General features: G+C 40.3%; 1 protein-coding gene across 2 annotated transcripts; it reads left to right on the forward strand.

The window, feature by feature from the left end:
• The first annotated feature begins 64,642 nt into the window (after positions 1-64,642).
• Positions 64,643-243,452, forward strand: PDE7B (phosphodiesterase 7B). Of its 2 annotated transcripts, XM_070733596.1 has the most exons (13): positions 64,643-64,756; positions 129,642-129,702; positions 202,504-202,587; positions 212,862-213,013; positions 216,030-216,093; positions 217,211-217,306; positions 223,441-223,541; positions 226,955-227,086; positions 229,257-229,348; positions 232,244-232,388; positions 238,005-238,101; positions 240,964-241,044; positions 242,644-243,452. In XM_070733596.1, the coding sequence occupies exons 1-13, from the start codon at positions 64,736-64,738 to the stop codon at positions 242,853-242,855; spliced, it is 1,338 nt and encodes a 445-aa protein (XP_070589697.1). In that variant the 5' UTR covers positions 64,643-64,735; the 3' UTR covers positions 242,856-243,452. The 2 variants fall into 2 exon arrangements, with proteins under 2 accessions (XP_070589697.1, XP_070589698.1); XM_070733597.1 differs by lacking the exons at positions 64,643-64,756; positions 129,642-129,702 and adding an exon at positions 163,982-164,417.
• The last annotated feature ends 341 nt before the right edge of the window (positions 243,453-243,793 follow it).

The raw sequence follows: 243,793 nt of genomic DNA on the forward strand, positions 1-243,793 counted from the left end.
TTTTCTCCCCCTAGGCTGTTACAACTGTATACATGGTATGTTTGTATGTATGTTTGGTTTTTATATATTAAGGGGTTTTAATTTGCTTTTAGTATTGGATTTTATTGTATATTTTCATGATTGTTGTTAGCCGCCCCGAGTTTTCGGAGAGGGGTGGCATATAAATCCAATAAAACTTGAAACTTGAAACTAGTCTCCCCCAATAAGAACATACAGTGAGTTTCTTGGTGTTTCTGGATCGGGATCTTTTTCTGGTTACCCAGATTGAGACACTAACCAGCACACTTTTTTAAATAGCTTCCAAGAGAAAGGGAAAATTCTGAATCTACCATTCAAAATTTCACATTCAATTTCACCAGGGATAATTTACATAGGAGTTGCTTAAGAATCTAATTTCCATTTCATCAGTCTTTTGGTGTCACATATATGCTGAAGGTGGGGTGAAGGGTGGGGCAGCTGTATGAGTGATATTTTATGTTGCCTTTCCTCAGTTACTCCTAAATGACATGCATAGGATCAGGGGAATGCAGCGATTTGCTTTGAAAATATTCAATGAGTTCTTAATTTATTTATTTTATTTATTTATTGATTGGATTTGTATGCCGCCCCTCTCCGGAGACTCGGGGCGGCTAACAGCAATAATAAGACAGCGTACAATAATAATCCAATACTAAAAACGATTAAAAACCCATTAATATAAAAAAAACCCAAACATACATATAATTGCACTCTCGCTGAATAGTTCACTGCATTCAATGAAAAGAAAAATGCAATTTATGAACATGAGAATGCATTCTAAGACAAACATAAGGGTGTTTGTGTCCAGAGGTTTGATAACATTAATAAAGTCAGTATACTGTATATTGACAATCTCCATTCTGCAGTGTCAAAAGCCACAAGACTTTTGGTGTGGAAGATGAAAGCTCTCAATTTATTTTTATATATTAAAAGGGTTATTTTTAAATAAAAGCAAGCATTTTAATTTAAGGCTTGCAAAGTCTAAGTTAGAAGCTACAGCTTCTATAAATTTCAGCCAATGCTATAAAAAAATCTTTTTGCAGCACTGAAAAACCATTTTCTGTTTCCAGCGATTGTCCTCCCTGCCACTGTGGGGAAGTCTGAAAGTCTAAATTTTAGACTAAATCTTAGGCTATCTTGTCTAGAAAATATGGATAGGAGAGCCAAAGGCCAATATCTCCAGGAAGCTGACTTAACCAATGCAACAGGTTTAATTTTGCTCTTCAATCTAGTAAACACTGGGGAGAGAGAAAGGGAGGGAGGGAGGGAGAGAGAGAGAGGGAGAAAGAGAGAGATAGAGATAGATAGATAGATAGATAGATAGAGAGATAGAGAGATAGAGAGATAGAGAGATAGAGAGATAGAGAGATAGAGAGATAGAGAGATAGAGAGATAGAGAGATAGAGAGATAGAGAGATAGAGAGATAGAGAGATAGAGAGATAGAGAGATAGAGAGATAGAGAGATAGAGAGATAGAGAGATAGAGAGATAGAGAGATAGAGAGATAGAGAGATAGAGAGAGAGAGATAGAGAGATAGAGAGATAGAGAGATAGAGAGATAGAGAGATAGAGAGATAGAGAGATAGAGAGAGAGAGAGACTTCTTTTTCATTCCTTATTCTTCTTCCCCTCTTTCTCTCTGCCCTTTTTCTGCCCTATTCTGGCTTCCATTGGTGATTTTTTTTTTTTGCATACACTACAATGTTGAACGGCAGGACCATTTCTCCAGAACTGTGTGCCTGTGACTTACCTAGGCATAAGAGAGGGAAGGATTTTTTAAAAGTGTTTGGATCATCAGATTTTCCCTTGTAAAAATCTGCCACTTTGTGCTGTGAGAAGCAAGTGGATGGCTGCCATCCTTACACTGGCACACAAACACACATACACTTACACACACACACACACAGAGAGAGAGAGAGAGAGAGAGAGAGAGACTCTTATTTTTCATTCCTTATTCTTCTTCCCCTCTTTCTCTCTGCCCTTTTGCTGCCCTATTCTGGCTTCCATTGGTGATTTTTTTGCATATACTACAATGTTGAACTGCAGAACCATTTATCCAGAACTGTATGCCCATAAGAGAGGGAAGAATTTTTAAAAGTGTTTGGATTTAAAAGTGTTTGTAAAAATCTGCCACTTTGTGCTGTGAGAAGCAAGCCGATGGCTGCCATCCTTACACTGGCACACAAACACACACACACAGAGAGAGAGAGAGAGAGAGAGAGAGAGAGAGAGAGAGAGAGAGAGAGAGAGAGAGAGAGAGAAGGAGGCTTAAAGCTGGTAGTGCAGCAACATTAGCAGCTGCTGATTTTCAGACAAGATCACTTGAGAGCTTCTCACACTCCCTTTCTCCCACCTCTCCCCCAAATGTTCAGCTTGCTGTGCAGGCTTGGTGTTTACAATTCAGGCTACAGAGGAGAAGGAGGAGGAGGAAATATTTTGCCTATTGTTCAGTGACGTCAATGGCTGAGCTCCCAGGCGCTTGGGGGACTCTGAAGCTTAGCAAATGTCAGGACGGGGCTGCTACAGCATGTGCCTTCAAAGCCTCTGCTTGTTATAGCACATCTTTCTCAGGCCCACGTCTGGCTAGAACTGGCGTATGTGAGGGAAAAGGTATGGAAAATGTCAAATTTTAAATTTCTTAACCTGTGAAACCGCAATTATTTTCCTGACTTATAAGGGTGGGTGGGGGATATCATTTTAAGCAGATTTCTATCCACCAATATCATTCTTTCCAACATCATAAAAGAGTAAAGAGCATTGTATCATGTGGAACAATACTTTATTCCCCATTGTTAAAGGGTTGTGACAGTCTTCATAAACCTCCAGCAGCATCTTGACTTCCACCATGCTGATTCTCTCTCCCTAATTCGGAATTCTGAAAATCAAAGGTGGATGTATTGTATTGTATTGTATTTATTAGATTTGTATGCTGCCCCTCTCCGAAGACTCGGGGCGGCTAACAACAATATAAAAAGACAATGTAAATAAATCTAATATTAAAAACAATCTAAAAAAAACCCAATTTAAAAAACCACTCATACATACAAGTATATCATGTATAAATTCTATAAGCCTAGGGGGAAGGGAAATTTCAATTCCCCCATGCCTGACGACAGAGGTGGGTTTTAAGGAGCTTGCGAAAGGCAAGGAGGGTGGAGGCAACTCTGATATCTGGGGGGAGCTGGTTCCAGAGGGTCGGGGCCGCCACAGAGAAGGCTCTTCTCCTGGGTCCCGCCAAACGACATTGCTTAGTCGATGGGATCCGGAGAAGGCCAACTCTGTGGGACCTAACTGGCCGCTCGGATTCGTGCGGCAGAAGGCGGTCCTGGAGATATTCTGGTCCGATGCCATGAAGGGCTTTATAGGTCATAACCAACACTTTGAATTGTGACCGGAAACTGATCGGCAACCAATGCAGACTGCGGAGTGTTGGTGTAACATGGGCATACCTTGGGAAGCCCATGATTGCTCTCGCAGCTGCATTCTGCATGATCTGAAGTTTCCGAACACTTTTCAAAGGTAGCCCCATGTAGAGAGCATATATAGGATGTATATTTTTAGAGAGCCAGTTTGATGTAGTGGTTGCAGCACCAGGTTAGAAACTGGGAGTCTGTAAGGTCTAGTCATACTTAGATGCAAAGCCAGCTGCGTGACCTTGGGCTAGTCCAGGGGTAGGCAAAGTTGCCTCTTCTATGACATGTGGACTTCAACTCCCAGAATTCCTGAACTAGCATGATTGCCTCTGGAGTACTGGGAGCTGCAGTCCACAAGTCATAGAAGAGGCAACTTTGCCTACTCCTGGGCTAGTCACACTCTCTCAGCCCTAGGAAGGATGCAATGGCAAACTATTTCTGAAAAACTATGCCCAGAAAACTGCAGGAACTTGGTCTGCAAAAATTGGATATCACACTCACCCACACCCACCCACCCACACATACACACACACCTTTGGGGGGGGGGAAGGTAAATGAAAGAATCAAGTTGTTGTCAATAATCAATGGTAATCCAAGACAGCTAATATGTAATTCCCACTTCCATTATTCTGTTTATTAGCAAAAATTTTGTCATCAGAAAAGTAATATTTAAATTATGTATTATGCAACACGCTGATAGTGGGATGTGGCTTTTGTACATGTTCTCCCTGTAGATCTATGCCATATTTATAGTTATGCTCAAAGGGTGTGTTAGTACTCAGACTTGCATGGAATCAGGATCTGCTGAGAATAGAGAGATTTCATTTTCAATAGATTTGGCCTGAAGGCAATTTAAGAAGAACAGAAATATGATTTTTTTTTTTAAAGAAACTTTGATTAAGATGAAAGCAACATATCAAGCTTTTCACTGTTTCCAAATCCTGGAGAAGTCTGAATGTTGAATTCACATGATTAGATGCTTTGCTTTCAAACAATAATTGGGAAAAAATAATCCAATTCAAAAGCTAGACATTAGGGGCATAGTTCCCTGTAAGCTGCGCAGCGCGCTATAGCGCAGGCAAATTTTAACGACAGCCCAGAGTTTTCCAAGCTGGCGCGGAGCGGGTTTCTCCCCAACAGACAGCTGATCCGCCCCTCCCAAGCTGTTGGTGGGAGAGAAAACCCCGGCTTCCTGGGCTCTGCTGTCAGCCGCGCCCATCTCCTCCCACGCCCTTCCGCTTCCCCTCGGCGTCGGAGGAGGCGTTGGCTTCCTCCCCAGCCGCCGTGCTGGGAGCTGCCCCCTGGAGTCGGGGGCTACGGGCCCGGAATCAGCCTCCTCCGCCTCCTCCCCCGCGCCGTGCAGGCCAGCAAAGCGTCAAGGCTTCTGAGGTGAGCTGCGTAGCGGCAGCGGGAGGCAGACCCAAGGGGAGGGCATGTCGGTCAGCAAAGCTGGTTGCCCACCAGCCTGATGCCCATCCATGTGTGTGTGGGGGGGCAAATCCACCAGCCATGCCGCCAGCCTGATATCCGTCCATGCGGGGGAGACGAATCCGCCAGCCACACCACCAGCCTGATGTCTGTCCGTGCAGGGGGGGGGCTCTCTTTCTTTCTCTCCCTCCTTCATTCCCTCTTTCTCATCGAGCTGGCGGTGTGGCCGATGGATTAACCCCCCCCCCCCCGCATGGACGGACATCAGACTGCGGGCATGGCCGGCGGATTTGCCCCAACCCCACACGGACGGACATTCCGGGAAAGCAGCGCGCTTTTCAAATTCGCTGCTTTCCTGGGTGGGGGGGGGGCAAGAAGGTGGCCGCCTCCCCCCCTGCCCAGGAAAGAGGTGCAGGAAAAGCGTGCCCTGATGTAGCCAAAGCACAAGCTTTGCTTCCTCTCCCGCCGCCGCACTGGGGGCTGCCCGCTGGTGGGTCCCCTCTGCCACCCAATCCCATTAAAAGACTTCCCTGGGCACGCTTTCAAACGCGTCATTTACCCGGGCAGCCGGCTTCGCCTTCTCCTCCCCCGCTGCCACGCTGGGGCTGCCTCCTGCCCCCGGGGGCGACAGGCCCGGCCTCGGCCCACTCTGCCCCAGTGTGCCTGAAGCACAAGCTTCGCTTTGTCTCCCACCACCGCGTCGTGCAGGCCAGCAAAGTGTCAAGGCTTCTGAGGTGAGCTGCGCAGCGGCGGCGGGAGGCAGAGCCAAGGGGAAGGCATACCGGTCAGCAAAGCTGGCTGCCCGCCAGCCCGATGTCCATCCGTGTGTGTGTGTGTGGCGAATCCGCCAGCCTGACGTCCGTCCATGCAGGGGGGGGCCGAATCCGCCAGCCACGCCGCTAGCCTGATGTCCGTCTGTGTGTGTGGGGGGGATGAGTCCGCCAGCCACACCGCCAGCCTGATGTCCGTCCATGCGCGGGGGGGGGGGCAATCCGCCAGCCACGCCGCTAGCCTGATGTCCGTCTGTGCGGGGGGGATGAATCCACCAGCCACACCTCCAGCCTGATGTCCATCCATGCGGGGGGGAATCCGCCAGCCACGCCGCTAGCCTGATGTCCGTCTGTGCGGGGGGGATGAATCCGCCAGCCACACCGCCAGCCTGATGTCTGTCCGTGCGGGGGGGGGGGCTCTCTTTCTTTCTCTCCCTCCTTCATTCCCTCTTTCTCATCGAGCTGGCGGTGTGGCTGATGGATTCGCCCCCCCCCGCATGGATAGACATCAGGCTGCCGGCATAGCCGGCGGATTCGCCCCAACCCCACACGGATGGACATTCCGGGAAAGCAGCGCGCTTTTCAAATTCGCTGCTTTCCTGGGCGGGGGGGGGGGGGGCGAGAAGGTGGCCACCTCCCCACCTGCCCAGGAAAGAGGTGCAGGGAAAGCGCGCCCTGGTGTAGCCGAAGCACAAGCTTTGCTTCCTCTCCCGCCGCTGCGCTGGGGGCTGCCCGCCAGTGGGTCCCCTCTGCCAACCAATCCCAGTAAAAGACTTCCCTGGGCACGCTTTCAAATGCAACATTTACCCGGGCAGCCGGCTTCGCCTTCTCCTCCCCCGCTGCCACGCTGGGGCTGCCTCCTGCCCCCGGGGGTGACAGGCCCGGCCTTGGCCCACTCTGCCCCAGTGTGCCCGAATCACAAGCTTCGCTTTGTCTCCCGCCGCCGTGCCAGGGGCTTCCCTGCCACCACCGGGTCCCCTCTGCCACTCAATCCCAGTACAAGATGGTGGCAGCCCACATCAAGACGTAGCCGGCCACCGTTAAACAGGTAGGAAGAGGGTGGAGAGAGAAAGAGGGGGGAAGAAGGGAGAGGGAAAGACATAGAGGGAAGGAGGGAGGGAGAAAGAGCAAAAAAGGAAGGAAGGAAGAGAGAAAGGAAGAGGGATGGAGAGAGAGAGGGAAAGAAAGATGAAGGAAGGGAGACAGAGAGAAAGGGGGAGGGAGAGATAGAAAGGAGGGAGAGGGGGATAGTAGGATAGGGGGAGGGAAAAGGAAGGGCTTGGAGAAAGGCAGGGGGAGAGAAAGATAGAAAGGAAAGAGGGAGGAAGAGATAGAAAGGAAAGAGGGAGGGAGAGATAGAAAGGAAAGAGAGAGAAAGGAAAGAAGGAGGGAGAGATAGAAAGAAAAGAGGGAGGGAGGAAAGAGGCAGGGATACAAAGGAAAGAGGGAGAGTGGAAAGAGGGCGGGAGAGATAGAAAGGAAAGAGGGAGGGAGAGATAGAAAGGAAAGAGGGAGGGAGGAAAGGGAAGAGGGAGAGATAGAAAGGAAAGAGGGAGGGAGGAAAGGGAGGGAGATATAGAAGGGAAAGAGGGAGGGAGGAAAGGGAGGGAGAGATAGAAAGGAAAGAGGGAGGGAGGGAGGAAAGGGAGGGAGATATAGAAGGGAAAGAGGGAGGGAAGAAAGGGAGGGAGAGATAGAAAGGAAAGAGGGAGGGAGGAAAGGGAGGGAGGGAGACATAGAAAGGAAAGAGGGAGGGAGGAAAGAGGGAGGGAGACATAGAAAGGATAGAATTATGGATGCAAGAACTCGCTCATGTGTGATAGCGCACACCCACACTTACTTTATTTGTTTTTTATTTATTTATTTATTTATTTATTTATTTATTTATTCTTATATGCCGCCCAGTCCCAAAGGGACTGCCGCTCAGACACTATACTTTTCCGCCCACCCCAAAAAAAAATTAGAGGGAACACTGATTAGGGGACAGAATTGCCTCAGGTGCCAAGATCTGGAGCACCATAGATTTCCTATCTTATTGTATTTTTTAAAAGTGAAGGATGATGGAGCATTTATATTTGTTTCCTCTTTGGTCCTTTTTAGTCTCTAATTTATATTGCAGTATTCAAATCAAGACTTTGAGTTACAGTGGTACCTCTACTTATGAACTTAATTCGTTCCGTGACCAGGTTCTTAAGTAGAAAAGTTTGTAAGAAGAAGAAATTTTTCCCATAGGAATCAATATAAAAGCAAATAATGTGTGCGATTGGGGAAACCACAGGGAGGGTGGAGGCCCTGTTTCCTTGCAGGAGATTCCTAGAGAGGCTCCACGGAGGCTTCTCCATGCCTTTTCCATCCCTGTTTCCTCCAAGGAGATTCCTAGAGAGGCCTCACGGAGGCTTCTCCCCACCTTTTCCGGCCCTGTTTCCTCCCAGGAGATTGCTAAAGGGGCCCCATGGAGGCTTCTCCCTACCTTTTCTGGTTACAGTTTCAGAGGCTTGGGTTTGCAAGTGGAAAAGGGTTCTTGAGAAGAGGCAAAAAAATCTTGAACACCCGGTTCTTATCTAGAAAAGGTCGTAAGTAGAGGCGTTCGTAAGGAGAGGTACAACTGTACTTTATATGGATAGTAAAAAGATATTAACGTTGAAACCAAAGTAGGAAATTAATTTGACTAGGCAAATCATCCTCTAGGATTTTTTTAAAAAAAACTTTTCTTGCAGTGGAAAAGAAAGTCAGCCAAGGTCATCAAGCTCCACAGCATAATAAGGATTGTTGCATTGAGATAGGAACTGCATTTGGAAAAGAATTTTGGCATTAAAGAGGACTGCTTTTTAAAATTATATTTATTAAAGTATCAATAACTTGCCCTTAAACACAAAATCCTTAAGGATTTTGCTTAAGGAAAACCTAATTAATAGCCAGATAATCATTACAAAATCAGGAAGCAGGGTCAACAGTATTTACAAGTTATATAAGACCCAATACATATAAGAAAAAAACCAACACAGTTGGATACTACTTCATAGAAGGGCCTGTTCCGTCTTTCCTTTATGCTTGTCTTTTGAAGGCCATGTCCCCAGCTTCACTCCTGCAAAAAACCCCACAACATTCTGGTAAAATACACTGGGAAACAATTTGTAATGCAATTTCTGATGAGTTTAATTTTTGAGCTTTTTTATAGTTAATTAGGCATGCTAGTTTCCAAACTGTCGTTTGTTTTCTTCTACCACATCAAGTTTTTTCTCTACACCGTATATATATAATTAGGCAACATGAGCATCAAATTGCATTTTTTACATAGCCATCCTGCTAACGTCCCAGAAAATCTTGGTGCAATCAGTGATGAGCAGGGTGAGCGATTCCACCAAGATTTGAAGTTCATGGAGGTAGGGCATCAAGGTAGATGGGATGTACATATGATGGCTGACTATTGTTGGAGCATCAAGCGAGAATGTCCACAGATTAAACAGTCGAGAAAAAGCTGCAAGCGAATGTTTTTAACCTTAATATGTATAATTACCGTTCAATAAAAAAACCTCTACTTATGAACTGAATTTGTTCCGTGACCAGGTTCTTAAGTAGAAAAGTTTGTAAGAAGAAGCAATTTTTCCCATAGGAATCAATGTAAAAGCAAATAATGTGTGTGATTGGGGGAGGCCCTGTTTCCTCCAGGGAGATTCCTAGAGAGGCCCCATGGAGGCTTCTCCCCACCTTTTCTGACCATGTTTCCTCCCAGGAGATTCCTAGAGAGGCCTCACAGAGGCTTTCCCCACCTTTTCCAGCCCTGTTTCCTCCCAGGAGATTCCTAGAGAGGCCCCACAGAGGGTTCTCCCTGCCTTTTCCGGTTACAGTTTCAAAGGCTCGGGTTTGTAAGTAGAAAATGGTTCTTGAGAAGAGGCAAAAAATCTTGAACACCTGGTTCTTTTCTAGAAAGGTTTGTAAGTAGAGGTGTTCTTAGGTAGAGGTACTATGTATTTTGACTGGCTGCTTTGCAGAATCATATATATTCCATCACTGCATCTTCCTTGCTCTGCCTGAATAACACCTGCTGCAAATTCAGCTCTGGTAGGTTTTCCTTACACAGTTATGACACTGATTTCACATGCAAAACATCCTTTGCTTGAAACCCAGCAAGAATTATTTTGAATTAACATTTTTTCTTTCCTTCTGCTGTCTAATTTTTGCCCATTGTTTTCATAAGCCCACTGGTGCACAATTTCATTTTTCCCTTTTATTCCTTCAGTTATGAAAGGGTGCAGCAGATGTATTTGTTCTCTGCTTTTTATAAACCCCAGCAAAAAAGCAGGTAGATTAGGGAAAGATAAATACCTGGGGGGGGGGGGGGGGAGGGAAGCAAGTCTGCCAAATCAGGGACTTTGTCGTGTTAGGTGAGTATTGTAAACCATTATGCTAGTGGAGCGTTCTTACTGTAACAGGATCTGTAGGAGTAATTAGGGAAAATTCCAAAAAGAATCTTTTATTTTAAAACATGCTATTCATGTGCAGCTGTGCATTTTGTTATTTTAATTCTGCATGCAGATATTACATACATGCATCTATATAGATGTATATATGCATGCGTGTATTTATGTATTTGTTTATGTGTATACATATGCATATTAAAATATACAGATCATGCCAGAGTAACCTTATCACATTCTTTGACAAAGTGACAAAATAAGTGAACCAGAAGAATGCTGTCGATATAATTTACTTGGACTTCAGTAAGGTATTTGATAAAGTAGACCATAAGTTGAAAAATGTAAGTTAGACATCAACACCACCAGATGGATTTGAAACTGGCTGACCAACTGCACTCAATGTGTAGTGCTCAATGGAACTACATCTACATGGAGGGAAGTATGCGGTGGAGTACCCCAAAGGGAGTGTTTTAGGCTCAGTACTCTTCAACATTTTCATTAATGACTTGGGCAAGGGAATAGATGGGGATCAAATTTGCAAATGACACCAAACTGGCAGGAATAGCCAACACTCCATAAGACAGGCTCAAGATACAGAAGGATGTTGGCAGACTTGAACATTGGACGCTATCTAAAATAATGATGTTTAATCGAGGTGGATTCCTTCTGCACTGCTCTGGTAATGGCCCACTGATTGCGCAATTTGGCCACAACGGCTCTGGTGCTGTCTTTGCTGGTCCATGTGCACCCCTAATTAAACAAGGAGAGTAGCAATTTAGAACTAAGGAGAAATTTTCTGACAGTTAGAAAAATTAATCAGTGGAACAGCTTGCCTCCAGAAATTGTGAATGCTCCAACACTGGAAGTTGTTAAGAAGATGTTGGATAACCATTTGTCTGAAGTGGTGTAGATTTCCAGCCTAAGCAAAGGGTTGTACTAGAAAATCTCCAAGGTCCCTTCCTACTATTCTGTTCTGTTCTGTCCTATTCTATTGTATTCTATTCTACAGCGGTACCTCTACTTAAGAACGCATCCACTTAAAAACTTTTCCAGATAAGAACCGGGTGATCAAGATTTTTTTGCCTCTTCTTAAGAACCATTTTCTACTTAAGAACCTGAGCCTGGAAAAATTTCCCAGGAAATTTGAGAGTGGCACGAAGGCCTGGACAAATTAAGTTCTTAAGTAGAGGTACCTGTCACACTGTGTATTGCCAGCCCCAGAGACATTCAGAGACATTCAGTAATTAAATAGTTAACATTGTGTATGTTTAGTTAGCTCCACCCATTATGATGTAAATCCTAATGGTGTAAATCTTGTCATACATGCATCATTTCCTTTCTTCTTGAAAGACTCCATCTTCCTTCTTTTGTCTTCAACGATGTAGCACACATAGAAGATGCCTCTGATAGGCATTAGCTAATTTTGTTATTTTCTTAATAAAAAGTAACTTCGTTTGAAAGCTGATTCTTTGATTTAACCCATCGACCTCCAGATTTGATTTATTATAGTCCACGTGGGCTGTAGTTTATCTCGTAATCTGACAGTACCATTCTATTCTATTCTATTCTATTCACCTTTATTTTTGTCATTTTTTTGTTATGCTGCAGCCAGATTCTACACGTGTTGAAATTCATTTTCTCCCTCTCATTAATCTACGCACAGTACCCCATAATGACAAAATGAAAACAGAATTTTAGAAATTTTAGAATTATTAGAAAGAAAAAAACCCCTGAAATATCACATTGGCTTAAGTATTCAGACCCTTTTGCAAGAACATGTGAAATTTAGCTCGGGTCCTTTCCATTTCACTTGATCCTTGCTGACATGTTCCTACACCTTGATTGGAGTCCACATGGGGTGAATTAAATTGATTGGAAATGATTTGGAAAGGCAGAAACCTCTCTTTAGAAGGCATCCCAGCTGACAATGCATCCTGAAGCAGAGCAAAAGCCATGAGGTCGAAGGAATTGTTTGCAGAGCTCAGGGACGGGATTATTGCAAAGCACAGATCTGGGGAAAGTTCCTAAGAGCACAATGGCCCCCAGAATTCACCAATGGAAGATGGTTGGCATAACCAAGACTCTTCCAAGAACTGGTAGCCCAGTCAAACTGAGCAATTGGGGGGGACAAGGGCCTTAATAAGAGAGGTGGCCAAGAACTCAATGGTACTGTGACTGAAGTCCAGATGGAAAGAGTGGCTGGACTAAAGTTTGAATAATAATAATAATAATAATAATAATAATAATAATAATAATAATAATAATTATTATTATTATTATTATTATTATTATTGGATTTGTATGCCGCCCCTCTCCGCAGACTTGGGGCGGCTAACAACAATGATTAAAAAAAACACAACATGTAACAATCCAATTTAATAAAACAACTAAAAACCCTTATTATAAAAAACCAAACATACACACAAACATACCATACATAACTTGTAATGGCCTAGGGGAAGGAATATCCTAACTCCCCCATGCCTGGCGACAAAGGTGGGTCTTGAGTAATTTGCGAAAGACAAGGAGGGTGGGGACCGTTCTAATCTCTGGGGGGAGTTGATTCCAGAGGGCTGGGGCCGCCACAGAGAAGGCTCTTCCCCTGGGGCCCGCCAAATGACATTGTTTGGTTGATGGGACCCGGAGCAGGCCAACTCTGTGGGACCTTATCGGCCACTGGGATTCATGCGGTAGAAGGCGGTTCCAGATGTATTCTGGCCCAATGCCATGTAGGGCTTTAAAGATCATTACCAACCCTTTGAATTGTGACCGGAAACTGATATAGCATACCCAAACTCCCATTTTATTTCATTTTTTCAGTTTGTGAATTTTCAAGCAGCTTGTTATGTTATAGCATGTTACTATTTTCAGAAAATCAGCCACAGTGGCAAAACAAGATCTGCATAGTTTGGATAATATTGCGCATCATAAAGGAAAATGCTATTTGAATCATCTAAATAAATCATTCCTTTCATTGTGGTTTTCTGAGTGATGAGTCTTGATATAAGAGGGTGGGGTAATTCAACTGAAAAATGTGGTTCTTAGTTCACTACAGGGAAATTGCTTTTATATACGGAGAGATATAAATTCTCAGTAATTTCTCTTTTGGTCTTGCACCTGCACCATCAATGCCACCTTTTGCAATTGTTGTGGCATGGCCTAGCACAGGGATTCTCAGCCTTAGCAACTTTAAGGTTGCTAAGCATAGCTGGTCAGGGAATTCTGGGAGTTGAAGTCCAGATATGTTAAAGTTACTAAGATTGGCCTAGCAAGAGACAATGGAAAACAAGTTCCATTGAAATGATTCATTTGTCTAACCACTAGCTCACAAGAAGAAAAGAGAAAAATAAAATATGATACTTAGTTGTTAAACAAGCAAGGAAAATATGAGGCCAGATTTCCCAGTAGCCAGAAGGACGGCTGGTGTAGCCAAAAAACAGTATTTCATAGCCTCAGGCTGTTTGCCTCATATCCAGCATTTTGATATATTGCTACAGTCCTACAAGACTGTCAGTTACATTCTGTCCTATCAAAACTGGCATATGAGCCCCTAAAACAAGACAAACAATGCACACTATAAGCATCAAAACATAAAATGGCATTTTAAAAACCCTGAAAAAACAGTACTGTGTTAAACGTAACTGAAAAAATTGAATTAAAAGGGGCAGAGATTGGTTTCATGAGTTATTATTAATTACACAGCTGTGCAATTATGCTATTTTGTTGTTTACTTAAGCTGATATGCTCTCCATTTCCAAAAACTATGGGGCTGTCAAGAAGATAGCATGGTTTTATTTATGGTAGATATAATTACAGCTGGAAAAAATTCAACACTGGAAACAGGAGTGGTCTCCAGTGATTGTATTCACTCTTCATGTTAGATCAAGGTTTGCTTTTATAGTGCTTTTTAAAAAGAAGCCATGGATAAGAAAAGTTAAAAACTGATTTGCCATTCTTTATCTTCTTGGAATCCTCTCCCATCGTCTTTGTGGTGGCTAAGCAGTTGGCACATGCTGGTTTGTCCTCAGCCCAGAGATTCTAGTGATTTAATCAGGATTGAAACTATTAGGATGTTTTAGGAAAATCTATATTTTGGGAAAGTTACTTATCTAAGAGCAGTAGAAAAACAACAACAGAGAGCAGAAGAGGCTAGGCAGTTAAAGAATGAATAACCTCCTGTATCTTGGTCTGAGTGGCAGACAAAGCAAAAAAAAAAGAAAGACAAAGCAATTGGTAATGTAAGAATAGAATAGAATTTTATTGGCCAAGTGTGATTGGACACACAAGGAATTTGTCTTGGTGCATATGCTCTCAGCGTACATAAAATAAAAACATACATTTGTCAAGAATCATGTGGTACAACACTTAACGATTGCCATAGGGGTCAAATATAATAATATGTAATATGGTAAATGATTTAGCTTTACTAGATAAATGGTCAAAGCAATGGAAACTGCAGTTTAATGTTTCCAAATGTAAAATAATGCACTTGGGGAAAAGGAAACCTCAATCTGAATATTGTATTGGCAGTTCTGTGTTAGTAAAAACTTCAGAAAAGAAGGATTTAGGGGTGGTGATTTCTGACAGTCTCAAAATGAGTGAGCAGTGTGGTCGGGCGGTAGGAAAAGCAAGTAGGATGCTTGGCTGCATAGCTAGAGGTATAACAAGCACGAAGAGGGAGATTGTGATCCCCTTATATAGAGCACTGGTGAGACCACATTTGGAATACTGTGTTCAGTTCTGGAGACCTCACCTACAAAAAGATATTGACAAAATTGAACGGGTCCAAAGATGGGTTACAAGAATGGTGGAAGGTCTTAAGCATAAAACTTATCAGGAAAGACTTAATGAACTCAATCTGTATAGTCTGGAGGACAGAAAGAAAAGGGGGGACATGATCGAAACATTTCAATATGTTAAAGGGTTAAATAAGGTTCAGGAGGGTAGTGTTTTTAATAGGAAAGTGAACACAAGAACAAGGGGACACAATCTGAAGTTAGTTGGGGGAAAGATCAAAAGCAACGTGAGAAAATATTATTTTACTGAAAGAGTAGTAGATCCTTGGAACAAACTTCCAGCAGACGTGGTTGGTAAATCCACAGTAACTGAATTTAAACATGCCTGGGATAATCATATATCCATTGTAAGATAAAATACAGGAAATAGTATAAGGGCAGACTAGATGGACCATGAGGTCTTTTTCTGCCGTCAGTCTTCTATGTTTCTATAAGCAATGAAGAAACAATCAATATTAATAAAAATCTTAGGATAAAAGGAACAAGTTACAGTCCTAAGTGGGAGGAAAAGGATGATAGGAATGATGAGAAAAACTAGTAGAAATAGAAGTACAGATTTAGTAAAAAGTCTGACAGTGTTGAGGGAATTATTTGTTTAGTAGAGTGATGGGGAAAAACTGTTCTTGTGTCTAGTTGTCTTGGCAATGCAGAAGACAATTGTTATTTTGAGGAGTTTAGTTTGGTTTCTTCATATTAAGAAAAGTCTAGAAGTTTAGAGTTCATTCTAAAGTAATCTGCTTATTTTTTTATTCCTTTTTAATGAACAAAGGAGGAGGGGGAGAAATAGTCATGTAACTATCAAGCTTTTCTTACTGCCAAAACCTCAAATTTTTGATTCTCATTCCAGGTCATATCTTGCAATCTCATGACGATGGAAAAACCATGAAGCCATGGTGCCAGTCAGGCTTTAATAAAAAACCTTGGGATTGTTGTTGTTTATTGGGAACTTCTACACAGAACCTAGCATTGAGTCCTTGCAGGGGTGAAATTCAATTTCCCCCCCTCTACTACTTCTGTGAGTGTGTCTTGGTGGGTATAGAAGGGGAAGGATGCTACAAAATCTCCATTCTCACCCCGCTCTGGGGCCAGCAGAGATGGTGTTTGCTTGTTCTCCAAACTACTCAAAATTTCTGCTACCAGTTCTCCAGAACCTGTTAGAACCAGCTAGATTTCACCCCTGGTCCTGTGGAAACGGGTCACCCTTTGGGGTATCTCTGCTGTCGATATTGATCCCAACAGCTTGTAAGAGATTTGGATATCACCTTCCTTGATATGTTATGCTGTTCAATCTGTTTGCTACAGCTAACAATAAAGGTTAAAATCTGTTTACTTACCTGTGATCAGCTTTTGTGAGCTTTTGACAACCAAGTCAAAGCCGCATTCACTTAACAACCATGTTACTCACTTAACAACTGCAGTGGTTCTCTTAACAAGCCCGACATGAAAAGTTGTAAAATGGGACAAAACTCACTTAGCCAATGTTTCACTTAGCAACATAAATTTTGGCTTCAATTGTGTTCATAACTGAAGGACTAACCCTATTTTACTCTTAATTTTCACCAGCTTTTTTTCTTGGTGATGCTGTTTTGTTTGGGATAATTGGTTGATTTGGTTTAAAGACTGTGTGAAGTCGAGACCGAGAGGTGGAGAAATTCAGGAGAAAGGTTTCTTCATTCCTTCTGTTTACTCTATTGTAATTTAAAAAACAATCTACATTTTCCTTGAGCTGTTAGCCCTCTTATTATTAAATATTATTTCTAAACTACATAGCTGAAAGCTGTAATCGTATAATATAGTTATCCCCAGTGGTGGGTTAGTATAGTAACCAGAAGTGGTTGGGTGAGCAGTGTGGTTGGGCAGTAGGAAAAGCAAGTAGGATGCTTGGCTGCATAGCTAGAGGTATAACAAGCAGGAAGAGGGAGATTGTGATCCCGCTGTATAGAGCACTGGTGAGACCACATTTGGAATACTGTGTTCAGTTCTGGAGACCTCACCTACAAAAAGATATTGACAAAATTGAATGGGTACAAAGACGGGCTACAAGAATGGTGGAAGGTTTTAAGCATAAAACGTATCAGGAAAGACTTAATGAACTCAATCTGTATAGTCTGGACGACAGAAGGGAAAGGAGGGACATGATCAAAACATTTAAATATGTTAAAGGGTTAAATAAGATTCAGGAGGGAAGTGTTTTTAATAGGAAAGTGAACATAAGAACAAGGAGACACAGTCTGAAGTTAGTTGGGAGAAAGATCAGAAGCAACGTGGGACAATATTATTTTATTGAAAGAGTAGTAGATACTTGGAACAAACTTCCAGCAGACGTGGTTGGTAAATCCACAGTAACTGAATTTAAACATGCCTGGGATAAACATATATCCTAAGATAAAATACAGGAAATAGTATAATGGCAGACTAGATGGACCATGAAGTCTTTTTCTGCCGTCAATCTTCTATGTTTCTAAGTGATGGCTGTTCGGCCACGAACTGATTCTCCAGTCGCTATGGCAGCCAAAAAAAACCCTCTGCTCATACATATAAGCTTCTGCGCATGTGCAGAGGGTCATTTGCACAATGTGGTTGGGGGGCACATGCGCATGTGAAGTGATGCAAACTGGTAGGGAAGATAAGTGGAAGCCACCCATAGTTACCCCTGATCTGGAGTTAGAACATTGTACACATACATACACATACAACGAAGTAGACTCCAATTAGTCCAACTGGAATAAAGAGCTAGAATTCAGATAGTGAAAAATTGCTAATACACCAATTAATCACTTTTCTTGTTTTTGAAATACTAACATTGTAAAAAGGATTGAACTCTAGCTAAAGCAGACCCATCATTCCAGAGAATACATGGGTTAAAGGGGAAAAAAGTATTTTCAAACTAAGGGCCCTAATTAGACATTGGGCTGAACTTTTTTTTTTTTAATCTTGTAAGTAGAACTGCTGGCTAATGGCCCTGGATGTTAACTCCCAAGCATTGTATTTTAATGATGATATTTCTCTTTTTTCCTCCAGCTAGCTATAAACACATTTTTATGGCATTAGTATTTTAAGGACAAGAAAGGTGATTAATGGAAGGAGATAACAGAAGGACTTGGTTATTATTAAGATGGCTCTACACAGGTTATTTCTGTACTCTTACTCCACGGTATGAAAATCTGTGCCTTCCTTGCTTTTTGCCAATGGTAATCATTGTTTTCACACTTACATCCATTTGAGGGGGAGGATTCCATCCCAATAAAATAGCAAATCAAGGGAATTTAAATTCTCTCATTTTCTGCAGCAGTATTTCTTGTTATACTGTATTACTGTTGAAATACACGGGGTGGAGGGGAGAAGAGTAGCATATATAGTCATTTTCCTTGTGCCTGCAGCTTGCAGATGCGAAGATAATGCAAGTTCAAGAATTTCTAGACAGAAAAGTATTGAGTCTGGTGAGTGAAGAGGCTGGAGACAGGTTTCAGACAACAGCTTTTTATTAACTATGTACACAGAGAGCCAGGCTGACAGCTTCCCTTTTATAGCATTTAGAATTAGCATTTGGACTTATATACTGCTTCACAGTGCTTTACAGCCCTCTCTAAGTGGTTTACAGAATCAGCATATTGCCCCCAACAATCTGGGTCCTCATTTTACCCACCTCGGAAGGATGGAAGGCTGAGATCTGAACTGCTGAACTACAGCTAGCAGTTAGCTGAAGTAGCCTGAAGTGCTGCACTGAGAAATTCAACAACTTCAAGAAGGCTTGTAGCTCAGTTTTGTTTGTGGGTGAAGGGGCCTTTCGTATTGGCCTAATCTTGTCTATGGTTGGGTGAATGCCAGTCCTATCTATTCAATAACCCAGGAACGCTAGCTCTGGAACCCCTATTTGACACTTGCTGCCTTTAACTCTGAGCCCAGCAGCCCTGAATTTGCACAGGACTGTGATTCATTGTAGGCCATGATCAGCACATCATCACATGCCGATTAGTTTCTGGACACAATTCAAAGTGTAGGTTATGACCTACAAAGCCGTACATGGAATTGGACCAGATTGCCTCCGAGACCGCCTTCTGCCACACGAATCCCACTGTCTGGTTAGGTCCCACAGAGTCAGCCTCCTCAGGATCCCATCAACCAGACAATGTCAGTTGGTGAGACCTAGGGTAAGGGCCCTCTCTGTGGGGGGGCCGGCACTCTGGAATCAGCTCCCCCCAGAAATTTGCACTGCCCCCACCCTCCTTGCCTTCTGTAAAAGTTTAAAGACTTATTTATATTGCCAGGCCTGGGGTCATTAGATCTCCCCCCTGACCATCGAGTGTTTTAGTGTGTGTTGTGGAGTGAATGGTAATGAACGTTTTAAAATTATATTAGAACTTTTAAGTTTTTTTCAGTCATATTAATTGGATTCCAGATGTATTGTTATGTATCTTGATATGTTGTGAGCTGCCCCAAGTCCCGAGAGAGGGGCGGCATACAATTTAGATAAATAAATAGATAGATAGATAGATAGATAGATAGATAGATGGATGGATGGATGGATGGATGGATGGATGGACGGACGGACGGACGGACAAACAAGCCAGCAGTTGCTGGTACACCTGAGCAAGATCTAGCTTTGCAAACATAGTACCCGAGTCTAGCATATGCAGCAAATGCTGCACTATGGGGACAGGGTGTGCGCTTTGCTGAGGGGCCTTGTTAATGATTGATTGATTGATTTAATTTGACTTTTATGCTAGCCAATCCCGAAGGACTCTGGGCAGCTTACAACAATAAAATAATTACAAAAGCAATAGAAGAAGTCAAAAATATTATCTAATCTCTAAAATCCTAATAAAACTAGTATAAAATGACCATAGCAACATGCATACACACCAATATATTCATTCATATATGTGGCCAGGGATGTTGTTAATGATACATTTGTAATCACTGCATATGCACACTGATCCGTCGCTTTTAACCAGCATCAATATAGGAGTCTCCCACGTCGCATGATCAACCGGCTTTAAAATGCCTTGGCTGATGACCTCTATGATCTATCTGCTGTAATCTTCCTTAACCCACTGTAAAAATAGCAAAGGTTTTAAAGTCCTAGTCTAACCTCTAATAGGGGAAAACATTTTCAGAGTCTTTATACTTTAGGTCTGTTTGAACATGGCTCATAATTCTTTTCTGGGAATGTTGTGGGCAACACCATTTATAAATTGCATTCGTCTACATCTGGATGCATTTTACCTCCTATGAAGCGATAGCCTATAAATCAAAGGGATGTCTTAATCTTAGTGGAATACTATGAATATTTTCAAAGATGAGAACTATTTGGCACTGCAATTGTGAAGTTAGACTACAGCCTTGAACAGAAATTACCTTCAAGAATTCAGTCCAAAAAATGAGCAGTCGTTGAATAAAGACATTTTTTGGTCTTCCCATTTATAGTGTGTCTTTCCCCAAGCCTCCTCCCAAAAAAATTACAGAAAAGAAATTAATATCCAAGTTCTGCTATGGAAAACAGGAAAAAGCTGCCCTTTTTCATTTTAAGTGTTTCTTACGTTTTTAACTTCACTGGAGTTGGGTATTGCATATAACATATGAAAGAGGGCTGGGCCAGTACATCTGTGTATTGCATATAATGTGCAAAAGTGTGCTTCTTAGAATAAAGCTGATATCAGGTGTGGGTTCTGACTTACCTCGCTACCAGTTCACTTCCTCCCACGCTGTGCATACATTTGGTTTGGTTTTAAATATGATAGGGTTTTTACATGCTTCTTTTTAATATTAGATTAGTTTCGCTATAATATTGTTTTTTGTTTTTTGTTTTTAAAAAAATTATTTGTTTTTTTCAAATATAACAGAAAGAAAAGAAAAAGACATACACAAAACATATACATACAACATTTGGGAAATGAGAGTTTCCCCACTTTTTTTTGAGTGTTTAATCAAATAATTTTGCTTCTTTTACATAATATTGGTTCTTTAATACTTTTATTTGATGTGTTACTTTGCTTGAATTTTTATTTAATTCTTTGCCGTTCTTTCCTTTAACCAGTCGTAAAAGTTTGCCCACATTTTATAATAATCTGAATCTTCCATTCCCTCTAATTTTTTGGATAATCTGTCCATTTCCGCACAGTCCAATATTTTTTAAATTACTATATTTTCTTCTGGTGCTTTATCTATTGTCCATTGTTGGGCATATGCTATCCTGGCAGCTGTTAATATGTGTATAACTTAATATCTTACCTCTTTTTCCATTTTTTTTGTTAAAAATACCCAATAAATATGTTGTGAGCCATCCCGAGTCTTTGGAGAGGGGCGGCATACAAATCTATTTTTATTTATTTATTTATTTATATTATTATTATTATTATTATTATTATTATTATTATTATTATTATTATTATTATTGAGACATAGAAGACTGACGGCAGAAAAAGACCTCATGGTCCATCTAATCTGCCCTTATACTATTTCCTGTGTTTTATCTTAGGATGGATATATGTTTATCCCAGGCATGTTTAAATTCAGTTACTGTGGATTTACCAACCACGTCTGCTGGAAGTTTGTTCCAAGGATCTACTACTCTTTCAGTGAAATAATATTGTTCCACGTTGCTTCTGATCTTTCTCCCAACTAACTTCAGATTGTGTCCCCTTGTTCTTGTGTTCACTTTCCTATTAAAAACACTTCCCTCCTGAACCTTATTTAACCCTTTAACATATTTAAATGTTTCTATCATGTCCCCCCTTTTCCTTCTGTCCTCCAGACTATACAGATTGAGTTCATTAAGTCTTTCCTGATACATTTTATGCTTAAGACCTTCCACCATTCTTGTAGACCGTCTTTGGACCCGTTCAATTTTGTCAACATCTTTTTGTAGGTGAGGTCTCCAGAACTGAACACAGTATTCCAAATGTGGTCTCACCAGTGCTCTATATAAGGGGATCACAATCTCCCTCTTCCTGCTTGTTATACCTCTAGCTATGCAGCCAAGCATCCTACTTGCTTTTCCTACCACCTGACCACACTGCTCACCCATTTTGAGACTGTCAGAAATCACTACCCCTAAATCCTTCCCTTCTGAAGTTTTTGCTAACACAGAACTTCCAAGTTTCCCCAAGTGCATTATTTTACATTTGGAAACATTAAACTGCAGTTTCCATTGCTTTGACCATTTATCTAGTAAAGCTAAATCATTTACCATATTACAGACCATATTATTATTATTATTATTATTATTATTATTATTATTATTATTATTATGCGCAGTAGCAATTTTTTAAGAAAAAATCCCCCCCAAAATCTGAAAACAAGGTGGTGATGCACGTGCAGTGATGGAAACTCAGCTTCTGTGCATGCACAGAAGAAAAAAATCTCCCCCCACAAAAAAGATGGTAGCATCCATGGACCAGTACTGACCAAACCAGTTCTGTGATGTCATTGTGACATCACCAGCTGGTCGCTACCAGTTGAACTGGTCCGAACTAGGAGGAACCCACTTCTGCCTGATATGCTGTTCAGGAAAGGTAAATATATGTACTGCACTAGTCTTATCTTTTAAATCTCAACATTGTGTGCATTGCTAGAGAGTGTTTGATGCTGCTGCACCTGAACTGGTGGATGATCTCATGTAGGGACTGCAAATCTGATCTCTCCCCAACAATTCTGATGGATGTATATCCAAAATACCTTCAGGTAACAATAAAATATTCATTCAAAATGTGTTCATAGGCACAATATGAAGATCTATGCTTTGGCATGTTTTTCTTTAAATTGTCCTGTCAGGTAGGAACAGAATGAATGGATTTCTGATCATATAACATATGGAACTGTCCCAGTCTGGTTATAACCTACTTTGTTTATTGCTACAGCAACTTGAAATTTATGCTAATAAATCAACAGCTGGTTCATTTCTGGGTTTGGTTTCTCAAACCTCAGATCCAACATAGAGGAATTCATAGTTGTGTTTCTTACTTATTGAGTGGGTACAACTCTGCATAAAAACTTGTTAGAAAGGGAAAAAATGGCTTTTTGTGTAAATTACTTGAAGCAGGGCTTGGTTGTGTTTTTAAAAGAACTCTGTTAAAATGTAGTATGTCTGGGCCATTTGAAAATGTACCAGTAGATGTAGATGTGTCGGACAACTTAAGGTGGTAACAGAAGTTAAATTCATAAGTGGTGCAGAGAGATTAAATCTAAATTTAAATCTAAATTAAAGATTTAGATTTAAGAGATTACATCTAAATTGGAGACTACCAGCATGGATTTGGAAGTTGTATAGATTCTGATGTATCTACAGTGTAACATTGGAAGGAAATATTGCTGATCCATCAGGATTTCTGCAAAGTTTCCAAACTGCTTTGGTTGTTGTTTTTTTCTCTTGAGGTGGTCCAAGCAAGCAGTTTTCCAAGAGTGGAATATGGAAATAGGGAGCGGGTGTCCCACTACAACACTGTGGGTGGGAGGCTGATAATTTTTAAAAAATGTTCAGAAGCTCTAACCACCAGCAGTCTTTCATGGGCATCAAAATATATGCATGTAAGCATAATATGTTATTTCAAAGTATACTTTTCTGGCATCTGCTCTGCCTCCAAAAGTTTGAATGATTTCAGCAAATCTACGGAAATTGCTGGTAGCATCAAAGTGGCGCATTTTGTTTCTATGGAAAGGAATTTGGTTTTTGATTCACAGGGAATTTACATTTATTCACACAAACACAACACACAAACAAGCATCAAAAATGAATTGTGTCGTTAAAAAGATTCTAAAAGTGTTTAGAAATATGCGTGACTGTCCTTTGTACATTCCAGATCCATGATGGTGAACCTACGGCACGCATGCCACAAGTGGCACATGGAGCCTTTTCTGTAGGCACATGAGCCATGGACCAGCTGAGCTCCACTGTGCATGTTCAAGAAGCCTTCCCTGGACCCAGACATTCTTAACAACTATCGTCCAGTCTCCAACCTTCCCTTCATGCGGAAGGTTGTTGAGAAGGTGGTAGCGCTCCAGCTCCAACAGTCCTTGGAAGAAGCCAATTATCTAGGCCCTCAGCAGTCAGGATTCAGGCCCAGCTACAGCACGGAAACTGCTTTGGTCAAATTGATGGATGATCTCTGGCAGGCCCGGGACAGGGGTTTATCCTCTGTCCTGGTCCTTCTCGACCTCTCAGTGGCTTTCAATACGATCAACCATGGTATCGTTCTGCGCCGGCTGGGGGGGGGGATTGGCAGTGGTAGGCACTGTTCTTCAGTGGTTCTCCTCCTACCTGTCCGGTCGGTTGCAGTCGGTGTTAGTGGGGGGGTCAGAGGTCGACCTCTAGGTTGCTCCCTTGTGGGGTACTCTCCCCCCTGCTATTGTCTGCGGAGAGGGGCGGTATACAAATCTAATAAGTAAGTAAGTAAGTAAGTAAGTAAGTAAGTAAGTAAGTAAGTAAGTAAGTAAGTAAGCAAGCAAGCAAGCAAGCAAGCAAGCAAGTAAATAAATAAATAAATGTGTCCATACCTTCTGCCAGGCAGCTGATTTTCGGGTCAGACATGCGCATACTTTCTCTCACTTTCTATGGCCTGTGCCTTCCCAGATCTCTGGAGATTCCACCCCAGCGCTGTTTGGTACAAAAGGCTCCCCCCCCCTCCCAGCTCTATTTGGGAAAGGGAAGTTTCCTCCCCATCAAAGCTCCGTTTGGGGAAAGGAGACTTTCCCCCAGCGGTGGGCTATGAGCCAGAATGCTAAATTGTGCTTGCCACTGTGGCTTGTAAGTTCTTGCGGGGCCAGCGCAATTTTGCTCCTGCACCTGTGGAAGTAACAAAATCGTGCATGGAGCTGCAGGTGTGCCTGTGTTTCGGCGAGGGTTTTTTCCTTCTGCGCATGCCAAAACACGGGCACACCTGCAGCTCCGTGTGTGATTTTGCTACCTCCACAGGTACAGGAGCAAAATCGTGCTGGCCCCGCAAGAACTTATGAGCTGCGGTGGCAAGCACAATTTAGCATTCCTGCTCATAGCCCACCGCTGCTTCCCCCCTCCCACCGCTGTTTTGGGATGTGAGGCCAATACAAGGTGAGTTGTGTGCGCATGTGTGGGGGTCGCATGCACATGTGCAGAGGGCAGGATGTGCAGGGGGTAGTGAAGTGCTACTGAAATTTTTACCACCACGCTGTGGGTGTAGCTTATGCAGGACACCCTGCATTTTCTTTCAACATATTTCAGTGCAAATTGGGTGCTCTGGGGTGGAGCTCCATTTTCGCTACCCCACTGTGTTCCCCACCGTCCGGGCAGCAGCCCACCCCTGGGTGTGGGGACTCATGCACATGCAAGAGTGTGCATTCACATACGTTTGGCCCCCAAGAGAAAAAAGGTTCATCATCATTGCCTATACCAATCATGGCGAACCTATGGCATGGGTGCCAGAGGTGGCACGCAGAGCCATATCTGTTGACACGTGACCTGTTGCCCTAGCTCTGCTCCAGCACACATTTGCACACCAGCCAGGTGATTTTCGACTCACACGGAGGCTCTGGGAGGACATTTTTGGCTTCTAGAGGGCCTCCGGGAGGATGAGGGAGGGCGTATTTGTCTCTCTCTGGGATGCAGGGGAGGCAATTTTCGGCCTCACCAGGCACTGAATTATAGGTGTTGGCACTTGTCAAGGCACGTTAGTGTGTGTGCAGGCACTTTCAGCACCCGAGGGGAAAAACATTAACCATCACTGCCCTCTGCTAATTTTCACTTGTAAAATGGAAATAATAACAATTGCCCTGTTTGGGGAAAGGAGACTTTACCCTCCTCCCAGCTCCATTTGGGGATGTGAGACCAAAACAGGGTGGGTCGTGCACACATGTTCAGGGGGGCGGGATGTGCAGGAGGGACATTGCATTGTGGGTGTGGGCACTCCTGCACATGCAGCAATGCACGTGGGAACACTTTTGCTATCTGAGGGAAAAAAGGTTCGCCATCTACTTTTCTAGACAATAGATGCCACTGAGAAAAGCGGGTAATTCTTCATTTTGTTACAGTCACTCTTTAACTTAAACACAAATGTGTTTTGAACAATCAAACCACTACAACTCGTTTAAGTTGCCGTGAAGAACGGCTTAAAATAATTAAAGGAGGGAGCAATTCTTTAATGTTCACTTGGGTTTTAGACTAGGGTATCCTGTAACTCTGACACAGCATGGGATTGAGAGCGAGTGGCACAATGTTATTAGTGGTTCTCCTCCTTCAAGGCTCATTCCAGTCAGCATTGCTTGGTGGGGAGAGATCAAACAGGAGGCCCGTTTTGCCAGCTTCTTTCCCAACTTTTTTTTCAACCTCTGTATGAAGTTGTTGGGACAGATCATCTATCAACACAAGATGAGGTTTACCCTATTTTTCAGAAAATAAGATGCACCTTTTTCCCTCGTAAAAGAGGGTGGAAATGTTGGTGCATCTTATATACCGAATACAGCCATTTTTGACCTCCCAAAGCCCTACCCCACACATTCAATTTTTGTCAAAAAGGGACTTATTTTTCACAAAAATAGGTGCACAGAAGGTTTGGGAAGTTTGCAGAGGACTCCTGGGAGCCGGGGAGGACAAAAACTTTTTTCCCTTACTTATCTCTTTAAAATCTTGGTGCATCTTATACAACGGGGAATTTTATAGTCCAAAAAATACAGTAATGAGTATGCTGATGAGGGCCAATTATACTTCTCTGCATGGGGTCAACCAAGCTATATTTTCAAGGTTCTATCCTAGCCTCTGGAAGCTGTGAAGGTCTGGAGGAGGAAAGGTTCAGCTGAATCCTGGTAAGATTAAGTAGCAGTGGGTTTTGAAGCCCCTCAGATCCATGATTTTCCAGCTTAGCACTTCCCCAGCTAGAGTTAGGGTGCAACTTTAAAGTCCTGGTGGACTCAGTGGCCCTGCTCAAAGAGCAAGCAGCCATAACTTGGAGTACTTTTCATAGATCCATCTTGTGTGCCGGTTGCACCCATTTCTCAGCCAAAAAGCCCTATTCCTACTTTAGTTACCTTCTGGGTGAATTAATATAAGATGTACTACATGGAGCTTCTCTTGACCAAATTTGAGCATTGCAACTGATCCTGAATGCAACAATGCAGGGAGTCTTGGACAATTCATGATATACCTACCATATTTTTCAGTGTATAAGGTGCACCCTTTTCCTCCCTAAAAGGGCCTGAAAATTTGGGTGTGTCTTATACTCTGAATGTATCTTTTTTGAAGCTTTTTCCCCCAGCCCTAATGAGGCGCTAACGATGCTCCCAGCTCTTATCTTGCAGGTTTTTTCATTGTTATTCTCTCTGAAGAATTTTTTTTCAGCCCTAAGTTTTTACACACATTTTTTTCAGCTCTAACCAGGGGTTAAAATACTGTGCTGAAACTGACCAGACTAAGTATGCTAGCCAGATGAATTTCTGGTAGGCAGATTCTCACCCATCCCATTTTCCTCCCCAAAAACTAAGGTGTGTCTTATACTCTGAAAAATACAGTATATGATACATCTGCTATGTGAATTGAAGTGGGTTCAAGTGGGCTTATGGGTGCATGTGCTTTCTGGTCATCTATGAAGCTCTATGTGGCTTGGGGCCAAGTTACTTTAAAGCCCATTTGTCTCCAGGCATTTCTGCTCATCTCACCCAAACTGGCAAGGTTTACTACTTTCATTAGTAAGTGTTGTATTATAGAGATCATGATGACTTGGGTTCTCCTGGCCTTGTTGCAAAGCATGAATGTTTTCTGAATCACTTGGACCAGGATGTTGATAGTGAGGATGATGAATGTACGTTATTTCTTTTTTGTACTATGTTTCATATTTTTAATCTTTGGTGCACTGCCCAGAGTCACTATAATGAGATGGGCAATTATACGAATTGATTAAATGAGTAAATCAACAAACAAATAAAATGTAAAGTCCTGTAACTGCCCAAATGTGGCTTCTATAAATCTGATTAAAACCAGTAAAGTAATTTTAATCAGGAATGAATAAAAACAGGTGAGGTTTATGCATTTTTGACCTGTTTAAAGTTTTATGTTTTAATATCCTCTATTATCTATGTCCGCAATTCAGGAATATATTTAACTTTTAGAGGAGACCATCAACCACAGTAAAATACCACTGTAACTTGTTAAAGTAGCTTTATTTTATATTTCACAATATTGTATGCAAATACTATTTTGAAAGAATTAAAAATATCTACAAAACTAATTGTTGCTGAAGTTGTATTTTCTGCAATCGAGTTTGGAGCAGATTACTTTGAGTTTGTATTATTAGCATAGTACTTTTTAACTCATTTTTAACATAAAGACAAATCTAATAATTTAAAAACATTTAAAAAACCCCGCTATTAAAGCAGACATACACACAAACATACCATACATGAATTGTATAGGCCCGAGGGAGATATCTCAATTCCCCCATGCCTGATGGCAGAGATGGGTTTTAAGGAGTTTACGAAAGGCAAGGAAGGTGGGGGCAGTTCTAATCTCAGAGAGGAGCTGGTTCCAGAGGGTCGGGACCGCCACAGAGAAGGCTCTTCCCCTGGGACCCGCCAAATGACATTGTTTAGTCGATGGGACCCGGAGAAGGCCAACTCTGTGGGACCTAACCGGTTGCTGTTATTTGTGCGGCAGAAGGCGGTCCCAGAGATGTTGCTCACTGGGGTCACAATTCACTTTGTGTTTCCTGCGCTCTCCTTCCTGGGTCGCCCCCGCCCCCACATCAGGCTGGGTAGTTAGGCGAACGGTGCTGCCAGAAGCATAAATGCTTCCAGTGTTGCTTCCACCCACACCTTCTGCTTGTACCTCATGCGGGAGGTGGCCATGTGAGGTTGGAGGGGAGCTGAGCAAAAGAGAGGGAAGCTCATCCAAGGCCAGGAAGGAGGAAAGAGGAAAAAAGCAAGGAGCACAGACACAGCAGCAGCAGCAGCAGCAGCAGCAGGGGAAAAAGCTGCTGAGCCGAGCCAAGCCGAGACCAGTAATCCGGGAAGTGACAGCCACCAATCAGCTGGAACTGTGCACACATCTTCATTTCCGCCAGTGGAACTGCATTCCACCCCGTCTGGCCTGCTGCCAACCCCTGGCTGTTGTGCACATTCAACTTTGTACAGAATGAAGTTGGATGAGAATATTTCATTTATTCAGATCTAGGATATGCTATTTGAGTGTTCCCTTTATTTTTTTTGAGCAGTATAGTTTTTTTGGTTGATACAGTATTTATTACATGCACTGATTACCTTGCTCTTGTTTAAGAAGGAAGCCAGTTGATTTTTATTCTGAATTTGGGAAACTCAAGAACCAGATCAAGTCTCCAAAGGAGACAAAGCCTTGTGTTCCTCCATCCAAAACCAGTGACCCAAAGCCGCTAATTATGCATCTGTAGGAGTACATTAGGCAGAGTTCCGATCTGTATCACATCCGACATAAACAATGTGTTCATATATGTAGCTCTTTATCATTTGTACTTTTTTATACACTTTAACTTAAGACCACGTCATACTTAAGGCAACTCAGAGTTGGCTACAACTAGTCTGGATATGTATTTTAGTGGCTTTCTCTGGAATTGTGCTTTTTCATAACAAAGGAAGGTGGAGATGATTGCTCAGATCCATTCATTTTGTCTAAAATGGACCTTACCCTCATTTGACAAGAGTTTCCACAGGACTCCTGCTGTATTCCAGGAAACAGGTTGCAGCTTTCTTGCACTTGTTGCTTTTCTTCTAGGAACTGCAGCTAATGCAGGAATTGTCTACAAGCATCCTCTAATGTCCTTCTGAAAAACTACTATCGGCTAAAGCCATCATTCAACTAACAGCATTACCGAGTAATTTGGAGAAGAATGAGATCAGCAAGATATGAAAAAGTGATTTCCTGCCTACCGGCTGGTGGAAACCAAACCTTAAGGCTTTCTCTTTCAATTTGAGCACAGCTTTCAGCAGAACCTTTCCAGTCCCTGACATAAAGCAACCATTCAGGAAAATGCATTAGCAGTAAAGCAATTGGGGTAGCTGCCCAGAAATTCCTAAAAAAACCCTGGCAAGCCATGTTGAAGTAGATCTACCCAAATGCAAATAATAATAATAGTTTAATAATAATAATTTATTAGATTTGTATGCCGCCCCTCTCCGAAGACTCGGGGAGGCTCACAACAATAATAAAACAATATTATAGCGAAACAAATCTAATATTAAAAAAGAAGCATTTAAAACCCTATCATATTTAAAAACCAAACAACACATACATACCAAATATAAAATGTAAAGAACCTGGGGGAAAGGTGTCTCAACTCCCCCATGCCTGGTGATTCCCTAGTAAATATGTTGAAATAAGACCAGCCAATGGAGACAACATTTGAAATGGAGCCACAGAAAGGATTTCCAGAGCCAGATGTCCAAGAATTAAGATGAAGCAGTGGAAGTGATGTGCCGGTGCCTGGAGGCTGTTGGGGCCTGGATGGGTGTCAACAAACTGAAACTCAACCCAGACAAGACGGAGTGGCTGTGGGTTTTGCCTCCCAAGGACAATTCTATCTGTCTGTCCATTACCCTGGGGGGGGAATTATTGACCCCCTCAGAGAGGGTCCGCAACTTGGGCGTCCTCCTCGATCCACAGCTCACATTAGAGAAACACCTTTCAGCTGTGGCGAGGGGGGCGTTTGCCCAGGTTCGCCTGGTGCGCCAGTTGCGGCCCTATTTGGACCGGGAGTCATTGCTCACAGTCACTCATGCCCTCATCACCTCGAGGCTCGACTACTGTAACGCTCTCTACATGGGGCTACCTTTGAAAAGTGTTTGGAAACTTCAGATCGTGCAGAATGCAGCTGCGAGAGCAATTATGGGCGTCTCTAAGTATGCCCATATCACTCCAACACTCCACAGTCTGCATTGGTTGCCGATCAGTTTCCGGTCACAATTCAAAGTGTTGGTTATGACCTACAAAGCCCTTCATGGCACCGGACCAGAATATCTTCGGGACCGCCTCCTGCCGCACGAATCCCAGCGACTGGTTAGGTCCCACAGAGTCGGCCTTCTCCGGATCCCGTCAACCAAACAATGCCGTCTGGCGGGACCCAGGGGAAGAGCCTTCTCTGTGGGGGGCCCGACCCTCTGGAACCAGCTCCCCCCGAGATTAGGATTGCCCCCACCCTCCCTGCCTTTTGTAAACTCCTTAAGACCCACCTCTGCCCTCAGGCATGGGGGAACTAAACATCTCCCCCTTGCCCATGTTGTTTTGCCATTGATTGATTGACTGTGTGTCTGTTTTTATATACATTGGGATTGTTTTATGAATTTATTAATTTTAAACTGTAATTAGATTGGGGGCATTGGATTTGTTATTATGTATTGTTTTTATTATTGTTGTGAGCCGCCCCGAGTTTGGGGAGAGGGGCGGCATATAAATCCAATAAATCTAATATAATATAATCTAAGATGTTTCTGAAGCCAAACGTGGTCCATGTCAGGCCTGAACTGAGTGGTGGGATTAATTTTTTTACTACCGGTTCTATGGGCGTGGCTTGGTGGGCATGGCGTGGCTTGGTGGGCATGGCATGGCTTGGTGGGCATGGCGTGGCTTGGTGGGCATGGCATGGCTTGGTGGGCATGGCATGGCTTGGTGGGCATGGCGTGGCTTGGTGGGCATGACTTAGTGGATGTGGCAAGGGAAGGATACTGTAAAATCTCCATTCCCACCCCACTCTAGGGGAAGATTACTGCAAAATCCTAATTTCCTCCTGATCAGCTGGGATCCAGGAGGCAGAGAATAGATGGGAGTGGGGCCAGTCAGAGATGTTATTTACTGGTTCTTGGAACCACAGTACTTAAAACTTCCACTACCGGTTCGCTGAACTACTCAAAGTTTCTGTTACCGGTTCTCCAGAACTGGTCAGAATGTGTTGGCACCCACCTTTGCCTGAACTGAAGAACTGACTTTGATATTGCTATGCATTTGTGAAAGAAGCAGCTGCAAATCTAAGCTAACCTTCTAACTTTGCTAACAAGAACTTGGAAGCAACCTCTTTTCCGCATTAAGCATTTCTTAGCGCACATGGGTGTATTTGCTCACAGTGGCTAAAATTGCACTGGTTCCAAGCAAAAGTTTGGCAAACATCTTGTTTGAGGATTCTTGTTGTTCCTTTTTGGCTGTCAATATCTACTGTTCCACAACTCTCTGGCTAGGCTGGGAGGGGGGGGAGGAAAAGGAGAAGTCACAATTACTATTGACTGATAACGGAAAGGAATGAAAAGAGAAAGTATCAAATGATTGTTTTCCGCAGGTACAACTAGTGAGTTAACTCATGAGATGTTCAGACCGCCTTTTCTTTGCCAAATACTTACTAGAAGAGGGAGTAGTTCATTCTGTCTAAAAAGGAGGTACTATTTCCATTGAGAAAAAATGTCTGCAGAACCCTTAACTGCACACAGCTGTTGCACATAATGATTCTGGTGAAAAACAAGATTTAATTTCACTGCCACTTCCTTTTGCTGGTGGGGAAAATCCTAAAGTAAAACAATGCACATGAATTCTGTACATCCTTTCCAAGGACACTTGAAATAGTTCTGCAACAATATAACCAGTAGCAGGTTCCTACCTGGTACTGGTGACACTGCGCACTGGTGGTAAAATGTGCAGCTTCGGGTGTCCGGCACATGCTCGAATATAGGTTATCTGTTTGGAACCCATATCTCATCTCAGGCATTAACACCCTTGAAAATGTCCAAAGATACATAAAAGATATATAAAAGTGTGTCTGTATGTTTTGTTTTGTTTTGTTTGTTTATTATTAAAATAAAAAATAATTTAAAAGAGAGAGAGAGAGAAATGTAAACTGACCTCTCATGTAACGTCCACTGTTTTTAAATGTTTTTTGTTTGTTATACGTGTTTGTAAATAATTTTTTTTCTTTAAAAAAAACAACAACAAAACTTAAGGTAAACCATTCCAAACTTGATTGCAAAAAATTTGACTTCAGCAACAGAGTGGTCAATGCCTGGAATACATTACCTGACTCTGTAGTTTCTTCCCCAAGCCCCCAAAACTTTAACCTGAGACGGTCTACTGTTGACCTCACCCCATTCCTAAGAGGTCTGTAAGGGGCGTGCATAAGTGCACCAGCATGCCTACCGTCCCCATTCTAATGCCTCCGTGTTTTTGTAAAATATCATGTAGTCATAACCATGTTTGTTCACAATCATATTTCTACTTTGCCTGTAATCCTGTACACGTTTGACAAAATAAATAAATAAATAAAAAAAAATTTTTTGCTCTTCCATCTCTAAATCAGCATGGTAAATGCATTGCTTGAATTAATTCCTTGAAAAGCAGGGATGTTTCTCTGAAGGTAAAATAAACAAGAGGCAAAAATGGCCCTGAAAGAGACAAATGACAGTCATTGACGTCAATTTTTCTTCTGCTACTAAACAAACATGGAATTTACTTTTTTTTTTTTAGTTTTCCATGACAACCTTCTAATATCAGTGAATAGAATACCCCAAGATTAGGCATTTTTGTCAGACTGTATTTTTTCTGTGCTGGCTTTTAAGAAATTCTGACATTAGCGTCTTGATTCTTCTACAGAAATTATCTCAAAAGAACATACGCTGCTTCTTCTTTAAAGACCAGAAATTGGCAAACAAACTTGTAACTCCATTGCCGTGCAAAATGCAAAATAACAACAAACATGTGTAATGTGGCCTTTACTAATTACAGTTGATCAGATGTTTCCTGTTGTGGGGAACGACACTGATTACTGTCTGTTTCATTCCTAAAGGAAACGGTTTATGCAAGGCTGGAAACCAGACAAAGTGATGCATCAACGTGTCCTTAATAAGTGAAGGATCTTGGCAGGGGTGTCCTCAGTTCAGCACAAAACGATAAGGCGTTTAAAGCACTTTCAAAGAGTAGTTCCTAGAATCTCTGCTTTTATTTCAAAGCTCTTCTCTCTTAGGCAGGCCAAATGACCTCCTACTTTGTACTCAGGATTTTCCATACTGATGTAAATTTCAGTCTTTTTCAGCGGGAGTCTGAATGCTGTAGTAGTCTTCCCAATTTGTCTTCTCAGTGCAGTACTTGGAAAAATGCCCCCAAGCCAAATTATAAGTTATGCATATGCCTCAGATTGGATCTACTGTCTATATTTTTAACTAGACAAAATCTAAAGAAAATGTGTAACTTTAAAAAAAAAATTTTTTTCCCAGTTTACATATCGATAAACATTTTTAATTTTTTAAGGCAAGCTAGCAAGCAAGCAAATAGTGCACACTTAAACATATCTTACTTGGACGAGGAGATAGATGGGGAACTTAATAAATTTGCAGATGACACCAAACTGGCAGGAATAGCCAACACTCTAGAAGGTCGGTGTAAAATACAGAAGGACCTTGACAAACATGAACAATAGGCACTATCTAACAAAATGAAATTCAATGATGAAAAAAATAAGGTTCTACATTTAGGCACCAAAAACAAAACACGCAGGTACAGTATATGTGCTACGTTGCTCAACAGTAGTAACCGTGAGAGGGATCTTGGAGTTCTTGTGGACGAGCCAGCAGTGTACAGGAACTGCCAAAAAAGCCAATACAGTTCTAGGCTGCATTAACAGAGGGATAGAATCAAGATCTTGTGAAGTTTTAATATCACTTTATAAGATTTTGGTAAGGCCACACTTGGAATACTCAGGTTTGGTCTCCATGATGCAAAAAGGATATTGAGACTCTAGAAAAAGTGCAGAGGAGGGTGAGAAAGATAATTAGGGGACTGGAGGCTAAAACATATGAAGAACGATTGCAGGAACTGGGCATGGCTAGTTTAATGAAAAGAAGGACCAGGAGGGATATGATAGCAGTGTTCCAATATCTCAAGGGTTGCCACAAAGAAGAGGGAGTTAACCTATTCTCCAAGGCACCTGAGGGCAGGAAAAAAATCAATGGGTGGAAACTAAATAAGGAGAGAAGTAACTTAGAACTAAGGAGAAATTTTCTGACAGTCAGAATGGTTGATCAGTGGAACAGCTTGCCTCCAGAAGTTGCGAATGCTCCAACACTGGAAGTTTTTAAGCAGATGTTGGGTAACCATCTGCCTGAAGAAGTTTAGGGTTTCCTGCCTCAGCAGGAGGTTGGACTAGAAGACCTCCAAGGTCCCTTCCAACTCTGTTGTTGTTTTTTGTTGTTTTTGTTGCTGTTGTTATTACTTGTTCTCTCCAACAGTTGTTTGCTTTACTGACTGTCCTCTATTTACAATTATTCATTTAGTGTCTGCTTGAAGTTACAAATGTACTGAAAAAAGTGATTTACGATCATTCTGCACACTTATGATCATTGCAGCATCCCCATGGTTGCTTGATCAAAATTCAGGTGATTGGCAGTCAGATGGTTCATGCTTACGGCAGTTACTGGGTCTCAGGTTCGTCTGTTCACCTTTTGCGACTTTCTGATAAGCCAAGTCTATAGAGAAGCCAGATTCGTTTTACCACTAGGTTACTAACTTAACAATTGCACTGATTCACTTAACAACTGTTAAGTGGTTCATTTAACAATAATAAAGGTCATAGTGTTGGGCAAAACTCAGTATACCCGAACTGGACCGAACCAGTCACCCCTGATCTGCAGTAGTGGCAGGGATGGGTTACTGCCCGGACAGGGGGAAATGCAGTGGGGTGGCGAAAATGAAGTTCCACCCTAGAGCACCAAATTTGCACTGAAAGATGTTGAAAGAAAATGCATAAGCCACGCCCACAGTGTGGTAGTAAAAAATTTGGTAGCCCCTCACTGAGTAGTGGGTTCCTACTAGTACGGTTAATTGCACGCAGCTCTGTAGCTCTGGCGCACAAGTGCGCGTTCAAGTAAAATTTTGCTTTCTGCACCTGTGCAGGTAGCAAAATTTCACACGGGGATGCACATGTGCGCAGGTTTTGGTGAGGTTTTTGCTTCTGCACATGCGGGGATTTATGCATGGAAGAAAAAAAAACCCTCACTGAAACACATGCGCACAGATGTCCCCATGCAAGATTTTGCTTCCTGCACAAGTGCAGGAAGAAAAATTTCGCTCGAACGCGCACTCGTGCACCAGAGGCACAGAGCTATGTGCAATTAGCCATACCGGTAGGAACCCACTAGTGCTGATCTCTACTTATCTCCATCATAAGCATTGTTTGGGGAGGGGAAGGGAGAATACTTTGATCAGAATACTTTGATCGTTATAGTTGGGCTTTGCTTAAAAAAAGGTCCACCAATCCAGTTCTATCTTTCATGTTAAATATAGTGTTATGAGTATATCATCACTCCGCGGACTGCATTGGCTGCCAATTGGTTTCCGGACAAAATTCAAAGTGTTGTTTATGACCTATAAAGCCCTACATGGCATAGGACCAGACGATCTCCGAGGCCGCATTCTGCCACAAGAATCCCAGCAACCAATGAGGTCCCACAGAGTTGGTCTCCTTAGGGTCCCATTGACCAAACAATGTCGGCTGGCGGGACCTAGGGGAAGAGCCTTCTTTGTGGCGGCTCCGGCCCTCTGGAATCAGCTCCCCCCGGAGATCCGCACTGCCCCCATCCTCCTTGCCTTCCGAAAGAGTCTAAAAACACATCTTTGCCACCAGGCCTGGGGACATTAGACCTTCCCCTGTCCAACAAATGTTGTAAGTGTGATTATTGAATAAATGAAAATGAATGTTTTTAAAATTAGAATTTTAAGAACCTTTTAGTATGTGAATTGGATACCTGTACTGTTGTGTTTTTTTACTATATGTTGTGAGACGCCCCGAATCCATGGAGAGGGGCGGCATACAAGTCCAATAAGTAAGTAAGTAAGTAAGTAAGTAAGTAAGTAAGTAAGTAAGTAAGTAAGTAAGTAAGTAGCAATAGCATTTAGACACTGAAGGGCTACCAAATGTTTTACTACCACACTGTGGGTGTGGCTTATGCAGGACGTCCTGCATTTTCTTTCAACATTTTTCAGGGCAAATTGGGTGTTCTGGGGTAGAGCTCCATTTTTGCTACCCCATTGCATTTCCCCCCATCCGGGCAGTAGCCCACCCCTGCATTTAGACTTATATACCGCTTCACAATGCTTTACAGCTCTCTCTAAGCGGTTTACTGAGAGTAAGCATATTGCCCCCAACAATCTGGTCCTCATTTTACTGACCTTGGAAGGATGGAAGGCTGAGACAATCTTTTTGACTCAATAGGAGGGTTCCCCATTATGATCTCAACCCTGCAATGTTTCACTCACTGTAAAGCAAGGATTCTAAGCCCAGGATTTTTAAAATCTGAAACTAAGCAGTAGATGGCTACCTACATTTTACATATGTGTTTTAAGATGATCTAGGTAGGGAGACACTGATGGACAGCAACAATAGTAATAAGAGGAGAGATTTCCATTAGACAAAGGGAAGAAACAAGTATACAGTAGCAGATAGTTGAGCTTAAAAAGGCAAAAATATTATATTTCCCTGTACAGGAAACTTTATGGCACAAGTTCTCCAAGATATCTCATGAGACAGGAAACAATTGGAAATATTGATGCTATGTTTCTTTATCTTAGGTTATGTAGAAGAGATATGTCAAAACACAACCACCCAAACATATGTCACTGGAGCTATGCCCTTCTGTGAGCTTCCATAGAAACCAAACTCTTGGAAAGGGTTGCAAACCTCATCAGCTTTCAGAAGTTCGCTATCATAATACCCAAAATGGCAATAAGCATGTACTGATGCCATCACACAAGTGCCACAATTAAGTACTTGGATCCCAATTACAGGGCAAATCTTTAAGCTCTTTTTCTTACTTCTTCACGCCTGGTAATGTTCACCCAGTGTTGGGTCTTCGAAGAGAAAAGGATTACAAGAGAATAATCAGCCGCACAATGGGACAAAGACACTGAAAAGAATGAGCTGGCCTTGACTGTTTGCCTAGTGTGTTCACTGAACCACTTTGGAGGCAAACAAAAACCTTCAGTGTAAAACCTATTGGGATCTTATTAGTTACAAGCAACAGCATGAACTAATTGATGTCACATAGCTTAGCATGGTTAACTTGCGGTTAGTACTTTTTAGGGATTTACTGCTCTGCAGGGAGAGATAACTTGTTTAGGTAATCTCTTTGCCCAGTGAGGGGAAAAATGGATCAAGCACAATACTCTACTAACAGATTGTAATGGTGTTTGTGTGTGGGAGAGAGAAAGAGAGGGAGGGAGGGAGGAAGAGAGGGAGAGAGAGAGGAAGAGGGAGAGGGAGGCAGGGAAGAGGAGAGAGGAAGGGAGGAAGAGAGGGAGAGGGAAAGAGGGAGGAAGGGAGGGGGAGAGAGAGGAAGGAGGAAAGGAGAGAGAGGTGAGGGAGGGAGGGAGAGAGGAAGGAAGGGGGGAGAGAGAGGGGGGACGGAGGAAGACAGGGAGGGGGAAGAATGAAGGGAGGAAGGGAGGGGGAAAGAGAGGAAGGAGGAAGGGAGGGATAGGGGAACGGGAGGGGAGAGAGGAAGGGAGAGAGAGGGAGGGAGGGAGGAAGGGATGGAGAGAGGGAGAGAGAGGGAGGGAGGAAGAAAGGGAAAGGGAGAGAGGAGAGGGAGGGAGAGAGGGAAAGGGAGTGGGAGGACAGAAGGGAGGGAGAGGGAAAGAGTCTAAAGGTTATAAATGGGGACATTGGTCACAAACTTATTTTTTCATGACCATTGTAACCGCAAACAGTCACTTTAGAAGGAGTTGCTAAACAAGGGTATTGTCTATATATCCACTGTACTATTTTCATTATTTACTCTTTCACATTGGTTCCAGTATTCCATACCATTATTTCATAAGTCAAATAAATCTGAGCAAAAGCATTGAAAGTAAAAGATCGCTCTAGGGGTGAATGCCTTGTAAATAAAGATGACTTTTTTTTGTTTTGCCCTTTCTTCATCGGCATTTTTGACAATATATTCAAACCACCAAGTGCGTGTCCAGGGTTCCGGCCAATCACGATATGTGTGAGAAGGAGAGGAAGCAGGTCCTTTGAAGGGAGGTCATTCTAGGGGAGAATTTGCACCCAGGGCCAATAGCCGCCCCTTCTCTTGCGATCATGGATATTCCAGAAAGCCTTTGACTGTTGTTCGGAGAGACATATGATGCCATGAATATTGTATCAGGCTATCTTATTATTCACTCATTCTCTTGTTTGTCTTCTGTTTATGGTTGGATAGGAACTGCTTAGAGTCCCGTATGACTAAAAGTCTCATAAATGAATAAATAAATGGCATCCAGCAAAAAAAAATTAAGAGGGGAGATTTTCTTCTTCTGTGCCAGAAAATCGTCACTTTCCATGCTTCTCGGTTAACTTGCTGAAAATAAGGGTTTTTTTCCAAAAGAGAAAAAAGTGGGGGTGAAAAGGTGAAAAGTTTTTCATCTGCTGCCAGAAATTAAAGCACAAATCCTTTGCTCTTGCCATTTCTAAGACCTAAAAATGTAGAAGGAGTATTCATAAATTGTTAGGTCCAGGGGTGGATTTCCCAAATTTTAGGGTTCTCTGCCTGGTTGCTGGTTGGGCATGGCCACATTGGGCGTGGCCTGGTCAGCTTCCTGCACAATGGCGGGAGGGGCTCTTTTACACTCCCCGGGCTTTGGAGGCTTTCCTGGAGCATCCGGGAGGGTGAATACGGCTGCCCTAGGCTTCAGTGGCCCTCTGGTAGCCTCATTTTTTATCCTCCCCGAGTATCTGTACAGACCCTGCACTTAGTTGCATCCAAAATAGGCCGCGTGGGGCAGTGATGGGCTGCCAAAATTTTTTACTGCCACACTGTGGGCGTGGCTTATTTTATGGGTGTGGCTTGATGGCCATGTGGTTGGGCAAGAGTGGCTTGCTGGGCATGTAACCAGGTGAGAGCGGCTTGACAATTATTATTATTATTATTATTATTATTATTATTATTATTATTTATTGGATTTGTATGTTGCCCTTCTCCGCAGACTCGGGGCGGCTAACAACATCATTAAAACAGTACAGCAAAATCCAATACTAAAAAAGCAATTAAAAACCCATTATATAAAGACCAATCATACATACAAACATACCATACATAAAATTGTGAAGGCCTAGGGGAAAGTGTATCTTAATTCCTCCATGCCTGGCGGCAGAGGTGGGTTTTAAGCAGCTGACGAAAGGCAAGGAGGGTGGGGGCAATTCTAATCTCTGGGGGGAGTTGGTTCCAGAGGGTCGGGGCCGCCACAGAGAAGGCTCTTCCTCTGGGTCCCGCCAAGCGACATTGTTTGGTTGACGGGACCTGGAGAAGACCCACTCTGTGGGACCTAACTGGTCGCTGGGATTCGTGCGGCAGAAGACGGTCCCTGAGATAGTCTGGTCCGGTGCCATGAAGGGCTTTATAGGTCATAACCAACACTTTGAATTGTGACCGGAAACTGATCGGCAACCAGTGCAGACTGTGGAGTGTTGGAGAAACATGGGCATATTTGGGAAAGCCCATGATTGCTCTCGCAGCTGCATTCTGCACGATCTGAAGTTTCCGAACACTTTTCAAAGGTAGCCCCATGTAGAGAGAATCATGTGACCATGGTGACGTAAAGGTCATATGATTGGATGGGAGTGGCTTACTGACTAAAATAAGTTTTCAAATAGGTGCGTGGACTCTTTTTCAGTTGATTAAGCCACATTGTTTGAATAGCCACAAAAAGGACAAATGATAGACAGCATGATTTCTTGAGGAGCACCGTAACATTTTAAGGTTTTGTACTGAACCAAGGAGTTTCAGTATGATAACAGATTAGGCAAGTATCTCAATTTTCTTTCATTGCTATAAACATTCCGTTCCAGATAATGAATAAAATGATTAAGGCATTTATGGGTAAAAACATATTATTTAACTATTTCCTATTTTAAAAGTAACTAAGGATTATACTAAGAGAAGGAAGGACAATAAAAAAACTATCAAGTATTCAATAAATAGTGCATAAACTTACTACCAGGGGTGGGCTACTGGCCGGATGTGGGAACGTGGGGTAGCGAAAATGGAGCTCCACCCCAGAGCACCCAATTTGCACTGAAAGACATTGAAAGAAAATGCAGGGCGTCCTGCATAAGCCATACCCATAGTGTGGTAGTAAAAATTTTGCTAGCCTTTCACTGCTTACTACCCCCAATGGGGGCAGCAGCCCATTACTGGCATGGGGACTCCTGGGAAGGGTGTTGCAGGGTCAGTGGGCCAGCCAGGAGTGGGATTTGGGGGTTTTCCAAACTGCACAGAATCTTAGCTAGAGGTTTTCCTGAACCCCTGCAAACCCCCAGCAGGCTACCCCTGGTTAGATGGTTAGTGTATTGATCATGTGCCTTATGTCTTAAGCATAAAACGTATCAGGAAAGACTTAATGAACTCAATCTGTATAGTCTGGAGGACAGAAGGAAAAGGGGGGACATGATCGAAACATTTAAATATGTCAAAGGGTTAAATAGGGTTCAGGAGGGAAGTGTTTTCAATAGGAAAGTGAACACAAGAACATGGGGGCACAATCTGAAGTTAATTGGGGAAAAGATCAAAAGCAACATGAGAAAATATTATTTTACTGAAAGAGTAGTAGATCCTTGGAACAAACTTCCAGCAGACGTGGTTGGTAAATCCACAGTAACTGAATTTAAACATGCCTGGGATAAACATATATCCATCCTAAGATAAAATACAGAAAATAGTATAAGGGCAGACTAGATGGATCATGAGGTCTTTTTCTGCCATCAGTCTTCTATGTTTCTATGTTTCTCTACTTTTTCTTGTACTGAAATAGCACCCTTCACACTATATCTCACTGCTAGCAGTAAGGTGCAAAGATCTCTTCAGTCTGAGAGTCATTTGGATGTGTTGATGTCTTGCCTTATTTTCTGACCTTGGCCAACCCAGAATTCCAGCTGAATCATAGAAAGAAGCAACTTGACTGCAGATCTCAGCCTTGGGTAAATTATCAGTGTGTACCATCTGCTGGCTCAACACAGACAGCAAGGCCTTAGTTTTATTTAGGAGGTCAACTACCACTCTTTAGTAATACAAAGAGATACCAGATTTAATTGGACAGAGGAATCAGGACAAATGTGTTGTGTAGGACATATAGGATTGCTAAGCGATAATACAGAAACATAGAAACATAGAAGATTGACGGCAGAAAAAGACCTCATGGTCCATCTAGTCTGCCCTTATACTATTTCCTGTATTTTAATCTTAGGATGGATATATAGGGTGTGTTCCAAAAGTAATGCAATTTTTAAAAAGTAATTTATTGAACAGATTTGCACAAACACTTAAAATTCTTCAACGTACTAATGTCCTTGGGGTTCTACACATTTTTTCCAGCGACTGCCATGACTGGTACGCGCCCTGGAAGGCATCTCTCGCAAGGTCTTCATCACGGCTGATTGGATCTCTTTTTTGGTCAAAAAATGTGCCTTGCCACAATGCGCTACGAGTCCGTGAGTTCCTGGCCAAACACCAGGTGCCCCCCCCATAGTTGCCCCAGCAAACTTCTTTTTGTTCCCAGCCCTGAAAGGAACCTGTTTTTCGTCCATAGAAGAAATCCAATCAGCCGTGATGAAGACCTTGTGAGAGGTCCCTGAAGACGCCTTCCAGGGCCCGGACCGGACATGGCAGAGTTGCTGGAAAAATGTGTAGAGGCCCAAGGACAGTACTTTGAAGAATTTTAAGTGTTTGTGCAAATCTGTTCAATAAATTACTTTTTTAAAAAAAATGCATTACTTTTGGAACACACCCTGTATGTTTATCATGTATAATTCAGTTACTGTGGATTTACTAACCATGTCTGCTGGAAGTTTGTTCCAAGCATCTGCTACTCATTCAGTAAAGTAATATTTCCTCACGTTGCTTACCTTTCCCCCAACTAACCTCAGATTGTGCCCACTTATTCTTGTGTTCACTTTTCTATTAAAAATACTTCCCTCCCAAACCTTATTTAACCCTTTAATATATTTAAATGTTTCAATCATGTCCCCCCTTTCCCTTCTGTCCTCCAGACTACACAGATTGAGTTCATTAAGTCTTTCCTGATAAGTTTTATGCTTAAGACCTTCCACCATTTTTGTAGCCCGTCTTTGGACCCGTTCAATTGTATCAATATCTTTTTGTAGGGGAGGTTTCCAGAACTGAACACAGTATTCCAAATGTGGTCTCACCAGTGCTCTATACAGCAGGATCATAATCTCCCTCTTCCTCAATGAAGGGCTACCAAAATTTTTACTACCACACTGTGGGCGTGGCTTATGCAGGACGCCCTGCATTTTCTTTCAACATCTTTCAGTGCAAATTGGGTGCTCTGGGGTGGAGCTCCATTTTCGCTACCCCACTGTGTTTCCCCCCGGTCCCATCCGGGCAGTAGCCCATCCCTGCTCTTCCTGCTTGTTATGCATCTAGCTATGCAGCTAAGCATTCTACTTAATGTGGTTTGCTTGTTTGTACCTTTGCACCTTGCTACTGTATTACTGTATTAGTTAGTAAGTAGCTAGCTAGCTACCCTGTTAAATGACTCCAGACATCTCAAATGCACAAAACAATGTATAGAAACAATGTAATAAGAAACAGAAAACTACACAACCAAGCTAGAGGAGAAGAAAAAAAAAACCATGATGGAGAACCCAGCTGATATTGCCAAGGCATCTGACCCACATTTAAACATCCAGCACAGGGGACTTCATTAATCCTTGCCTGAGAGAAGAGCCATTTGTTTATTGTAGTTTGTAAACCAGGTTTGATGATACAGTGTTGAGTCAATGATTCATATGAGCCCAGCCAATTTTGGTTTATTCAACAAATTGCCAATGTGTGAAACTGACTGTTGGCTGCTTTTCAAGAGTAAAGCAGTAGATAGGAAAGGAATATTAATTACTAATTATAAATAGGAACATTAATTACTAAATAATTATTAATTAATAACCAAAACAACTTTTTTAAACCTATTGTATTTATCAAAACAAGAAAACAAAAGAATATAAGGAGGGTGTTTGATGGAATATTGTTTTTGTAAATGTATTTATATTGTTATGTGTATGTATTCCTTTTTTTCTTTTTTGTTCTTTTTCTTTTTTTTCTTTGTTGTTATTGTTTGTATGTCTATATTCTTTTTAAATTTTAAGCTTTAATAAAAACTTTTTTTTTTAAAAAGGAAAGGAATATTATTTTACTTTCTAAACATGGTTTAGAAAACTTTCTAAAGTATACTTCCTGAAGAATTGGTTCCAGCCATGCTGGATTTTTTAGGCAATTTACCTGAAGGTCCATCTTCTATCTTCTTCCTTTTCCTTCCTTCCTGCCTGCCTGCCTTCCCTTCCTTCCTTCCTCCATCCCTCCCTCTCTTCCTTCATTTCTTTCTTCCTTCTTTCCTTCCTTCCTCCATTTCTGCCTGCCTGCCTGCCTTCCCTCCCTCCCTCCCTTCCACACTCCCTTCCTTCTGTCCTTCTTTCCTTCCTCCCTCCCTCTCTTTCTGCCTGTCCTTCTTTCCTTCTTTCCTTCCTTCCTTCCTTCCTCCTCCTCCATCTCTATCTCCATCTCTATCTCCTCTATTCTAGCTTAAGGGGGGGGGACAGGAAGGGGCCACTGGACACTGGGAGACAAATTCAGCTCTAGCTATAATCTAAGCTTTGGCAGACTCCCAATGTAATCAGTTTCTGGCTTTGACTCTTGATGCTGAAGATGTTATGCTAGAGCAGGGCTGTCTAACTCCCAGCCCACAGGCTGGATGTGTCACATGCTGGCCATTTCCATGCCTGATTTAGCGAAGGGGCAGAAATCCCAAAACGACATGTGACATGTGATGCTGCCATGACGATATGAGAATGACACCCCTGTGCTAGAGACAAATGATTATATTGATGTCATTGCTGTTGTCCCTCCAAGTATCTGTTTAACTGAATGTCTTACTTCAAAGCGACTATAAATCTGAGCTGTACTTTCCAACAAAGATAGTTGGTCCTATAAAGGAGGGTTTTTTTTTAGCCTCTTTAAAGGAAGGAGTACAGTTCCTCCTGTTCATAGAAAGTACATCCTATGACCGTTTGAGATGAATGAGTTCAGGATGTATTCACATTCACTACAATTAAAACATTTCCCCATTTTATGATTAGGAAACAGAGTAGTTGATAAATTTTCTGATATGACCTGTGGGTCAAAGGAAATCATGGACTTATGATTCTTTCCTTCTTCAGCTCATTGCTTCTCAGTTTCTGCTTATTTCATGATTTTTTAATATTCTCTTTCTCAAATAATGGCCATCTGTCTCATACTGTACCCAGGACAGGATGTACTATTAATTTAGCCAGTATGTACTATTAATTTTGGTTACTGCAAAGAATTACCATATTTTTCAGAGTATAAGACACACCTTTTTCCTCCCTAAAAGAGGCTAAAAATTCAGGTGTGGCTTATACTCTGAATGCAGCTTTTTTCAAAGCTTTTTTCTCCCCAGCCCTAACCAGGTGCTAATGATCTTCCCAGCTCTTTTCTTGCAGGTTCTTTCGTTGTTACTGTCTGAGAAGAATGTTTTCCAAGCCCTAAGTCTTTGCAGATTATTTTCATTGCTCTAACTTGCTCCAAATATTTCTTTTCAGCCCTAACCAACTGCTAATGGTGTTCCCAGCTCTTACCATTTGCAAGCTCTTTCATTGTTACTCTCTGCTAAAAATGTTTTCCAAGCCCTGTCTTTGCAGTTTTTTAATTGCTCTAACTTGCTCCAAATGTTTTTTTTTCAGCCCTAACCAACTGCTAACAGTGTTCCCAGCTCTTGCCCATTTGCAAGCTCTTTCATTGTTATTCTCTGTGAATGTTTTCCAAACCATGTCTTTGTAGGTTTTTTTATTGGTCTACTTGCTCTGAATGTTTCTTTCCAGCCCTAACCAGGTTCTAACAATGTTCCCAGCTCTTACTGACTTGCAAGCTCTTTCATTGTTACTCTCTCTAAATAAGGTTTTTTTTAAAGCCCTAACCAGGGGACAAAATAATGTGCTGAAACTGGTAAACAGATTATTTTCCCTATTTTCCTCCCCCAAAATTAAGGTGCGTTCTTATACTCCAATGTGATTTATACTCCAAAAAATACGGTACTCTATTAGGGAATAGGGCTTAGTGAACATGAAGTGTATTAAAGGACATAGAAAGGAAAGAATTTTTAAGTGTTGTCTAGTAGATCTGAATTGACAACAAACAGATATGTGCCGTATACATGGGGCTACCTTTGAAAAGTGTTTGGATTGATAGTTGAACTTTGATAATTTGTTTTACCCTTGGACTATCCACGGTTGACCTCTCCAGATTCCTAAGAGGTCAGTAAGGGGCGACATAAGTGCACTAGAGTGCCTTCCATCCCCTGTCCTATAGTCTATCCTATATCTCGTATTTCTTCTCTACTATATCCTCTATAACCTTCATTGTGTATTATTGTGTATTGGACAAAATAAATAAATAAATAAAAAAAAATAAAAAAAGCTTTTGAGCATTGTTGGCTAAAATCGACATCTGGCCCTCGAAGAAGCTGACAGTATTTTAAAAGAATGAGAGAGGTAAAAGGAAAAGGAAGTGGATGAAGCCAGACTAAAACACTACTTAAATGTAATTTTAATGTATTTAAAATGAAATGAAGAAATGTGGTTAATATGATTTATGCTTTTCCCCTTCTGTCTCACGAAAAATGGCAATTCAATTGCAACTTATGGAAGGGAAATGGGCCACCACTGAAGGATTTGTAAAGGCAGAAGCTGTGCATAGCTGTTTTAAAGGCTAGGTGCTCAGTTCAGTAGAGTGACATTATCAAAACATTTAAATATGTTACAGGGTTAAATAAGGTTCAGGGGGGAAGTGTTTTTAATAGGAAAGTGAACACAAGAACAAGGGGACACAATCTGAAGTTAGTTGGGGGAAAGGTCAAAAGCAACATGAGAAAATATTATTTTACTGAAAGAATAGTAGATGCTTGGAACAAACTTCCAGCAGACGTGGTTGCTAAATCCTCAGTAACTGAATTGAAACATGCCTGGTGTAAACATATATCCATCCTAAGATAAAATACAGGAAATAGTATAAGGGCAGACTAGGTGGACCATGAGGTCTTTTTCTGCCGTCAATCTTCTATGTTTCTATTATTGACAAACACATATTTGCATTGTCCCACGTACTAACACCGAGAACCAGTTTGGTGTAGTGGTTAAGGGAACAAGCTAGAAGTGGAGATCTTGTTCTAGTCCTGCCTTAGGCATAAAGTCAGATGAGTGACCTTAAGCTACACACTCTCTCTCAGCTCTAAGAAGAAGACGACAAGGGCAAACCACTTCTAAAATCTTGCCAAAAACACTGCAGGGACCAGTCCAGACACACAGACACACAAAACCAACCCACCCCCATTAATATTAGCCACTATTGTATATTTGTAACATTCAACAAAATATGAACTGAGCGCTGGGTTACTAAGATATGGAAAAATAATGAAGAGAACATGTATCATGGAAAACAGAAAGCGCAGGGGAGGAGTAAAGAGGAGGTGCGGAAGAGTAACTATGAGACAGAAATTTCCAGAGACCAATACTTTCCCCTCAGAGTGCATCAGAATATCTTTGTCACTATCATAGCTTCAACAGGGGCAAACTAATAACGAAAAGAATGTTCTTCGGGTAATGTGCACGAATGCTTGAAGCTTGAGCAACAAGCTCTGTGAATTAATGGCCATAATATCTAGAGATAATTTGGACCTGGTTGCCATAACTGAGACATGGTTTAAGGATTCTAATGAATGGGAAATATCCATACCAGGATATACACTGTATAGGAAGGATAGAATAGAGAGAAGGGGAGGTGGAGTAGCCATTTATATTAAAGAAAGTCTAAAAACAACACTAATTCAAAATACGTGTCAAGATCTAGAGACTCTCTGGATTTGCATGCAAAATAAAGAAGGTTCTGTCATTAGAATTGGGGTGATCTATAGGCCTCCAGGGCAATCCGAGGAATATGACAACAAGATGGTGGATGAAATTACCCAAATGGCAGTAAAGGGAGATATTGTGGTTATGGGTGATTTCAACATGCCTGATGTTGACTGGAATATCCCCAGTGCCCTTACATGCAAAAGTAAGAATATAGTAGAGGCCTTTACAGGAGCAGCTCTGGCACAGCTGGTTAAGACACCAACTAGAGGGGAGAATATTCTAGATTTAGTTTTTACGAATGGGAATTGCGTTTCAGATGTCAAGGTGGGAGAAAATTTAGGTTGCAGTGACCATCTATGTTTGTGGTTTGATGTAAAAACTCATTGTGAGCAATCCTATAATGCAACCAAAGTATTGGATTTCAGAAAAACAAATTTTAATGCAATGGGAGAATATTTAGATAATGAATTAAAGGGGAGGGATAAAATGGCAGGAGCGAGCATCCAGTGGACTGTATTAAAAAAGGCCATCTTAAAAGCCACTGGACTGTATGTAAGACAAATAACTAAAGGTAAAAGGAAGAAGAAACCGCTATGGTTTAGCAATGATGTAAGGGCTATAGTCAATGAAAAAAAGGCTGCCTATAGGAGGTATAAAGAGTCTGGAAGTATAGCTGATAGGGAGGTATATAAAATGAGACAGAAGGAGGCGAAACAGATAATATATGCTGCTAAAGCCTCAAAAGAGGAAGAAATTGCCAAATCTGTAAAGAAGGGGGATAAAACCTTCTTCAGATATATTAATGATAAGAAGAAGAAAAACTGCGGCATCACGAAGCTTAGTACCGGGAATAATACATGCATTAATGGGAATAAGGAGATCGCTGACCATTTCAATAGTTACTTCTGTTCAGTTTTCTCAAAAGACACCTTACAAAATAATACTATAGAGGGATATAGCATTGCTTCCAGCTGTACGGATTCAGCTCCAGTGATCTTAGAAGCCGATGTCTTAGAAGAACTTGAACGATTAAAGATAAATAAGGCAATGGGTCCAGATGGCATCCACCCCAGAGTTCTTAAAGAACTCAGATCTGTCATTACTACCCCCCTGACTGATTTGTTTAACCAATCCTTGTTAACAGGAGAAGTTCCTGAGGATTGGAGAATGGCCAGTGTTGTGCCTATTCACAAGAAGGGCAGTAGAGAAGAAGCTGGTAACTACAGGCCAGTTAGCTTGACATCAGTTGTAGTTAAAATGATGGAGACTCTACTCAAAAAGAGGATAAATCAGCACCTAAAAAACATTAACTTATTGGACCCAAATCAGCATGGCTTTACTGAAGGCAAATCATGTCAGACTAATCTCATTGATTTCTTTGACTATGTCACAAAGGTGTTGGATGAAGGTGGTGCCATGGATATTGCCTACCTGGACTTCAGCAAAGCCTTTGATACGGTTCCACATAAAGAGCTGATAGATAAATTAGTGAAGATTGGACTTAATCCCTGGATAGTTCAATGGATTTGCAGCTGGCTGAAGCGTAGACATCAGAGAGTTATTGTTAATGGCGAGTATTCTGAGCAGAGACAGGTTACAAGCGGTGTGCCACAAGGGTCTGTTCTGGGTCCTATTCTTTTTAATATATTTGTGAGTGACATAGGGGAAGGTTTGGTAGGGAAGGTTTGCCTATTTGCCGATGACTCTAAAGTGTGCAATAGGGTTGATATTCCTGGAGGCGTCTGTAATATGGTAAATGATTTAGCTTTACTAGATAAATGGTCTAAGCAATGGAAACTGCAGTTTAATGTTTCCAAATGTAAAATAATGCACTTGGGGAAAAGGAATCCTCAATCTGAGTATTGTATTGGCAGTTCTGTGTTGGCAAATACTTCAAAAGAAAAGGATTTAGGGGTAGTGATTTCTGACAGTCTCAAAATGGGTGAACAGTGCAGTCAGGCGGTAGGGAAAGCAAGTAGGATGCTTGGCTGCATAGCTAGAGGTATAACAAGCAGGAAGAGGGAGATTATGATCCCACTATATAGAATGCTGGTGAGACCACATTTGGAATACTGTGTTCAGTTCTGGAGACCTCACCTACAAAAAGATATTGACAAAATTGAACGGGTCCAAAGACGGACTACAAGAATGGTGGAAGGTCTTAAGCATAAAACGTATCAGGAAAGACTTAATGAACTCAATCTGTATAGTCTGGAGGACAGAAGGAAAAGGGGGGACATGATCGAAACATTTAAATATATTAAAGGGTTAAATAAGGTCCTGGAGGGAAGTGTTTTTAATAGGAAAGTGAACACAAGAACAAGGGGACACAATCTGAAGTTAGTTGGGGGAAAGATCAAAAGCAACATGAGAAAATATTATTCTACTGAAAGAGTAGTAGATCCTTGGAACAAACTTCCAGCAGACGTGGTAGATAAATCCACAGTAACTGAATTTAAACATGCCTTGGATAAACATATATCCATCCTAAGATAAAATACAGAAAATAGTATAAGGGCAGACCATGAGGTCTTTTTCTGCCGTCAGACTTCTATGTTTCTATGTTTCTAACAACATGTGCCTGGCCTCTATGGTGTACCATGCATAACATCCCAGGTTTGGATTCAGCATTGCTTTCGCTGTAGGGAAAGAATAGACACTGTGTCTACTTTCTCAGAACAACACAAATTCTATCACATTGGGGTGGGGTGGGGGAATAAAAGATGGGTTCCCACACACTCTAGTTGGTGAGAATTAAAGGAGAAAACTGGTTCTTCCCCTGACTGTCTCCTGTCCAGTGAAGGGTTGCAAATTTTTTTTACTACCACACTGTGGGTGTGGTTTCTTTTGTGGGTGTGGCTTGTTGGCCAGGTGACCAGGTGGGAGTGGCTGGAAAATAATGTCACTGGCTCAATAAAATTAATAATAATAATAATAACAACAACAACAATAATAACAATAATAATTAATAACAAGAATAACAATAATAATTAATAACAATAATAATAATTAATAACAATAATAATAATTAATAACAATAAATAATAATAATAATAATAATAATAATAATAATAATAATAATAATTCGCCGCTACATCATGCAGTCCTAGGTGCTTGGGAAGCGCCCGACTGGTGATGAAATACGAAATCCAGCATAGTGATCTCGTTTGCTGTGTTGTACTGACATAATAATAATAATAAAAAGACAATCATGTGACTGGAGGGGTGGCTTAAAGGTCATGTGACTGGCTTAAAGGTGGCCAACTTGACATCACTCATGTCAATGGTTTGGATTGTAATATGTACATACATATTACACACAGGCGCACAAAAATATACATTATCTACTATATAAACTGTATGAGTATGTACATACACACACGCATGCATAGCTCTTCTAATATTATACACATTCAGCCTCATTTACTGTGATAGGAAAAACATACCCAGAGCCCAGAAGGGGGAAAAAGGGGGGTGGGGAATCAAAAATTTTCTACCGGTTCTCTGTACTTGAATGTACCCATAGGAGCCCATCACTGGATGTAACCCTTACTAACATTTCTTTACTATTACCCACATAGTACATAGCACATAGAAATATGATGACATGATTGCTTAATAATGAAGAAAAAAGTTATTTGAGTACAATGATAGCTGGATGATATCAAAACCCTGAAAAATCACTAAATGAAGGATTTGCTTTTGTAACTCCATCTCATGAATGATTTGATTTGATGCTAATTTTCACTGAAAGAGAAAAGGCAGGAATAACCTTGAAAAATATGCCTAATTCTGTGAAGAATTGTTGATCAAATTTGAATCAGGTCATCATGACCATCATTATTCGTGTCATTATTATTGAAATAATTTCACCGCTGTTCAATTTTTTCCAGCTCCTCAAACAAGTAATAACTGAATATCATTATGACTTCATTATCTGTCCTGTGAAAGTAATGCTCATTTCCCATTTATATCAAAGGACAGAGTCTCTCTGAGAGAGATGGATGGCTCAGAAATGTTTCACACACACATGCATGCACACACACACAGCACATATATATACAATCCTGGCTAATCCTTAAAATGCCTTGACATTCATCACTGAACATTTGCATAAGTCAAACAGGGAGAAATTATTTTAATCTGGGCCATATTTAGTTTAAGGATTACACATTATAAAATGCCCAAATAATATCCATTGACACATAGTTTTAATTCCGATGTTATGTTTCAAACTATCCATGGAAACACAAATATAGCCTTCCTCTTTTTTTGCATGCACAAACACTGTTCAATGCTGACTACGTTTTTTAAGCAAGATTTTTATTTCTGCATCTTCGTCACAACTGGAGCTTCTGCTTGTTTATGATGATGTGGTAATAAATTTAGGACTCCTCCCTCCCACAGAGGAATTAAGATTGGAAGAGGATTGGGAAAAAATGCACTCCCTCACCCCAGCATTAAAATATATATAAATACCCAAAACTGCTACAACTATTCAGCACTGATATGTTTGAGATGGAAAAGATGCTGCTGTATCATTGTTGCAGCAGCAAGGAGAGTTTATCAGTTGGTCTGTAATTCCAGCAGATATTAATAAAGTTCTTGTTCCTGGAATAACACTCATTTGCCTACCAGAATCACAATATTATTACTATCTTCATATATCAACATACATACATACATACATACATACATACATACATACATACATACATTTACAGAGGTGGGCTTCAAAAAATTTAACAAGGGATTCTCTGCTAGGTTGCTAGGTGGGTGTGGCCATGATGGGCGTGGCCAAATTGGCCTCCTGCACCATGGTGGAGGGGGCGTTTTTGCCCTCCCTGGGCTCTGGAGGTTTTCTTTGAGCCTCCGGGAGGGTGACATACATACATACATACATACATACATACATACATACATACATACATACATGTCCACACATACGCACACATCATGCTATTTTCTTGGGGGAGCAAACAATATTAAACAAAGCATACCAAACAAAGAAGAAATAGTAAGCTAAAGAAATGTAAGGCATGATAGAATACAATAGAGTAGAGTAGAGTAGAGTAGAGTGGAGTGGAGTGGAGTGGAGTGGAATGGAATGGAATAGAATAGAATAGAATAGAATAGAATGGAATAGCATTCTTTATTGGCCAAGTGTGATGGGACACACAAGGAATTTGTCTTTGGTGCATATGCTCTCAGTGTACATAAAAGAAAAGATACATTTGTCAAGAATCATCAGGTACAACACTTAATGATTGTCATAGGATACAAATAAGCAATCAGGAAACAATCGGTAAGGACACAAGCAACAAGTTATAGTCATACAGTCATAAGTGGGAGGAAATGGGAGATAGGAACAATGAGAAGACAAATAGTAATAGTAAGGCAGCCTTAGTGAATAGTTTGACAGCGGCAAGGGAAATATTTGTTTAGCAAAGTGATGGTGTTTGGGGAAAAACCATTCTTGTTTCTAGTTGTCTTGGTGTGCAATACGTTCTAAGGGCAGGAGTTGAAACAATTTATGTCGCAGATGTGAGGGGTCAATAAATATTTTCACGGCCCTCTTTTTGACTCAGGCAGGTTGGCAGTAATTGTTTTTTTCTGCAGTTCTTATTATCCTCTGATGTCTGGGTTAATAAAAATAAACATAGCTAAAGCTAGTTAAAACAAGCATAATTCAGTATATTTCTCTCTTCTTTTTATGATGGCAATTCATATATTTATGACTGCAGTACAATCCTTATTCAATCCTACTAAATACACAGACAGTTTCCTACTACTAGACACAAAGAAAGTCCTCCCCTCATATGCCATCACTCTACTAAACTCCTAATTACCACAGTACTATCTTATGCCTTAGGATATCTAACCATGTGGAGGACTGTAGCATTATTATTCTTATCATCTTCCCTCTTAGCTACCATAGTTGCACTGGTATCTTATGACTATCACTTTGTTTGTTGTATCTTATGATTTATGATTGTATCTTATGAGCATGATTTATAACTGTTGCTTTTATGTATACTAAGAGTTTAAGCACTGGAGACAAATTCCTTGTGTGCCCAATCACACTTAGCCAATAAAGAATGTATTCTATTCTATGCTATATAAACAAAGTGCCTCAAGAAACTTCTTTTGTTCAGATTGTACACTTTGTATTCAATCCACTTCTGTTTCATGATCCATTCATTCATTGCCTGATCTCTTCTTGTTCAACCACAAACTTCTTAAACACCTTCTCTTCTCTTCTTTCCTGTCCTCTCCTCCCCTCTCTTCTTTCCTCTCCTCTCTTCTCAGCATTCTTTTTATTCTCACCCCATGTCCAGTCAACGAAGCAGTGGAATGATGTGCCGGTGTCTGGAGGCTGTTGGGGGCCTGGATGGGTGTCAACAGACTCAAACCCAACCCTGATAAGACAGAGTGGCTGTGGGTTTTGCCTCTCAAGAACAATTCCATCCGTCCGTCCATCACCCTGGGAGGGGAATTATTGACACCCCCCCCCTCAGAGAGGGTCTGCAACTTGGGCGTCCTCCTCAATCCACAGCTCACATTAGAGAAACATCTTTTGGCTGTGGTGAGGGGGGCGTTTGCCCAGGTTCGCCTGGTGCACCAGTCGCGGCCCTATTTGGACCCGGAGTCACTGCTCACAGTCACTCATGCCCTCATCACCTCGAGGCTCGACTACTGTAATGCTCTCTACATGGGGCTACCTTTGAAAAGTGTTCGGAAACTTCAAGTCGTGCAGAATGCAGCTGCGAGAGCAATCATGGGCTTTCCCAAATATGCCCATGTTACACCAACACTCCGCAGTCCGCATTGGTTGCTGGTCACAATTCAAAGTGTTGGTTATGACCTATAAAGCCCTTCATGGCACCGGACCAGATTATCTCAGGGACCACCTTCTGCCGCACGAATCCCAGCGACTAGTTAGGTCCCACAGAGTGGGTCTTCTCCAGGTCCCGTCAACTAAACAATGTCGCTTGGCGGGACCCAGGGGAAGAGCCTTCTCTGTGGCGGCCCTGGCCCTCTGGAACCAACTCCCCCCAGAGATTAGAATTGCCCCCACCTCCTTGCCTTTCGTAAGCTTCTTAAAACCCACCTCTGCTACCAGGCATGGGGGAACTGAGATACTCTTTCCCCCTAGGCCTTTACAAATTATGCATGGTATGTCTGTATGTATGTTTGGTTTTACAATAAGGGTTTTTAACTGTTTTAATATTGGATTGTTTATATGCTGTTTTTATTACTGTTGTTAGCCGCCCTGAGTCTACGGAGAGGGGTGGCATACAAATCCAATAAATAAATAAATAAATGTTTTATTCAATCATGTACAACTCTTTTCACATCAGGATCTAATCTTCAAGTTCACATTCATGTGAAACATTTCCCAAATCAAGCTTATCAACCTTAGCATGAACGTTCCTTAATTCAGCAAATACATAGTAATCTTTCTTGCTCACATTCATACATTTCTTAATGACCTGCTGAAAAATCAGTCTTGACTCCGTATAGCTACATTTCATTCTACACTGAGTTTAAGCTCAATGTCATCACTTGTGTAGTTTCAATCATATTCTGCCAAAGAGTTCTCTGGCACACTTATATTAATTCCTTTGTACTTTTTTTCAATTCATTATTGCTACCTTTCTCTTCATAAAGAGAACAATGATTACATTTATCAGTGCATCAGACCTTTAGAAAGTGTTCGTCTACATGTTAAGTACTGCAAACCCTATCCATATTTTAACATTCCCTTTAGTTATACTTTTTGCATCTGCAGTTTTATCATTTTATAATATTCTCCCAACATTTATGATTTCCTTCCCATCATTTTTCCTTGGATGCGAATATTTATAGCATTCATTTCAATCCTGTACAATTCTCTAAAATGCACCATCCAGCATCTCAATGTTATTTGAAACTCATCGCTGGAGGATCCTGTTTTAGCTCTCTGTATCTACCTAAATCAGTGTTTCCCAACCTTGGCAACTTGAAGATATCTGGACTTCAGCTCCCAGAATTCCCCAGCCAGCATTCGCTGGCTGGGGAATTCTGGGAGTTGAAGTCCAGATACCTTCAAGTTGCCAAGGCTGGGAAACACTGACCTAAACAAGATCCTGATTTCCGCAAAAAAATGGTGTGTATCAATACAATCTTAAAATTAGAGTCTCAGAGCAGCAAAGCAATTGTAAGATACAAACCACATTTCTAGAAGCTAAGAAGAATATCAAAATATTCTTTGCGTAATATATGGAAAGTTAAAGAAAAACCTAATCTATAACACACACTCACACAATCACACACACACAAAATCACTATATCAACCCATAAATATTGATGATACCACTCCTCATGCCTTTGGTCAATCAAGGCTTTTAGATAATACTTTTTAGTAAGACAGAGATTTAGTAAGACTAGTTAGCATCCTCTGTCATACCCTCATTCATTCATTCATTCATTCATTCATTCATTCATTCATTTATTAGATTTGTATGTCGCCCCTCTTCGAAGACTTGGGGCGGCTAACAACAATATAAAAAGACAATGTAAACAAATCTAATATTAAAAATAATCTAAAAAACCCCAATTTAAAGAACCACTCATACATACAAGCATACCATGTATAAATTCTATAAGCCTAGGGGGAAGGGAAATTTCAATTCCCCCATGCCTGACGACAGAGGTGGGTTTTAAGGAGCTTACGAAAGGCAAGGAGGGTGGGGGCAACTCTGATATCTGGGGGGAGCTGGTTCCAGAGGGTCGGGGCCGCCACAGAGAAGGCTCTTCTCCTGGGTCCCGCCAAACGACATTGCTTAGTCGACAGGACCCGGATAAGGACAGAACATCAGCCAATTTGGGGAAAATTCAAACAGTATGTTACAAATGCAGCCGAACCCCAATTGTAAGCAAGCTAAGATCCCTAATCCAGAATCTGTCTTTGCAAGCCAACATGTCATTGCTTGCATATTACCAATTGAGAGGCATCAGCAGCATAACAACACACATTCAGGGTCATAGGATTTCCAATAATAGGATTACCCTAAGCCACAAGAGTCAACCTTGCCATATCACATTGATATCATGTGACGCATTGCGGCCATTTTTGCTTCATGGAACTGGGGTGGACATGGCCTGCACATGATGCATATGGGCCGTGGGCCGCCAGTTTGACACCCTGCCCTAAACTAATGCAGCTCAGCATATTTGGAAAGCATCAGGTTCAGGAAGACAGCTAAAATTAAATGTGGGAGCTCTCAAGATGCTCACAAAGGCAAAAAATAATAATTCGGAAGTCTTGAAGCTGTGCCTGAATTAATATTAGGTACAAAGAAGCTGTGCTTGCATTATTATGGCAGCAAGTATCTTTTTACCATATCATGAACAATTCTTTTCCCTTTCAGAAATTTTCTTTAACATTATACTCAGCCACCAGATGCATTAGGTGCTACTTTTTAAAAATCCGGCACATCCAATTAGAAATAATGTTTCCAATTTGAAAAGCTGATTGAACATTAGTTTGGAAGTTCCCCCCCCAAAAAAATCCCCCCACATTTCAATGGCTGAGAAGCTTCACTGTTTCCTTGGGAGGCCATGTGATATGAGGTTTTACTGAGCTGGTAGAACATTCTGTCAGGAGTTTCTTAACTCCTCCAAGCTAAAGGTTTCAGGGGAATTTGTTTTGCCTCTTCAGCCCACCAGTGTCATCACAACACTTCACTGAACTCCTTTGAATATCACCTTTGCTTCTGAAAAACAAACCTAAGGTCACTGGCTATTTCCAACTTAGAGCTTGTTTACCATGACAATTTGTTATGGCTCTGAGCACTAAACTGCAAGACTTGTGTGCAGCTATCAGACTTTCTAATACTTTCTAAGCCTTCCTTTGCCCAATCACATTGTTGCAATCTTCTTTACTGTTATCACATTGGTGGATGTATTGCAATGTTTAAGTAACGTCATCAGCAAATATCTGTCATCCAACCATGTTAGTCATACATGAAGGATGCTCAGGTACATCGGCTATATTTCCCCTTTTTCATAGTTTACGATTGGTGGGTTGACTTCTATACCCATGCTGACCTTCATGTGAGTTCATAGGTCTTGAGGCATGAATTTGGGAATGTGAAAAATGCTATTGGGAGCCTAGTTTTTAGTAAAGATGCTACTTTTCACCTATGCAAAGACACGAGCAAAACAAAGTCACTGTACATTGAATCCAATACTATATAAGGTCAGTCACTGTATTTTTTTTCATATGAGAGCATATGAGATTCTTTTTTTTTTTTAAAGCATGCTATTAATTTGTGCTAAAATGCAATTTTTAAAAAATGTTTATCAAATGTATTGGCTGGTTATCTTATCACAGGATAATTTCCAAATGCAGGTTTGAATTACCTTAGAAGATTTTTATTCAAGGAGAAGTTAGATTTATGTAAGTGGGTTTCATTCATGCAAAAATAATGTTTTTGTCTCTCTCTCATCTCCCCCAACAAATTCATATAATCTCCTCCAGAAAATCAGACAACCTTCTGGAGTGAATTTGGACAGCAATGAGGCAGCTTTTATTTTGTGAACAAAATCGGTTATTATTTGTGAAAACTCATCACCAAATATCATTTTTCACTTTAAATCCACTTAAACATTTGTTGCAGTGTTTCTTGATGCAAAATGTTTCTCCTCAAGAGATTAATCATCATAAAATTTTATTAAGAGAACCAGATGTGGATATACTTTTTAAAAATAAAAACCTTCTCTTGTATTTTCCCATCATTTCATAAATCCTTTTAATTGTCACCGATAAAGGAAAGAAAAATAGAATAGTTGCATGTTTTTCTTATTGTTGGTGCTAGTAAACTTGCTGAAGAATCTATATATAGATACATACATACATACATACATACATACATACATACATACATACATACATACATATGCCAAATGCCATTTATGCATCATCATGAAATCTCCAGAACCATAAAGCCTACAAACTTGAAACTTGGCACGTATGTTCCTCTTGGCTTTCAGGTACTTGTTAAGAAATGATTTTCTCATATGTCAAAATGATCATAAGATCATTAGTTATTTCTTATATTATTATTAACACGCTCTGATGCTAAGGAGTTAGATGTTCTACTCCCCCTTCCCACTGGAAAAGAATTCTGTTCCAACTGCCAGTGGACATGGCTGGTGCGTGACTCATCCGGCCTCGGGCTAGGAGTTTAGATATTTTACTCTATGCTAAGCAGTTCAGTTTTGTAGCGAAATACAAGTTCAGCTACAAGTTGAAGAATACATTTTAAAAGTATTTCTTTCACTTTGAATTTCTAACTTTCCAAGTTTCTTTTCAGAGTTCCAGCTTTAAAAAATACCCACAATTGAGTTGTTTTACAAATACATTGTTTCCTTCATTTGGTTGAAATAACAACTTATGGTACCAGTAATTAGTAACAAATTCACAATACAGTAATGAGAAGGAATCCGTGTGGTCTGCGCACAGGACAAGCTAGTAACTAGTAATAATCCTAGAAGAAATGCTAGGTTTAGCCATACAATAAGGATCATATACATGTTTTAGGGATTAAAGATGCAATATGCAAGTGTTAAGTCTCCATAATCTAAATGTGTGGGAAATTAATCTAGGTTTTTCATGTTGTCACCACCTAAGCCAGGGGTTTCAAATTCAAGGCCTTTGAGCTGAATGTAGCCTGGTTAGATCTGGCCCGTATAGCCAACAACAAAGGCCTGGCCTGCGGTGCTTCTGCCAGTGAAACTGGGGCTTGTGAGGGCCGTGTGCAGCTTTCCTGAGCTCCATTTTATCTGGTAGAGGGTTGCAGGAGGCCACCACAATTAAAAACAGAGCTTTTCACAGGCTTGGGCTGCCATAGGCACCCCCAACATGAGTGACCTTGAGCTGGCTGTGCCCCACCCCAGCCAAAGCCCCCTGCTCCCCCGAAGTCAAACACAACCCTGATGTGGTCCTCAATGAAATCGAGTTTGACATCCCTGACCTAAGCCATCAAACCAATTGCTTATCCACAGATGCTGAGGTTAAAATGGTAGTTCAGATATGCAAAGTTACTGATAGACTAGCTGCACTCAAAATCTTTTAAAACTCATTAAATCCAAGAAGGAGTTGATCTACTTTGCCTCAGAACCCGTCAGGTTCAATAGTCACCACCATTAGGTTTGAATTTACATCACTGCTTAAACTCCTAGATAAGTGAAGGCTAGACTTTTTGTCGTCTGCGGCTGAAAACGTGTGTGTGCGTGAGGTCCCCTTCGTATGTGTGCACGGACCCCATCTACCCTGCACATGTGCATATCACCCCCCATGCCATGTTTTGGGTCTAGTAGGCCTCCCAGCAGCCTCCTAGGACCAAAAAGGGCTGTGTGTGTGTGTGGCGCACCCCTCCCCATGCACCATTTTGGACTAGTAGGTCTACCTGCAGCTTACAGTATGTATGTATGTGTTCATCTATCTATCTATCTATCTATCTATCTATCTATCTATCTATCTATCTATCATCTATCTATCTATCTATCTATCTGTTTATTTAATTTTATTTATTTATTTAATTTTATTTATGTATTTAATTTTTATTTAACTTTTTAAAAAATTAAAATTTATTTAATTTTATTTATTTACTTAATTTATTTAATTCGACTTCTGTGCCGCCCAATCCCAGAGCATTCAGGGTGGCTATCTGTTCTACATAATGGTTACTATAGACCAGTGATGGCGAACCTATGGCATGGGTGCCACAGGTGGCACACGGAGCCATATTTGCTGGCACACGAGCCTTTGCCCTAGCTGAGCTCCAACATGCATGTGTGTGCCAGCCAGCTGATTTTTGGCTTGTACAGAGGCTCTGGAAGGGCATTTTTTGCTTCCAGAGAGCATCTGGGCAGGTGGGGGAGGGCATTTTTACCCTCCCCTGGCTCCAGGGAAGCCTCTGGAGGGTGAAACATGAGCCTATTGGGCCAGCCAGAAGTTGGGAAACAGGCCACTTCCACCCTCCAAAGGGACTCCAGGGGGCGGGGGAAGCTGTTTCCACCCTCCCCAGGCATTGAATTATGGGTGTGGGCACTCGCGCATGCACGATAGAGCATGCACACATTCTTTTGGCACCCGAAGAAAAAAAGGTTCACCCCCACTGCTATAGATCTTACATTGTATGTTGTAGATGGGTCCTCTTTTTTCTTCTTGGGTCTTGCTTTACTTAAGATATTTTGGATGGCTATGCTGGTTGGTATGGAAATGGTGATAGCAATAGCATTTAATAGCATTTAACCTTATATACCGCTTCATAGTACTTTTACAGCCCTCTCTAAGCAGCTTACAGAATCAGCATATTGCCCCAACAGACTGGATCCTCATTTTACCTATCTCAGATACCATGTACTTGTAATAGTCTATTGGTTTTTTTCTGATATGTGTTTTGATCCCTTCTGATAAAGTTGTTTGAATATCTACTTTGTTGGAAGATGTTGCATAGGCAGACTGCTTCCTTTTTCTACTGTAGCATGGTTGCTGGAGTGAGTTTGTGCTTGTCTGAATACTGTTTTGTTTTATTTATTTATTTATTTATTTATTCATTCATTCATTCATTCATTCATTCATTCATTCATACACATATAGTATTGCATTGTAGTATGTTTAACATAATATAAATATAAAGTAGAGATAGAAAAGATAAAAAAGACATTAGGACAGGGACGGTAGGCACAAAGGTACACTTATGCACGGCCCTTACAGACCTCTTAGAAAAGGGGAGAGGTCTATTGTAGATAATGTAAGGTTGAAGATTTTGGGATTGGGGGAAGAAACAACAGAGTCCGGTAGTGAATTCCAGGCGTTGACCACTCTATTGCTGAAATTGTATTTTCTGTAGTCTAGTTTAGAGCGATTTACATATAGTTTGTATCTATTGCATGCTCTTGTGTTGTTGTTGTTAAAGGTGAAGTAGTTGCTAACAGGGAGTACATTATGATGTGTGATTTAATTAACAGTTAAATCAGTTCGGAGGCGGCGCAGCTGTAAATTTTCTAAACATAGTAATTGAAGTCTGGAGGAATAAGGTAATTTGTTGCGTGAGGAGGAGTGGAGGACTCTTCTTGTATTTCTGGACTCCTTCAATTGTATTAATGTCTGTTATGCAGTGAGGATTCCATACAGGTGAGCTGTTTTCAAGAATTGTCTGACAAATGGTTTGTATGCTCTGGTTAGTAGATTGGTGCTTTTAGAGAAGAAGCTGCGTAGAATTAAGTTTGTGACTCTTAGTGCTTTTTTGGCAATGCTGTTGCAGTGGGCTCTGGAACTTAGGTCATTGGAAATGAGTACTCCAAGATCTTTGACTGAGTGAGGGTCTTCTGCGAGTTCAGTTTGTCCAAGTGTGTATTTAGTACATGTATTCGGATTCTTTTTACCAATGTGTAGGACAGAGCATTTGTTGGATGAGATTTGCAGTTGCCAGTTGTTAGACCATTCAGCTACATGGTCAAAGTCCTTTTGAAGGGTAGCAGTATTATCAGAAGCATTAAATAGTTTAACATCATCAGCAAAGAGAACACAGTTGCTTGTAATATTGTCACAGAGATCGTTTATGTAGAGTATAAAGAGAGTGGGTCCTAGGACACTGCCTTGGGGAACACCACTTTCTCTAGCTCTGATGATGCTACGTAGTTGGGTCATGAAACATCAGCAGCTAAGATTGCACTGAACGTGGTTAGTATTAAAGGGAAAGAACATTCAAGGGCTGTACAGGTGAAACTGGAAATAAAATGGACTGAAATCAGATAAAATGCAAGAAGGCAATACAATCCATTTCTGCATTGTGCTGCAAAAATTAGATAGCTGCATTTGTGAAGTCATCTGGAGTTCAGCTGAAATCAGTGGATATGTCATGTTTTAAAATGTGGGCTAAGCATTTGGTGAACAGATAAACAAGAAGCAGATTCAACATAATGTCTGATTCAAAAGCAGAAGAAAATAACACCAAGCAGAGAAGGATTATAGTGCCATCAGAACTGAGTAGGGATAATCATACTGCTGTCTAACCATTCCTGTAATGTCCCCTCCCTCCACATTTCTTCTTCTTGAAGCACTTTCCCTTGTCTTATCAGCAGTAAATGCAATGATTCCCCTTTCCCATTTTGTAACACAAAACGTTTTCTATTGAAATAAAGCCACAAATCCTGGTAAAGACAAATCCCTCCCTGAAATAGTTGCATTGCCATTTAGGATTTTTCTCCCACTTCTCATTCTACCTATAGTATTTCTTAATCTTCCATTGAAATAATATTGATTCTGCTTAGCTTTTTAGATCATCCAATGCCCTTCGTGCTGGCACGAGAGAAACTGGCTTTAAATGAATAAATAAAGACCCAAACTGTTGTTTCAAGGTAAAGGGATAGCACTTTTAAGAGGTAGCGACTGACTGCTAGCCCGCAACAATGCCTGGGAAGCAGGAGTACATAAAACACGGTGAGCTATAATGAGTGAGAACAGATCCTGATTTACCCCTGAAACTCCTTCTGAATTTTGATTGAGCTTCTGCAACATGCAGGTTGGCTGGTTGGTCCTGGTAAGTTGGTCCTAGATAGATAGATGGATGGATGGATGGATGGATGGATGGATGGATGGATGGACGGACAGACAGACAGACAGATAGATGGTAGAGATAGATAGATAGACAGACAGACAGATAGATGGTAGAGATAGATAGATAGATAGATAGATAGATAGATAGATAGATAGATAGATAGATGGATAGAGGGGTGGGTGGATGGATGGATAGATGGTAGATAGATAGATGGTAGATAGATAGGTAGGAAGGTATGTAGGTAGATAGATAGTTAGGTAGGTAGGTAGGTAGGTAGGTAGGTAGGTAGATAGAAATGATTGGACACACAAGGAATTTGTCTTTGGTGCATATACTTTCAGTGTACACAAAAGAAGAGATACATTTGTCGAGAGTCATGAGGTACAACACATTGATTGTCATAGGGTTCAAATAAGCAATCAGGAAATAATATTAATATAAATTGTAAGGATAAGAGCAACAAGTTACAGTCATTTATGGGAAGAGATGGGTGATAGGAACGATGACTCGATGAGGAAAAACTTGCAGTAATAGTAATGCAGCCTTAGTGAATAGCTTGACAGTGCTGTGGGGATTATTTGTTTAGCAGGGTGATGGGATTCGGGGGGGGGGGGCGTTCTTGTGTCTAGTTGTCTCGGTGTGCAGTGCTCTGTAGCGATGTTTTGAGGGTAGGAGTTGAAACGATTCATGTCCAGGAGGCGAGGGGGTCTTCTTCAGCTTTAGATCAGAAGCCAAACGTCTTCAAAGAAAACCCGGTAAGTCCAGTTGCCTCTTGAAAAAGCACCTTTGGGGCGATGATGATGGTGGTGGTGGCGGCGGCGGTAATAACCACTTTAAGAATAATAACGAAGGTCTCCAGTTTCTATCCAGAGCGGTAGCTCGCCTGCCGAAATCACGGCCGCCGCATTCTTCCCATAGTAGTCCTTTAAAATTAATAGCACATGCAGAGGAAAAACTAAACCCCCTTTGACGTCACTCTTCCAACGAGGAAACATAAACAGAGGAGGCTTCGCTGCCGCTGATTGGCCGGCCGCGCTGTGCCTGTGGCAGTTGACAGCACCTCCCAACCAGGCACGGCTCGGCCTTCGCCCGCTCAGCCAGCCCGAGACTGCGCCAAGCGCCGCGGAGCTCTTCTCCGGCTCTCGCCCGGCCGGGAAGTCTGGCTCGGCTGTTCCGCGTGCGTCCCGCTCCGGCACTTTTTTTTCCCCTGCCGCCCCCTCCTCCTCCTCCCTCCTGCCCTTCTCCGAGCCAATGCGCACCTTCCGCCGTCCCTTGGCGCGTCTCCCCGAATGCTCTGCCTGAGCCTGGATGCGAGCTTCGGGGAGCGTGCACAGCCGAGGCTTTCATGAGCAAGCTGCGCCGCTTCCAGTTTCCGCGGCATTCAGAGGTCACCGAACTGCCACTATGGTTAAATGTCTTGTTTAATGGTTGAGGTACGTACTCCTGGCGAGCCGAAGAGGCGGCACGGTTCAAGACGCTTTCAGGGTGATGCAAAGGGGGGACGAGACGGAGGTGGTGTTGGGGAGAGACTGCAGTTGCGCAAAGTTAATTGAACGAACTTAAACAACGGTATTTTGAAAGAAACAGTTTGGTGAGCTGTGCTGTGAAACAGGCTCCCTTCCTTCCTTCGTTCCTTCCCTCCCTTCTTCCTTCCTCCCTCCCCTTCTCCCTCCCTCCCTCCTCCTCTTTCCTTCCTCCCCTTCTTCCTTTCTTCTCCCTCCCCCTTCCTCCTTCCCCTTCCTCCCTCCCTCTCTTTCTCCCGTTCTCCCTCCTTCCCAATCTCCTTTCTTCCTTTCTCCCTTCATTTCCTCCCTCCCCTTCTCTCTCCCTCCCTCCTCCTTCCCTTCTCTCTCCCTCCCTCCTCCTTCCTTCCCTTTTCCCTCCCTCCCTCCTTCTTTCTTCCCTCCCTTCCTCCCTCCTTTTCTCCCCTTCTCCCTCCCTCCCTTCTTTCTTTCCACTCTTCCTTCCTCTCTCCCTTCTCTTCTCCCTCCCTCCCCTCCTCCCTCTCTCCTTCTCCTTTCTTCCTTCCCTTCTCCTCCCCTCCTGCCCCCTTTTCTCCCCTTCTCCCTCCCTCTTCCTTCCCTCCTCCCTCCCTGTCAGTATCCGCGCCAATAACCAGAGGCGAGGAATCCTGGAAACTTGTACGAATTGCCTGAGGAAAATCATAGAAAGGTGCTCCCCCTTCTCCTGCCCCTCCCCCCGACCCGCGCCCTTCACGGGCCAGTTTCCTTCAGTAATGTTTGAAGCGCAGAGTCCCTCAAGAGGGGCTGGGCGCGAGGAGTCGCTTCTTAATTCGGAAGAACCGCGGAATAGGGTGTTGCGTCTCAAGCACCGGGGGTCTTGCGGGTTTGGTTTTCAAGGGGGAGGGGGGAAGTTACGAACGCCCGGGCGTTCTTCACCCTTCGCCGAAAAGGCGGCCGGCGCCCCTTGTTAATATTTCCCCTCAGCGTCCATAGCTTGGGAGAGCCGGCTGGCGTGGGTGGGGGTGTGTGTGTGTGACAAGCGCGGGAAGAGAGGCCGAAGAAGAAAGTGAGGCAGCGCCGCTCAGGACCGGCCGTCCTCAAAAGGGCAGCCTGCAGCCTTCTCACTTGGGACGACTGTTGCAGCAAATGAAACGACCTGCGTGTGCCGCAGGAACCCGAGCTGGGGTGGAAAACAGAGCCCACATTGTTTTCGGGCGTTTGGAAAGAGCGACTCTCGCACGGAGAGACGCGTGTTTTTGTTTTTGTTTTAATCTCGTCCTCCCGTCCCGTCCCGTCCCCCCCGCGCGCCTGGTAGCCGGCGACGGACTTGTGGTGCGCGCGCGCGTTTTAATTAAAAGATTGCAGGTAGAACGTCTGCAAGAATTGAATAACGCGTGCGCGCTGGGGGGAGGGGGGAGGGAGAATGCATTATTTTTTATTTTTTGGGAGGCATCTTGTTTTCAGACTCAAGTTGCTTCTGTAAACGGGGGGAGGGAGGGAAGGAGCAGAAGCATTTGCCGAGGTTCACCCTACGAATGCACTTCGAAGGCTTGTTTGTAGGGGGGGGGGGCAGTTACCCGTGCTTGACTTCATAAGGACTAGCTTAGAAATGGGCCAAATATTAGCTCCAAAATGCAGGCTTATTGGCTATGTGCCGTGAATGGACAATTGCATATTCTGCAGTACCTGGTGGTGGGGGGGACAAGGACTTTTATGCACATGCATAACTGCAGCTCCTCCATTTCCTTTGCCGGTGGCTGCAGAAACAAAAGAAAGCTGCTTGTTAATGCTTTGCTTAATGATACCATTTCACATGTTGTGCTGGACAATCGCCCTCTTTCTGAAAGACCAGTCCGCAAACCATTGTGATTAGTGGAAATGTTGGCTAAAACTTATTGCCTCCTATGTCCCAATATACTGTACCTTATACCTATGGGACCACTTGCTGCCACATGAATCCCAGCGACTGGTCAGGTCCCATAGAATCGGCCTTCTCCAGGTCCTATCAATTAGATAATGTCATTTGCCTAGGGGAAGAGCCTTCTCTGTAGGGGCCCCGGCTCGCACTGCCCCCACCCTCCTTGCCTTCTGCAAGAGTCTTAAGACTTGGGGCTATTAGATCCTTGCTCCCTGGCCAATGAATGAGTTGAGAGAAAGTGGATTGAATGAAACGACCGTTTTCTATAGTTTTGGTTTTTTTTAAAAAAAATAAGTAATTAATTGGGTTAAGAATAGAATAGAATAGAATTCTTTATTAGCCAAGTGTGATTGGACACACAAGGAATTTGTCTTGGTGCATATGCTCTTAGTGTACATAAAAGAAAAGATACATTTGTCAAGAATCATGAAGTACAACACTTAATATTTGTTTTGTATTGTTTTATTGTATGTTGTGAGCCGCCCCAAGTCCTCAGAGAGGGGCGGCATAAAAGTCCAATTAATTAATAAAATAAAATAAAATAATAAATATTCCACCCCCTCTTTTTTTTTCTTTTTGCCACATTGGAAAACTATTTTCGACCCTGAATGTATTGTATTAGCCAGGTACAGAATTTTTTTATAAATGTTGGGGGTTTTCAGGCATAGTGCATATATGTGACTATTACATATAAAAAACACATGTTCATCTTGAATAATTGCTTTGCAAAGGTCTGAAAAAATATAGGAAAACCAATGGAAGAGGGAAAGAAGAATTCCAACTTTCTGAACTAGTATCCAAAGTCGCAGCTTGCGAGAGTGTTCTCTCCCTGCAGGATAAATATCCCTTATACAGGAGTGGGTTCCACGTACCTTCGCCACTGGTTCGCATCGCAACGTTTCGCGCCTGTGCACTTGCTCCACTCGGGCACAGGCGAGCCTGTCCCCTCATGCAATTCTGCTTCCGCGCATGCTCAGTAGCTAGAATCAACCCTAAACACAGCTGAGGAGCTGATCAACTGTGCTTGGGGCAAAGGAATAAAAGTAAGTATAAATCCGGGGGCTGATGGAAGGACCCTTTTTTAAGCAGCAGTTGAGGGGATAACTTCCAAACAGTAAAAAAAAGTCAGGAAAAAAATTCCAAAACAAGAGATCATCCATGACCTGGATGAGTGAGAATACCCACAGACACTTTCCTGTGACCTCAAAAGTTAATTTGTATTTGGAAATACATTAGCCTATAATCAGGTGCAGGCAAAGTGGGCTCTTCTATGACATGTGGACTTCAACTCCCAGAATTCCTAGCATGATTGGCTCAAGAATTCTGGGAGTTGAAGTCCACAAGTCATAGAAGAACCAACTTTGCCTACCCCAGTGATGGCAAACCTTTTAGAAACCGAGTGTCCAAACTGTGCGTGCGCAGTGCGCAAATTGAAAGGTGTGCGTGTGTGCATGTGTGGACATGTGTGCATACACATGCATGCACAGACATGCATGTAGACATGTACACGGGCATGCACGTATGCACACCCAGTGCAGCAGGGACCTGAAGATTCAAAGTGTTGGTTATGACCTATAAAGCCCTTCATGGCATCGGACCAGAATACCTCCGGGACCGCCTTCTGCCGCACGAATCCCAGCGACCAGTTAGGTCCCACAGAGTTGGCCTTCTCTGGGCCCCGTCAACTAAACAATGTCGTCTGGCAGGTCCCAGGGGAAGAGCCTTCTCTGTGGCGGCTCCAACCCTCTGGAACCAACTCCCCCCGGAGATTAGGATTGCCCCCACCCTCCTTGCCTTTCGTAAACTCCTTAAAACCCACCTCTGCCATTAGGCATGGGGGAACTGAGACATCTCCCCCAGGCCTATATAGTTTATATATGGTATGTTGTGTGTATGTTTTTTAAATTATGGGTTTTTAGATTTTTAAATATTAGATTTGTATTGTACATTGCTTTTTTACTATTGCTGGGAGCCGCCCCAAGTCTACGGAGAGGGGTGGCATACAAATTTAATTAATTAATTAATTAATTAATTAATTAATTAGTATAATAATAATAATAATAATAATAATAATAATAATAATAAAGACTAGCTGCCTGGTAGGAGGAGGGGCATCCCAGCATCGACAATGTGGCAAGAAGTGAGATTTTTTTTTCGTGAGCTTCTATTTTGTCATTTGCCCGGAAACAGAAGTTCATGAAAGAAACACCATGGAGATCTGACCTGGGGCGATGGCACATGTGCCAGCAGAGAAGGCTCTCTGTGCCATAGATGTGTCATCAGGGGTTTAGACCTTTATATTAGATTGAGTCATTCTCCATGGTAGGTGGACTTAGCCTCCAAGGATGGGTTGACCTTGTCCATTAGCCAATTAGGACTGAGTCTGAAAATGCATAAATAGTGCCTTCCATCTTAGAATCCCCCCCTCTTTCGACTCAGTCCTAGTCTGAGATGTGTGCTTTTGCTTCCAGCAATTCCATCAAGACTTCTCCATCTGTCATCTCTCAATTGTTTGTGAGTGCTCGCCCCCTACGAGTTCCCCAACTACAATGACTATTGTTGAGTTGAAGGCAGTCCTGGGCATCAGTCCAGCTGTCGCTCGTCCTCTGGCTCATTTTCAGAAGCTCCCATCAGTTTTCTGTGAGGAAGTGGATAGAGTCTAGCTCTACAAATGTATATTGTAAATTGTCCACCTGTCTGGGAAGAGTTTGATCTGGTGACACCTGATGAAGTGGACAAGGCCATTGGAGCTGTGAGTTCCGCCACCTGTTTACTGGATCCGTGTCCCTCCTGGTTGGTTTCGGCCAGCAGGGAGGTGACACGGAGCTGGGCCCAGGAGATTACCAACGCTTCCTTGGGGAGGGGAGTTTTTCCATCACTCTATAAAGAAGCGCTTGTGCGCCCCCTCCTCAAGAAGCCCTCCCTGGACCCAGCTGTGCTTAATAACTACCGTCCAGTCTCCAACCTTCCCTTTATGGGGAAGGTTGTTGAGAAGGTGGTGGCACTCCAACTCCAGCGGTCCTTGGAAGAAGCCGATTATCTAGGTCCCCAGCAGTCGGGTTTCAGGCCCGGTTACAACACGGAAACTGCTTTGGTCGCGTTGATGGATGATCTCTGGCGGGCCCGGGACAGGGGTTTATCCTCTGTCCTGGTGCTCCTTGACCTCTCAGCGGCTTTCGATACCATCGACCATGGTATCCTTCTGCACCGGCTGGAGGGGTTGGGAGTGGGAGGCACTGTTCTTCAGTGGTTGTCCTCCTACCTCTCTGGCCGGTCGAAGTCGGTGTTAGTGGGGGGACAGAGGTCGGCTCCTAGGTCTCTCCCTTGTGGGGTGCCTCAGGGGTCGGTGCTCTCCCCCCTGCTATTTAACATCTACATGAAACCGCTGGGCGAGATCATCCAAGGACATGGGGTGAGGTATCATCAATATGCGGATGATACCCAGCTTTACATCTCCACCCCATGCCCAGTCAACGAAGCGGTGGAAGTGATGTGCCGGTGCCTGGAGGCTGTTGGGGCCTGGATGGGTGTCAACAGACTCAAGCTCAACCCGGATAAGACGGAGTGGCTGTGGGTTTTGCCTCCCAAGGACAACTCCATCTGTCCATCCATTACCCTGGGGGGGGAATTATTGACTCCCTCAGAGAGGGTCCGCAACTTGGGCGTCCTCCTCGATCCACAGCTCACATTAGAACAACATCTCTCAGCTGTGGCGAGGGGGGCGTTTGCCCAGGTTCGCCTGGTGCACCAGTTGCGGCCCTATCTGGACCGGGACTCATTGCTCACAGTCACTCATGCCCTCATCACCTCGAGGTTCGACTACTGTAATGCTCTCTACATGGGGCTACCTTTGAAAAGTGTTCGGAAACTTCAGATCGTGCAAAATGCAGCTGCGAGAGCAGTCATGGGCTTACCTAGGTATGCCCATGTTTCTCCATCACTCCGCAGTCTGCATTGGCTGCCGATCAGTTTCCGGTCACAATTCAAAGTGTTGGTTATGACCTTTAAAGCCCTTCATGGCACTGGATCAGAATATCTCCGAGACCGCCTCCTGCCGCACGAATCCCAGCGACCAATTAGGTCCCACAGAGTGGGCCTTCTCCGGGTCCCGTCAACTAAGCAATGTCGGTTGGCGGGCCCCAGGGGAAGAGCCTTCTCTGTGGCGGCACCGGCCCTCTGGAACCAACTCCCCCCGGAGATTAGAACTGCCCCTACTCTTCCTGCCTTCCGTAAACTTCTTAAAACCCACCTTTGCCGTCAGGCATGGGGGAATTGAAACATCTCCCCCTGGGCACGTTTAATTTATATATGGTATGCTTGTTTGTGTGTCTGTTAGTATATGGGGTTTTTTAAATCTTTAAAATTTTAAATTGTTTGATTACTTATGATTTGTTTCTACATGTTGTGAGCCGCCCCGAGTCTTCGGAGAGGGGCGGCATACAAATCCAAGTAATAAAATAAATAAATAAATAAAAATAAAATATTTGTTTCTGCACTTGCTTTTTGATTAAGTAGTTGCAACCCCATCACAATCACCTCCTCTAGCTACTTGTGGGGAGGGGGTGTAACAAATTGGAATAAATGGCTTGATCTTTCCTTCTTTTTGTTGGCTGGAATCATATGTGCTCTTTTGGCAGGAAAATGCTTTTTCCAGCTTCACTGTTAGGAAAAGGGAACATATAGGTAAGATTGCTCAAATATTTGTAAAAATTAGCTAATTTTTACCTTTTTAAAAATTAAACCGAATAGAGCAGAACAATTCGAAAGTGTCACAGAAACATAGAGGATTGACAGCAGAAAAAAGACCTCATGGTCCATCTAGTCTGCACTTATACTATTTCCTGTATTTTATCTTAGGATGGATATACAGTATGTTTATCCCAGGCACGTTTAAATTCAGTTACAGTGGATTTACCAACCACGTCTGCTGGAAGTTTGTTCTAAGCATCTACTACTCTTTCAGTAAAATAATATTTTCTCACATTGCTTCTGATCTTTCCCCCAACTAACCTCATTTTGTGCCCCCTTGTTCTTGTGTCACCTTCCTATTCCCTCCTGAACCTTATTTAGCCCTTTAACATATTTAAATGTTTTGATCATGTTCCCCCTTTCCCTTCTGTCCTCCAGACTATACTGATTAAGTTCATTAAGTCTTTTCTGATAATTTTTATGCTTAGGAACTTCCATCATTCTTTTTGTGTCTTTGGACCTGTTCAATTTTGTCAATATCTTTTTGTAGGTGAGGTCTCCAGAACCGAACACAGTATTCCAAATGTGATCTCACCAGTGCTCTATATAGTGGGATCACAATCTCCCTCTTCCTGCTTGTTATACCTCTAGCTTATGCAGCCAAGCATTCTACTTGCTTTCCCTACCGCCTGACCGCACTGTTCACCCATTTTGAGACTGTCAGAAATCACTACCCCTAAATCCTTCTCTTCTGAAGTTTTTGCTAACACAGAACTGCCAATACAATACTCAGATTGAGGATTCCTTTTCCCCAAGTGCATTATTTTACATTTGGAAACATTAAACTGCAGTTCCCATTCCTCTACTCATCTCTGTTGCTAGTAAAAAGAAAACCCTGTTAGCCTCCTCTAGAAATACAGCTTTCCTTGTGTTCAGCAAAACCTTGCAGTTTATGCCTGGAGAGATTAAAGCAGGGTTTTCCAACCTTGGCAACTTTAAGACTTGTGGATTTCAACTCCCAGAATTCTCCAGCCAACAAAGCTTGCTGGAGAATTCTGGGAATTGAAATCCACAAGTCTTAAAGTTGCCAAGGTTGGAGATCCCTGGATTAAAGGGCCATTGTGTTTGTGTATTCTTCTCCCAGGAGGAATCCTTGTGTTGAACAATTCCCAGCAACCCTTGTCAGAGTGGCCATTGGGAAAGGACACTGAAAGTTGTTATTCAGAAGACCACAGATTTCCAACCCTACTGTAAATGATGAGCCAACAGAGACTCGTCCTGTTTACTAAAACTGCAAAGGACTGTTGGGCTGAAACCAGAAGTACAAGTTATGAGTTGACAGTGCACAGAAGTTTAAAAGGATCCGTTTAAAACTAGAAAGCAGGCAGAGAACTTCAGATTTTATTACTAGTTTTAATGCATTTTGATTTAGCATTACGGCAATGACAATATTATTAGCAAATAGGGTTTGAAGACATTAACCTGATAAACAGAAGGATTTTGTATTAGATTAAGACACCTCCCCCCCCCCAATATCTTATGGTAGAAAGTTTACCAATGCAAATTTTGAGTGAGTGGATGTGAAAAGTCACGAAAGGCATAAACAAGAGTAATCTTATATGCAAAGGACATTGTGCCGAAGCACTTTGAAATGAAAATTGTTCAGAGTGGCATGCAAGAGAAAAAACAAGGTCAGTGCTATATAAGAAATAATAAAAGTGTCATTTGCAACTATCATTAATGTATTCCGGAAATTAAATTTTGCCAAACTGTTAATTCATAAAAGTCCTAATCTTTTTTAATTACTGAACTTTTAGAATGTATTTTGAAAGGAAGGTTTTTGTAAAAGCATATCAAAATAGGCTTTTGGGAGCTGAACCTTGTCTATTACTTTTTAATTCAGAATAGAGCTGGAAGGGACCTTGGAGGTCTTCTAGTCCAATCCCCTGCTCAAGCAGGAGACCCTACACCAGTGATAGCAAACCTTTTTTGGTTCACGTGTCAAAAGGGGCTAGCATATGTGCATGTGCCCACACTCCTTCTCTCCCCACCATGCATGCATGCACACACACACCTGTCCTGCCCCTGCGCATGCACAACAATCCCCCCTCCCATCCCTGGCCTTACCGAAGCCTGGGACGATGAAAAAATGGACAACCGGGCAAACCGGAAGTTCAGAAAATGCACTTCCGTTTTGCCCATTGTGCTGTTTTTCTTCACTCTGGAGGGTTCAGGAAGCTTCCTGAAGCCCCGGAGTGCAAAAAACAGCACAACCGGCAAACGGAGGTTCAGAAAATGCACTTCCAGTTTGCCCTTTCAGGAAGCTTCCTGAAGCCCCGGAGTGCAAAAAACAGCACAACCGGCAAACGGAGGTTCAGAAAATGCACTTCCAGTTTGCCCATTGTGCTGGGTTTTTTTCACTCTGGAGGGTTCAGGAAGCTTCCTGAAGCCCCGGAGTGCAAAAAACAGCACAACCGGCAAATGGAGGTTCAGAAAATGCACTTCCAGTTTGCCCATTGTGCTGGGTTTTTTTCACTCTGGAGGGTTCAGGAAGCTTCCTGAAGCCCCGGAGTGCAAAAAACAGCACAACCGGCAAACGGAAATTCAGAAAATGTACTTCCAGTTTGCCCATTGTGCTGTTTTTTTGCACTCTGGAGGGTGCAACATCTCAATTAGCAAATCTCAATTTTCTTCTGGAATCATTTCTGTGTTACTACGAAGCACATAGTGAGGTCACAGGGCATCTATCGATTGCATTATCACAATTTTTACTCTCGTTAAGCAGGGAATTATTTGCAGTCATTTGTTAAGGACATTGTAGCAATAGTTATTATTTCCGTTTTACAAGTGAAAATTAGTACAGGGCAGTGATGACGAACCTTTTTCCCCTTGGATGCTGAAAGTGTGTGTGCACACTGTTGTGCGTGCATAAATCCCCACACCCATAGTACAATGCCCCTCTCACCCATCCCACTCCCTGCACATTGGACCCCCATGCATTCATGCACGACCCACCCTGTACTGGTCTCACATCCCGAAACAGTGTTGGGAGGAGGGAAAAGCCCCCCAACCCCAAACAAAGCCTTGCATGCCCAAACAGCGCTGGGGTGGAATCTCCAGAGATCTGGGAAGGCATCGAGGAGAAAGCGTGCATGTGTTAGACCTGAAAACCAGCTGGCCGGTGGTAGGCACGCACACATACATGGTGGAGCTGGGCTGGTTAATGGCTCATGTGCCTGCAGAGAAGTCTCCGTGTGCCACCTGTGACATGCGTGCCATAGGTTCACTATCATGGGTATAAGGAAACAGGAGTTTGCCAGTCTAATTCAATGTGCCTTCATCGTAGCGAGATAATGTATATCTTTTGTATAGTTACAATGCATCAATTTTTGTTGGTCAGCCAAAAGTCATGAATCCTGTAAGTCATTTCTCTCCAGATGTCCAAGAACCTCAACACCTAGCATGTCTTTGTTGACTTGGGTGACGACCAATTTGGTGATGACTTTGGATGGTCAACGAACTGCTGTAAGACAAGGACTACATTTATCATCGAAGCATCTGCTACTAGAATCAATGAGATTTTAAAATGTTTAGATTCTAGGAATCTGAAATGGTTCTTGGATGTTCTGTCTTTATTATATTGATGGTCTTTGACTGTAATAAATTTGCCAGTCTAATCCAATGTACAGTCAGTGTATCATTCCACTGCACCCTCTATATAGAATGCATTAGAAATATTTCAGAATGTTCCACAGTCCTATTTATATTTCCTTAATGATATCAAGCGAGCCTCAAGTTAGCTTGCATAGAACTATAGCCACCAGGTGCTAAATGTCTGTTTTGCTGGTTATTTAGAAGATTTATGAACCAATTCTCTTCCCAATGAGCACTACTCTAATATTGAGAAGTTTGGTGATTTAATGCATACTCATGGAAGTTGACACAATTGTAGAATTCTTATAGAGGCTCCTATCTTTAGAACATTCTTACAGAGGTTTGAAGAGAGTCGTTTAGGAAAATTTGACATGAACACCTTCAGTGTTCTGCTAAGCAAGCCATGGTTTCCAGAAGGCTAGTTTCCTCTGTGTGAGAGAGAGGGGGGGAGAAACAAGGCAGATCCAGGTCTGCCCCTTTTGTATGTGCCTCAATGTTGCATGTAGGTGCAAAAGAGTGAGGCTTTGATTGCCATGCTGCAGCCAACAATAATTGTGACTTTTGGGATGATTTTACATTATGCTTTTGTGGAATCATTTTGACAGGATGGTCATTCTTGGGAAAATCCGCTAATCCGCTCTTGTCCTAAATCTTCTCCATATCAGAGCTACTGTATATCTCTGGCTGTAGATTGGTGAAACTGAGAAGCTTTAGAAATGACTTGATCGAAGTATATAAAATCATGCATGGGATAGAAAAGGTGGACAGAGAAAAAATATTTTCTCTATCACACAGCACTAGGACAAGGGGGGGCGATCCCTAAAGCTCATAGGTAAGAAAGTGAGGACAAGTGAAGGGAAATATTTCTTCACCCAGAGGGTCGTTGGTTTATGGAATTCACTTCCAGAAGAGGTCGTGAGAGCTGTCAGCCTTGATAGCTTCAAGGCAGGATTAGACAGATTCATGGATGTGTATCGGTGGTTATTGAAACAGATGTCCATGTGCCACCTCTGTGTTGGTTGAGGCAGGCAGGATTCCCTTGAGTAACATTTGTTGGGGTTCAAGGGAAAGGGAGGGTTTTGCCTTCTCTTTCTACTCAAGATCCCCAAGATCAATTGATGGGCCACTGTGTGACACAGAATGCTGGACTCGATGGGCTTTGGCCTGATTCAGCATGGCTCTTCTTATGTTCTTATAGAAATGGATTTGTAACCATTTCCAGAGTGTTGGCAATCAAGAACCTGAAATTTTATTTTCAATTGTTGTGAAAACTTCACTGGGATGCAGGAAACCAAAACCATTAAGATTTCATATAGGATCGTGGAGCTGATCAAAGTCATCGCTTAATTTATTTATTTTTTATTTATTTATTAGATTTGTATGCTGCCCTACTCCGAGGACATGTTTCATGAAATATAGTTTTATTCTTTCCTTTAGTTCAGTGGTTCTCAACCTGGGGGTCGGAAAACCTTTGGGAGTGAAACAACCAGGGGTCACCTAAGACCATGGGAAAAGACAAATTCCCCATGGTGTTAGGAACTAAAGCTTCTATTCTGGTGCCTTGGAACATATTTTTACAATCTGACCAATCAGGCATGTACAGTGGGTGTGTCCCTCTGATCTTCCTGCCAATCAGCTTAAAGCTCTGTTAGGAAAATTGGTGTTATACTTATGGTTGGGGGTCACCACAACATGAGGAAGTGTATGAAGGGGTGGTGGCATTAGAAACATTGAGAACCACTGCTTTAGTTGAATTGACCCAACCGGCAGAAAACAAGGGATGTTTGTATTTTTGCATTGGTGCAGTACATGTCAGATATAAATAGGATCCACATAAGTTCTGATAACATTCAGGGGCTGGGGGAATATACAAACAAAATTTTGAAAGGATAGAAATATTTTTCACCCAAGTGGATGTAAATACTCAACAACCCTTCGGTTTCAAGGCCGCCAAGCCCTGCACAAACAGTGTGTTAGTTTGTGGGAAGCATAAGAAGAAAAATCTATGGAGTTGAGTCACCGAAGAGGCACTTGCTCGCTCTACAGAGGCAGTGGGCAATCAGCTGTTTATTTAGCTCCATTCTTGTTTTCAATAAAGATTCTTATCTAGCTTAGCTGTGTCTCCGAGACTTACTTAAATCCCGGCCTCAGAGCCTAGATGAGCTTTGTAAAGTCTCAAGGTCTGTGATTTACTGCAAATCCTGGTGATGGGAGCTGGGCAGCTTCATTTCCTACTTTGACTCCCATTGCTATGGGAAGAGAGCCTAAAAATCAAGGATTAACACAATAGCTACTAACCCTCAAAGAACTCTGTTGACTGTTGACAGAGGCCAGTGTTAAGCTCCAGTGTCAGAATTACTGGACAGACCAGCAAACTCAGATGACTTGCCAATTCTCAGATGACTTGCCAAGACTCCGTAAGAGTCTAAAGACTCATTTGTGCCGCCAAGTTTGAGGTCATTAGATTCTACCGCATGGCTAATGAAGAATGTATAGTGGGCTTGTTTGAATGGAAATAATAATAATAATAATAATAATAATAATAATAATAAGAGGCTTTTTTAGTTTTTTAAATGTAATTCTTAATTTTAATTTTAATTAATCATATCTTGATGTATACTGTTTTTATATGTTGTAAGCTGCCCTGAGTCTTCAGAGAGGGGCAGCATATAAATTTAATAACAGCAACAACAATAATAATAATAATAATAATACTGGGTTGAAACTATGACATGTAGGCATTCTTCCAGGAAGAACCAAGCTGATTATGTTACTGCTTTAGTGAAGTTAATGCAGTCTTCCAGTGTTAAGTACCTATTTCCTTGCCAGAAAAATAGAATAGGAATCCAAATAAATATATTGCCTACCATGTGTCTATCTCCCTGAGACTAAATTACTGACCCATCACCCATATAGGATTTGTAATTAGCCTACCAATGGAGAGAGTTGTAAAATCTCCACCTTCTGATTCAGTCTAGTGTGCATACATGAGTTTTGTAATTTTTCCTGAAAGATAATTTTTCTTGCGTTATTTACAATAGTAGAATAGTAGAATTCTTTATTGGCCAAGTGTTATTGGACACACAAGGAATTTGTCTTTGGTGCATATGCTCTCAGTGTACATAAAAGAAAATATATATTTGTCAAGAACCATCAGGTTCTTGACAAATGATTGTCATAAGGTTCCCATCAGGAAACAATCCATATAATAAAAATCTTAAGGATACAAGCAACAAGTTACAGTCATACATTCATTTGTGGGAGGAAGATGGGTGACAGGAACGATGAGAAAAACTAATAGTAATATTAATGCAGCCTTAGTGAATAGTTTGACAGTGTTGAGGGAATTATTTGTTCAGCAGAGTGATGGCGTTCAGGAAAAAACTGTTCTTGTGTCTAGTTGTCTTGGTGTGCAATGCTCTTTAGCGATGTTTTGATGGAAGGAGTTTAAATAGCTTATATTTAAAACCGTAGAAATGGTGGTAGACTTTAAGAGAAACCCTTCCACCCTTCCACCTCTCACAATACTAGACAACACAGTATCAACAGTAGAGACCTTCAAATTTCTAGGTTCTATCATATCTCAAGACCTAAAATGGTCACCTAACATCAAAAACATCATCAAAAAAGCACAACAAAGAATGTTCTTTCTGCGCCAGCTCAGGAAGCTCAAACTGCCCAAGGAGCTGCTGATTCAGTTCTACAGAGGAATCATTGAGTCTGTCATCTGCACCTCTATAACTGTCTGGTTTGGTGCTGCAACCCAACAGGACCGACACAGACTTCAGAGGATAATCAGAATTGCAGAAAAAACAATTGCTGCCAATCTGCCTTCCATTGAGGACCTGTATACTGCACGAGTCAAAAAGAGGGCGGGTAAAATATTTACTGACCCCTCACATCCTGGACACAAATTGTTTCAACTCCTACCCTCAAAACGTCGCTACAGAGCACTGCACACCAAGACAACTAGACACAAGAACAGTTTTTCCCCGAACGCCATCACTCTACTAAACAAATAATTCCCTCAACACTGTCAGACTTTCTACTAAATCTGCACTTCTATTCTACTAGTTTTTCTCATAATTCCTATCACCCATTTCCTCCCATGTTGACTGTATGATTGTAACTTGTTGCGTATACCCTAAGATTTTTTATTAATATTGCTTCTTCATTGCTTATTTGACCCCTATGACAATCATTAAGTGTTGTACCACATGATTCTTGACAAATGTATATTTTATTTTATGTACGCTGAGAGCATATGCACCAAGACAAATTCCTTGTGTGTCCAATCACACTTGGCCAATAAAAATTCTATTCTATATTCTATTCCAGGATTCGAGGAGTCTGTAAATATTTTCACAGCCCTCTTTTTGACTTGTGCAGTATATACAGGCCCTCAATGAAAAGCCGGTTGGCAACAATTGTTTTTTCTGCAGTCCTTTCAGCAGTTTCAAGAAGATTCCACCTTCATTTGCACTCTGATACACGTGGCCTTGAGAGCACAGATAAATCCCCAAGTGCAAGAGGCCCCAACCTCTGAGGCTACAGTCCACTGCCACACCGTGGCCTGTTTGATACCAGGACTACCTGTCAATGACTACTTCAGCTTCAATCGCAACAACACAAGAGCACGCAACAGATTCAAACTTAATATTAACCGCTCCAAACTTGACTGTAAAAAATATGACTTCAGCAACCGAGTTGTCGAAGCGTGGAACTCATTACCTGACTCAGTAGTGTCAACCCCTAGCCCCGAACATTTTTCCCTTAGACTATCCACGATTGACCTCTCCAGGTTCCTTAGAGGTCATTAAGGGGCGTGCATAAGTGCACCAGCGTGCCTTCTGTCCCCTGTCCAATTGTCTCTCCTTATCTCATTTATCTTCCTTTCAAATATGTTCACCTATACTTTTATATCTTTTCTTCTATTCTTTTCTTTACTTATATTATTACATATCTTTCTCTTCAATGTGTATTATGTATTGGACAAAATAAACAAACAAACAAATAAACAAACAAACAAACAAATAAATAAAATAAAATGGACATGCATGTGCACTTGAAGTTCCACTCGCATGAGCAGAGGCAGCTTGCATGAAACTCCACTCGCATGAGTGTAGGGTGCTTGCACTCACACGTGAAATTTCATCTGCGCAAATGGAGCTTTGCACACAAACAGAAGCACCCTCTGCTCAAGCGCACTCCACTCATGTGAGTGGAACTTCGATTGTGAGCACAAATACCTGCCACTTGTGTGAATGCCTGACGCTCCACTCGCATGAGTGAAGAACAGTAGTGGGTTTTACAACCCGTTGCTCCTGGTTTGGGTGCATGCTCAATGGGCAGAAGCATCCCAGGCAATTGGGTGGAGCATTCCAGGTGGGTGGGCGGAGCATCCTGGGCGAGTGGGCAGAGCGTGCCGGGTGGGCGGAGCATCTCCTGTGATGGGCAGAGCTTCCCCCCGCTGCTGCTACCAGTTCGCAGAACCGGGCTGAACCAGGAGCAAAACAATACTGGTAAAGGACATAGGGGCACTCCCTCGCACAAATGGAGATGTGCACATATGTGTGTGTGCCTGCCACTCACACACACACACACCTGCTCTGGGCCAGGCCACCAAGACTTCTCAGGGAGAGTGCAAACAACCAGATAACTGCAAAGAAATATGACCTTTCCTGGATGACTGAGAATCTCCACAGACATCCTGTGTGAGATAACTTAAAGAATCCAATCAAACATATAAAACAGTGTTGTGTGTGGGAATATGCTATTGGATTTCAGCTGTTCCTTAAGGTTATGGGCTACAATAAAACACATCTGACCCACCAATTCAAGGAGGGACAGGCTGATGAGATTTGAACAGAGCTAATTTAAGCATTCCAGACTCCGTAACTACATTCATCCTGGTCTGCTTTGTCATTGCTGTCAAACACAAAAAATTGCAGGAGAGTATGGATTGGAAAGGAAGATGCTGCTTTTCATTCTTTTCCTCTCTTCTATCACAAACGTGAGACGTCAGGAAAACATTTTTTTTCCTGCAGCAGTAAAACAGTACAGCTATACTTCTTTCAAGAAAAGCTGTACATATTTTAGAGAGCAGAATATGACCTTGATGGAGACTATATGTTATGCAGGCTCTACTGCCTAGCCAAAAGGAGAAACATTTTTTTTTGCGGCAAAGAATATTAAAATTTTTCTCTCCAATCACAATACAGTAAAAAAAACATACCAACATCAACAAGTTGCTTACAATAGGTCAATTTCAAAAAGTTATGGTCTACAAGTCCAGTACTGTCTCCTTTACTTTTGACATCTGGATAACAATAGCTGCTCAATTTTCACAAGTTATACAAATAAGTGAAAAAGCTAATAGACCTTTTAAGCTGTTCACAATTTTCAATACCTCATGAAGATTAGGCTGAAATATTTAAAAAAATGTCCACATCTTTTCCATGTCAATTTTCACATATAAGCAATAACCTTTCTAAATAATTAGTGCCTATTAATAAAAAGTCCCTAAAAAAATAACATAAAAAAAACTTTCTTGTGACGTATTCAAGGGGGAAAGAATAAACCCAATAATATTACCAAATATTGCCAAATTAATCAAATTACAAACCTAATTAAAGAAAACTCCTTTATATAAACATTAAAAACAAAAATAGCAATTATAAAGTAAAACAAATAACAATTATAAAGATTAAAAATATAGAAATACAAAAAAATTTTATCGCTGCATACCCAGCAGAATTTCCGTGCCCTATTCTAAATATATTGATCCCACTAGATAGGAAGAGAACTTTCCCCTCTTGCTCTGAATTAAATTATAGCTTTTTATACGTTCACCATCATTAACGTACCATTTTTGTATATTTAAATCTGAGTAATGCAAAAAGCTCTCTCAAATATATAATCAATAATCTCTATAATATAAAAATATCATCTTTAAACCATATATCAATCATGATCTTCCTTATCATCCATGTTAAAAATAAAAAGTTACAATCAATTGAAGGTCTTATTTCCCTTATTAAATTTTTTAAATAAAAAATCAGTTCATTTGTTATCCATCTAAGTTAATTCCCTTAATACATTCGCTTAGCCATACTTATTTCATTTCATAAGAAAAATATTTTCTTATATTTCTTATATATACTTATATTTTCTAATATTCTTGCTCTGGATTAAATTATAGCTTTTTATATGTTCAGCATCATTATCATACCATTTTTGCATATTAAAATCTGAGTAGTGCATTAAAAACTCTCTCAAATAGTCAATAACCTTAAACCATATAAATCATAATCCTCGTTATCATCCATGTTAAAAATAAAAGGTTTCAATCAGTTAAAAATCTTAATTCGCTTATTAAATAGTTTAAATCAGTAATCAGTTCATTTCTTATCCATCTCAGTTCATTCCATTATTACATTACATTTTCAATACTTATTTCATGCTAGTTATAGCAATTAAAAAACTCTGTTATTTGTGCTTTAATTCCATAAGATTATTTTCATATATTTCTTATATATTTTTATATTCTTATATTTTCTAATATTCTTACAAATGCTTACTTCACTCCTCTCCTTCACTCAAATCCATATAATTCCGTAGTCATATATTTCTAAAGATCATTACCAAGAAACCTCCAGAACAAGAAAATTGTTAATACAAATCATAATCCATCCCTCTATTCATTTTATAAATAGATCCATATTTCTAGAGATAAATCCATATTTCTAAATTTCCACCTTAATACCTTAAAATTCTTAAGACAATCATTTTATTCAGTCATTATATTCACCTCATATGCAACATATTTATCTTTGTTCATATTAATCAATTCCCCTTACAGACCATGCAATATCTAAGTCAAAATACATTCCCTACTTTTTTTAATCTAAACCTCTCATATTTCATATGATCCCCATCTTAACATAGTTAACATAGTTTTAAAAATTATCATATAAACCTCTCATATTTATCGTATAAATCTTTCAAAGGGCCCTGTTCCTTTATGATGTTACTATCATCAAACAAATTTCAAATCCATATTTTTTTCTCCATAAACAAGCTCATGTGATTATGCTCTCTTTCCAAATAGTCCATCGATGACTCTAACAGATTCTTTTCTTCTAATACTGCTGTTTTTCTTCTTAAGTAATTTAAAAAATACCATTAATAATTAAAGTTTTCTTCCAACCTCTCACTCCAGCTCTTTTCCATATTTGTCCCCAACTAGGTGATATTATTAAACAGTTCTTATCAGTTCTTATCCAATAACTTTATAGAGCTCTTTTATTCTTTAACAATATTAATGTCCAAATCTCGTCACTGTGATGACTCTTAAATCCAAGATGGTGAATCGTCTTCCAAGCCGACACATCATTTCCTCACAGGCAAAGGGGAACAATTTCAGACAAAAAGCAATAGCACAGCTAAAAAAGACCAAAACAGCTCTGATCTAAACCATCTCTTTTACAGCCTTTAGAGCTCTTCAACCAGAAAAGAGAATATTAGGCATTTCGCTGAATCATGCTGCCGCTGTTTGCCTCCATTCATGAGCAGCCGCTGCGATCTACTTCCGGCTTTTCAGATTCCATCATAGCAAATCTTCCAACAGCTCCGTTTCAATTCTTTTAGCACTCCCGACACACCAGCACACTGCTTAAAGTTCTTTACCTCGCCAATGCATAGCTTTTATTCCCTTTCCAGATGTTACTGGTTTTCTTCAATCTCCTGTGTTGCGTTGTCGTCCACAGCTAGCATCGACACAGGCATTGCAGCCTGGTCGACCTTGCGCCACCGCCAGCGCAAGACCAGGCCAGTCCACCCAGAGGGGGTTTGCCGACCCTCAACTGGGCCCCCAGTAGCGTCCCTTATGTCACCTCCCCTCCAGGGAGGATCGGGCCTGGTTTGTCTGAACCGAGACCCCCGAACAGTGGGGATTCGGGGCTACCCTCAATGGAGCGAGGGCAGCCCCATGTTGCTGTGGCCATTGACCCCGCCCCTCTCCTGAGAAACATTTTTTTTTCAAGTTCAAAATGTCCAGATTATGTTGGAAAGCAGTTTAGAAAGACATTTTCCAGATCCACTGAACTGTAAGGAAGGAGAGATACAACACAATCTACTTGCAAAATTTTGTTATTATAACCAATCACAATAAAAATAGTTTTAGCTATCCTGTGAAATTGATTTCATGATCTGGACTACCTAGTGGGACTGACATATATTTATGTGGAGAACCTGGACGTCAAACCTGGACGTCAAACAAAAATGCCTTGCTCAGGCTTCCATTCGGAAACATTAGCTAAGACATGTAGTCATAAGGAGAAGAAAAACTCCAGACCAGCTATAGAATTCAGATCTTCAAGGTTAGGACAACTACAGATTAAAAGGAGATTGGCTCAAGGAGCTATGCAGTTCAGCATTCTTATTAACCTGCAAAGTCTGATTGGCATCAATAAAACGGCAAGACTTGGTAGATTCCAGTTTAATTTTTATTTATTTTTTTGCCTCAATGGAAGCATCCCGTGCATACACGCTTCCCATTCTGTTTGACAACCTTCTTGTTGGAAGTGTTGGTGGCTGGATTTTAAGATCTTAGGGCCTATCATGAAATCCTTCAAACCTTTACAAAAGTAGTCCCCAATCTTTGCCGCTTGGCAGCCCAGCTAGAGGTGGGGAGAAGGGAACTGGATTGTGTGTGTTGGGCTGGCACACACATGTGTGTGTGCAGCTCAACTTATGCAAGCTGAGCTATGCATACGTGTGTGTGCCAACCCACCATTCAGGCAAGTTGCGTTGCACATGTTGGCCCGATGCTCACACAGCCCAGTTGTGAATAGGCTGCAGCCTGTCAGTGGCCCACAGCCCAGAGATTGGAGACTCCTGCTCTACAACTCACCAATGGAAGCCATTTGGTTTCTACCTTTATTTAGCCTTCTCATTACATTTTAGGAATGGGCTAAAATTTTCATTAGGAGAGTGATAACCTCATTTCACCGTCCCTCGAATGCAACATCCACATGCTGCAAAGTCTCATTACCTCTTCCTCTCATAGCAAATACAGTATACACGCCTTTCTTATCTGACAGATATTTAGTTATACTAACTGTTGTGGTTGGCTTCAGGTGAGTTCCTGTGGCTGCTGATTTTGACGCAGAGAAGTGGGGGCCGTCTGTTCACAGAAGACCAGTCTGGCTGGAGGATGAAATAGGCAGTGAAGCAGAAGCAGGGATAGAAAGGGAGCAGGAAGGGACTGGAGAGACAGAGAGGGAAATGGAGTCAGTCAGCTCTCCAGCCAGAGGTTCATCTGAATCAGAAGGGGAAGAGTTAATGAATAATCCTATTCTGAATGTTTGGGTCCGGAGAATGCTGGGAAGACAAGAGCCGCTGCACAAACGCAGAAGTAAATTATAGGGCACAGGTGATCAGATTTAATGACGCTGCTGCAACCTTGAAAAAGGGGATGGTTGGAGAGATCTGTGTGGGAGTCTATCGTTCAGCGTTGAGGAAAGTTTGATGAATTGTGGTTTGGTGCTTGCTGTAGATTTCTGGACATTCTGACATTCCAATTGTGAGTTATTGCTGGCTGCTGTAAATCTGGAAGGCGCCTGCACTGACCGGAATAATTAACTCTGACCTATTGACTACTTAAACTCACATTGCTCTGAAACTTCATGATTTGCAGTTTCCTGAACATAAAGAACAATCCTTGTTTGATTTTTACAAATCTGAGTGTGTGTGTTTGATTAATTACTTTGTTCTTGGGTGGCTCGAGGCCAGGCAGAACACTAACGTGTTTTGAGAGGTGGAAACACGGATACTGTCCTCCCATAAATATGGGGACTGCATCGTTAATCTTTTCCCGGACTCCTGAGTCCAACAAGGCACCAGCACTCAGTGCAAAATGCACAGTTAGCCTACCCAAAATAATTGATCAATGAGAGTTTATAAATTAGTTTTATTCCCTCCCCAACCCTGTTCTTCTTATGCAGTACTCTCTTTTTTTTAAATCCAAAAGAAGAATGGTTCCTAGGTTAGTCCATGATTACTAGCTGTTCATTTTGTGATGCTTAGAATTATTGTAAATGTCATTAATCTTTACCAAATTAGACCACAGAGGGCATTACAATCTGTGTTCCTTGAAAGAGGAGTAGGAATATATCACTGGCCATGATAGTAGCCAAGAGATGTTTGAAAGTACAATAATGCTATTCAGATTTAGGAACAGAAGATTTATTTGTCATATTTTTTTATGATACTGTGGAGCAGTTCTTGATTTGCTGATTTACACTGAGGAGTCTGTCAATCTTCATGTTCCGGTTTTGATCACTCTTAATACCTTCAAGTGTGTAGTTCAGTGTTGGTGAACTTTTTTGGCACCAAGTGCATGTGTGGTGTCCAGTGTGTATGAGCGCACTGGGAAGGTGATGTTCTCATTTCCAGCATGCACATGCACAACAACCACATAGTCTTTTAGTTTCTGGTGTGCAGACACATGCAAAGACCAGGTGGCTGATGCGCATGCATATGCCACAAACCAGAAAAGCAGCCACCAGGCGCATATGCACACACCAGAAAGATGATCCTCTGGTTTCTTTTTGACTCGTGCGGTATACAGGTCCTCAATGGCAGGCAGGTTGGTAGCAATTGTTTTTTCTGCAGTCCTGATTATCATCTGAAGTCTGTGTGTGTCTTGTTGGGTTGCAGAACCCAACCAGACAGTTATAGAGGTGCAGATGACAGACCGAACAATTCCTCTCTAGAACTGTATCAAGGTATCACCTAACTCTTGGGTCAGGTGTATAAATGTTACAGTATCAGTGAGTTCATCCAGGTCTGCAGAGGTATCTTCAAAAATATTCAAATCACTGCAGTCAAAGCAAACTTGTCACTTTAACTTTGCCTCCTAAGTCCAAGTCTTTACTGATTTCATTGTTGATTTTGTGATTTTAAGTCTTTACCTGCATGAAGGTACAAGGTGAATCATGCAATGATCAGAGTGTCCCACAGCTGCTTGTGGTAAAGACCAATCAGCATCTTTTAATGTTGTGTAGCAATGGTCCAGGTATTCTTGCTTCTAGTGGGACAATTGACATGCTGAAAGTATTTGGGTAGCTCTTTCTTTAAGTTTGCCTTGTTTAAATCTCCCAAACTAATAGCCAGTAAATTGGGGTATTTAGCTTCAGTCTCCATAATCTGATCAGCTAGAGTTCTTAATGTCTTGTTTGTTTGTTTGTTTGTTTGTTTATTCAATTTCTATGCCACCCAACTCTCTAGTAGGTGGCTCACAGCAAAAATATACAACATCAATAATAGTACAAAAATATCTATAAACAGTTTAAAAACAATGTACAATACAGTCAAACCTCTACATACCATTCATGATTGGATCTCACTGGTTATCATGATAAGATCAACGGTCCCAGTCTTGTCAGAAAAGCCAGGTCTTTACCACTTTCTGGAAGGTGAATAGGGTGGGGCATAGTCCGGATCTCAGGAGGTAACTGGTTCCAGAGAGCCGGGGCAGCCACAGAGAAGGCCTTCCCCCATGGGCGTACCAGCTGACACTGTTTAGAGGATCCGGAGAAGACTGGGAGCTATGTGGTAGAAGGCGGTCTTGAAGATAATCTGGCCCTAAGCCATGTAAGGCTTTAAAGGTAATGACCAACACTTTGAATTGTGTCTGGAGACCAAAATTGGGAGCCAGTGCGGTTCGTGGAAGATTGGTGTAATGTGGGTGTCCCTAGGTCCACCCACAACAACTTGCACAGCTGCATTCTGGACCAACTGTAGTGTCTGAACACTCTTCATGGGTAGCCCCATGTAGATCACATTGCAATAATCTAACCATGAGATGACAAATGAGTGACTGTGAGAAGAGCCTCTGATCCAAGTAGGGTCGCAATTGGTTCATTGGGCGAACTGTGCAAAAGTTCCCCTAGCTGCAGCTTCGAGACCGTGTTCTACCACATAGCTCCTAGTGACCGATAAGGACCCACAGAGTGGTCTTCTCTGGGTCCTATCAGCTAAACAATGTCAGGTGGTGGGCCCGTGGGGAAGGGCCTTCTCTGTGGCTGCTCCGACTCTTTGGAACCAGCTACCCCCACCCTACTGACCTTTCGGAAAACTATAAAGACCAGGCTTTTCCCGCAGGCCTGGGGCCATCAGGATCCAACCATTAGTGACATGTATGGTTTTTCATTTCTGCTTTGACCGTGATACATTTTCATTCACGCTTCTCATAATTAACATTTTGACTTTATGCCTCTTTATAAAATGAGGAACTCTTCTTTCAGTAGTGGCACTATCCATGACCAGGCTTCCTTGTGATTTAAGACTACCTATGTCACTACCTTAGTCAAGAATATTCTTTACTTTAATGGTTTCATCTTGGGGAAAAATCCATCTTACTTTAATGTATTTAAAAAGACAAGCTAACCATAATCTTCTCAATATAGCTGCCTCACACTTGAAAAACCTTTAATTCACAGTGGCATTTGAACTTCCATTGACCTGATGTCTCTTCTTCTAGCTACAGTATTCAAAATACATGAAATACAGTACCCACAATTCTGTACCAGAATAGATGCTGTGTCTATAGAAACTCCAGGTTCCAATCTTGGCACCTCTCCAGAGGGCTAAAAAATAGATTGCTTGGATTTCTGGAGACCCCTTGCTATTCAACACTGGCAACAATGGTCCATAGTCTGAATATATATCCAATAAGTGAGTATGATTTGATTGAGCGCTGATCTATTTGAAATAAACTCCTTTTAATTCAATGTGTAGGCAGGGATAGGAGAGATGTCTCTCTCTTTATTTCATGGTTTTATTTATTCTTTAAATCAGTGTTTTATTATAGACTTATAGAATTATATAATATAAAATTATGTAATTTTACTATAACTATAGAATAATTATTATATATATTTATTCCACTTAATCAGAAAAACTGTTAAAGCATTCTTTAAATATGTGTTTCAAGTCAGCTCTGGAATCACCAACTAGCTTATTAGTCAAAATGTCAGAGGATATTTTGTCAATTGCTTTGTTGAAATCAAACTTACAGTGGGTATCTTGGTATTCATATTAGCTGGTTCCAGGAAGTGTGATGAGTACCAAAAATAATGAGTATCAAACTAATTTTTCCCATAAAGAGTAAAGTAGTGAATCACAAGGCAGACGACACCGACAAGTTCTAACTTGTGCAGAGGGGGCATGGCCAATGACATAGCACTATGGGTGTCTCTGCGCCCTATTTTTATCAACAGCCTCACGAAAAAGTGCTGCTGAGTTTTGTAATCCTTACAAGTGGTTTGTTTTTGAATCTGCTCTGGAATCTTCCCAGATATCAGTGTCAGATAATATGATAATTTAGAATCCATGTCTCTATGGTGAAATATAATGATGCATTTCATTTGTCGTCCAAAATAAGCATTTGGGAATGGTAGAAATGAAATTATTGAACTTAAATAAAAATGAAATAGGAATTTGGTATTGTACACTTATACAGTATTTCTAATAGAGGGAAAAGGTTAAATATAAGTTTCATGAGAGTATATATATATAAATTGTTGTACAATGAATTTGAATGTGTGCTTGTGGGACTGTATTCATATATATGTATACAGTACATAACTTCTGGGTTTTTATTATTAACCTGTTTCCCCCCCCCCATCCCAATTCATAGGAAACAAAATTTGTTTTTAAATACTGTCTCTCATAGAAGAGACTCAATTAATTAATATTAAAAGTATATGTGATAGGATTTGCAAACTCTGCCCATTGCTGACCTTATATTACTGGGCCAAATGGAAGCAGGTTGATTGGTTATTAACTGTGTCAAGTTTAATTTATTTTCCTTCTGATCAATCATTTCCATTTTTTTGAAGACAGCTTGGACTGGAGTTTCTTGGCAAGGTTTTTCAGAAGTGTTTGCCGCTGTCTCCTTCCTAGAGCTGAGAGAGAGAAACTGGTCCAAGGTCACCCAGCTGGCTTTGTGCCCAAAGCGGGACTAAACTCCTGGTTGCCTGGTTTCTAGCCAGTGTTTTAACCACTATGCCAAATAGAAACATAGAAGATTGACGGCAGAAAAAGATACTTATACTATTTCCTGTATTTTATCTTAGGATGGATATACAGTGGCACCTCATGATACGAACCCCTCATCTTACGAACAACCCGAGATACGAACCCGGGGTTCAGAAATTTTTTGCCTCTTCTTACGAACTTTTTTCTTCTTACGAACCCGCCGCTGCCGCCCCGCCGCCCAGCTGTCGCTTTTTGAAACAGCCGGGGGGGCTTCCCAGCATCGTCCTGAACCCGAACGCCAAACCCGAACTTCCGGGTTTGGCGTTCGGGAGGCCACCGAGAAGCCCCCAGGCTGTTTTAAAAGGTGACAGCATGGAGCAAAGGGAGGCTCAAACCGCCGGCGGCTTTAAAAAGCGGCGTGGAGGAATGGGAAGCTGAAGCCGCCGGGGGTTTGAGCCTCCCTTTGCTCCAAGCTGCTTCGCCCTGCCTGTCCTCCTGGCTCAAGCAGGCAGCGGCAGACCGCCTTTGGGTTTTCGGCTGGGGGGGGAGCAGGAGGACCTTCCTAACTCCCTCCCCCCCAGCCAAAAACCCAAAGGCAGTCTGCCGCCGCCCGCTTGAGCCAGGAGGCAGGCAGGGCAAAGTGCGTGGAGGAATGGGAAGCTCAAACGCCGGCGGCTTTAGCTTCCCATTGCCCCGCAGGTGGCGACAGACCGCCTTTGTGTGTTTGGCTGCGGGGGGAGCAGGAGAACCTTCCTAACTCCCTACCCCCAGCACTTCACCCAGGACAACAGGCAGGGCGAAGCAGCATGCAGCAAAGGGAGGCTGAAACCGCTGGCGGCTTCAGCTTCCCATTGCTCAGCGGGCAGCGGCAGACCGCCTTTGTGTTTTTGGCTGGGGGGGGGAGCAGGATGACCTTCCTGACTGCATGGCATCCTGCATGCAGGATGACATGCATGGCAAAGGGGCGGGGAGGATCGGGAGGCTCAAGCCTCCTTCGGTGTTGGTGGTCGGTTTCTGATTTTTGGGCTTGCACGCATTAATCACTTTTCCATTTATTCCTATGGGAAACAATGTTTCGTTTTATGAACTTTTCACCTTACGAACCTCCTCCCGGCACCAATTAAGTTCGTAAGATGAGGTATTACTGTATGTTTATCCCATATATGTTTAAATTCAGTTACTGTGGATTTACCAACCACATCTGCTGGAAGTTTGTTCCAAGCATCTACTACTCTTTCAGTAAAATAATATTGTATCACGTTGCTTCTGAACTTTCCCCCAACCAACCTCAGATTGTGCCCTCTTGTTCTTGTGTTCACTTTCCTATTAAAAACACTTCCCTCCTGTGCCTTATTTAACCCTTTAACTTATTTAAATGTTTCGATCATGTCCCCCCTTTCCCTTCTGTCCTCCAAACTATACAGACTAAGTTCATTAAGTCTTTCCTAATAAGTTTTATGCTAAGACCTTCCACCATTTTTGTAGCCCGTCTTTGGACCCATTCAATGTTATCAATATCTTTGTGTAAATCAGCTCTGGTCAGGCTCTATAAACCATTGTTTTGAAATTGCTCCTCTTTTGCTCTTTAATACCTTTTTGATATCTGAGTGTTGTGATTTTGGGATGGTTTTTTTTTTTTTGGAAGAATCTCTTTCTTCTGTCCACTATAGAATAAACATTTGTTGGGATTTTTTAAAGCTACAATAGGCTCAGACTTTGGAACTCATTACCTTAATATGCCTAGATTGTAATACAGTAGTAGTTGTCCTTTCATCTGGCTCAGGAAACTGTATCTCTCTACATTGCAAGTAAAATATTTTCCTTGTATTTTTGTGTCAGCCACCATAGGACCACAATCTTAAAGTTGCCAAGTTTGAGGATCCCTGCATATTTTTCAAATTGTTCTGAGCCCCGCTGCTTCTTGACCTGATAGGAAGCTGAAAGGTCATTCCACCCAGTCGAACTAAAACTAAAAAAACAAAACAAAAACTCAAACTATCAAAGTTAAACAAGAAAGTACAACTTTAGTCTTTTCTAGCTGTCTTATTTATGGCTTTTCACCAAGGTGTAAGAACGGAAGCTAAGCCTGAGCTAATTTATTTTCAACATGGTGAGTGAATCTGTGTTTTGACTTTACCTATTCGTCTCAGTGCTTCCATTTTAATTTTTTAAAAGATATTAAACAAATGTTGTTGTCTTATATATTAATTATGCAGGTTATTAACACAAAGCCTTCTTAGTCATTTTAGGGCAAGGTGGTATGGGTGAATGCAGGACTGGCAAGGGAGGAAGGGCCTCTATTTTTCATCACACAAATTTATTTTATTTATTTTATTATTCAGATTTGTATGCCGCCCCTCTCCGCGAACTTGGGGCGGCTCACAACATGGCATAAACAATCATAACAAATCCAAATAGTTTAAATATTTAAAAAGAAAAAGTTTAAAAGAACCCCAATATACTAACAGACACACACACAAACATACCATACATAAATTGTACATGCCCAGGGGGAGATGTTTCAGTTCCCCCATGCCTGACAGCAAAGGTGGATTTTAAGAGCTTTACAGAAGGCAGGGAGGGTAGGGGCAGTTCTAATCTCCGGGGGGAGTTGATTCCAGAGAGTCGGGGCCACCACAGAGAAGGTTCTTCCCCTGGGGCCCGCCAACCGACATTGTTTAGTTGACGGGACCCGGAGAAGGCTCACTCTGTGGGACCTAATCGGTCACTGGGATTCGTGGCAGGCATACTTGCATCACCTTGCCTGATGATGACGTCATACAGCCATCAGGATCTTGATGCTGCTATGGTTTGTAGGTTACAGTTGCCTCTGAAAAACAGGGGTTAATGTAATAAAGCACTTGTATGGCAGAGAAAGAGAGGGAGAAATCTGCCAGTTAGGTGTTCTGCCGGGCTCTCTGATACCGTGTTTCCCCGAAAGTAAGACAGTGTCTTACTTTCTTTTTATCCCCAAAAGCCCCACTATGTCTTACTTTCGGGGTATGTCTTATATTGGAAAAAAATTGTCGAATTTTTTGTTTTAACCATAAAATTAACATTTAGACGCGGTGACGTATGGAGGGGGGGCGGCGCGGAAGTGGGCAGGAGGCGGCGCGCAGCTAGATGAGAGGGAGGCGGCAATACCCCCGTGTTTCCCCGAAAGTAAGACATATGTCTTACTTTCGGGGTACGGCTTATATTAGCCGACCCCCCTGAAACCCCCGATACGTCTTACAATCGGGGGTGTCTTACTATCGGGGAAACAGGGTAGGAGCCTCCCGAAAATTCAAGGGTACAAATTTCAGACACACACATGTTTGAAAATTCAAAACAATGTTCTTTATCACAAAATTCAAAATAAACTAAGCACTCTTTTTGTATTGCAAAGAGCACTCGTCCCAAAACAACCGGGTAGTAACAGGTAGGGAGAAGCCTCTGTGGGGCCTCTTTAGGAATCTCCTGGGAGGAAACAGGGAAGGAAAAGGTAGGAAGAAGCCTCTGTGGGGCCTCTCTAGGAATCTCCTGGGAGGAAACAGGGCTGGAAAAGGTGAGGAGAAGCCTTTGTGTGCCCTTTCTAGGAATCTCCTGTCAGGAAACAGGGTCTGCAACCTCTCTGTGGTTTCCCCAATCACACACATTATTTGCTTTTACACTGATTTCTATGGGAAAAATTGCTTCTTCATACAAACTTTTCTACTTTAAGAACCTGGTCATGGAACAAATTAAGTTCGTAAGTAGAGGTACCACTGTATGGAGTACTGCTATCATGCTCTCTTCACCAGTCCTCCTTCTCTCTAGGCTGGCCAAACCCAAATCCTCCAGCCATTCTTCATATGTTTCAGACTCCAAGCCTTTATCACCTTAGCTTCTCTTCTTTGCACTTTTTCCAAAGTCTCAAGTCTCTTTTTTGCAATACAGTGACCAAAACTGGATGCAGTATTCCAGGTGTAGTCTTACTAAGACTTTATAGAACAGTACTAATGCTTCAGGTGACAGAAGTATTTCATTGGCAAAATGAACTAACATTTTACAACTGAATGTGTACTTACTTTGAAACCAAATACTGTACTAGAGTAATTGTCTGGCTATCCTTTTTGGATCTCTTCCTCCCAGTTTGATCTTTAGAACATAAGAACATAAGAAGAGCCATGCTGAATCAGGCCAAAGCCCATCGAATCCAGCATTCTGTGTCACACAGTGGCCTACCAATTGATCTTGGGGATCTTGAGTAGAAAGAGAAGGCAAAACCCTCCCTTTCCCTTGACCCCCAACAAATGATACTCAAGGAAATCCTGCCTGCCTCAACCAACATAGAAGCGGCACATGGACATCCATTTCAATAACCACTGATACACTTGGCATCCATGAATCTGTCTAATCCTGCCTTGAAGCTATCAAGGCTGACAGCTGTCACGACCTCTTCTGGAAGTGAATTTCATAAACCAACGAGTGTCACCCATGCCTTGTTGGCCTAGAGGTCTGCTGTGGTTGATATTTCATTTTGCTTTGGTCATAGTGGCTGGAAGATTAAAAGAGGGCATAGCTTGGCGAAGGTTTGATCCATATCTAAAGATACTGTAATTACAGTAAATCTAGGAAACACAATGTAAAGTTTCTCATTCATGTTCTACATGTACGTGAAAGCAGTTCTTTATATTTCAAAACTCAATAGCAGTCTGAGAGAGCGTCACATTTATCTCTCTATATTTTTCTTTCTTCTCATTCTCAGGTAGAAGACCATATGTTGTAATCAGGGACAGATGATTTCAAATTCTCATGTGGTCTTGAGTATTGGGAAAGTTCTGGGCATTTGCTGACGTAGTGACTGCTCTTGCTTTGCTGACACGTTGGCTTATTTTATCTCATACTATTCTTGGAGCTGACGTTGGTTTAGTGACATACTGTGGAATGTCAGCGTAAGACTAATGTTAGCGGCTGAGGTTATGCTATCCTTTCTATCCTCTCTCTCTCACACACACACATTGTCCTGTGTTATACCCTTGATGAAATGACAACATTGAGTTTTTCCCCCCTTTATATTCAGAGGAGGGATTTTTTTTTGAAAAAGGCATCAAAATCCAGGACATTCAAGAAAGCTCAAGACACAAAACTCCAATGAAATTAGTACATTATATTTTTTAAATATAATCTGTCTTATTATTCTACTCATTTACATTGCAAATTGCAGTCTTTGTCAGTGCAGTACATACCTCCCAGATAATTACAGAAATCATGCTGTTAATTCTTCAAGGTTAATGACTTCAGATGACAAAACAGACTCACTGCTATTCACTGCTCCTACACAGGTAGAAATAAATCTTGTTAAATCCTGAGGCTTACACAGGGGTAAAATGCTCCTGGTTCACTCGTCCCTTTCGGTTGTTGGTCATGAAGGCAGTGCGAGGCTCCACCCGCCTACCCAGATGTCATTATTTGGGTTCTTTTATCCTCTGTGCATGCATAAAGTGTTCTCTGCATGGGCAGAGGGTAAAAAAATCCAAATGTCAGCATCCGACCGGGTGGGCGGAGCCTTGGGCTGCCTTCACTACCAGCTCTCCGATGACCGACAGGCCCAAGCAAACGGGGAGCAGTTCACCCCTGGACTAACATTTTGCTCTGAAGTAAACTCTGACTTTTTCATTTCAATAAACATATTTCCAAATAAGCACATTTCTATTGCCTATGAAACATTCCAAAGAAGATTTTTGTGTTCCATAATAAATATGTCAGCACCCTCCTTTTTTAACTAAGTGGAAAGTCCAAGGAGGCCATTTTTATGACGTTCACCTACGATAAATTATATATAAAAAGACCTAGCAACCTGTATTTATGTATTTTAAAAATTCTAGGAAGTATACTGTGGCCTATTAGCCTCTCCTGCTAATGCACAAGGTCTGCAGAGTGAGTGTGTCTTTCTGATTGCAATTATAATCAGCTGTATAGTATGATTAGACTTCCCCCAAGGGATTTGCAATCAAAACAGGAACACTTAAAGGGAGTTTGATTTTCATCCATGCTCCTTTATTCTGTATAATTGGCAACAACTTGTGGAGTAAAATCTGCAGGGACTCCTTTACCTTTTTACCCCTGTTAAAAGGGGTAAACCACATGTTGTTAAACATGTAAAATGACTTAATGTCGATATAAGTCGCTATAGAAAAGTACCGTACAGGTAGAGAATTAGGAGGAAAGTGAAAACGGCCCATCTTTCATAAATTTCATAAAGAGCAATCCTAAGGTGTTTAAATCCCATTTAGACTTCCCTCAATTTTGACCCAGTTTACACTGACTTGAAATATCAGGTTTTTGGCCCCAAAACTTTAATGGGTCTAACAGTGCAAAAAGTAAAGAGATTTCCAAGAATGAAGGAAAATACAGTGGTACCTCATCTTACGAACGCCTCTTCTAACGAACTTTTCAAGATACGAACCCGGTGTTTAAGATTTTTTTGCCTCTTCTTCCGAACTATTTTCACCTTACGAACCCAAGCAGCTGCTGCTGGGATGAAGGGGTTTCTTTTTTTCCCCTTTTTTGAAGAAAGAAAAGGGAGGGGCTGCTTGGAGTAGGAAACATTTTGCAGAGAACAACGTGCTTGCAAAGGAACTGAAAGGGTGTCTTTTTAAGAAAGAAAAGGGAGGGGGGGCAGCTTGGGGGAGGAAAATTTTTGCAGAGAACAACGTGCTTGCAAAGGAACTGAAAGGGTGTCTTTTTAAGAAAGAAAAGGGAGGAGGGAGGGGCAGCTTGGGGGAGGAAAATTTTTGCAGAGAACAACGGGCTTGCAAAGGAACTGAAAGGGTGTCTTTTTAAGAAAGAAAAGGGAGGGGCACCCCCTTGCCTTTCTTCCTTCCCACTCACCCTTTAGCCTAGCCTTGCTTCTTCCACCCACCCCCTTTAGCTGCTCCTCCCTGCCCTCTGTTCGCCTCCCTTCTAAAGTTTGGGATTTTCCTGAATGATTTGCACGCATTATCTGCTTTTACATTGATTCCTATGGGAAACATTGTTTCATCTTACAAACTTTTCACCTTACGAACCTCCTCCTGGAACCAATTAAGTTCGTATGATGAGCTACCACTGTATAAGCTTCCCTATAGTCTTACAAAGTTACACAAAAGGCTAGTGACTACTCTTCAGCTAAAACAGGAGTGGGTTCCTTCCAGTTCAGAGCAGATCACCCAAAATGTTAATGACCTGCTGCTGACATGAAGATGGCATCACAGATCCAGTTCGATCTGTGCCGGTCCGTGCACACCACCATCTATTTTTCTCCTAATTTTCAGCAATTTTTTTCGGTGTTTGAATGGCTTCTCCTTGTCCCCTGCTTTGAAAAAAGCCCCCCGGCCCACCCCCGGGTTAAATACCGACCTTTATTTTTTTTCACCTGAAGCACAACTGAGCAGCTCTTCAGCTGTGTTTTGGGCTATAGCCACCTTCTGAGCATGCACAGAATTGAATTTGCATGAGGGGCCATGCGCAAGCGAAACGTCACAATGCAAAATGGTGGCGAAGGTAAATGGAATCAGGGGTAGACTACTGCCCGGATGGGGGGAACGCAGTGGGGTAGCAAAAATGGAGCTCCATCCCAGAGCACCCAATTTGCACTGAAAGATGTTGAAAGAAAATGCAGGGCGTCCTGCATAAGCAACACCCACAGTGTGGTAGTAAATATTTTGGTAGCCCTTCACTGAGTGGAACTTACCCCTGATCATCATTATCATTTAATGACCCCATAATGCCTTGCAGGGTGGAGTCTGGGCAACTGAATGGAGCTAGCAGAGTGTTTACTGGCCAGATGTCCTTCCTGGCACCAATGCAGGAGATTTGTCCAGCAGATACATTCTCATTTTGCCCAGAAATAGAAATATCAAATGCTAACATCAGGATTATTTGCAAAGGTATTACTGTATTGTTCTATTTTGGAATCAATGTCTCAATTCAGTGGTAAAGTAATAGGCACATACCAGGGATGGATTCTAAGTTATCTCGCTGCTAGTTTGCTTTCTTCTGTGCTGCATGGCTATGGGTTAATGCACATATGCACAATATCCAAAAATTTATTTATTTATCTGTCTGTCTGTCTGTCTGTCTGTCTGTCTGTCTGTCTGTCTGTCTGTCTGTCTGTCTATCTATCTATCTGCTGGATTTGTATGCCGCCCCTCTCCGTGGCCTCGGGGTGGCTAACAACAGTGACAAAAAACAGAATGTAAAAATCCAATACTACAACAGCTAAAAACCCTTGTTATAAAACCAATCATACATACAAACATACCATGCATAAATTGTAGAAGCCTAGGGCGAAAGATTATCTTAATTCCCCCATGCCTGATGGCAGAGGTGGGTTTTGAGGAGCTTACGAAAGGCAAGGAGGATGGGGGCTATTCTAATCTCTGGGGGGAGTTGGTTCCAGAGGGTCGGGGCCGCCACAGAGAAGGCTCTTCCCCTGGGCCCCGCCAACTGACATTGTTTAGTTGACGGGACGCGGAGAAGGCCCACTCTGTGGGACCTAACTGGTCGCTGGGATTCGTGCAGCAGAAGGCGGTCCCTGAGATAATCTGGCCCAGTGCCATGAAGGGCTTTATAGGTCATAACCAACACTTTGAATTGTGACCGGAAACTGATCGGCAACCAATGAAGCTAAGGTGATAAGAAATAAAGAAATAAAGAAATAAAGAAATAATAAAGAAATAAAGAAATACATACATACATACATACATAAGTCAAAAACAAGATGTCAACCGCATGCACAGTGTCTCAGCTTCTGTAAAATAAATTTTTAAAAAGATGATGGCACCCACAGACTGACACCAGCTGAACTGGTTCCATGACATCATCATGATGTCACCAGCGGGTCACTACTAGTTCCGGTGAACCAGTCCAAACTAGGAGGAACCCCCCTCTGATGATGATGATAATTATAATCTGTTGGGTATTTCAGATTTTCCTTCTTTTCTCTAAGAAGGTAAATGAAATCTGAAATGTGTCAAGGAAACTTCAGCCATAAACTTGATCTGATTTTGGAAGCATTTTAAATTCTAGGTGGAGTAGCCAGCATATTATTAATTCTATGATATTTTGCAAATCAGTCCAAATATATATATATATATAAACAACCATACTATCACCCAACTCTCAAATACATAAAAAGCTATACTTGTACAGAATATGTTTCAAATACTGTATAGTTTGTAAATTTATGGTCTGAATAATGATGCTATTGTGGGATAGTGTTGTGTGGTTGAATTCATTTGTTTTTATCAGTGATGGGCTTCTCAAAAAACGTTGATTAGGATATCATACAACTTCTGCCAAATACATGAATAAATAAACCATACACATATTTTTGAATGGACTTATTAGCAAAGATCACGTCTATCTTTTCAAAGAAAAAATAGTTTGAAATCAAGTACAGTGTTCCCTCAATTTTCGCGGGTTCGAACTTCGCGAATAGCCTATACCACGGTTTTTCAAAAAATATTAATTAAAAAATACTTCACTTTTTTTCCCTATACCACGGTTTTTCCCACCCAATGATGTCATATGTCATCACCAAACTAATAATTTTTGCAAATAAATAACAAAAAAAATGATTATTGTTAATAAATAATTATGTTTATAAATATCAGGATCACTAAGTGTCTTATTCAATAGTGAGTACCAGTAATAATGGTGAGTAAATGGTTGTTAAGGGAATGGGAAATGGTAATTTAGGGGTTTAAAGTGTTAAGGGAAGGCTTGTGATACTGTCCATAGCCAAAAATGGTGTATTTACTTCCGCATCCCTACTTCGCGGAAATTCAACTTTTGCGGGTGGTCTCGGAACGCATCCCCAGCGGAAATCGACGGAACACTGTACTAGGTAGAAAATAGTAGGACAATTGTAAATATTAGAATAAAAAAAGAAAAAGAAATAAAGGTTGGAAAAGTACCACAAGAGTTTTTTAAAAAAGCATTTCATTTCATAGAAGTGGAATAAAAAAAGAAAAGTCCTTTGCTGATTTAATATATTCTTATCCTGCAAATATGAAAGCATAGAAGTGACATCAGAATAAAATACTAGAATTATATCTTGTTACCATAATATGAACCTGAAACAAAGCAGAAGCATTAAAGAGGCAATAAACCAAACAACTTTGAAGATAGGAACCTATAAAAAATGAGCAAGATATAATATTGGTCTGTGAGGTGAATAAGTGGATGTTTTGGCACTGATTCTGTTACCATTTCACATTAATTAATGTTTGGCTCTGTTCAGTCTCACTTGCCACTATTACATTATGTTAATTGTAAACTACCTGGAAGTGTCTAGTCCAATTTTGATTTATTGCTTTAAATAAATCATTATCAACCTTGGAAACATAAATCCAAACACTTAAGTCAGCTGATATCTCAGAAAGGAATAAAAATGCTGGCTGCATACCTATGTATACATATTAATCTCACTTCTTTGAACTTAGTGGGTCTTGAGATACATTGAATTGAAAGTTGTTCAAGTAGAAGAACCTAATATTAAATAGAAAACACTTAGTATGCAAAATTTCTCACAAACAACTAGTTTTTAATGTAGTGGGATTTTTAAAAACTTGTGTTTTTAACAGAAGTTTAATATCAGAAACAAGTGAATGGTTTACAATGAAGAGAAGGTTTAAGATGACTAATAGGATATTTGAAATTTAGCAGCAGTAGCTAGAATTTGCACTTCTGTTTGAATTTAAGAGCAAAGTTCTCAATGATTAAAATGAGGTAAGAATTTTGGACACAAGATAACTGATGAACAACTGGTTAAAAGGATGTAAATTTACATTATGGTATTATAGATGGCCCTCAAACTACAATCACAATTGGACTCTGTTGCTAAATGATACAGTTATTAATTGAATTTTGCTCCATTTTATGACATTTCATGCCACATTTGTTAAGTGAGTCACTGAAGTTGTTAAGTTAATAAGTGAATCTGGCTTCCCCATTAACTTTTTTTTTTTTGCCTGAAGGTTATAAACAATGATCACAAGACTCTGGGTCCCTGCAACGTATGAATTGGTTGCTAAGTGTCTGAATTTTGATCATGTGACCATGGGGATGCTGAAATACTTGTGTGAAAAATGGGTAACACTGGTCTATGACAACTGGCTGCTCCAAATCCCCTCTCATTTTTTTCCCAGCCAGGGAGGGGCTGGCTACCATCTGTATCTCACTCTCCCCGAGAGCCGGCTTACTGCTTTCCTTTGCTCTCCTCTCTTTTCCTCTCTGCACATCAGAGGTGGGTTCCTATCAATGTGGTCCAGTGCGCAGCTCTAGTAGTGGCCCGCCAATTGCTTAATTTAGGCGCTGTTTCTGCCGGTCCATGTGCGTTACCATCTTTTTTTTCTATTTCCCTGCAATTTTTGGCTCTCTGAGAATGCGTATGCTCTGTCCCTCTGCGTATGCCTGGAAGCCAAATTGGGCAAGGGGACACGCACATGCACATGAGTGTAACCAGCATGCATACATGCACAACATCGTAATCCGCACTGGTAGGAAACAGTAAGAGGAACACACCCCTGCTATGCATATGTCCATCCAGAAACTCCAGATCGTGCAGAATGTGGCCGTGAAAGCAGTCATGGGTCTGGGTTTTCCCAGATATACCCATGTTTTGTCAATACTCTGCGGCCTGCATTGATTGCCGATTAGTTTCCGGACACAATTCAAAGTGTTGGTGGTGACCTACAAAGCCCTACATGACATCGGACCAGAATACTTACGGGACCGCCTTCTGCTGCATAAATCTCAGCGGCCGATTAGGTCCCACAGAGTTGGCCTTCTCCAGGTCCCATCGACTTGACAATGTCATCTGGGAGGGCCTTCTCTGTGGCGGCCTTGGCTCTCTGGAATCAACTCCCTCTGGAGATTCGAATAGCCCCCACCCTCCTCGCCTTCCGCAAGAGCCTTAAGACCTATCTATGTCTCCAGGCATGGGGCAACTAGTGTTCCCCCCTCTGACCATTGAAAGTTATGTGTAGTTATGATTGTGTAGTATCGATTGTTTTTAAGATAATGGGTTTTAGTTACAGTTTTAATTATTAGATTTGTATCTGTATTGTTTTATTGTTGTGAGCCACCCCAAGTCTTCAGAGAGGATTATTATATATTATTATTATTATTATTATTATTATTATTATTATTATTATTATTATTATTATGTCAGTACAACACAGCAAACGAGATCACTATGTTGGATTTTGTATTTCATCACCAGTCGGGCGCTTCCCAAGCACCTAGAACTGCATGATGTAGCGGCAAATTATGTTTGCCGATCCCAGTAAAGCGGCCTTTTGCAATTGACAGATGGAGATTTTGTCAATTCCGATGGTTTTCAAATGTCCGCTGAGATCCTTTGGTACTGCGCCCAGAGTGCCAAGTACCACTGGGACCACTTTCACTGGCTTATGTCAGAGTCGTTGCAGCTCGATTTTTAGATCTTCGTATTTCATTAATTTCTCTAGCTGCTTCTCCTCAATTCTGCTGTCTCCTGGGATTGCGATTATTATTATTATTATTATTATTATTATTATTATTATTATTATTATTATCTGGGATGGTCCCCATCTGTTCCTCCCCCTCACTCAACTCAGGCCCCAAACATAACCACCTCTCTATCTGGGGGAGGACAGAAAGTCCCATCTCTGTCTCTGGTGCTGTTTCCTTATCAGAGCCTTCCAAAGGCTCCGAAGGTGACCTAGATTCTCCCTCCTCCTCCTCCTCCTCCTCCTCCTGGTCTGACTGCAGCTACTTCTGCTGGCAGCCAATGGGCCACAACATGGGAGTGCCATTGACCCTTATCTAACTCTAAGCAAGGTGCCATTAATTGAGAAGATTTTTTTGCACAGGCTGTTGCAGTTAAATCAGTTTAATTTGAACTTTCACGTGTTATTGTGTCCCTGACAACATTGCTTGTATGAACCTACTCAAAATACTACATGGCATGCAACTATCTGTCTCCCAAGAAAACAACACTGAGTCCTCTGCAGAAAATCTCATTACTGTATTGCTTGTTGAAGTGCACTCCAAACAGGATTATTGTTCCCCCCCCAAAAAAATCCATTTATTTCAGACTAAGTTATCCCTATAAATATTGAAAGGATTTTAAAATGTTAATTTTGGCTGCATCCTGTTCTAAGTGGGAGGCCAAGTTAGGCATTTCATGAAATAAATGTTTTATTTCCAAAAAACAGCACTATAATCCAATCTGTCTTGAGTTCATCTCAAAACGACTGAGGAAACCCCAATTCTTCTTCTTGATTCCTTTGTTGTTGTTGTTGTTTTTTAAATCTGCCTTGTAATATTTACAAAATGTTTATTTGCACATACAGTATTTTAATTCCTAACTTTCCTGACCAGTTTTCCACTTATTCTGTTTAGAAATAGTGAAAGTAGAATAATGTGGGATTATCTCATGCATTTTAGCAGCATATTTCTCATGGAAGAAACAAGATTTTCATTTAAAATTGAAGTAGAAAACAATGTATCGTTGGTTTGCAAACAAACAAGGAATGTGAATTTTATGCAATCCATTTTGAAAAGCTCGGGTTCCTGTATTTATGCTTTTAACAAGTTATTATTTTTCAGAAAAGAATTCATCATAATTTCTTTGCAGAGTGTGTTATAAAACAGATTGGGTGAGATATATGTTGTGTAGATGAATCCAGATTGTTTGCTATTTTAGTGAAGATACATTTTGCAATAAAATATTTTTTTTCTTTCAGTGCATGACATTCGAGGCATTTATAGCTTGTTTTAAGTTGGAAAAGTTGCTTAGCATTTAACTGTTCTTAACCTTTAATAGTTTACAAAAAATCCTCTTTTTAAAAGTTTTATGTATTAAGAAAAATGTATTATGATTTGATCAGCAGAAGTTTACATATATTTACAAAAAATAAAGTTCACAGATTTGTTTACTTTTGGCTTTGTGAATTACCGGTACATTAATTTCTATGGCTTGTATGTAAACCATGGTTTCTGGGTTAGAATTATGTAAAAATGGGCCCATTGTGGTTTATTGAGCAAACTATGCTTAAATAATTTGTACTTTAATGCAGTCTGTGAGCACAGCTGTCTTGTTAAATGGGGCTTAATCCAAGGTTAGAAGTGCAGCCTCTGTCCTTCTATTAAGTTACAAGACAACTTTATTACTTATTGTAATTTATTGTATTTCCTGGCTTTGCAGTTCCCTTGACAGAAACAGTGTTCAACTGAGTAAGAAAAAGTGATTAATTCTAACTCCCTCAATTAAATAATCTAAAGCACGTAAGGAACATTGCCGATAGTAAGGAAGCATGTGACCTCTGAGTACAGATTCAGATTTTTTTTTCCACCTGCAAAATTGCTTTTATAATGACCTGGCTCACTTTTAGATGAAATATTTTTATATATGGTGACTTTGAAACAATTTAATTGATGAATCAGACGGTAAAGTATTTTGAACTGCACCATACCAAGTGGAAGAGGGAATTTGCTTGGCTGAATGTGAAAACTTTGGATAACATTTACTGACCCTACAGAAAATGTACTTATGGTCTCTCTATTCCTGTAAAGTTAATAGTACTATGGAAGAATCATGTGTTTATACAGTAGATCTTCCATACTTCCCTCTCTGGGGTCACTGGAGAACTTGCATGTCAAACAGGAAGTCTTGAGGGCGTCTTTTCTTCTGGACACCAATATGCAGCTTTCTGCATGAGAGAATTAAGGAAGTAGGTGACCATTTAATTCTTCTGCAGTTGTTGCACACATCTGTTGATAAAGCTGTCAGAGAGAGAACTACAATTGTTTTCAGCTTATCTACTAAATGCGAAGAATAGAGGGTGCTAAATAGAAGAGTATGCATGCAAATAATAATAATAACAACAACAGAGTTGGAAGGGACCTTGGAGATCTTAAAACCCAACCCCCTGCTTAGGCAGCAAACTATACACTACTTCACAGACAGATGGTTATGCAACATCTTTAAAATTCCAGTGTTGGAGCATTCACAACTTCTGGAGGCAAGCTGTTCCACTGGTTTATTGTTCTGTCAGGAAATTTCTTCTTAGGTCTAAGTTGCTTCTTCTCTACAATGCCAGTGGGATTGTATTTATGTTTCTCCTACTCACCTACTGACATGCTGTTTCTTTCTCTTGGTTCTTTTCTGCGTTTTCAGCCTCACACATAAATATGGCACCTTCCCAGGTGATATGTCACTCTGTTTCTTTTCAGCAATTTTTATTTTCTTATCCCTGTCTTTTATTGTTTTGTTTTGAAGTAGATAGATGGGGGTCTGTGTATTAACTCTGCACCTGCTAATGTCCTAGAGCAACTGGCAACTTTCCCCAAGTGTGATCATAAATACTTATATTCCTTTACTCCAGAGATTAGTGCAACTTTAAAAATTGTTTCCATTAACATCTCACTAATCAGAGAAATTATAGCAAATCAAGCCTGAAGCTACTTGATTATCTTTCTGTATATGATGTCACATATGAATTCTATATATACCGTCCCCCAGCACTTAAGAGCTCTCCACAGGCAGGACAACAAAAATGTCTGCATTCAGTATATAAGATGCACCAACATTTCCACCCTCTTTTTTGGGGGGGTGAGGTGCATCTTATACTCTGAAAAATACAGTAAATTGTTTCAACTTCTACCTTCAAATGATGTTATAGAGCACTGCACACCAGAACAACTATATACAAGGACAGTTTTCCCCCCGAATGCCACCACTCTGCTAAACAACTAATTCCCACAATACTGTCAAATAATTGACTAAGACTGTATTACTATTATTCTTCTCATCCTTCTTAGTACTTATCTCTTAGAATAGAATAGAATAGAATTGAATTTATTGGCCAAGTGTGATTGGACACACAAGGAATTTGGCTTGCTGCATATGCTCTCAGCGTACAGAAAAGAAAAAGATACATTCCCACATGACTATAATCATGTTGCTTGTATCTTTACAATTTATATTGTTTTGTTTGTTTCCAAGTATAATTTGATTGTTTATTAGTAACTTTTGACTATCAGTAAACATTGTAGCTTATGATTCTTGATGAATGTATATGCATATGTATTAAAGACAAATTCCTTGTGTGTCCAATCGCACTTTGCCAATAAAGAATTCTGTTCTGTTCTGTTTAATCTATTCTATTCCGTTCCATTCCACTCCACTCCACTCCATTCCATTCTATTCTATTCTATATTCTACTCTACTCTACTCTACTCTACTCTACTCTACTCTACTCTATTTTATTCACCATACCCATATAGCAGGAATATGTACAATATGTCACAGAAGTGAGTACATCCCTGCACATTTTGTAAACATTTAAGCATATTGTTTCATTGTTTCATGTGACAACATTGAAGAAATAACACTTAGCTACAATGTAAAGTATTCAGTTTACAGCTTGTACAACAGTGTAAATGTGCTGTCCCCTCAAAATAACACACAGCCATTATTGTCTAAACTGCTGGCAACAAAAATGAGTACACCCCTAAGTGATAATATCCAAATGGGACCCAGTGTGTCAGCTTTTTTGTGTGGTCACCATTATTTTCCAGCCCTCCCTTAACCCTCTTGGGAACAGAGTAAACCAGAGTTTCACAGGTTGCCACTGGAGTCCTTTCCCTCTTCTCCATGACATCATAGAGCTGGTGGCTACTAGAGAGTCTTGCACACCTCCATCTTCTATTTCAGGATGCCTCGCAGATGCTCAATAGGGTTTGCCAGCCCATCACATTTACCCCCAGCTTCTTTAGCAAGTGGTTGTTTTGGAGATATGTTTGGGGTTGTTATCATGTTGGAATGCTGCTCTGCAGCCCAGTCTCTGAAGGGAGGGGATCATCTCTGCTTCAGTATGTCACAGTACACATTGGCATTCACGGTTCCCTCAATGTACAGTAGCTCCCCAGTGCTAGCAGCATTCATGCAGCCCCAGACCATGATATTCCCACCATCATGTTTGACTGTAGGCAAGACATACTTGTCTTTGTACTCCTCACCTGGTGGCTGCCACACACGCTTGACACCAACTGAACAAATAAGTTTATCTTGATCTCATCAGACCAAGGACATGGTTCCAGAAATTCATGTCCTTAGCCTGTTTGTCTGCAGCAAACTTTTTGTGGGTGTTCTTGTGCATCATCTTTAGAAGAGACTTCCTTCTGGGATGACAGCCCTGCAGGCCAATTTGATGCAGTGTACGGTGTATGGTCTGAGCACTGACAGGCTGACCCTCCTACCCCTTCAACCTCTGCAGCAATGCTGGCAGCACTCATACGTCTATTTCCCAAAGCCAGCCTCTAGATGTGATGCTGAGCACAGGCACTCAGCTTCTTTGGTCGACCATGGCGAGGCCTGTTCTAAGTGGAACCTGTCCTATTAAACCTCTGTATGGTCTTGGCCACCATGCTATAGCTCAGTTTCAAGGTCTTGGCAATCTTCTTATAGCCTAGTCCATCTTTGTGTAGAGCAACAATTCTTTTTTTCAGAGAGTTCATTAGCATGAGGTACCATGTTGAACTTCCGGTGACCAGTATGGAGAGTGAAAGTGATAACACCAAATTTAACACACCTGCTCCCCCTTCACACCTGAGATCTTGTACCACTAATGAGTCACATGACACCACAGGGGAGGGGATGGCTACTTGGGCCCCATTTGGACATTTTCACCTAGGGTAGTACTCACTTTTGTTGCTAGCAGTTTTGTTGCCAGCAGTTTAGAGTCTACAGAAAGGGGTGGCATACAAATCTAATAAATAATAATAATAACAACAACAACAACAACAACAATAACAATAATAATAATAATAATAATAATTAATGGTTGTATGTTCCGTTATTTTGAGCGGACAGCACAGTTACATGTTATATGAGCTGTCTACTCACTACTTTACATTGTAGTCAAGTGCCATTTCTTCAGTGTTGTCATATGAAAAGATATATTTTTAAATATTTATAAAATGTGAGTGGATTTTGTATTAGGTACCGCGTTTCCCCGAAAACAAGACAGCATCTTATATTAATTTTTGCTCCCAAAGTTGTGCTATGTCTTATTTTCAGGGGATGTCTTATTTTTTTCAATGAATTGTATCCTGTATCCTGCTGCAGCAAAAACACATCCAAACATGCAGCCACATGTTGGATGCGTGTTGGATGTGTTTTAAATCTGATCGATGCAGCGTTTTGGGATGCAATTTATTGACAGCAGTGTTATATATATTCTGTTCGGGAATGCTGCGAAATGAAACGTCTCCTACGTCTTACTTTCGGGGGATGCTTTATATTAGGCAATTCTATGAAACCTCTCCTATGTCTTACTTTCGAGGGTGACTTATTTCAGTAAAACAGGGTACTAGAATTCCTTGAGAAAAAAGTTCTGAAACAATCCCAAATGGTGTTCAAGATCATGACAAAATTACAAATACTGGTAATTCTTCCACTGACTTAGCATTATTTCAGTATTTTGCTTGCATTATTTAAGGGGAATAATATGAATTTACCTCAAAAGCCATAGTGTAAGGGTTCCTTCTGTCACTGTGGGATTTCTTTGAAAGAGCTTGTTTTTCTATTTAAAAAGCCAGATTTGGTAAAGCTGTACATATTGACACTTTTATGAATGATGCTACTTGGGAAGAATTGTAGGATTGCCAGGAAAATATGATGTATGTATGTATGTATGTATGTATGTATGTATGTATGTATGTATGTACGTACGTACGTACGTATGTATGTATTAATCAAGTCCTTAGTACAGAGAGTTGGTTAGTCAATGATTCTGATCAGTTATTACTTTGTTAAGTGGAACTCAAGGAACGAGAGAGATTTTTAGGTTTTTAATGCTTTCAGGGTTTTAATGCTGCATAACCTCTATGCATTTGACTAGCTTCTTAGCTGTGGGTCTTGCCTCCCAAGGACAATTCCATCTGTCCGTCCATTACTCCGGTGGGGGGGAATTATTGACCCCCTCAGAGAGGGTTCACAACTTGGGTGTCCTCCTCGATCCGCAGCTGACATTGGAACATCATCTTTCCGCTGTGGCGAGAAGGGCGTTTGCTCAGGTTCGCCTGGTACACCAGTTGCGGCCCTACTTGGACAGGGAGTCATTGCTCATCACCTCGAGGTTTGATTACTGCAACTCTCTCTACATGGGGCTACCTTTGAAAAGTGTTTGGAAACTTCAGATCGTGCAGAATGCGGCCGTGAGAGCTATCGTGGAGCTTCCCAGATTCGCCCACGTTTCTACAACACTCCGTGGCCTGCACTGGCTGCCAATCAGTTTCCGGTCACAATTCAAAGTGTTGGTTATGACCTTTAACGCCCTACATGGCAGTGGACCAGAATACCTCCGGAACTGCCTTCTACTGCACGAATCCCAGCGGCTGATTAGGTCCCACAGAGTTGGCCTTCTCCGGGTCCCGTCGACAAAACAATGTCGTTTGGCGGGCCCCAGGGGAAGAGCCTTCTCTGTGGCAGCCCCGGCCCTCTGGAATCAACTCCCCCCAGAGATTAGAACGTCCCCCACCCTCCTTGTCTTTCGCAAATTACTCAAGACCCACCTTTATCGCCTGGCATGGAGGAACTGAAACACCTCCCGCAGGCTTTTATATTTTATTATTTGGTATGTATGTGTTGTATGGTTTTAATTGTTGGGGTTTTATATATACTTTTTTTAAAATATTAAATTTGTATTACTATTATATTGTTTTTGTTATTGTTGTGAGCCACCCCGAGTCTTTGAAGAGGGGCAGCATACAAATCTAATATATTATTATTATTATTATTATTATTATTATTATTATTATTATTATTATTATTAATTCTATTCTTCCAACGTTTGCTGGAGATGGATGCCTTATATATAACCATTAAACCCAGTGAGTTAAAATGGAATGTCTTTTGAAAAGTCTTGAACCAGAGATGGATAGTGAGCAGTAAGATGAAATGGTTAAAGTGAAACACATTGAAAATTATCATTCTTTCCTAAATTTCAGCTCTTTAGTTATAATTTCCAGCAGGATTATTTTCAAGGAATTATTTTTGTGCGTGCATTGTTCTTGTCTGAGCATATTATTAGTATATTAGATACATGGGTAGGAGTTATCCTTTCATTCCAGAGATTTTTGTCTGGCTGCACAAAGGAGTGAGATGAGATTTAATCAATTATCACTGGCCAGATCCTTATCTTTCAAGGAAAGAAACAGGCAAATACCTTGGAAACTATTAAGTGCTGCTGCCATTGCCTCTAAATCAGATTCTTGATTTAAAACAGCCAGGGTTTCAAATTTATCTATTATAAAAACATCAGCCTATTAAGAACACGTGTGTACAAGTACGAGTCTTATAACTTCTGTTTCCCAGAGATTCAGTTTTAATTATTTTTAATCCAGATGATTACCTGCTCTAGACCAGGGCTATGAAACTCAAAGCCTGGGGCCTGGATCTGGCCCACGGAGTGCTTAGATCTGGTCCGCGAGGACGCCGTGGAAACAGCGAAGGACCAGCCCACAGTGCCTCTACCAGTGAAAACAGAGCTCGGCCCGCACACGGCCCTCTTGAGCTCTCTTTTCGCTGGCAGATGGTTGAAGGAGGTCGTCACAGTTCGAGAGCCCATTTTTTCTGGCAAAGCACTCAGGCCATCACAGGTTCCCCCAACACAAGCCACTGTAACAACATAGCCAAGAAGGCTTCAAGAGTTGTAAACCTAATCCTACGTAGCTTCTGCTCTGGCAATCTCTAATTACCCACCAGAGCTTACAAAACTTTCGCCAGACCCATCCTTGAATACAGCTCATCTGTTTGGAATGCATATCGCATCTCAGACATTAACACCCTTGAAAATGTTCAAAGATACTTCACAAGAAGTGCCCTTCACTCCTCCACTCGAAACAGAATACCCTACAAGACTAGATTTTCAACCCTGGGTCTAGAAAGCTTAGAACTAAGACGCCTTAAACATGATCTAAGTATTGCCCACAAAATTATATGCTGCAATGTCCTGCCTGTCGGTGACTACTTCAGCTTCAACCACAACAACACAAGAGCTCACAACAGATTTAAACTTAATATTAACCGCTCCAAACTTGACTGTAAAAAATACGACTTCAAGTAACCGAGTTGTCAAAGCGTGGAACTCATTACCAGACTCCATAGTGTCATCCCCAAACCCCCAACACTTTACCCTTAGACTACCCACAGTTGACATCTCCAGATTCCTAAGAGGTCAGTAAGGGGTGTGAATAAGTGCAGTAGAGTGCCTTCCGTTCCCTGTCCTATTGCTCTCCTATATCTCCTATACCTTTCTTCTTTCCTATATTTATTCTATTCTTTCACTGATATATTTTATTCCTATGTTAGGCTGAAGAGACATTTTTTTTAAAAAAACTGACTATAACTTTCAGATACACATTTGCAGGACTGAAAACTATTTGAGACATTACTGCCATTTATTTATTTATTTATTTATTTATTTATTTATTTATTTAATTTTATTTCTATGCCACCCTGCTCGAAGCGACTGCTACACACACTTCATTTTTTTCTTTTGATGCATAGGTTTGTACTGTATTGTTTAATATACTCATTGAACTCAAAGCTGCTTTGGGCAAAATACATCTTGTGAAGAAACCCCTTGCAAAAATATCATTTAATTTCTATTGAACCGTAAAAGATTTGCTGCTAACAAGGCAAAGGATCTGACAATTAAGAACTTTGTTTAGGGCTGCCCCAAGCATTTGTCTGGTTCAGTTTAAGGAACAAAACTAGAACATTGGGTGGGGTGAATGCATCCTCTAAGAATTTACCATAGTTTCCAACTGCTGTTTTTCCCCTTTTTTGGACATTTCTTTTTAAAGCCATACAGTCCTTTCCTCAAAATAATATCAGGCAATAAAAAAGTGAATGCCATGATGCAAAGTATGCTATACTTTGTTTTAACTATAGTATATTGAAGAAAACATCATGGCCTGACTCACCTAGTATTAAAACCAGGTTTACAAGCTACTATCGGTAAATTTACACATTACACATGAAGCACCTATGATGAAAAGGAATTTTCCCAGTTCAGCTATACCACTAGGCTTGTATTTTGACCTCTGCTGCTTTTTAGAATTCAAATGTTTTATTAACAAAGCCAAGTAGGCACGATTAGAAAGTTATAATCTTGCCATTTTAATATCTTGGCCCAGTCTTGGCTCTGGTTTTAGTTCAGCTCTTTTTTCCTTCCCTGAAAGCTGCAAGATACCTTTGGGTTATCTTGAGAATTTGATCAAAACTGTTATGAAAAGTTGATACTAGGATAAACATTTAGCTGTTTATCCTAATATCTAGAATACTAGCTGAATAACCATATTTCTGGACAATGTGAGTTAAAAAAATACTTTTGACCAATTAGCATTGCTAATTATATTTTTTTAAAAATCATGTTTTGGAAAAACAAACTAGTTCACCTAAGATTGAGCAAATGGTATTACTGTACATATAGTGAAAAATCCTTTTAACAGACACATTGTAGGTCTCATGCATTAGCTTTTTACGAAGTTCCTAAACCTAGTTTATTTTTTATTTATTATGAAAATATAGTATTTAAAAAGATATGGGCAATTTGCAGATAACTTACAATAAGGAACTGGAACGTTGTGTTTTAACAATCAATAGTTTAGAATGTTAAAGAATGTGAAGTTAGTAGTTTATGACCTTTGGAGGGTATAGTTTGAGACACACTCTGTCTTCTAAGAGACTTAGTAAGTGGCAATACCCAGCTGACCTTGAGAAGGCAAGATAAGTTTGTAGGTCCAGGTAGTTCTTGAATAGGAGGCTTCAAAGAATACCAGCTTTGCAAACTACAACATTGAAACATAGAAACATAGAAGACTGACGGCAGTCTTCTATGTTTCTAGTCCATCTAGTCTGCCCTTATACTATTTTCTGTATTTTATCTTAGGATGGATATATGTTTATCCCAGGCATGTTTAAATTCAATTACTGTGGATTTACCAACCACGTCTGCTGGAAGTTTGTTCCAAGGATCTACTACTCTTTCAGTAAAATAATATTTTCTCATGTTGCTTTTGATCTTTCCCCCAACTAACTTCAGATTGTGTCCCCTTGTTCTTGTGTTCACTTTCCTATTAAAAACACTTCCCTCCTGGACCTTATTTAACCCTTTAACATATTTAAATGTTTCGATCATGTCCCCCCTTTTCCTTCTGTCCTCCAGACTATACATATTAAGTTCATTAAGTCTTTCCTGATAATTTTTATGCTTAAGACCTTCCACCATTTTTTTGCCCGTCTTTGGACCTGTTCAATTTTGTCAATATCTTTTTGTAGGTGAGGTCTCCAGAACTGAACACAGCATTCCAAATGTGGTCTCACCAGCACTCTATATAGCGGGATCATAATCTCCCTCTTCCTGCTTGTTATACCTCTAGCTATGCAGCCAAGCATCCTACTTGCTTTCCCTACCGCCTGACTGCACTGTTCACCCATTTTGAGACTGTCAGAAATCACTACCCCTAAATCCTTCTCTTCTGAAGTTTTTGCTAACACAGAACTGCCAATACAATACTCAATTTGAGGATTCCTTTTCCCCAAGTGCACTATTTTACATTTGGAAACATTAAACATTGGGAGAAGAAGATAATGGCAAATTGCTTTTGAATTGTAGCCAAGAAAATGAATTATTAAAATCAGTGGTTTTCAACCTGTGGTTCTCAACCTGTGGTCCACAGACCCTTGGGGGGCTTTGGCATAAGTTATCTCACATAGCTTTGGTGAAGATTGATGTATGTAGAATCTCATATTCCATTTTGAGGTTCTGGGAGGAATTACAAATTATTATTATTTTTAGAAAGCAACGAAGTGGGACATAAATGACTACCCCTCCCCATCTCCGTTAAAGAAATAACCAGCACAACTGGTAATTGTTAGTTTTATAGATGGGAACTGCTGTGAATTATAATTCAGCAGCATTTGAAGAACATTGACATTCATGGTATGTAAGCTTATTCTACTTTTGCCTGAAACAACCTGTTACAGTCCAATTTTGTGTACTTTTCCATGTTCTCAAAAATATGCTGTGGAGGGTTCTCTACTAGAACAGGTGCAAGAGAAAGGAATATTGTTCAAAATCTCAGTTCTTCAGACAGAAAAATATCATCCACAATGGGGTCAGTCGGATTGTGCATAAAATGCATTTTGCCAGTGAAAAAAAATTAACTCTGAAACTTGTGACTAAAGCACAACAAACAATATCTTTTCCAGGATGTTCTTTCTTCAGCTCTCAGTGGGTGGTGCTCTTTTATTATTAGTTGAGAAACCAAGGACCGAATAGTAATATAATTTCTGCTCCTAAACCTCTTTGATTATCAAATTTATATGATCATCCATCTCATAGAAGGCGACTCTGGGTGCCATACAACAATCCAGTAAATTATAACATTTGGGGAAAGTTTTATGAATGGATGGAAATTAAAAGTGGTTAAAATTTAAAAATTATTTTTGAAGTGATATATGAAAATTAGAGATTAGGTGGTTAAAGACCCAGATGACGAAAAGAGGAAATGGTGATAACACTAGATAACAATATAACACAGATTCAAGATGTTTAATTATAAAGGCTAATGTGTTTTGCTCTATATTTTAAATGTTGGAGCTAGAGAATTTTATGTTGTTATCAGATAAGGAAATTTTATATAGAGAGATAGATAGATATTGGAATATTAGTTTATATTAATGTTTTTTATACTAAGTTAGTTTAAATAATGGAAAAAGGAGGATAAGATTTAAAGGAAATTATATATGTTCTGCTAGGCATTGATGTTGAATCTATGTATGTGTTATTGTATGGTGGAGAAAAATTTAAATAAATTATACCTCCCCCCAAAAAAAACCACCAATCCAGTAAAGCAATAAATAAATAGTCATTTGTTTGTTTATTTAATATACCCCCACCCTTTATTATTCTTTTAAGTAAACAATTCAAGTCGGAGAACATACCTAATATTCCTTCTTCCTCTTATTTTCCCCATTACCTAAAACATTATGTAATAACTATTAAAATACCATTAAAAGTATAAAAGCAGGACTAAAACAGGAAAAGAGAGTAATAGAGTGATGTTAATAACAGAGCCATCTCATAAATCCACATGTCATCTGAAATCTACATCTGGTCATTAATGGCTACTGGTACTTGTGTACTGGGTGATTTTGGACTTTCTTTCGGCCCAAGCTATTTAACTATTCCCCCCCCCCCCCATTATAATTGGAAAGATTAGGAGGGGGGCGATGCTATCTCAAACCCATGAGGGAAAGAAAAGTAAGATATCTGAAATAGATCATGAATAAGAATGTTAATTCATTTTTTAACCAGTCATATTACTTGGACAGTCTATTCTATGGATCTGGGAATTCAAATTCAAATAAATTGAATGAACAAATGAATTAGTTCCATCTAGTTCAGGTTCTGAGATCACATCTACAATTTCTTGTTAAAATTAAGAATCAATTCTGCATTAGTTTTGAATATATTAAAGTCTGTCTGTCTGTTTCTCTGTCTGTCTCTCTGTCTCACTCTTTCTCTCCTCTTGTCCATTTGAGGAGGCCTATTTGTTCATTTGATGAGTTGATTCCAGATAATTGAGCTCCTTCTTGTTTAAATGGGGGTGTATCTTTAAAAGAATCATATTTCCAGCAAACTGTACTTTTTCACTTTGTGAATTTAATATTGCAATGGATGTTTTCCTAATGTACTAACTGAGGAGGCCCTGATGGGTTGTGAAATACCACATAAAACACTAAAGAAAACATTATAAAACCAAACCATAACTTTGTTATCCTTTCACTGTACTATATTACATCCAGATGGCAAGAGTAGCTTTACTACAAGTTTTTTCTGGTGTTTTTTTAAATTTTATTTTTGGCCCTAAATACAAGTACCCTTTTAATGTCAGATCTCTCTAAAATGCACTGAATTGCTAAATAAAATCATATTATGCATCCATAAAGTTACTCCTTATTTTTGTTTTTCTGCTTGAGAGAAAGTGTTACAATTTGTTCTAAGTAGCGTTCCTTTTGCTAAGAGGAAACATTCAAATCAAGCAATTCAGGAGACTCTTCACTTAAGTAACAACCTGTAAGAAAGGGTTGAGGTGTATCTCACTAAAATGTAAAAATGTGATATATTACATCCTGTTGGCAAACTTATACTGTAGTGCAATAAGGTTATTGACTGGAATTTTACCTCACAAACCACATTCATAATCTAATTATTTGCCTAGTGCTTAGCTAGTTTTATGTAAACATCAAGCAAGTCTTTTTTGAAATTTTGAAAGAAAAAGGGTACCAGAGATAGTTAATGTTTACTTAATATTGATATATTAATAATAATGCTTCGTGTTGGTTCATTGTTTTTTCCTGAATTGTGCCTAGGGGTCCCTAACCTCCGGGACACAGTCCCCTACCGGACCTTGGGAATTAAAAACCCAGGTGGTGGAAGAGTTGTTCATGTGCTCCATTTGCGCAAGCGAAACTTATTCCTCTTCAGCTAATTAGATCTTAGCATTACATAAATGTAGCTGATCCATTGTAGGCTGCAAATATAACTGCAGATATGTACCAGATAATTTATCTTTCCTATGTGTATCTCTGCTATAGTCTTCTTTAATGGGTCTAAAGTAAAAGCTCAGAACATTTGCATTACAATGATCCTATTCTTAAAATCCATTTATTAATTAACACTAAATTGATTTTCTGCCTGCTCTTTTGAAAGAGGACTCTTATGTAAGAACACCATATTGAACGGCATATTAAGATTTAAGTATCTTAATACGCACTTCAATATGGTGTTCTTACATAAGAGTTTTAACATATTAGTGTATTATATTAGTGTAATCTTCCTATTTTAAAACCCGATTTTAAAAGATTCTGTCACAATTGCTGTTGTATGCACAGTTAACAATGATGCAAAATGTAACCCATTGATCCATAAATTGACACAACCAGTAGACAGGTGCTTCTCTCTCATTAAAAAGTCCCCAGTAAACATAGTATTAATTATAATAAATTTTAATACACAAAACATTAATTATTCCAAAGGTTATCAAAAATGTATGCTAAGCTGTGGTAAAAACTATTTTCTGAGAATTTGGGAAAGAAGATCTAAAGGCATGTAACTATAATTGTATAACTTGCTGCATTCTTTTCTTTTTTGAAGAAAACCCAGCACCTAGGGTGACTACATTGGATTGAAATAATATGTACAGCTGATCCAATGTAAGCTTCAAACATAAAGAGCTCTGGTGGCACAGTGGTAGAATGCAGGCTAACTCTGCCCACAGCCTGTAGTTTGAACCTAATAAGGTTTGAGGTTGAATCAGCCTTCCATTCTTCCAAAGTCACTAAAATTAGGACCCAATATGATGATATTGTAAACCACCCAGAGAGTGCTGTAAAGCACTATGGCATAGTATATATTGTTCCATTATGACCTCAAAACATATTTATCTGTCTAAATGATACTGTGACTCTTTTCTCAAAAAACATGATTTTGATTTCTACTCGTTCAGATTCATCTTTCTATGATCTACAGTTTTAGCACAGATTTAAAAGACAAGACATCTTCCTGAGGATATTCCCTAGACAGGAAAGAGTCCTATTGACAACAAACAACAGCAGCAACATATCTTGCCTGTCAAAATTGGGTAAAGGTATTGTGTCAGTAAATCAGAGAAAAGATAACATTTCCCTTTCGATAAAAGATTGTTAACCAAAATTTCTCAGGTCAATACTTTGCAAATTATAATTCATATTTTCACAATAAAAATTCTCATTCTGGGAATTCATTTTTTCTCTGTATACATCTTTTTCAGCTATATATATGTATGGCTAATAGTTGGTTTAAGCTATTTTGAGGGGAGAATAAACTTATAAAAAGGTTTGTCTTTAGGGAATAAAACGTGTGTAAAGTTTAAGAGCATAGTTCATTCAAGATTAAACATTATTTGCAACTTGGAGAAAGTTAAATAAGTCTACACTGTGTCCATTAAAATAGTTCTTTTAAAAAAAATCAGAATCCTAAATAAAAATATCTATTTTTTTCACTTCTTGCATTTCTGAGTTACCTTAATTTAGAAATCTGTTTTTTAATATATTTTATTCCCCTCTTTGACATGCATCAAAGCTATGGGCATTCCTGCGTGAGAGAGAAGCTGTTATTGTGGTGCTGGTCATTATAATGTGTTTAATAAAAATCAGTAATTTGTTGCATTTGTCTTCTACTACTTTCTGAAAATTTTCACGCTTTTGTTGAAAGGGTAAAGTATGTTTGTATATGAAAATCCAGTACTTACTTCCTAGAAGGTTACTGGCTGCAAAAGCAGCAGGATGTGGCAGGAACAAAACCATCTTTTTGTAAACATCTGGTAAATGAATTATAGCAATAAAACAAAGACATCCATTGGTTGGGTTGATTCCTTGATTAAGAGCTACTTTAAAACTGGGGCTAAACGTATGAGCAATTTTGTCAGGAAATTGCTAGTACAAAATGTCATCTTACAGGCAATGATATGAATGTTTACTCAAAGGTAAGATGCCCTGTTGGATTAAATAGAGCCTTTTACTAAAGTAATGCACACTCAGGACTGCAGCCTTAATTACATATGGGTAGGCTAGTCTTAAGCAAGCCATTTGTTTAGTTTCAGCATTACTATTATTTTGAAGATGTGATTCCCATCTTCAAAAAAGGGAAAAAAGTGACCCAGGAAACTACAGACCAATCAACCTAACATCAATCCCTGGGAAGATACTGGAAAAGATAATTAAAAAAACCAGATCTCTCAACACCTAGAAACGAATAAAGTAATAACTAGCAGCCAGCACAGATTTGTTAAAAACAGATCATGCCAAACCAAACTTATTTCATTCTTCAACACTGTGACCAAACTAGTAGGCCAGCAAAGCACTGTGGACATAATATACCTAGACTTCAGCAAGGCATTTGACAAAGTAGACCATAACCTACTTTTTAGTAAACTAGAGAAGACTGGGATAGTCTTACCACCAGATGGATCCACAATTGGCTAGCAAACCGTAGTCAGTGAGTAGTCCTTAATGAGTCTAAGTTCACATGGAGAGAAGCAATGGGGTATCAAAAGGCTCCATCTTAGGCCCAATACTGTTCATTATCTTTATAAATGAGATAGATGAGGGAAAAGAAGGGGAACTAACCAAATATGCAGATGAGACTAAACTGGCAGCAAGAGCTAACATCCTAGAAGATAGCGTCAGGATCCAGACGGATCTGGACAGATTTGAGCATTGGGCCCCAACTAACAAAATGAAATTCAATGTGGAAATAAGTGAAGTGCTACGCATAGGTAAAAATCCCCAAAAGTACAGTGTTCCCTCGATTTTCGTGGGGAATGCATTCTGAGACTGCCCGGGAAAGTCGAATTTCCGCGAAGTAGAGATGCAGAATTAAATACACTATTTTTGGCTATGAACAGTATCACAAGCCTTCCCTTAACTTTAAACCCCTAAATTACAATTTCCCATTCCCTTAGCAACCATTTAGATTATTACTCATCATATTTATTTTTCAAAGTTTATTAAAAAATATTTATTAAAGGCGGACAAAAGTTTGGCGATGACATATGACGTCATCGTGCAGGAAAAACTGTGGTATAGGGGGGGAAACTGTGAAGTATTTTTTAATTAATATTTTTGAAAAACCGTGGTATAGACTTTTCGCAAAGTTCGAACCCGCAAAAATCGAGGGAACACTGTGTACATATAAACTGGGTGAAACTATGCTTAGTGGCAGCGACTGTGAGAGGGATCTTGGATTCCTAGTGAACAACCAGCTAAACATGAGCTAGCAGTGTGCAACAGCAGCCCAAAAAGGCAACACAATCTTAAGTAGCATTAACAGAGGGATACAATCTAGATCAAGGGAGGTACTAATACCACTCTACAAAGCTTTTAGTTAGACCACACCAGGAGTATTGCATCCAGTTTTGGTCACCACACTACAAAAAATATATTGAGACTCTAGAAAAAGTGCAGAGGAGAGCAACTGGGATGATCAGGGGACTGGAGACTAAAACATGAAGAAGAGTTGCAGGAACTGGGCATGGACACTCTAGCAAAGAGAAGGGTCAGGGGAGACATCATAGCAGTGTTCCAATATTTGAGCGGCTGCCACAAAGAGGAGGGAGTCAAGCTATTCTCCAAAGCACCCGAGGGACAGACAAGGAATAATGGATGGAAACTGATCAAGGAGAGATTCAGTCTAGAAACAAGGAGGAACTTTTTGACAGTGAGAACAATCAACCAATGGAACAGCTTGTCCTCGGAAGTGGTGGGATCGTCATCACTTGAGACTTTCAAGAAGAGATTGGACTACCATTTGTCAAAAATGGTATAGGGTCTCCTGCTTGAGCAGTGGGCTGGATTAGATGAACTATAAAGTCTCTTCCAACTCTGTTAATCTGTTATTACTCTGGCCGTCTCAATCTGTGCCTGCCTTGTACATTTTGATGGTTATATACAAGCTTCATGTGTTGTTTATCAAGAAGCTTCCAGATTTAAATCAATGTAGGATATTATTAGAAAAAAAGCTTGATAATTGCAGTAGCATACTGAGCTTTTGAAATGCTTGATTCCAGTCAAGTAGGGAACCATATGACACAGCACAGATAATTGGTTCTAATTAACAATCTGCCCTGGTAAACAGATTCACTCTGGGTCAATACAAGGTTGTCTAGATTCACAAGTCCTTTTATAAGTGCCCAGTGTGGTTATTCTCTCACAAATGCTAATAGCACATTATCTGTACACCTGCATAAAATGAGTGTTATTATTTCTTGGAAAATTAATTTCAAAAGGGGACAGTTAAAAGCAAATAATCTCCAGAGATATTTAACTTATTATCTGTCTGCTGCTACCTTGCTCCAAACACCTCTCAGACATAAATCAAACAAAAACTTCCTAGGTTCTGACTAACATGCCCAGAAATTAACTTGGGGTAATTTATTTTTCTTCTGGCACCAGCCTTTTGGTATTACAGTGTTCCCTCGATTTTCACGGGTTCAAACTTTGCGAAAAGTCTATACCACGGTTTTTCAAAAATATTAATAAAAAAATACTTCACAGGGTTTTTTCCCCCTATACCATGGTTTTTCCCACCCGATGACGTCATATGTCATCGCCAAACTTTCGTCCGCCTTTAATAAATATTTTTTAAAATAAACTTTAATAAATAAACATGGTGAGTAATAATCTAAATGGTTGCTAAGGGAATGGAAAATTATAATTTAGGGGCTTAAATTGTTAAGGGAAGGCTTGTGATACTGTTCATAGCCAAAAATAGTGTATTTACTTCCGCATCTCTACTTCGCAGAAATTCGACTTTTGCGGGCGGTCTTGGAACGCATCCCCCGCGAAAATCAAGGGAACGCTGTATATCTGATTTCATCCCTCAATGTTATATCTGATCACACACACAGTTACAAACTTTTATAGAAGATCAAAATTCCGAAAGGTTCAAAAAGATGGAGATGTTCATCTAATATCTACCCCTGAATTTGGGTTGGGTTAGGGCAGTACTTCTCAATTATTTTCTGTTATGCCTTCCCCCCAGGAAGAAGTAAACATTTTGCACCCAACCTCCCAACTCACCAATCTGGGCCCAATGGAATTTTAATGTTAATATTTATTATTTTACTTATTATAAGCTGCAAGAAAACTATTGGCTGGGGAAGGCTGTTCTACCCACTTACCTTGGAGTAAGTCACAGTGAACTCAGTGGAACCTGTTTTCAGTTAGGCAAGCGTAAGTCACCATGGTTATGGCCCTCTTTTGACATGACCCCAGGCCAGCTTAATCAAGCTGATATTTTGGGGGGGGGGCTGGCCTGGCTCATAAGCGACACCTCTGTTGGGCACTCACAGCAAATAGTGTGAAAGGAGGCTCTACGGTGCCCTTTGAAGCTTTTGTCCAGCTGCAGAGGATACTCTTCCTTGTCCAGCAGCAGGTTCCTCATGCCGTTCATGGCTACTGTGGCACCCACCAAGAACAGCAAGAACCCATGTAGCCACCCCACCCCACCTGGGTGCCTTCTTTTCCAGGCCTGGAGCAGCATGCAACTACCGTGTTTCCCCGATAGTAAGACCCCCCCGATTGTAAGACATATGGGGGGTTTCAGGGGGGTTGGCTAATATAAGCCATACCCCGAAAGTAAGACATATGTCTTACTTTCGGGGAAACACGGGGGTATTGCGGGGGGGGGAGCCCAATGACCAGCGCCGTCCTTCGCCACCGCCTCTTCCCCGGCTTGGCAAAGCGAAGGACGGCGCTGGTCCCCGCTAAGCCTTCCGCGCCTGACTCGGCGAGGCAAGAGGGAAGAAGGAGAAAGGTTTTGATGCCGAATGCTAATTCAGCAGTGGATTCGTCTGCTCAGCTATATAGGTTGGGTCTGTACAACCCATTTCAAAAGAAAAAGGAAAAAAAAGAAGAGTGTTTTTAGGCTCCTATCTCCCGATCCAAATTGCTTTTGAGCAGACCGGATTCGCGAGTGCCGGTGCATCCGCTCAGGTGGGGAAAAAATAAATAAATGTTAAGGCGCGGAAGGTAATCCGATCGGTTTGAGAGCCGGCTTCTCCTTCGCGCGCCCTGAATTCGCTTCGCCTCGCCTCGCCTCCCTCAGCCACCTGCGCTCTGCATATGCCTCCGAGGTGCAGACCCCCTTCGGGCACGCCGGGTTTCCCAGAGGCTGACAGCCCAGCCTCTCGTTAACCCGGCTGCCGACGGGAGGGCAGCCAGTTGCGAGCGCAGTGGAGGGAGGCGGAGGGAGGGGAGAGGGAGCCCGCCTCCTCCTTCCCCGAGGTTGGACGGCGGTAGAGGTTCTGCAGGCGGCAGCGACGGGATCATTTCGGGACTGGGCGGGCTGCTCTGTTGCTTATTTCCCAGCCGCTACTGGAAGGGCCCGGGCAATGCCCCCAGCCGCAGGCGCAGAAGGCGCAGAAGGCTTAGCGGGGACCAGCGCCGTCCTTCGCTTTGCCAAGCCGGGGAAGAGGCGGTGGCAGCGAGGCGAAGGACGGCGCTCCCCTCCGCTCGGCTCGCTTCGGACCAGCGCCGTCCTTCGCCTTGCCGCGGCGCCACCGCCTCTTCCCCGGCTCGGCTCGCTTCGGACCAGCGCCGTCAAAGCAAAGAACGGATAAATGCCTCCCGGGCGGATAAATGCCTCCCGGGCGCTCCGCATCCACTTGCGCTTCTCCTTCTTCCCTCTCGCCTCGCCGAGTCAGGCGCAGAAGGCTTAGCGGGGACCAGCGCCGTCCTTCGGTTTGAGAGCCGGCTTCTCCTTTGCGCGCCCTGAATTCGGGGGTGGGGGTGGGTGGACGCCTAACGCCGCCCGCCCGGAGGAGAAGAGGCCTCGCCCGGGCCAAAGCCCGAAGACGAGCCGGCCCCGGTGCCCAGGACAATATAAGACATACCCCCAAAGTAAGACACAGTGGGGCTTTTGGGGGTAAAAAGATAGTAAGACACTGCCTTACTATCAGGGAAACACGGTAGGAAAACACTCGCTGTCCAGGGAAATTGTTTGAGAGGGACCACACATGTTCCCTGGGGTCATATGCACCCCCTGGCATTGCTCTGTGCCCCCCCAGGGTGAGCGCCCCACTATTTGAGAACCACTGGGTTAGATTTAGTGTTCAGGTTGGAGGGGAATAAAATGCATGTTGCTTTAAGTTCCTGGAAGAAAGATGGGGTATGAAGATAATTAATAACAATAAGGACACATCCATAGAATAACAAATCTTTGTTGAGCAAGAGCCCTGGAACCCCAAGGTATTTATATACATATGTGTGAAGGTTTGAGACACGCCTGACATTATATTCATTTTTAAAGATGAGGCTGGGCTATTTGTGCATGGTAGCCACTTTTCACCTGAAAATATTTTATATCCCATATCATATAATGGCGGCGGGGGGGACAGGGGACACTTATTTATTCAATGCATCATTAGCTGATAGAATTCATCACCAGAAGACATAGTTGGTTGCCCCATTTTATGTATGGTTTGTTTTGGGTTGTATGACTGTTTTTAATTAAGGGTTTTAAAACTGTTTTTGTTTTTAACATTGGATTTGTATATTGTATTATTGTGGTGAGCTGCTCCAAGTCCTCGGAGAGGGGTGGCATACAAATCTAATTATTATTATTATTATTATTATTATTATTATTATTATTATTATTATTATTTATTGTCATGAACATTAATTTGGAAGACATAAGAACTGAATTGGGTAAATGAACAGAGAGAAAGTCTATCAGTGATTCTTTACCTTAAAACACACATTCAGTTGGCTACTCTGAAGAACCAAAGATGAACAAAGAGGCTTCTTGTCTTGATTTAGCTGAGTTGGTTTTGTGCCCATAGAATAGAATAGAATAGAATAGAATAGAATAGAATTCTTTATTGGCCAAGTGTGATTGTACACACAAGAAATTTGTCTTTGGTGCATATGCTCCCAGTATACATAAAAGAAAACATACATTTGTCAAGAATCATGACGTACAGCATTTAATGATTGTCATAGGGGTCAATAAGCAATGAAGAAACAATATTAATAAAAATCTGAAGCATACAAGCAACAAGTTACAGCCATACAGTCATAAGTGGGAGGAAATAGGTGATAGGAACGATGAGAAAAAAATTAGTAGTAATAGTAGTGCAGACTTAGTAAATAGTTTGACAGCGTTGTGGGAATTATTGTTTAGCAGAGTGATGGCGTTTGGGGAAAAACTTTTCTTATGTCTAGTTGTCTTGGTGTGCAGCCCTCTTTTTGACTCGTGCAGTATACAAGTCCTCAATGAAAGGCAGGTTGGCAGCAATTGTTTTTTTCTGCAGTTCTGATTATTCCCTGAAGTCTTTATTATTATTATTATTATTATTATTATTATTATTATTATTATTATTATTATTATTGTCGGTCTTGTTGGGTTGCAGAACCAAACCAGACAATTATAGAGATGCAGATGACAGGCTGAATGATTCCTCTGTAGAACTGTATCAAGGTATCACCTAACTCTTAGGTTAGGTGTATAAATTGGGAGCAACATTCTACTGTAAACTTTTGGGACCATACACAACTACAATGGATCTTTTTTTTTAAATTAAAAAAATATACTTAGTTGGCAAACACATTTTAGTTATCAGGGGGAGCAAAGCAAATATTCTTATCTGTTGAATTATTGAAAGTGTCTTTTCCTCATCCTTTGAAGAATTTAAACGTGGGATGTTTAAAGGGGAAGTAAATGCTGTCTTCTGTTTGTTTTTAAAAGAAGAGCTAGAAAAAATAAAAACTCATTCTCACAGAGTTGCATATAGCAACCTCTATTTTCTTTTACACTGATAAGAATATTCAAACATACATTGCAAGTCTTTTTTAATGAAAAGTTGATAATTAAGTTAACCTCGATACTGGTGATATTTTGGAGAAAAACACTACACTTTCTAGACTTTCCCAATTTTAGTTATCCTTCCCATTTAAACTAAACAAAGTGGTATGGTAGACTTGGTATTCCAATTTGCAGGAAAACAGACATACAGTATATGCTTCTTTTATAGTAGACACAATTGAGAGAGATTACTAAATGCCTTCAAATTATTATAATCAGCATTGGCAAAATGCAAACTCCCTTCTTGCAAAAATACCACTTTTGCTATTTTGTGGTTTCATGAAAATCTTTTAGGAATGCATTACACTTTTCAATTCTCAGATTTTCACTTTTCACTTAAGTTACTAAATTCCATGGGCTGGTTTACCATGTTGAAAATGAGAAAAATAAAAATTTGATGAATAGTTTCTCATGCTAGAACATCTTAGGCTGGAGGTGCAATGTGTTCTTCACAAATACTCTTCTGTTCAATATAAATTGCCCATTTGGTCACATGCTAGAGAGGCATCCCACAAATATTTATAGAGAAGATTTGGATAATACTGTATACAGCTTGTTGAATTTCTGTTATTTATAGATGTTGGTGCAGTTTGTTTAAATTTGTGGCGCTGGGCAAAAAAACAGTATCTCAGTAAAGTGCGATCAGATATTTTCTTAAAGCAAGAGAAAGATGGTTAGAGATTTGGTTCAGGACAGCAGATGTGGCTTTATCAGAATAACATAGATTTTTGCGGTGTAAAATTCTGAGTCTGTGCTGCTAATATATACAATGTGCAAGTTGGCCTTCGCGTAGGATGAGGATCATCTGTGTTTCACGACATTTTTCTATTTATTCATTAATCCAGGAGAAAAAGTTTTGGTTTCCATTAAATATTAATTTTTAAAGTACTCCAAATCACTATATGTATTTGAGCCCAACATTTTAAAGCATAAAGTAAATAACTTTTATGTTCTGCAGTACACAATATGTTAGCACCATTTCAATCCTGAGTATCTATTTTTAACGTAGGTCTTCTATACCAGGGCATTTTCTTCTTATTAAATTTTTTTAGAAGTACGAATGAGGAGGCTTATTAAATACTGTGAAATAAGGAAAGGAAAAAATGATTTTCTTAACCAAACAGTGTTGTACTTTGTAGCCAATTTCCTTCTGTGGTAAACCAGAATAAAATAAATTACATTCTTAGAAAATACTGAATGATCTCATCAGTGTAAGAACCATAACTCCTAAAACTTCCTAAGGGTCCCCCCCCCCAAAAAAAAATCTCCAAGGAAATTATCCTACTTATTGGTCTGAAAAAAGTTCAGTATTATTCATTCATTTATTGGATTTCTATCCCGCCCTTCTCCAAAGACTCGAGGCGGCTTACAACATATGGAAAAAACAATAAAATACAATAATATCAATCCAATTAAATTAAAATAGAAAGCAATCTGAAATCCCTGATTAAATTAAAAATCAATCACACCCATTCGTACAACAATCATATGATCATTCATTGGCCAGGGACTAAGATGTAATTGGCCCAAGCCTGACGACATAAATGGGTCTTAAGACTCCTATGAAAGATGAGGAGAGTGGGGGCAGTACCAATCTCCGGGGGGAGCTGATTCCAGAGGGCTGGAGCCCCCACAGAGAAGGCTCTTCCCCTATGTTCTGTCTGGGTGCCCCCAGACTTCAACACCAACTGAAAAAAGCAGCCAGACACGCTGGTAAAAAGCAAAGTCACTTTATATCTTTGAAAACAAACACAGAGAACAAAAACTGTTCTTACAAACTGGAATGCTATGAGGCTTCACAGAAGAGTCACGATGGCCAGACAATACAACAGGCTTCTTGCTGGCACACACACCACTGTAGATAATAAAACCCACGCCTCCCCCAAGTTTTCAGCCTTCGAGGCCACAAACCAGAATCAGAGACACCAAGGATCGAAGCAAGGTCACAGAACTCCCAAAAGATAACTCTGCACAATACAGGAAGGGCGGGCCTGCCTTTTCAACCTGTCTGAGGAGAACCACACCCAAACCCAGCTGTTGCCTATTAGGGATGGAAATACCTGGCTAATTGTCCCCTTCGTTGGGATGCCCTTCTCTGCCTCATATCGATGATGGCTTGTGCGTTCTCATCTAAGGATTCCAGGCTACTCGCTGGGGAGAGCTCCCCCCCGGGGTCTCAGGCTGTTCTCCCTCCTCTTCGTCCTGGCATTCCTCTTCCCTGTCTGCCTGGTCCTCCTCCTCCTCCTGTTCCTCGTCCTCCCCCTCTGAGCATGGAGCCGGCAGATTTCCAGCCGTTCCCTGAGGAGCCTCAGACAGAATCACAACACCCTAGGTCCTGTCAAATGACATTGTCTAGTTGACGGGACGTGGAGAAGGCCGACTCTGTTGCTGGGATTCATGTGGCAGTAAGCGGTCCCGCAAGTAATCTGGTCCAATGCCATGTAGGGCTTTATAGGTCATAACCAACACTTTGCATTGAGTCCGGGAACCAATTGGCAGCCAATGCAGACCATGGAGTGTTGGAGAGACATGGGCATGCCTGGGCAGGCCCATGACCGTTCGCGTGGCTGCGTTCTGCACAATTTGCAGTTTCCGAACACTCAAAGGTAGCTCCATGTAGAGAGCATTATCATCCAAGACCTAGAACTTCCAACATTTGTTTTGCCACATAGATCAACTGCTTTTTGTTTATATAAAATGTTCCTTCCAGGGTAACTATCTCGCTTTTGGACTTTCAAATCAAACTATAATCTAACATGGAAACAGATGAAACAAGTATGCAAGATAAATGATGATGACATTTTTGTATTGTTTCACTGATGGGACTGAAATTTGCTTACCAATTTAACAGATTGCATATAACTTAACATTTTTTCTCTTTCATATGAAGCTTGCTCTGTTTCTCTGTATGTGTGTGCGCGCACGCGCATATACTCACACTCACACAAGTATTAGTTCAAGGCAATTTCATGTCTGTCTGTCCGTCCATCCACCCACCCATCCAAATAACAGCTTTCATATATAATCATAGGGGTTTATGGTTCTATAATCCCTTTGTTTTACATATGTTTCCACAGAATATATTACTGCAATGTTGCTTATTTCAAACCATATATGACCACAATGACTTGAGGAAACTTACATATACTTCTCTATCAGTGTCACATAATTTCTTGATAGCAAAGTTGCTTGGGAAACAGAAGTTTAATATGCATTGTAGTTCCACAGCACACACAGACAATATTTGTAAGGAAATATCTTATTAAACTTGTAGCTACTCAAAATATCACATGGACACATTAGACTTTCTAATCAGTAGTCATCTATATAGGAAACGAGGGAATTAATCCCACTGATAATTCCAGATTTGAATTTATTGTTTAAAACTTACTAAAACTCAGAATAATTTTGTGAGAGTTTATTGTAGGAATCATAGACACGGAGACATGGTTTTCTGAGCAGAGCTGTTCCAAGCTAGGAAAATCTCTCTCTGGGTATAAAACCTCTGTGTTCAGACACCTCCTTGCTCAAACTTGTCTTTATTTTTTATAATAAATTTCTTGTGCATGCAAGTACAAAAGATTAACTTAGCTAGCTTAGTAACAATGGATAAATGGTTAATATATAACATATAGAATACAGACAAATTATATCAAGGTGTGATTGCTAACTAAAAGTGTTTAATTAACTTTTACCCTAGACAAACGGAAGACTGTTGAATTAACTTTTACCTTAGATAAACAGAACAGAGAGCTGAGTAAATAATCTTTGCCTTAAACAAGACAGAAAGCTGAGTAAATATCTTTACATTGAGCAAGATGTTCAGTCAATATTAACCAAGACAGGCATTCCACATCTTTGGCAATGATTGATAACAACCTACATTTATTTTCACCATTCCCAGGTACCAATCTGTTTTTCTTAAATCATAAATGCTCTTATTACAAAGAAAATTGTGGCATCTGTTTCTTAACATTGTATGAAGTGTTCATGTGAAAAACAAAAGCAATGTGCTATGGATTAAAGATGTCTCTGCCTTCAAGTCTTGTATTGAATATGTTCTCTTTTTTCCCAGCGGTGTGGAGAAATCTCATTTGATAGCCCGGAGCAGAATGCCAGATGTGTTCGCATGCTAGGTAAGTGGCATCCATTATTATATAAACTGGATTTTGAAACAAATTTCATGTGAAATACAATCAAATGGTGATACACGATTAAATGAGCCAGTGTTACTTATTTAAGAATATCTGCATTTTTAATGAGGTTGGTTGGGAGCTATAATTCTTCTGGATGTGCAGTATAGTTGCTTGTACTATAACTGATACTAGCACAAATAATGAATATACATATTATTGATTATATAAAATCTTCAGCTTACTTAGAAACTTGACATAGTGATTTCTGACTGTTGGTTATGAAACCTGAATGAATGTTGTAAGTTGAGCACTACCAGTATGTCACAGGGCCAGGTTTATTTTGGCCCTGGCTCTTCCTGAGGGTATCTACCCATCCCTCTAGACTGGATGGTATGGACTCACTCCCAAGTCCTTCTTTTCATGTTGTCATCTGGTGGGATTTAGGCAATGAGACTTTTCGGTAGCTGCACCTACTTTTTGGAATAACCTTCCTGTGAATTGCAGGTGATCCCTATTCTCCTTGTTTTCTGAAAGACATTGGGTCAGGAGTAGAGGGGAACTCAGCCTTTGTGGTTATGAGATAGGATTGTTGTGGCCCTTTGTGGTTTAAAAATGATTTTTAATTTTTCGTCTTTATCATTTACTCAATTAATATTGGCCACCCAGAATTATTTTATATATACAGTACAAATGTTTTAAATAAATAAAATAATCAGAACAAGGCTGATCGATATTTTTTCATCACAAGATAGTTCATTGTCTAGCATGATGTATCAAATTATAAATCACCAAAGAAGAAAATGTACATGAAGGAAGAAAGGAGTAATGAAATAATTTAATCTATATTAAATAGATTAGAACGGTCAGAGTGATCAACCATTGGAACAACCTGCCTGCAGAGGTTGTGAACTCCCCAACTCTGGACACTTTCAAGAGGAGATTGGACTGCCACTTGGCTGGGGTGCTTTAGGATTCCTGCTCAGGCAGGGGGTTGGACTTGATGACCTGCATTGTCCCTTTCAATTCTAACAATAAATAAAATTTAAAAAAAATAAAAAAATATTAAACTTCTGGAGAAGTGCTATACAATAAAATTCTAAGCTATTATTGAGTTAACAGAATAACAAAGTTGGAAGGGACCTTGGATGTCTTCTAATCCAAACCCTGGTATACCATTTCAGACAAATGGCTTTCCAATCTCTTCCTAAAAGCCTCAACAGATGGACTGCTCACAACTTCTGAAAGCAAACTATTCCACTGGTTCATTGTTCTCACTGTCAGGAAATTTGTTCTTAATTGAAAGTTGCTTCTGTCCTTGATCCATTGCACCTACTTTGCCTTCTGGTGCTTTGGAAAATGGATGACCCCCCTATTCTTTGTGGCAGCCCCTCAAATATTGCAGCACTGCTATCATGTCACTCCTGGTCCATCTTTTCATTAGACTAGACATACCCAATTCCCACAACAGTTCTTCCTATGTTTTAGCCTTCAGCCCCCAAATCATCTTTGTTGCTCTTCTCTGCATTCTTTCCAAAGTCTCAATATCTTTTTTTATAATGTGGTGACCAAAACCTGATACAGTATTCCAACTGTGATCTTACCAGGCTTTATAAAGCAGTACTAACATTTTACATGATCTTGATTATATCCCTCTGTTAACACAACCTCAGGTTGCATTGGCTTTTTAGTGACTCATATTTAAGTGATTGTTCATTAGGGCTTCAAGATCCCTCTCACCGTTATTGCTATTGAGCCAGGTTTCATCTAATATGTACCTGTACATTTGGTTTTTCTTGCCTAACTGTAAAACTTTATTTTTCTCTCCACTGAATTTTATTTTATAAGATAGGGCCCAGTGTTCAAGTCAGTAGAGATCCTTCTGGATCTTGAGCCTATCTTTTGGGGTGTTGTCTACTCCTGCCAGCTTGGTGTCAACTGCAGAATTGTTGAGTTCCCCTTCAATTCACACATCTAAATCATTTATGAAGAGATTGAAGAGTACTAGGCCTAAGACAAAACCCTTAGGTACCCCACTGCTTACATTCCTCCATGTAGATATAGTTCTATTAAGGACTACATGTTAAGCTTGGTTGGTCAGCCAGTTATAAATCCATCTGAAGGTGATGCAGTCTATCTCAATTTTTGTAATTTACCAAGAAGTAGATCAGGGGTCTTAAACTCAATTTACCCGGGTGCCGCTGGAGGTAGAGTCTGGGTGAGGTTGGGCCACATCAGATTTTCCACAAGAAGAGCTCTTACAAAAACATTCCAATTTTATCAAATGTCTTCATTTTTTCATCTTATTTTGTGTTAAAAAATAATTCCTAAGAAAACTTCATAAGAAAAAAAATCAATCAGTAATAAATAAATAAAATGATAATGATAATGATAATGATAATGATAATGATAATAATAATAATAATAATAATAATAATAATAATAATAATAATAATAATAATAATAATAAAGCAGATATAGAAGACTGAAGAAACCATATATAGTTGCTGACTAGGGAAATGTAATTATTATTATTCAGATTCTGTAATAATGTCTGTATTAACAGTACTTTAATATTTAATGGACATAGATTGTGAGCTGGGCAGTGTTGGTGATGTCTGTGGTGTCATCAACAGCGACTGAGTATACACTGAAACATTTTACTTTCTCACACAGTTGATCATAAATGTCACTTGACAGGTCAGAAATGCGCTCTGCTACAGTGTTGGCAGAAAGGCTGATGTTGCTAAACTGACCTTTCTTTTCTGGACAGACAATACTTTCAGCCTGTAATATGCACTTTTTTTACAAATTCACCTTCTTTGAATGGCTTTCCTGCTTTAGCAATAATCTCACTAACCACGTAGCTAGCTTTGACTGCTGCATCATTCTCTTTGGTTGCTTTCTTAAAGAAATCTTGTTGCCTCAGTAGATATGGTTTAAGATTAGCAACCCAATTTCTTCTCTCATCTCCCTGGTATTTTGCATACTCCTCAGCATGTCTAGTTGTGTAATGACGTTTCAAATTGTATTCTTTGTGCACCGCAACTTTCTCTGTGCAAATAAGACTCGTCGGGATGCCCCTGTGCTCAACAAAGAAATGTTGCACTTCCCACTTTTCCTGAAATTGTCTGTGCTCATCACCAACCTTTCTCTTCACTGCAGGCTTTGAAAAAGACATGTTTGGGGCTGTGTAATATATAATTCCACTTGGTGTCACTGTTTCAGTGTTTAGCGGCTAAACTTTAGCCGATGCGTCTTTTCCACTTTTTTTCTGTCCTGCTGAGTAGCAATTTCCGCCTCCACTTCTGAGCCCGGGGATATTCGCAATATGCCTGGCTGATGTCCTGCCTTCAAGAGCAATATACCCCACCATGATTGGTAGGTTCATTCAGCTCTGCACACAACACAGAAAAGTGCCATTCGTATCAAACTCGGGCTGCACTAACATTAAACTTTGATATTGAGGTAGGGGCTGCAAACTATTGTCCCATGGGCCACAGTTGGCCTGTGGGCCGTGAGTTTGAGACCCCTGAAGTATTTATTTATTTATTATTTATTAATCAGATTTGTATGCCGCCCCTCTCCGTAGACTCGGGGCGGCTAACAACAATAATAATACAATGTAAACAAATCTAATATTTAAGTTAATTTAAAAACCCCAATTTAAGAAACCAATCATACATACAGACATACCATGCATAAATTTTATAAGCCTAGGGGGAAGGGAAAGTCTCAATTCCCCCATGCCTGATGACAGAGGTGGGTTTTAAGGAGCTTACGAAAGGCGAGGAGGGTGGGGGCATCTCTGATATCTTGGGGGGAGTTGGTTCCAAAGGGTCGGGGCCGCCACAGAGAAGGCTCTTCCCCTGGGTCCTGCCAAATGACATTGTTTAGTTGACAGGACCCGGAGAAGGCCAACTCTGTGAGACCTAACTGGTCGCTGGGATTCGTGCGGCAGTAATGGTAATCTACATTGTTAAATGCCTTACTGAAATCCTAGTCCTCAGCATTTTGTTGGTGCACAACTCCAGTGTCCAACTGGTGTTGGGCAGCAGATAAATCCCATAAATAAATAACAGAAATAAATAATTCAATCATTTTGTCAGAGAATGAAATAAAATTTGTTTGACATGGTCTGTTTTTGACAACCCAAATTGGCTTCTGGTTATAACTTTGCTTGCTTCTAGGTGTCTAGAACAGATCTGCTGTTTCATTATCTTTTCAGGAACTTCCCAGGTATTGAAGCTGATTGCTCTGTACTTTCTTAGATCTGTTTTTTTTTAAACCACAATAGTTTCAACAGCCTTTCAGTGCCTTACTGAAGGCCACAGAGCAAAAGAGAGCATAAAAAGATGTAAGATACAGATAGGAGAAACATTAAATTAGAATAATATATTAAGATTATTAATTATGAATGTAATTTTAATAATAATGATTCCCAGGTTTAAAATAAATGAAGTACATGATGAACAAAAAAGAGAAACATTATATACACTGCTCAAAAAAAATAAAGAGAACACTTAAACTACACAAAATAACTCCAAGTAAATCAAACTTCTGTGAAATCAAACTGTCCACTTAGGAAGCAACACTGATTGACTGTCCATTTCACATGCTGTTGTGTACATTCAACTTTGTACAGAACAAAGTATTCAATGAGAATATTTCAGATTCATTCATTCATTCAGTTGTGTTATTTGAGTGTTCCCTTTATTTTTTTGAGTATATACGCACACACACACACACACACACTCTAGTACAGTTTTGCACACACAGATGAAAAGAAGGCAACCACTGGCGACAGAATAGGGTTTTACGAGCCCTGAAGGAGTGAAACATGGTTTGTTTTCATGTAGTTTAATATATTCTAGTTGAATCACATCAGATGCCCTTGAATCGCTTTGGAATGATTTGGCGGCAATTTGAAAATTTGATGGATTTTGTGATAAGCTCTGATTTGAGATTCTGAAACACTGGTCTGGCTTTCTTTATATGTATAGGTGGGCTTATAATGATGAGAGTGAGGTTGAGGGCAAGCATAATCAACCAGTGAGCAGCACTGTCAGTGAATGAGTGAACAGTTGAAAATCAGGACTGAATGAAATGAATTTGACAAGGAAATACTGGATCTTATAGGAGGGACAGCAGTACAGGCAGATCTATACTGAATGATTTATTATCCCTCCTCATCTATCTCCAAAGGAAGAGGCGATTACGATCAGAAAATCCTTCGGGATAGTTTTGCTGTGGAGTAAAAGTTCGCTAAAAGTACCTCTCCCCAATTTTGTATAGGGCACCAATTGTAATTTTTTTCTGTCCTAACTGCACTTATATTTGCAACTTCAAGGTAATAGGACAATGATATCCATTAGGAATAGGAGGATAATTGTCTCACTTGGCATGAATTACAGCATCAGTATTGATGCTGGAAGCTGCATCTTTTGATCATGTGTCTCTAATTTAAATATAATCTCTTTTAAGCTTTTGTTAAATACTTCAGAACAGTGCGTGGACCTTTCCTTTCACTTGGTTCCCCCCACTCATCCCACTGGCCGGGACTATGGATGTTTTAATTCAACTTTATGTAATGATACAATGGATGAAGATTCTTTCTTTCTTTCTTTCTTTCTCTCTCTCTGTCTGTCTGTCTCTCTCTGTCTTTCTGCCTTTCTTTCTACCTTTATTTCTGTCCTTTCTTTCTATCTCTCCTTTCTTTCTTTCTCTCTCTCTTTCTGTCTGTCTGTCTGTCTTTTTGTCTTTCTATCTTTATTTCTGTCCTTTCTTTCTTTTCTTTCTTTCTTTCTGTCTGTCTTTCCTTTCTTTCTGTCTGTCTGTCTCTCTTTCCTTTCTTTCTTTCTTTCTTTCTTTCTTTCTGTCTTTCTGTCTTTCTGTCCTTCTATATTTATTTTTCTGTCCTTTCTTTCTTTCTGTTTGTCTTTTATTTTCTTTCTTTCCTTCCTTCCTTCCTTCCTTCCTTCCTTCTTTCTTTCTTTCTTTCTTTCTTTCTTTCTTTCTTTCTTTCTTTCTTTCTTTCTTTCTTTCTTGGGATGTTCTTTTAAATAGCTTTTGTACATATTGATACAGTTATCCCATGAAAACAGCATGAATTGTGATTCCAGACAAGCTCTGGGTTGTCTGAAATTTGGTAAGATAGGTAGCCATAGCAACAGGTTTGCCCAATACAGAAGCTGTTGCTTGTATTTCTCTTAGCTCCTTCTGCCTCAAACAACTGTATCTCCTTCCGTGACATGTTTGGGTTGCAACTCCTCTCTGTCTGAAGAACTGCTTTCAAACCCTTGGCACCTTCACTGCACATTTCAGGCATCCTTCTTCTCTTTTTTATCCTCTAGAGCAGTGTTTCCCGACCATGGCAACTTGAAGATATCTGGACTTCAACTCCCAGAATTCCCCAGCCAGCAAATGCTGGCTGTGGGATTCTGGGAGTTGAAGTCCAGATATCTTCAAGTTGTCAAGGTTGGAAAAACACTGCTCTAGATTGAGAAATAAACTCTAACTTTGTCTCATTTCAGCTTATTTTCAATCGCAGCCTGAAAATGCTGAAGATTTGTGTGTGGGATGTATGTGTTTTCTTACCCTTCTCTTTTGTCAAGCTTTGGTGTTCTTTTTTCTTCCCTACAGGAACTTCCTACTGTATCTTCTGGTTTGCTTTTTAAAAATAAGATTCAGAGCTGAACTATTACCTCACTGAGGTCTTATGTTTGAAGTTGTCTTTTATTGATTTGTTTTTCTTGCTGGAAAGAGGTCAAGAAATCAGGAGGAAGCACAGCTGGTTTGGAAAAGCAGCCTGTAAATATCTTGGAATAGGTAATCGTGTTGATTTACAGTATGATAAAATCCTTGACCAGCCTTAAAGTTTTGAACTTTCTTCCCTCAGGAAGAAAGATGTTTTTGGCCCAATAAATGGAACGATATAAATCAGGAATATAAAATCTGTTCCTAATGATCATCGCTAGTCTGACCTCAAGTATCAAAACAGATTCATGCTGCACTTTCTGCTGGAAATTGGAATAAAAATAAAATGATCCTTTTATGTACTGTAAAGGCCCACAATTTCATATTAGCAGCCATTATTAATTTAGTATTTTTAATAGTCTCAAAAAGTGGATCTCTCTATAGCCAAAACAGTTCAGTGCAAACACAAATAGGCATCAGTAGGCTTGGAAGTCCAGGATTTATAGAGCTTTTTTAAAAATTAGAGTTGGAAGGGTCCTTTTAGGTCTTCTAGTCCAACCCCCTACTCAAGCAGGATGCCCTCTACCATTGGTTGTGTAAAGTCTTCTTAGGAAAGAAAAACTGGAACAAGCCTGCGTGCCCTGAGTCAGCTTAGAGACATGGAGTGCTAAGCATTGGCAGCGATGACAAACTGGTAATGCTTACAGCTTGAAAAGTTCAAAATTATTTCACATTAAAATTTGCAGCAAGTATTGTTAACACTACTGTAATTACATATTTGTATACCTACATAAATTTGTATACTTACTTAATATTATTGCATATTAATATTTCAAGGTGAGCAAAGTGAAAAAAAATACAAGCAGTAAGAAAAATACATGAACAGGGGACACAGTTAGTCTCAGAGGCTTCTATGTGGCTGGAATCCAAAGCATGTGAAACACATACTCTGTAACTTTAATCAGAGTATCGTGTTTTTCAAAATTTCAGGATTAAGTAGAATTCCCGATATAAATATATGTATATATATATATTTACAATGGTACCTCTACTTAAGAACGCCTCTACTTAAGAACTTTTCTATTTTTTAAAAAAATGATTTTTATTTACATATAAACAATTAAACAAATAAACAATAACAACTTACCGTACAATACAGACAAAAAATTAAAAGACGTGAATGTAGTATGTCTCCTCACCCCTCCTGAGGCTGGCTCACTTGACAGCCTCCTTATTTTAAATTTAGCAGTATTCTAACCAATGGTTTGATCCTTGTCATATAATTTCTAATTTTTTGTTTTTGTTTTACAATTTGAAAACATATATTTCATTAACTAAACAGAGAAATTTATTTAATTCTTTAGTAGTTTGTATTCATACCATTTTGTTGTTACGCAGTACTACTAGTGGTTGTTTTTTTGTTCAACCATGTGTAAAAATCATTCCAAATTCTATAGTATTTTGAATTGTCTTGTTCTTTTAGCTCCATTGTGAGCTTATCTGATTCGGCACAGTCCAACATTTCTTTTATTAAGTTTCGTTCATTTGGCATAGCTTCATTTTTGCAGAATTGAGCTATAGTTATTCTTGTTGCCATTATTAAATGTTGTATAAGACAATACTGTTCCTTTTTCATTTGGTTTTCAATAATGCCAAGCAAAAATATTTCCGGTTTCAGTTCTAATTCAATCTCAGTTATTTCTTTTATCCATTTTTGAAGTTTCAACCAGATTCCTTTTACTTGTCTACAGGTCCACCACATGTGAAAATATGAGCCATATTTCTCTCCACATTTCCAACAGTTGGGTTTAAGATTGGTGTACATTTTAGCTAGCCTTGCTGGTGGTATATGCCACCTATAAAACATTTTAACTGCGTTTTCTTTGTATGAAGTGGATTTTGTAATTTTGTAATTGGTGTGCCATATTTTTTACCATTGATCTAGTTGAATTGATCTAGATATGAACCGGGTGTTCAATATTTTTTTGCCTCTTCATAAGAACCATTTTCTACTTAAAAACCCGAGCCCGAAAAAATTTGCCAAGAAATTTGAGAAGGCACGAAGGCCCGGCCAGTTTCCTGCCATTCTCCCTGTGTTTTTCTCTGTGGTGCAGGGTATGGGAGGTAGCCTCGCGCCGGGGGAATGGGAAGCGCGTGCTCCTCGCTGCCTCAGAGTCCCTCTTTTTTAAGCCTTAAAGTTTTGGATTTTTTTGATTCCCCTCCCCTTCCTTTGGCAGCGACTGTCCTCCTCCTCTTCTTCCTCCTCCCAGCGAAATTCTGAGTTTTTATTTCTTTCCTAATGGGGTTGCACGCATTATTTGCTTTTACATTGATTCTTATGGGAAAAATTGCTTCTACTTACAAACTTTTCTACTTAAGAACCTGGCCACGTAACGAATTAAGTTCTTAAGTAGAGGTACCACTGTATGTATGTATATACAGTATATGAATGTATGTATGTATGTATGTATGTATGTATGTATGTGTATATTTGTTTTCGTAGATGTATATATATATACAAAAACACAGAGATTGGAACTCCAGCCTGATGATGGTAAATGTGATTTTACCGAAACGTCGCATAGACATGCAAAACATTACACAGGGCAAAACCCGAACTCAGAACAATCTACATACATATACCCGTGAAAATTTACGAAAACATATATATATATATATATATATACACACACACACACACACACACACACACACACATATATATATATATAGTCTGATCATGTGGTTTGAACATTGACATTTTCATTTTTTTTTAAAAAAGTTTCTATTTTCTGGAACACTACCATTTATTTTCTTGGACGTTGGGCGTTTTTGTATCCAGATGCTCATTTGCGGATCTTTGAAGTGGAAATCAAAATATTCAGACCCACAGGCACTGTCTGCAAAATTTAGGTTTGCTGTTTTGGCCCCATCCACTGCAGTATTATCATAGTTCTTATTAGCCATAGTTTTGCTGGCCCCTGGCAGGATAAATAGTAAAAGTAGATTTGAGAGAACAACAGAACTGTGGTGGTACCTTTTCCAATCCTTATAAATTTAGAGATTAAACCTAGAAGAAATGCTAAAATAATACCATACAGCAGATCCTGCAATTCCTTGGTCTAATGGCCTCCTGTCCTGTTTATTTCCTTCACCAGTGAGGATAAATGGAATGTTTTTATATGTATACCACTCCTATTTTTTCTAGTCTTGAATCATGGGGTTCTCATTAGCTCTTTCTGTTGTTGTTTGGCTCTTTTTTACTCTTTAGATCCTCATCTTTCCTGTGTTGCCAGATGATGCCAGAAAAGAATAATGTTATTAGTCTATGATCAAAAATTAGTCTGCTGTTAAAGAATATTGGATAAATGAATTCAGAATCTGTGGAAACTTTTTCCCCCACTAGAATGAAATGGCAGAGCTGTTGCACTTTCTTAAATTGATGCCAATTAATTACAGTTGTTAAACACTGACATTCTGTATTGTGTCAGCTAATCTAGCCTGGCTACCTTTGGGTAACCTGACAATAATACAGTGATATCTCGTCATACAAACTTTTTGAGATACAAACCCGGGGTTTAAGATTTTTTTGCCTCTTCTTACAAACTATTTTCACCTTACAAACCCACCGCCGCCACTGGGATGCCCCACCTCTGCACTTCCGTTGCCAGCGAAACACCCGTTTTTGCACTGCAGGGATTCCCCTGAGGCTCCCCTCCATGGGAAACCCCATCTCCGGACTTCTGTGGTTTTGTGATGCTGCAGGGGAATCCCAGCAGTGCAAAAACGGGTGCTTCTCTGGCAATGGAAATCCGGAAGTGGGGTTTTCCAGTGAGGGGTCCCTCTGTGAAATTGCAGCATCGCAAAAACACAGAGATCTGGAGGTGGGGTTTCGAGGACTTCGATGTTTTTGCGATGCTGCGATTTCACTGATGCTCCCTTCGCTGGGAAACCCCACCTCCGGACTTCCGTTGCCAGCGAAGCGCTCGTTTTTGTGATGCTGGGATTCTCCTGCTGGTATTCCCCTGCAGCATCACAAAAACACAGAAGTCAGGAGGTGGGTTTTCCCATGGAGGGGAGCCTCAGGTGAATCCCAGCAGTGCAAAAATGGGCGCTTCGGCTGGCAAAAGGGGTGAATTTTGGGCTTGCACGCATTAATCACTTTTCCATTGATTCCTATAGGAAACATTGTTTCATCTTACAAACTTTTCACCGTAAGAACCTTGTCCTGGAACCAATTAAGTTTGTAAGACAAGGTATCACTGTATCTATTATAGAGATCGGCATGAGCTGTTTCCCTCACGTATTATAAATCAATGCACATTCTATTATTATACCCTGACAAGTGATGGCGAACCTATGGCGTGCATGCCACAGGTTGCACGCAGAGCTATATCTGAGGGCACGTGAGGCATTGCCCTATGTCAGCTCCAGTGCACATGCGCACCTTGGCCAGCTGTTTTTCAGGCTTCTTTTCAGCCGTTTTCACTCTCTGGTTGGCCTGCTTGGCTGATTTTGCCATCCCCAGGCTTCAGGAGTGGTAAAAAATGTGCCTACCAGAAGTCTGGAGGTTTCAGTGAGGCCTGTGCCAATGAACCAGGAGGGGAGTAGGGCAGGGGTTGTGCGCATGTGTGCAGGGGGAGGGCATTACATTATGGGTGTGGGCATGCACGTGTGCGCTATCACACACTTGCACACCCTATTGGCACCTGAACCAAAAAAAGGTTCGCCTGTAGGACATCACAGATGAATATGAAAACATTTGTGTGTTTGTAGGAGGCTAGTCTCATCACAGGGTTCTGTGATTGTGCAGTCTTTCTTTTCAGCTACTTCTATTAATTATATTGTACCTGGAGGTCAGTTTTATTGCTTAATGTGTACATTACACATTTACCCACAAGAGTTTTTTCTCACTCACCTGATTTTACCGTATTGAACCGTTCAAAGTTAGCCTGTTAAGCAGGATTGGGTGCAGTTACATTAAGCCATGCAGAGTACACTCTATCTCATTGACTGAGTAATGTTAAGTTATTTCTTTTTCTTAATTGTTAACAAAATGACTAAACCACACTGTATCATCTTCACATTCCACCTCGTCCTGTTATCTGAGTGATAAAAAGGAAGAAAGACAAAAGGAAACAAAAATGGAATGTCTAAACCAGAAAGGATGGAGGATAGGAACAAAACAAATAGCTCATTTTATGGATTTAAAGCCAGACTTAATAGAATTTAACTTTGATTTTTGAAAAAAAACCCAAAAAAGTAGTAAGAAAAGGACATTCTGCAACAGAGACAGTACTTTGTAAACAAAATCCAGGTGTTTTTGTGTGGTTGTTCTCAGCTAGTCCTGCATTTATAGATTGGATATCTAAAAAGGTGAACACAATAGAAGACGCAGAAATAATTATAATTAATAAAAGTTTAAAATCTAATACTCAACAACATTAGAGACATTCCTCCCAGATTACTTGCAGTAGCTTTTAGGAGGAAATGCCATGGCATCTGCTCACAAAAGGAGATGGCTCTATGGGGCAAATCTCTCACTCCCCCCAACTCCTCCTGCCATGTCTTGGAATGCTCATCCCAGTCCAGGGAAGATTAATTACAAGGAAATTGAATGTTCATTTTATTTAGCTCTACAATTAAAGAAGAGGAAAAGCACTTGTAGGCAGACAATAGGGAATCCACAGAGAATGGTTCTTGGTAGCACAAGCTGTTTGCTTCATTAAGCCATTTGACAGTGAGGTACAGGTCTCCAGGGAGGTGAAAGTCGATAACTATTAACTTATTAAGGCCGAAGCAGGGAACTTGTTAGTTTGCGGCTCATGCTTGGTAAACAAGTGGTAGGCTGCTCTGGAATAAAATGGAATGGAATGGAATAAAATAGAATAGAATATTCAATTTATTAGATTTGTATGCTGCCCCTCTCCGAAGACTTGGGGCGGCTCACAACAATAATAAAAACAGTATAACAATGGAACAAATCTAATATTAAAATTATATTTAAAAAACCCCAACAATTTAAAAACCATACAACACATACATACCAAACATAAAATATAAGAAAGCCTGGGGGAGATGTCTTAATTCCCCCATGCCTGGTGATATAGGTGGGTCTTGAGTAACTTGCGAAAGACAAGGAGGCTGGGGGCTGTTCTAATCTCCGGGGGGAGTTGATTCCAGAGGGCCGGGGCTGCCACAGAGAAGGCTCTTTCCCTGGGGCCCCCCAAACGACATTGTTTGGTCGATGGGACCCGGAGAAGGCCAACTCTGTGGGACCTTATCAGCCGCTGGGATTCGTGTGGTAGAAGGCGGTTCCGGAGATATTCTGGTCCAATGCCATGTAGGGCTTTAAAGGTCATTACCAACACTTTGAATTGTGACCGGAAACTGATCGGCAGCCAGTGCAGGCCACGGAGTGTTGTAGAAATGTGGGCGAATCTAGAAAGCCCCACGATGGCTCTCGCGGCCGCATTCTGCAGAATAGAATAGAATAGAATAATAGAATAGAATAGAATAGAATAGAATAATAGACTTAATTTAAGCAATATATTTACTGGTGTTAAAATGGGTGAATCACAGGATGGTTGGAGAAGACCAGATCTGACTCTCTCAGAACAAGTAAACAATGTTATTATTATTATTTATTATTATTATTTATTTAGATTTGTATGCCGCCCCTCTCTGCAGACTCGGGGCGGCTCACAACAAAGTGAAAAACAATTTATAACAAATCTAAATTTCTACTAAAAACATTTTAAAAACCCCATTTTCTAAACACACATACATACACACATACCATTCATAAATTGTATATGCCCGGGGGAGATGTCTCAGTTCCCTCCCATGCCTGACGACACAGGTGGGTCTTAAGGAGCTTACGAAAGGCAAGGAGAGTAGGGGCAGTTCTAATCTCCGGGGGGAGTTGGTTCCAGAGGGTCGGGGCCGCCACAGAGAAGGCTCTTCCCCATAAAGCAGTGATGAGAGGTAACTGCATTAGTACGGAAGCTTTCCTTAGGAAATCCTGGAATGTTAAGAGGAATAATCTATTAAAAGAGATAGAATTAATCCAAGAAACTTTAAAAATTACAAGAAACAGAGAATGGAATTTATTACTATCATTTAAGAAAAAGCAATTGCAATTACTTGATGAGGAAAATTGGAATAAAATGAAGATGATTATGAAACATAGAATTAGAAGCTGGAACAAGAAATCTATGAAGCAAATGGTACATTATTTAAAAAAAAGAAAAGAGAAATCCTTTATCTCTGCTTTAAAAGATAAGGATGGTTTAATAAAACGTAATACTGTAGAAATGGAAAAAATAATGAGAGACTTTTATGGGGAATTATATAAAAAAGAGTATGTTGTTTCACAAACCTCAGAGGTTAAAAAGCAATTAAAGAAAGAGGACAGTCAAATGTTAAATGCAAAAATTACAAGTGAGGAGATATCTAGAGTTATTAAGGGATTGAAACCTGCTAAAGCTCCTGGTCCAGATGGTTTTACAGCTGAATATTATAAAGTGTATATGAATGAATTATTACCGTATATGGAGAAATTGTTTAATAATGTAATGGAAACTTTTGAAACTCCACAGACGTGGAAAATGTCAGAAATTATAACAGTCCCAAAACCAGATCGTGATTTAACGGATCCTAGTTCCTATCGCCCTATTAGCTTGTTAAATCAGGACTACAAAATATTTATGAAAATATTGGCAAATAGGGTGGAGAATATATTACCAAAAATAATTGGAGAAGATCAATATGGATTTGTGAAAGGAAGGAAAATCTTTGAACCAATAAGAAACCTGATTAATGTTCTACATCATGCTACCAGTACCAAAAGGAAATTAAGCATTTTAAAATTAGATGTTTATAAGGCCTTTGATAAAGTTACCGGTAATCACGAATACCTATTTCAACTATGTAAAGATTTAAATATGGGAAATAAATTTTGTAAAGTTATAGAAACAATATATAAGGATAATGTAGCTCAAATTAGAGTAAATGGCAATAGAACAGAAATGATTAAAATTCAAAATGGAACTAAACAGGGTTGCCCATTATCCCCAATGCTATTTGCATTAGCAATCGAGACCTTAGCAAATAAAATTAGAAATGATAAGGAATGGAGAGGCTATCAAATAGGGGAACTTGAATTGAAATTAAACTTATTTGCAGATGATGCTATAGTAATGTCTGAAACCCCAATTGAAATGATGAAAAAAATAATGATATTACTTCAAGAATTTAAAGATCAATCTGGGCTTAAGGTTAACATAGAAAAATCAGAGATAATATGCTTAAATACTGGCCCCAAAGAGCAAATTGAAATTCAAAAAATCTCAGGATTGAAATTAGGTTGTAAAAAAATGAAATATTTGGGAATTTGGTTATTTAAAAACCCATCCAAAATAACAATGGCCAATTATAACTTAATATGGAAAAAAATCCAGAAGCAGATCAAAAATTGGAAGGGAAAAAATTTAGGAAGAATGGCTAAGATAAGGGCCCTTAAGATGATGATAATACCAAAGATGATGTATTTGTTTCAAGTTTTACCGGGCAGTTTTCCTGAGGCAAAATTAAGAGAATGGGATAATAGACTAAACTTTTGGATTGAAGGAGAGAAAAAATCTAGAATAAGGAAGCATTGGCAGTATGCACAAGAAAAAGAAGGAGGTTGGGGAAGCCCATCTCTAGTAATATATAGAAATGCATTTCAAATTGAAAGGTTAATCGAGCTACAGTTATGGGGGGGGGAAAGAAATGGGTAGAATTAGAAAGAGAAATTAATAATATAAATAATAAAGAATTATTATTTAAAAGTTGGAATAGAATTGAAATCAGTACCCTAAGTGATTCTTTTAAAGCATGTTTAGAAATATGGCTTAAATGGCAGAGGACAAGTGGAATAAAGTTATCCAAGCTATCAACGTTGCATGCACTGAATATAGGGGATGAGGCTAATTTAATTAGAATCATTAAAATATTAAATAGTAAAGGGGTAATGAGAATGGAACAGCTATATGAGAAAGATGGAAGAGTTAGTAGAACTAGATTGGAATGGCTGATCGGTAAACAGCAATGGTTGCAGATTAATGCAATATGTACATGTTTAAATAAAAGTGAGAATAAAGAAGCCTTCTTACGAGAAGAAAATAACTTGGAAAAAATAATAAGGGTAAAGATAAATGAAAGTAAAGGACAAGCCAGTAACATATATAGAATGCTATTGCAGAGGCAAGAAGAGGTAGTTAAAAGTTTAACAAGATGTTGGCAGGATGACTTACAAATAGACGAAAGAGAAATGGAAGAAATAATAGTAAACATATATAAGATTAAAAATACGAGAGTTAAAGAGATGAGAAGAAAAATCTTACATAAGTGGTATTATACACCTGCACAACTTGCATACTTCCAGGGGAAAGAGAAAGGTAAATGCTGGCATGGATGCCAGAAAAAAGGAATCTTTATGCACATGATCTGGGAATGTATAGAAATACAGAAATTCTGGAAGGTAGTCCAGAATGAAATTAATAAAATGTTAAATATTAATTGGATAATTACAAAAGAAACAGCAATCTTAATTAAATATAGGGAACTAGGAGAATCTAAAGAAATTAAAACTGTAGCATTGGAAAGTGCTCAAGCGGTGATAGTATTAGGATGGAAAGACTCTACAAAATGGACACTACAGAATTGGTATTGGTACATGGTGGATTACATACATTTTGAAATTATGGAAATAAGATTAAATAATTTTGATGAGAATAAACTAGAGAAGCTGATGGTGCGATGGAACAAGGTAAAAGATTATATGTTAAGTAGAATCTGTGATGTAAATACGAAAAATAAACTACAATCACTCTTTTAGTAAAAAAAAAGCGTTCAAGATAGAGCCAAGGATTAATAGATAGACAAATAATTCAAAAGTCTTTGAATCCTCCTATAGGGGTGGTGGGGGTGATGGGGGGTGTGTGTTGTTTGGTGATGGGCACATGCACTGTGCACTGTTATATGTTTGTTTTTTGTAAACTTATAAAATCAATAAAAATTTATTTAAAAAAAACAAACAGAGAAGGCTCTTCCCCTGGGGCCCGCCAACCGACATTGTTTAGCTGACGGGAAACGGAGAAGGCCCACTCTGTGAGACCTAATCGGTCGCTGGGATTCGTGCGGCAGCAGGCGGTCTCTGAGATATTCTGGTCCAGTGCCATGAAGGGCTTTAAAGGTCATAACCAACACTTTGAATTGTGACCGGAAGTTGATCGGCAACCAATGCAGACTGCGGAGTGTTGGTGAAACATGGGCATACCTAGGTAGGCCCATGACTGCTCTCACAGCTGCATTCTGCACGATCTGAAGTTTCCGAACACTTTTCAAAGGTAGCCCCATGTAGAGAGCATTACAGTAGTCGAACCTCGAGGTGATGAGGGCATGAGTGACTGTGAGCAGTGAATCCCGGTCCAGATAGGGTCGCAACTGGTGCACCAAGCGAACCTGGGCAAACGCCCCCCTCGGCACAGCTGAAAGATGGTTCTCTAATGTGAGCTGTGGATCGAGGAGGACGCCCAAGTTGCGGACCCTCTCCGAGGGGGTCAATAATTCCCCCCCCAGGGTAATGGAAGGACAGATGGAATTGTCCTTGGGAGGCAAAACCCACAGCCACTCCGTCTTATCCAGGTTGAGTTTGAGTCTGTTGACACCCATCCAGGCCCCAACAGCCTCCAGACACCAGCACATCACTTCCACTGCTTCGTTGACTGGGCATGGGGTGTAGATGTAAAGCTGGGTATCATCAGCGTACTGATGATACCTCACCCCATGCCCTTGGATGATCTCACCCAGCGGTTTCATGTAGATATTGAATAGCAGGGGAGAGAGGACTGACCCCTGAGGCACCCCACAAGAGAGAGACCTCGGAGTCGACCTCTGACCCCCCACTAACACCGACTGCGACCGACTGGAGAGGTAGGAGGAGAACCACTGAAGAACAGTGCCTCCCACTCCCAACCCCTCCAGCCGGTGCAGAAGGATACCATGGTCGATGGTATCGAAAGCCGCTGAGAGGTCAAGAAGCATCAGGACAGAGGATAAACCCCTGTCCCGGGCCCGCCAGAGATCATCCATCAACGCGACCAAAGCAGTTTCCGTGCTGTAACCGGGCCTGAAACCCGACTGCTGGGAACCTAGATAATCGGCTTCTTCCAAGGATCGCTGGAGCTGGAGTGCCACCACCTTCTCGACAACCTTCCCCATAAAGGGAAGGTTGGAGACTGGCCGGTAGTTATTAAGTACGGCTGGGTCCAGGGAAGGCTTCTTGAGGAGGGGGCGCACGAGCGCCTCTTTATAGGATGATGGAAAGGATCCCCTCCCCAAGGAAGCGTTGATAATCTCCTGGACCCAGCTCCGTGTCACCTCTCTGCTGGCCGAAACCAGCCAGGAGGGACACGGATCCAGTAGACAGGTGGCGGAACTCACAGCTCCACTGGCCTTGTCCACTTCATCAGGTGTCACCAGATCAAACTCTTCCCAGACAGGTGGACAAGTACGGGCCCCAGTCACCTCAACTGACTCGTTGTCAGCCGACTCTGTTTTCCAATTGGAGTCGAGGTCCGCCCGGATCTGAGCGATTTTATCAGAGAAAAACGTGTTAAAATCCTCGGCACTACTCTGCAAGGGCTCCCCAACTCCCCCCTGATTAAGAAGGGAGCGGGTCACCCTAAACAGAGAGGCCGGGCGGGATTCCGCTGATGCAATCAAGGCGGCATGGTATGCGCATCTTGCCGCCTTAAGCGGCACTTTGTAAGTCTTAATAAACGCTCTTACAAGTGTTCGATCAGATTCAGACTTACTCTTCCTCCATCGCTTCTCTTTTTTGTGGTCAAAAAAGTCAAAATGGATGCCACCATAACACAACTGAAGCTCCACTTCATTTTTATGAGCGATGCCACATTAATAAATCCAGGTAGAGCTTTGTCCTCACTGTCTCTAATGCCCTCTTGACTGGGGATAACCCAGTGATGAATAGAATGCACTGGAGCAGAATTCAGTGCCCATTTTTCATGTCCACATTGTGACTCTTGTATAACATATTGTTGAGGCATATATTTTAGCTCTACAATTAAAGTAGAGGAAAAGCACTTGTAAGCAAACAATAGGGAATCCACAGAGAATGGTTCTTGGTAGCACAAGCTGTTTGCTTCATTAAGCCATTTGATGGTGAGGTACAGGCCTCCAGGGAGGTGAAAGTCGATAACTATTAATTTATTAAGGTCAAAGTAGGGAGCTTGTTAGTTTGTGGCTCGTGCTTGGTAAGCAAGTGGCAGGCTGCTCTGGAAAACAATAGACTAGAATAGAAGAATAAAATAGGAATAGGAGTAGAGTGGAATGGAATGGAATGGAATAGAATAATAGACTTATTTTAAGCAATCACTTTCCTCATGTTAAAGTAGGTCAATCACAGATCTGACTCCCTCAGAACAAGCAATGTTGTGGTCAAAAAAGTAAAAATGGATGCCACAATAACAAAACTAAAGCTCCACTTGGTTTTTATGAACAATGCCACATTTAAAAAACCAAGTAGATCTTTGCCCTCAGTATCCCTGATGCCCTCTAGACTGGGGAATAACCCAGTGGTGAATAAAACGGACTGAAGCAAATTTCAATGGCCATTTTTCATGTCCACATTATGACTCTTGTGTGATGTATTTATTGTTGAGGCAAATTTTGCTCACTGGTTGGAGGGCGAGGAAGGCAACCTTTTTTTTCCTTAGGAACACATGCCACCTGAGTGGGAATTTAGTCAAAAACTGCACAGTTGACAACGGCAGAGCCATTAATGTATGGTGACCAAGACATTTATCACTCACTCACTCTTATTTTCACTCTCACACAACATTCATGAAGACTGTAAAGTAGCTTTTGGTTTGGATTTGTCCTCATTTAACATGAAGGGATAAAATTCTTTTAGACATTCTTCCTCAAATTGTCCTTCAAAAACGTAGCCCTCCCTCTTCACTCAACCTCCTTTCTGATGTTCTCTTGATAAGAGAAAGAAAAGATTAGAGCAGCAATAATTCGAAACTTTCCTGCTTCAGAAGTATTTTGTTATCTAAATTTCTGTGGGGGTGGGAGGAGAGACACATAATTCTTTGAAAATTCTAAATTCTTCACAAAATGAGGAATCCCCCACCTCACCTCATCTATCCTTACTTGTCAATTGGAGGGAGGATTCCTAGGCAGTAGCTCCTAAGAATATTGAAGCTGTTGAAACGCCTGGAGGAAATGGTTGAAGACATCCCTGCTGGATGCCTTTGAAGCTTTGCCTGTCGGTTTAATCATTCCTTGGGTGTGGCTAACTGATTGATGGGTTTAACCTTCTTTCTAGGACTCTTCAACAAGGCTTCCTTCTGTTTCTAGTTATTTTTATTTATTTATTTTATTTGTCACACAAATATAGTATTGTATTGTAGTATGTTTAACATAATATAAGTTATAAAGTAGAGATAGAAAAGATAAAAAAGACATTAGGACAGGAACGGTAGGCACAAAGGTGCACTTATGCACAGCCCTTACAGACCTCTTAGAAAAGGGGAGATGTCTATTGTAGACAACCTAAGGTTGAAGATTTTAGGATTGAGGGAAGAAACAACAGAGTTCGGTAATGAATTCCAGGCGTTGATCACTCTATTGCTGAAATCGTATTTTCTGCAGTCTAGTTTGGAGCGATTTACATTTAGTTTGTATCTATTGCATGCTCTTGTATTGTTGTTGTTAAAGGTGAAGTAGTCGCTAACAGGGAGTACATTGTGATGTATGATTTTATGAACAACAGTTAAATCAGTTCGGAGGTGGCGTAGCTGTAAATTTTCTAAACATAGTAATTGAAGTCTGGAGGAGTAATTTGTTGTGTGAGGAGCAGTGGAGGACTCTACATGTGAAGTATTTATGGACTCCTTGTATTAATGTCTGTTATGCAGTGTGGATTCCATATAGGTGAGCTGTATTCAAGAATTGGTCTGACAAATGTTTTGTAGACAAATGTCTTGTTTCTCCCCCATTGCATCCTCCCTTCATTTTCAGGCCCTCCAATTTAGCTTTTCCTCTTTCTCTTTCTTCTCAGGACAGATATCATTTTCTCTTACACCTTACTCAGTGTTTTTTAACTGGGAAGTTTGAAGATATGTGGAGTTCAACTCCCAGAATTACCCAGCCAGCAGGCATGTTGTCTAGAGCAGTGTTTCCCAGCCTTGGCAATTTGAAGATAGTTGGACTTCAACTCTCAGAATTCCCCAGCCAGCGAATGCTGGCTGGGGAATTCTGGGAGTTGAAGTCCAGATATCTCCAAGTTGCCAAGTTTGGCAAATACTGATCTAGAGAATTCTGGGAGTTGGAATCCACACATCTTCAAAGTGCCCACATTGAGAAACCCCATTTTACTCTTATTATCTCCATCTTGTTTTTCTCCTCTTCTTGTGTGGCTAAAGATAGAAGAAAGAAAGGAATTATGTGTGTTTAAAGCAGGGGTGGGTTCTAACTTACCTCGATGCAGGTTCTCTTCCTCCCACACTGGGCGGCTTCACACACATTGTGCACTGCGTGGCTGCACACGTGTGCATGCACAGTGCCAAAACCAAGCAAATAATAATAATTTTCAAAGGCCAAAAACAAGGTGGCGTGTGCATGTACAGAAGCAAAAACAAGCAAAAAATTCTCTCCACCCAAAAAAATCCCCCCAAAATATGGTGGCATCCATGGACTGGCACCAACAGAATCAGCTCTGGGTGACGTCACCACCGGGTTACTGCCAGTTCTGTAGAACCGGTGCAAACTGGGAGGAACCCACCTCTGGTTTACAGAATGCCTTTTTGAAAGTAAGGGTGGTTTCTCATTGCAGGAGAGAATGGTTGAAATTGTAGGGCTATCAGTTCTGGGTTGCAAATGTCCAAGCAGATAGATCTTGGCAGCCCAGATCTGGTGAGCTGAAATATATGCCAAATGGCAAATATCCATAAACATTTCCATTCATGTGGACATATGTGGACATTTATTTGGGAAGAATCGTAAGAATTAGTTTCAGTTGGAATTGACAATTCTCAGTTAATACTACACAGTATAGTATTTATGTCTGTATTTTTCTGTCTACTAGGTGGGATGATGTGACTCCAGGGTCATCCTCTATACCATGTTTCCCCGAAAATAAGACACTGTCTTATATTAATTTTTGCTCCAAAAGTTGTGCTATGTCTTATTTTCGGGGGTTACCTTATATTTCTCAAATAAGACAAATTCACAGGCAGAAAATCTGACACCCCCAAAGAAAGTGTACCATACGGTACACTGATTACAGTACGGTACCTCTCAGTATGGCACCCACACACACAAACGACGGCACTTATATGGTACAACAATATACTCCCGCTATTGCAGCTTCCGGCCACCAGAGGAACTACAGTCTATGCACTGTAGTGGAGACTGTAATGGTGGTGAGACAGCAGCAGACTGTGTCTGCTGTACTGGATGGTACAAAGTGATGGGAGGGGCCAGCAGGGGATGCCACATTATTACGGTACCGCTATGAACACCTTTGAATGGTACCGTATGTTTTTCCACCGTACCGTATGTAAACTTGACTACGCCTTATTTTCGGGGGGGTACCTTATATGAGCAAATTCTGCAAAACCTCTGACATGCCTTACTTTCGGGGTACGTCTTATTTTCGGGAAAACAGGGTATGGTGCAATTCAATTACAACATATTTTGGAAAAATTACACAATGCACTGAGCACAATCCATGTTTTTCCAAATCTTCTTTAGATTTGAGCTGCTCCTGAAATGAAATATTTAGGAGGCAGGAGGGGAAAAACTGATTTTAATTGTTAACATACTGCCATAATTTTAAACGGAAACAGGATTTGCAGAAATATAAATCCAGTGGTCTAATCTCATTTGATGTCATTTGTAGAAAAACAAAATAAAGGACTGCGTAATGACTGTTACGGGAAAAAGCTATACAATTATATTCTTGGAAACATTTAGACAAAAGTAGTTATTGGAAGGTTTCTATTTCACTTCAGTCAAGTATCTTTGTAGCACAATGGGAATATAAATTCTGGTACGAGCAGTCACTTTAGCCATCATAACTGATTCCAAATGTGTACTAATAAACCAAAGAAGATGGGTTTAGTTGTAAATGGAATGATACAAGGGACTAATGATACATACAAATGAGAAAAGTTATTGCTATGCAGGAAGTTTATGATGCTACTGGTATAAATGATCACAAAAAGTTTCCACTTGTGAATATTTCCCAAGGTTAAGGCTGAGTGATCCAACAAATAAATTATTGAGGTGGTTAATGAGGAACTGTCTTCCTAAACCAGTGTTTCTCAATCTTAGCAAAAAATAGAATAGAATAGAATAGAATAGAATAATATACTTATTTTAAGCAATCACTTTCCTCGTGTTAAAGCAGGTCAATCACAGGACAGTAGCAGAAGATCAGATCTGATTCCCTCAGAACAAGCAATGTTGTGGTCAAAAAAAGTAAAATGGACGCCACAATGACAAAACTAAAGCTCCACTTGGTTTCTATGACCAATGGCCACACTTAAAAAACCAAGTACATATTTGTCCTCAGTATCCCAGTATAAAAGACAACAAAATTGAAACACTATGGGTAAATTGATACAAATGGATCCAAAATAGAAGAATTCAGAGAAATGTATAAAGAAATGTTCAAACATAGCGTTCAAACAATTATATACAAGTCTTTCTTATTTAGCTTTACATAAGTAATTGTATACATATATATAATTATATATCTTTTTGACACTCCTATCTATCCTAAAATGATGTGATTATAATTAGTAATGATGTAAAGATAAACACAAAACGAATCTGAAATGGGCAATGATCTGTACAAGATTATTGAGATGTTCTTTTTTTATGTAATTGAAAATCATAAATAAAACTTTTTTTAAAAGAATAGAGTAGAGTAGAATAGAATAGGATAGAAAACAGTCTTGGAAGGGACCTTGGACATCTTCTAGTCATAAATAAATAAGTAAGTAAGTGTTGTGTTTCGGCCTGGGCCAGCCGTTGCTCCCACAGATGGGAGAGACGCAGCACAAAGTGAATGTGAAAGCCTGGCTGACAGCCAGGAAGATGTGGCAGACAGCCAGGAAGATGTGGCAGACACCCAGGAGGATTCAGCAGACAGCCCAGGAGATTTGGCCTGCAGTCCCTCAGACAGTCTTTCCTCCTTCAGTTCGTCTGCAGTCCGAGTCCGCGGAGAGGGGCGGCATACAAATCTAAATAATAAATAAATAAAAATAAATAAATATATATATATATTGATCTACGTAGCCGAAGAGCTATGCAAAGAAGGGATCGCTTTAAGGAGTATTACAAATCATTATAGGAGCACCTGGGCTGGCTGTGGTTCCCTTAATGAGGGCTAAAGGGATAAAAGGGAACAAAGGCCAAGGCAAACTGTGTCTGTTTATCTGTGTTGTTTTGTGGTTCCTGCTTCGAAGTTTCTGTGCCATTGGAGTTTTCAACCCAGATTTTTCAGACAAGTGGGAGGTGAAAACTCTGGGACTTGCTGTTTGCTTCAAAGATTCAAAAGGACTCCTGAAACGTCTTTGCTCATTCCAGGTTGTCTTTGTTTGTTTTTCCCTGTGTTTTTTTGTATGCGGCTGAAGTAAGCCTTGCATTGTTTTCGGACATTAAGAACTGTTTTTTGAGTAAGCTATTTTTGTTTATCTAATACAAGTTTGCTGATTAGCAGAGCACGTGTGTGTTTGATTTCTTTTCATTGGACTATTATGCATTGCCGAGCCAGTCAGGCAGAATAGTAAGTAAGTAAGTAAGTAAGTAAGTAAGTAAGTAAGTAAGTATGTACGTACCTATGTACATACGTATGTACGTACATACAAACATGATTAAATGCTATGATATCTATCCAGTAAGACGCCTAGACTGAAGTTGTTCAGAGAGGTGGTGAAATCCATTTCTACCAGTTCTTGGTGGCTTGGTGGGCGTGATAGAGGAAGGATACTGCAAAATCTCCATTCCCACCCCACTCTGGGGCCATCCAGAGTTGGTATTTGCCGGTACTCCATACTACTCAAAATTTCCCCTACCGGTTCTCCAGAACCTATCAGAACCTGATGGATTTCACCCCTGGTTCAGAGTCCCTGCTTTATTGCCCTCTGAAACTGATTCCATGTTACTGGAAATTTTGTTCTATTAGACTTGATTAGAGATGGTTAATTTTGATTGTAGTATAACAGCCGGTCTGTTTTCCAGTACAGCCTGAGTGAAGAAAAACCTCCACGTCAACACTTGGAAGGTTTTTCCAATCAAGAGATACATATTCTCAAGGGGGAAACCTATACATTACAGGGCAAATATGCTATGGGAAGGAATTTGCATCAGGGAAGAAGCATTTTCTTTGATTTATTTAAATTTATTCACTTCATTATAGAGGCTTGCAGGTTTTTAGGCAAGATGAGCTGAGCACCTCAGGCAACAGATGTGGTGTGCCAATATCTGTCATCTTAAGGTGCAGTGGTAATCAATTCACTTTAATTTTTGTAGAACAGTAAAAGCCACTGATTTGTTCTTCACCTCAGGCAGCAAAATAGCTAGGTGTAACCATGCCTGAGGGATTCACAAGCAGGAAATAATGGAAATACTTATTTCCTACTCTTTGTTCCCACTGTCTCCTGTGTTTCCGCTGACTTTTGGTTCCATTGGCTTATTTGGTTAATAGCTGTGAATGTATCTGAATTTTTAAAAAAACTACTCTGCGATCATTGATATATTTCATGTGGAATTTTCTTATCTCTAATTATGCAAGCAAATAGCCAGGAAATAAGAGAAGTTACTGTGCAAAATCATTTTTCTAAGCTATGCAGACCAAGGGTGAAATTCAGCAGGTTCTGACAGGTTCTGGAGAACTGGTAGTGGGGATTTTGAATAGTTTGGAGAACCAGCAAATACCACCTCTGGCTGGCTTCAGAGTGGGGTAGGGATGGAGATTTTGCAATATCCTTCCCCCACGATTGGGGAGAGAATGGAGATTTGCCCCACCTACCAGCCACGCCCACAGAACTAGTAGGAAAAATATTTCACTCCTTGTGCAGACTATAGTGCCCATTTATTTTGCTAATATGAAACATTGGGAAATTATTATTATTATTATTATTATTATTATTATTATTATTATTTATTAAATTTGTATGCCGCCCCTCTCCGCAGACTCGGAGCATCTCACAGCAACAATAAAGCAATGTACAATAAATCTAATAATTTAAAAAACACTAAAAAACCCTTATTAAAAGCAAACATACACACAAACATACCATGCATAAACTGTATAGGCCCGGGGGAGATGTCTCAATTCCCCCATGCCTGACGGCAGAGGTGAGTTTTAAGGAGTTTACGAAAGGCAAGGAGGGTGGGGGCAGTTCTAATCTCCAGGGGGAGCTGGTTCCAGATGGTCGGGGCCGCCACAGAGAAGGCTCTTCCCCTGGGGCCCACCAAATGACATTGTTTAGTCGACGGGACCCGGAGAAGGCCAACTCTGTGGGACCTAACCGGTTGCTGGGATTCGTGCGGCAGAAGGCAGTCCCGGAGATATTCTGGTCCAATGCCATGAAGGGCTTTATAGGGCATAACCAACACTTTGAATTGTGACTGGAAACTGATCGGCAACCAATGCAGACTGCGGAGTGTTGGTGTAACATGGGCATACCCAGGGAAGCCCATGATTGCTCTCCCAGCTGCATTCTGCACGATCTGAAGTTTCCGAACACTTTTCAAAGGTAGCCCCATGTAGAGAGCATGTAATACTATAGAACAGTGATGGTGAATCTTTTTTCCCACGGGTGCCAAAAGTCCATGCACACTATTGTGCATGCACAAGTGCCCACACACACATATTTCAATGCCTGGGGAGGATGAAAATGACCTCCCCCTTTCCCTGGAGGCCAGAAATGGCCCATTTCCCAAATTCTGGCGGGCCCTGTAGGCCCACTTTTTGCCCTCCCCAGGCTTTAGAGGCTTCCCTACAGGCTTGGAGTCCCCCATCCCCCAGGAGGCTTTCTGTAAGCCAAAAACTCCCTCCCAGAGCTTCTCTGTGAGCCAAAAATCAATTGGCCAGCCTGCACATGTACTTTGGAGCTGAACTAAGGCAATGGCTTGTGTGCTAGCAGATATGGCTCCGCATCCATCTGTGGCACCGGTGACATAGGTTCGCCATCACCGCTATAGAAACATAGGGACGCATTTTAAAAAGACTTAGCATAGGTGATAATTTATAAACCAACAATTTACAATTGATAACAATTGGTAAATCAAAATTAGCCAAGTTTGGTATTTGGATATAAAATGCAACTACATAAGCTAGTCAGGGGCATCAAATCACTTTCAAGTTCCTGTTTGGGTTAACATTGTTGAGGACCAGAGGAAGTGGTTTAATTTGATCCATCAACAATTCTACTGATTAAAAAGCAAAAGCATAAGAAAGTGTATTCATTGAAAGTTTCTAAAATATTTGAAAGCATCATTTACAGTCTTGTGATTTCCCACAAAGTGTTTCGTTGCAGGAATGGCATTTGCATTGCTTTATTCTGTTTTCAAAGAGAGAATGTAGATACCATATTGGAGGAACATCTCATTCATTTCCAAGCAAATGAGCACACAAATACCTCATGGTTTTACATTGGCTATTGCAATATTTATGCCCCATTTACTCTTGCTGCAAAATGCTTTTCTGGAAAAAAAAGAAGTTAAACCAGAGTTCATGCAACGTGCCAAATACTTGAGGTAATCTATTTATCATCCTACCTTAAATGGTTAAAAGTATTTATTTCAGTTTACATTTAGTCTCATTATATTTTGCTTCTTTGGCCCAAAATTGTATTTCAAATGCATTTTCAACTCATATTTCTCTCTTTGCTGTATTCGGATATAAAAATGTAGGCATATTAACGTTAAACACATAACTCTAAATTATAAACATAGTCCATTTATTTTCCTTCATGAATGAGCTAAATTTTTCAAACCAAGGATTGTGCCTGGCTTTTGAGCAGTTGGCCAAAGGCTGCAATCCAAAAAGAAGCTGAACCAAGAAGAAGGTACAGCCAGAACAAAAATTAAATTTGATTCATATTACGCGTTCCTCAATAATTTCCGGGCCTCTTCTCCATCAAAGATCCTTTGCTTAAGGACTGTATGCATATTAAATGTAGGCATATTAACATTAAACACATAACTCTAAATGATAAACATAATCCATCTATTTTCCTTCATGAATGAGCTATATTTTTCAAATCAAGGATTGTGCCTGGCTTTTGAGTAGTTAGCCAAAGGCTGCAATCCGAAAAGAAACTGAACCAAGAAGGTAGAGCCAGAACAAAAATTAAATTTGATTCTTATTACGTGTTCCTCAATAATTTCCTGCCCTCTTCTCTATTGGAGATCCTTTGTTTAAGGATTGTCACTGCCTGATTTTGCCCCAAGGGCATTTAATATTTAGTTCTGCAATTGACCTGAGTGCCATGACAAAATTGAAAAATATTAGGTGCTATTTAGTGCTTTAATAGTGAAAAAAACACCATTTAACAATAGGAAAGAGATTCCTACATAAGAGAAATTGAACAAATGGTTTAGGATATTGTATCTATTCTCAATAGAATTTCACTATACTAGAATAGAATAACAGAGTTGGAAGGGACCTTATACGCCCGTGATGGCTAACCTATGGCATGTGTGCCACAGGTGGTAGGTAGAGCCATATTTGAGGGCATATGAGGCGTTGCCTTATGTCAGTAATGGCGAACCTATGGCATGGGTGCCACAGGTGACACGTGGAGCCATTTCTGCTGGCATGCAAGCTGTTGCCCTAGCTCAGCTCCAATGTGTATGTCTGTGCCAGCCAGCTGATTTTTGGCTCACACAGAGGCTCTGTGAGGGCGTTTTTGGCTTCCAGAGAGCCTCGTGGATGGGTGGGGAGGGCATTTTTACCCTCCCCCAACTCCAGGGAAGCCTTTGGAGTCTGGGTAGGGCAAAACACGAACCTACTGGGCCCACAGGAAGTTGGGAAACAGGCTCGCGTGCCAGCAGAGATGGCTCCACGTGCTACCTGTGGCACCCGTGCCATAGGTTCGCCATCACTGCCCTACACCATTTCTGACAGGTGGCTGTCCAGTCTCTTCTTAAAAGCTTCCAGTGATGAAACTCTCACAGCTTCTGAAGGCGTGCTGTTCCATTGGTTGATTATTCTCACTGTAGGAAATTTTTTCCTTATTTCTAGATTGAATCTCTCCTTGATCAATTTCCATCCATTATTGTTTGTCAGGCCTTCGGGTGTTTTGGAAAATAGGTTGACCCCCTCCTCTCTATGACAGTCCCGCTTAAATATTGGAACACTGCTATTATGTCATCTCTGATCCTTCTCTTCACTAGAGTAGACATGCCCAATTCCTGCAACCATTCGTCATATGTTTTAGCCTCCAGTCCCCTAATCATCTTTGTTTATTAGTTTTACACTACCTAGTTTCCTTTTTCTTCGGCCTTACAAGATGGACCCTGAACCTTCCCAGCATTTAACCGGCACAAAAACAGTGTTAGGAACTAAATATATAAGCATTGTTTAACTCCTTTTCCTACTTATTAATGTAGGTCACAGCTTCTGGAGCCTTTGAAGGAAAATGTGAGTTAGAAGTTTTGGTATCATTTAAGTTGTAGACATTGAGGAAGGAACATATTGCTCAAGGATAGATTCTGACAACAGAATTAAAATAATTAGTGAAACAAATTGAAAGAACTTTTATTGGTTTTTGTGTCTCCTGACTACCGTAATTTGTTGTTGGGAATGTTGATAAGTAGACTGATGATGAATGCTGAGACCAACACTGCTACAAGCCAAGAGAATAAGGTGTGGCATCCTGACAGTGAAAATGGACGAGAAAATAGTATAATGAGAATTAGTGGATCAGATCAGTAGTAGAGCATGTTAATGATAACTCTGGCAATAGTCTAACAAGTTAATGTAGATGACATATTGTGATGTCTATTGTTGTCAGCTTCTTATATGGGTTAACAATGAATATGCAGACATATAAATTCATTATATTTGTAAAATATGAATATCAATGAGAACATCGTACCATGTATCATTCCAAGCAATTTCCATAAAATTAAGTGAGGTTTTTTTAAAAGGATTTAAATAAAATAATACTTATATCTATCAAGGAAAGAACTCAAGAATTAAATTAAAAGTATTACAGGACAGTAGTGTTAGAGGAGGATTTGGACTCCTGGATGGGGAGTCATACTCTCAATATTTATCTGGATTAAGGATTGGATGCAACTGAAGAATAGAAGAACGCTAATATTAGAAGGGCATGACCTTCAAACTGGGTGGCATGTCTTTTTATGAGATGGTAAACATAAACAACATAGCTATATTTGGAGACACCTAATTAGAGATGCATTAATACAAACAGGGTTAAATGTGAAGAATCATTATAGAAAAATCCCGGGATGGTTATCACCCACCAATATATACAAATGCACTGAATATTGATAAAATTAAAAGATACAAAGATTTATTAAACACCCAAGGGGAACTGAAAACAAGACAAAAGCTAAAAGAACAGAGTCTATTTTAAACTCCAATATAGGGAAGGTTGGTAGGTCATCTACCATATCATCTGGAAGAAAAGCCAATCAGACATTGGTTCAAGATAAATGCAGCAAAGAATAGAATAGAATAGAATTTTTATTTGCCAAGTGTGACTGGACACACAAGAAATTTGGTGCATATGCTCTCAGTGTACATAAAAGAAAAGCTTGTCAAGAATCATAAGGTACAACACTTAATGATAGTCCGAGTACAAATAAACAATCTGACCATATTAAGTAATATGAAATATGTAATAATAAGTAATACAAGGCTGTTAGGTCCCTCTGCCCTGGAATTTCCTGTATGGACAGAGCTGGAAGTAACATCAAACATTTTAGAAGCAATGACATTTGCACCAAAGTTGAACACAACAGGAATACAGCCATGTGTTTTATGAATGGATCAGCACTGTATACTACACTGTATAATTGTTTTCTTTCTTCTAAACTCCCTTTGTTCAAAGGATCAGGATATCCTGGCGCTAACCACTGCTGGAAAATAATATAATTGCAACAATGGTATAATACTTAAGAAGAATTTCACTTTTTATGCCAGTTCTGTGTTAAATGTTTAGGTAAAACATGAGTATATTCAAGGAGCTTTTAAAGCTATTTAATTATTTAAAACTATTAAAGAAACGCTTTAGCAAATACTAGTACTGTATATGAGAAACACTTAATAATAGACCCTTTTTTCAGGTAGAAATGCTAAGGATGCTTGGACCTCATGCTGTTACTGATGATTATTTTGGCATCTGTAAAATAGATGTGTGTGTGTTCCAACTTTTAAAACACAAGGATGTTAAAATTCAGTCCAGTCTATTTCCCTTCTTCTTCTATGAATGAAGTTCCTGTTTATTTCCAAGTGTATTTTTTAGAAATGACACTAAGTTTAATATTACCCTGGGTGGAAACTAAAAGTTAAACCATGAAACTCTGAAGTCAAAGTCAAAATTTATCTAATTTTAATTATTTGTAAAACTATATTGAAAGAAAGAAAAAATGATTAGTTTACACTTCAAAGAATGGAATAGAACAGAACAGAATAGAATAGAATAGAGATACCTTTCTGATACCACAGTAGCAGGACAAATAAAATTGGCTTACTGCAAACTGAAATGGCATGTTTAGAAGAGAGATTGTTGCTTGAATAATCCTGTTCCCCAGTCACAGAGAGTTGGATCAATCAAACAATTTCACTAGAAATAGGTTGATGCTTTGTTTTAAGCAAGTGTTAATAGATTCACTGTCGCCTTTTAGAGTAGACAAAAGTTCAGAATACTTTTCACCAATAATGCGGAACCCACCCCTGGTGAGCAGGCATTATTACTGCAAGGTATGGGGTGAGGTATCATCAGTACGCTGATGATACCCAGCTGTACATCTCCACCCCATGTCCAGTCAATGAAACAGTGGAAGTGATGTGCCGGTGCCTGAAGGTTGTTAGAGTCTGGATGGGTGTCAACAGACTCAAACTCAATCCTGGTAAGATGGAGTGGCTGTGGGTTTTGCCTCCCAGGGACAATTGGGAGTCCTCCTCGATCCACAGCTTACATTAGAGAACCACCTTTCAGCTGTGGCGAGGGGGGCGTTTGCCCAGGATCGCCTGGTTCACCAGTTGCAGCCCTACTTGGACTGGGAGTCACTGCTCACAGTCACTCATGCCCTCATCACCTCGAGGTTCATCTACTGTAATGCTCTCTGCATGGGGCTACCTTTGAAGAGTGTTCGGAAACTTCAGATCGTGCAGAATGCAGCTGCGAGAGCAATCATGGGCTTCCCTAGGTATGCCCATATCACACCAACATTCCGCAGTCTGCATTGGTTGCTGATCAGTTTCCGGTCACAATTCAAAGTGTTGGTTATGACCTATAAAGCCCTTCATGGCATTGGACCAGAATATCTCCGGGACTGCCTTCTGCCGCATGAATCCCAGCAACCAGTTAGGTCCCACAGAGTTGGCCTTCTCCAGGTCCCATCGACGAAACAATGTTGTCTGGCGGGACCCATGGGAAGAGCCTTCTCTGTGGCGGCCCCGACCCTCTGGAACCAACACCTCCCCGGAGATTAGGATTGCCCCCACCCTCCTTGCCTTTCGTAAACTCCTCAAAACCCACCTCTGCCATCAGGCATGGGGGAATTGAGACATCTCCCCCAGGCCTATATAATTTATGCATGGTATGTTTGTGTGTATGTCTTGCTTTTTGAATAAGGTTTTTTTTAGATATTTTAAATATTAGATTTGTTATACATTGTTTTTATTATTGCTGTAAGCCACCTCGATTCTACATAGAGGGGCGGCATAGAAATCTAATAAATAATAATAATAATAATAATAATAATAATAATAATAATAATAATATAAGTATGGTTTTCTTCACCTGCTAGTTGACCTAGGTCAATGATGGCGGATCTATGGCACGAGTGCCACAGGTGGCACGCAGAGCCATATCTGCTGGCATATGAGCTGTTGCCATAGTGTAGCACCACTGTGAATATGTGTGCTGGCCAGCTGATTTTTGGCTTGCACGGAGACTCTGGGAGGGTATTTTTGGCTTCCAGAGAGCCTCCAGGGGAATGGGGGAGGGCGCCTTTTCTCTCCCCCAGCTTCAGGGAAGCCTTTGGTGCCTGGGGAGGATGAAACACCAACCTACTGGGCCCCCCAGAAGTTGGGAAACAGGCTGTTTCCGGCCTCCAGAGAGCCTCCATGAGGTGGGGAAGCTGTTTTCACCCTCCCCAGGCTTTAATTATGGGTGGTGGGTGTTAGATATTCTGTCCAGTTACCTACCCAGTTACAGGGTAAAAGTCAAAAGTTCAGATTTGTTTATTGTATGTTGATTGGTTGGCCTCTTTTGGCGCTAAAATTGTATCAATGTAAAAGCTGTCTGTTGCTGGGGCTAGTTTGTATAAATATTGAGAACTGCCATTGTATTGCGCTCTCAATACACAATTGCTAATTGACTGAGTTTAGCTGCCTTGTTCCTGTCAGAGCAATAAACCTTGCTTTTGATTCAACCTATTTTTGAGAGTTACTACAGTGGGCATTCACACATGCGCGATAGCATGTGCACAAGCTCTTTTGGCACCCGAGGAAATAAAGGTTCGCCATCACTGACCTAGGTATCTTCCCAATTTTTCTTGTCTTTAATTTTTCCCCCCTTTTAGAAATGAGACTTTTAAGTTCAAAAAGAAATCCCAAACTGTTGGGTATTGTACCATTCCTGAATCCTGTGACTTTCCTGATTCATTTCATTCACAGTTCATCCTGGAATGTGAATCAGTGTTATTTCCTGTCCAGCTGAAGAGCAGTTGTGGTTACCAACTAGCTAATCCTCTGCACTTCAGATTTGCTAGGATTGAAAACCAAACAACTGGGAAGAGAGAAAAAGAAGTGGGGGAGAGAGACTTTTAGAATTGTACTACTTTGTGCAGAAATTCAAACACAGCTGCTTTAATATTCCCACCCAGCAGCAGCTAGTAGATGTCTTGAGAAATGGCTATAAGGACCTGTCCAGCTAAAACAAGGTGAATTTAAGCTGGTGTTGCTTCGTAGCCCTTCTCCCAGCCCCAAAATATTGCACAGCAGAAGTTGGCAAAACTTTGCTTTCTAAAACCAACAGTTGCTCACATCCTTATGCCTAATTATCGCAGGGCTGGTAAATAAAAGCTTCCCCTGTGGATGTAATTGCATTTGCCTGGTAGTCTTAGCTGACCTGGGGGAGGGCCAGGGAAGAGAAGAGAAGCAAAAGAAAACATTCCTCTAGTTTGGATTTTTCTTCTTCTGAGGCTAGCTGTGTTCAATCGAACATGGTTAACTCAAAACTTTAACGGGAAGGAAAAGGGGAGAAAGAGAACTTTTGCATGCAATTGAGAATAAACAGCTTTGGAACAGTCATCACTTGGCGAACGTCTGAAAGATAAATTTCAAGCAGAATTTGTTGGTTCGACTTTAGGAGCAACAAGTAAGTTTAGAGAAACTGTTAGAGACAGCTGGTTCAAGGATGTTCAATGCTTCTACCCTTCCTGGAATTTAAAGACATTCTCCTCGTCTGAAGAAGCATCCGTCTTTTTGAGAATGCCAGTGCTGAATAGGTTTTTCATTGTGTCGGACAAGGGTAGGCAGTGGGGGACTGACGAAGATCGGACACCCTTGTCTGCCGAGACCCTGCCCGTCTGTCAACAGGGAATCCTATCCTGGGGTTTGCCTGAGAAGTTCAGAATCATAAAGCTAATCTGGAAATCCAAAAGTGAGCTTGCAGAGACGAAGAGGAGAGGAGTTCTGGAAAATGGAGGGAGTACTCATGTTTTATCAGGTAAGTTTAAAATATGCAATCAAAATTATGTTGGCATAGCTCTAATAATAGGCTTGGTTTGCCTTCCATCAAATCCCCCCCTCCCAAAAAAACCCTGGTATATTTGATTGGTTATTGTTTAAACCTGTGTTGTAGATGGACTCTATTCATTCTCCATTAGAGGCTAAGAGCATTGAAGGCTCTTGTGGGTTTACCATATTTACTTAAATTTATATAGAACAGCATTCAAAGTCAACTTCCTTGCTGCAGTCATCAATGAAGAATCAGTATTTTGTGTTCTCGTAAATTTGTTTTTATCTTATGGCACTTTCTTTGAAATATTCCCTAATGCATGTAGCAAGAGTTCTTCTCATTGAAAATGTATAAAATTGTGCTGTTAATTAACATGTTACGAGATTTGTGCATTTTGGATAGCATATTAAGAGCTACAAATGTCCTAAATCCTAAAGGTGACAGAATCAGCCTTAGTTATTATTTCCCAGCATTGGAAGCTTGTTGCCTCCAACCAAAATCTTAATGAGCTCCAGAACTAACAAAGTTAATGAACAAACAAAAATTTAGTAATTGGGGGATTAAAGGGGAAATATAATGGAAGCAAATTAATTTTTTAAAATCTCCAGTAACAATATAGCAAAATGTGTTTAACTTTCTGTTGCAATTAGTGCAGTACTGTATAATCAACATTTACTATATTAAATTCAGTTTTTAGTTTCGTGTTTGTACATGTTTTATTGTGAATTGTGTCCAAATAAATACTTTGGGATCAAAATCACTTTTTTGTAAATCAGTAGGAATTTAGGCATTTCTATATCTGCATTAGTGCCTAGCTAAATATCTACAATGCTTTTTCTAAAACTGTTTTTCTTAAAGTGTTGTTTAAAAACAAATTAATAACGTTGTGCTTTTCTTATTTTAGAATACTATTTAATACAGAGAGAAAGAAAAAGAAAGATTCAGACATACTATTTGAAAAGTGAAAAGAATCTTTATGATTAGGGAAAATGCATTTTGACCATTTTCTAAAGTGTTGACTTAGTCTACATTTTCATTAGTAAATACTAATGAGGTATTTACTTCATGAGTCAGCAAAGTTATAATATTACAAAATTAATATTCATTTACATACTCTATTAACCCTGCTCCCATGCTCGGGTTTATATGACCTGAAATGAAATTTGAGACCCTGTAGATTATTTGTCATGCGGAAACTTGTGATTAATTGACTTTTCCTCATTTGAGGGGTTCTTACTATGAGTGTAGGGATTTTTTTCATTTTGTTTACTTTTTGCTAAACACTGATTGTTACATTTCGTTACACCCAAAACAGTACAAGTGTATGTGCGAACACAACAGCATGGTTAATGTTTGAGATTCAGTTCATGGCATTTTTATTTAAGACTGTTGAGTTTGGTTTTAGATACTGTAAGAACCAGCACTGTGTACAAAGTTGTATAAGCACTTAAAGTATGTAATCTGTATTGAATGTTCCATCTCCTTAATTTACCCTTACTAAGATCATAAAACCCTTGGTTATTACTTTATCAATATAAAAGCAAACCAAAGAAATGAATATATTTTGTCCTCATCGCTTCCTATTTTATGTTGTATGATGGTGCAATGGTTAGCATGCAGCACTACAGGCTACTTCTGCTGATCACAGGCTGCCAGCAGTTTGGCAGATCGAATCTCAGCAGGTTCAAGGTTGACTCAGCCTTCCATCCTTTCAAGGTCGGTAAAATGAGGACCCAGATTGTGGGGGGCAACATACTGACTCGGTAAACTACTTAGAGAGGGCTGTAAAGCACTCTAAAGCAGTATAAAAGTCTAAGTGCTATTGCAATTTTTACATAATAGTTATATATTTTACAAGGGAGCAGATATCTTTTCCTAAAATGTACATTTAAAAAATTTGGACCAGTCTGACAAATATATCCATATCAGTTAGTTCAAATAATAAGTATATGCTTTTTCCCTTAAATGATTATTTCTTATGGAGAAACCACATCACAATATTCAGAAAAGTACAAAAATACTGTAAGGTAATTTTTTAATTGCACGGTAACTCAGAAATTATGAAATTATATAGGTCCATTTCCAAATGCATAGTGAGTGCATTTTGTTCCTTTCCTAATGTGAAATTTTTTTTAACCACAATATACATAGAGCATACTTTTAACCTTTTGAAGATAAATATCAAGGTAGAATCAGAAGTGCATCCAAAAATGTGACAGCCAATCAAAACCTTTCTAATTGACAGGGAGAGTAGGACTACTTTTACAACTCTATGCTCAGCTATTGGCCAATGTGGGGCAGCGTTTACCCCCTCAGTTTCTCATTGAAAAGTACATCCACCATAAAACAGAGCAAGTGTATTACTTGTTCCCTGATGGCACCTCTTCACATGAGTTTGTATTTTAGAGCTTTTACTAATTCTTGCCATTTTCCATCACCCTTTGGATATGAAGTGCTGGGAGCCGAGGGTGACTGGATCATCCTATCTCTTGTCTGAGGCTCCTCAGGGAACGGCTGGAAATCTGCCGGCTCCATGCTCAGAGGGGGAGGACGAGGAATAGGAGGAGGAGGAGGACCAGGCAGACGGGGAAGAGGAATGCCAGGATGAAGAGGAGGGAGAACAGCCTGAGACCCCGGGGGGGGGGGCTCTCCCCAGCGAGTAGCCTGGAATCCTTAGATGAGAACGCACAAGCCATCATCGATATGAGGCAGAGAAGGGCATCCCAACGAAGGGGACAATTAGCCAGGTATTTCCATCCCTAATAGGCAACAGCTGGGTTTGGGTGTGGTTCTCCTCAGAAAGGTTGAAAAGGCAGGCCCACCCTTCCTGTATTATGGAGAGTTATCTTTTGGGAGTTCTGTGACCTTGCTTCAATCCTTGGCATCTCTGATTCTGGTTTGTGGCCTCGAAGGCTGAAAACTTCGGGGAGGCGTGGGTTTTATTATCTACAGTGGTGTGTGTGCCAGCAAGAAGCCTGTTGTATTGTCTGGCCGTCGTGACTCTTCTGTGAAGCCTCATAGCATTCCAGTTTGTAAGAACAGTTTTTGTTCTCTGTGTTTGTTTTCAAAGATATAAAGTGACTTTGCTTTTTACCAGCGTGTCTGGCTGCTTTTTTCAGTTGGTGTTGAAGTCTGGGGGCACCCAGACAGAACAGTAAAACAATGGAGCAGAAGAGAGTTATACTTCCTCTAACTCTATAATAAGTACCCAGTGACATCATTGCCCAGGGAATTAATTTGCTTGAATTGAACTTAAATTTGTACCTAGTAATGCTTTCACACTGCCGAGGCCATAGGAAGAAAAAAGGGAAAGGAATAACAACAACAAAAAGCATCACAAATTTCTGTGCACAGCTGTCTTCTCAATTTATTCCTACCCTAGTGACTTTGACAATGTTCATATTTTCAATTTGTAGAAGTTATATGCCTATATATACATTATGGGAAATGCTCTCTGAATATGTTACTTCATAGCAATACTAAGACTTCTCTCTCTCTTTTAGCATTTCTGCATATTAACCAAGAATATTAGGGTTTTATGAATTTTTGCAGGAATTAATCTAAAATCTGCTACTTTTGATTCCGTGCTCTCCTATTTATTGTTTTAATAATATTTTGCAATGTTTACAAAGTGTCTAACTACAAAGCATTCAGAAAGGAATTATAAGGAGGCAATCCACATGAAGTTATGGCCAACAAATATCACGGTGACTTGCTTTTTTAATACAGTATCCAAAAATCTCTTTGGAATGAATTGCAGGAGGATTGGAGAGTAACATACCGGTAAAAGGTTGCCGTGTTTTCAACGATATAGGAAGAATATGTTTGAAACATACAAGAGGAGTTAATAATAATAACAACAGAGTTGGAAGGGACCTTGGAGGTCTTCTAGTCCAACCCCCTGCTTAGGCAGGAAGTCCTACATTACTTCAGATAGATGGTTATCCAACATCTTCTTAAAAACTTCCAGTGTTGGAGCATTCACAGCTTCTGGAGGCAAGCTGTTTCACTGATTAATTGTTCTGTCAGGAAATTTCTCCTTAGTTCTAAGTTGCTTCTCTCCTTGTTCAGCTTCCACCCATTGCTTCTTGTTCTACCCTCAGTTGCTTTGGAGAATAGGAGAATAGCTTCTTGGTGGGAACTCCTGAGATATTGGAACATTGCTATCATGTCTCTCCTGGTCCTCCTCCTGATCAAACTAGCCATGCCCAGTTCCTGCAACCGTTCTTCACATGTCCCCTAATCATCTTTGTCACTCTTCTCTGCACTTTTTCTAGAGTCTCGCCATCCTTTTTGCATCGTGGTGGCCAAAACTGAATGCAGTATTCCAAGTGTGGTCTTACCAAGGCCTTATAAAGTGGTATTAACACTTCACGTGATCTTGATTCTATCCCTCTGTTAATGCAGCCTAGAACTGTATTGGCTGTTTTGGCAGCTGCTATATACTGCTGGCTCATATTTAAATGGTTGTCCACTAGGACTCCAAGATCCCTCTCACAGTTGCTCCTGTTGAGCAATGTACCACATATACTGTACCTGTGCATTTTGTTTTTCTTGACTAAACGTAGAATCTTACTTTTTTCACCATTGAATTTCATTTTGTTAGATAGCGCCCATTGTTCAAGTTTGTCAAGATTCTTCTGTATTTTGTGCCTATCTTCTGGAGTGTTGGCTATTCCTGCCAGTTTGATGTCATCTGCAACACCTAACACCAGTTTGTAAACTGTTTAGTAAACTAAACACCAGTTTAGGAGGGTAGCTGTTGCTTTGAGAGGGGCGCCATACAAGTCTAATAAATTATTATTATTATTATTATTATTATTATTATTATTATTATTATTATGTCAGTACAACACAGCAAACGAGATCACTATGCTGGATTTCATATTTCATCACCAGTCGGGCGCTTCCCAAGCACCTAGGACTGCGTGATGTAGCGGCGAATTATGTTTGCCGATCCCAGTAAAGCGGCCTTTTGCAATTGACAGATGGAGATTTTGTCAATTCCGATGGTTTTCAAATGTCCGCTGAGATCCTTTGGTACTGCGCCCAGCGTGCCAAGTACCACTGGGACCACTTTCACTGGCTTATGCCAGAGTCGTTGCAGCTCGATTTTTAGATCTTCGTATTTTACTAATTTCTCTAGCTGCTTCTCCTCAATTCTGCTGTCTCCTGGGATTGCGATGTCGATGATCCATATTTTCCTTTTCTCCACGATCACAATGTCTGGTGTGTTATGCTTCAGAATTCGGTCAGTCTGAAGTCGGAAGTCCCACAGTAGTTTTGCTTGCTCATTTTCGACCACTTTTTTGGGCTTATGATCCCACCAGTTCTTTGCCACTGGTAAATGGTAGTTCTGGCACAAGTTCCAGTGGATCATCTGTGCCACAGCATCATATATATGCTTGTAGTCAGTCTGTGGGATCTTTTTTCAGCAGCTGAGTATGTGATCGATTGTTTCATCTGTTTCTTTACAGAGTCTGCACTTTGGATCATCTGTTGATTTTTCAATTCTGGCTTTGACAGCATTTGTTCTAATGGCCTTGTGCCGCCAGTATTAGTCCTTCTGTCTCCTTTTTGAGTGTTCCACTTGTAAGCCATGACCAGGTCTTTTCTTTATCCACTTTGCCTTCAATCTTCTCCAAGAACTGGCCATGCAATAATAATAATAATAATAATAATAATTATTATTATTATTATTATTATTATTATTATTATTATTTGTAAATTTGGATTATAGTTTCACATGATATAGTGTTGAATGTAGAAGAAATGACTAACTAAAGAGTTGTAGCCAAGAAGCTGGACTTTCACATTAGTAACTGGCATGGGAGGGAAGAGCAGTGGAGGAAATGAAATGTGAGTGTGTATGTGCACACATACACAACGACAACCACAGAGAGAGGCGATAAAGGATAGGAAAATGTCAAGGTCCAAAGGGAAAAAAATTACCATGTGCATTTCCAATCTGGAAACAATTTATATTAACATGATACTAAATTAGAAGGTTAGAAAGGGAGACCGAGCTGTATATGATTTCTAAAATAATTTGGGTAGGGAGGGCACAAAGAAAACCAAACAAGATTTTAAAGTTTTGTGGGACAATTAGTAATTGAATGTTCTGTGGAATAGACCTCAGTCAAAAAGGCATAAAGTAATCCTGCATCAACCACATTTTGTGGGCAACAGATATTGGAAAATATGGGGAGAATTACCAGGGCAGGAAAAATAATATTGCCATCTCTTTCTGTTAATTCAATGGAACACCATTCTCTTTGGGGCTTCTAATAACTCTTTTACACTTGGAATAAAAGTATATTTAAATGAACAGGAGGTGCAGTTATGAGGAAATACGATATGAAATAGTGTTTTTTAAAATTTTCTAAGATGCTAGAAGGGTTATTGAAAAATTAGAAAATGTTATTGGGTTATTGGAAAAGGTAAAAATATTAATAAATTCCAAAGACATCAAATAAGACCGGTCACAGAGATATTTGAAGATTTTTTTTATGTCCATATGGTAGATGAATGTTTACTTTAGAGCAATGATGGTGAAGCTTTTTTCCTCGGGTGCCGAAAGCGTGTGCGCATATACTTATTGCGCACGTGGGTGGGTGTCCACCCCCATAATTCAATGTTCCCACTCATGCCACACCCTCCTGCACTGCCCTCCCCACTGTGCATACACACAATGGCCCATTTCCCAACTTCTGGTGGGCTCAACAGGCCTGTTTTTTACCCTCCCTGGCTCCAGAGGCTTTCTTGGAGCCTGGGGAGAGCAAAAATACCCTCCCCCACCCCCCAGAGGTCTTCCAGAGACCGAAACCCACCCACCCCGCCTCTGAGTGAGCAAAAAATCACTTGCACAAACATGCACACTGGAGTTCAGCTTGGGAAAAGGCTCACGTGGCAGCAAATATGGTTCCGTGTGCCACTTGTGGCACGTGTGCCATAGGTTTGCCACCATGGCTATAAAAAACTGGCCAAAATAGGAAAAACTGAGTACAATGCACGTTTTTTAAGATCTTAGATTAAATTATTATTATTATTATTAATAATAATAATAATAATAATATTATTAATATTATTATTAATATTATTATTAATATTATTATTATTTATTAGATTTGTATGCCGCACCTCTCCGAAGATTTCAATGTTTCAGCTGAAATTCAGTGTTTTTAAACCCATAAAATAAAAATGTGTTCATTGATTTGTTTAAATCTGGTGTATTTGTTCTAGGCTCAGTGATTATTATAATTATTGCCCATTTTTCTCAGTCTCTCTTGCCTTTGTATTTAATTATTAGAATTCTGTATCCACAACACAGGGACAGGAACAATAATTTAAAGTGCTGTTGTATACATTATATAGTATATAATCGTATATAAAATTCTATTCTATTCTACTCTATTCTATTTATATAATTCTATATAAAATTCTATTCTGTTCTGTTCTATTCTATTCTAATGCAGAAATGTCTGCTTCCCACATTGCTTTTCAGATGCCACCAGGAAGTGATATATCTTAGTGTCTCCCTTTTTTCTCGTAGATCTTTTAACAACTTCACTGCATGAATGTTTCCCAAAAATTGCAACACAAAAAATTGTAACCTTTTTTTCCCAAATGACTGAGCAAGTAGAATTGAGGGTGTCCCCCCACCCCCAACCTAAGGATGCAGCATACTATAGCACGGATGAAGAGCCCGGAGTTCTAAGGATTCAAGCAACTTTCAGACCTTTTTGTATGTATTTTTGGAGAATCCTCTGACCAATGTTCTTCAATATGTTGACATAATTTCTTGCCATTTTTGTGGCAGGAAACAATTCAAAGAAATGAAGTCTAAGCCCAAAGAGAAGAGAATGCTAAAATGCCACCCAATCATGGGAATTGTGCACAGAAGCTCTTGGTCTCATTGCTTGGCATCATAACTATACTACACTAGCCCTTGCCACCCAAAAAATAATAAGTGAAGACCCTAGGGTGTATGGCCAATGAAGCAGGATAAAGACTTCCTAGTCATTTGCTGAAAGTTGGGTAACAAAGCGTGCAGAACAGCCACTGCTAATTTTGTCCTCATGTTTCTTGACCACGTTTACTACCCAGACCTCACAAGCCTTTTACTAATATTTCTGTAGGCTCTGTGTCCCTAGAAATATTCTTACATCTGGCTTTGCTTATGGTAAAATTATATGGTTTGGGAAAGATCGAATTACTACAGCATTGATGGGAAGTGTATCCACTATATTTAGATAGCCTGTAATGTACTCTCGTGTGCAGAAGCACATATTATGTACAACTTCATGAGTAGTATGCGTCATTAAAACCAAATGGTAAAAATCTGCAAGTAATCAACCTACAGAATCTAATGTACAAATATTGTTTCAAAAATACTGCTTTTATTTCCACGTATAATATGAAGTAGCTCACTTTGACTAAAGTATCAAATGTAGTTGATGAATCATCATAAAATGCTATGCAAGGATGTTAGCATTGCTTGACACATATGAATTAAGTGATCTGAGAATATTTTTTATTAATTTGTATTTAAAGCAGTGGTTCTCAACCTGGGGGTTGAACCCTTTTGGGGGTTGAATGACTGTTTCACAGGGGTCGCCAAAGACCATGGAAAAAGACAAATTTCCCGTGGTGTTAGGAACTAAAGCTTCCATTCTCGCATCTTAGAACATATTTTTACAATCCGACCAATCAGATGTTTACAGTGGGGGTATCCCTCTGACCTTCTTGCCAATTAGCTTAAAGCTCTGTTGGAATAATTAGTACTAGACCTTTGGTTGGGAGTCACCACAATATGAGGAACTGTATTAAGGGGTTGCGGCATTAGAAAGGTTGAGGACTACTGATATAAAGTTATTGAAATTAAATTTAGGCTTTTGGTTTTGCATGAAAGATGGATGTTACTGCTGAAATCTGTAATTTGTGAACAGCTGTGAAAAAGCTTATATACAATATATGGTGTTTTTATTAATTGCTGAAGGGTCTATTGGAGGAAGAAGGGAGCAAGAATATTCTGAAGATACATCATTCTGCTTTGCATTCTTCTTACTAAACAATAAAGTTCACCAAAGGGAAAAAAAGTTCAGTCTGTGTCTTAAGATGCTATTGCAATTATTCCTTTGCGTCTTCATATACAATGTTACCATGGTACTCATCATTAATTTTTTTTGAGAGGCGCGATGAGTATAAAAAACAAGGAGTACCAAATTTTCCAATAAGGAATAATGTAGTAAGTCACAAGGCAGTCGACATTGATAGGTTTTAGCTTGTGTGTTGCATACTAAACACACAACGAGTCCCCGGACAAAATTTCCATGTCAAAATGCATTGAGTATCAAATTCAATGAATTTCAAAGCAGTTGAACACCGAGGTACCACTGTAAATGCTTGTAGTTTTTAGAATAGTGTAACTGAAATAATGTTTTTCTTTTGTTTATTGTTTTTACAAGGCTATAATGGAAAATAGTACACATCTGAACCACTTGGCAACTGGCACAAGGTAATGGTAGCTAGCCAAATGCATAAAATTTTAAGGGAGAAACAGCTAGAAAACAAGATGTAGAACACTTTTAACAGAACTAAAATTGTCCTTGATATAAAAGATATTAAGTCATGACTGTGACGATACAGATAATCAAACTCTTCTATGAAATTAGCATTCAGATTTGCCATTAATATGGATGGGTTAAGTGCATTGTGCGTGCATTGTGTGTTGTGTTTCATTTTGCCTGCAAAAGAAGTGAAAGGGTTAAAAGATGCCTGTGTATGCTTTATATACAAATCCTGCTAATGCTATAGAGCTATGAAGGCAAAATGCAATGAATGTTGAACATTCAGACTCCATTTGAAGTTGGTTATTTGCAGTTGGAGAACTTTGGGGAAGTCCTTTGACTTCATGGTCTTTTGCTTTGTGTAGCTTTTAGGTTGCTGTTTTTTTCAATGAAACACTCTGCATTTGGTTTGTTTGTTAAACTTTGGGGTTGTGCACTCTATCCTTGCTCTTATAGCTTCCTAAAACTCACTTTAAAGGGTGCATTTTAAAAAGTGTTGACTTCTGTGTTGATTTGTGTAACCTTTGTCTACATACGCTCTTCTGGCCTATATGTGGAGATGAGATGGAACTGTTGCTGAGCTTTTGCTCTTCTGTTGATGAGATTTCAGAAGAACTTTGTTTGCTAGTTATGGACCTGAGGGCAAATACTATATTTTCCTTTACTTTTAGTGGGTCTTTTGCTGTTTTGTTAGGATATGTACCTTCTTTAGGCAAGAATGGAAGAAAGCAATGTTTGATGTAATTAAAAAGCATACCAAAGATAATGCCTGGACTTTCTAAGTACTTGAGATGGTTGCTTGTTTTCAGCATCAACAGAGTCTACGGAAAGGGGCGGCATACAAATCAAATCAAATCAAATCAAATCAAAATAAATAAATAAATAAACAAACAAATAAACAAACAAATAAATAAACAAATAAATAAATAAAGTGCCCAACTACTATTGGCCATTTTGTTGTTGATGATGATGATGTTGTTACTCATGATGATGCTGAATGATCATATAGGAGAGGAAATAAATAGCACAGCAAGTTTCAAGTCCTTCGGGATTGGGAAGCATAAAAGTCAAACAAACAAACAAACAAACAAACAAACAAATAGTATTTGTATGCCGCCCCGAGTCTTCGGAAAGGGGCGGCATACAAATCTAAATAATAAATAAATAAATAAATAAATAAACTATTTTGTCCAGTTGATTAGCTGAGCATCTAAGTACTTACTTAAAGAAATGAAGAAAAACATTTATTGAGAAGAACAGGGCATTCTGATTTTCTGCTTCTCTTTCAACTAATCCCTGCAAGAATTTAATATTTTGAGCACGTTTTAAAATCATCCTTTGGTTCATTTTTCTTCTTCTCTGTATTACGTAGGTAGCTGGTTTCAGTAAACAAAATCTGTCACCCCGACTATTCTTGGCATCCTGAGTTACAAAAAAGTAGCAAGGGGCTCAGAATGCTGATTGAAGCAAAGCTCATATCCTTAACAAATAATTTTGCCAGGTAATCATTAAATGCTGGCTTACCTTGTAATATTTTCTCTGTTTTCCTACTTTACTGAAACAGAATGATACATCAACTGACTTATATTTAGATAGCAGTTTTATGTTCTTTATCTTCTTGGTTCTAACTTTTTTTTTTTGCTTCATACTTTTCCCATTTGACTTCTGTAGATCTGTTAGTTTGATCTCTTTGTCTTGCTTTCATAAACAATTGAGATTTCCTTGGCCTGCTAGATTTCCAGTCTCTGATATATTCTTTATACCAGTGATGGCAAATCTTTTTTTCCTCAGGTGCCAATAGAGCACAAGCTATTGTACATGCACAAGTGCCCGCACCCATAATTCAATGTCTGGGGAGGGTGAAAACAGCTTCCCCTGCCCCCCAGAGGTCCTCTGGAGGCCGGAAACGACCACTTTCCCAACTTCTGGTTGGCCCAGTAGGCTCGTGTTTCACCCTCCCCAGGCTCCAAAGGCTTCCCTGGAGCCAGGGGAGAGTAAAAACATCCTCCCCTATCCCCATGGAGACTGTTTGAAAGCCAAAATTGCCCTCCCAGAGCCTCTCTGCAAGGCAAAAATCAGCTGGCCAGCACACACATGCATGTTGGAGCTGAGCTAGGTCAATGGCTCACTTGCCAGCAGATATGGCTCCACGTGCCACCTGTGACACCCATGCCATAGGTTCACCATCACTGCCTTATACCATGTTATGTATCATAAAAATGAACCCGGAAAGAAAAGGTTTCAGAGAGTTGAAAGCTACTGTATTTCTCTTTCCAATTCTATGCAGTTATGTCATGTTGCTCTGTTTGATTGGACTGTTTTTGGATGTCAGGTCAATTTGTAATAAAAAAAAGCATCCTTCTTTTGTTGTATATATTACTCAGATCTGGCTAGGCAGACTGCGACAGATTGCTGTAATTTAGAGCAACATTAGCTATCAGTAGGACTAGGTGGATCAAGTGAAGTGTTTATCTACTCTTGCTTTATATATAAACCAAATTGTCAAATGTTCTGCCTCCAACTAGAATAATAATCTGTGAGGCAGTTTTGAAGTATTGTGCATCATTTGGGGTTGAAAAACAGAACAGGGTTCTTGTATCACTCAGTTTGCGGTCTCTGTTTTGTGTATGTATACCTTCAAGTTGGTTTTGACTCCTGGTAACTGCCTGAACAAATCCTTCCAATTCTCTTGAGATTTCAGAAGTGGTTTGCCTTTATCTCCTTCCTAGGCTGAGATAGAGGGACTGGCCCAAGGTCACCTAACTCTAAGGTGAGACTGGAATTCACAATTTACCAGTTTCTAACTTGATGCTTTAACCACACCACTAAACCTAGTTTCTGTTGTTATGTATATCTAGATATAATGGCTCTTGAAGACAAATAGTTGCTCCTGCATAGCAACGGAGTGGACAAAGAGGACTAACTGAGGACTTAATAGCTGCTATGGCAACATAGGTGTTGTGGTTAGCTCTGGCCCAGCTCCTGCCTCAAGGACTGTGGATGTGGGGGAGACATCCACATGCTGCAGGCCTGTTTTGCCCCCGCTGGAATCTGATGATGAAGGCTCCTCTGACCAAGAAGACATGAGTGACAGGGAGGAGGAGAGCGTGGCAGACAGCTCAGAAGGAGATCAATTATCTAGCTCCTCCTTGGATTCAGAACAAGAGTTAATGATACAGCCACGCATGCGGAGAGCGATGCATAGGCAACAACAACTGAGAGATTATTATCAAAGAAAATGAGGCCACCTGTGGTTGGGTGGTGCTGTGGTAATTAGTGAGGCTGCTATAAATAGCAGCCTGTGGGTTTGGCCATTGTGGAGGATTATCTGATTGTTGTATTTCGTGACTGCTTTACTGACTTTGACCTTTTGTGTGCTGATTTTTCCCCGCTTTGAAACTAAACCAGAGCAAAGTGTGTTTCACTTTGTGAAAGAAGAACGACTGTGAATTGCCTAACAGCTGCAAGCTAAGTATCACAGAACTGATAAGGGACTTGTACACATTACCAGTTTGTTTGGAGACCAGTGCTCTTTGCTATACCAAAAGAGGGCTTTGTTTAAGTGAATTTTCATTATAAAGAACATTGTTTTGAATTTTCAAACGTACGTGTGTGTGTGAAATTTGTACCTGTTAATTTTGGGGAGGATTCTACCAGAGATCCCGACAGAACAGCTATAATGGCTCTTGAAGACAAACAGTTGCTCCTGCATAGCAATGGAGTGGACAAAGAGGACTAACTAAGGACTTAGTAGCTGCTATGGCAACATAGGGCTATCCTAATACATGAATCCCAATCCATGTGGCAGTACTGTATATAGTTTTGATAGGCTTTTGGCTGCAGTTTAACTTCAGAATAAAATAGTAGTAGTAGATTATCTATTTGGCATGACTGGGATGATCTTTTTTACCAAGGCTTTTGGTTCAATTTACTGTTGGTAGTAACTGACTTTACATAGGGTAGGCTTTAGTGGGATTGTGGCATTACTTTCTAAACTGATAATACCGTGATTTCTATATGGGACTGGATTTTGTTCATGGGTTGTTATCTTCTGATAGCAAGTACTGTATTTGTTTACACACAGCAAGAAGCTTAGAACAACAAATCCTGAAAAGTGGATAATAAAGTCATCAAATGCAAATAGCACAAACCTTAATAATTCATCTTAAAATTATATTTAAACAGTATCCACATATGTGAGCATTTATAATAGCAGGATCAAGCCTTCTCTTTATTAAATAAAACCCACTGCTTATAAACAGTAACTTAGAGTAGTCCAAGGGCAAAAAGAGAGAGCCTGTTAATCCACAAATGGAAATTATTTCTCAGTCACCAAACCAGGCTGATGCTGGTAAACAACATCTACTTAGCAAAAGGTCTTTCCAAGATGAAAGGAAGCTCTAACATCCTGCTTTGTACACAGAAGACATTGTGCCTTCTCCAGCAGACAGACATCCATTAACTATTAGAGGAATTATTTTCTAACAGCATTTCCCGGTCAGATTCCAGTGACTCAATTCTTAAATGTTTCTTTTAAGAGGATATTTTTCCAGACTTCTGGAAATCGACCACCAAATATTTGTGTCACACCTTAGGCACTAGTTTTCAAGACATATTGTGGATCAGTAATTAAGGTTTGCATAATACCGCAAAATCGCAAGCATTCCTTTGAAATAGGAAAGAATGCATACAGCCCTGTGGGAGTAAATGAAAGAGAGGGTTTACCTTAAAAGCACTGTTAAATCAGAAGTTACAAGTAGTGATGTTTGGCTGCAAGGAATTTTTCAAGATCGGAGGTAGGCAATGTTCCCCTAAGAGGACACGTCAAAAATTATTCAGGTTCCCAAAACAGTTTTTTCTTTATTTAAGCATGCTTTTATAAAAAGGGATAGAGTGAACAACAGAATCAGATGGCATGATCCTGAAATCAAGAATACCTGCATCATCAGAGTCCTAATAGGGAACCCAGGAGGAGAAAACAGTTATTGAACTTGTTTCGATTCATTTAGCAGTGGTTTGGGGTCATAGTCAAGATTGCTCCAAAAACCTTTTAACTGGAAAATGGACCAATAATGGCTCAATCAGCATTTTTGAAAATATAAAATTATAAAATTGATTTCATGTTTTAAATATAATCAGTTTCCTACTCTCCCTCCTCTTGTTGTCTACCTTCTTCCCTTTAAGTTGGCCTAGTATACATCATCAGAGCCACTTTGTGTTAAAGGCAGAGAGCTAGAGACTGTATTCTAGCCTTGATTTAGGGTTATTTTGGCCCAAATCACTAGTTGTTTGTGTGGTGATATCAAATACAGCCAAAACTCCATTATGTGCCATATACTTGTAAACTTACACTACTGAAATTATTGAAAGTTAATATTTGTCTTCCAAACATTTTTTTCTTCCTCTATTGAATCATGTCCATTTCTCAGAGCCTGCCTAGATAAATTCCTGCAGTTTTCCCGGCAAAGTTTTTCAGAAGTGATGTGCCATTGTCTCCTTCCTAGCACTAAGCTAAAATGAATGGCCCAACTTTAGCAATAGCACCAGCACTTAGACTTATATACCGCTTCACAGCAGCAGTGAAATCTATTTACCTTCTGTACTGGTTTTGATGTGCGCACCCCCGTGAAGCATACTTTTTCACCTTTACACATGCGCAGAAGGCTTTGCCCATGGACAGAGTGTAAAAAAACAAGGAAATGATGTCATCTGAGAGAGTGGAGGAGCCTCATGCTATTGCCATCACCGGATCTCCGAACCAATGGCAGCAGCTGCTACCAGTACATTTGAACCAGTGCATACCGGTAGCATTTCACCATTGCTTGACAGTGCTTAACAATCATCTCTAAGCAATTTACAGTCACCATATTTCCCCCATCAATCTGGGTTTTCATTTTATCCATCTTGGAAGGATGAGTCAACCTTGAGTTGGTCAGGTTCAAATTCCTGGCCATGGGCAGAGTTAGTTTGAATAAAGTTAGCCGCCCCAAGTCTACAGAGAGGGGTGGCATACAAATCAAATCAAATCAAAAAATAATAAATCATTCTAACCACTGTGCAACCATGGCTTCACTATACAGTGGTACCTCTACCTAAGAACGCCTCTACTTACGAACTTTTCTGGATAAGAACCGGGTGTTCAAGATTTTTTTTGCCTCTTCTCAAGAACCATTTTCCACTTAAAAACCCTCCAAAACTGTAACCGAAAAGGCAGGGAGAAGCCTCCTTGGGGCCTCTCTAGGAATCTCCTGGGAGGAAACAGGGCCGGAAAAGGCGGGGAGAAGCCTCCGTAGGGCCTCTCTAGGAATCTCCTAGGAGGAAATAGGGCCTCCACCCTCCCTGTGGTTTCCCCAATCGCATGCATTATTTCTTTTTACATTGATTCCTATGGAAAAAATTGCTTCTTCTTACAAACGTTTCTACTTAACAATCTGGTCACGGAACGAATTAAGTTCGTAAGTAGAGGTACCATTGTAGTTACATCTAGTTTCCTGCCCAAGGTGAGACTAGAATTGATTGGCCTCAATTTCTAGCCTGGTGCCTTAAAACTACACCAAACTAGATTTCCTTCCAATCTTACATTTTATGAAACAAGGGGACCTGTATATAATTTGAGTAATGCCATTTCAAGAGATCCCTTTGTGCGTCATAGTATCCTATATAAAGTTTTAAGTGTCATTGTGACACATTATTTTCTCTTTCTGGGGGCACGGAGTGTAGATGAAGCAATGCCCCTAAGAACAACACAACAACACAAGAGCACACAACAGATTTAAACTTAAATATTAACAGCTCCAAACTTGACTCTAAAAAATATGACTTCAGTAACCGAGTTGTCGAAGTGTGGAACTCATTACCGGACTCCATAGTGTCATCCCCAAACCCCCAATAATTTACCCTTAGATTATCTACGGTTGACCTATCCAGATTCCTAAGAGGTCAGTAAGGGGCGAGTACAAGTGCACTGGAGTGCCTTCCATCCCCTGTCCTATTGCCCTCCTATATCTCCTATACCTTTCTTCTATTCCTATATCTCTTCTTCTATTCTTTCATTGATATGTTCTATTACTATATCTTCTTTTCTATTCTTTCATAGATATATTTTACTATGAGTATCTCCTCTATAACCTTCATCATGCATTTTACTATGTGTATATATATATATATATATATACCCACTAAAACTCTCATTGTGTATTGGACAAAATAAATAAATAAAATAAAATAAATAATGTGTGTGATTGATAAAAGGTCGTGTGTAGCCTGATCATGAAGGATTCCTTGTAAAAGATCAAAGGAAATTTCTATACCCAAATTCTTAAATCTCTCTAAACAAACGGGACAGGACATGTGACTGCTCTGACATTATGTATAGTCCTTTATGTAAACTTAGCATTTTCCCTTTCCTACAACAGCTCCCACTGTTTTATCCCACGTGGCTCCATCCATGGTGGCTGAAATGCAAGTTGTTGAAAATGAGTTCAAAGTGCTGGAAGTATCTTTTTTTTCTTTTTTTTCCTTTCTCTGTGTGTCTCTTTTTTATACTGTAGTTCCATTTTCTGCTCCCCTCTCTGGGAAGAAGATTGATAGGGCCAGAGGTCTTAACTGCTTGTTTGCAGCATGCTTTGAAATTAGTCTGAAGGCGGTGTGAAATTATGCTAAAGACTAAACGTTTGCAAATCCCTGCTTTAGGATATTGTGGAAAAAATATGGCATTATAATTTTTTTTAAAAAAGGATGACCACTCATGTATGTTCAGTGAAGGGGTATGTGTCTCGTTGTCAAAGGGACAATATATTTCTTCCATGGGGAGCGGCTCAAATGCAGCAATAGAAAATGTATAGTTTCTTTAAAAATGAATTTGAACAAATTGACAGCGCCGGACTTACCCGGCGGCAGGCTTTGCTGGAGGGATCGGGAGACACGGTCCCTCATGGCGGCCGCCATTTTGGATCCCGGGCGAAGTCTCGCGATGCGAGACTTCGCTCGGGAGGTCAGGCCTGATTGGCCTGGCTCCTGATAGGTCCGGGCGGGGCCTGCTTGCCCTATATAAGAGCGAGCAGGCCCGGGGCTCTCCCTTTTCGCCCGGACTCTGGAGCCTCGAGCAGACGTTCGTCAGTCTGCTCGCGGCCGCCATTTTGTGGTTAGCCTCGTGCGAGGCGCCATTTTGTGGTCAGGTTTGGAGCGGAGAGAAAGCCTTTTTACAAAAGCGGAGCCAGCATCGGCTGGGCTCCGCTCTGGTTTGGAGCCTTAGTCTTCCCGGTGGTCGGGGGTCTTGAGGGGCTTTACCTGGGGCGGCAGGGGTACCTGGGAGGGTGCGGCCCTGCCTATAAAGGGCCCGGGAGCCAAGCGGTGGGCAGTGAGGCCTTGCTGCCACCGCTGGTGGGGGGGGAGGTTTGTCCCCTTGTGGTTGCACTGGTGAGGCCTGCTGCTTAGGACAGGCCTTGCCTTGGGGGTGCAGGCCTTGGGGGGTGCCCTCTTCCTGTTTGCTATTTCTTTTGGTTGAAATATAATATTTTAAATAAGCTCATGGCCCCTAAAAAGCGGCAAGCTCCGGCCCTCCCGGCCCAACCAGTGGTGCGGCCTAGGAGGGCTGCCAGGCCGTCTGCCCGGGCTCGGGCTGCGGCTGGGGGGCCCCCGGGGGTGGTCCCAGTGGTGGGGGGGGTTTATGCCCACGGTCCCTCAACCAGAGGTTTCCCCTTCTCTTTCTTGGGCCAGGGTCCTGGAGCGGCTCGACGAACTGGAGCGGTGGCGGTCTGGTGCTGGCCCGGAGGGGCTTCCCATGACTGCTGCCGCAGCCTGGGGTGCCGACCCCGAAGAGGAGCCAGCCCAGGAAGGGCAGGTTGCCCACACCACGCAGCTGGCACCCACCGTGCAGATGGCCCCGGCGGGGCAGATGGCCCAGTCGGGCAATGGTCAGCGTTGCAGGGACCATCAAGGATGGGCCCCCCGTGGATGGCGTCTACCCCTTACGGGGCAGGTGAGGTCGCACCACACGTAGGCACTTCACCGCTCCTTCCCGTGCAGGGTCCCGGGTTCATCCCGCCTGCATTGGGGAGTGGCACCAGCTTCATGGGGGCTGCTGCGGGCACCTGTGGACAGGTCTGGTCCCCGCCGGCCCCGCCAGTAGGGGCCCCGGGGGTATCTTTCCCACCTGGGGCGGGGGTGGGGGGTTGGATCCCTCCTCAGTCGGCCATTATGCCACCGCCCCCTTTTGTGTATCCATCGGGGCTTGGTGTGCTGGGACCCGTTCGCCAGCATCAAGCCTGGGGCCATCCCTTGTGGGTTGCCCGCGACGCCTTTAGGCTACCATCTTCACCCGTCAGTGAAGGAGGCAATATGGCGGGGGGAGTATGTCGATCTTTTCTCCATTTTAAACAGGGAGGTCCCTAAACAGGACAAGGAGGTGGTCCCTGGGGAGAAGGTTAAGAAAACAAAGGTCACAAAGTGCTTCAGCTCTTGGCTGTACGCCTTTCTGACCTTTGCGTCGGTGGTAATTCAGAGGCAGCCGGGTAGGGCCGCTGCCTTGCTGAAATATATCGACCTCATTGCGAGGGCCCACTTTGAATATGGGGGTACAATATGGAGGCATTACGACAAGGGGTTCAGGATGCGTATTGCCCATGACCCCTACTTGCCCTGGGATATGGTGGTTCCGGACCTGTGGTTCCAGGCCACGCATATGTCAGGGAAGGAGGGCTGTGATAGGACCGATAGCGGTCACTTTATGGAAGAGGAGCCCGTGACACCCGCGCCGGCCAAAGCCGTGGCAAGTGCCATCGGGAAAGGGGCCTCTTTGGTGTGTCACGAGTTCGCTGCAAAGGGGGCGTGTTTTCGTCCCATTTGCAGGTTTCGGCACGCCTGCGGGAGTTGTGGGGGGAACCATTCCGCAGCCGTGTGCCCCCGCCCCAAGAAGGGGGCTGAAAAGAAGGGCGGGGGTCCCCCAAAGCCTCCCCCACCTGTTGGGGGAAAAGGGGCCCAGCCCAATTGATTTGCGAGTGCTTGAGGGTTGGTTGGGTGACTACCACCCTCGCCAGAGAGCGGACGCTCTCTGGCTAGGCTTCTCTGAGGGGTTTCGGATCCCTTACACGGGTGTTAGGAAGGCCTTCATGTCTGACAACCTTAGGTCGGTTGTTGGTCATGAAGACATTGTTAGGGCGAAGATTCGGAAGGAGGTGGCCGAGGGCAGGGTCCTCGGGCCCTTCCCGGAACCGCCCTTCCCGAATCTTCGTGTGTCTCCCTTAGGTGTGGTCCCCAAAAAGGCGAGTGGTGAATTTAGGTTGATTCACCATTTGTCTTTTCCAAAAGGGGAGTCAGTGAATGACTTCATTCCTGACGAGCTGTGTTCAGTCCGGTATGCATCCTTTGATGCAGCCGTGACTATGGTTAGGAAGTGTGGGGTGGGAGCCCTTATGGGTAAATGCGACATTAAGTCGGCATTCCGGCTCCTCCCCATACACCCAGACGACTTTGAGCTGTTGGGCTTCCATTTCGAGGGGGGTTATTACGTGGACAGAGCCTTGCCCATGGGTTGCTCTGTCTCGTGCTCTCTTTTTGAGAGTTTTAGCACCTTTTTGGAGTGGGCGCTCAGGAGGCAAAGTGGTCTGGGTACGGTCGTTCACTACCTTGATGATTTCCTGTTGGCGGGGCCTGCGCATTCGGAGCAATGTTTTGCCCTGATGCGGGACTTCGAAGCCCTTTGTGCTCAATTGGGGGTGCCTTTAGCCTCTGAGAAGACCGAAGGCCCCGCCACCAGGATTACCTTTCTGGGTATTGAACTGGACTCAGAGGGGCAATCTTCTAGGTTGCCCCTAGAGAAGTTGGTCAAGATTAAAAGGAAGCTTGATGAGGTGCTGGGCTGCCGGAAGGTGACCCTACGGCAGCTTCAGGAATTGGCAGGCATTCTTAATTTTGCCTGTCGGGTAGTTGTTCCTGGGAGGGCTTTTTCCAGGAGATTGTATGATGCGATGAAGGGGCTCCGTTTGCCCCATCATCGTACCCGCCTCAGCGCTGGGGTCAGGGCTGACCTCGGCGTGTGGCGGGAGTTTTTGGTCAGGTTTAATGGTTTGTCTTTCTGGAGGCACGAGCTTCTTTTGGAAGCTGAGTTGCAGCTCTGCTCTGATGCCGCGGGGACTTGTGGTTTTGGGGTGGTGTTAGGTGACCAGTGGTGCTGGTCGGCATGGCCTCCGGAATGGAGTGCCTCTTCGTTGGTTAAGGACCTGACGTTCTTGGAGCTCTTCCCCTTAATAGTGGCCTTGGAGCTTTGGGGGGAGCAGTTTAGGGACAAGACTGTGCACTTTTGGTGTGACAACCTAGCGGTTGTCCATGTGGTGAATGCCCTGTCCTCTAAGAGCGACAGGGTCATGCGGCTTGTCCGCCATTTTGTGCACAGGTCCTTGTCTCTAAACGCATTGTTTTTGGCTAAGCATGTCCCCGGGTTGGATAACGGGGTCGCTGATGCCTTGTCCCGTGGTCAGTTGTCCAGGTTTCGGACCCTGGCCCCGTGGGCCCGAGAGTTGCCAGAAGCGTTCCCCAGCCACCTCTGGAGTCTGGGGGGGATCCAGAGTGGTGGAGAGACGAGGCATCCCGGGCAATCTCCTTGTCTGTAGCGCCCGGCACCCTCAGGGCATACCAGCGTGCAGGTAAGGAGTTTGGGGAGTTCAGGCAGGGCAGGGGTTACCAGCTTAGTTGGCCTGTCCCTGTAGAGCACTTGGCCGAGTTTTGCGTCCAGCTCAGGCAGCGTGGCCTGTCAGTCAGGACGATCCGGTCCCGGTTAGCCGGCCTCGCCTTTCTGTCCAAGGCGGGGGGGTTTGCAGATCTTTCGGGTGACTTTCGCATCCGGAAGATGCTGGAAGGCTGGCTTAGGGAGCAAGCGGGGGCCCCTGGTGACACTCGTCAGGCTCTGACGGTGGAGCAGCTGTCTTTAATCAACGTGGTTTTGGGCAGTCTGTGTTCCTCATTGTACGAGGCCCGTCTTTTTAGGGCAGCGACTTGTGTCATGTTTTTTGGGGCCCTTAGGGTCAGCGAGGCCATGGCTTCATCTCAGGCTGACACTTCGCTCCGAGCCTTCCAGTATGCTGATCTGGCCTTTAGACAAGGGGGGGTGTCCCTTGTAGTAAGGAGGTCCAAGACAGATCAGCTGCACAGAGGGGTTACTATCCAACTTAGTGCGGCCACCGACCAGTCGGTGTGTCCAGTGGCCGCCCTACAGCTTTACTGTGGTATGCGGGGGTCAGGTCCGGGGTACCTGTTTAGACATGGGGACGGGACCCCTCTGACCCGTTTCCAATTTTGGGCGCTAGTATCCAGGGCAATGGCCCAGGTGGGCATGGATCCCTCTGGTTACGGAACGCATTCGTTCCGTATCGGAGCCGCCACTAGCGCGGCACTTTCTGGTTTCCCGGCCCATCGGATTCGGGAGATCGGCCGCTGGTGGTCAGCGGCATATTTGGGTTATGTTAGGCCCGCTGAGGATCCTAGGCAGGGCTTAGGCTAGGTAACCTCTCTGTGTGTGTGTGTGTCCTCTTGCAGGTCCCCAGGCTAACATGAAACCGACGGCGCTGCTGTGTGGCCACAGCATGATTTTCTGGGCCGGCCGCTCGGCAGCCAGGAGCGCCATCGGGACCCAGCTGTCCCTGGGGCAGTGGGTCAAGGTTGCCTGGATGGGCCAGAGAGGTATGCGGTGGGAGGGTCTCCTACCGGCGTTGCTGGGTGGTCAGCATTCTGTGGCTGCGCCCGGCAGTATGGGGGGCGGCTCCCGGAGTCGTGCCCAAGTGGGTTTGGGTGGGCAGCATCCTGTGGCCGCACCCAGGTGGCTGGTATTGCACTTAGGTGGCAATGACCTGTGCATACTGGGAGGCCTGGCGCTGATCATTCAGGCACGCGAAGACCTGCAAAGGCTTCGCGAGGTATGGCCCACCACGCAAGTGGTGTGGTCAGAAATATTACCTAGGCTGGTGTGGAGGGACGCCTCTTCGCTTAGGGCCATTCACCAGGCTAGGCGACGGGTGAATAGGGCTATGGGTAAAACCGTTAGGGAACTAGGTGGGGTGGTAGTGCCCCATCCCCTTATCACGATAGACCGGCCATGGCTTTACCGGGCCGATGGCGTTCACCTGTCTGAGCGGGGGAACGCCATCTTCTTACAGGACCTGCAGCGGTCTCTGCGTGAGCTGGCGCAGCTAGAGGGGGGAGTCGGGGGGGCCAAGATAGAGATCTGACCCCCACTCCTGTGGCAGGTTAGGGGCGGAAAACTGGGGTGGTTTAGCAACCGCGCGTTCTCCCTTGGGCATCTTTGGGGATGATTGACAGGTTCTCCGCAAGCTCATGGAGGGAGTTTCTGCCTGAGCAGCTGGGGGGAACCTGTCTTTGGGTCCTGCACCTTTAATTCCCGGATTCGGGTTAGCCGGTGGGACCCCCCTCATGCACAGCATGGCAGGGTCGCAGGTGACAGCCTGGCCCTCACCTGGACTTGCATCGAGATACGCCCATGAGTTGCCCAGGAATGTTTTTGGCATAACGTCATTTCCGCCCCGGAAGTAGTTGTTTGACCCTGCAGGTCCAGTTCCGGGTCATAGTTGATTATGCTAATTTATGCAAAGTATTGAATAAATTATGCAAATTTTATGTTAATAAAAATGACCCCATTTAAATCCAGCTCTTGTGTCCGTGTCGTTACTCCGTCTCTCCAGCAATGTTGCTTCCTTGCTTTGTTTGTGACTTCCTTCACTAGCAAAATTTTAGACCTAATATATTTTTTTCATTGCACAGATATATCATAGAAAGAGGGGCTCTAAGCAGCCGAGAAGCATCCATCCTTTTTGCAGCAAAATAATCCTTCCATTATTGAGTTCTTGTCTTTTGTCTCTTATTCTTTCTTTGGCAGCAAAGACGATTTATAGAATGTGATCCTTTTACGTATGATTTCTTGTAAAGATTGTCAAAGAAATAGGAAGGAATGTAATTGGAGTCCAGGAGAGAACAGGAATTTCTTACCAATCTGTGACAGCTGTAATATATAATTTAAATTATTATTAAAATAACACAATTATAATGCCACCCCTCCTCCCATAGATTTTCACACAAAAGAGAGATGTTAAATCTGCTCTACAGTTTCAGAGCAGCTGATATTATATCTTATTTCTTGTCCACATGAAAAGACATTTTAAAGAGGGCACAATAACCACAACATGCAAAAAAGAACAGCATGTTCCAGGCAGCACAATTTAAATTTCTCTCTCCCTCTTATACAACAATCATGCTGTAACTTTTATAACTGCAATATTCTTGGTTAATCTATGATTTTTCTCTAGCTGTTTAAAACAGTGTTAACAAGCATAGATATCAGAGGGTTGTTGTTAATGGCAAGTACTGTATTCTGAACAGAGCCTGGCTACAAGCAGTGTGCCACAAGGTTCTGTTCTGGATCCTATTCTTTTTAATATCTTTGTGAGTGACATAGGGGAAGGTTTGGTAGGGAAGGTTTGCCTATTTGCTGATGATTCTAAAGTGTGCAAAAGGGTTGATATTCCTGGAGGCGTCTGTAATATGGCAAATGATTTAGCTTTACTAGATTAGTGGTCAAAGCAATGGAAACTGCAGTTTAATGTTTCCAAATGTAAAATAATGCACTTGGGCAAAAGGAATCCTCAATCTGAGTATTTTATTGGCAGTTCTGTGCTAGCAAAAACTTCAGAAGAGAAGAATTTATGTAGTGATTTCTGACAGTCTCAAAATGGGTGAACAGTGCAGTCAGGCGGTAGGGAAAGCAAGTAGAATGCTTGGCTGCGTAGCTAGAGGTATAACAAGCAGGAAGAGGGAGATTGTGATCCCGCTGTATAAAGCGCTGGTGAGACTACATTTGGAATACTGTGTTCAGTTCTGGAGATCTCACCTACAAAAAGATATTGATAAAATTGAACGGGTCCAAAGACGGGCTACAAAAATGGTGGAAGGTGTTAAGCATAAAACTTATCAGGAAAGATTTAATGAACTCAATCTGTATAGTCAGGAGGACAGAAGGGAAAGGCGGGACATGATCGAAACATTTAAATATGTTAAAGATTTAAATGAGGTTTAGGAGGGAAGTGTTTTTAATAGGAAAGTGAACACAAGAACAAGGGGACACAATCTGAGGTTAGTTGGGGGAAAGATCAGAAGCAAGGTGAAAAAATATTATTTTATTGAAAGAGTAGTAGAGGCTTGGAACAAACTTTCAGCAGACATGGTTGGTAAATCCACAGTAACTGAATTTAAACATGCCTGGGATAAACATATCCATCCTAAGATAAAATACAGGAAATAGTATAAGGGTAGACTAGATGGACCACGAGATCTTCCTTCTGTCCTCCAGATTATATAGATTGAGTTCATTAAGTCTTTCCTGATGCGTTTTATGCTTAAGACCTTGTAGCCCGTCTTTGGACCTGTTCAATTTTGTCAATATCTTTTTGTAGGTAAGGTCTCCAGAACTGAACACAGTATTCCAAATGTGGTCTCACCAGCACACTATATAGCGTAGTAGTAGTTCAAAAATGTAGTAGTTTAAAAATTATTGGAGCCATTTTTGCAAGGGGTGGGAAACTAAATTGTAATGTATAAATCAATATTCAACTAGGGAGGTTAGTAGTTTTGTAATGCACTTTTCTTTTTTAATGTCTTGTTTGTTTTGTGAGGGGGGTTGAAATAATTGTTTTAAAAGTTTTGTGTTTGCAATTTGTATTTTAACTTTTTTTTTAATATTGATTCTCACTGGCTCAAGCCTTTCATTCTTTCGAAATGGGTAAAATGAGGATCCAGATGGTTGGGGGCAATATGCTGACTCCAACTGCTTAGAGAGGGTTGTAAAGCACTATATAAGTCTAAGTGCTATTGCTATCGCTATTCAACCCTATGTTATGTCTTCTAAACTGACTGTAAACTATTCTTCTGTATCACAAATACCTGGCTCCTATTGCATTTACTTCAGACCAAATTAAAACAGATGTTGTCAGTGTCCAATAAGTTCATTTGGTTTGAAAAGTTTGTTTTCTTTTATGGGGCACTGACCACAGGCATAGAGAGGGCAGGGGGAAAAGCCCAAATCATGACACTTGATTCATGCCATTAGGCAAGACAACCATGCCACTTATGTACCTACCTTGTAGAAAAGCAATTATGCATACCAAAATTATGCATACATTTCACGTTTCCAGATTCTAAAATAATTCTCTAATTTTGCTCAATGTTGTGCAGTTACTATATGTGCTTTTACACATTTTAATTGGCAAGCTGTTGGCTTATGTAAGGTGGGGGTCACAGTTTCAGAGATCTAGCACAGAAGCATTTGTGGGTATATGCATATATTTTTTGTCATTTTTATGTCGTGTATATTGAAGTTGGGGACCGTTTGAGAGCTGTATGAAACAAAATTTCATTTTAAGGTATGCCGATTAGTGTACACAGGGGTGGGCAGCAGGCAGGACGAGGTGGAACGCAATTCCACTGGCGGAAATGAAGCTGTGTGCCCAGCTCCAACTGACTATCCCCCCTCCCATCCTCTTCCTCCTCCTTGGAAAGCAGCAGGGTGACCAGCACTGGCAGGAGTTACAGAGGGCCCATTTCCTCCCCCCTCTTTTCTCAACAGCTGATCGGCACCCATTTGCCTAGCTACCCAGCCTGAGGCAGGGGGCAACCCAGGAAGGAGAGCCCGGGAAATGTGAAGCAAATTGTCACCCCAGAGAGAGACACTGGGGAGGTTGTAACTCAAGGACTTAACAGTTCACTTGAATGATGATGATCGTTCAAGACACTCCCACCTGGTCATGTGGCCGGCAAAAGACTCCTACTCAGTCACATGACCATCAAGCCACACCCACAAAATAAGCCACACCCACAGTATGGCAGTAAAATTTTTGGCTGCCCATTATTGAGTGTACATTTAAAGTGACAATAAAGTTATTCCAAGTCTAATTACTTCAAGAACTGCAGAGCATTTCCATGTTGACATTTTAAACCATCCATCCATTTTGCATAAGCATCCAGTCACAAAATAGAAAAATATAACATAGCCACAAGAATACCTATTACAGTATCTGGAATGGAATAAAATGCAGAGATATGATTATAGGATTTTCCTGCCAAAACAAATACACTTACTGGGTTTTTTTCCCCCTTCAACTATGACCTGTGCCTTATGAAATATAGGCAATCAGGGCAGCAAAACAATTGGAAAAAACATTTGGTATTGTACAAATAGCATGAGGGTGAATTAGATGAGTTAAGTATTGCATTTCATATGTTCTCTTTGCACAGAGTTGCCAGAAAAGTACAGTACTTTGTTTTGGAATTCAAAATGGTGCATGAAAAAGTGAAACTTCAGCCAAAAATCTCTGGTTGTTATTTTTTCCCTTGCATAAACTGTCAAAAATATTGGGGAATATTAAACTGCAACTAAGTGCATGTTGAATAAATGCTTAAAGCAATTCTTGGGTTAATGCAGAAGTTTCAGACAATTTACAAAAAAAGAGAGTCTTCTACAACATTTCTGATGCATAAACATTATTAAATTAATGTAAAAAGGAAATATGACAAATAATGATAAAAGGGTTGATGTCCATCGGAGCATTATATATACTAAGTCACTTCGAGAAGAGCAGCATAGAAGTCAAACAAGCAAGCAAGCAAGCAAACAAACAAACAAAGTTTGTGTGCTTTAATACAAAGAAAATAAGTAAATGCAGTTTGCTTAGTAGTTAGTATAATATGATTGAACCATATTATTTCTCTTTTGTGGATCTGTGTTTGATTAAGAAAAAAAAATCCTGATCAAAAAACAGAAAAACAAATTACTAACTAATATAACATCAAATCAGAAAAATAACTTAGAAAAACATTTGGGACAACAAATCACTTAAAAATTTAATATCTAGGTGACAATTTGACAACGATGCTCTTTAATTAAGGATATATGAAATTAGTGCAACAAATAAAAATTGATTTAGAAAGATGGGGAATGTTGCAATTATCATTACTAGGTCGGATAGCGGCCATAAAAATGAATATTTTGCTAAAATTATTATACTTCTTTCAAACCATATAACTGGGCATGACTAGTTTAATGAAAAGAAGGACCAGGGGAGAAATGATAGCAGTCTTCCAGTATCTTGGGGGTTGCCACAAAGAAGAAGGAGTCGACCTATTCTCTAAAGCACCTGAGGGTAGAACAAGAAGCAATGGGTGGAAACTAAACTTAGAACTAAGGAGAAATTTCCTTATAGTCAGAACGGTTGATCAATGGAACAGCTTGCGTCCAGAAGTTGTGAATGCCCCAACATTGGAAGTTTTTAAGCAGATGTTGGATAACAATCTTTCTGAAGTAGTGTAGGGCTTCCTGCCTAAGCAGGGGTTTGGACTAGAAGACCTCCAAGGTCCCTTCCAACTCTGTTATTATTATTAAATGTAGAAAATTAATAAAAACATTTTTAAAAGAAAAGAAAATGCCTATTTTATAGTTCTAACTTAAAGGTATGTTTTTGGGTTAAGTAAATAAATAGCCAAGCTTGAATGGTTTTTTTTCTTTTTCTTTTTTACAAAACCTGTATTCAGCCACATCAGGGATCAAGCCAGGCAGACCCTAATTGCATGCATGTAATTGTAAGCATTAGGAAAGAAATGTTATGAATCAAATTTTGCTGTGATGTCATTTAAATGCAAAGTGTGTAGCACACCAGCCTTTGAGGAAAATGTGCTGTATAACAAGTAATTTAGGAGTCTGATTATAGCTTGAAATGCCAGCTGTTGTTTAGCTATTTCCCTTGGTGCATATTCTGTCTAGAACGCAAGTAAACACAAAATCTATTATGTGAAGAGGTTACTGTCTGAACGCCAGAATGTCCTTGGTTCTTAAGCTGAAGAATAATGGCGGTAACTAGGAACTTCTGATTTTTAGAAAATATTTGAGCAACATGTTCCAACCATAAGTGCACTTCTGATTTCTCTTCACTGTGTGAAGAGTCTGAAGACAAGAATCTCTGTCTCAATGGCTTATTTTGAGTGGGGTGAAGAGACATTGTGACTTGCCTGTTCCTTCTTGCTGACACAACGTCACACATTTTTGTACAGGTACTGCAGTCCTCCAAATATATAATTCTAAGTTATTTTGTCAGGGAACGGGGATAAATTATAAAAGGTTTAAAAGAAAATGTTTAAAAGACCAGAAATTGGGTTATTAGCATTTTGAATGTACAATAATGAAAGGAAAAGTTTGACATGTGGAACATTCTATTCTCTTTGAAAAAAGTAGCAACCACTTAAACAAGTGGCATGTAGAGAAAGCTCTTTTCCCCCCTGTCAGGATATAAACCTGAAGTAGTATTACAAGTACAGTAGAAGTAAAGTGAATGCTGAGTCATGGTGCTTCAGCAGAATGATGCAATCTGTTCTGTGATCTGATTGGTCAGTACATAATGTAATACACCTTTTGTGTGGGTGTGTCTGATTTCATGGTTTGGTTTAGTGCTTAATTTAGTGTAGTCTTTTTGTGGTTGGTTGGTTGGTTGGTTGGTGTGTTGTTCTGTAATATAGTGTAGAATAAATAGTTACTTTTTGATACTACCAAAGTAGTAAAAGAGCCTTCTGAAGAAAGAACTCCTGCTGTAGTGTCTTTATTGAGAAAACTACCTTTTCCCTGGGATCCGCCACGTTTCCACTGCAAATTCAAAATAACTCTGACTCTCCCTACATCACATCTTACCTTAATCACCATCACATCAAATGGTCCTTATGGTTCATTGATATGGCCATAATAATACTAAGATTAGCACAGCTATAGAACATGCAGTCCTAGATTGAATACGGATTTGGGGTTTCCCAAATAAAAAGAGGATCCAGTCCTGATGGTTGGGGGAAGAATAGAAGAATATTTTTCTAATGTTTGGAAATAAGGAACCTTGTCGCCATCATAGTTCCCAAAGCAGATGGTATTTGGGAGAATAAAAAAAATTAAAGGTGTCCTAATTTGCTTTTCCAAGAGGTAATAATGGTAACAAAGGTGCTGTGAAAAAATCCAGATGTTACAGCATCTCCTTGATAATGGGATATGTTGTACTTTAATAAGCAAAGAGAAGGGGGAGGATTCAAAATGCAGAAAATTCAGTGTGCTATCTTAGTGAATACCATATTCAATACTGAAATAGGCATCTCTCCTTTTTTGCTGGAGTTGATTAACTGGTTAATTCTTTAGAAGGTAAATTATTTGAAACCAATGGCAGTTGTTTCACTTGGATTGATTTCTTAGACCCAGACCATTTCATATGTAAACATGTTGTAAAATCAGAATCAGAGTGCTTTACAGCACATATGTGGTGCTGATAAATTTGTGTATGTGTGGGGGTTTTTTAAATCATTTGTTGGTTTTATTTTTGTTATTTTACAGAGCTTTTAATTGTTATTAGCTGTCCAGAATCATAGACTTGACATGAGCAACTATATAAATTATAATAATAAATCGATAATAATTTTAATGAACTCAATCTGTATAGTCTGGAGGACAGAAGGAAAAGGGGGATATGATCGAAACATTTAAATATCTCAAAAGGTTAAACAAGGTTCAGGAGGGAAGTGTTTTTAATAGGAAAGTTAACACAAGAACAAGGGGACACAATCTGAGGTTAGTTGGGGGAAAGATCAAAACCAACATGAGAAAATATTATTTTACTGAAAGAGTGGTAGATCCTTGGAACAAACTTCCAGCAGGCGTGGTTGGTAAATCCACAGTAACTGAATTTAAACATGCCTGGGATAAACATATATCCATCCTAAGATAAAATACAAAAAATAGTATAAGGGCAGACTAGATGGATCATGAGGTCTTTTTCTGCCGTCAGTCTTCTATGTTTCTATGTTTTCACTGAGCTACCTCCTAGTCATTCAAAATTTCCCTGCATCTGTTTAAATACTTTTGCATTTTCTTGCAAGATGTTCAGTGCTATTTTGAGTCTCTTCTTTACTGTTGATTTCTACGTGTGAAATACTGAGTGCAATTTTAATTGTATTCGTATCATATGAATTCATAATGTTTCTTCAAATGTTTTATACACCTTTGTTGCTATCCCATCTGGTCCTGGTGGTTTGCTATTTTTCTGTCTTTTTATTGTGTCTGTTAATTCCATCATTGCTCTTTTCTCCTCTAACAAATTCTCATATTTTTCCAGTATTTTGGGTAGTTCCATTTCCTCTAAATATTTTTTTTGTATCCTTCTTGGTTATTTTCTCTTGTTTATATAAGTTCTCATAATATGCCCTTGCCAGTGATGGGCTACCAAAATTTTCACTGCCACACTGTGGGCGTGGCTTATGCATTTTGTTTCAACATCTTTCAGTGCAAATTGGGTGCTCCATTTTCGCTACCCCACTGCGTTCCTCCCTATCTGGGCAGTAGCCTACTCCTGATTATCTACTATATAAAATGCATGTACACACACGCATGCACAGCTCTTCTAAAATTGTACACATTCAACCTCATTTACTGTAATAGGAAAAACATACCCAGAGCCCAGAAGGGGAAAAAAGAAAAAAAGGTCAAAATTTTACTACCTGTACTACATATCTGACCATACCCGTAGGAGCCCACCACTGGTCCTTGCTATCTTTTTTATTTCCTCATTTCTATATTGTAGATTCCCATCAGTATCTCCAATTGCTTAGTCCATGTTCCCATTTTCCTTTTTCCTTTTGTAACCTAGTCATCTCCCTGGTTTATTTCATGTTCAAAAAGGTTTTGTTTAACATTTCCTTTCTATCTCTTCATTTTCCATCATATTCATATTGTGTATCTTCAAGTTCATTAAATGTTTTAATCTTTTTGTTTTGTGTGTCTCTTTGCAATTCTTTATCTAATTTCTTATAGTCTTCTAATTTTTTCTTGGCATACCACCTTTGTTTATTTCTTTTACTCATATATCTCTTCGCTAATCCTCTCATATATTCTTTTGGTGTGTCCCATACAATTTGAAGTGAAATATCACTCTTTATTTTCTTTAAAGAAAAAATCCATTTCTTTTTCCATAAGTTGCTGGAATTCTTTTTCATTCAATATTTCTTGATTTAAAGTCCATCTAGCTCTTTTCTTTTGGTCTTATCAAAGAATTGTAATCAGGTTGTGATAAGCCCACATACCAATTTCAATGCTTACATTTGCTAATAAATCTGTTGACAACATATCTATTCTTGACCAATGTATATTGTATATTGTAAAATGTATATTGTTTCTTTGATGGAAACTTCCCCATCCATGAGTCAAATATATTTAATTCATCTACCATGGTAAAAAATGATTTTGGTAATTTCTTTAACTTCTTTTTTTTTTTTTTTGTCTTCTTATAGTCCAATTCCACCTCTACTATAAAGTCTCCCATCATGCAGAAAAACTCATAGTAATTCAATTATTTTAGCATGTAGCTTAGAACAAAACTTATATTGGCATTTATTCAGTGCATAAATCCCTGCCACAGGAAAAGCATCAAGTTTATCTTTCATAAGAGGTTATACAGAGGTTATTGGGCACAGATTACCTTAATGCACATTATGCACATTGCATAATATATGCTACAATATGTGACTCAGAAAATCCTGATGCCTGGAAAAAATGCCATACATTTCATAGAAGTAATAAATTATCCATAGGATAATTTTTAAAATTTTCCCACATTTTCAAAAGATATTTTTAATAATTTTTTTAGTAATTTGAGAGACTTAAGGAGGACATGGTTGCCTGAATGACATTGTTTGACCCTACCTTGCAGAATATGACAATCCATTATTGGAACAGGGTTCACTTCTTGGTCAGCTACCCTTGCAACTGTTTCTAGAAGCTACTGTCTGTTACATTCTCAGACTGAAGCACATAGGCTTCAATCAGGTCCTCCATTCAGGAGGGAAAATACTGACTGCTGATTGACTCCTAGACAGTCTGGCAGCTCCCTATAAAAGAGCTGTCTATCAGACAGAGCCTTTGCTAGGTTGTAAATAGTCACCAAATAAAGAGCTGTTGTTTTGAAGTCACTTCTGTCTGCCTCTTCCATTCACCCTATCTAACACTGTCCTCTTTTTGTACTATACTTCATCATATGGATGAAAACCCATAATATCTGGCAGGCATGTGAAAGTGAAAACCAGCTGCATTGCTATGCAAGTCTCTAATGCCTTTTTCTAAAATGCAGGAATGCATCCAAAACTTTCCTATTCTATTTATTTTGGAATGCCAAAATCTAGTATAGTATCTCCTCTTCACATACAATACTGCACTTGGCGTAGGTAGATTCATGCTACAGATATTATAATCACTTCTTTGTACAGTTTTGTGAGAATAAAACTACCTTCACACCAGCTGTTGCTCTTCCATGGGGTTTGGGGTTTTTTTTTGGTGGTTATGACTTTACTGCCTAAACAGGAAAATTCTCAATTTACTCAGTCCAACAGGATTTTATGCTATGTATATAGAGCAGTTTAGTCAGAGGGACATTGAATTTAAATCCTTCCATACAGATATGAGTGGGAAGAAAAGCCATTTGCTTAGAACTCAATATGATCTTGTCACACATAGTTAATCTCTTCCAGGGCCAAAGTTCTGCTATCTTTCCGATAAGAGATTTTTTTTCCCCCTGAACAATTTCTGACAGATCACAGCCTAAAGTAATGTTTTCTTTTTCTTTCTTTCTTTCTTTCTTTCTTTCTTTCTTTCTTTCTTTGTTTCCTTCCTCCTTCCTTCCTCCTTCCTTCCTCCTTCCTTCCTTCCTTCCTTCCTTCTTTCTTTCTTTCTTTCTTCCTTTCTTTTCTTTTTTGCTTTCTTAATTCAGATTTGTAATTAACCTCTACTTTCATAGCGTAGCATTCCTTACTGAAACCAGTCTGTTGTTGTTGTTGTTGTTGTTGTTGTTGTTGTTGTTGTTGTTGTTATTATTATTATTATTATTATTATTATTATTATTATTATAGTTGAAAGGGACCTTACAGGTCATCAAGTCCAACCCCCTGCTTACACAGGAAACCCTACAGCACCCTACAGCACCCCAGCTAAATATTAACTCCAGGTTTTTGCCTCATTGAGATATAGAAGCAGACATCTGAGTTAACGTTGTGCTGACAGGACAAAAATAAAAATATAAAGATGGCTTCAAGGCCAATGGTTAAATCTAGCAAAAGCTGAGCAGGCAAAAATGGCATGATGCTGATAAGCTGTTTTTCATTACTATCTGTGAAATTTCAACTGCTAAAATGTATGTGGAGTGCCTTCAGAAGGGGAAAAGAACAAGTTCAGCTATGGCACCAGAGTAGAAAAAATGGAAGGGGGCAGACAGCAGCTGAAAGAAGATTTTTGGCAGGAAACTGCTACTGGGTTTGGATCTTTTTCTCAAAACATTTTTTTCTTTCAGTCTCCATATTAATACACATATTTTTGGTAAGGTGGTGTGAAGGCTGGCAATTACATATTAATTGCATAATTTAAAAAATGCATTTTACAATAATGTAACATTTTAGAAACATTTAACAAAGTACCCCGCTGCAGGGTTGCCATAGCAACCCCATGCATTATCTATTGCTAAGTGAGCAATTTAGTTATATCTCCCTTCCTGTTCTCTGCACTAAAACAAAACAAACCCCCTATTCCGTGTAAAGTATGCAATCCATAAAAGCTAAGTTAACATGCATCCCTTGGAACAAAAACCTACATAATATACCTGAGTAGTAATATCTAATTATCAGGATTTCAGCCAAGCTTCTCAAATTCACCCATTTTTTTAATTTTTTAAATTTTTTCTCCACCATAAAACCATGCATATACAACAACACACGTATCTTCAAAGAATAATAGCATACTTATAAAGTCTCTTTCATATAAAATAATAAAAAATCCTAAACATCAATTATTCATTCTATCTAAAGAAGAAAAGCTATATCTAATTTTAACTTAAGAAACAATAGCCTAAACAGTTTTCTTCCTTTTTCAATTCTAGTACTCTATTTTTAACTCTTAATTTCCATTTTGAATCTCTTTTTAATTTAGATTTAAAACATGTGTTATACTGTATATTTAACTAGTGCTGCCTCCAAATTAATCCATTTGTAATGTTTTAGGAAGAATTTCCATACCTAAGCATATTTTCACAGCCATAAGGCTAGAAAATTTGGTTCCCATCCTGCCCATTGAAATCTATTTTATTTCTATTTTAAATGGAAAGCTTAAATGTATTTGAGCTGGTTCCTTCAAAGGAATCTTAAAAAATGTTTCCCAAGATTGAATAACATCAAGGAGCTCAAATTCCTAGCAGGTACATCTTTTGCCCTGTCAGTGCCCCCTTGAGAATAAATTAACTCAGCCCACTTTCAACAAAGGCAAGTCTCAATAAAGCAGAATATTTTTAGGTCAGGATTGAAATGAGGGATCCTTGGTGCTCTCTTACCTTCATTGTTTTCTTGTACATGTTTCATTACTCAAAGTAGGTAACATCACCACAAGTTAGAGAGTCTCAAGAGGACCCCCAAAAAAGTGTGTCCTGAAGACAGCATGTAGCTCCAGCTTAGTAAGCCTCAGTTTTCTAGAGCAGGAGTCTCCAACCTTAGCAGGTTTAAGCCTGGCGGACTTCAACTGCAGAAATCTGGAAGTTGAAGTCCTCTAGGCTTAAAGTTGCTGATGATTGGAGTTCTAGAGGCAGCTTTTTCTAGAAGAAACATGAAGAGGAGATGGTGTGGTGGTGGAAACAGGGGCTATGACAATTAGAACGTCTGGAATGGAAGAAGAGATGGTGAAAGGAAGGAAATCTTGTTTAGAGAATATACGGTATATATCATATATATTCTCTCCTTCTCTCTCTCTCTCTCTCTCTCTCTCTCTCTCTCTCTCTCTATATATATATATATATATATATATATATATATATATATAACTCAGGATATCACGCCTAATCTACAACCATTAACTAATCAGCATACCTCAGCTACATCAACGACCCCAATTGTTACCCCACTGACTCACCAGGAAGTTTCTACACAGCAGGCAATTGCTGAGCCATCAAACCACACCCAGCCACCAGTATTTATAGAAGGAAGGCAGCTCAGGTCTCACAAGAATAAATAAATAAATAAATAAATAACATTGCAGGTTTAAAACTTTTCCTAGCCCACTCTCCTGCTGCGGATCTAATAGCATTTTGTAGAGATAGAGGTCATGCAGAGGTTGTGTGCAGCAAACTATCTACCTCAAGCAGGTCTCTCATACCTACATGATCTTACCCAGTTCACATCACTACAATGATGTAGGACACTATCCCTGGTTGATATGCGATCTTGTCTAGGTTGTATCAACAGAACATTCTTAAGGATTGGCGAGGATAATTCACCAATAAAAATGCTGTTGCTCTTTGTTTCCCCTTGCTGCTTGGAAAACAATATAAAAGCAATAAACACTGCAAAGGCAGTCAGACATGTTAGCATCCTGCAAAGACTGGTCTCTAACTCCATCAGCATTTCTTCTTTGACAACTGAGTTGTAGCCAATCAGCACAGAAATTTAAATGTTGCACTTTATTTTACGTTTGTCTGGGGCTGATGTTCCAGACATGGGAAGCTGTCAACAATACTTTCTGCCTTTCCTGACAGCTGCCTAATAAACTAAAGACAAACAAAGTGCTGCCTAGCTCATAACAACTGGCTCGTTACAGTTCCCATAATGCTTAGCATATAGTGCAATATATAGCATTTTCTACCAGATAAGAAGAATCATCCAGACTTAAATCACCCAGGGGCAATTACTCTTCTTCTTTCTTTCCTGTCCTGAAGCCACAGAGACTCTGGCCAAGGGAATAATATCATTGAAATGAGAGAGACCAGGTATTCAGATTATTGTTTTCAAGGTTTAATAGCAATAGCATTTGGATTTATATACTGCTTCATAGTGCTTTTACAGCCCTTTCTAAGCAGTTTACAGAATCAGTATTTTGCCCCCAACAATCTGGGTCCTCATTTTACCCACCTAAGAAGGATGGAAAGCTGAGCCAATGGTGAGATTTGAACTGCTGAATTACAGCTAGCAGTTAGATTAAGTAGCCTGCAGTGCTGCATTCTAACCATTGCACCACCCTGGCTCTTGAGTATTATAATCAGTGTGGGGAAAAGCAAACCAATTTTCTGCAATTGGCAGGATAAGGCATGATGTCAATGGAAGACTCATATTTCACCCCAGATATTAAAAAAAAATTCATCCACAATTCTCAATTTTGTCTACTCTGGAAAACCCCTGGATGCTGAAAAAGGATTCCTTGTTTGAAGAGAAAAGTTTGTTATTTATACTTTGAAATATCTTTATTTGCATATTTATTTGTACTTCAGGATTGTACTCTCCCATTATTCATGGCCAGTGCTTATCATTTTTTAACCAATGTATGTGTTTGATTGTAATCTCAGAGCTGTGTTCAGTTCTGGAGACCTCACTTACAAAAAGATATTGATAAAATTGAACGGGTCCAAAGACGGGCTACAAAAATGGTGGAAGGTCTTAAGCATAAAACTTATCAGGAAAGGCTTAATGAACTCAATCTGTATAGTGTGGAGGACAGAAGGAAAAGGGGGGACACAATCAAAACATTTAAGTATGTTTAATGGTTAAATAAGGTTCAGGAGAGAAGTGTTTTTAATAGGAAAGTGAACACAAGAACAAGGGGGCACAATCTGAGGTTAGTTGGGGAAAAGATTAGAAGTAACGTGAGAAAATATTATTTTACTGAAAGAGTAGTAGATACTTGGAACAAACGTCCAGCAGACCTGGTTGGTAAATCTACAGTAACTGAATTTAAACATGCCTGGGATAAACATATATCCATCCTAAGATAAAATACAGGAAATAATATAAGGGCAGACTAGATGGACCATGAAGTCTTTTTCTGCCGTCAATTTTCTATCTATACAGTACTGAAGACACTAGAGGTTTCTCCCTGGCAGTATAACACAATGTTGGTTGAATAAATAAAACTCTACAGGGTTTTTTTTTTAAAGCAACTTTATTTTCTACGTAGAACGGGTATCACATTCAAGGCCTGGGGGCTGGATCTGGCCTGCAAGTTGCTTAAAACTGGCTTGCGGGGCTTCCTTGGAAATCGCAAAGGTGCCTCTGCCAGTGAAAATGGAGCTTGGGAGAGCTGCCTGCAGCCCTCCAGGGCTCCATTTTTGCTGGCACAGGGTTGCAGGAAGCTGTTGCAGTTGAAAACGGAGCTCTGGAGCCGTTTTCATTGGCAGAATGGTCAGGCCACCACAGTTGCCCCCAACTATTAGTCCCCTTGAACTGGCCATGCCCTCCCTGCCCCCCCTGCCCAAGGTCAAACACAATCCAAATGTGGCCTTTCAATAAAATCAAGTTTGACGCCCCTGACGTAGACCCTTCTGAATTGATCTCACTCTTAAATAACATATAAGGGGTTAAATAATTATTGGAGGGGGAAAAGAGTACCTCTAACATTGCCCCATTGTATTTTGCAGGAGATGTACGCCTAAGAGGTCAGACAGGGGTTCTTGCTGAGCGACGTGGTTCCTATCCATTCATAGACTTCCGTCTTCTTAACAGTAAGTATAGCACACACTGAAATGCTTCCAGGAAAGAGGAAATGTGTTTTATTTTATTTATTTATTTTATTTCTCCAAATGTATTAAATGGAAAATGTTTGCATGAATGTACCGTGCTATTCTCTTTCAGGATAAACAGGGTGCAGAAAAGGGATAAGAAATACTAAAAGAAATTAAGCAATAGCAAAACAATATCTCAAAGGAAATATAATTACAACTAATTTTTAATCAACCTCATTCACTAAATATTTCTATCCTGGCCAGTTATGCTGACTTCTATGAGCATGTTACCTTTAGTTCATAAAACTCTCTCTTTTTAAGGGTCTCATCAAATCTATTCAATTGAAAATTTCCTAATTTCCTAATTTCTGCACTGCTCATCTCACTTAAGTGAATCTTGATGCTTTAGTTCTTTTCCTTGCTCTCAAACTGTGCTTCCTTCAGCTTCTAATGAAAAGGCAGAGTGAAAATATAGTCAATGAATCAATAATAGAGGAAAACTGGTGACATTGTGGTTATGTGCAACTCTACAAACATATAATGGAAGAAGCGTGTCCTAAGAATGGACTTTGAGCATGTGAGTTTTCTGGGAAACCAAATAAAATTATCATGAGCAGCCTTATTAATAATAACACTACTTAAAAGGAGAAGCAAGAGAAAATTGAATTGAATTCAAAATTAGAAAATATGTGATGATCACAAAAAATCCCACATGGATATGACATACATTTTAAACTATAATTCTTAAAGGTTTTCTAATCCACTGTTTATTACTTATCAGTTTTCCACATCTGCTTTTTTGCAATCTATCATTAAATAGGTATTCAGGAATATGCTATCCTAATAGTTAAACTGCTGCATTTCTGTTAATTTTCACTTTTAGTTAACTGAGTAGCTACTTTTCAGGCAATGTGGGTGTGTCTTTGAATAAATGTTTCAAAAGATCAAGGCATTCAGTTGCATAATGCTGTCATATGTTCACAATTCCTCTCATCACTCAACACTGTATCTTAGGGAATATTGTGGAAAATGTTAGATCATTTCCAAACAACCTTATGGATCAAGTGGAAAGGCAATCCATATGGCAAAAGACATCATGGAAAGGAACTCTTTGCACCACTACAGTACTTTTAGCTCTAACTTCTACTTTTCATGCATGTTTACATAATACATGAGAACAAAAAAATAATGCAAAAAACAACATAAAATAGGTGGCATATCAGTGCTTATAAGCAAATTACCGGTAATTAATTGGCCTATGTTATATATTTAATATTTTTATTATATTTATTTTATTATATCATGACCCATGTTGGTGCAATGGTTAGAATGCATTATTGCAGGCTAATTCTGCCAATTGCCAAGGGTTCAATTCTCACTGAATCAAGGTTGACTGAGCTTCCCATCCTTCTGAGGCTGTAAAAAGAAGACCCAGATTGTTGGCAGCAATATAATGACTCTTTAGAGAGAGCTGTAAAGGACTGTGTAGCAGTATGTAAGTCTAAGTGCTATTGCTATTGGAATAATCATTCAGTAACTTTTAGTCTTGTTAAATGTGTTGTGATCACACCAGGGGTAAAAATCCTAATGAAATCAACAAGCTAATTTTAATCTCCTATGCCTATGTAAATAAACCACTCATAACAACCCTCTGTGTGTGAAACCTTTACTATTCTTTTACCCTCTCTCAGAATGTGATATGGGGATGTTACCTGTTGGCTGTGGGATGCACATTTCAGATTTCAAAAATCTCTGTATCAAACATTTACTTCATTCACTTTTTTCTTATTGGAAGCTAGTCTAATTCAAAAAGGATTTTCCTGGTAAAGCAGTGATAATTTAATTCTCTGATTGACTTAGTTGCTTGTTGAGCCATTGAAGCAGATCCTTTTGGTAACTTGTATGTAATAATTAAAATTAGCTTTCATTATCATGTCATACTGCCCGTCAGTGGCTGATAGAATACACTTCTTGATTGCCTTAATTAAGAACAAGAGGAAATTCCATGCTGCATTGTTGAAATGGGATCAGTGATTCACACCATAGTTTATAAAAAATGAAATATGCTCTTCATGTATTGTCCCTAACTGAAAACTGGTTATTAAGGATCAAAAGCCAAAGCCAAGAAAAAGCAAAGATTTAAGAACAATGTCAATATACCTCTTATCAAGAAAACAAGGGTTATATGAATAATTTTTCAAGAATTCTTACTCAAGGTATTAATGATTACGTTCAAATTATTATATACTTTGGGGTGTTTACACAAAGATCCAGCTTTTCAGTCCATGATGGTGGGAAAGGGACAAGGAACATGAGAAGAAGACAATCTACAAAAATAGCAACAATGGGTCCATTATTGGGGAGCTAAAGGACCAAGTTAGGGTCAAATTATCATGGGGAAGATCTATTTTTGTTCAGATAAGAGTAAGAGTCAATACATTCTTGATGATTCATAATCAGTTAATATATCTCACCTTCAGTTTAATCTACCTAAAATAATAGTGTCTTCAGTATAACATTTTAAAAGACATTATTATTTTAGGTAGGTTAAAAAATCCTACAAAAATTCTAATTTCTAAAATTAAAAACCCCAATTTCATAGAATTGCTTATTACATGGTTTAATTTCTAGTTCTTTGATTTTCCTTGCTGCCTTCCTCTGAATTATTTCAGTCTCTTTGAATTCTTTAAAAATTATAACAGCAACAGCCAGGCACAGTACTTGAAGGTAAGAGGTGAGGAGTCTGATCAATGGAAAAAGCTAGTTGAAGAAATATATTTAAATGCAGTGCTTCTGTTGATGCAATTTAAGTCTGAATTTATCTTTTTGCAGAAGCTAAATAATGCAGACTCATATTCAATTTGTAATTCATTATTTTTACAAGTTTTATTATAAAGACAGATATCCCCTATCCCCTAGTTTTATTATAAAGACAGATATCCCCTATCATATTCAATTTGTAATTCATTATTTTTACAAGTTTTATTATAAAGACAGATATCCCCTATGTGTAGTTGGTTCCTGTTTCCTAAATGACAAAAAAATACATTTTTTATTTCTCTGTTCTGATGTACTAGATACACATTTTGTGTCATCTGTGAATTTAATATATGTTCTTTGTATCTCAACATCCAAGCATTAGAACATAACCTTAAAGTACCATGTTCCAGCTTCCCAATATTATGAATCCCAATTTAATTAAGTTAATGTATCCTTATGAAATTGCTGGGAGATGTTACCTATTGAGTTGGGGGTCAAGTGATGACCCATTGCAGGCTGAGCTGGAGACCCTGTTGAAGTCTTGAACTGGTTTTTTGGTGGCTTTTAAGGACTGGGTAGTCATGGGAGATATACATTGACATTATTCCTTTGAAGCTGGAATTTCTGTTTGATGTACACATCCGAGCCATTTGGTAACATCAGTCCCAGGAGATACTCTTGATGCCACCTAAACGTGTAATTTAGTGAGAGTCATGGCTGCTTTTTCATCAGTGGGTGGAAGCCGTGGATTGGGGAGGGGTCTTTTGTCCAGCTTTGGTTGCAGTGTACTAGTGACAGTGCTACCCTTTATCACCAATTGGTTGGACAACTGTAATTCCACATGTGGTTTCTTTTCAAGATAACCTGGAAGGTACAACTGGTACAGAATGCAGTGCCGAGACTATCCCTGGCACAATCTCACTACAGCAGAGGAACACTGATTTTAAGACCACTGAGATGGCTGCCAGTAGATTTCCAGGACAGTTCAGTGTGCTGATAAAGCCATATACAGTTTGGTATAAAATTTACTATGGGCTACAGATATTGGAAAGAGAGAGGCCGGGAGAGAGGTTTTGCTAGACTTTTGGATTCAACAATGTACTGACAAGATGAAATAGGATGAACCATATACTGTGTATATGGGTATAGAATTCTGTTTGAAGAAACACTCCTCCATTTTCCAAATTCCCACCATCATTTTAAACTGTTAGATTCATTACCCAAAACCAATTTGAATATTCATTTTATTTTATTACTCCATACCAATCTCTTGAAGCATTTTGAACCTGTTGCAGTACTTTTATCCATTTAAAGTATTTTCTTGTATCGTAAGCATAGCTTTTAAAAAAATAAGGTGGGTTCCCCCCCCCCCCATTTTTTACTTAAACATATCATCTTCCACAGCGTGTCATCTGGGTACAAATGTCTCTGTGCTTTTACAGTCAAAATTTACAGTATTCGTTACTCTGATAATAATTCTCTATTACAATAATAATAATCAACATTATAACTCTATTCATTCTTCCTCTTAACATATCTTCTACTGAAAATATAATATTAAATGTAATAATCTTAACAATCTTGTTAATAATCATATTGTTTACATCTCTTTATGTTCTTTATTTCACCGATCTCCATTATTTCTCACTTCTATTTTTATTCTCCAACCATCCATAAAATAGCTCCCATGTAATATAATATTGTTTGTTCTTTCTCCTTTATAGCAAGCATTAATCTATTCATTTCTGCACATCATAATATTTTCCTAATCACTTTCTCAACCGTAGGGATCTCATCACTTTTCCAATTATGTGCAAATACAATTCTATCTGCAGTTAATACATGTATAATTGAATATGCATTTCCTTAACTATAAGTTTTGAGCAAAATCCCCAACAGAAATATTTCTGATTCTAAATTGGTGTAATGTGGGTTACATTTAATATATATGTAAGTAAGTAAGTAAATGTGCTACTTTATCATCTTTTCCACCCACAAATTGTATTTTTATTCAATTTTTTTTGCCTCTAGACATGTCCACCACATATGATAAAAGTATAGCTTTTCTTACTTAGAAACAGTTTATATTCTTTAATATTATCTCCACCAGGATTTAATTAGTCAGTTGATCATTTTCCACAGTTTCTAAAACTGAAATACAGTAGTCCCTCACCTATCGCTGGTGTTACGTTCCAGACCTGGCCGCGATAGGTGAAATCCGCGATGGGGAATTTATCGACTGATAGTACTTATTTAAGTATTTATATTGTAATTGTTTGGTAAGTTTTCATTGTTTTAAGTGTTTATAAACCCTTCCCACACAGTATTTATTTTAGATACAGTATTTAAATACAGTATTTACAATTTTAGATTTTTATTTTTTTTAAAACCTGCCGATCGAGTTCGACGGGCTGTTTAAATCTGCCGATCGACTTCCTCAGAAACCCGCGATGAAGTGAAGCCGCAGTAGGTGAAGCGCGGTATAGCGAGGGACTACTGTATATACTTTAAACCATGAGATTGGTTTTTTAAAAATTTGTTACCTGACCTTCTGTTCCAAGGAAAAGGGTGTTGTGATGATAACGCAGGATATTTTTCAACTGCCACAAGGAAGAGAGAAAACAAAGTTAAAGAGCCATTAAGATGATAAATGAAAAAGCTGGCTATATTCTATTATTACAGGTTCATTTGCCTTAAGGGGGAACAGGAACAGGGAAAGAAGGGCATTTCCTTTCTTTGACTTCACAATCAGCCATAAAATATTAACTCTTTAAAAAATGACTTCAAAAGAATCTAGGTAAAAGAGCTTATCTTATAAAATTCCGTGTGTGTTTAATCATTGTGCTTATAATACAATATATATTATTGTGTGTAAGGGTGTGTGTAAGGGGGGAGGTGTAAGGGGATGGGAGTTGCAAATATTTGCCACCTTAGAACCATCTTAAAGGAGAATATTCCTCAGGATTGAAATCAGGGGTCTCTCTGAGTTTGCTTGTTGTCTTTCAAACATTTCATTACCCTAACTAGGTAATATCATCATTACTACAGAGAGTAAGGAGAGCGGTTTGCTGTCAGTTTATATTCAGGTGTCTTGCCTGTCTGTGTGGATGGGGGAAGTCTTAGGGATTCTTTGGTTGGCCAACAAAGAGCTATTAGTAAACACCCCAACCAAAAAATCCCTAAGACCACCCGACCCACACTGATAGACAGGCAAGACAATAGAATATAAATTAACAGCAAATAGCATTCCTTACTGATGATGTTACCTTGTTAGGAGAATGAAACATCTGCAAGAAAACAAGCAAACTCAGAGACCAACAGGGAACCCTCATTTCAATCCTTAGGGTTCAATCCCCAATATCTCTTATCATTACCTGGGCTGGTTGGGATGCCATGCAGTTTGAGTTCACGAACTTAAGGAGTGCAGTAATGAAATCAATTAAGCCTCATGTATCCCAGCGACCGGTCAGAGCCCAGTCAGCCTTCTCCAGGTCCCATCAGCCAAGCAATGCCATCTGGTGGGTCCTAGGGGAAGGGCCTACTCTGTGGCAGCTCCGACCCTCTGGAACCAACTTCCTCCAGAGATTCGCTCCACCCCCACTCTCCTGGCCTTTCAGAAGGCTTTAAAAACTTACCTTTGCCGGCAGGCTTGGGGCCGTTGAGCTCTAATACCTTGCTCCAGCCATTAATATGATTATGGTATGAATGAGAGTGGTTGCATGGTTTTATATCATGGATTTTTTAATATTATTTTTAATATTGGGCTTTTGAACTGTTTTATATTTCTTTTTATATGTTGTAAGCTGCCCTGAATCTTTGGAGAAGGGCAGCATATAAGTTGAATGAATGAATGAATGAATGAATGAATGAATGAATGAATGAATGAATGAATGAATGAAAGAAGACAATGATACTTCTATTAGAAAAAATATATCAGTTTTTGAGAGATTATTATTCATCAAAATAATGTGAAGTATTGTTAGCTGAACAATAAACTTAAGTATTTCTTTACTTAAGTTATGTACTCAAGTTGAAATGTACTTTTTACACTTGGAATTGATGCCTCTTTTTTCTCCCCTTCTCTGTGACTATGGGTATTTAAGAACACATGTGCATGCAACGTGCTTTTATAAATTGAAAGCCTGAAGGCCAAGGTGGTGGTTGTTTTTTTGACTACATTTAAGATATTCTGCCAAAAACTGAGTGCAGGACAAAAATGATTTTAAATAAGTAAATATTTACTTTAAATAAGAAAAAATTAACTTCAGCCAGTGGAGCATTGGAAAAATCCAAAGCTTTAGCCTTCAAAATCCATTTGCATTAACCAGGTAAGTTTTATTTTGGAAAAACTAAAATGTTTAGTTTTAATACTGAGGGGAAGATTTGTTTTTCTTTATTTAATTTAAGATATTATTAAATCAAAATAAAATACATATATCCCAGGGCACCTTGCAAAACATTTTAAAGCCTTACTTCTGAAATAAAAGTAGCAATGTTTTGTGTGTGGCCAAAGTAATCATGTCAGTAGCACTGCATTTGAATATTGAGTAATCAAGTCAGATTGATTTTAATATTCTCTTTTTTAATTAGCTTATAATTTTTATGTAATATGGGAAATGCTATACTTTAATGTGGATACGCCTTACATAAAGACTACTAAAGAGTGTGGAAAATATTAAAAAAGGGACACAAGAAAGTTTAGTTTGAAATCTTTGTCTTAGGTACTCTATGTTACTATATTGAGATGAATTGAAAAAAATGTTCACGTTTTGCTCTTTGAATATAACAATCATTTTAAGGAAGCTTTGCAGAGATGTTAATATGATAAGTACAGTTGATTTCTCTCTTTTGGATTTACAATGTAGAAGGAAAACACTGTGAATTTGCCGGTAAGGACAAAGAGATAGTAGAACAGAAATTCATTTAAAATTACCTAGATATTAAATTCAGGCACAAAATAGTGTGTATTACAATCATGTTTTGTTTTATTTCTTAAATGAAATATGAGGATGCATATAAGAGCTACCAGGTACAAAAATCAGAATAACCAGAAGATGAAACTAAAAGGATGTATGTAGGAAACGTTTGTGCCATTCATGATCCTGTGATCAATACATAGATTTGAAACCAGAATTATTTCTGCCAGAACAGTATAATAAAGAGATCACATGTTTAATTCTGCATGTACTAATGGCAGCAAGAATAGTGTTTGCACAACAATAATACAATGATGAGATCCCAACAGATGAAAGTGTAATTTAAAAAATATTAGAATGTGCTGAGATGGTTGGATTGACACTTAAGATAAAAGAAAAGGAAGGAACAGAATACTTTTTATTTTTTTTATTTTTTATTTTTAAAATATTTTTATTTTTCTCCATTTTTATAACAAAACACATACGCCTTAAAATATATCAATGATATACGGTGTTCCCTCGATTTTTGCGGGTTCAAACTTCGCGAAAAGTCTATACCACGGTTTTTCAAAAATATTAATTAAAAAATACTTTGCGGGTTTTTTCCCTATACCACAATTTTCCCAGCTGCTGACATCATATGTCATCGCCAAACTTTCATCTGCCTTTAATAAATATTTTTTTTAATAAACTTTAATAAATAAACATGGTGAGTAATAATCTAAATGGTTGCTAAGGGAATGGGAAATTGCAATTTAGGGGTTTAAAGTGTTAAGGGAAGGCTTGTGATACTGTTCATAGCCAAAAATAATGTATTTACTTCCGCATCTCTACTCCGCGGAAATTCAACTTTCGCGGGCGGTCTCGGAATGCATCCCCCGCGAAAATCGAGGGAACACTGTATATACATTTTCAATATTTCACAAACCAATCTCTTATTTTGCACCTTTTTCAACTCCTGTTCTTCAGTCTGTCTCTACACTCCTCTCCCTCAACCTTCATCCCTTTTTCCTACTTTCTTACTCCTTCTCTCCCACTTCTCCTTTCCTCCATTCCTCTTCTCCCTATTAACTCTCTATATTTTCTACTTCTTTCCACTCCTTCTCTTCTACCTCCCCTTTCTGCTTCCTCTTCCTCCTTCTGATACCATTCCCTGTGTGTCTCTCATCCTCGCTCAACTTATATTTGGCAGACTGATTCCACTCCGAGTCTTCGGAGAGGGGTGGCATACAAATCTAATAAACAAACAAACAAATAAACAAATAAACAAATAAATTTCCTTATTTTTTAACTAACGGTGCCACTTCAAATAATTATTTTTGTTTCATTTCTATGTTTAGAATTTGTATAAACTTGACATATGTTATACCACTCTAATGCCACCTAATCCTTAGTTTTGTCTCTTGGGTCAACCACCAATTAATTCAAATTTTATTCTTAAAACATTACTATGACTTAATTTTACTAGCTAATTATTATTTCTTGTGCCTCTTAATTTTAGGTCTTATTGTTCCCTCTCTTCTTAATATGTTTTCTTATCTTTGTTTTTTTCCTATGACCATTAGTTCCAGATGACCAATGAATAATCCACCTTGTATTTTTCAATTTATCTTAAAATATCAAGCTAATAGTTCTTGTTCACTTTTACATTATATTTACTTCAATGACATCAAAAATCCTCAAATTCATTTCATTGTATTATCATGTTTACAAAGTGTTCTTATCATATATCAGACATATCTTATAAAGAAATAATAATTTTAGAATGTATGCTTTCTTCTAATAATTCATTTGATACAACCAGTCTTAAATCAACCTAATAAAGATTATAGCGCTACAATGAGAATCTTTTTTAAAAAATTCAATAATCACATTGTTTATTCAATCTAAACCTATACTCCATACTTCCAATCTTAAATCTTTTAGTTAAGTCTTATTCCCTATTTGTGGCTGCCACGGCTAGGATAATGTGTCATTTCCCAGAGACCGCTGGTCGGGAGCTCTTGTTGGCTCCTTGGGGGTGGGAGTTTCCACCCCTCCCAGGAAATCTGATGGTGTTTCCAAGCCAAGCAGATCCCCCAAATGGTGTTGGGGAACTCCATGTCACTGCAGCATTTGGCCACATCCCTCTCCTCGAAACAGAATACTTTTTAACATGGGATATATTTTATCAATAATTAACTAACAGAAACGGGTTAGAATTTTTAAAAAGAATTTAAAGAGGTAATAAAAATTTGTATTGCACGATGAACAAACTAATTGTATCATTATTTTGTGATTAATATTAATGTCTATTATGATTACCAGTATCATTATGGTTATTGTTGTACCTTTACTCAAAGTCGATCATGCCCAGACAACACATTGTTAAGGCAGTCTGGTTTAGGCAATAGAAAACCATAAACAAGTGATACAGTATTTTTATTCTTTCTAGTTAGAACAACGATCACATTTTTAAATAGTAGTAACTTATTTCTTGTAGGAAAATAAGAGCATAATTATATTATTCATAAATTTTAAAAACAGCTAACCAAGATTTTGTGAAGTTGGTGTTTATTATTTTAAGTGAAGATCTTCTGTCCCCATTTTTCCCCGTAGATACCATTTACTCTGGAGAAATTGGAACAAAGAAAAAGGTTAAGAGACTGCTAAGTTTTCAGAGATACTTCCATGCATCCAGGCTATTGCGTGGAATCATACCACAAGCCTCACTGTACTTATTGGATGAAGAATACCTTGGTCAAGCAAGGGTAAATAGCAATCTATTGTATCAAGTTCAGTTCTTATATTCAAGCTGCATTTGGAGTCTCATTCCTAGTTTAATCTTAATTTGATTGATTAATTGTTATCTTGTCTTTATTATTTTCATGAAAAATTCAACACAGCAAACATACCTTATATCCTGTCCACCTATTTTCCCCATAATAAAAACCCTTTGAGGTGGGCTGGGCTGAGAGAAACTAAGTGGTCCAAAGTCATATGTCCAGCTTGAGATGCTGAACTTCATTAGAACGTTCCTCGTGCCATTCTTTAACAATTCTTGCTCTATGGATTGGTGCATTATCATCTTAAAAGATGGCGTCCCCCTCTGAAAACAGTTCTTGAACCATAGGATGAATTTAGTCGGCCCAAAACCCCCATTTGTCTTTGAGAGCAGAGGTTTTCTAATTGCAGCTCCTCCATGGAATCCAGATTTGTGAAGCTCCCTTTGAACAGTTTTTGTGGAAACTGGGTTCTCACATGTCTATTGAGCTCTGCAGTGATTTTAGGAGCTGTGGTCTTGCGATCTGCTCTAACAATTGGCTTTAGAGTCCGACAGTCTCTCTCAGACAACTTTGACTTTCGACCAGACCTGTGCTTGGCTGAGGACGTTTTCCCTTCTCTTTCAAAAGCAGTCATTACTTTTCAGACATTACCTCTTGAAACGCCAAACATTCGGGCACTTCCTGTTACAATTTGGCCTCTTTAAAAGTCTGAGAGGTCTGCCATTTCTAGAAGGTTATAACCAATTTCCTTAAATTTCTGTTTAAAAAAAAAGGTAGTTTATAAAAACATATCAAATAACAGAATTTAAAAAGACATTAAAATATGTCAAGTTTTGATTGATTTGAACATGTTCAAACATTATGATGCCAAAAAGTCAAGTGTTTCCATTTTTTTGTCCAACCCCCTGTATCTTGCCAGACTTGGGGCAATTAGGTCTCAGCCCCCTGGCCAACAAAATGAGATGTATGATTGAACTGATATGGCTGTTTTTAAATATTGGAATTTTTAGATTGCAATTTTAAATTTAATTAGATTTGTCTTTATGTTGGATTGTCATTTTATATGTTGTGAGCCGCCCCAGGTCCTCGGAGAAGGGTGGCATACAAATCTAATTAATAAAATAAAATAAATAAAATAAAAATGTCTCCTCAGGATCAAGCTTTCAATCTGTCTCTTTAAGACTTTAAGAACCACCCAGAGTTTGGAGTGGTATGGCTTACTATAATTACATACATTTTGATTACGTAACAGAACTCAAGTATAAACCATGATTTATAAATCAAAGTGGCAAACCAAATATAGATTGTCCACGACTTAAAAGCAATACTTAGTGACTGTTTGAAATTACACCGGCACTGGAAAAAAGTGAATTATATCGCACTTATAACTGTTGCTGCATCCCTTTAGTCAAATGATCAAAATTCAGGCACTCGGCAACCAGCACACTGTTACTATGGTTGCAATCATAAGAGGTCATCTGAGATCACCATTTGCAACCTTCGCAGCCGACTTCTGACAAACAAAATCTATGTGGGAAGCCAGATTTGCCTAATGACATCATGATTTACTTAACCACTATAATTACTCGCTTAACAACTATGGCAAAAAAAAAAAGTTGTAAAACTAGCTATAACTCATTTAACAACCACCTTGCTTAGCTGTGAAAATTCTGGCCCCAATTTTATAACTCAGGACAATATGTGAACCCTGCTGCTATGTTTTATTTTTTTTAAGCCAAAATTCATTCCACAGTTCTGGCATTTCAAATGTGCGTGAATTGTTTTCGCCATCACGCAAATGTAGGCGTTTTAAGTAAGGCATTAAATTAAAATTTACATTATTCGTTTTTAAATAGGGGTTAGGCATCTCAAAGCCTATCAATCCCATGCGATCTCCAAGTCTTTGTTTTATACCTTGGAACCTCCCTAAATAAAAGTGTAAAAATTTTGGAAAAGTTGGGACTCTTAATGGTAAGACCTTGTCAAATAATCTGACGACATAAAAAGGATGAAATTGCTTCAGTTTCTACATGTTATAACATGATCACATTCCTCTATTTACTCAGAATTAGGGACTGGGAGTAGTGGAAATACCCTGTTTCCCCGATAGTAAGACACCCCCGATTGTAAGACGTATCGGGGGTTTCAGGGGGGTCAGCTAATATAAGCCGTACCCCGAAAGTAAGACATATGTCTTACTTTCGGGGAAACACGGGGGTATTGCCGGGGGGGGAGCCCGATGACGTCGCTCCCAAGCTCCCCGCGCGCCCTTCGCCTCGCCGCGGTGCCACCGCCTCTTCCCCGGCTTGGCAAAGCCAAAGCGAGCCGAGCGGGCGGCGGCTTGCAGCGAAGGCGCTCGTCCCAGCAACCGAGTCCTGCCGAGGCTCGGCTGCAAGCGGCCAGCGAGGCCAACCAGCTCCGAGGCGAGCGGCCGGAGCTGCGCCCTCCTTCGCCCGCCTCCTTTCCGGCAGGCAGGTGGGGCTGCCCAACTACACAGAGCGGCTCCTCCCCTCCAGACACACGCTTCCCTGACACGCGTCTGTGGCTCCACGCGTGCACGCCGCTTGGAGCCCTGAGGTTGAACTTGGAAAAGGGCTCACGAGGCTCCTGTCCCGCGGCTGCTCTTCTGGACTCTGGGGAGATGCCTTCGGGAACGCGACCCTTTCAATTTTTTTCCAATGTAAGACATACCCTGAAAGTAAGACGTAGTGGGGCTTTTGGGGGTAAAAAGAAAGTAAGACACTGTCTTACTTTCGGGGAAACATGGTAACTACTATATAACTTCATGCTATACAACTCCATATTTAAATACTTAAATTAGGATAAATAACCTATATTGCAAGCATATAACTTGATTTGATTTCCAGGGTGGTTCTAATTCTAGATGAGGCTTTATTTGTGCAATTGTTGTATCCTGTTTTAAGGATTCTGCTCATTTTAATAGAAAGCACATTCAGCTGGCATATACAAATTATTCTGCATTTTATCTTTTTATTTCCAGCATATGTTATCCAAAGTGGGAATGTGGGATTTTGACATTTTCTTGTTCGACCGCTTGACAAATGGTAAGGTACAAAGAATCAGCACAAAATGCTATTTCGTTAAATCTATGTCCAACAGTAATGTTTCATGTTTTCGCTGATTGCACTCAAGGTTGTTCCTTCAACCTTAAAGCTTGTCTTGTTAAAATTTTTCTTCTTGCGCAACAGGAAGAGAAATAGCCTAAACAGACAGGATAGAAGACTGCAAAAATGCCTTTTTACAGCCGTGATGTTACTATCCTATATATTGGAATTTACCCTATGCAGAACATCTTGGCTCTTGTTGGTACAAAGATACCAACTCTGTAACAAAAGAAAGGAAATAAAGGGAAAAGAAGAGATACCTGAATTGTCCATTTGATATCAAAAGTCTGTAGAGATTTGTGCAAGTTCACAGCACATACATGTCATTTATTGTTGTCATTGAAACTTTTAGTCTTCTAATTTCCTAGTTCAGTGTATGCTAGCCTCCAATCCTCTCCCTTTATTACCCAGGCTAAAAACAACCATCTTATCTTGCTCCTATTGATAGTGTTTGTTATTTTTAAAGCAAACAAACAAACAAACTCCAACAACTGCTTTCTTAGTAACTTCCACGATTTGTATTTAGGATGGTTATGGTGTATTCATACATTCTCCACTTGAGACCTTCCCAAGCAGCTGCCAACAAGCAAAGTCAATTGCAACCCAGATTCATTTAACAACTGCAGTGATTTTCTTAAACAACATAGCAAAAAAAAAAGGTTGTAAAATTGGAAGCAATTCAGTTAACAACCATCTTGCTTAACAACAGAAATTTGGTTCCAATCATGGGTGTAAGTTGAAGACTAACTACTGGTATATTCATCTGTCCATGTGGCAAATACAAGAAATACCCTTATTTCATATCTGAAGTTGGCCCAATACTAGTAGAATGTGGGTAGAAGTATATTCTTGCTATCAGCCCTCTAGATGTTCTGGAAATGTCTTTAGCTGCCATGCTAGCTGGGAATTTGTCTTGTCCAAATAAACTTACGCCGCTACTTGTTTAGGTAATCAAAAATTACTGGAAATATTTCTAGAGTTACAAAGCCTACATTCTACCTACTTCGTGGTATAGTAAATGCAAGTAACTGATATGCTTTGTTTTTTGTTCTTTCAGGAAACAGCCTGGTAACCTTGTTGTGCCACCTTTTTAATATACATGGACTTATTCATCATTTTCAGTTAGATATGGTTACATTATATAGGTTTTTAGGTAAGCACGTTCTTTCATCCCTTGTCAGTGTTGATGCTATCACTCTGTCTCTTTATCTATCACTGATCTCTCTATCTTTATTTATCATTTTTCTCTGACCCATCTCTCATATGTCTGTCTGTCTGTCTGTCTGTCTGTCTGTCTGTCTGTCTGTCTGTCTGTCTGTCTATCTATTATCATCTCTCATCACTCTCTCATCTCTCTCTCTGTCTATCTATCTATCCATCTATCTATCTATCTATCATCTATTTATCTATCTATTATAATCTCTCATCACTCTCTCATCTATCTATCTATCATCTATCTATCTATCTATTATAATCTCTCATCACTCTCTCATCTCTCTGTCTGTCTGTCTGTCTGTCTGTCTGTCTGTCTATCTATCTATCTATCTATCTATCTATCTATCTATCTATCATCTATTTATCTCCATTTATCCAGCCAATTTGTGTACTGCTGCAGTTTCATAGACTCTGACTGGCTTTTTGCTTTTTTCATTATTTTGGTGGGAAGCAACACAATTTTGCTGGCTTCATTTTGACTTTATGGCTATCTGTAGGCTGTATCTGTGCCCATGGCCATTTTCCCCAGTCCCATTTGTCCCACCTTTACTTTTATTTTTCTTATGTGGGAAAAGGTTTATAAAATTCTGTCTAAATACCAGGTTAGTGCGACAGTTTGTTTATCACTTCTCTGTGAAGAGAAATTGAACAACTACTTGGTGCAATCGAAGTTTAGCAGCAAAGTGGTAGAATTCTCACTTCTGTTGCTAATCAGGAGCCAAAAGAGCAAAAGAGCCTCATTGCCAGTCTTCCAGCTGAATGATCATTACAGGACTAGAAAACCAAATAGTTTAAGAAGTCTGAAAGTGCTAGACTGAAAGGGTAAAATCCAAACCAAAGTGTGTGGTCTTTTTTTTCTTCTTCGCTACAGATTTTGCCATGTATCCATTTAAAACAATCTTCCTGTAATCATTCAGTGTTTCTCAACCTGGGGGTCAGGACCCCTTTGGGGGTTGAATGGCCATTTCACAGGGATTGCCTAAGACCATGGGAAAAGACAAATTTCCCATGGTGTTAGGAACTAAAGCTTCTATTCCGGCGCCTTGGAACATATTTTTACAAGCTGACCAACCAGGCATTTACAGTGGGGCTGTCCTTCTGACCTTCCTAACAATCAGCTTAAAGCTCTGTTGGGAGAATTGGTGCTAGACTTATGGTTGGGGGTCACCACAACATGAGTAACTGTATTAAGGGGTCACAGCATTAGAAAGGATGAGAACCACTGATGGATTCATTTATATAGCTATAAAGGAGCCATTATAACATCAAACTGAATAAGGGATGTAAATTTGTTTGTCTACTAATTACTTTGATATCGGTATTCTTAGATATTCCAGATAATATATGTTCTATTAAGAGCAGTTGTTATTTTCCTCAGTCATTGCTATCACTATCAAACTGCTTTTACTCATAGGAACATTTTCCTATTGTTTACCTATAATCTGCCTTCCTGTCACTGAGGACGATTATTCTTGCTCTGCAGTCCATGAAGACTGAAAATAAGACTTAGCTATCTTCTTTGTAGTGCTGCTTTTCTTAATCTCTTCTTTCAGGACCTCCATTCCAATTCCTGATTCATTTTCTCTGAAGCCTTCTTCAAGTCTGGTGCCCAGAAGGTCTGGCCAATACAGGTTTCTTCCCATAATATACCAATGTTGGTATATTTCAGAGCTGAGTCCTAAATGTGGAAAGAAGCTCTTGAGTGGGATGTAAGGAGAATCACACAGGCCTACTGCTATTCCTGGTGGCTATACTTGTCCCAGAACAATTGTGTAGGAGGTGGATGCATGCTCAAACTACAGGGGCGTGCTTTTTGTACTAAAGTACACCATCGCTTTTATTTTATTTTATTTTATTTATTTATTTATTTCGTCCAATACACAATACATATTGAAGAGAATAGACACATAGTAATATATATCAGTCTACGGAGAGGGGCGGCATACAAATCTAATAAATAATAAAATAATAATATCAAGGAAAAGGACTGAAGAAAAGATATAAGAATAAAATACGTCAATGAAGAATAGAGGAAAAGATATATGAATGGAAGAAAAGATATAGGAGATATAGGAGAGACAATTGGACAGGGGACGGAAGGCACAGCAGTGCACTTATGCACGTACCTTACTGACTCTTAGGAACCTGAAGAGGTCAATCGTGGATAATCTTACTCAGATTCAAAATGAATCTTGTTGAAATTATCATAATTCATGCTGAATCTCGCCAAAGAGAGAACCAATCTAGAACTAATGAGAAATTAGACAATCAGAATAATTAATCAGTGGAACGCCTTGCCTCCAGAGGAGGTCGTGAGTAGTGTTGGGCGAACTGAACTCACACAATTCGGGTCTGTACTGAATTTCGTGCCATTCGTCATGCCGAACCCGAACCCGAATTTTTTTGAAAATCCATGCCGAAATTCGGGGTTTGGTTTGAGCAGCGTGGCGAAGCGGCGGACCAATGGACAGCCTTCTTCTTACCTGAAGCTTACCTCCAGACATCAAGGTAAATAAAAGGCTGTGATTGGCCATGAGTCCTGCTGACAACTGATTGGCCTCTTGAGTGCTCTAATACTAGACAGTTTTGGATAACCATTTGTCTGAAATGGCATAGCGTTTCCTGCTTGAGCAGGGAGTTGGAATTGAAGATCTCTGAGGCCCCTTACAACTCATAAGAACATAAGAAGAGCCATGCTGAATCAGGCCAAAGCCCATCAAGTCCAGCTTTCTGTGTCACACAGTGGGACACCAATTGTCCATGGGGATCTTGAGTAGAAAGAAAAGGCAAAACCCTCCATTTCCTTTGACCCCCAACAAGTAGTACTCAACGGAATCCTGCCTGCCTCAACCATCATAGAGGCGGCACATGGACATCCGTTTCAATAACCACCGATACACTTGGCATCCATGAATTTGTCTAATCCTGCCTTGAAGCTATCAAAGCTGACAGCTGTCACGACCTCTTCTGGAAGTGAATTCCATAAACTCTGTTATTATGTTATTCATGTGAATACAGAAATTAAGAGACTATTATGCAAAAGTCTGAGTAATATTAGGAAAGAAAATTTACACTTCTCCAGAAGTGTGATTTTATAGTTCAGGGTACATGTCTATTTACAATAATGGAGGTTTTACCTGACATACAAAGAGCAATTTACAAAAGAGATTGGTCAGACTATGCCTAGTTTTTTGCTTGTGATATTATGACTATAACCTATGATAGTTTATTTTATTTTATTTATTTATTATTTAGATTTGTATGCCACCCCTCTCCGCAGACTCGGGGTGGCTCACAACAAAGTGAAACAATTTACAACAAATCTAAATTACAGTTTAAAAATATCTAAAAAAACCCATTTTCTAAACAAACATACACACAGACATACCATTCATAAATTGTATATGCCCGGGGGAGATGTCTCAGTTCCCCCATGCCTGACGACAAAGGTGGGTCTTAAGGAGCTTACGAAAGGCAAGGAGAGTAGGGGCAGTTCTAATCTCCGGGGGGAGTTGGTTCCAGAGGGTCGGGGCCACCACAGAGAAGGCTCTTCCCCTGGGGCCCGCCAACCGACATTGTTTAGTTGACGGAACACGGAGAAGGCCCACTCTGTGGGGCCTAATCGGTCGCTGGGATTCGTGCGGCAGCAGACGGTCTTGGAGATATTCTGGTCCAGTGCCATGAAGGGCTTTAAAGGTCATAACCAACACTTTGAATTGTGACCGGAAATTGATCGGCAACCAATGCAGACTGCGGAGTGTTGGTGAAACATGGGCATACCTAGGTAAGCCCATGACTGCTCTCGCAGCTGCATTCTGCACGATCTGGAGTTTCCGAACACTTTTCAAAGGTAGCCCCATGTAGAGAGCATTACAGTAGTCGAACCTCGAGGTGATGAAGGCATGAGTGACTGTGAGCAGTGAGTCCCGGTCCAGATAGGGCCGCAAAAATACTGGTGCATTAATCAAATTCATGCAGTTCTCGTGTAGTTTGTCCTCCCACACACTAAATGAAATAGGCAGCACCGCTTTTTTCAAAATAGTAAATAATGTGACTGCTATCTAGGGTTGGGACTAAGAGGTGCTGCTAAGCCTTAGATCAGGGACCACTGTGATCCATAGAGAAAATGAGCCTTGAATATTAAAGCATTGTAGATTGTCATTCTTTCTTTCCACTGTTTAAGGTATTTACTTTTTCTTCTGAATTTTATTGTTTTCATTAAAAGTAATAAAAAGTGATTTAGAAACATTATCTTGCCCATTATCTCCTCTGCTTTTTATACTAATGTTGGAACTATTGTTGAATAAAATCAGAGAAAACTCAGAAATTAAAGGGACAACAGCTAAAAAAACCCTTATAAGCTGCAAGCTTTTGTGGATGACCTGGGTTTTTTTTGGAAGACCCCAATGAATCAGGATTACATTTGATTAGAGAATTGGAAAATTATGGCTTAATTGCCGGCCTCAAAGTAAATAGACAAAAAACTAAAATATTAACAAAAAATATAACATCTCAACAAGAAAAAAAGCTAGAAGGAAATTTGAATTTACAAGCAGTGAAGAAAATCAAATACAGTGGTACCTCTACTTACAAACTTAATTCGTTCCGTGACCAGATTCTTAAGTAGAAAAGTTTGTAAGAAGAAGCAATTTTTCCCATAGGAATCAATTTAAAAAGCAAATACAGTGGTACCTCGAGATACGAGTTTAATTCGTTCCGGACCTGGGCTCTTAAGTCGAGCAGCTCTTATCTCAAACGACTTTTCCCCATAGGAATTAATGTAAATAATTTTAATTGGTTCCAGCCCTCAAAAAACTCACAAAGTTAGTCTAAATTATGCAGAAAGACATGTTTTTAATGAAGAAATGTACATGTACATATAAATGAATAATGAAGTTTCTTTCACTTAACTTGTAAACTTTCTTAAACTTTTAAATTTACATATGTTCAACTTCTCTGCCACCCAATCCTGTAGGACAGAGGTCCCCAACCCTTTTTGCACCAGGGACCGGCTTTAAGCGATCAAGAGAGGAATGGGTGAATGAATGGACGGAGGGTGGGAAGGAAGGAAGGAAAGAGGGAAGGGACAGGAACATAGGAAGGAAGCAAGGAAACTTATGAAAGGGGAGAGTAAGAGAGGAATGAGTGAAGGGAGGGAGGGAGGGAAGAAGGTGGGAAGGAGAAAGAAAAGAAGAAATAGAGGAAGGGAAGGTAAAAGAGAGAAAGAAAAAGAGCAAGAAAGAAAGCTGCAAGCACCCCCCCGAGCCCCCCAGGCCGGCTGCAACCTTTTAAAACATGCGCGCCGCTTCGCAGCTGTCTCCTGAAGCCGAACGCGGAAGTTAGCGTTTGGCTTCAGGAGACAGCTCCTTGGCGCTTGTATCTCGAATTTGGGCTTGTAAGTAGAACAAAAATATCTCTCCCCTCCCAGCTCTTATCTCGAGTTGCTCTTAAGTAGAGCAGCTCTTATGTCGGGGTTCCACTGTAATGCATGCGATTGGGGAAACCACAGGGAGGGTGGAGGCCCTGTTTCCTCCCAGGAGATTCCTAGAGAGGCCCCAAGAGGCTTCTCCCTGCCCTTTTCGGTTACAGTTTTGGAGGCTCGGGTTTGTAAGTGAAAAATAGTTCTTGAGAAGAGGCAAAAAAATCTTGAACACCTGGTTTTTATCTAGAAATGTTCGTAAGAGGCGTTCTTAGGTAGAGGTACCATTGTATTTAGATATTTATTTAGCAAACAAGTGCTCAATGATAAAAGAAAATAATCACAAAAAAGTGATAGAACAAACAGATTTGGATTTTTTAAAATGTGGAAATGTATAGCTTTTTTGTAAACCTAGATAAAATGACAAAATTGTGTGGCAGAATAAAAAACTGAGAATAAAAATATTGATCTAGAAACACATCTTTTCTATGGTACAGATTTTCTCTTTAACCAAAGGAATAATAAGCTATTGCGATTTTAGAAAAAAGTTCCAGTTTGAGTTTTAGCTATCAGCCCAAAATTTTAAAAGCATTTGAATCACAGAGATATTCAAAGGTGGAGGAAAAAGTTCACTTCTCTTCTGTTGCTTCTAGGTATGGTGCAGGAAGATTATCACAGCCATAACCCGTATCACAATGCTGTCCATGCTGCTGATGTCACACAAGCTATGCACTGCTACTTAAAAGAGGCCAAGGTAACCACACAAGCTTAGCTGAGAATTTCCATAGACCACACAGCAATGAACTCATTTTACTGAGAAGACAAAAGTGTTCCACAATTGTACTTATGTCAGTAAAAACCACCAATGGAATCACCAATGTTGATTCCACCTGAGGGATGGAACATACAGAACAAAAAAAGGATGCAGCTGTTCAGTTCAAACCAATCTTAAAAATAGAACTTATTCAAAAGCATGACATTAGGGATAATAGGTTCTTCTCCAAGAGACAGTCCAGCCCATCAATGTTTTGAAAAATTGTCCAACACTTTTTGAAATTGTAAAAAGAAGATTGGAAATTCTTTCATCGGGAAACCAAAAAACCCCAAACAAACAAACTCTGAGATCTCATTTTAAAAATCTGATAAGTTCTCACCCAAGTTGGAGAGATGTTAATGGTCTGGTACAAGTTTTGTGGGATTTAGGCAATGCTAAATCTTTTTTGGCCCAAAGTAGATTGAGAGCAAGAGTGTTAACAGTCCAAAACTTGCCAATGTTTGGTTTTCGGTTCAGTGTTTTGAAAACTTGAAACTAACCAGCATTTCCTGATTTCAGATCAGCGAAGTCTGATTTGTTTATAGTTGAAAGTAGATGCTTCCAGATTCTTTTTTGCAGAAATGCCAAGGGAAACAAAAGGCAAATGACAAGCATACAGGCCTAAAATCTATGCCAGTTCATGACCATAATACAGAGTTTAACATTACAGTCAAATTGGGCCATTAAAGCAGTAGATTAATAATGCCAATCCGCATTTGCTGAAAAAGCAAATTATTGGAGAAAGAGATTAACAGGCTAAAAAGAAAAGAGACATGTTTAAAACTTCTTTGTACCCAATTCATTCCTGCAAATGCGCTTCTTTGAGATTTTTTTTTCATGTACCTGAAGTTTAACACAATAGGACAGAAACTTTAAAAAACAATTAACAGAGAAGACCTGCAAGGAGGGAGGTGAAATCTTGACTCTATTGACTCTCAGTTTTAAATATACTACTCTCTATGGCATTTCCCATTGCCATTAGCAAAATAAGCAGAATGCCCCGTAATTTTAAAATTACTAACATTCTTCAACTGAGATATCATTGGTCATATAAAGTATCTGAAACATTCAAAACTTGTTATACTATACAGCTGCTTGCAATTTAGAAACAACCTTTAGTTTTTTCCCCTAATACCTGAAAGATAATACAATCCACAGGTCAATGAGGTAAAGTGATTATTGGTGAAAAGGCCCAGTGGAAACCAAAGAGAAAAATAGAAAATGGGGGAAATGGGGGGGGGGGGTATTTATTCCCAACAACAATGAAAAAATCTACAACAGTTCTGGAAAAATGTATTTTTTCACAGATTATTCAGCCCCAATCTTTTTCTTTTGCATCTGTCCTGAGTACATGTGTTTTTTAATGCATGTAATATAAATACAGCACTTTTTTCAATAAATATTATAAAGCAAAATGCTACTTTCTAGCCTCCCCCCCAAAAAATCCCACATATTGAACTTTACAGAACATTTGCCAGAATTAAAATATAATTGCTTGTTTCCCAAAGTTACACATCGTATCTGGTCTAAGACTCTGATTTATTAATTGCTTATTTGTTTGAGTTTATTGTCCTCCCAACTCCAATAGACTCTGGGGGCATATAAAAGTAGAAAAGAACATTAAAAAAGAATATAAACATCAAAGCAAACAGCCCAGACTAACATAAACTTATGAGCAGCAAAAATCAAATAAAACAAAACAAGGTCCCTAGTCAAATAATAAACTTCAACCCCAAGCAAGGTTTTCAGAGTTTACTGGAACATTATTTTTAAACTTAACCTTATGCTTAATCTTATTTTTTATGTTTCATTGCTTTACTATTGTTATGTTTACATTTTTATCATTTTTCCCCGTTTTACTGTTGTAAGTCACTCAAAGCGAGATGGGCAGTAAACAAGTTCATAAATTGTTTAGATGAGAGAATTTAAGGGGAACTCATCAGATTTGAGCCCTACCTTAACAAAATGAAATTCAGTGTCAAGAAAAGGTTTTACACTTAGGCAAGAAAAACCATAAAAAGCATAAAATAAGTGGTACCTGACTCAAAAGCACTAACTGCAGGAAGATCTTGAAATCCTAGTGGACAATCACTTAAATAAGAGTCAGCAGCGTGCTGAAGCCACCAAAAAAGCCAATGCAATCCTAGGATGCACTAATAAAGGGAAAGAATTAAGTTCACATAAAGTATTAGTCCTGCTTTATAATGCCATGGTAAAGCCACACATGGAACACAGCATCCAGTTTAGATTGCCACCATTTAAAAAAGATGTTGAGACTCTGGAAAGAATGGAGAAAAGAAAGAATGGAGAAAAGGCTGAAACTTAATGATTGTCGTAGAGGTCAAATTATTATTATTATTATTATTATTATTATTATTATTATTATTATTATTGTTATTGTTGTTATTATTGTTATTGTTTTGTTGTTGTTGTTATTATTATTGTTGCTGTTGTTATTATTATTATTATTATTATTATTATTATTATTATTATGTCAGTACAACACAGCAAACGAGATCACTATGCTGGATTTCGTATTTCATCACCAGTCGGGCGCTTCCCAAGCACCTAGGACTGCGTGATGTAGCGGCGAATTATGCTTGCCGATCCCAGTAAAGCGGCCTTTTGCAATTGACAGATGGAGATTTTGTCAAGTCCGATGGTTTTCAAATGTCTGCTGAGATCCTTTGGTACTGTGCCCAGCGTGCCAAGTACCACTGGGACCACTTTCACTGGCTTATGCCAGAGTCATTGCAGCTCGATTTTTAGATCTTCGTATTTCACTAATTTCTCTAGCTGCTTGTCCTCAATTCTGCTGTCTCCTGGGATTGCAATGTCGATGATCCATACTTTCTTTTTCTCCACGATCACAATGTCTGGTGCGTTATGCTTCAGAATTCGGTCAGTCTGAAGTCGGAAGTCCCACAGTAGTTTTGCTTGCTCATTTTTGACCACTTTTTCGGGCTTATGATCCCACCAGTTCTTTGCCACTGGTAAATGGTAGTTCCGGCACAAGTTCCAGTGGATCATCTGTGCCACAGCATCATGTCTTTATTATTATTATTATTATTATTATCATTATTATTATTATTATTATTATTATTATTATTATTAATCAAAAGGGGACAGGACTTTGATGGTACGGTTGTTACTGTATCCAGACATGATTCATGTATCACTGTGGTAACTTGCGTGGAAACAAGCCATAGCTTAGTGTGAAGTAGGTCCAATATGTTATTCAACAAAACCTGAATAAAGTTTAACATAGTGCAGGAGATTACAATGTAAGGTAATTGTAATATGTAAAAATACAATCTCCTTCAACTCTGAACCCTTTTTTTACATGCTTCAAGCTTGCTAACTTCCTCACCCCTCTGGATGTTATGCTTGGATTATTGGCTGCTGCAGCACATGATGTAGACCATCCAGGAGTCAACCAGCCATTTTTAATAAAAACGAAACATCATCTTGCTGGTTTATATCAGGTGAGAATACTTGTTGGCATAAATTATTGCTTTTAAAATCACCATTGTTTTACAACTGTACAGTATTAGCGGTTGCCGGTCACTTCTTTTTACCATGGTCACCTCAACTTTTCAGTTATTGCAGAACTATTTTCAAGATGTAGACAGTGAAGTGTGGTAGCTTTATAATTATACAGTGATGTGTGGAAAAAATGACAGAATATGACAAGGAGGCAGATTGTGCCTCATTAAAAAAAGTTAATAGCTGTAAAGATAGACTTAAAGAATAGCTACTCCCTATGCTATGTACTGTGAGCTAAGAAAAATGGCACAAAATGACTTAATGTCATTGTTAATTTGGGGTTTCAAGGGTCAGACTTTCTGTTCAAAATGTTCAGAAATTAAAATTAGAGGCAGACACAGAGCACCGATTTCAAATATACAGTGATACCTCGTCTTACAAACGCCTCGTCATACAAACTTCGAGATACAAACCCGGGGTTTAAGATGTTTTTGCCTCTTCTTACAAACTATTTTCACCCTACAAACCCACTGCTGCCACTGGGATGCCCCGCCTCCAGACTTCCGTTGCCAGAAAAGCACCCGTTTTTGCACTGCTGGGATTCCCCTGAGGCTCCCCTCCCTGGGAAACCCCACCTCTGGACTTCCGTGTGTTTGTGATGCTGCAGGGGAATCCCAGCAGCACAAAAACAGGTGCTTCGCTGGCAACGGAAGTCAGGAGGTGGGGTTTCCCAGCGAGGGGAGCCTCAGTGAAATCGCAGGATCACAAAAACACAGAGGTCCGGAGGTGAGGTTTCCCATGGAGGGGAGCCTCAGGGGAATCCCAGCAGTGCAAAAACGGGCGCTTCGGCTGGCAAAAGGGGTGAATTTTGGGCTTTCGTGCATTAATCGCTTTTCCATTGATTTCTATGGGAAACATTGTTTCATCTTACAAATTTTTCACCTTAAGAACCTTGTCCCGGAACCAATTAAGTTTGTAAGACAAGGTATCACTGTATATTGGAATAAACATACATTTTATAGCCTAACATCAAAAAGAAAAATAATTTGGAAATGGTGCAAAAGATTACCTGAATTCTCTCCCAAGACAAATGTTGCAGTTGAATGTATTGTATATGTGAGACTTAAGATGAGTCTTCCATAATGTTCTTTAATAAACAGAGGTTGCATTCAGTAAGCAGTGTTAGCTTTATAAGTTTCTAATCTGAGCTAAAGAATTATAGTAGCACAGGCCATAATTCATGATTTAATAGTTTTTTAACAGTTCCCCACCCAAATGGCCTCGAGATCCAACAGTATTGTCTGGCTGGCATAGAACCTTGCCAGACATAAATCTCTATTGTCCATCATTTAGCAACACATTTACTTATTGAATTCCCAGACAATATTTTCTCTAAGCATTTCTCTCTCCTTCCCCATAAATACATGTTTGCCTTCACAACAATTCATGAACTAGACTTGAATGATGACATAATGTCTGCTAAACTAACTGAGGGATCTCAATGGTTGGGATTGGAATTTGGATATCCCCAAGCCTAGTTGGCCCTTCTATCTTGGCATATGACACGGATGGAATTTACTTGCCCTTCAGTTGCAAAATACATCCAAGGAACTCAGTCAATAGGTGTGAATGGGTTATAACAGAATTCCAGTTTTATAATTAGCTCATTACAGAAATAAGAGGAGAGCTGTGTACCCTTTTTAAAAAGCTTGAGGTCCTCCCCCACCCATTTTTCCTTCCTTTCTCTGAAATGTCAGCTATGTAACAATTTAGACAGTCCTTGTACTCAAAGATAAAGGGACAGACAGGGCCACAAGTACCAAGGCTAGTACAGAATGATGGTGAGATTATCTTGTGACAAGCTCATCTTTCTCTATCAGTTTTGACAAGGCACAGCCAAATTCTAGGCATACAGCTGGGATGATCTAAGGCCTGGCTGAGAAGTCTTTGAAATGTCAGGGTTTATAGGGAGAAGTAAAGAAAAAGGATGGAGGAACATTATTGCCGGGGGAATAAAGGCCAGACTAGTTTTGGACAACCTCACTGCCTTACTCAATGTCAAATGAAATGCATACTTTGTCCTTTTTTAAAAATACACCTATTCTTTTTATTAAAATTGCATCCATTCCAGCTCGGTGTGCTTTTCAAATCCCCCCCTCCCTTTTCCAGAACGTCTCTGTATTAGAAAACCATCACTGGAGATCTACAATAGGCATGCTTCGAGAATCAAGACTCCTCGCACATCTGCCGAAAGAAGAGAGGTGAGCGTCAGATTCTGGGAAGCGAGCTGATCTCATGTGGATTCCCAGAACTTTTTTGAATGCAATGTTTTTACAGGGCACTTTATGGAATTGAACAGATGTGCAAAATGAATGGTGACTTTGTTTGGGTTTTGCCTGAACTGATTTGTGCGTCCATCTATTTATCCATCTACCTACTTATCCATCTACCTGAATCCCAGCGACCAGTTAGATCCCACAGAGTTGGCCTTCTCCGGGTCCCGTTGGCCAGACAATGTTGTCTGGTGGGGCCCAGGGGAAGAGCCTTCTCTGTGGCAGCCCCAGCCCTCTGGAATCAGATTCGCACTGCCCCCACCCTCCTTGCCTTTCGCAAGAGTCTCAAAACACACCTATGTCGCCAGGCATGGGGCAGCTAGACCGTCCCCACCCCCTGACCATTAAATGTTATGTGTGGATGTGCTTTTTAATGTAGTGGGGTCTTAGCTGATAGTTTTAACTAATTAGATTTGTATACATATTGTTTTTGTATTTATCCTGTGAGCCACTCCAAGTCTTCGGAGAAGGGCGGCATACAGGTCAAACAAACAAACAAACAAATAAACAAACAAACAAATAAATAAATAAATAAATAAATATTCATTTGCCTTAGGACACTATAAAAGCAGCAGATTCAAAAATTTTGAAAAGATCCACATTTGTGAATATAGTATGGTGTCTAGTCCCTGTGTGATCCGTGTGGTTGTGGTATATATGCATGTGAATCTGTGTGCGTACTCGCATGCTTCCCAATCACATTTATCTGAAAAAAAAATTACTTCTTGGAAATTGCCCAATTTAACTGGCGTTACTCAGTTACTCAGGGATAGCGAACGTTTTCCAGCTCAGGTGCCAAAAGGGTGTACGCAGGCACAATAGTGCACATGCGTGTGCTCCCACCCATAATGCAATGCCCTCCCCTGCGTGCATGCACATAGGGCTCCCTGAAACCTCAGGACTTCCGTTTGGGCCGTTTGGCTGTTTTTTCATGCTCCCCAGCGTTCAGGAAAGCTTCCTGAACCCTGGAGATGGCAAAAAACAGCCCAACAGGCCAACTTCCGGTTGGCCTGTTGGGCCATTTTTTCGCTGTCCCAGGGAGAGCAAAAACAGCTAAAAAGAAGGCTGAAAATCAGCTGCCCAGCGCACACATGCATGCTGTAGCCAACATAGGGCAACACCTTGCGTGACATCAGATATGGCTTCACGTGCCACCTGTGGCACACCTGCCATAGGTTCGCCATCACGGCCCCATGCCAATCTTAAACATTTTCCTTCTCCGCATTAAAAAGCTCTGTGTAGCAAAAATTATGAACTCTCATGGACCATCAGCACATAGTTAGGGCACCTGTGTGGAATACTGCTCAGCAGCTCTCCAGAGTGCTTGCTGCCTCATTCAAACTGGGAGAAACTATAGGTGGATTCTGATGAGATTCAGACCAGTGCTATGAGAAATAGGGCTGGAGAAAGATGTAGCTGTTTTAATGAGCTGCAGGGAAGATGCTACATTCAGTTTCTGAAGCATCCTTCCATTGCACAGCCCTAATAATAAGCCAGATGAAATGGAGTTCCTCAGGGATGTAGGGTCAATGGCATCATTGCGGAGAGGGGCGGCATACAAATCTAATAAATAATAATAATAATAATAATTAATAATAATAATAATAATAATAATAATAATAATAATGACTCTAAAGTGTGCAATAGGGTTGATATTCCTGGAGGGGTCTGTAATATGGTAAATGATTTAGCTTTACTAGATAAATGGTCAAAGCAACAGAAACTGCAGTTTAATGTTTCCAAATGTAAAATAATGCACTTGGGGAAAAGGAATCCTCAATCTGAGTATTGCATTGGCAGTTCTGTGTTAGCAAAAACTTCAGAAGAGAAGGATTTAGGGGTATTGATTTCTGACAGCCTCAAAATGGGTGAGCAGTGTGGTTGGGCAGTAGGAAAAGCAAGTAGGATGCTTGGCTGCATAGCTAGAGGTATAACAAGCAGGAAGAAGGAGATTGTGATCCCCTTATATAGAGCGCTGGTGAGACCACATTTGGAATACTGTGTTCAGTGCTGGAGACCTCACCTACAAAAAGATATTGACAAAATTGAACGGGTCCAAAGACGGGCTACAAGAATGGTGGAAGGTCTTAAGCATAAAACGTATCAGGAAAGACTTAATGAACTCAATCTGTATAGTCTGGAGGACAGAAGGAAAAGGGGGGACATGATCGAAACATTTAAATATGTTAAAGGGTTAAATAAGGTTCAGGAGGGAAGTGTTTTTAATAGGAAAGTGAACACAAGAACAAGGGGACACAATCTGAAGTTAGTTGGGGGAAAGATCAAAAGTAACGTGAGAAAATATTATTTCACTGAAAGAGTAGTAGATCCTTGGAACAAACTTCCAGCAGACGTGGTTGGTAAATCCACAGTAACTGAATTTAAACATGCCTGGGATAAACATATATCCATCCTAAGATAAAACACAGGAAATAGTATAAGGGCAGACTAGATGGACCATGAGGTCTTTTTCTGCCGTCAGTCTTCTATGTTTCTATGTTATTATTATTATTAATAATAATTATTATTATTATTATCATCATCATCATCATCATCATCATCATCATCATCATCAAAATGGTGGACCACAGCTAGGCAATTGAAGCCCCGCCACTTTTAGATTCACACCTCACATATATGCAAAAATAGACAGGGCTTGGATCACTCCAATTATGTCCACCATTTTGACGGTGTTGTTCCTCCCAGTGGTTCCTCCCTGGTAGCCATTTAATAAGAGGAGACACTACCCTAACAATACAAAATGGGGGATATGACATCTGTTAATAACAGCTTCTTTTATTTTTATTTTGCATTGTCCTGTAGTCATGACATTGAACAACAGCTCGGTTCCCTGATCTTGGCAACAGATATCAACAGGCAGAACGAATTTTTGACCCAACTGAAAACTCATCTAAAAAACCAGGACTTGAAATTAGAGGATGCTTCAGATAGGCACTTTATGCTTCAGGTAAATGTTGAAGGTTTCTGTTTAAAAGTAGATATTTTCTCAGGTGGCCCAGAGCAGAGGTGACGTGAAGCAAAGAGCCAGTGGTACCAAATTTCTTTGATTATTTTATAGCATTCATTGAACTATTCACTTTCATCCAATTTACACATTATGCTATTAGGCGAAGACAGCACAAGAATATACAAATGCCTTCTTGGTCAAGCCAAGTGTTTGTTTCTTACAGAGACTAAAAAAATGCCTCTAGGGTATTCAAATATAGAAAATGGAGATAAATCCCTCTTCCAACATTGCTCCCCTCCAGTTGGATTTGGGGCCAAGTTGTTCTCAACTCTGGAGCAACATTAGCTTTTCAAGATTTATAGCTCTTGAAAAATGTTTGCTCCATAAATTTATCTAAATGTCACCCAAATCCCATGTTTCCTTCGTGCCTAGTTGCCATTCAAATTTAACTGCAGTTGTTGTTATGAATTCTGGGAGGTTAATGATGCGTAAGGAGATACATTCTTATACTCTAAATCCTCATCTCAGACAGCTTTGTTGACTGAGCCCTGGTTTTATTTTTTTGAAGATGGGAGAAAAATTTCTCCCTGCCCACTTTCTTCATGTCATCCGTGGTTTTGATACACTGTGACTGGATTTATCTAATCTTAGTTGTCTTTCACATGACATGGTTGCAGCCGATTGAATAAGGAAAGTGAACAAAGAAGGCTTGTCAACATGTGCCACATACACACACCATCATGGTTAACTGTACAGGAGATATCTTTGATGTGCTGAATTAGACAGGCCAGCTACTTGAGCCATTCAGATAACCAGTACTTTAGTCTTACAATATAGGTCAGGCCTGTTAAACTGGCATTTTGCAGGCTGATACAGCTGTGCTGGCTATGCCCAACTCAACTCTGCAAAGGCAAAAACATTGCAATACCTCACGATCCAGCCTACAATTTGATTGAGTTTGACATCCCTGTTATAGGTAGCCCTTACTTAGCGTCCATGATTGGGGCAATCAACCCCATTGCTAGCGATATGATCATTAGGCAAGACAGCACAGGACCACAATGAGTTTATAAATTCAGTCCTGCTGTGGTCATTAAGCAAATCACCTGCAGTCGTTAAGTGAGACATCACAATATGCAATTTTAGTATTGATTTTTCCATTTGATATGTAAATGATATTAAATGTTATACTGGATCTCATTTGATTCTAAATAGTGTTCCCTCGATTTTCGCGAGTTCGAACTTTGCGAAAAGTCTATACCACAGTTTTTCAAAAATATTAATTAAAAAATACTTTGCGGGTTTCCCCCCGTATACCACAGTTTTTCCTGCCCGATGATATCATATGTCATCACCAAACTTTCATCTGCCTTTAATAAATATTTTTTTAATAAACTTTAATAAATAAACATGGTGAGTAATAATCTAAATGGTTGCTAAGGGAATGGGAAATTGCAATTTAGGGGTTTAAAGTGTTAAGGGAAGGCTTATAATACTGTTCATAGCCAAAAATAGTGTATTTACGTCCGCATCTCTACTTCGCGGAAATTCGACTTTCGCGGGATGTCTCAGAACGCATCCCCCATGAAAATCGAGGGAACACTGTACGTACTTTCTTATTCACTTGATACATGGCTTTTGAAAGTTCCTAAGTACAATAACATTTTCCAGCAACAAATTAATACTAGGAGGAGCTGGGAAACCCAAGCCTCGGCCCTTCCACAAGTTAGTAGGAGCTGTATGGAGAAAATCTATTTGGCTATTGCATTGGCATCCTTCAGTCACGAAAGACTATGGTATAATGCTCTGGATTCCTACTTGGCTATATGGATGTTTTTAATGCAGTAGTTAATGTATTTAGTTTTGTTTCGGTATTGCCTTGTTCATTGTATCCTTAACATTCTTATTATTTAAGGGGCAAAACAGTGTATCAGTTATTATTGATGTTGATAATGAATTCATAGTTCATTCATATTTATTATGTTATTGATATAGCCCATTATCTAAGCCAGTGTTTCCCAACCTTGACAACTTGAAGATATTTGGACTTCAATTCCCAGAATTCCCCAGCCAGCATTCGCTGGCTGGGGAATTCTGGGAGTTGAAGTCCAAATATCTTCAAGTTGCCAAGGTTGGGAAACACTGATCTAAGCTAATACTCTCTTCATGAAAGCTTGTTGTAGAGAAATGGGAGGAACTGAACCCATAATTTGAGTTGGCAAAATGAAACAAAGCAAAATAAAACATCTGAGAAATACAGCATCACCACAAACATGTTATTTATTTTCATTTATTTTTCATTTATTTATTTTGTCCAATACACAATAATATACAATGAAGCTTATAGATATATAGTAGAGAAGATATATGAGATATAGGAGAGACAATAGGACAAGGGACGGAAGGCACTCTAGTGCACTTATGTATGCCCCTTACTGACCTCTTAGGAATCTGGAGAGGTCAACCGTGGATAGTCTAAGGGTAAAGTGTTGGGGGTTAGGGGATGATACTACGGAGTCTGGTAATGAGTTCCATGCTTCACAATAACATGACAAGCAGTCTAAAAAGATATTCTGAAACTTTTAGTCCAGAAGTCATTGTTATCCTGGAAGTAGCAGGTGTGTTTTCAGTTGTTGGCTAAAAAGAAGGCACAATGACAAACAGCTGTCCTTCAAGAATGGTTCCTTCTTCCCTCCAGAATCCCTACCTGACTTCAAATTAGAGGATTGTATTGTTGGGTTTCTGCCACTGAGAAGGTCAACTTCCGGCCACATTATTGTGAACTCAGACAACCTGTGGGATCATCAACAGAGTCTTTCCCAGCTGTTTGTGTGGCATAGTTTGATGTCAACATGTAAAAATTATGTATGAAATTCTTTTAGGACCAACATTACACAGTTTCATTTGCCTGTCCTTCTGAACACTTGAGCTTCACTTGCAGCTTTTAGATAATTTTCAGTAAAACTGTGAATATAATACATTGAAACAATACAGTTACTACACTATGCATCACTGAAGTTAGGCTATCTAAATTTTGGTATAATTAAGGGATTTGAGATTGTAACTTCTCAAAAATCCAGCATATTATTTATGAAAGTTTTGCTCAGCATCTTCAACAATGGGCAGAATCCTCTCAGATAACTATTTTGGGATGTCATGAAAAGATCAGATATCATTAGTGTTTAATTTTTTGTTGTGCCTTTTTTTGGGGGGGGGGGTTTGTTGTGCCTTTATTTCAGGAAGAGAAATTTTATTTTATTTTTATTTTATTTTTAAATTAGTATTTTTCCCTTGCATTCCATCATACTTAAGTACCAGGCAACCTGACCTGCGGGCAAGGAACTTGATGTTTTGCCTAAAAAAAATGTTTTGGGCCAGCAGTGTGGCTATTTTACTAAAGCTGGCAAATCCTATTTTTCCTCTAACTCAAACCATTTCCTCTCATTTTGGTAGCAGTAGATGCCAACTCATCCCCAAATATTTTGAATCTGTTAATTCAATTAGGGCAGCGGCTACATATGGCTTGGCTGGCAGTGATACAGCCAAATCAGTTTGAATTTAGGATTATCCTCAAATTTAGTTTGTATAAAGTGCAAAACCAGGAAAGCATGTCTAGAAGATATCTTCTGTTTCCAGATATCGTATTTTCCATTGTATAAGATGCACTGGTATATAAGACACACCTAGATTTTAGAGAAGGAAAACAAGGAAAAAAGTATTCTGAACCAAATGGTGTAGAATTATATTGTTTAATAAAATGCCAGTGTAGCAGAATACCTTTTACAACCATGTATACTTTTAAAAACCATGTATACTTTTTATAAACTTCAAAATTGACAGCTTCAAGACTTGTGAACGTCAGCTCCCAGAATTCCTCCACCTTAGGCATGGGAGTTGAAGTCCACAAGCCTTAAAATTGCCAGGTTTGAAGACTCTTGCACTCCTAACCAGTTTTCCCTCTAATTTTTTTGGGGGGTGGGTGGAAAAGTATAGTGTCTGAGCGGCAGTCCCTTCGGGACTGGGCGGCACAGAAATAATAAATAAATAAACAAACAAACAAATAAATAAATAAAAAACCCACCCTGTTTTACCTCAGAGAATTTCAAAATAAAATACTGTACTGTGTGTCTATAACAGTGAGCTCATAATAGGGCAACTCTATCAATATCAAGATGCCATTTAAATAGTTGAGCTAGTTTCAAACTGGATTTTGATTTTCTTTCTCTCTTCCTTACTCCCATTCCTTTTCTTTCTCTTTTCCTTCCTCTCTTTTTTCTATCTATTTCTCTCTCTTCCTCTCTTCCTCTCTTCCTCTCTCTCTCCTTCCCTCTCCCTCTTTCCCTCTCGGCTTCTGGGCAGGTTTGGAAAACTCTGAGTTGATGATGATTTTTAAGTGAGCGATTGCTCACTGCTCAGCTTAGAGGGAACTATGCTCCTAACCCTTAACCCAGGGGTCTTCAAACTTGACATCTTTAAGATTAGTGGACTTCAACTCCCAGAATTCCTCCACCAGTCATGCTACCTCAGAAATGGGAGTTGAAGAATTTAGATTAGAATTAGAATTTAGAATTGGTATAGAAATAGAATTTAGAATTAGTATAGAATCCATGATACCATGGTCTTTCAAGACTGAAGGATGCCAATACATTTGGAACGTTATTTGGTTCAGGGTATATTTGCATTGATAAAGTGTACAGGTTCACAGTGTTATAGTTATAACTATGAATAGAATATAGTACAATATATATATTGAATGTATTGTTTGGTATTATGGAGTGATTTCCCTTCTGAGTGTCTTTTGTAATACAACATAAAACTTGCAATGCCCTGTTGTGGTTAGCTCTGGCCCAGCTCCTGCCCCAAGGACTGTGGATGTGGGGGAGACATCCACATGCTGCAGGCCTGTTTTGCCCCTGGTGGAATCTGCTGATGAAGGCTCCTCTGACCAAGAAGACATGAGTGACAGGGAGGAGGAGAGTGTGGCAGACAGCTCAGAAGGAGATCCATTATCTAGCTCCTCCTTGGATTCAGAACAAGAGTCAATGATACAGCCACGCATGCGGAGAGCGATGCATAGGCAGCAACAACTGAGAGATTATTATCAAAGAAAATGAGGCCACCTGTGGTTGTGTGGGGCTGTGGTAACTAGTGAGGCTGCTATAAATAGCAGCCTGTGGGTTTGGCCATTGTGGAGGATTATCTGATCCTTGTGTTTCATGACTGCTTTGCTGACTTTGACCTTTTGTGTGCTGATTTTTCCCCGCTTTGAAACTAAACCAGAGCAAAGTGTGTTTCACTTTGTGAAAGAAGAAGGACTGTGAATTGCCTCACAGCTGCAAGCTAAGTATCTCAGAACTGATAAGGGACTTGTACAAATTACCAGTTTGGTTGGAGACGAGTGCTCTTTGCTATACCAAAAGAGGGCTTTGTTTAAGTGAATTTTCATTATAAAGAACATTGTTTTGAATTTTCAAACGTGTGTGCGTGTGTCTGAAATTTGTACCTGTGAATTTTTGGGAGGATTCTACCAGAGAGCTCGACAGAACACGCCAATACATTTTAAAGACCTCCAAGTATGATATGTCTTACTGCATCACAGATGTCTTTTATTTTCAGATTGCTCTTAAGTGCGCAGACATTTGCAATCCTTGCCGGCTCTGGGAGTTGAGCAAACAGTGGAGTGAACGGGTTTGTGAGGAATTCTACAGGCAAGGTCAGCAATCTGATATATTTTCACCTTGGCTCTGTGTTTCTGAATCATAATTTAAATATGAAGTAGCAGTGACACATAACCTTATTTGAAGATGCTAAAAAGAAATCCGGGAAAATTGCAACCTTCTTAAATAAATGCCCTGTTTTTTTAAAAAAAAATAAAGTGATTCATACAACTATAGCCATTTAATTGCCTTGATTAACCTTGAACAGTAGCGTTCACTAGTCTTTTTAATAATAACAAAAGATGATGAATTAGGACTAGAGTTCTCCAAACTTAGCAACATTAAGATTGTGAACTTCAACACCCAGAATTCCCCAGAAGAGTCTGAACTGGCCTTTATGTAGAACTCTCAACATTTTAATCTTCCCTCACCGATCCATCCCAAAGGAAAATCCATTCCCAGGAATTTGCAAGAGTCTTCAAACCAAAGCATTGTGTATTGATATAATTGTTCTCACTTTATGTAGTAGGACTATATGAATAGGAAGGACCTAACTGGCTAGTGACTTGAGAAGTAGTTTCCATCTGGAAGGAAGCATTATTTGTTTATTTTATTTATTTATTTATTAGATTTGTATGCCGCCCTTCTCCCTAGACTCGGGGGAGCTAACAACAATAATGAAACAGCGTATGACAAATCTAATATTTAAAATAGCTAAAAACTCTTATTAAAAACCAAACATACACACAAACATACCATGCATAAATTGTATAGGCCTGGGGGGAAGGAATATTTCAATTCCCCCATGCCTGACGACAGAGGTGGGTTTTAAGGACCTTATGAAAGGCGAGGAGGGTGGGGGCAATTCTGATCTCTGGGGGGAGTTGGTTCCAGAGGGTCGGGGCTGCCACAGAGAAGGCTCTTCCCCTGGGTTCCGCCAGACGACATTGGGAGAAGCCTAGAGGTTGACCTCTGACCCCCCACCAACACCGACTGCAAACGACTAGAGAGGTAGAGGAGAACCACTGAAGAACAGCGCCTTCCACTCCCAACCCCTCCAGCCGGCGCAGAAGGATACCATGGTCGATGGTATCGAAAGTCACTGAGAGGTCAAGGAGCACCAGGACAGAGGATAAACCCCTGTCCCGGGCCCGCCAGAGATCATCCATCAACATGACCAAAGCAGTTTCCGTGCTGTAGCTGGGCCTGAATCCTGACTGTTGAGGGCCTAGATAATCGGTTTCTTCCAAGGACTGCTGGAGTTGGAGCGCCACCACCTTCTCAACAACCTTCCCCATAAAGGGAAGGTTGGAGACTGGCCGATAGTTGTTAAGAATGGCTGGGTCCAGGGAAGGCTTCTTGAGGAGGGGGCGCACAAGTTCCTCCTTGTAGGGATCCGGAAAGGACCCCCTCCCCAAAGAAGCATTGACAATCTCCTGGACCCAGCTCCATGTCACCTCCCTGCTGGCCGAGACCAGCCAGGAGGGACACGGATCCAGTAAACAGGTGGCGGAACTCACAGCTCCAATGGCCTTGTCCACTTCATCAGGTGTCACCAGATCAAACTCTTCCCAGACAGGTGGACAAGTACGGGCCCCAGTCACCTCGACTGACTCATTGTCAGTCAACTCTGTTATCCTATTGGAGTCGAGGTCCACCCAAATCCGAGCAATTTTATCAGCGAAAAACGTGTTAAAATCTTCGGCACTACTCTGTAAGGGCTCCCCAACTCCCCCCTGGGTAAGAAGGGAGCGGGTCACCCTAAACATAGCGGCCAGGCAGGAGTCCGCTGATGCAATCAAGGCAGCATGATATGCGCATCTTGCCGCCTTGAGCACCACTTTGTAAGTCTTAATATGAGCTCTTACAAGTGTTTGATCGGATTTAGACATTCATATTCTGGTCCGATGCCATTAAGGGCTTTATAGGTCATAACCAACACTTTGAATTGTGACTGGAAACTGATCGGCAACCAATGCAGATTGCAGAGTGTTGGTGTAACATGGGCATATTTAGGGAAGCCCATGATTGCTCTTGCAGCTGCATTATCCCAATCAAGTAGTCTTCAACTGTATTAGGATCACAATCTATGAAACATCTAGCCCTAATATGATCCCATGGCTTGGAATTTGGAGTGTTAGAATGTTGTAAATGTGTGGATCATAAAGTTAGGGAAGATTTACATTACAAGTTATACTTCTGATCACCCAAACCTACTGATAACTGCAATGCATATAAAAGGTGTATGAAAGGAACAATAGCAACTAACACATTGTGGTACATATTTTAGATTAAATAGACATCTTCAATTTGCACTTTAATAAGATAAAGTGACTTACAAATGTCTATCAATAAAGTAGTAAAATATTAGTATAACTACTGTACCCTACAAATGTAGAGGTTTCCCGCACATCACTTAAGTACTACAAAAATGACCATAAAATAATTTATGCAAGAAAAGAGTCCTATATTTTTTCTTAGCCTTGTATGAGTTGGTAACAGACATGTGCAAACTGGATTGTGGAAAACATTGTATGAATATCAGATGATGGATATAATTATTTTCCTCTTAGGATTTGCAGCATTCAGACAGATTAGCATATAAATTATTAAATTTTATTTATTTATTTGTATTCTCCCTTTATTTATTTTTGCAAATAATTCAAGGTGGTGAAGATATCTAACATATCTTCCTTCTCCCATTTTCCCCACAAGTTCCTGGGGCTCCTGTGAAGGTGAACTGGGCTGAGAGAAAGTGATTGGCCCAAGGACATTCAGCTGGCTTTCATATTTAAGGCAGGACTAGAACTCATGATCTCCTACTTACTAGCCTAGTGCCTTACCAAGTAGACTGAATTATTAGAGCTCTACACACAAAAACATTTATGGTGTCAAAATTTAACTATCCTTTTTGATAGGTGATCTGGAGCAGAAATTTGACTTGGAAGTAAGTCCTCTTTGCAATCAGAAGAAAGACACAATACCTAGTATACAAATTGGTGAGTATACCATGTATCATCAGCCTGATTTCCTAATAGACACATCATTTTTCTATTCCATGAAAAACTACTTGGCAGTCAGATAAAATAAGTTTGTGTTTCCCAACCTTGGCAACTTAAGGACATTTAGACTTTAATTCCCAGAATTCCCCAGCCAGCAAATAATAATAGTGATGATGATGATGATGACGACGATGATGTCTCACAATGGCTCTGGGCAGCTTACAATAATCAAATTACAATGAAATAAAGAATAAAGAATAAAAAGCAGGAGAAAGTAGGGAGTCCTACTCTCTCTCACTGAAGGCCTAAGCTTTTTCTGGTTTAATAAAACTTGGAGTAATGACCAGTCAGGCAGGTTTAGAGAATAGTAGCCCACTTATTCTAAGTCCAGCTATAAAAACCTCTACATGATCTAGGGCAGTGATGGCGAACTATGGCACGGGTGCCACAGGTGGCACGCAGAGCCATATCTACTGACATGTGAGCTGTTGCCCTAGCTCAGCTCCAAGGTGCATATGTGTGCCGACCAGCTGGTTTTTGGCTCACACAGAGGCCCTGGGAGGGCGTTTTTGTCTTCCAGAGAGCCTCTGTCGGAATGGGGAAGGGTGTTTTTACCCTCCCCTGGCTACAGGGAAGCCTTTGGAGTCTGGGGAGGGCGAAACACAAGCCCATTGGACCCACCAGAAGCTGGGAAACAGACCATTTCCAGCCTCCAGAGGGCATCTGGAGGGGGCAGGGGAAACTGTTTTCGCCCTCCTTAGGCATTGAATTATGGGCGTGGGCACTTGGACACGCATGCTCTTTCGGCACCTGAGGGAAAAAAGGTTCACTATCACTGGCCTAGGTAAAGAGCCAAACCTTTATGGCCCTTTTAAACAATAGTAGAGTGGGGGCTATCCAGATCTTGGGGAAGCTTTATTTCAGAGGGGTAGGCAGTGCTAAAAAAAGAGCATTTTTGAGATCCTGAGAGATGACATTGTCAGAATGCACCAACCCTGCAGGATGAAATTGGCCAGGCAGATGTTCAACCAGAGTAGAGCTGGAAGGAACCTTGGAGAACTTCTAATCCAATCATTTCAGAGAAGTGGCTGGCCAGTCTCTTCTTAAAAACTCCAGCGAAGAAGCACTCACAATTTCTGAAGGCAACCTCTTCCACTGATTAATAACTAATGTTCCACTGGTTATGGGAAATAGTCAATCCCTCAAATAACCAGGCACCATACCAACAGTTCAGTTCAAGTACCAGTAGCATTACATTCCAGCAGGCGTAGAGCAGTGTGGGAGCAAACGTTTATTTGTAAAAGCAAAAGCAAAATAATTTTAGTAAGTTAAAATAAAATTAATATTAATGAATTTTGTATTAATTAAGTACACCCAAGTAATAAAATCTTGAAGCTATGCTAGACCTCTTTTTCAGAGTAGAATTAATTAACTTACTTACTTACTTACTTACTTACTTACTTACTTACTTACTTACTTACTTACTTACTTACTTACTTCTATGCCACCCTTCTCAACCGACTCATGGCTTAGCAGAAAATGGCATTTAGTGATCAACTAAATTGCCGATGTAACTTGCCTTATGTTTTTCTCCAGGCTTCATGACTTATATTGTGGAGCCACTCTTTGAAGAATGGGCCAACTTTACTGGGAACACTCATTTGTCTGAAAACATGCTGAACCATCTGAGAAGAAACAAGACCAAGTGGAAGAGATTGCTTCCCAAGCAACATGGCATCACCATTGACCACTCGCTTCAAATTTCTGAAAACAAAGAGCAGACTTTTCATGAAGGAGAAACCCCATAGAGGTGGCAAAGCAACAAAGTCCTACAGGTCTGTTGTCCCATCACCAAGACAGAAAATCAAGAAAGCAGGAGGAAAACAACCTGAAGTAACCTCCTATGGGGAAAACCTACATTATTTGTAGGTTTGATTCTGAAGTGCCACCCAAACTTCCTTCTTCATCTTAATATCTGAAGCCATTCGTCACCTCTGATCTCAAGCTTGAGTAAGATAACGAAGCTGGACTGATAAGCAGGAATCAACTCATAGGAGGACACAGGAAAGACCAGTGCATTTTGGGTTATCAAGTGGCATTAACTTTATGTGGTATTGAGACAGGTGTTGAACGAAGGCTTGGAGTCAATTGTACAGTCAATTGGCAGCTGGGCTGCACATTAAAACTCACCACCAGCATCATCAGAACTCCGAAGACATTTGGCCACAGAGAAAGAAGTTTTAACCGACTAAATGTCTTTTATAATTTTTGTATTTGATGCACTGGAAAAGGCATTTAAAGAACCTTGAAGTAAGGTTATTCTGTGTACACAATGAATTCTTCATAGTGGTACCCATCGATCATTTTAAGCCACCTTAGATAAAAGACTGACATTCTCACCACAAGAACAATGTTTCCTCTCGAATCAAAAGGGAAGAGTTGTACAGTTTAAATGTTCCCAGATGTCTCTTTTGATGGCTGTATCTGTGGCCTGTTTATATTCGCACTTGTATGTTTTTCATTATATATACATATATAATGAAATACAGTATATATATATATATATATATATTCTCATGCCAAAATACAAGTATCATGGGAAAGCTACCTGTATAAGCAATGGCACTGTGAACAAAATACTGTTAGTTTTAGTATTTGTAAATACTATTAATATACTTTCGTTTGTTTGCAGATAAAGGCCTTCATGTTCCAGCATACAGTACTTTAACTTTCTGATGGCTACTGA

This window comes from Erythrolamprus reginae, chromosome 1 (genome assembly GCF_031021105.1).
Source record: "Erythrolamprus reginae isolate rEryReg1 chromosome 1, rEryReg1.hap1, whole genome shotgun sequence".
In the NCBI taxonomy this organism is placed as follows: domain Eukaryota; kingdom Metazoa; phylum Chordata; class Lepidosauria; order Squamata; family Dipsadidae; genus Erythrolamprus; species Erythrolamprus reginae.

Bases quoted from the DNA above. Each gene is read 5' to 3' on its own strand.
- PDE7B (XM_070733597.1), top strand. From the start codon at position 164,180: ATGCCAGTGCTGAATAGGTTTTTCATTGTGTCGGACAAGGGTAGGCAG. The intron at 217,307-223,440 runs GTAAGCACGTTC...TGTTGCTTCTAG, and splicing joins TACATTATATAGGTTTTTAG to GTATGGTGCAGGAAGATTAT. The intron at 227,087-229,256 runs GTGAGAATACTT...TCCCTTTTCCAG, and splicing joins ATCTTGCTGGTTTATATCAG to AACGTCTCTGTATTAGAAAA.